Below are 248,433 nucleotides of genomic sequence, written 5' to 3' on the forward strand. Positions count from 1 at the left end.
GGGGTAATGCAGTGGGTTTACAACTGCGCTTATAAGCCCAGCATCCGGAGTTTAATTTCCCGGACGCGGATAGCATCAGTAGCGAATAACATCTAAGCCGGTAATGCAATAACTAGCGGAGAAGAAATGGTCGTCATCCAGCAGTACATTCATAAAGGGCCGATTATTGCAGTTATATAATAAGACAGCGTTCGTGATTTTTTCTTCTGCCACTGCAATCGGTCATGTTAGTTTTTTTTATTAAAAAAAAAGTGAAGAAATCACTGGCCACTGTCAAGGACCGTATATTCAGGTGCATTGTTCTGCACGCACAAGCACGTTGAAGCAACCGCGTGTGTGCTCGGGATACTGGTGGGAGTTGTGGGGCATAGATATACACGAAGCTGGGATTGGTGGGAAGACGTGTATATGGGGCAGTAATGTAACGTTTAAATTCTACGCTTTAATACCAAAAATATTGTTCATTTCAATCTGTACCGTACTAAAAACCTGTCCTCAATAAACATTTCAAAAAATATCATTACTTTGTGGTTATTACATTAAAATGTATCACTAAAAAATTAACCCGTAAAAACAAAGTTTTTCACTATAAATCCTTTATATGCGTGGCGGCTAGAGTCCTCTCGTCCTCTGGCTTGAGATGGCTGCCACCTATGGGTCAGATGATTGCCTGCCACCATTAAGCAATTGGTAATTAAATATAATTTATTTTTTCCTATAAAGTGTAAAATTTTGGAAAAAATTTTTCACGAAAATAAATTGTCACGTACAACGAGTCTGTGTGCAATATGTCAGCTCGATTGGATCACGGGAAATGGGTTAAAAAACGACCGAAAGATTTGCACGGTCATGAGCGCGCAAGCAAGTAAACTTAATATAAAGGATTTAAAAAGCGACACGCACATTTCTCGAGTCTTAACTTACCTTTGCTTGGAAGCCAGACAAGGTGCAGGGATACGAGGGACAGATTCTAACACGTGTAAATATGGTCACTGAACCTTCAACGAGTCACGGGCGAGGAACTCTGTTGTAAAGGCAGTAACTGTCCTCTGAGTTATGATTAACCAACGGTCCAGCGATGTAAACAATGACCAATTGTTTCCAGTCCACATTTGGTTCTGACTTTTGAATGTCCATTAAAAGCCATGGTTTTGCATGGACTCCAAAAAGGCACTTAATGATAGCGTCCCATTTCAATATCAACTGGGCCATTTTTTTAAACCAACTCTGGTTTTTCGAACCACGCTGGATTGACCTCAGAAGTGCAAATAATGTTATTAGTAAATGTAATATACATTGATCTTATATATATCCTTTAACCGTTCCACTACTTACAAACCATACAAACGCCTAGAGGAAATCACTAAGCAATTAACATGTGCTCTGTATAGGAACAGCTAAATGGCAGACAGGTATTGGGAAAATCAGGCCATGGTCATGCTGATGAGTGGTTAGAAATGGACTTCACGGCCTCTAATAATAAATTATAAACATGGCAAACACAGGTCTGAGCCACATTTTTATTTGAGGAATCTGCTGATGTGCAAAATACAGATGAAGGCAGTTTTACTCAGTCCAGTACTGCAAGTCATAACATTCAATTGCCTTTTCCTATGTGATAACATCCAATTAATAAAATTACAATAAAACATCTATTCAGAAACCCTACTGTAACAAAGTGGTTACAATTGTATTTGGTAAAATGCACTCTAAAAGATTGGAAGCCACTTCTTTAAATCAAACATTAAAGCATTTGTATTTCTAAAACAGTTACGCCACAATGACAACACAGACCTGCCTTGCTATATCGTACCTAAACGTAAAAATAAAATTCCTTGTGAAAATTATCAACCACCATGAAATTTCACCCCTTTTCTACGGCTAATATTATTACCATTAATTCAATTTTATATTTTATACAATGATGCATATTAAGGCGGATGCACAAGGTAAAACTGTGGCCTATGGAGTTATGCAAAACAGTGTTTTCAGTCAATGTTTTATATATCTACTGCACTTAGTAGGGTTCTCGATATAGTTCGTCGAGATGGAACTGGACTGTTCTGTGCCACCCTCTAAATACTGGCGAAACCGGCACATTCGGAGCATGTGGGTTTGTAAGCAAGTGTACAAGGAGCAACACCATTTGCACGCGTGCATGATGACATCACTAGCGTTGCTATGTAACAAATGCACCGATACCAGCTGAATCGAGTGAACGTTGTGCAGACATTCTATATTCATAATAAACGTGAGGTTATGAAGAAATCCCATATAACCCAAAATGTGCCGGACACCATTGGGCTGCATTGGTAAACACGCACATTACAAAATAAACCATAAACACACACACACGCTTGCCTATAAGGACTCATATAATCTATACAGTACACAGGATACCCTTTTTGCTATATACTTCATAAAAGCCTTACAGCAGCCTGTTTCAGTATAGCAGCTGCAAAATTTTAGTGCAGTATCAACATTTAATTTGCTAGTCTTAAGTGGCCCATATTGTGAACACCACCACGGAAGGTATATCATGCACTGAAAACGCCCATGTGTTTCCATACACCTTCGAGAACTTATTGCTACATTTTTTTTTATAACATGCCAACAGTCTATGAGAAATATTCTTTGGAAAGAACTAAATAAAATCCAGTTACCTGTTTTCAAAGCAACAAATATACATATAGCCACAGCTCAGGACCCACAGTGGAACAGAAGAGTGCATTTGTCGTGGTGTTGTCAAGTGATGTTACCAATATATCATGTGGATAACGGTTTAGTTATTAATTGACCTTTAAATTACAGAAATTGCAATATATCAACATAACTTTGTAACTTGAAACAGTATAACACTCTACACCCAGTTTCTAAGCATACCATAATACTGTAGCACATACTTCATTGACATTTTCCATCTGCAGTAAATCGAGCAAAATCAATAAACACTACATTGATTAAAATCTGCAACGTGCTTGTCTTCTTTCTCGCTGCTGTGTGCATTTGTGCACGTGTATGTGGGCAGACACACATCTGTGCCTCGTCCTGTGTGTGTTGTGTGCGCGCGCATGGGGAAACCTGTATGCCTCGTGCCTGTGTGGGTGCACATGGACGTGCGTACTGAACGAAGTGCTGTATGCGAGGTATGGAATGATCCAACGGGTCCATATTGCCGGGAAGCCCTGACACACAACTGTCGACTGTGGAGCTGCAGGGACCACGTGTGTGCGTGCTTCATGCAGAGTAAGGAACATGCCAGAAAACTCCGCACACCGGCCCACGCTCACTACCAGTGTCAAAAATGGCACCACCCTGGGACAAAAGTTTACAAGCTGTTATTACATGACTGAGCCTGGCAGGGCACTTTTTCTCTCTCTTTCTTAATGGCTCAGGTGAGGATTCAGTCCCTTGTTAAAGGCTTATTGTATAAAGATGCTCGAGTGCAAATCGATTAGGTTTAAGGATTTGTGCTGAACTGCCACTTCCACCAAAATAAAGCAAGCTAAACATTAACACAAGCGTATGTCCGCAGCCCTCTGCTATGGAATACAAATTACACAGACTACACATTTTACAGTATATTGTATTTGTTCTAAGACTGCTCAGGCTGTACTGAGTTCTCCATAGTAGCAAACACATACGCAATTGTTAAGTGCTTGAATTACGTGTTGGCTTGGATTATACATTCACTAGTGGCGTCACTAGCCACTATGGTGCAGATATGCCTCCATACTGCAACAGAGCTTGAGGTGGAGAGTGTGAAATTCCTAGGAGCTGTGTCAAGTCACATTTACGTTCGTCTCGTTTGCGTTCGTCACGTCTCGGCATTAGCAATGCACACCTGTCTGCTTGTGCACCTCTTAAAATGCACAGTACAATGGATCACATTAGCAATATTCCTAACCAATGCTAGTGTTTAATTTCTTTTACGTTAAAGTTCCGTAGATTTATAGACAAAAAGCTTTTAAATATTGCCATCCTGAAGTGCCATTTACAATTGAGTATTGCAACCTTGTTTTAGACATTACTTTACATGACGCAGAAGCTGCCTACTATTTATAAAATACCATGACTTTACCTAACCATTTCTGGCTATCTTTGGGAAAAATACTCTTTACATCTAATTATCAGGTGGGTAAGTAAAAAAAACTGTTGTCAAAGACAGTGCAAATGTTATTAAGGATTCAGGTTCACTTAGCGGCTTCAACGCAGTCTCATATTGGTTTTCAAGGCTTCGAGCCAATTCGCATTAAGCCAATTTAATTTTGAGGATGGTTAACGCAGATTTGGCATAGCCAAACGTACGTTCGACTATCACGAGGTTTTAGGGTGGTGGGGATGTGCTGGGGAGAGATTGGAAATGTGTAAAGATGGGGGTGTGGTGGGGTGGGGGTGGTGGGCATTTGGGGTCATGTTTGGAAATAAGGCAAGGGAATTTCGGGATAGGAAGGGTGGGGCAAGCGTTTGGTCCATCAGGTGTAGCCTGACGGACAAATCTCTTGACGGATTAAAAACTCAGCTCGGGTCTAAGGCAGGGTTGTGCAGGTCAGTATGTCTCAGAATCGGAGTCCCCAATATGGTCGTCTGAGTGGCTGTTGCCCACATGGCCGGGCGGCCCGCCTGCCACGCCATTCTCCACGACGCAGGTGGCCGCCACGGTGCTGCACAGTGACGGCTGCAGAACTTCGCCGTTGGGACCGAAGCCCGCGAGACGAGTGTGTGGCAGTCGCACTCCGGGCCCACGTTCGATTTCTCTGACACCGCCTGGAGGCACGGCCTTCGCCAGGACCGGGGAGGAGTGCGGGGATGAGGCGGAGGGAACGGCATCGGGGGAAAGTGGCAGCATGGCGCCCAGGATGAGGGACAGGCACTCGGCCACACTCTTGTTTGGGGCACAAGAGAGTGCCGGTGTGTAGCCTGCATGTGAGAAATAACAACACGACCGTCATTGTCTTGTGGTGAAATACGCTTCCCAAAGTGACTTATTCGTACAGAAGTCCTGCATTACATAATCCAATGCAGAGGTGCACACAACTGAAATTATTGGAAAACATATTCTGCAAAAACACGTATAAAACGTACACTATACACTCAGTGGGGGTGCTCTTGAAAACAACTTAATACATACTCTTTGGTTATTTCGGTAAAGTCACGTAGATATAAAATAAAATAGATCACGACGTTTCGGGCGCAACACAAGCATCCGTCATCAGGTGGGAAAGCATGGTCTGCTGCTGATGCAGACTGTTTTAAAAGGTTTGAAATGGGTGTAGCCCCAGGGTTATAAAGGAATAGCTGGGTCTAGTGATGTTAATGTGAGAAATTAGCATGTAACTTGGTACGGAAGTGGCTCTCTGTTAATGTGAGAGATTAGCATGATGTTAAAGTGAGAAATTAAAACAATTGGCAACGGCCGATGTATTGGTCCTACGGTGTTTCAGATCTGCCTTGTGTCACGAACGTGGTCCGAGATATGTCGTGTCGTTTCCCCAATGTAACTGCTTCCACAACCACAACTCAGTTTGTAGACACCAGGGTACTGCATGGCAGGAATCACATTCTTTACAGATGGGATTAGATCACGGCTTTTGTGTACTGTGTTGAAACGAACCTGGATCCTGTGTTTGTTCAAGATTTTGGAAATATTTTTGGTAATGCCTATGTATGGCAAAGTGATGGTTTTGGTTGAGGAGCCCAGTTACTTGCTGAGGAGCCAACCAAAACCATCGCTTTGCCATACATAGCAGGCGTTACCAAAAAGATTTCCAAAATCTTGAACAAACACAGGATCCAGGTTCGTTTCAACACAGTACACAAAATCCATGTTTTAATCCCATCTGTAAAGGATGTAATTCCTGCCATGCAGTACCCTGGTGTCTACAAACTGAGTTGTGGTTGTGGAAGCAGTTACATTGGGGAAACGAAACGACATGTCTCGGACCGCATTCGTGAACACAAGGCAGATCTGAAACACGGTAGGACCAATACATCGGCCGTTGCCGACCATTGTTTTAACGCTATGGGCTTACACGAACTTGATTTTTCCAAGATGGAGATACTCTGCAAACCTACCGGCTACCTTCAGAGATTTGTTCATGAAGCCATCCAGATATATAAACACAGACACAACTTCAACCGAGATGATGGGTACAATCTGAGCAATCATTGGAAGGACGTTATTAACCAGGTAAAGTCTTAACTGACTGATGTTCCCATCCTACCTGCCTATGTCAGCTGATATTTCATGCTAATCTCTCACATTAACATAGCCACTTCCGTGCCCAGTTACATGCTAATTCCTCACATTAACATCATGCTAATCTCTCACATTATCATAGCCACTTCCGTACCTATTTACATGCTAATTTCTCACATTAACATCACTAAACCCAGCCACTTCTTTATGACCCTTGGGCTACACCCATTTCAAACCTTTTAAAACAGTCTGCATCAGCAGCAGACCATGCTTTCCCACCTGATGACGGACGCTTGTGTTGCGCCCGAAACGTCGTGATCTATTTTCTTTCATTTTATACCTACGTGACTTACCGAAAGAACCAAAGAATATGGATTCCTGCAGTCACGAAAGCTTCAAATCAAAACTTTATACATGTTTTCAAAGTCTTCTTGGTTCTTTCAGTAAAGTCATGTAGAATGGAAATAATAAAATAATAATTAAACATAATAAAATAATTCTCACGACGTTTCGACCACAACGCAAGTATCCGTCCTCAGGTGGAGAACAGGTCTGTCGACAAGGACGGGTACTTGCGTTGTGGTCGAAACGTCGTGAGAATTATTTTATTATGTTTAATTTTTATTATTTTATTATTTCCATTCTACGTGACTTTACCGAAAGAACCAAGAAGATGAATCCCTGCAATCACGAAAGCTTTAAATCGAAAATTTAAAAAAAATTCAAAGCTTGCACTGAATCTCACACAATGGGTAGGCAGCTGCAGTGCTGACTGTAGACTAAAGCGCAAATTGGCAGCAAAGTAATGGAAGCGACAGTATGAAGAGCCCTACCATTGTGGTCGACGGCCAGGATGCTGGCACCCTTGTTAAGAAGCACCTGTACAACTGTTGCCATGCCACTTCTGGCTGCCAGGTGCAAAGGACTAAATGCACATACGCACACAAATACAGAAACAACTCACATACAACCCAGTCAAGAGCACCGAGAAAACTCAAAAGGAATATAATTGTGTAGAAGCAAAGCAGGACATTCAGAGAGCAGCTTGCAAGAATCCTGGCAAAACCACACTGCGTTATTATCTCCTGCTGAATACACTTTAAATCGCCACCATAATTAACATTGCACGATGATTAAAAAAAACGCAAAAAAATACTTTGTCGATCCATCAATAGCACAACACGTCTGCATGTAATCCAAGAGGCACAGTAAAATAAAGTGTGGACAAATTTTACACCGCTGACCGAAGGGCCTCCACGAGAGGGAGAGCTCTCGCGAGCCGTTCTTGAGCAATGGGTCCTGCTCACCTTCCCGAACCTGTGGCCCAATCAACTCTGAAAACATTTTTGCGGACCACCATGTACCAAAACAATATTTTTAAAATAAATGTTAATAACATTAAAAGCACTGTAAAACGTAACTTCAAATATGTAAAAAATTATAAACTTGCTTTTTGTTGATTCACATTAAGTTAAATGCGGTTATGGTGTTTTATAAAAAAAAAAATCTTGACATCTGAAAATTCCGTAGACCACTTCCCACAGCCCTGCAGACCACAACTTTGGAAACCACTGCTCTGGAGGGTATTTGGCCTCTTTTACACTGAACAGATGTCTTTGCAGAGGTGGGAGTACTCACACTTTACCTAGCCACACTATCTGCAAATTGACTGTTGTGTACCCGTTTATTCTGGTGAGTGGACAGAGGTGGGGGGGTGAATTAAAATGCATGCCAGTTGTTTCAACTACTGCGCCGCGAGATCTAACTCAACCGGCAACCTTTGGCTTACAAGCCCAGTGTACTAACCATTACAACGTGGCAGCCTCCCCGAAAAAATCAATACTTGGAGAAATAAATGTCTTATGGTTGGTCAAATGGAAGCATGAGCATGACGTACGTCTGGAGAGCGGCATTTGTAGCATTGATGAGGTTGAGGTCGTCTAGCTTATCCAAGATCAGCAAGGCACACGTCTCATGGCTCTGTGAACACAAACAACAGAGCCAGTCAGTCTGCAGCACACGGAACGTCTTATTGCTGAGAACTGGGGCAATACAACAAATTACGATGGAAATGTTACACCCAACACTGCAATTTGCACATATTGATGTTCCTAAAGAAAAACATTTTAGTAATAGGTTTTAACCCTTTCAACTGGTACAAAAACTGGCACCTTTATACAAGGCATCATGTTTGCAATAACGACAACACAAGCAGTCAAAATGCAAACAAAAAGAAACAACTCTGATGATGATAATGATGTGCCTTTTGGCGTCATCTGGTCCAACACCAATGGAAACTAGGCTCTAAGAAAAGCTGTCTCGGGTGTGGACCAATCAACTTCAAGGACAGTGCATATCATTATCATCATCAGAGTTGTTTACTTTTTGACTGCTTGTGTTGTGGTTATTGCAAACATGATGCCTTGTATAAAGGTGTCAGTTTTTGTACCAGTTGAAAGGGTAAAAACCTATTACTATATTTTGTCAATGGTAAAGGAGGTCTCATAGAAGAACATTTTAATCTGTGCACATTACCTGCTCTGAAATCTGCATGAGAAAACTGGACACTGATAAAGAACGTGGAACAAAGTCAGCAATGCGCACAAAAAGCACGGAAGTGCACATTTGGATCGACACTAGGAGACAGAAGAACAAAAGGACAATATGATACATGAACGTTAGAGACATGAGATTGACTGTTAAGAAGAATAAATAGGCTTAGGCAGAACATGCCAGCGCTGCATCTTCATCAGTGTTAAATGCTGCGGGCTTGCCAGATAGTTTGAAAAGTGGACATTTGATCCGATCACAATCTTGATAAGAGACGAGTAACATTGGCAACCTATGAATCATAGATTAATTTCAAAACCATGCCTACTCATCTATAAGAGTCTGCATCGATCCGCTCAATGCTATCTCGCTGGGCAGTGTGTACTCGTCTCAATGGACCTAAAACGACGCCGTCTTCGATCCGAAGCCCATGATGATGCAACTTTACCAACCCGCAAACCTCGTGCGATATGGACAGTGCAGTTTTGGGGTCTCCAGCTTGAAGACCTGGTACTGGTTACTCGTAGATGTTGGAGAGTTAATCCTTGAGTCATAGCGAGTTTTACAAAAGACCTAAGACAGTGTTATTTCAAATAGTTTACTACGTGTGATCAGTGCGCATTCGTGATGGGACTGGACTCATAATGGTGCGTGATAACAAGTGTTCAAACTTACCAACTTACGTGCACCGTGGAAACATACCTATTACATCAGCATGTGTACATGAAAGGCCTTTACCCAACTGTGGATCAATGACAGATGATGATGTTGATGGCAGCAATTTGGTGCGAGCATTAATCCCACAGTGGAAATGTATATATGTTGAACTTCTTTTGCACCGTACGTAGCCAACCGTGCTAATCGGAGGTGCCCTGTCAACTGGCTTTCCCATGTCACACACAAAGTGTGGTGGAGGCTGCATGTGTGCACAAGCTCACTCTGCTGCAGGCCAGATGAAGGGCTGTGTTCCGGTTGGCATCCTGCAGCTTGAGATCGGTTTTTGTGCTGTTCACCAGTACCTCTGTCGATGCAGAATGGCACAAGCGGTAACGGTTTAGGAATATGTCAAGAAGAGATTGCATGAAAAATAAGCTTACAATATTAAAATGAATGTGGAGAATTGACAATTTTTTAAAGCAAAGTTCATACGTGCTGTAAACAGTAAGCAAATATTCGTTGCTCCCAATTTTGTTTTTATTATCTAAACTCAATATAGTAGTAGTCCCTCGGTTAACGTTTTGTAATCCGTTCCATGAAAAATACTCTTCACCAAAAAAACAGAAAACGTAATTTAAATTAAGCCCGACGAGGTCGAAACCGCTCATAAATGGGCGTCGCCAATTGGCTGAGGGCAAGCCGAGCCGACTTACGAGCACTAGAATTGGCCGAAATTTGGAGCCCCCGCGTACATAACGTAAACATGCCGTTTCATTGCTCGATGAACACGACGACCTTCAATTTGATTCGTGGGCAGGGCTAACGTCAGTGGCGAGTGATACTGCAAGCTGTCCTGTCTATCTCTCCCCTTCAACAAGGAGCACTGACCCGCGTAGCGAAGAGCAGCAAGATCATAACTCTATGTAGTCCCCGACTTAAGACGGTCCGACTTACGATATTTCGATCTTACGATGGCGACAGCGATACGACAAAATTGTAAAATATTTTTAATTTCGCGCGGCAGGCAAACGCAGCAGCGTACGAGGTACGATACTGTACCTCGTACGCTGCTGCGGGAGCAACAGGAGAGCAGCAAGATCATAACTCTATGTAGTCCCCGACTTACGACGGTCCGACTTACGATATTTCGATCTTACGATGGCGACAGCGATACGACAAAATTGTAAAATATTTTTAATTTCGCGCGGCAGGCAAACGCAGCAGCGTACGAGGTACGATACTGTACCTCGTACGCTGCTGCGGGAGCAACAGGAGAGCTTCACCATTCTTGCCCGATGAAGCTGATTGTAATTACCAGCGAAACGTCGTACTCAAATTTTTAAATGCAACAGCATTTTAAAATTTGATTCTCTCTTCAACACACCGGTGGGCTAAAGAAGTGAATTATTTTGTCCTTTGAAAAACGTGACACATTTTTTACTGTTTGGCCGTGTCGGGTGGTGGAAGGTTACGACACATTTATAATAACGCGATCTAACCCAAAAAAACCTATATTATGAATAATATTGGTCACGAAAACCTACGTGTTAAACGATACTGTACATTGGGACGCTGCCGGGATGTATGCATCTCCCGCCTTGTGTGATGCCTCACTCTCACCAGCGGTCAACGGAGTTAAGTTGTCTCGGTGTTCGTGCATGTATTTTTTCTGTGTTTTTTGTGTTTTAATGCATGTTAAAAGTTTTTATAGCAGGTAACATTGTTTCCTGAAAAAACTTTCTATTAAATTGCAGTTCATATAGGTAGGCTAAGAATTTACCTTGTTTTTACTTTACATTTTACTGTGCAATACAGTATTGTAATTAATAAATACATACAGTATATAGTTTATACAGTACGGTACTGTAAATTGCTCTGTTTTACTAAATTATCACCATTCTTTAGAACTCCTGGGTAGGCTAGGCCATCTTCGACTTACGATATTTTTGACTTACGATGGGGTCGTCGTAACACATCTCCATCGTAAGTAGAGGATTACCTGTACTGACATGGCAATAGTTCAATGTGAATGTGCCATTTTATTGAGAGACTTGTGTTATCTTAGTGTGGTCTGGGACTGTTTTGTTATTTTTGCCGCCTTGCCCAATGTTGATAAATCGAACTTACGTAATATATATTTTATTATTTAATTTTAGTGACTTGCTTACCATTTTCTCTATTTTGCACTGCTATTGTTTTTTTGTATCGTTTGCTCTTGTAACTTGCTGATCTGCCCATACTGTGAATAAGAGCTTCATAGCTCATTGGATTCTTCCAGTTTAATTAGAGATTCTGATTTACGATTCTGGTATGGGGGAGGTGGTCTTCATCCAGCAGGGCACTGTAAAGACGTAATGTCCCCTATGCATAATTTGTCCGCCTGTGCCCAGGGGCAACTGACCGACGGCAGTGGCCTGCCCGTTCTCGCACGCCATCATCAGGGGGCTCTTCCCGGCCATGTCGGTGACGTTGACAAGCGCGTTGTGGCTGAGCAGTAGCTGGAGGCACTCAACGTGGTCCGTGAAGGCAGCGGCGTGCAGCGGCATCCTGCTCACGGGGCGCCACCATGCCGCCAACACCAGCAACAACACTTTCAGCAAACGCACCCGGGCCAGTCATCTCCATGTAAATGAGGTGCTATAATAAAATCAGTCAAAGTGTCTTTCCTGCTTAAAAGCACATTCAGGGAGGTGCTCATTTCCCCCCGACGTCTGAATCATCATCCACACGTTTTACTTGTACCACACCTCCCGTGCAGTATATCGAGATGCCCTGTGGCAGGCTAGCCAAAGGATCCCCCCCCCCTCCCCAGGTGGCAGCTGTCCCTGTGCCGCACACGGTGAACGCAGCGCCGGCCTGCAAGTAGGTATTAGTCTGCAAGTTGGAGGTGATCTTATGGAGTGGCTTTTGCCAATTTGTGAGTCATTTATGTTGAACCGGCATTTTAATTTCCATACTCCAATGGTGGGGGCCATACTCTTTTTCAGATGATAAAAATGTTGGACTTCCCACAAAGCGAGTCAAATGCTCTGTAATAATGCCACTGAACAAGATGCACATTAAACAAGGATAAACAAGATGATATTGTACATCACAGAAGAGCTTACCTGCTACATTTAACATTAAAAAGCAGTTCAAATTAAGTTCCCCATGCGTGAAATATCCATAGATTGTAAAGCCTGTTTCAGACCAACTATTCAAAACATGCAGCTGCAAATATGCAAAGCGCCAACAGCCATGGTCGAGCAAAAGATCACAATGCCAGCCACTTCAGATGTGTGCATCACATTGCGATGCATAGGAAGGGTACGTATATTGCGTACACTTAAACCCTATATGGCTAAGCCAAAACAGATGTCCCATCAATACCTACCTTCCCTTGGCATCAGGGCAGTTGATAATCTTGGCACCAAAAGTATCGATTAACATTTCCGCACAGCTTTCATTGTCATTTAACCTGCGATGAAATGAAGAAGACAATACTGATTTTTAAAATGCATCTCTTTACACGTGCTACCCCATTGAAAACTTCCACCTCACTGCCCCCTCACACATCCAATACTTCATTGCTAAACACTGCATAATAGACATGCGAGGCACACACTGTAACTTCCAAAAACACTTGTTAATTTACGTACAATTGTCAATGATGCTGTTATCATAATATAAAAAACCCATTTGTTTTAATTGAAACTCTTGACAACACACGATGTACATTACCGTTGAAACACACCTTGGAGAGATGGGAGAATGAATAATGAAAAAGCCATCTAAAATAGCAAGGCCAAGGCGTACCCATCACACAATAGGTTCCCTATGGTGTGACTATTGTTCCGTTTCCCTTACGGTCAACACAGCTCCCTATAGTTCTAAGGAACATCGCGCATAGACCCCACATGCCCTTAATTCACGCAGCTCTCGAGAAAAGATTGTGCTGTAATTTATTCAAAATATAAAAATAACCTGATTAAAAAATATCCCCTTCCTCCACGATGTATTCATACATATTATTTTTACGAGCGCAGTTTTAGCGGTTCTGAATGCAGATCAGATAAACAGCGCAGCACTCACACAGCACAGTGCAGCGGTGAGAAGGCATTCCCTTCCTGCTTCTGGAATACGTCCAGCTCCAGCAGCAGCTCTACGCAGCCGTCGTGACCTGAGCATTCCACAGAAGTCACGCAATGCATGCATCACCAGATGCATAAACAACCATCTTACACTCAGACGCTTCATGTTTCGACGTCCGTTAAGGAGGAAAGAACAAGGTAGGTAAAACACATCGAGTTGGGAGAACAACCCACGAATAACGTTGAGCAAAAAGTGTTAGATATAATTCAAAAAAACATCAGACCCTTCATCTTCTGGAAAATGTGCAAGAACCCACGTTACAATGAGTACACCACCATGGAAGCCATTATGCCACCGTCACCCATGGCTAGAAAGACTTAAGATTCCCCATAGCCATAAAAACGTATGGGGAAAGTGCTACTAGTGAGCACCTACTAAAGGTCAGCATACAAATTAAGGGGGTGATAACGACGAGCATCATAAATTTCGATTTAAAGCTTTCGTGACTGCAGGGATTCATCTTCTTGGTTCTTTCGGTAAAGTCACGTAGAAGGGAAGTAATAAAATAATAAAAATAAAACATAATAAAACAAAATAATTCTCACGACGTTTCGGCTACAACGCAAGCAGCCGTCTTCAGGTGAAGAATGAGACACTACCAAGCTAGGAGCTTATATATAAGCTGGGTTGGAGGTGGAAGAGCGCCTTAATAAAAAGAATGTGCATATGAAGAGGAATTTAGCATATTCATGGGAAATGCGTAGGAGGTGGGCGGGGGGGTTTCAAAGTCATATTATGTCCATGCATTATGCAGGATCAGCAGCACCAAGGGGGGGTGCAGGGAGTAGCATTAACAAAGGCAAGGAATGTTAATGATATGTAGCTGCAGTTACTAAACAACCACGTTGAAAACTAAAGTATAAACTACATAAAAAACTAAAGTATAAACTGCATAGCACCATCAGTATACTTACTATACTCTACAATAAGCTGAGTTACTAACAGCAAGTAATACATTACAATTCTACGTCGTAAAATTATATAATATGCTTCCATCTAAACTTTATTCTCTTACATCACACGAGCATATACCGTACTATATACTGCCATAGATAAACCCAACATTAAATTATATACTGTATTGCTATAAACCACCCTATACCTTATACATTTTTAATATAACACTATGTATTAACGACATGTGTTTCAGGTCAGACATGTCGTTTGTCTCACAAACGACATGTCTCGGACCGCATCCGTGAACATAAAGCTGACCTGAAACACGGTAGGACAAACACCTCAGCCGTGGCAGATCACTGTTACAACTCAGTGGGCTCACATGACATTGACTTCTCCAAGACAGAGGTTCTCTGCAAGCCTTCTGGCTATCATGAGAGATTCGTTCATGAGGCGATCCACATATACAAACACAGAGACAATTTTAACCGAGAAGATGGATTCTGGCTTAGCAATCATTGGAAGGACGTAATAAACCATTTCGATACACATTAGGGTGGGTAGAATAATACATAGTGTTATATTAAAAATGTATAAGGTATAGGGTGGTTTATAGCAATACAGTATATAATTTAATGTTGGGTTTATCTATGGCAGTATATAGTACGGTATATGCTCGTGTGATGTAAGAGAATAAAGTTTAGATGGAAGCATATTATATAATTTTACGACGTAGAATTGTAATGTATTACTTGCTGTTAGTAACTCAGCTTATTGTAGAGTATAGTAAGTATACTGATGGTGCTATGCAGTTTATACTTTAGTTTTTTATGTAGTTTATACTTTAGTTTTCAACGTGGTTGTTTAGTAACTGCAGCTACATATCATTAACATTCCTTGCCTTTGTTAATGCTACTCCCTGCACCCCCCCTTGGTGCTGCTGATCCTGCATAATGCATGGGCATAATATGACTTTGAAACCCCCCCGCCCACCTCCTACGCATTTGCCATGAATATGCTAAATTCCTCTTCATATGCACATTCTTTCTGTTAAGGCGCTCTTCCACCTCCAACCCAGCTTATATATAAGCTCCTAGCTTGGTAGTGTCTCATTCTTCACCTCAAGACGGCTGCTTGCGTTGTAGCCAAAACGTCGTGAGAATTATTTTATTTTATTATGTTTAATTTTTATTATTTTATTCCTTCCCTTCTACGTGACTTTACCGAAAGAACCAAGAAGACGAGCATCATGCCTGGCTGTCTTATATCTCGACAGTGCTGACGTTTTACACACCACATTGGGTGAAACATAGTTTAAGGCTGAAGTAATGAACAGGAGGCTCAGTATACATTTCGACAGCACTTGCCACCAGTCATCCACAGGCAGAAACTGGTCACACACACACGATCCGTGCACAGCCCACCATTGTAACACGCCCAATGGAGCGGCGTGTAGCCGCTGCGGTCGGTGAGTGGGATGGGTGCGCCGCTTGCCATGGCGGCCTGCACGAGGGCTGACAGGATGCCCATGTGACCACAGGCGGCAGCCATGTGCAGTGGGGCCCGGCCACGCCGCTCGCGCAGGGACACGTCCACGCCGCGCTGCAGCAGCAGATCCACACACTCCTCGTGGCCGGTTGCCGCCTGTACGCACAAGGCACCGCCGCACATGGTGCAAGAATCAGTGACCACCCATCGTTGTAAAGCTGCCGTGATCACCTCTTGGATTGTGAGTCCGTTAGCGGTCCTTCCACTAGTTTTATGTCCCTTCTCAATAAGCAATGAAATGAAACTTTTATTGAATGCATGACTCTACCATTTTAGCCAAAGCTTTTCAGAAGACATGTTGGATAAATGAACCCGACTCAATTACACAGACTGACGGAGGAAACATATCGATTTAAACAATGGAAACTTTCTGGGGAAAGTTATGATGTGATCGTCTGGTATTTCTAAAACAGGCGGCTCCTCACCGCTCTGTGTAGTGCGGTGCACCCTTTCTTGTCCTTGGCATTAATACTGGCTCCTTTGCTCAACAAAAGAGAGGCGCAGTCAGTGTGGCCATTCCCGACCGCCAGCATCACAGGCGTCCTGTGAAAGCGAGAGCAATTCCACACGAACAGCAATGAACCCAGCATTCATCTACACCTCCACTTCATATCGCAGCACACGGGATGAAAAGCGGGTGCCTTGCAGCAGTACGTACTGCTCGCTGGCGTCGCTCGCGTCCACCGCCTCGTTGGAGTCTGCGTTCTCTACCAGCAGGCGCAAGCACTCCACGTGTCCATTGGTTGCTGCATGCAAAAACAGGAAATGCCGCAAATGCTGAAAACACTCCCAAGGCGGCTTTTTCAGCAGAAGCAATTCACGGACAAGATTCCGCAAGGAGAAGGGCACCACCTCGTCCTCACTTCCAGGCCTGATCTCAGAGGTAAAAACAGCCGATGCAGAGGCAGTGCTCGCTACCAATGCCAGCTCTTCATTAGGGAGCCAGTGAGGCTGTGCCCCACGAGTCAAAAATGAAAGTAAAGCCCTGACAATACTTACCTGCTCATTATCAAGATTATAAACTGCTACCCCCCGCACCCTCTCTCTCTTTTCTCCTCCTTCCCCAGTACCCTATCCCTCACCTTGAAGCTTCTGTGACCCCACCAAAATATATCTACCCACCGGTCACCAAGACTACCTGCAGAGTGGAGTGCAGTCCGGCGATCGGGTCCCTCCTTGAGCAGAACGGACGCCCCGTGCTGAATGAGCACGCGCACGCAGTCGGTGTGCCCTCGCAGCGCGGCCAGGCCCAGTGGGGTGTAGCCGCTCCCTTCCCGTACATCCAGGTCGACCAGCGAGCGGATGAGCACCTCTAGCGCACCATGGTGCCCATGGTAAGCCTGTGGGAAAAGGCAGCGTGAGTGTCGGTGCGTGCAAGCAGAAATGCGAGGCCGCAAAACAAAAGCGTCTTGATGCACGCCTAATGCACAAAACAGCGATAGGGAGAATAAACGTGAATAGGTAATACTAAGATGTAACGCAAACATTCTAAAGTAATGGCACTTGTGTTCAACTTTAATTATGAAGCTACATTTTAAAACCTCACTACATATAACTCTTTATTATATAGTGATGGGGGAAGGGATGGTTCAGATACAACAAAAAGATGGATAGTATGTAAATAAGGCTATAGAATGCATTCATTGTTTACCTAAATACAATGGGGGTCTAGATGTTGTTTCATCTACTTTTATTGTATGTTATAGTAATTGGTCACCGAGTCACAGGTTAAGAGCAGATATATACAACCAGCACATGAGTAACGAGGAACAAATGAGCGTGGAATCGTCTATTTTCTATTTCCTTTCTTTCTTTCACAAACACAGTTAACCTGCGAACTGGATAATTCACCCGCACATAACCAAGAGTTAACTACATTACCATATGCATGGCCTTAAAAAACTATTTATTTGAATAAACGATTTAAACAATGCTCCTAAATTAATTTGAAAAAATACTGCTGGAGATGTCCCCCCCCCCTGCCCCCCTACGTTGCGGATTGGTCGCGTCAAACAAAAGGAGGGTGCAGGCAGACGTACGGCCAAGTGTAGGGGGCTGATGGGGTGTCCACTTTTTCCATCGCTCTGGAAGGCTCCAGGTTGCTCCAGCAGCTGTACGGCGAACGCAAACCACATGGCCACTTAGTCCACCCCTCTCAAGATTGCGGTCACGCTCAAAGTGTGCAGAAGGAGAACGACGAAGGGCCGGACGTGGCACGGTAGTTTACAGGTCTCATAAAACATCTGAATATTTAAATAAATGTACTGTAAATGCAATTCATTTCCATTGAAAATGGAAGCTAATGTACATCTATAATTATAAATTGACAGTAAAAAGTGCTTTTGTTACCCAAGTGCGCAATGTACGACTGCAATATAGCCAGAGTTACTTACAACGTAAAGTGGTGCTTCATTGGAAATCTGGTAGAGAAAGAACACGGAAAATGGTTTTATATAGGTGAGAAGTTAATTATAACCTGCAGAATAGAATGGATCCTAGAAAAACATTATGTGCTAATGTGTATATGCACAACGCTCACGCAAACAATGTCATTTGAATGCCTCTGAAGCACAAAAATGTCAGATGCTTTACATGCGTACATGTGCCCGACAATGCAAATGAGATGAGCAAGCAAGATTGTAACTTATGTAAATATGTATTGCTCTCATTTGAATTAAAATCTAATCTGTTTAGGGTGATTTAGGTGACTTTTTTCACAATTTTTTTTATTGTGTAAAAATACATGTCTGTGTTGATAGATGTTCAAAGAGGTGGAGTTAAACAACGACACCATCAAAGAAGCTACTGGTGCATGCAAAGAGTGCTACAAATATATTGGAAGAATGAGGTAAACAACTTGGAAGCTCAACAATGTGCAAGACACAGGAGGACAGGTTACTGACATGCATTGGAAGAGCACCCTGAAGCCAGTGTAAAAAGCTAGATCTTGGGATACTCTCCAAGTGCATAAATTACATCTTAACAATGGCTAATTTTCACCAAGATTTTTTTAATGAAAATAGGTTGCCACCACTGGAATCGTTGCCTAAAATGAACAAAACATCTGACGGAAACAAGCAGTCTTTAAGATGAGAATGACCCCTACCTAAGACACCTAACACCAGACTTTGGGGGTCAGGTGTCGACTTCGCCACAGCTATGATATCACAGAAATGAGGCAGCACTGGTGTGATAGATGTCAGGACAGCATCAATAGTTTCGGTCCCAGTGACCTCCTGACTTGTGTTAAAAGGAGCGTGGAAAGCGGTGGGCATGCAAGAGGGACATACCAACTCGAGACACACACGGTGGCCGTACGCAGCGGCGTAGTGGACGGGCGTGTAACCCTGCTTGTCCTGGATTCCTGGGTCGGCGTCCTTTCTCAAAAGGTGCTCCAGACACCTGGTACAAATAAACAAAGGCACAGCCGCTCGTTCAGCTACCGCGTCTCATGCCGCCATCCTATTCCCATTCATTCACATCTGTGCTTCTGAGCAAGTACTGTGTACATGTATAATCCTTTTGCAAATCCACTGCTGGATGAGGGCCTTCTCATTCTCTACGGGTCGTGGGAGTTATTTGCCCATTCTTCGCCACACTGGTTAATGTGGGTTTGTGAAGGTGGGAAGCGTAGACGTAAGAGGGCATAGACAAAGGTACAATGCATATTTATGCACTGCCCTCTGCTGACAACTACGTAGCACATAATGCAGCCACCGATGATGCATGGTGTTCACCCATCCAAGCACTATCCAAGTTCATCCCTGCCAAGCTTCCAAGATCTTACAAGATTGAGCGCATTCCAGGTGATTTTGTCGTAGGCTATAAAAATTGGATAAATAAGAGCAGAAGTGAATAACATGATGGTGCGAGCATTTATCTGCAGTGGTGAGCGCACACAGTTGGAGACATTTGGCCCAAGTGGCGAGCCTTGGTTAAAAAACAGAACAATAAGCAGAGATTTTACTTTATAAAACACATACAATGCAACTGGTATTGGCCAAACATCCCAAAGCTGAAAAGTTACCAGATAATTACTAAATTGGAATTACACGTAGCAACATCGTTCCCTTCCGCAAAAAAAACACTCAGTGAGGTTTTCATGGGTAAACAAGCAAAGTAATAATAGCTATATAGGACTGTACTGACATTGTATTGTACACTGAGAATGATATTGTGCTCTAAGTATCCACTTACAAGGCAACCTTGTTCTCTTTGTCTGGTGCCCTTAGTAGCAGCTTGTGTTGCTTTTCCCTGTCTTTGGCAACAGCCAATGTGAACGCTTGGCAAAACACCACCGTCCCTTAATGCTCCATAGCGATTAGACCCGTCCATGATTCACTTCCGTTATTAATACTAAAGCCAAATCTGTAAATGGTAATTATTAATCAGGGTGTTAGCTGCCAATGTGATGTTTACTTTCACAAATAACTTTATTTTATTATTACATGTCCTGCACATTAACGGCTGTAAATATTGAAAATTTGGTTTATATTTTAAATTAAAACAAGAGTGCATGTGGGTTCCGATGTAATGATAACAGGTGGCCATTGAAAAAGTAACATTTGGACGAATCATTAAAGAACATTTAGCTCTTTGAGACCGACGACATGATCTCATTTCCTTTTAGATTTGAGCTTTAGGAATGCTAACATCGGAAAAAGCCAAGCATTTTTAAAAACTTTCAGTTAAAATATATATTACTGCTGTAAAACCTTAAAATTCAACTTCCATGTTAAACAGCCTTCAACTTCTATGTTGACCAAGTTTCTCAATTCACACAATACACAAACGAACGAAAGTGTATAACCAGTTTAACATGTAGGCTTTCGCTCCCCAACACACCAGTGTGCTGTACTAGTGACGAATTGGCATACTCTGTTTACGCGACAACCCTTACAAGCTGGCTGTGTCGGGTGGTGGCGGGTTTTAACGACACATTTATATATTTACGCGATCGAACCCAAAAAAAACCTGAATTATTAAAGTATAACCAACGCTACGAGACGAAACCCACCGCACAAAGGGAGCCGACGATGGGAATGTGTTGCGAAAGCATAGACTGGATGGTGACTGAACCCCCCCCACCACCCGTTGGGGCCATGTCCTCACCTGCCGTCACCGTCAGCCGCAGCAGCGTAGTGCAGCGGTGTGCAACGGCGTTCGTCCTGCTCATTGAGACGCGCGCCTGACGCGACCAGCGTCACCACACACTGCACATTGCAGTTGGCCGCTGCATAGTGCAGCGCTGTCCTGCAATGAACAAACGCGTGGCGCACATCAGAGCTGCTGTTGTTCGCAGAATAATACTTTAATTTTATATAGCGTCATTCATGCCAAGCATTCCACAGCGCTGTACATTAATACCTACTATAAGCACCCAGGAATGACTGTCCTTAACGCGAGTGACGTCACTCCACATCGACCAACCCCCCTAGTTAATAATCATGAACAGGTTACGTCCTCCACATCGACCACCTCCATTAATAATCATGAACAGGTGACGTCACTCCACATGGTGCACCCTCCCTCCTCATTAATAATCATGAGCAGGTGACGTCACGCCACATAGAACAGCCCCCCTCATTAATAATCATTATAAGGTGCCGTCCTCCAAATGGACACCCCCCCCATTCATAATAATTAGCGGCTGACGTCACTCCACATGGGGGGCCGAGGTGCCTCCTCGCCCTTCCTCGCTACAAAGGCAGAACCCTCACGTCACGATCTCCGTAACGCTATTGAGACATCAAAGTAAAAAGGACGTCATGATGAACAAGGGATTATAACCTTAAAATTAAATAGGTATGTGTCACCGCGCCCTAACAAATTGTACATGCATTAATGAAATGAATATCACATCGCGGTCTGCTTTTCGCTTGCAAGGTTCAGATTTACTGCAATACACCCGTCCTTGGACGGGCAAAAGGATAGTTATATATAAAGACCAACTCCCATATACAGCCACAATCAAAGCAAATGAAAACCCTACTACCAAGCAAAATATTTTTTTAAAGCAATTAATAAATGGCACCAAAATAAAAGCAAACAACAAAAAAATTGGCTAACGTTGTTGTGTCACTACTTCTCGGCCTCTCTTATGTACCGTGAAGAAAGGCCACTGCTTGAAACGTCAACGATTACATTGTTTTCCTTAAAAGGCAATGCTATTCACAAACGTTTCAAGTTGTTTTTTGTTATTTGCACTTGTGCACCACTGCCAACGCAGTATCACAGAATAATGTGTAAAATTGGGCATTGTTTACAGTGGAAATCACACTTAATTAACAGGACCCTGTGGGGTGGGCTGGTAGGACTGAACAATTGAATGGCTATAATAAAATGAAATGGCAAAAAATGGCCGCCAATAAGTGGATGCCCTGTGGCCCCGCCCTCCACCCGCGTAACCCCGCCCCAACCACCCGTGGCCCTGCCCCATCTCGGTGTCCCCGCCCCCAGCTCGTTGCCCCGCCCCTTACCACCGTAACCCCGCCCCAACCCCGCGTAGCCCCGCCCTCCACCTCGTGCCCACGCCCCCTGCCGCCGTTGCCCCGTCCAGCCCCGCGTAGCCCCGCCCCCTGCCGCTGTAGCCCCGCCCAATACACCCCGAGCGGGGGAGAGATTCCCAGGCCTGGCTCGGCTGAAGAGCCGCCGACGAGGGGGGGGTAGGGAGTTGTTTTTAATGTAAAAGCTTTAAATTTAAATGTTTCTATTAAAAAACATCAGGGAATGTAACATTGTTAAACATAAACTCCCTTTCACACACACGGGGGAACTATACGAAGGGAAAGCTTGAGGCCTAGGTCTAGGCTTTAGGCCTAGCTGTAGGCCTTAGGCCGCCGTGAGTTAATTGTTAATATAAATGTTGTAATTATTTATGTAAAAGCTTTAAATGTAAATGTTGCTATTAAAAAAACATCAGGGAATGTAACATTGTTAAACATTAACTCCCTTTCACACACACGGGGGAACTATACGAAAGGAGAGCTTGAGGCCTAGGTCTAGGCTTTAGGCCTAGCTGTAGGCCTTAGGCCGCCGTGAGTTAATTGTTAATATAAATGTTTTAATTATTTATGTAAAAGCTTTAAATGTAAATGTTGCTATTAAAAAACATCAGGGAATGTAACATTGTTAAACATTAACTCCCTTTCACACACACGGGGGAACTATACGAAAGGAGAGCTTGAGGCCTAGGTCTAGGCTTTAGGCCTAGCTGTAGGCCTTAGGCCGCCGTGAGTTAATTGTTAATATAAATGTTTTAAACATCGTATTCACACACAAGTATTTCTACTTGTGCTGCAATCTTTGATTATTTAGCTGCTGGCTGCATGTTTGGTGGCGATGCTACCGTTATAGCAGCACCAACTGCGGTTGGTTCTGGGTCCATGGAAACGACGCTTTTCACTGCGAGTTTGTAAAGGGTTCCAGCAGCAAATGCGGTCTCTGTTTCAGTAAGCATCCTTTCAACGTGGGCGTCCAGACAACCATTGGGGTCTTCAAAGTCGTGGTTGTTTTCGGTATCCATGTCGTGCGCGCGAATAAAAACTCGAAGTGCCAAACAAACACTGCTCAATGTAGTACTGTTATATGAATATGCCAAACGCCCGTTTATTCAACTCTATGTAGACGACATAAAATGCACCAAGGTGCCGTTTATTCCCTCTATTTTATTTCACCTTTATACTAGTAAATGCATTCGAGTTTCCCCATCTAAGGTCAATTAATCTCAGATGTGATCGTTTGGAAATGAAAGACTACGAGTCTTTAAATCTCACAGCGTTTCTTGTCAAAACAAACACTTTTAATTAACGTTACACTAGAATACAGTAATTTTTTCTTTAACTCCTCTATACCCGGTCGATATCCCTGTACCGGTACTAAGTATTATTCCTACCAGCCCACCCTGCAGGGTCCTGTTAATTATTTATGTAAAAGCTTTAAATGTAAATGTTTCTATTTAAAAACATCAGGGAATGTAACATTGTTAAACATTAACTCGCTTTCACATACGCGGGGGTACGATACGAAGAGAGAGTTTCAGGCCTAGGTCTCGGTTTTTGTAGGGTCATGCCAAGTGTTTGCAGTAGGGGGCGATGTTGCTACACGGACGGACGGACGGACAAACGGACGGACGATATAATCTATTGGTGGCTGGTCCACTTCGTTCCTACCAGTAACAGTCTCTTAAAACCATGTATGAACAAGCATGTGGTGAGGGATATGTATATGCAATTGTTACTGAATATATATAGTGCAGTGGTAAGTACACTGCTCCATCAATCCAGCGAAGCGAATTCGATTGCAGGCCACAAGCTAATTGGTTATTTCCAACCCCCACTTCAACAACCCGCATTGACCAGCATGGTGAAGTATTGTCAAACTCCCATGCTGAGGCATTCATCGAGCAGTGAATCGTCTTCTAAAACACTTCTTATTCTAAAATCGTGATCATGTGCGTCACAAAAGTGGAGCAAACTAGACTGCGCCATTTAAAATAAAACCCATTACAAACACGCTGTATTTCAAATCACAAGCACGCAACTACAAGTGTACGTGTGCGGCCACGCACACAAATATGCAAGACCCTGGCTCAGGTGAACACACACACCTATGTATAAAGCAACATCACACGTGGCTGGCGTGCACAATGTTTACGCACACCATCTGAATGCCAAAACAAGTGTGCACCCACGTGGAAGAACGCACACCTAGCGGCCGCAAACACATGACCGCCCACAAGCTCACAAACACTGACTTTTCTCACAAACACTGGCTTTACACTGCACTTATTCACAGATGCGAAATCAAATATCCTGTGAGTTAACAGAGTTTTTTGCATTGGGAATTTTAAGTTTATTTTAAAGATTTGTGAAAAAAAAATTCTATACAGTATATGAAAAGTCATGTGTTTGAATGCTTCCATGTGTAACTAACAAGACTGATACATGTTCTTTTCTACTACTATGAAAGCATTTCATTAAAACTTATTATTTTAACAATTATTTTTTTTGTATTCTGCAGCAGTGTAATGGGAGAAACACGCTTAGGTATACAGAGGTGAAAACGATACCAGGAACAGAAACCACCGTTTTATGAAAATATGATTCATGTCTAACGTAACTGTATAAATACACAAAAGCCACATCTGACTAGCCACATCACACTGTACTATTTCTTTCAGGAAGCACTGAAAGGGCAGTGAAAACGAATCCTTCCAAATGGGATTCCCCTAATGCCACTCCGAAAAATGTGGTTAATCATTTAAAACGTATGAGAAGTGTGTGTGCTTGCCTAAGTATAATCCACCGGGACACATTTGCATGCAAAGTGGCGAAACCCTAACTAGACTTAATTTGACGTTGAGAAATCACTCACCTCTCAAAGCGATCTTTCTTGTTCATGTCGGCTCCAGTAGAGAGGAGCAGGTTTAAGCACTCAACATTGCTGCCAAAATAAAAAGTTCAGTCTCACCACACGGCAGCTAACACGAGGCGTACAGCGCAATTCACATGGCTTACAGTCACGCCCGTGTGCTTTAAGGCCAATACATTTAAATGAAATGAACCACAACGCTTAAAAATAAAAAGCATGCCTTTTCGCTTTGAGGCTCAATTCCACTTAGAAAATATCACTTCAAATAATTGGCCATATTCATTGAGCTTTTGAAAGAAAATGACTGGAAGAAAAATTGGTTTTGCTCCCATGTATTGACCATAACCTTGATAAAAATGGGTACACTGCAATCAGTGTGAATGTCTGTGCACGCTACATGTTATTTGTAACCTCATGTAATGTATAACATGACACGAATCTAACGCCACTTTAGCAGCAAGAGGAAAAGTGTATTTCCCTCTTTATAAGATATGTTAATTAAAACGGAATGAAAGGCTACACATCATTTGGTATGTATTTTCAGAATTGTTTTTTTATTGTGGAAAGCACACAAGTCCAACGTGTCAATGGTTTCGAGGGGAGGGGACAGAAAAACCTGGGGGGGGGGGGGGGGGAGTACTTTCAGCGCTTGGCCATGTGTAAGTGGGGGAAAAACTTATTTTTACCCAAATCAGACTGCGTTCGGAAATGCCTAACATTACTGTGTTCAGCTGTGCTCTGTTGTGCAGAAGTTCACGTGAATTTAGCGCTTGTAAATGTACTAATGTTGGGGTGTAACACAGAAACATTTCAGTTGCATACCCTCCAGAAGCAGCCGCATGCAGGCACGTCCTCCCAAACTCATCTGGAGTGTCTATCTCGAAGCCTGCAGATAGCACGTGTTCATTACTAAATGAGGACACGATGCTGTACTTTTGTCCTAGGTGAACCGGAAACATTCCAAAAAGGGAGAACTGGTGTTAAGATCTCACAAGGACAGAGGCGTCATACCATATCGCGTGGTTAAAAACTCGGGAAGGATTAAGACACGTGTCTACCACAAGTGGTACACACGTAAGACGAGAGTGAATAGAACACTGGGTTTCATTCAAAGACGTTCGAGTGTTACAACAGCTATAAGACATGCACGCAGCCAAATTAATGAGACAGGTTAATTTTAAAATAGTGGGTGCACACGCCACCTAGAACTCACAGTTATACAAGTTTTTGATAGCACTCGCATATAAGAAATCTACAGTCAGCAGTGGTGAGGCACTGTTGCCGCCGAGGCTGTGACTGAGTGGGACAGCGTACCTGCAGACAGCAATTTTCGGCAGCAATCGGAGAATCCGCTTAGGGCAGCGAGGTGTAAGGGGAACATGCCATAAATGCCACGCCTGGAAGGAAATAGGCAGGCGAGTTAAAACTTCACGTCAATTAATCAAGTTGTCGTGTTTGACAAAAGGTCAGGGTTTAAGAGGCACCAAGTATGTCACGAGGGAAACTCAAGAAAATCTCAAATAAATCTAAAAAATCTTTACATTTTAATAACATTATTTGATTACGCAGAAAACTTGCCTTAATCTCAATGATCTTATCCAGGAGTGGATTAATTTACCATTAAAAACATTTTTTTGCATATGGCAGGAAGCTCGCATGCCTGGAGAAAAATCTAATGTGGACTTTGCTAAATGCCTCAGTGGCAAATTGCGTTCGACCATCCCGTGATGTTTAAGATTTAGAATGTTGACAGTGTGATGATGAGTTGGTGCCTTCAGTATAGAACAGTTCCAATGTATGGCATCAAGACCCGATTAGCACGGTTGGCTACGTACGGTGTGAAAGAAGTTCAACATACACACTCAGAAATGTCATGGTGCACTTACAATGCAAGTGACAATTATCTTCACGCCTACCACCAGTATTACAAGAAAAATTCCACGTAAAATAAAACGGGCGAGCTGAGGGCCATGTTCTTAGCATGTTCTGCTTGGCAAAGTGTCCCACTTCTATGTGCAGACATATAGAAGTGGGACAAAACTGTCTTTCACCATTTCTCAATATAAAGTAAATTCAGCACACGAAGGAAACCTGAGGACTCACTTGGCAGTGTCGGCTCCGTTGGTGATGAGGGTGTTAATGAGTAGTTCGTGTCCGTATCTTGCAGCGATGTGCAGCGGGGTGTTACCATCCCTGTCCTCGCAGTCAATCTCTCCACCTAAACACCAAGCAGGCACCCGTATGTGTAGACACAGTGTGTCGGCCCATCTACCTCTCACCATTGCTCAACATGAAGTCAATTATGGTTGCATATATTACAATGCAACCCGCGGGCTATTTAATGAATCAACACAATTCGGGTTCCAACTTTACAATTTATCCTTTTTGTACCGCTTCTACAGTTGTATTGGCACCGCTAGCTTAATTGTAACATCCTGACGATTGATTCCTGAACGAAGTATTAACCGTGCGAATCTTGGGCAAAGTACATTTGAATCAATTAACCAACGCATCATTAGATGCCTATAGGATATAGAAAATAGTTTTTGCATACCAAACATTACTTTGTAACAGTTTGGTGTTTTAGATGCATTATGCTTACATTTTGAAGGTTGTTTTATACACAAACTTTCATTGTCTGGATAAATATACTATATCACTGGCTGCAATGTTCCCATAAACACATGCACATCCTGTAAATGTCGTGCAGATACACATCACGGTGCACATTTTGCCATGTGCAGCGGTAATCCGCTAATAGGGGTTTCCTAGGCAACTGGTCTAATGAGATCATCTTATGCCACTAATGAATGGAAACGACCCTGCTTGTTTTCACCAACTGCATGCCCTGGGCACAATTACAGTGTTTGTCCCAGTTGTTTCTATCAGATACGCCCTTTCACATGAAGTGTTGGATGGGTTTAGTAACATCTCTTGCACAAGTCGGGAAGGGCTCGGTGTTTGAACATTAACAAATGGGCATCGACGACTGCGGCCCAGCGAGACAAGATTGCAAAACCACCCAGAGCTAACTGTAACTTTTGGGTAACCACAGTTTGCTTTGTGACCAGGTGATAGTGAACAACTGTTACGAGGAACACCAAAGTAATAAGGCCACCTTTCAATACAGATCCATTTACAAAAAACTGTTTTGTATGCAAGTTATGTGCTTAAACTTTGAGTAGATATTAAATAAATAAAATACAAACACCACACACCGTTCTGAATTAGTGTCTGTGATCTTGTAAACCTGCCGTGCACTGCCGTCATGTGTAGAGGACTCTTTCCATCCTTGCTCTGCATTTCAGAAAGGACATACTGCAGTTATATCGGATGAAGTTCAAAGTGACAACAAGATGTTGCTGATGATGAGATTATGTAGTCAGGACATTGTCTGATGCAGCAACAAAATGAAAATTAAATTTCAGCAGTGTCACTTCTGGTAAATTGCATTAATGATCCAATGACCCACACAGAGCATGCAGTGAAGAGATGCCCTCCTTAGCGCGGGTGTGCGACTTACAACCATTAAGCAATAAATTATGCGGTCAGCACATATCCACAAGAACATTGCACAGAACAAGCAGACACAGGTGAGACATGCCCTTGAAGTCAACTACAATTAGAGCTCACGCAATGAATGGCAGTCAAGAGGCAGCACCTCCGATTAGCATGGTTGGCTATGTACAGTGCAAAATAAGTTAAACATACATAAAGTATTCTCTCGTTATTCACAAACTTGCATCTGCAATTTTGGCTATCCGCGAATCACATCTGAACTCAACATGACTGCATTTATAAACTATTATTCAAAACTTTTATATTAATTGAATTTGTTCATTATAAAAAAAAATTGTGTTATGATAATTTTCATGTATTCAATAGCTTATTTATGTATTTAAGGTCATTCATGAGAAAGACAGGTTTTCGTAGGCCAATATCATCATCCGCGAAATTTCCTATTCATAAGCATCTCTGGAACGTATCCCTCACGAATAAGGAAGAAATACTGTACATACATACAACGCACGAGAGGGGAAGATTCAAAAGGATTCAAAGCGATCCTTTTGATCCACATGCAGCAGTCAAGTGATTACGCAGACACAAAATGCACAAACACCTTGAAGATTTCATTCGGAAGAAACAAATGATCCTGTTCATGGCACTCATGAAGAGCGGAGGATGCAGGCACTGCACGCCAACAAGACAAAAAGGCAGGGGTGGCACCCGTCGGGTGTAGAGATGCGACCCCGCGGGGAGGGCGGGCGCATGCCCATTACCTGCACGTTCACGTCAGCGCCGTTGTTCACCAGCAGCTCGAGGCACAGCGCGCCATGCGTGGAGGCAGCGGCGAAATGGAGGGGAGTGAAGCCTCGCTCGTTGGCCTGGTTCACGTTGGCGCCACAGTCGATGAGCTCGTTGACCACCACGTCCTGCCCATTGTAGCATGCCACGTGCAGCGCCGTGTTCCCAAACGAGTTTGGATCGTCAATCTGGGGGTGAAAAAGAGGCGGCGGGTTAGGAGAGAGTGCGAGGTGCAAATGTGAACATGTGAGGATTAGGATAGCCCGTTTGTCAATCAACTGCCGGACGTGGGCCTCACCACGCCATGTGGGTCATGTGGGCGAGTAGACCATACTTCCGCATACTGGTCAGTGTGGATTGGTGAAGGCGTGGAGCATAGCTGTGGGAGCATAGAGGTACAGTCCAACAATGGACATGGCTGCACTTCCCTCTGCTCCATAACCTCAAGACAATAACAACCAATTTTCGTGGGGGTTCTCACCCATTCAAGGTCTACCCAGAAGAACTTCCGAGATGTGATAAGCTCAGGCACATTCCAGATGATTTGGTCATAAGTGAGTTGTAAATGAGGGAGCTCAAAACATGCAAAATTACGAATGTTTATGACACTTGCTTAATATTGTAATCATTTCTGATTTTGTCTCCAACCCAAATGTAAATGCTGTTATTGTGATTTACTCGTTTATTTTATTAGTGTTCAAGTGTTAGTGCTAAACTTAATACGTTTTCTGAAATGTCAACAGATTTTAAATACACATAGGACACTGTTAATGTGTTTTGAAGACTGCACACTGTCATGCGTTGTGAATTTGCAATATGACCACGATGCTAAAGGCAGTGATGATGTATCGTTCATGACGTAAAATGTAACATTTTACATGTTTTAATTGGTTTAAAAAAAATATTAATTTTTCAAGCTATCACTAAACATAAGCAATGGCCATCATTAGACATGCTGCTCACATCAATGACTACGAAATGTTAACTACCTTGCCTGGTATCCAGGAGGTCGTGGGTTTAATCCCGAGCCTGATGGCTGTATATTTTGCATGTTCTCCCCGTGGTCGCGTGGATTTTTCTCCGGGTCCTCCGATTTTTCCCTCCAAATTTAGAAACATGTGTTGAGAGTATTTTGGCTGATATAAATTTCCACGTGATAAATCACTTCATTCAGCTCTCATTCGTAGTAAAGTCACTTCAGAAAGAAAGAGCTAGTGAGCTCAGTGGGCCTTACCTGGTAAAATACTAATATTTTTTAGTTTTAACTTCAACATTAAAAAGGTCGAGTGGGGGCAGGGTGTGACAGAGGAAGGATCCCAGGGAGGTGATGAGGCTTCTGCTCACATCCACACCCAGGTCCAGCAGCAGCTTCACGACACCAATCTGTCCGCTCGAGGAGGCGGCGTGCAGCGGTGAGTAGCCCTTCTTGTCCTTGCAGCGCACCTCTGCACCGTGCGCCACCAACACCTTCACCACCTCTATGTGGCCTGACGCGCACAAATGCACGTCCAGAAAAACAAATGGGCGCCCGCGTGCATGGACAGCAGCCATTCATTGTGGTGCCGCGGTGACATCACATCAGCATCTACAAAATGCATGCGTGGCCACAACACTGCATACACCAATACACCAATGTGCAATAAAAAAAATGTTAACCCTTTGTCAATCCACTGCTAGATGAAGGACTCCACCACACCATGTTGGTCAGGGGAGTTGTTTCACAAACTCACATCGTTGCGCAATACTTTGCCGAAAATATGACTGTGAATTAAAAAAATCCACGATTGGGTTTTTTTGTAAAGATGTGTGGGAATAAACCTTCAAGCACATACCATGCAGTGGCTGTATTTTGAAACGCTGCCACATTAGCAGACAAGAATGGATCCACTTCACAGAAGATCTACGAGGCATGTTTGTGTAGGAGTTGAAGTGGGGACCTCACCCATGTAGGCTGCCCAGTGGATGGCACGGCGGTCCTTCTTGTCAAAGGCATTGATGTTTGCTCCTTTCGCCACCAGAAAGTTCACCATCTGGAAGGAATTTGAAACTGTATCTTTCTGTGGCGCAGCAGTGAGTGTATAGTGTTTCAGTGTTGCTACACTATTATATAAATCTAAAAAAACGATTCAACAAAGCTTAAATATATGTTTAAGAATATATCGCTTACAATAACACGTGAAATGCCTCATGTTGTACGAGTAGAAAAAGGAAGATAATGCTTTGGCTGACAAATATTTCACAGGCAATGATATTGATTCACGCGAGAAATTCTTTACGCCCAACTCAAGCACTATCACAAACAAACAGTCAGGTGGCCTGAAAAACAAACCAACTACACATGTGCAAAAGTATACATGTTCAATCTTGCACGAAGTAGTCAATGCACATCTGCTCATGTGAATTACAGGCGTTAAAATGGAGGTTGTTAAACTATACAATTACAGTACTCTGATTGTATGTCTACACTAAACATGTGTGCATATTTTTTTATGCATATTATGATTCACCCCCACACCATCCAGCAATTTAATTAAATCTCAATATTCCTAGTGTTTTACATGTAGTATTATTTCTGTCCTTTTTGCACTTTTTCATACATTTGCCTCAAAATAAAAATATAATTTCAATACAATTTCAATAACTCGAATAAACTATTCACACACATCACTGTATGCAAATATCTTAAATGTCAATAAAGTTACGTGAATGTGCTCAAGGGCACATGGGTTGTTGCTCATCTCCAATTACAGCCCATACATAGCCAACCGTGCTAAACGGAAGTGCGAGGGAAGGACAAGAAACTCAACACAAAAAGCAGTTCTAAAGATATTATTTTTCAATCTACATTTAAAAGTGCTTAGTTCCAGTGGCTTCCTAATAGTGGAAGGAAGAGTGTTCCAGACGGCCACGGAAGCGCAGAAGAAAGCGCGCGATGCCGTGACCGCCTTTATTCAGCGGTTTGCTAAAAGCCGCTGCTGTGAGGACGACTGGAGTTCGCGTGATGGTTTATGCTCCTTGATGGGATCCGCAAGGTATTGTGGTTCATTTGCAGCCAACACATTGTGCGTAATAACTGCGATCTTATAATGTTCTGAAGACACAAAGGCAGCGTGCAACCAGGTTGGTGGGAGCCGAGCATGATCGCACCTCGGAATGGCCATTGAAGGCAGCGTGGTGCAAAGCAGTGCGCCCAGCACGGTCCGATACGTTGGAGCTGCTCAGCATGGGGATGATCGCCTCGGCGCACTTGACAGCACGGTTGGCGGCGGCCACGTGCAATGGAGTCTGCCAGTTCTTGTCCCGGGCATTCACATCCGCGGAGTGTTTCAGCAAAGTCTGCACTGCGGCCTGCGGAAAGCGAGCGTGAGGATGAGCGCACATTGTGTCCGGACCGCCGGGGGTAGCTTGGACAATGCAAATGCCATACTGCAGTGATTTATTATCTGTCGGCTCTGTAGCATCTAAATGATGCATGTCTTCCACTGTGTAGTTATTTCCACAAGTTGTGTGCGATTAATTAGCAATTTGGATTCATGTAGAATTTAAATGCAGTTGAACATGGGCATCCTGGGGAGATCCTCAGAACAAACAAAACATGTTTTACGCTCAAATTGGTCTCGTGCGTATTTTTTTACACAAATATAACTGCATGCATCACAAAACACACATTGCAATAAATAAATAAATCGTCCATCAAGGTATTTATTTTGCATGAATAGCAAGCCTTGTTCCTCCAATGCCAGTTACATAGCCTTCAAAGTATTTCCACCAATGTGTGAAGCCAACCAATTCTGCAAGCGGAGACTTTTTCTTGAAAAAAGGCTGTGTTAAATTATTTAAATGACACATTACACAAAAGGAAACCCTCGATTCAGCAAGATACAGCTCTCCTGTTACCTCACTGCGAGAAGCACACGCACGGTGCAGCGGTGTCAGCCATTTATTATCCTTTGAGTTGACTCGAGCTCCTGTGAATGCAACAACGAAGCTTAATCACCTTCACATTCTTGCAAAACCATTGTAAAAAGCACCACCACCACTAACCAGCACAATCTTACAAGCAACCTCATCACCTTCCCATTCATGTGTAGTAGGTTCAATGAGACGTGGACGACGTAGTCGGAGGCACACTTATTTATTAAACGTTTCACTCAATACAGGCCAAGGTATACAACACTCGAAGGGGTATCGGCCCCTTCACCCGTCTAACAGGGAGATCCCACTATCTCTATCCCGGCTAGCCTACTCCCAGGTCCTCCACTCGAGAGCTAGGGGAGGCTAGCTGATCCAGCTCTGGCCAAGCAAGGATCACGGCACCCTTAGTCACCAGACCGGCTCTTACAAGAGCATCGGCTCTGGGCTCTCGGGGCCACGCCACTGGCTTGCCCTGGTCGGTCCTTAGAAGGACAGCGATCCAGGGGAGTCCCAGGGCCTATCTAGCCAGTCTTCTTTCTTCACTGGGTTTAAGCTAAAACACTGAACCCCGAGCCCACCAGCTCACCGCCTTATATAGCAACTCCCCCCCCGAGGGGTGGGGCCGTGGGGGATCACAGCCCCGTTTCAGCCCCCCAGGGCTAACCGATGCGGACATGGATGTAAGCATCCTTCCGCGTGCGGGCATAACCACCCCTGGTGTTTGTTCGCCCTCCCGTAACACCTCTACACATGCACCACAACCATGACCACCCAGCAGCCAAACTAAACTACCTTCAGATGTATGTTATACCATCACCATTACCATCCTGCAAAGACTCAACCACTGCCATTCACCACTAAATGGCGGTGACGTCACCACGGCACTTGTGCCAGGGTATGTGAACTTTAAAGCCATGTGAAGTATTGAAGGCTCACTGGCAGGTCACGGGACAGACCCAGGTTCCATGGGTTGATTAACCGAAATGACTGGCAGATGCACCACCTGTGCCCCCTACTGTGCCAATTGGAAATAATCTAAACCACCTTCATTAGGCATGACCACCACTACCATAACATGAAACTCAATGCAACCTAAGCCACAAAACAAACTCAATGTAGACTAAAAAGAAACGCATTGTTCATTTACTTCACGGCTCTTGGTTTGGTCAGTTTGTTGGCAGAGCAGTGGGAGCCAGGAAAACAAACGAGGCCGGGTGGTGCATGGGGGTGGTGCGGCGCGACGGAGCAAGGAGGAGGCTGTCATCAACGCACGCGCCAAGCAGCACTTACCTGACAGCACAAGCAGCTCGATGATCTCCGCTTCCCCCAAATAGGCGGCCGCATGCAGCGGCGTCCTCTTCTCATCGTCCTGATGGAAGGACATGCATGGCCTCTTTCACACATGCTTTGACTCAGTGACAGGTCGGGGTTACGCAAAAGGCGCACGCCAACCCAGTAATCACCCATCTTTGTGCCCTTATGCAATATGATACTATTAAACAAGTAGTTACATCCCAGAGCGATTAAAACACATTTGCACTGTACAGTGCTGCATAGCAGACTGACAAAGGCTTTACAACTGCTACTATGATCAGTTTAACATGTAGGCTTTCGCGACCAATATTATTCACAATAAAGGTTTTTAGGTTAGATCGCGTAATTATAAATGTGTCGTAACCCTCCACCACCCGACACAGCCAATTAGTAAGGGATTTGTCACGTAAACAAATGGCAATTAGTTACTGCTTCAGCCCACCGGGGTGTTGGAGAGTAAATCCACAATATTTACAATTTGATTATTATGCTATGATCCATAGCAGCAGATTCAAAACATATTTTTAGGAATTTTCTTAAATACAACCAAGGATGACAATGTAAAAAAGAATTACTGAAAATTATTATGTAATGCAAGTGCAACACATAAGTGTGCTCCTCGCTTGCAGGAATTCTGCCATTATGTATATAAAAAAAAACATTCCACGTCGAGCCCCATTTCCATCACTGCTCTAGAACCCATGGAGCTGCCGGTAAATGCAATATCAATAATTCCATAGCAGAATGGTGACTCATGTAGCCAGCGAAAACACCAGTGTCTTTATGAGCGGCTAGTTATATTGCCGCTGAAATCCGTGTTCTTTCTTCTTTAATAGGAGTCTGTGCTAGGCAGCTCCGGCTGTCTGCACAATGTTTCACCAGTCCTGCAGTCGATCAGTTATTACGGCCCTTACCACGGCATTCACCTCTTCTTTCTTGTAGATGAGCGAGCGCACCTCATCTGGGTCTCCGTTAAATATCGCTTGGATCAGAGGAGCCTGGAAACATAGCAACCAAAGCCCAAGGCATTCACAAACCAGAAGCCGCACACATGCACTCATGCCAGCTGATCTCCTTCAGAATATACGACGCAGCACGTCTCGTCTTTCTATACAGCAAAGGCAACAACATAGCAAACAGAACTGTCATAAAAACATTTACTCTTATTATTTCACATTAACATCTTAAACGATTAAGTAAAGAAATATCGGATTATTGTTTAACAACACAGGACTTAACAAAGGCATTTCAAATTGCTATCTTGTAAAGTGTTTTTTCATAAAGTCTAAATATATCATTGAGAACTTGGTTTTTAAGAGCTTAGATAATTTCATCAATTCCCTCTAATTCAAAGAACTTTTAATCGTCTACAACAGCTAAACGTAATATTTGATATTCATGTTTATTTTAGAGAACTTTCTCTGTAATTTAATGTATCCAGCCATTGGTATAAAAACCTTCATGAAATTCAGTTGGTTCCCATGATTGATTGGCTTCTAAATTGCCCATTATTCTATTCCTAATAATATTTGTAAACAATTTATAAACATGTAAAGGGGGACTAATAGGTATCTAATTGTTCAAATCAGTTGTATTTAGTTTGAATGAGAAGCATTTAATTCCTGTATAAACATTTAATAAGGTGGCCCTCGTATTATTCGAACAGCTGGTCCCGCTTCTTTGGAAGAGCTAAACTTAGAATGCACAAAGAAACAAATTGCATATCACCTTGGGAGTCCAGTAAGGATATATGAATGGCAAAACTATTAGTATCTCTGATTTGCTGATGATGCAGTCATTTAACAAGCAATTGAAATTAATATGTCTAATGATTGATGGTAATAAAGAATATTGGTTTCAAGATAAACATAAATAAAACAAAAGTAACATATGGGTTTACTCAACAAATGCAAATATTCGTTGGAGGGTATGTTTTTTGTTTGCATTCTGACCACAAGCATTGTGGTTAATGCAGACATGATTCCTTGTAAAAGGTTTCAGTTTGGTGTTTTAACATTTTAACACTTGTTTTGTTGCCAGAAAAAGGAGAAAAACTATTATCAAATGAAAATAAACCCATCAGAGTATGTATGTCGAGGGCAATTACTGAACAAGAACCAGGATCAAAATAATGAAACAAAGGGACAAGCAGAAGGAGGGACACTGAACTTAATAATGAAAATCTAAATATCAAGTATCAAAACAAACAATAAACCGGACCCACACATTGAAAAGCTAGATGTTAACAAAGTCGTAATTAATCGCAGTAACAGTTCTATTTCTGAAGGTCTGAAATCCGTTTTAGCTAAAGGACTAAACTTTGCAGTCACACCTAGACACATACCAGTTAATGATATAATTGCTCGAGTAGATGTAGCTCTCAAGGGCTTGAGTCACATCGCTGCAGACGTAGCAAGATCCGAAATCTCTGCAACCCTCAAAAACGCTAAGATGCCAGCTAGCAACATCAGCAAAGATGAGCGTTTTGAATTAGCTCAATTAAAAAAGAGGGATGACATTGTCATCCTCTCAGCCGACAAAGGCAATGCCACTGTCATCATGGACAAAATAGAATACAACAACAAAATTCAAGAACTACTCAACGATGGCAGCTATACAAAAATAAAAAGAGACCCCACCAACAGCCTCGTCACTAAAACCAACAAAATCATTTCTGATTCAACCGCATTATTTGATCAGACCAAACAGTTCTCGTTGAAACCTTCTGCAGCCAGGCCACCAAGATTATACGGCTTGCCAAAGATACATAAAGAAGATACACCTCTTCGTCCCATTGTCTCAACTATCAACTCCCCCACCTATAAATTGGCTCATTTTTTGTCTGAAATCCTACGGCCTTTCACTGGAAAAACCACCTCTGCGGTACTAAACTCTACTGACCTGGTATCGACAATCAAGGGGATAGCCCTGTCCCCAGACGACCTGCTTGTCAGTTTTGATGTGGTTTCCTTATTCACCAAGGTTCCTGTACCAGACACCATCGCAATCATTGAAGACTTGGTTCATCAAGGACTGAATGCTGGGGTACCCCCCCTGGTGAGACACTGCTTAACCAATACATACTTCACCTGGAATGAAACTTTCTACAAGCAAATTGAGGGCACCCCAATGGGCTCCCCCCTATCTCCGGTTGTAGCCAACATCTTCATGGAGAAATTTGAGACGGACGCCATCCAGACTGCCACTCTACGCCCGACCTTATGGAAGAGGTACGTAGACGACACTTTTGTCATCTGGCCACATGGCCGGCCTGCTCTAGACCAATTTCTCGACCACATCAATTCCATACACCCAGCCATCAGATTCACCATGGAAGTCGAAACAGATGGCAAGCTACCCTTTTTGGATGTCCTAATCAAAAGGAGACCTGATGGTTCAATGAGCCACTCTGTCTACAGGAAAGCCACCCATACGGATGCTTACCTAAAACCGGATTCCCACCACCATCCATCCCAGAAGAATTCCCTCATCAAGACTCTATATCATAGAGCCCAATGCATATCCGACCAGGAACACATTGCCAGTGAACTCAAACACGTACGCCAAGCTCTTAAGGCTAATGGTTACTCCGACTACACAATCCGCAAGGCCATCACTCCAACCGTCAAGAAGGATCCTGCTGAGGAGCCTTTCAAAACCATCACCTTACCCTACATTGCTGGGGTCACAAAAAAGATCTCCAAAATCCTGATTAAACACAAGATTCAGGTACGATTCAACACAGTACATAAAATCCGTGATCTGGTTCCGTCTGTAAAAGACGTGGTTCCAGACATACAGTACCCTGGCGTCTACAAACTAAGTTGCCTCAGTGGTAGCAGTTACATTGGGGAAACCAAACGACATGTCTCGGACCACATCCGTGAACATAAAGCTGACCTGAAACACGGTAGGACAAACACCTCAGCCGTGGCAGATCACTGTTACAACTCAGTGGGCTCACATGACATTGACTTCTCCAAGACGGAGGTTCTCTGCAAGCCATCTGGCTATCATGAGAGATTCGTTCATGAGGCGATCCACATATACAAACACAGAGACAATTTTAACCGAGAAGATGGATTCTGGCTTAGCAATCATTGGAAGGACGTAATAAACCATTTCGATACACATTAGGGTGGGTAGAATAATACATAGTGCTATATTAAAATGTATAAGGTATAGGGTGGTTTATAGCAATACAGTATATAATTTAATGTTGGGTTTATCTATGGCAGTATATAGTACGGAATATGCTCGTGTGATGTAAGAGAATAAAGTTTAGATGGAAGCATATTATATAATTTTTACGACGTAGAATTGTAATGTATTACTTGCTGTTAGTAACTCAGCTTATTGTAGAGTATAGTAAGTATACTGATGGTGCTATGAAGTTTATACTTTAGTTTTTTATGTAGTTTATATTTTAGTTTTCTACGTGGTTGTTTAGTAACTGCAGCTACATATCATTAACATTCCTTTCCTTTGTTAATGTTACTCCCTGCACCCCCCCTTGGTGCTGCTGATCCTGCATAATGCATGGGCATAATATGACTTTGAAACCCCCCCGCCCACCTCCTACGCATTTCCCATGAATATGCTAAATTCCTCTTCATATGCACATTCTTTTTGTTAAGGCGCTCTTCCACCTCCAACCAAGCTTATATATAAGCTCCTAGCTTGGTAGTGTCTCATTCTTCACCTGAAGACGGCTGCTTGTGTTGTAGCCGAAACGTCGTGAGAATTATTTTATTTTATTATGTTTTATTTTTATTATTTTATTACTTCCCTTCTACGTGACTTTACCGAAAGAACCAAGAAGATACATATTATCTGCTATGATACATGGGTCTAAAACTTGAACGACAAATAAAATGGAATATAAGCTGAAAAGTGTACAAAAATCATTGGTGGAACATGCTTGGAATTACAATGAGAAAGAGGTACAGATTGGATCAGAACAAGAACAAGTTAGAGACATCATACTATGTTCTTTCGGTAAAGTCACGTAGAAGGGAAATAATAAAATAATAGTTAAAATATTAAACAATTAAATTCCACAGCAAGAAAATTTGAATTTTTTTTCTTGCTGTGGATTTCACACCTGATGATCATTGCTTGTGTTGCAGTCGAAACGTCATGAGAATTTTATAGTTTTATATTTTTATTATTTTATTATTTCCCTTCTACGTGACTTTGCCGAAAGAACCAAGAATATAAATCCCTGCAGTCACGAAAGCTTTAAATAAAAATTTAGACATCATCCTATTAACATAACTATATGGGTTTGGAGAGACATCGCTGTTAGAGATGATGGCCGATGGCCAATAATCGAGACTGAAGATGGAATGGCAGCCAGAAGACAGAAAAAAGCCCGAGCCGACGACTGTCAAAAGAAAAAGTACTGCGATCATCTCGTGTGCTAAAGTGACATGGACGGTTGCATCACATAACTGTGATGGTGATAAGAGGCCGTCATGCAGCAGTAGATAAATCATGGCGGATGATGAAATCCTTGTGTTAGTGGAATCTCAACAATTAGAAGTGACAGGCAAACATTGCATTGAATACAAGCAGCGATTTCGTTCTTTGGGAGAAAACCGCATTATTTCACTCCGCTACACTGGATGCAGCATATATAGAGAGTTCTAGTGCAGATTGTTTATGTAATAAAATAATATATACCGTTTGAAATTTTATTTACAAAAAAAAAAATTATATTCAAACATCAAAGATAGAAATTTTAGAGAAATAAAAATTAACAATAGTCTAAGGCATTTTTTACATTTGCATGACAAAAGAAAAACGTAGCCGGCAAAGTTCAATTGTAATCTGACACAGATGCACACAAACGCATAGCCGGTAACTTGTTACCACAAGCTCAATTACACCGGTAATGTTCAACTACACATTAAACGTTAAAGCGTACAGTACCACGTTTTTAAGCCACAGTTCCACAGAGACAGATTTTTTTTCTTTTGCCCACCATGCAGGGTGCTGGAGTACGCCGTCTCCTGCCGATATCTCTCCTGGGAAGCGTGAAAACCTGCACGGGCACATCGCCCTCCTCCTCCAACACCACCACGCACACGCGCTTCATGTCTGCCCGACGGCCGCAAAATCAGGTGTCCAAATGTCTTCAAAGTGGGGCCGACAAGGAAGGCTGCACACAGATGATCGGCGCATTTCCCCCTCCACTCATTCCGAAGGTCCTGTCCCCGTTACAGAGAAGCCACCCACACCACCCCCTTCCACACCCAACGACGCTTTCCTCATCCGCGTCACTCCTTCCTTTAAAATAGCCTTGCCTCGTGGCGGGATGCATGCTGGAAGGCCTCCGACGGCAGGTTGCCGCTAGCCATCGTCGAAATGCCGGTAGCGTGCGAAGACGAAAACACAGGATGCCTCCTCGGGAGAGCAGTCCTATTGCCCCGCGTTGTCCAAAACCCAAGCAATATGCGATACCCACGTTACTATTCAAATAGCTCACGGGCGCAAACCAACGTGGGACGCCGAAAGGAATGCGAACTATTTTTAACGTACAGTCCGCAGAGCATCCGTGCAGACATAGTCCGCCTCGGCCTCTTACGTGCCCAATTTTCCACTCGATTGCACGGTCCTGACAATGTTTTCTTTGTCCGCAAACAGAAGAGCTTTGACGAGGTTCGAACGGTGTTTGCCCACAACCTAAACTGACGTCTTTCGTCCGTGACCCTGCCAACGTTGGTGACAACGCGCCGCTGGCGTGCCCTTTTTTGTTCTACCAGTAGTCACATAAATAAAGAAAACTCCACGTTGCGCACTCTCCTTCGTTCAAAAACTCAAGTCCGCCAAGGCTAACTGGAGGCTAAAGGGATGGGGGGCACTTGGGAGTGGCCGCCCGACCGTAGCGAATGCCGGCCAAGACTGAATCGAGCACGAGCGGGCACAAAAAAAAACCATGGCTACAGACCCGACCCTCCTCCCACCCTCTACGTGGCTTTTATAGCCACCGGCAAACAAAAAAAAGCGGACGACTTCGCGTCGACGCACAGACGCATACCAATCGGGCTTCTGCACGGGAGCTCGGGCTAACTGCTGCCCTTCAACAAGGCCTCCCAGGGAAAAAAAACCACACACATCCTGTGTGCCGTAAATCAACACGAGGTTTCCCCTGGGTGTGGTCTTGGCGTCAGCACCACTGGGAAACTAGCATCTAGCCCACACAGTGCGGTATGCTGGCAGCAGCAGCAAGCGAGCCGGGGGTGCCTTGGCAATCTTCACACACCATTTTTTTGTTGTTTCGACAAAACTGGCTATTGCTCTACAGTACTGTCTAACCGGGTTAAATGTGAAATACACACACCGAAATAGGTTGTGCGCGAGGTGAAAGGGGACGGATGCTCAGACTTTCCTGAAGGAAACCGGACAAAAAAAACTGGAAGTGAAATTAATTGAGAAGCGTGCAAGCAAAGAACGATGCCACACTTTTCGTTCCTGTCTCGATAATTCTTTATATGAAATCTAAAACAAACCACAGCGGTTTTCGGTAACCGACTAAAGCGACTCGTAGAATATTAATTATGCTGGCAGTATACCACCATGCCCGTGACAGTGGCTTTTTCATCATTAACCCATTATCCATTTGGCAATAACAACACTGTAAACCCAGCCATTCACAAACAGCCATGTCGCAATTTCCACATGCCTGCTTTTCTATTAAACATTTTTTACCATTCAACTTATTACTTTTTACACTAAAAGTATGAGCAAAACTAAATGTGTGAGTTTGCACGTACATGTTCATGTAACTATGTTTTAGGAAAACTAAACATTTATGGAGTAAATAAATATTAATTTTACTACATTTAATACGTGAAACTGAAACTACTGAATAATATGCACCTCGCCATTTTTTCAGCTATGCGATAATAGCACACTTAATATATTAATCCTCAAAATGTATCCACAATGAAGGTAATTAGATTTGCATAATACCCTAAGAATGATATAGGTTTTCCAGTAATACTATTTTTAAAACTCACATCTACCAAAAGAGGTTATGTGACAAACGTAACAGACCTATAGCATCACTCACTGTAGGATTAATTATCAGTTGGGCTGTATTACAATCAACGTTAGCCTTGACTTTCAATTAAAATAGGGGAAAAGTCCTCTTCTTGCATGCCAAGCTAAGTAGACAGGAAACAAGGCGATCTCACTATACATTCGACATGCTGTTCACAAATCCAACTTGACTCAAATAATGCGGTACTTGTAAGCGAGACTTGGCCCTCATCCACCCCCCAAATAACAGGGGCCGCAAACAGAAGAGCGCACTGTGACCATATGCCCCAGGGCCGCCACGCACGCTTCACAGCGAGAGCCACATGGCACGGGGGCCTCCGAATGAAGAACATTCACTGGGGAATACGGGGGCTCTCGCCTGCAAAAAAGAGCCAACGTGTTCAATGCTTTTAAATCGTTCATTACCACTTACATTCGGTAAAGCAATGGAAATAGCAGCGATAGTTTAATCACATCAGTCGGTGTGCACGTTTTAATTGCCATATGTCCAACGAACAACACCAAGGTTGTACTTAGGCATGACTGACACTTATATAGCTCTTCTTCAGCCATTACTCTCAGCAACGTATTGCTATTGTACGCAAGGGGAGACTTGTGAAAATATACCTTTCATACAGCGATACTCATGACAATGTGCTATGCATGACAAGTGCAAGACAGTCCAGTGCCACTATTCATCTTTTCCTATTTCATCATCTCTACATTCTTTGTTTGAGAATGAGACCCAAAAACATTCATTGTGAAAACAATGGTATCCATATTACAACAATGCCCTTCCTTTGCAACTACTATATTTGTTTTGACAGGCAGAAGGTAGTTATGGGAAAGTTTACAATTTGTATGGTTTTTGGCCAAACACCAAACCTCACAAAGCAGTCTGAGAGGGTTTTACGAGGACGTAAGCACAAGACACCTTTTTATGAATGCAGCAACATCATAAAGAATGTTTCATGTAATGTGTGAATTGACTATATCAAAGGAATATGGAATACTTCAACCAAAAACGTATATGGTGCAAAAAATGTATTTACACTTGCACTGAAAGGTTTTTTAAATTGCATTATTACCATCATAGCACGATGCTTTGCCCTACACCATTCACTTACTGAACAAAGATTGTACATTATTAAATCAATAATATTGGCCTATGACATAAAAAGCAGATTAAGAATAAACCATTAGAAAGAAACATTCCACGTAAGTGCACTCAGTGTAGTGTCTTCAAAGAAAGTTAAAATTTATCTGTGGCGTTGTCCAAGTGGTTGACAAACGTCTCCATAATACTGTACAAGCCAAACGGATGTTTTTAAATTATCAAGCGCCGTACTGACCCCTGGTGGAATCTCTTGGCATTATCCATATTACTCACCCACTGGTTTCCACAGCGTACACATCTGGCATTTTTTTTAAATCCAGCTTCATCGTCTTTGTGATGTCATCACATTATGTGACAAAGCATCTATCCGGAAATCTCGCTGAGCAGTTAGCGAACGGCCCAAGGGAAGCAGATATCACATAACTACCTCTGAGATCCCTCCCAAGTAACCTCTGGTTCACATAAAAAAGGACAGCACTTTTCCACCTGCTCTGCCACTGAGAGTAAAGTTCATCACATGGCAGTCAACCCCAAATAATTACATATTTTAATACTTAATCTCTACAAAGTTAAATGTGCAAAATATATTTTAATTTGAAGACAAATATTTCACGTAACATTTTCCATTAACATTATAGTGGATGGCGTACTGCACTATGAAGATGGTGACCTTAGTTCGATTCCCTGTTAAGTCCCACACCAGTTTGGAATTATACCTGAACCAGTCCTTGACTCTCCCTTACCCAACCTGCACTGACCAGCCTAATGCAGTAAGGTCAAATAACCCCCACGGCCAAGACAATGTGGGAAGGCCTTCATCCAGCAGTGGATTGACAAAAGGTTGATAGTTACTTTTGTAATCACTCATGTAAACTGTAATCTAATAAGGCTTTCAGATCCTTACTTCAACTTTAACAACATAGTGAACATACTCTTAGTTCTTTCGGTAAAGTCACGTAGGTAAAAAATGATATTAAAATTAATAAAAATAAAACAATAAAAAAAATCACGACGTTTCGGAGGCAACACAAGTCTCCGTCATCAGGTGGGACCGTCACAGCCAGATTTGCTGCATCAAGTGAGGCAAGGATTCAAGATGTAAGCCCTTAAATGCAAGTTGAGAGGGGAGAGGGGGAGGGAGCTTATCAGAATGTGGTAGCCAATGAATGGAACGTATCGGGATAAGCTCCCCCCCCCTCTCCTCCCCCCTCAACTTGCATTTAAGGACTTACATCTTGAATCCTTGCCTCACTTGATGCAGCAAATCTGGCTGTGACGGTCCCACCTGATGATGGAGACTTGTGTTGCCTCCGAAACGTCGTGATTTTTTATTTTTTATTGTTTTATTTTTATTAATTTTTATTTCATTTTTTACCTACGTGACTTTACCGAAAGAACTAAGAGTATGAATCCTTGCAGTCACGAAAGTTTCAAACATAGTGAACACAATGTGTTATGCAATATGAGTTTACTATTTTTCCCTGAACCCCTTTAACAGCAATTGGATCGGACTTTCAAGTCATTTTATGTTAGACATGCAACCCTGGAAATTGTATTACTTGAACATGAGGTGAAATACACATAATATGCCGAGGTGTTGTGGTATCCAGTGACCCTGATATTGGCTCATTTATATATAGAGTACTAGTGGGAAGTACCTGGCGTTGCCCGGGGGGAAAATATATTTCAAAACTTATCTTTAAAACATAACATATATACACAAATACGAAGCTATTGTGAAAGCCTGGCATTCGGTTTGACTGCCCATTTGTCCATCAACAAAATTATAAGAGGCTTGAAGAAGTCCTGAATCAAAAAGTAATAGAAAGTGGCAGGTAAATAGTTTATCTAAAAGGTTTCCGAAAATTCTCGACCCCCCCCCACCCTCAAAAAATATTTTTACCCCCCCCCCCCCGCACATATACCTACACACAATAGAGTAGTATCTAGTGACTCTGTCGTAGTATCTGTTCATTCTACAGTAGAATCTGCCGACTCTATAGTAGTATCAACCAACTCTATAGTAGTAAATACTGACTCTACAGTAGTATCTAATGACTATAGTAGTATCTACCGAATCTAGTCGTATCTAATGACTCTATAGTAGTATCCACTCACTATAGTAGTAACGACTAATACTATAGCAGTAACTACTGACTATGGTAATATCTGCAGACTCTATGGTAGTATCTGCTGACTCTATAGTCATATCTACCGACTTAGCAGTATATATTGACTATAGTGGTATCTCAGCAGTATATACTGACTATAGTGGTATCTACTGACTGTACTATTATCTACTGACTCTATAGTAGTATCTACCGACTGTACGGTACTATCTAGCGACTCTATAGTAGTAACTACCGACTATAGTAGTATCCACCGACTATAATAGTAACGACTAACTCTACAGTAGTATCTACTAACAGTAGTAGTATCTACTAACTATACAGGAGTATCTACCGACTGTAGCAGTATTTACTGACCGTAGTGGTATCTACTGACTCTATAGTAGTACCTACTAACCGTAGTAGTATCGACATACTGTATAGTAGTATCTACTGACTGTAGCAGTATTTACTGACCAGAATCGTATCTACTGACTGTAGTAGTATATGACTCTATAGTAGCATCTGTCGACTCTATAGCATAAAATACTGACTCTACAGTAGAATCGACTCACTATAGTAGTATCTACTGAATCTAGTCGTATATATTGACTCTATAGCAGGATCCACTGACTATAGTAGTAACTACTAACTCTATAGTAGTATCTGCTTACTCTATAGCAGTATCTACTACTTACTCTACAGTAGCCTCTACTGACTCTGCAAGAGTATCTCCTGACTTTACAGTAGTTTCTACTGACTGCAGCAGTATCTACCGACTATCTATATATGGGTACTTTTCAGACTGTACACCATGCAAAAATTCTAAAAATAGACTTTTGTATATTTTGGGGGGGGCGCAATTGTAGTGGTGATACGCGCTGGCTATAGGGATCGTGGGGCAGCGCGTGGTGATTGGCTGTGTGTTGGTGACGCGCGCTGACGGTGAGGGATCGTAGGTCAGCGCGGGGTCATGGGTTATGTGATGGTGATTGGCTGTGTGTTGGTGACGCGCGCTGACAGTGATGGATCGTGTGGCAGCGCGTGGTGATTGGTTATGTGCGCTGACACAAGAAGGGATCGTGTGGCAGCGCGTGATGATTGGTCGGCTAGGGTGGGTGCTCACATCGCGGTCCGCATAGGCTCCGTCTCCTTGGAGCGGAGGGCTATATAAGGCGGTGCGCGCGGGCGCTCGGGGAGCAGTTGGTGACCAGTGAAGACGGAAGACGGAGGAGGAAGAGATAGGGCCCTGAGACACCTAGTCCCGCTGTCCTTGTAAGGACCGGGGCCCTGTGTGGCTCAGAGGCGAGACCTTGGGACCCGGGGGCCGGACGTCCGTGTGAGGACCGGGCCGCGGGACCCAGTGGTCGTGATCCATACCCGAGCTGGGGTGGGTCTAGAGGTTCCCCCGGATGCTATGGGGCTGGAATGCCCGTGTGTGTGTGTAGCCAGGTGGAACGTGTAGCGTGAGCTGTAGTAACCACACGTGTCGGGTGGAACGTGTAGCGTGAGCTGTAGTAACCACACGTGTTGGGTGGAACGTGTAGCGTGAGCTGTAGTGACCATACGTGATATTGTGGTAACCAAGTGTGAATAAAGTGTGCTACCCGTCGAGTGGTCTCCCGCCGTAGTTTACCATACTACAACTGGCGTCAGGAGTGAAACAGTCTTCCTGCCATGGATACCAGGAAGACTCATCGGACTCACGAGTGTGACCGGTAAGAAAACTACGACGACTCGGGCCAGCAGGCATCAGGGGGAGAAGAGGAAGAGACGCCGGCGCCACAAGACCCTTCATGGGCGCCCAACGAGCGGCTGGGGGCTGACGCCGGACTCCGCGACGCGCACTCCCGCCTGGCGGAGCTACTACTCGCCGCGGCGTCCATCCTAGCGGAGATCACCACGTCTGGAGGAGCGAGAACGTCGACGGACATTGAAAGGGCTCGCGTTGCTGATTCCCGCCAAAATGACTTTGAAATTCCCGCCATTTCTGCCAAGCGGCCATCTTTTGGCGGGAACTGCGAGCAACACGTGGCGGGAGTCCTCCAATCCCTGCCGCTTACGTCATCAACGCGCGCTACGGGCCGCCATCAGCCACCCGCCATAGGGGCCGCCATTTTGCAGCTCGACGGTGCGGCGCGGGAGAGTCACGAGCCAGAGGACGACATCATTTTCCAGCAGCGTCTTCCCGCGTTGACAGCCTTCAAGGCGGACGGCGGGGGCTGGGGCGCATTCCAAAGAAGATTTCGCTTCCATCAACAGATGTCGGCCTGGTCCGACGCTACGGCGCTGCGGGCACTGCCTGCCATGTTGGACGACAACGCGCTCGCGGCCTTCAGGTCCGCACCGAGATCGGCGCGCTCCACGCTCAAGGCTGCGCTGGGCCTCATGGCCAAAGTGTACGGACCACCTTCGGCCTGCCGCCACCAATTTTACGACCGACGGAAGGCGGACACGGAGACCGCGCTCGCCTACCGCACGGCGTTGTTGGCTCTCGCCGACACCGCGTTCCCTCGTATGGACGAGGAGGGGCAGGACGCTATGGTTTTGGAACTGCTCAAGTTTGCGCAGGACCTGGGGGTCCCCATCAACACAGCCGACGAAGTGGATATATGTTCGTTGCGTGTTGCAACGAGTATTCAGGCGCACGAGGTCCTGCAGCGGAAACAGGTGGTCGTCTGCACTGCTGCCGCGGTCTCAGCTCCGGGCCCGGTGGTCACCGAGCCCCAGGTCGTTCGCCCACGGAAGGAGGCGTTCGTGGCTGCACGACCGGGGAATTGGAGGTCGGGGGGTCAGTCGCCTCTGCGATCGACCCGCAAGCTGGAGCAACCGAGACCTCCGACGTCCCTCATCACGTGCTACAACTGCGGCCTTCGGGGCCACGTGGCGTCCGGGTGCCGCGCTCCACGTCAGCGCGCCACGGGACCTCGGCTGGACGACGACCACGGCCCCAAGTCGTCCCAACTACCCCCGGCAAGTCGCGGCACTTCACATGCTCGGCCTACATACACGACACACATGGGCCGTCGCTTTGCGGCGGAGGATGTGCGATTGGGGGTCGGGGATTCGGTTCGGAGAGGGGGGTTCGTACGGGGCCGGGGGGACATTGAATGGTCCGAGTTGGGCCACAGAATAGTGGCCGCGGCGGCCGGTTCGTCGGTCGTTACGGGATTTATAGACGGAGTCGAGGTCAGGGTGTTGGTGGACACGGGAGCGTCGGTGACTATAATTTCAGACCTCATTTATAACATTCTCCCCGTCCAATGTCGACCTCTGCTTCCGGTGGACGTGCCATTTTACGCGGCAAATGGGGGCTCATTGGGTATTATCGGTCAGATTCGGGCGACCATTTGCATAGGGGATATTAAATTGGCGGGACCTATTTTCGTCTCCTCTTCCCTAGCGGTTCCTTGTCTGTTGGGCACAGATTTTTTGGCTAAGATGCCCATTAAAATTCTCGTGGATCAACGTTGTATTGAGCTGCCATCGGGTCGCCGTATTTCTTTTTTATCTAACCCTACTGAAATACGGACGGCGTGCGCGACGATCCAAGCGCTAGCGACACAGACGGTGCACGTGCCCCCGGGTTCGCAGATGTTGATACCCCTCCGGTTGCGGAAGCCATTGGGTGGGGAGACTGCGGGACAAGGCGTGCTTTTGGGTCCATCGAATAGAGCTGTCGGGGGTCTGGAATTGGCGGTGGCTCAAACGTTGGTTCGGGATGACGGGGACCAGTTCGTTATGGTGTTAAACGCTGGTTCGAGGCCGGCCATTATTCCGCAGGGCACCGTGCTTGCTCACGCGGCACGGGTCCCTGCGGAAGAGCGCCTTGTTGCACATGTTGATCCCATCCCGGCGCAGAAAATTACATTGGGTGATGACCTTGAATGGGTCGATTCGCTGTGTGCGGACTCCAGTGATTTGTCAAGGGTGCAATTGGGTGCGCTGCGCGCTCTGCTGATCATATTTTCCGATGTGTTCAGCACGCACAAATATGATATTGGGTGCACGGACCTGTTACGCCACCACATTGAAACAGGCGATGCAGCACCAGTCCGGCAGAATCCCTTCCGGCTGAGTCCTGCCGAGAAGGAACACGTTCAATCGGCCGTCAATGACATGCTGACGGCCGACATCATTTCGCCCTCATCCAGTCCGTGGGGAGCACCTATCGTTCTGGTTAAAAAGCAAGACGGGTCCTTGCGATTTTGTGTAGATTTCCGTCGCCTGAATAAAATCTCCGTGGCCGACGCGTATCCGCTCCCCAGAATGGACGAGTTCCTGGACGCATTGTCCGGGGCGCGGTATTTTTCTACACTTGACTTACTGTCGGGATTCTGGCAGCTGCCACTCGACGATGAGTCTAAACCTAAGACAGCATTCCGGACCCCAGGGGGCCTGTTCCAGTTTAATCGGTTGCCCATGGGACTCCACTCCGCTCCCGCGACGTTTCACTGCCTTATGGAATTGGTTGTGTCGGGTTTGCAATGGGATTAAGAGGGGTGTTCTTGCGGATGCGTTCGGCTAAGTTAAAGTTTAAACCGGCGAAATGCCACCTTCTGCGGAAATCCGTAAGGTACTTGGGCCACATTGTCGATTCTTCGGGGATCTCCACCGATCCCGCGAAGACGAACTGTGTCAGATCATGGCCAACGCCCACGTCGGTTTCTGAGGTCCGCAGCTTCATTGGTTTTGCGTCATACTACCGCCGATTCGTGGAGCATTTCGCCACCATTGCCAAACCCTTGCACGCTCTAACAGCCAAAGGAGTCAGGTTTCGATGGGGGCCAGAAGAGGAGGCCGCGTTCTGCTCCCTTCGGGACGCCTTGGTGGGTGCCCCGCCCTTACGTTACCTTGACTTTACGAGTCCCTTCTTGCTGGATACTGATGCTAGTAACACAGGCATTGGGGGGGTGCTCTCACAGGTCGTTGGGGGGGTTGAACGGGTGGTCGCCTATGGTAGCAGGGTTTTGTCGCCTGCGGAACAGCGCTACTGCGTCACCCTTCGCGAGTTGCTGGCTATTGTTTTTTTTGTGCAGCAATTTCGACCTTATCTCTATGGCCGTCATTTTACGGTCCGGACGGACCACGCGGCGCTTCAGTATTCATTGAGGGTCGCCCAGCCCTCGGGCCAATTGTCGCGGTGGTTGGAAGTCCTCCAGGACTATCAATTTACGACAAATTACTGTAAAGGGTTGTGCCACACCAACGCGGATGCCCTGTCGCGGTTGTCGCCAAGTCCTGAATGTGCGTGCTTGATGGGGTCGGCGCGCTGTAAACCGCCAGGTGCTGTGCCCGAGAGTGAGTTGGTCGCGGCCGCGAATGCGCCGATGGTTGACGTTCCCGCTACCCCTGCGGGCGGGGACTCGCTACTCTCACTGTCTCTCGTTGAGTGGGGCCGACTCCAGATGGCTGACAGCTCCCTGCTCGCGTTGTGTCGTAGGGCAGGGGGTCCCGAGGAGGGTCGAACACGGGCTGGCTCCTGGCTGCTCAAGCAGGGCCTGCTAATGAGGTGGGACAATATGTCCCGGCGGCACGCACTCGTCGTGCCTTCCGCTATGCGGGGGAAAGTTGTTTTGGCCGCACACGAACGCCTCTTGCATCTGGGGGTAAACAAAACGCTTGCTCTGCTCCAGCGTGACTATTATTGGCCGGGGATGGGGAGCGATGTGGTCAATATACTGAAGGGGTGTGTGGATTGCGCCAAACGGAAACCACCACCCGTTGCGCCAAATCCACCGCTGCAGTCTATTCAGGTCTCGCGCACCAACGAGCTCGTTGCGCTGGATATTTTGGGGCCTTTTCCTGTCACGCCTAGGGGTAACAAGTACCTGTTGGTTGGTGTGGAATACTTTACCCGATGGCCTATGGCGTGGCCACTCGCCAACCAGTCAGCGGCGGCCGTGGCGGACGCTTTTGTCCAAGGCTACGTCTTGGACAAGGGGGCTCCCGAACGCTTGCTGACCGACCAGGGAAATAATTTTCGAGTAAATTGCTGCAGGAAGTGTGCGACCTTTTGGGTACTAAAAAGGTGCGTACCTCCCCGTACCACCCACAGACTGACGGGATGGTGGAGCAACTCCACAGGACTTTAACCTCCATGTTGTGCCAGCAGGTGTGCGAGGCACAGGTTGACTGGGACTTGCAGGTCCCGGGGGTCCTCGCCGCGTATAGAATGGCCCCCCACGCAGCTACGGGGTTTTCCCCATTTAATCTGATGTATGGTCGGGAGGCCGATCTGCCTATGGAGACTCAGCTGGGACTTTCCGTACCACGGCCTAATTCCAAATTGGCCGACCATATTAAATTTAACATTGCTAAACTCGCCGAGGCACGGGAGGCCGCACGGCTTAATTTGAGATCTCGGCAAGTCGCCAACGAGCGCTTGCGTGCACGGAAGGTGTCCGTGCACGATTGGAAACCGGGCGATAGGGCCTGGCTGCACTGCCCTCATGCACCTTTGGCTACGTTGCCTAAATTGTTGAGGCCATGGCGGGGACCCGTGGAGGTCGTGCGGGTTGCACGCCCCCCAGTGTGTTCAGATAAAATGGGGAAAGCGCCGGTGGTACGTTCACCCCTCCCGACTGAAACCGTTCTCGCCACCATATGGCCTTCCTTTGTGTCGTGATGACCGAGCATGTGATGTGACCGACGACCCGGGGAGGGAAATTTCTTCGCCTGATCCTCACATGTTTTCGCCTGATCCGCTCCCAGGTGTCTTGGAACTGACAGCTGCCCGACCACCGGCGACCGGATCCCCAGGGCACGGCCGGTTCTTCCAGGCCCGAATCGTGCCTTCCTGGGCTGCCGGAGCCACCGGACGGTCGACAGCGTCTCGTCCCGTACGACGGACCGGCCAGGCGGACTCGCGCTAGGTCGCGCAACTTTTCCTGACCGAATAAATGGGGTGGGGATGCGGGCCGACGCGGCCGGAGCGTCTCGTCACTACGTTCCCCGTCCGCTCGACCGCTTTATCACCCGTTCAAGGAGCGTGCGGAAGGGGGATCGGTAGTCAAGGAGACACTGGACACGTTTTTTTCGGAATAACTTTTATTGCGTTGCTCGTCGGTTTGTACATAGGTTGTTGTTGTGTTGTGTTGTTGTGTTGCGTTGTTGTTGTGTTACGGGGCACACTTGGGAAGTGGGGTTTTCTGTTGTTGTTTTGTTGTTGTTGGCAGCCGGGCCGGCTGCGAGCTATGTGGGGGGGGGGGGGGTGATGTAGTGGTGATACGCGCTGGCTGTAGGGATCGTGGGGCAGCGCGTGGTGATTGGCTGTGTGTTGGTGACGCGCGCTGACGGTGAGGGATCGTAGGTCAGCGCGGGGTCATGGGTTATGTGATGGTGATTGGCTGTGTGTTGGTGACGCGCGCTGACAGTGATGGATCGTGTGGCAGCGCGTGGTGATTGGTTATGTGCGCTGACACAAGAAGGGATCGTGTGGCAGCGCGTGATGATTGGTCGGCTAGGGTGGGTGCTCACATCGTGGTCCGCATAGGCTCCATCTCCTTGGAGCGGAGGGCTATATAAGGCGGTGCGCGCGGGCGCTCGGGGAGCAGTTGGTGACCAGTGAAGACGGAAGACGGAGGAGGAAGAGATAGGGCCCTGAGACACCTAGTCCCGCTGTCCTTGTAAGGACCGGGGCCCTGTGTGGCTCAGAGGCGGGACATTGGGACCCGGGGGCCGGACGTCCGTGTGAGGACCGGGCAGCGGGACCCAGTGGTCGTGATCCATACCCGAGCTGGGGTGGGTCTAGAGGTTCCCCCGGATGCTACGGGGCTGGAATGCCCGTGTGTGTGTAGCCGGGTGGAACGTGTAGCGTGAGCTGTAGTAACCACACGTGTCGGGTGGAACGTGTAGCGTGAGCTGTAGTAACCACACGTGTCGGGTGGAACGTGTAGCGTGAGCTGTAGTGACCACACGTGTTATTGTGGTAACCAAGTGTGAATAAAGTGTGCTACCCGTCAAGTGGTCTCCCGCCGTAGTTTACCATACTACACAATGATGCATATATTTTGCACGGCATATGAGATGTGATGTCATATCTGTCATGTCACCCATGCATGCGGAAGCGTAACGGAGTGTGCCTGCTCATGTCACGCATCCCCCCCCCTAACCCTCCGCGTGTAAAGTGCCATACAAATGTGTTGCAGGTCTAAGGCGTTCTTCGCGCAGCATTGGTTTATTATTTCAGTCATTTACTCCCGTACGCACCCTGAAAGTTGTGTGTGTCTGCAGCAAGCGCGTGTATGTGTACCTATGGACGCGCGCGCGTGTGTGTGGGGGGAGCGGTAGTGTAGTGGTTAGCGCGCTGCGCTATGAACACGGTGACCCGAGTTCGATTCCCGCTCACGGCCACCACTGGTGACAGTAATTTGAAACGGTCCTGGGCCTCCCCTAGGTCGACTCGGCCTCAAACGAGTAACTCGTGTGGTGTGTGAACATCGCCACTGGGGGGACAAAGGCGGCCGGGCGTAGTGAATCCCAAGTCCCGGGCGAAGCCGGGTAATAAAGCTAGTCTATATATATATAAAAAAGGAAAATTTGTGAATATATGTGTCTTTTCTAAATATTTAGCATACTTCCCAACATGCAACACACTTGAAATTTGGCATGTGGGTAGCTTCCAGACTGTACACAATGCAAAAAGTATAAAAATAGACTTTTGTATTTTGGGGGGGGGACGTAATAATGGATATATTTTGCATGGCAAGCAAGCGGTGACGTCACATCTGTGATGTCACCCGCATGCGGCAGCGTCACGCAGTGTGCCTGCTGACGTCACGCATCCCCCCCCACCCTCCGCGTAGGCCGTGTATTAATCCAAGACAAGAATTCAAGCCTCGGGCGAAGCTGGGTAGTAAAGCTAGTAATAGTATATCTCAATTCTATAGCAGTAGCTACTAACTCTACTGTAGTATATACTGACTATAGTAGTATCTACTACCACTACAGTAGTATGTACTGGCTGTAGTAGTAGCTATAACAACTCTATAGCAGTGTGTACTGGCTGGAGTAGTAGCTATACTAACTCTATAGCAGTGTGTACTGGCTGTAGTAGTAGCTAAACTAACTCTATAATACTAACTTCACAGAGTGTAGTGGTGAGGTCGAGTCCCGTGCAGAGCCCCAGGCCTCGCCTAAAATGCCCAGCCAGCCGAGGTGGCACCTTTGCAGGCTGGGGCTGGGACTGCCCCCCCCCCACCATCCCCTCGCCCGCTCGACAGTCATAATATCTAAGGACGAAAATAGTAGTATCTACCGACCCTATAGTAGTAAGTGCACACATTGGGGTGGGGGGGGGGAGAGGACATCAAACTTTGAAGAATTTACCTCAACGTTGTGTATTTTTTTTGCATTTTTAACGCGAACGAGAATTCCCCCCCACCGATCACGTGTATGCGTTGCTCGGGCAACCACCACCACCACCGAGCCAGCGTTCTCACAAATGCACAGATGCGTGTTCTGGCGCTACTCTGTGCTTATAAAAGGGAATACATTGTTAATTTAACTACTTTAAACTTGGCCGATGTGAAATACGAATATCGCTTTTTCGTCCCGGGGCATATGGCGTGGTATCTGTGTACTTTGTTGAAACGTAAACCCCACTGTTTGTCAGTTAAAAATGTCTCAAGGTATCTGCGCAGACAGACGGACAGACAGACAAAGAATGCCTTTTATTAGGTAAGATTGGCCTCTTCATATAACCATTGCAATTCACCAATTTGATTCTTATTCGCACCAGAAGCCTATAACTCCCCTTACATCAGACTGAGCAAGTCATGGACCACTATGAATTGACACATTTTTATATGAACAGTGGACGAGATGTGAAGACAAGATGTACACAGTTAAAATGGTTTCATAAATGTGGCAGTAGCGTTTACTACTACTTATAGAAACGTAGAAATGGCAAAAGAATGTGGAATGTGAAAGAAGGAAGTGTACATAATTTGCATGCAGCTTGAAGCCAACAGGGTCGAAGTAGAAGCCTTATTTTTGTGGTTGGCTGCCCGTACAAATACTGAAATACCAACGGGTGCACTATGCCATCTAATATCGATGTAAACAGCTCGTGATTGGCTTTTTTTAACCACGACAGGATTGTACCAAGGCCGTAATTATAATACATATTGGGGGGGATACATATTGGAATATGCTCAAAATGTCCCCCCAATATATTTCTATAAAATAGATTTCTGTTAATATGATTGTGGTTATGGTTGTTACTTTATTAATCCCTCATCTCTGCCAATACATACAATGAAACAAGAAAAGGTAAAAAAAAGAAAAAACAGAGCAATGTAATACAATACACTATTAGACATAATTGTAAAAAAAAATCCATCTATGTGTTAGTGAATTTTTAAATATTTTAGGCAGGAAATGGCAGGAAATGAGTTTTCAAATTAAGAATTTTTTTTCTGGGGGGGGGCCCAGACCCGCTGGAAGATTTGGTCCCCCCCAATGTTGACTCCATGGCTACGGCCTTGGTGTACATAATTAATTGCACGTATGGCGATTGTTATGTTGGGCAAACAGGCCGAATGATCAGCATAAGACTAAAAGAACATCAGAGATATATTAAATTCTCCCAAATATAACCGTCAGCAGTAGCAGACCACGCGTGCCAACAAGGACACTCAATTGATTTTAAAAATGTTGAAGTTCTGTTCAAAACTAGCTACTACTGGCCAAGACTATTTAGATAATCTATCGAAATTGAAAGAAATAAAAAGAATTTTAACCATTTGGATATCTACCGTCCTTAGTGCTGCGTGGAAGCGAATCATCAATTAATACATTGTTTAAATGCATCCCGATGAAGGGCACCATACTTCAATAGGGATTACCTTGGTACGGCTATTATAATCGACACAATGGACAGGAAAGACAAGATCAAAGGGCTCGCATAATGCGCATGCATAATGTACGTCGACTCATTAATCCCCCCCCCCCACTTTGCACAAGGGCGCAAAAGTGTGGTCACCACATCTACACATCTATATAAGGAACGAAACAGGTGGACTTCTCCACAAATATGGCTGTCGCCTGATGAAGCTAGTTGTAATTACGGGCGAAACGTACTCAGATTGTACATGTTGTGGCTTGGCTCTCCAACACACCGGTGTGCTATACTAGTGACGAATTGGCCACGTTCTGTTTATGTGACAACCCTTACTAGTTGGCTGTGTCGGGTGGTGGCGGGTTTTTACGACACATTTCTATATTTACGCGATCTAACCCAAAAAACCTCTATTATGGTCATAATAATGTCAAAAGCATTTACAGCCTGAATAGATAGAATATGTCACCTGTGCAAGGCAGTGCACCACAACACCGTTAACCTGAGCAAACTATTTAAACACCCAAACAAAACACATGACCTTTTTATGACACGGGCAACGCATAAATGGAAGTTTCCTATTTGTATAACCACGACTGTTCACCACTAGGTTATAATTTGCACAGCAAGCCACTATTTGCCATCTAAAAAGCGTGAGCGGAAAAAAAATGACTGGTGTCAGGAGCCATATCCTTCGCGTTTTCCATGTCCCCGGGTTTCCTACACATACATAAGCTTGTTAATCCCCTGTGGACGAGAGGCTGCCCACGACATGCAAGACATGCAGGTTATTTGACCAGACTTCACCATGCCGGCCGGTGCAGGTTGGTGAATATGGAGAGCACAGACGTGGAAGCAAAGTACGTACATACTCTTTGGTTCTTTCGGTAAAGTCACGTAGGTATAAAACAAAACATAATACATTATTTATTTTAGACCTACGTGACTTTACCGAAATAACCAAAGAGTATGGATCCCTGCAGTCACTAAAACTTCAAATCTAGAAAGTACGTACAGTTGTCTCACTCTAACTGCCACCACTTATCTATCTAACCTATATAATTCATTTTTTGTCCGTCCGTCCGTCCGTCCGTCTGCGTACGCTCCCTTGCGGGGGATGTAACTCTCGGACCGTGGGGTTCGGCGAGATTAAATATTGCAGGTGGGCACGCCCCCGGCCCCGCGGTAAACTTAGGCATTTCCGATTTTTCATCTCTAAACTTTAAATCGGACCGATTATCGATTTAGTGCGATTTCTATTTATTTATTGAACGCTTTATTTATTTACTTACTCTTGCCGGCCGGCGCGGACCACGGCGGTTGCCCCTGGCAACGGATAGCAACGCGTTCGCTGCGGGGTGGACGCCATTTTGAATTACCATTAAAAATATGCGCACGCATTAACACGCGATTCTGAGGTAAATTCATCAAAGTTTCACGTCCTCTTCACTCCCCCCCACCCCAATGTGTGCAATTACTATTATAGGGTCGGTAGATAATACAATTATAGCAATTAGACAGTATTATTGTAGCGCGGGGGGGGGGGGGTTAACGGCCCCAGCACCCAGCCTCAGCCGGGTGGGCAATCTAGGCGAGGCCGGAGGCTCTGCACGGTACTAGGCCTCACCACGCAACTCTGTCAGGCGTCGACTTTGTGGTATAAACTCGATATACCCAGCGTTGCCCGGGGGAAAAATACATTTAAATCTTCTGAAAACTTTAAAACATAACATCCCAATGAAAATACAACTGTGTAATTAAAATTATAAACCCGACCGCGCCAAGAATCGATTCTCTGAATCGCGAAAAGTAATCGACGGTTGTAGATTCATTTAGAATCGCCTTATTTCCGTTTAATATTAGTTGGTTATAGAGTTGATATAAACTGCTACGAATGGGAAATATCCGGCGTTGACTGGGGCTAAAATATAATTAAAAACTCCTGAAAACTTTAAAACATAACATACAAATGAAAATAAAACTCTGTAATTAAAAATGGAAACCTCCTATGCGCCAGGAATCGATTCTTTGAATCGCGCAAAGGAATCATCGAAGGTTGTAGATTCCTTTAGGATCGCCCTTAACATGTGGTGAGGGAGAGTGGTGAGTGAGGGAGAGTGGTGAGGGGGAGAGTGGTGAGGGGGAGAGTGGTGAGGGGGAGAGTGGTGAGGGGGAGAGTGGTGAGGGGGAGAGTGGTGAGGGGGAGAGTGGTGAGGGGGAGAGTGGTGAGGGGGAGAGTGGTGAGGGGGAGAGTGGTGAGGGGGAGAGTGGTGAGGGGGAGAGTGGTGAGGGGGAGAGTGGTGAGGGGGAGAGTGGTGGTGGTGTGGGAGAGTGGTGGTGGTGTGGGAGAGTGGTGGTGGTGTGGGAGAGTGGTGGTGGTGTGGGAGAGTGGTGGTGGTGTGGGAGAGTGGTGGTGGTGTGGGTGAGTGGTGAGGGTGAGGTTGAGTGGTGAGGGTGAGTGGGGAGGGTGAGTGGCGGTTGTTAGTGGTGATTAGTGAGGGGTGAGTGGTGAGGGTTAGTGGTGAGCATGAGTGGTGAGGGTGGGTGTTGAGCGTGAGTGGTGAGGGTGAGTGGTGATTGTTGAGGGTGTGATTGGTGAGGATGAGTGGTGAGTAGTGAGGGTGAGTGGTGAGGGTGAGTGGTGAGGGTGAGTGGCGGTTGTGAGTGGTGATTAGTGAGGGGTGAGTGGTGAGGGTGAGCGTGAGTGGTTAGGGTGAGTGGTGAGGGTGAGCAGTGAGGGTGAGCAGTGAGGGTGAGTGGTGATTGGTGAGGGTGTGATTGGTGAGGATGAGTGGTGAGTGGTCAGGGTGAGTGGTGAGGGTGAGTGGTGAGCGGTGAGGGTGAGTGTTGAGGGTGAGTGGTGAGTGGTTAGGGTGAGTAGTGAGGGTGAGTGGTGAGCGTGAGTGGTGAGTGGTGAGCGTGACTGGTGAGGGAGAGTGGTGAGGGAGAGTGGTGAGGGAGAGTGGTGAGGGAGAGTGGTGAGGGTGAGTAGTGAGGGTGAGTGGTGATTGGTGAGGGTGAGTGGTGAGGGTGAGTGGGGAGGGTGAGTGGCGGTTGTTAGTGGTGATTAGTGAGGGGTGAGTGGTGAGGGTGAGCGTGAGGTTGAGTGGTGAGCAGTGAGGGTGAGTGGTGATTGGTGAGGGTGTGATTGGTGAGGATGAGTGGTGAGTGGTCAGGGTGAGTGGTGAGCGGTGAGGGTGAGTGTTGAGGGTGAGTGGTGAGCGGTGAGGGTGAGTGTTGAGGGTGAGTGGTGAGTAGTGAGGGTGAGTGGTGAGCGTGACTGGTGAGTGGTGAGGGAGAGTGGTGAGGGTGAATGGTGAGGGTGAGTGGTGAGGGTGAATGGTGAGGGTGAGTGGTGAGGGTGAGTGGTGATTGGCGAGGGTGAGTGGGGAGGGTGAGTGGCAGTTGTGAGTGGTGATTAGTGAGAGGTGAGTGGTGAGGGTGAGCGTGAGTGGTGAGGGTGAGGTTGAGTGGTGAGCGGTGAGGGTGAGCAGTGAGGGTGAGTGGTGATTGGTGAGGGTGCGATTGGTGAGGATGAGTAGTGAGGGTGAGTGGTTGTTGTGAGGGCGAGTGGTGAGGGTGAGTGATGAGGGTGAGTGGTAAGAGTGAGTGGTGAGGGTGAGTGACGGTTGTGAGAGGTGATTAGTGAGTGGTGAGGGTGAGTGGTGAGGGTTAGTGGTGAGCATGAGTGGTGAGGGTGAGTGTTGAGCGTGAGTGGTGAGGGTGAGTGGTGATTGTTGAGGGTGTGATTGGTGAGGATGAGTGGTGAGTGGTGAGGGTGAGTGGTGAGGGTGAGTGGTGAGAGGTGAGGGTGAGTGAGGGTGAGTGGTGAGTAGTGAGGGTGAGTGGTGAGCGAGAGTGGTGAGGGAGAGTGGTGAGGGTGAATGGTGAGGGTGAGTGGTGAGTGGTGAGGGTGAGTGGCAAGTGGTGAGGGTGAGTGGTGATTGTTGAGGGTGAGTGGTGATTAGTGAGGGGTGAGTGGTGAGGGTGAGCGTGAGTGGTTAGGGTGAGTGGTGAGGGTGAGCAGTGAGGGTGAGCAGTGAGGGTGAGTGGTGATTGGTGAGGGTGTGATTGGTGAGGATGAGTGGTGAGTGGTCAGGGTGAGTGGTGAGGGTGAGTGGTGAGCGGTGAGGGTGAGTGTTGAGGGTGAGTGGTGAGTGGTTAGGGTGAGTAGTGAGGGTGAGTGGTGAGCGTGAGTGGTGAGCGTGACTGGTGAGGGAGAGTGGTGAGGGAGAGTGGTGAGGGAGAGTGGTGAGGGAGAGTGGTGAGGGAGAGTGGTGAGGGTGAGTAGTGAGGGTGAGTGGTGATTGGTGAGGGTGAGTGGTGAGGGTGAGTGGGGAGGGTGAGTGGCGGTTGTTAGTGGTGATTAGTGAGGGGTGAGTGGTGAGGGTGAGCGTGAGTGGTGAGGTTGAGTGGTGAGCAGTGAGGGTGAGTGGTGATTGGTGAGGGTGTGATTGGTGAGGATGAGTGGTGAGTGGTCAGGGTGAGTGGTGAGCGGTGAGGGTGAGTGTTGAGGGTGAGTGGTGAGCGGTGAGGGTGAGTGTTGAGGGTGAGTGGTGAGTAGTGAGGGTGAGTGGTGAGCGTGACTGGTGAGTGGTGAGGGTGAGTGGTGAGGGAGAGTGGTGAGGGTGAATGGTGAGGGTGAGTGGTGAGGGTGAATGGTGAGGGTGAGTGGTGAGGGTGAGTGGTGATTGGTGAGGGTGAGTGGGGAGGGTGAGTGGCAGTTGTGAGTGGTGATTAGTGAGAGGTGAGTGGTGAGGGTGAGCGTGAGGTTGAGTGGTGAGCGGTGAGGGTGAGCAGTGAGGGTGAGCAGTGAGGGTGAGTGGTGATTGGTGAGGGTGCGATTGGTGAGGATGAGTAGTGAGGGTGAGTGGTTGTTGTGAGGGTGAGTGGTGAGGGTGAGTGATGAGGGTGAGTGGTAAGAGTGAGTGGTGAGGGTGAGTGACGGTTGTGAGAGGTGATTAGTGAGTGGTGAGGGTGAGTGGTGAGGGTTAGTGGTGAGCATGAGTGGTGAGGGTGAGTGTTGAGCGTGAGTGGTGAGGGTGAGTGGTGATTGTTGAGGGTGTGATTGGTGAGGATGAGTGGTGAGGGTGAGTGGTGAGGGTGAGTGGTGAGAGGTGAGGGTGAGTGTTGAGGGTGAGTGGTGAGTAATGAGGGTGAGTGGTGAGCGTGACTGGTGAGTGGTGAGGGAGAGTGGTGAGGGAGAGTGGTGAGGGTGAATGGTGAGGGTGAGTGGTGAGTGGTGAGGGTGAGTGGCAAGTGGTGAGGGTGAGTGGTGATTGGTGAGGGTGTGATTGGTGAGGATTAGTGGTGAGTGGTGAGGGTGAGTAGTGAGGGTGAGTGCTGAGCGGTGAGGGTGAGTGGTTGTTGTGAGGGTGAGTGGTGAGTAGTGAGAGTGAGTGGTGAGGGTGAGTTGTGAGGGTGAGTGGTGATTGTTGAGGGTGTGATTGGTGAGGATGAGTGGTGAGTAGTGAGGGTGAGTGGTGAGGGTGAGTGTTGAGGGTGAGTGGTGAGTGGTGAGGGTGAGTGGCAGTTATGAGTGGTGATTAGTGAGGGGTGAGTGGTGAGGGTGAGCGTGAGTGGTGAGGGTGAGCAGTGCGGGTGAGTGGTGATTGGTGAGGGTGTGATTGGTGAGAATGAGTGGTGAGTGGTCAGGGTGAGTGGTTGTTGTGAGGGTGAGTGGTGAGGATGAGTGGTGAGGGTGAGTGGCGGTTGTGAGTGGTGATGGGTGAGTGGTGAGCGGTGAGGGGTGAGTGGTGAGGGTGAGTGGTGAGGGTGAGTGCTGAGTGGTGAAGGTGAGTGGTGAGAGAGTGGTTAGTTTTGAGGGTGAGTGGTGAGGTTGAGTGGTGAGGGTTAGTGGAGAGTGGTGAGTGGTGATTGGTCAGTGGTGAGTGGTGAGGATGAATGGTGAGTAGTGAGGGTGAAGTTGAGTGGTGAGGGTGAGTGGTGGTTGTGACGGTGAGTGGTGAGGGTGAGTGGTGAGGGTGAGTGGTGAGGCTGAATGGTGAGGGTGAATGGTGAGAGTGAGTGGTGAGTGGTGAGGGAGAGTGGTGAGTGAGAGTGTTGAGGGTTAGTGGTGAGGGTTAGTGGTGAGAGTGAGTGGTGAGGGTGAGTGGTGATTGGTGAGGGTGAGTGGTGAGGGTGAGTGGTGAGGGAGATTGGTGAGGGAGGTTGGTGAGTGGTGAGTTGTGAGGGTGAATGGTGAATAGTGAGTGGGAGTGGTGAGTGGTGAGGATGAGTGGTAAGGGTGAGTTGTGAGTGGTGAATGGTGAGGGTGAATGATGAGTACAGTCAAATATGCACTGCTGTTATCATACCAGGTACCACCACCACAATATGTACTCCTCTCATCATAGCAGATACCACCACAGCAGTATGCACTGCTGTAGTGATAGCAGGTACGACCTCAGTCGGTATACACTGCTGTAGCGATAGTAGATACTGCTATCGAGTTGGTAGATACCGCTATAGTAAATACTAAAACAGTCAGTATATACCGCTACAGTCAGTCAATACTGCTACAGTCAGTATATACTACTATACAGTCAGTACATACTACCACGGTGAGTAGCTACTAGAGTCAGTAGATACTATTATAGAGTGAGTAGATACTGCTATAGATTTTGTAGTTACTACTATAGTCAGTGGATACAACTATAGAGTCAGCAGATACTATACAGTTAGTCGTTACGAGTATATAGTCGGTAGATACTACTGTAGGCCCAGTAAATACTACTATGGTCAGTAGTTATTACAGTCACTAAATACTACTACACAGTCAGTAGCTACTACTGGCTCAGTTGATACTACTGTAGTCAGTAGATACTACTACAGAGTCAATAGATACCACTTCCTCTGTTGTATGTAAGGTGTTGTTAGTATATATACCTACGAGGGGTAAAGATATTTTTTGAGGGGGGGGGGGGGGAGACCGCTATTTTCGGAAACCTTTTGACATCAACTATTTACCCCACACTTTCTACAACTTTTTGGACTTGTGAAAGCCTCTTATATATTTGTTGGTGGAGAAATGTACAAACAGCCCACCGGGCTTTGACAATACCTTAGTATCTGTGTATATATATGTAAGGTTTTTAAGAAATATATTTTTCACCCGGGCAAAGCCGGGTACTTCCGCTAGTAACCTATATAAACCTGATGTGCATGACAGTCACACATCCAAGTGGTTTTCTCACATTACAGATACAGTATTTTAACACTCACAAAAAAATATTCAGCCCCCCTTGAGGTAGAGCCTAAAACTGATATATATAAACCAAGCCACACTTGACGTGGTGGTGGTGACTTATGCCTGCAGGCCAGCTCTATTGTAGGCAGGTTTGGTGGGTCACGCATAGATTTCAATGTGCTAAATGAGACTGGAAATACCCACCCTGCTAGGTGAACCTGGCGATGGCAGTAGAGCAAGTGGGCATAGGGAACCCGTCTTGCCGGGCAAGTGAGCTTGTTGTGTGAGCTTTCTCACGACAGAATACTGCTTTCCACCCATGTGCAAAACCATCAAGGCAAACATTCCCACACACACAGGGCCCTACTAAAAGAGGCAAGGAGTCTTGAGAACGAGGAGAGACTATCCCTGTGTAAATAAAGGCTATAACAGTACTCGTATCAGACTACTTATTCAAGGTTTGGCAGCAGAGGGCAATGTATTAAAAGCAATGGCTGCAATGCACGCCCCATGCTTTCACCAAACCGCACTGACCAGCGTGGTGAAGTATGGTCAAACCCCTCACGACTCGTATGACGGGAAGAGGCCCTCAACAGCAGTGGATTGATATGCTTGGTTATTTCGGTAAAGTCACACGTATATATAGAAAACAAACATCAACATTTAAAGCAAAAACAAACCCACGACGTTTCGATCGCAAGGCAAGCGGCCTTCTTCAGGTGGAGGGAGAAGGAGTGGATTGGGGGGGAGGTGTTGTAGGCGTACACTGCTATAATTTAAGACTGCTACCATCACATTATGGGGCACAGTTCGCTAAAACATCTTCATCATCACCATCATCATCACCTCAAGCCGCCGCGCTCCATCCCCGGCCCAAATTCCGACGGGTTTCTACCCCGACCACAACCCACACCGCTCACACGCGCCTGTCTCTCTCTATCTCTCAGTCTCTCACACACACACACGTGCACCTCCGTGTGTACCGCTGCTGCTGGTGGTGTTTGACAGGTGAACATGGAAACGAGCGAGAAACGCGACAAGGCTCCGATAATCGCCGACTTCTCCCCAGGCCGCGCTCGCTCTACCTGATCCTCGAACTGCACGACCATCATGCTCTCTCTCTCTCTGCTGCTCGCCTGCCACCACCTCGCCGGAGACACCCGCTCCCCCTCCTCCTCCTCCTCTGCCGCGTCTCGTCGTCGTCTCCGCCTCCGTCTCCCTCCTCCTCGTCGTCTTCGTCGTCTTGACCGCCTTCGAGTTTCACACCGCCATGTGGGCCCCGGCAGCAATCGCGCGCGCCCATTGGCCGGCGAGCTGTCACGTGACGCAAAACGGTTGCTCCGCCCCCCCCGTCCGGTGAGGCGCGCGTTGATTGGCGGAGATCGAGGTCGGGGAACGTTGACGGGCAGCGCGTTTCTTGCGCTTCTGCGCATGTTCGGACCCCCCCCTCTCCCCCGCCCCTTGCCAGCACGAAGCCACATTTAGATAAGCTCCTCCCCCTCCCCTTAACCAGTATATAAGAGCTTGTCTCTGGGATTTCTCTTCACTTGATACAACAAATTTGGCGGTGACGGTCCCACCTGAAGACGGAGACTTGTGTTGCCTCCGAAACGTCGTGATTTAATTTAGTTATTTTCATTCATTATTATTATTTTTACCTACGTGACTTTACCGAAAAAACCTAAGAGTATGAATCCTTGCAGTCTTGCTTCCACGCCCAATAAGAACCCAATTTGGAAGCGATAGGAGTCAATACAGCACTCGCCAAACATTGTGGATGTTTATACAGGTAGTCCCCAACTTACGATGGAGATGCGTTACGACGACCCCATCGTAAGTCTAAAATATCGTAAGTCGAAGATGGCCTAGCCTACTCAGGAGTCTTAAAGAATGGTGATAATTTAGCAAAACAGAGCAATTTACAGTACCGTACTGTATAAACTATATACTGTATGTATTTATTAATTACAATACTGTATAGCACAGTTAAATGTAAAGTAAAAAAACAAACAAGGTAAATTCTTATCCTACCTATATGAACTGCAATTTAATAGAAAGTTTTTTCAGGAAACAATCCTATCTGCTATAAAAACGTTTAACGTGCATTGAACGCATCGTATCGTGGTAACCTTAAAATGAAATCGCTAAAGCTACCTATCATACATGCATTGAACGTATCGTAACGTATCATATTGTACGGTACTCACCAAGATTCTGTCCGTCTGCATACTTGAACGATGTTAGGTTGTTGATGGCAATTTTGTCGTATCGCTATCGCCATCGTAAGATCGAAATATCGTAAGTCGGAGCGTCGTAACTCGGAGACTACCTGTACTATTTGGGGACGCAAAAGCAATTGCGACGAACACGCCGCTTGGCATCGGCAAATAACCAAGGCAATGTGATTCAGCTGCTTCATGAAGACATAGTTATAGCACTTATTGATCCGACACTTAAGTTACTATTTTTATATTCTTTGGGTCTTTCGGTAAAGCCACGTATATAGAACAAATAATAAAAGTAATATCACGACGTTTCGATCGCAACACAAATATAGCAGGAGCGCTTCTAAGGCAGGGAGTTATAAAGGTATGATGGGTGTAGTATATCGTGGAGTGTTTGCCATTTGAATCATGTTTAATAATGAAAACTGTACAATATATTCACCTTCAGTTGTCAATAACATAAACCTCGAGAAAACGCCATAATGGCAAATTCCAGCAATCCATGTCTGGTACAATAACATCACGTGCACAGTACAATTGGAGCTCAAAATGGATTAGGTCGCATTGACTTGTCAGGTCACGTAGCAAAAATCTACATTTCAGTTAAATTCACTTTCAATTTCAGCATCAGATGTCTGTAAATGTCACGAACCATGTATTGAACACAAACTGCGGTGGAAGCAAAGGGGACGTCCGTCCATAAATGACGTCACGCACCTGGGGGGGGGGTCAGACATTTGTGATGATGTGTGAGGGGGGGGGTTTTAGAAATGTGACGTCACATCATAATGCGCAACTTTAAATAAATATAGAATTGTTATAACACTCCTACAACATCAGAGTGCAGCGCCACATTAAATACGCACCACAATGACAATAGTTTAAAGCGATTTGAAGCATGTTTTATTTTCAAAATGCCACTGGTTTTGGGGGGGGGGGGGCAGAGCTTTGTGACGTCATATTTGAGGGGGGGGATCTGACTTTGTGACGCCGTGTGACGAGGGGGTCAAGAATCGTCCAAAATCGCGTGACGTCATTTATGGACGGCCCCAAAGGTGATATTGGCAACTTGTCAATGATGTCCTTCCAGTTACGAAGATAGTCCAAAATCACTGCAACTCCACACGACTCGTCCACCTCGTCTTCAAGACAGCTATGCTTTCGTCTGGCTGGCTTCAATGTTTGGTTATTAAAATTTTAATGCACCATCTGAGCCTTTTTATTTTGAGAATGACTAGATTATCTACTTAAGGGTAACCCTTAGTTTCAGCTGTTAGAATGTACGGTTAAAGGTGTAGTGACTGGGAATGTCTCTGTGTTGTCAGGCCTAAGAGGCCACGGCGGGATGTATACTGTTGTGTGTACACCCCGGACAGTGTAGTACCAGCCCTAGTGGGGGCTTGGGTGAGCGCTGGTTAAGCGCGGTGCGGGCTCCCGTTACGTTGGGGGCATGATACTCTGGCTGACCTGGCTGGGGACATGTGACCGGATGATACTTGAGGGGATCCACCGGTGGAGGGGGCTAATGGGTAGTCACATGGTCCGAGAACTCTCGAGAGCCTTCGGGCACGGGTGAGAGATCGAGATGGGCAGGGCGAGAGGAGAGGCGGAGCCAGCCCCAGCCCGATATAAGGGGGGCCCCTGAGGGGCACGGGGTTCTTACTGTTGGTGAGGCAGGAGATCCACGTCAAGCTTGAAGAAGCCTCCAGCCACGTGGTCCGAAACCCAGCTTGTGGTCCGGACCGGGATAGTGGAACCGTGTCTAGTTCCGCCGTAGTGTGGTTAGTTGGGCGGTCACCACCCAAGAGTATGTTGTGTTAATAGCCTGGAGTATGTTGTGTTAAGAGTTTAATAAAACGTGTTGCTCCCAAGACGTCTGCAACTCAGTTGGACTCACTACACATCCTACTTGGACATAGCCTTGGTGTTGTGTGCACCATCGCAGAACTGGCAGCTTTGCAATCCATACAATTTAGTATTTTTGCTTCACACCGAAACAAAACAAACATCACATTTTGTTCACGTTTATTGGTGCAGCAGCAAAAACAACTTTTAAAGACTGCTAATCTACAAATGAAGCTTTGACAAACAGTAAATGTTTTCATACTACACCTGTATTGTTGAGAAAGTTAATTGTCATGCGATTAGGGTGCCATATGCAAACTTTGCAGTTACCCCGAGCATAAAAACCAAGTTATTACACAGCTGATACTTGGAAAGGTAGTTATCCTTGGTGTACTTAACTGAAGTTCTGTACAATGAATGCAACTTTACCTGTCATTACAAAACTCTTTATTGCAGTCAGTTCTTACGTAAAATGTTGGATATTCAATTAACCAAGCTCAACAGAGTTGATGCATTACATATATGCCAAAACAAATATGGATTATACGGGCTCTTTTCCCATGTTTTTGTGAAACCACTACCCTGGAACTTTGGGCCTAAAACACGAAACATGACGAGGCTCATCCACAGAAATCATCTATACCAATTTTAAAAAATCCAAAGGAACAGTTATTATCAGTCTACATTTAGCACAATGCTTATCACAATAGAAATTAAAAAAGTGACACATTTATATCAGGATCAAGACGTTAAGCAGATTTCAAATATGAACCTTGCTATGTCTATTCCCGATAGATTACTCGGCTCTACCATCACCACCACCATTATACGAAGTAGTCAAGCTCAGTACGGATGTACATGTTCTTCTCGTCGTTGACAATACGTGGGTAGTGTGCAATAAGTGCGTCCTGTGAGCCAATGTAGATGGAGTTGTAGATTTTCCAGTAAACATCACGCACTTTCCGCGCTGGATGGAACAAACCCTGCAAATTCACAAAACAAGGCAAAACAATAAAAAGAACACACGATTTATGATTATTGCTACTCAGAACTTAGGCATCTATAAACATGTAAGTTTAACTTATTGTCAAGTGCACACAAATATTGCTAATGTGCTGCTTATTATCCAGTTAATTGAATAATAACAATATTATACAACTCCTTAAATATGCTCCGTTACCTGCAGGGCATACTGCAACAGGCGGCATGGTCCCAGGGATACACGCATGCCTTCCAGAGCGCCCATCACAGCCTGGATCAGATGAGGAGACGTCTCAAAGATGTTTGGCCACACGAAGTTGAGTAGGTGGTTGAGAGCATCCTCACATCCAAATCCATACACACCCAGTGACATGTGCTGTACCACTGCACTGGCCGTCTGCCGGTGCACAAGGTCCCTGTGGGCAGGCACACAATTATCGGCATCAAGGTTAGGTTACAGTGACTTAAGCCGCCTCGATACTAAGGTATTAGAATAATAAAGATCCAGCATTATTGCAAGAGCATTTAAAGTTGCTTGAGGTCATAGGTGTAATTATGGGCAATTAAATTAAAGATTGTTTTTACGGGGTCTGAGGGTTACTAATATTGACAAACTATGGCCCAGTACACAGAACATGACATACACAAAACAGTATGACTACATAAGTTTCTCCTTAAAATAAAGGCAAACGTTTATGCTTACATCTGTACATATACAACTTAGATGAAGTCCAATACCCCAACATTCACAGCCACCCATTATTGTTTCACTGGTCAACAAGTAATATTTCAAATCAGGACATTCCGTGCCTACCTGTCCATTAGGGCATCCTCTAGCAGAGGTGTCACGGCATAGATGTAGTCCTTGCCCATCTCTCCAATGTATTCAAACAGAAAGGAGAGCGACTTCAGCACACCGTTCTGCACGTTGAGCTCTGGCACGCGGTACTCATTCATGAGCGCTGGCAGCACTGTGAAGGGAGAGCAGGTCTCGGCCACAATGGCGATCGCCACGGTTGTGCACACACGGTTCTGTCGCTCCTGCACCTTCAGGTTGTTGAGCAGTGTGGCCAATACGTCGTGCGGCCTGTAGGATAGAGTGTATTAGGATAAGGTCAAAAATACATCTCTGTGGGACAGAGGTCACTTAAAAGGGATCTCAAGATGTAGTTCTGTGATATCTGCTTCCTTGGGCTGTTCTCAAAACGATGGGAGTTTTGCACTGCTCTTTATTGCTTTATGAGAGATACAAATTAATAGCCCGTCTCATGACATTAATGATGCATTTTGGAAAAAGAAAAAACTCAAGAAAACATGACCATCTCAGCACACCAAGTCGATTAATGCACATTTTATAAAACACTACAAAACAAGGGTTCACTGAAAAAAATCATTGGCATTTTAAATAACTTTCTGCCAGTTTAACACAAACCTGAAATATGTACAGCCCTTTATCAATCGACTGATGAATAATTGCTACTCATGCCTGCTATTGTGGTTCTATGCCCATACCTGAGCATACTGGTCAGTGTGGGTTTGCGAAGGGTGGTGGTACAGGGCCGGTTCAGATAAAAAAACACCCATTGATGTTAGTGGTGACTGGGAAATTAATTCAGGGTCCCCAAATACATAGCACAGTACAGTCACCAATGTGTAGTGTCGTGAATACAGCCACTACTGTAAGTGTAGAGACAGAGCTAGATGTCTCTGTGGGTCGCGCCAGCCAGTGCTGGAGGAGCGTCGGGTGCCCCGATTAGACGAGCTAAGGGCACGTGACCGGAAGTGGGCCTCGATTGAAGGAGTCAAGGACACGTGACCTGAAGCGGTGTCTCAATTGGAGGAGTTAAGGACACGTGGCCAGAATACAGCAAGGGGCGGGGCCGGGGCCAAGGGATAAAGGGGGAGCGCGTTCGGGGATTCGGGGTTCGTTCGTGGGGATCAACTCAAGGGGTCGTCGCTCTTCGCTCCTCGTTCGCCGTAGAGTCTTAGCTGGGGATTGTGGGTCAGGCAGCGTATGTGCTGACTGGCCCGTTTGTTCAGCTAACTCACACACACATCGCAAACAGTCTAGGAACAGGATAGCCACACTTAACTGTCGAACTCCGTGATTAGTGAGGTTGTTTATTGAATGCGTTGCCTAAAACAATGGTGTGTGCGCCTCTGTAATAACACTACAAATGCAAGTGCTCCACCCCTAAAATGGACGATTAATTATAATTTACATATGCTTCAGTAGACTATATAACACTGGTGAGTGAATGCCCAAAGTACAGCACACTATGTCTGCTGGTCACTCACCCGATGGCCTTGGCGATGTAGCCGAAGGTGTTGACAGTGGCTCGGCGGATGGCCTTCTTGTGGGCCTTCAGCAGCTCCAGCAGCTCGAAACAGATCCTCATCCACTCGCGTGCAGACACGTACTCTGCCCCCCTGAGACCCACAGCAAAGTGAATTAGCTACTAGCAACGTGATGCACGTGCAACAAGCAAATTATCCACATATTTTGCTTACTAAAACACCGAATGACAAATTGTGAAACATTATCTGGAGACATCAATGAACACCAACACCGCAATCAACGGAGCGAAATCCACTCTTCATGTTACTCGAGTATTATCAAGAAATTAGTAAACCCTAGTAAATGCAATGGAAGCTTATAGATCTCCAAAAAGCTCAGAAGATTAGATGTTTTATGAATTTGCTGTGAAACGTCATGCTGCCCGGAGGAGGTACCTGTCGGCAATGCGGCCCACAAGGTCAATGCAGTTCTCCTGCACCTTCTCGTGCCGGTTCTTCAGGATAGGGGTCAGACGAGGTAACAGATCCTTGATGGGGGGCGTCATCTTATGCATGCCTGTAGGACACGAAAAGCAAAGTGGCTGTGAAAACATTTAAAAACAACCTGATGTAAAAAACACGAAAATCTATTCATTATAGGGGTTGTTTTCCTCATGTCCAATTCACTTGGAAAACTTTACAAAACACATCCAATGTTTAATGTTTAGGTCTCAAACTCAAAACAGGACAATGTAGATTTTAGTGCTGCGTTACTGTGTCCAGACAAAATGATGGATGATTCTTATGTAATGTAAGTCAAAGGCTACTCAATTAGGTAAGTGTAAACTAACCAATGACGTTGACAATGCTCTTGAGGGCTCCCAAGATGCTGCCCAGTACCTCGGGGTACTCCTCTCCAAGGTACTCATAGAGCACCACCCCCAAGTGGCCCATGAGTTTCTCCTGTAAGCACACAAGCACAAACCCTGAATGTTAAGGTATACTACAATATGCCTGAAATGTTATCAATAATAACTTGTGTAAACACATGTTCATAGTTGAATACGTCTTCTGTTTATCAACTGCATTCATGCACAACCAAAGACGTTTGAGTTAAACTGCAAGACATATATAGTCATTGCACTCTCAAGGGTGCCGTCTCCTTCTCACATTACAGGACAAAAATAACACCCATGTTGGCTCTGGCCCTCACCTCCTGGCAGGTCTTCATGACAACAGCAATGCGCGAGATAAGGTCGGCGGCTTGCTGCCGCACTTTGGCAGACTTGTTGTTGAGGCGCCACAGTACAGTACCACAAATCTGGGGGAGGTAAGGCTTCACGCGCTTTGCCAGGGCGTTCACCACCGTGCCGAACCCATTCAGCATCACCGAGTCCTGCAAAACAACCACAATTAACAATGATCCATCAACTTCCACTGCACTGACAATTCATGTCAACGGAAATATCTTTTCAAATGTGACATCTTAAATTTACACCTGTCACAGCTTCGTAATCAATATTAGTTATTGAACTTCTTGAAGAGATTGCTTATGTTTGCAATATAATAGCATATTAGGAGTGAATTTGGTAAAATGTTAAAGTCGCCCAGCTTAAATATTACAGCACATCATGAAATGTCGCACTTTGTTCAGTCAGGTCTCCTTCAGGAGACAATAACGGTCACTTGAGCTCTGTATATGCTTCAATCACCGAGTGACCAAGTGTAGGTGGCAGTTTGCGTGTGGTGCTGATGGGAATGTGGGAGACCGACCTCCGTAGTCTGCTCCTGAAACGCATAGAGGATGCCGTCGATGAGCTGCTCCTCCAGCTTGTGGTCGATGTCGGCTGCACCCAAGTTGCCCATGATCTTCTCAATCGTCTCCATTACCATCTTGCGGTACTGCTCCGCCTCATCCTTCAGGTCGTCCACAATGCGCTGCACAATCTCCGCCGCACCCACCTTATTGGCCAGCTCCACCGTCGTGTCCACCAGCTGAACGAAGTCAAATGAGCAAGTAAACACACACAAAACTAAGTTAAAAAAAATGATACCGTCATTAACATAACACTTGCAAAAAGAGGCGATTAAAATATTTACAAATCAAACATTCACAAGAATTCATGCAGTTTCTATAATTTTTCTGCGTTGAATAAGTCATTTAAAAAAATAGATGTTTCATTCTATGTTTGCATTCTGAATTGAAAATGATTAAAGGTACCAATGATACAAAATAATATTTGTTTTCAAAATACAATGGCTAAGGAACAACATATCACTGGCTCGATGGGTAGTGTTCCCCTCACACACGCAATTACCTGTCTGTAGTTCCTCCGGTCCAGGGCCATGCGGTGCTGCCAGAAGTGTTTAAAGAATGGTGGCAGAATTTCTGTCTTGATGTAGGTTGACTCAACACCATCTGTAGCGCAACACTGCTTCACTACCTGCGTTAACATGAAAATGAAAGCATGGCTTAAAACTGACATTTGGCCAAAAGGAAAGCTTTGTGTGTAATATGCCTAATATGCATTCACAATTCTTCTTGAATGATATGTATTCATAAAGCTATTCCCACAAATTACAGCAATGTGTGACAATGACCAGTGTTGGATTTAGAGCTATAAATCTCCACGTTACGGATGGAACTCTTGGAAATAGCTGACGTTTTCTCCCCAGACACAGCCAAAGATAAATAACTGAAAGATAAAAGCATGGTGGCTTTTCCACCATGACTCGTTAGACAAAAATACTGTAAACCTGAAGCTGAAATGCTAATCAAAGCATCATGGAGTACAACACATTTGAAGATATGGCTTTTAGTTGAAACATCATTAACATCACAGAAAAGTATTCAGTTTTAAAGTAAAAAACAGTAATTGTGATATAAAGATGAGCATTATAACCTACATCGCTACATCCTAATCATTACATAATTGTGCTTTAATATATGTATGTTTTTTGTGATTACAGGCTTCACTTATTTTTTACCTATAACATTTTCTAATTTCACAGCATATCCCTCTAAATCAGATATAATTATGCATCTATGTCACAGTGGGTTTGTGCTTTGTAGGTGATGTGAATGAACTCAGTAAGTTGCTTAAATGAAATGTTTCCTTGGTAAAACATTACCCCAACCTGCAGTTGCTAAAAAGTTAGCTCAAAAACACTCAAGCACACATCACTGCAGCACAAACAAGGTGTTTTGCTACATTTTCCTGGAAAAGCAATATCCTTATACTCTCGAGTCTCACATTAGCATTAGGTTTCCTGTTACATAGTGGGTCTTCAACAAGTTCAATCCCCCACACATCCCGTTTCAAAAACAATGTATTTTTCTGCAAAGTATGTCTGAACATACCAATTCTTTAAGTATGATACTTTCTTTGACTACTTTATAAAAACAAATTTATACATTGCAAAACTGAATTGTCCCACAGACAAACTAATTATGATCAATTACATAATTAGAAAACAGTACATAATTGAGCGATGTGTTTTGAAACAATATTTTTTCTCCTGTGTGAGTGGGCTGGGTGTTTTTTAAGGCAATATATGTGACCACCAGTGACCATGCCTGTTATTTTCCATATATTGTATATTGAGTCTCTGAATGGACAAAAAAAAGCAGGCTGTCGTCTCTCGGTACCAGCAACAAGAATGCATACTTGCCTTTAGCACAATCTTTTTCATCTCCTCGTCAGGAGACTGGAACTCTCGGATGAGGATAAGCATCACTTCCCTGGTGTAATAGTTGGCATACTCGGCATCCATCAGGGGAATAAGGTAACCGATGGCTTTGAGGAAGGCAGCAAGACCCTACACAAAATAAATATGTGCATTGCTTCCATTATTACTTCCTTAAAGCATTTGACATTCAAAGCGACATTCAGTAATATAAAAAATAGGGACAGTATAAATAAAAAGTTTGCAAATATTATACAACTGAACTATTTGCCCTAAAAAATAGGCCACATAAGAGAACAATGTAAAAACCTAAAGCTGTTACATAAGATGGCAAATGTAACTATCTCACTATAACATTCAGTTATGTCAATAAAATACTTCTTTGCTGAAATAGCACACTCACATCAGTGAATACATTTCAGGAGCACCTTGCATAAAATAACAAAGCAATGTACTCGAGGCAATGTAAATCAAAAGTCATAAAACCAACGTATGCAGTCATACCTTTCCTCTGTGTTGTCGAATGCCCTTCCAGAGAGGTTTGAGAACGGAGTCAAAGGATTCAATGCCGTAGGGAGTGGCAGCTTCAGCCAAAGCAGCCAAGGCCAGGGCAGTAATGGTTCGCACCTTCTGCTGCTCGTCAACTAGGCCTGCACGCACAGGTAAGTGTCGATGTAAAATGTTTTACGTGCGTTCAATTCAGTGTGAGCAGATATTCACAGAAACAGTCTGGCATAATAATGCGTGAACTAAGTCACACTTCTAAATCACTAATGTCCTTACACGTAAAAATTAATACGATAACAGTGTCTCTACAGATCACTGGAATATAATCGACAGAATTACACAGCAATCAGCTGATAATGTATTTAACAAAACGAACACTACCCAAATTAACAAATTTGCTAAACTTAACTAACAAACAACTCCCAGCTAAAAATGAACATTTCATAAACAAAACGGTTATCAACATTATTAACGTTGAATTATCCAGCGATATGGTTTCAGTCCTTTCAAAAGGTCTTAACTTTGCTGTTGCCCCACATACAATCCCTGTCGATGAGATCATTGCTGAAGTGGAATCAGCAGTTAGTCATCTCCCTCATAATCAAGCTGAGATGACTAGGCACGAGGTTGCCAAAATTATTGAGAACAGCAAAGTGCCAAAAACAAATATTAACTTCAGTGAAGCAAAAGCCTTAAGAGAATTGAGAGCAAATAAAGATATCCAAATTCTTGCTACTGATAAGGGCCGATAGACTGTTGTGATGCCCCGTGAGGACAATGATAATAAAATCAAATATTTACTCGATGAAGGTACCTACCTACCTTAAAATTAAACGAGACCAAACCAGCACCTTGGAACGTAAAATAACGGCAATCATTGCCAAGTCATCAATTCCCAAGGAAGAGCAATACCTGATCAAACCAAGGGCATCAAAACCACCAAAACTTTATGGGCTACCAAAAATTCACAAACCTGATGTCCCATTAAGACCCATAGTGAGTACAATAGGCTCTGCCACGTACAAATTAGCACAATACGTAACGAAAAAATACAACCCGACATCGGTAGGACCTCTTCGTTCATCAAAACTCTGAACATCTCGTTAATATAATTAAAGATATTAAGCTTAATCCTAATTATATTCTCGTAAGTTTTGATGTGACCTCTCTGTTCACGAGGGTTCCGGTCAATGAGTCAATTAATATTACCCAACACTCTGGTAACGAACAATGGTTTAGCCAAAGATATCCCAAGACTAGCTGAACACTGTCTAAAGAACACCTACTTCTTGTGGCAAGGTGACTTCTATAAACAAAAAGGAGCAGCAATGGGCTCTCCTTTGTCTCCTGTGATAGCGAATTTGTACATGGAAGATTTTGAAACAAAAGCAATAGCTTCAAGCACACTAAAACCATCTGTTCGTTTAGATATGTGGATGACACATTGGTGGTCTGGACACACGGCAAAGATACACTGAACGCATTTCTAAATCATCTCAACTCGCAAAACCCATCCATCCAGTTCACTATAGAAGTGGAAGCTGACAGAACTCTACCATTTCTGCATATTCTGCTCTGACGGGGTAGAAATGGTAAAATAAGTGTTTACCGAAAGAAAACACATACCGACGCCTATTTGAATGCGGAGTCATATCATCACCCCGCAAAGAAATCTGCTTTTATCAAGACGCTCATTCATTGAGCTAAGAAAGTGTCAGATGGTGACAGTCTGAGAAATGTAATTCAACATGTTCAAGAAGCGCTGTAAATGAACAGTTACAATGATGCACAAATCAACAGGGCATTGAATACCAAAACCAAATCAAATAACAAGAGCATTGAAACTGCCCAAGTAAATAAAACGATCAAAACACCGTACATTGTGGGAGTAACTGATCAACTAGCCAGATGTTTGGAAAAACAAAACATCCCAGTCAGATTTGGCACGGTACAAAATACAGAATTTTATATCTGGTACAAAATAAGTATTACCGAAACTAACAGAAGGTGTGTACAGGATTAACTGCACCTGTGGTAAATGATATGTTGGGAAAACAGGACAAATGATCGGCACGAGACTAAAAGAACATAAGAGAAATATATTAAATTCTCCCAAATGCAAATGTCAGCAGTAGCAGAACACGCGTGCCAACAAAGGCACTCAATTGATTTTGATAATGTTGAAGTTTTGTGCAAAACTAGCAACTACTGGCCAAGACTAATTAGAGAATCTATCAAAATTGAAAGAAATCAAAATAACTTTAACCGTTCGAAATAGCTACCGTCTTAGTGCTGCGTGGAAGCAAATCATCAAATAATACATTATTTCAATGCATGCCTACAAAGGGCAGCGTACTTTATACCGTTGGTTGGGCTATTAAAATAAACACAATAGACAGGAAGGAAAAGTTCAAAGGGCACGCATAATGTACGTTGCCTCAGTAATCCCGCCCCCCTCCCCATCATTGTGCAAGAGCACAGAAGGGTGGTCAACACATCTACATCTCTCTATAAGGAACGAAACAGTGAGACTTCTCCACAAATCTGTTGTCGCTTGGCTCTCCAACACACCGGTGTGCTGTACTAGTGACAAATTGGCATGTTCTGTTTAAGTGACAACCCTTACTAGTTGGCTGTCGGGTGGTGGCGGGTTTAACATTTACGCGATCTAACCCAAAAACCTCTATTATGGATAATAATGCAATTTTACCTAATGGACTAAACCAGATAATGTATTATGGCCTACAAAAATCAACTGCAAATAAACCATAAAATTTACAATCAAGCTTGACATTGTACTCACCATGCTCAATGATCTCAACCAAACTGCGCAAGTGAGGCAGAATGGCACAGCCCATGAGGATTGAGATCTGCTGTACAATCTTGATTCCGGTGTGGCGTGCCTGCCATGACTTCTTGCTTTTGCACACAGCCTTGAGAAAAGGCAGCAGCGAGGGGATGCCAAGGGCAGAGGCGACGACGGCGAAGGCACGTGCTGTCGTGTTACGCACGTACTCATCCATGTTGTCGATGTCTGGACGCATGGTGGAAATCATCGTGGCCAAGCCGGCAGCCTAAGAGGGAGGCAAGCCAGAGATGTCATTCACTTACAAAAACTGGATTAAAATTTGGGGAAACATGGTGAGAAATACACAGCAAAATAAAAAAAAATTGAACACTGCTCATGACCTTGTATGCCTGAAAATGTTTATTTTTCTCATTAAATTTGTAACATGAAATGTTTTCAAATGACTAATTCTCGTGCAGTTAACTCACCTTCGCTAAATTTGAAATGATCTCCCTCCCCTCCACACGAGCATAATAATCTTCATCAATCAGCAAAGGCTCAATGACCACGAGGATCTGTAAAGACATTATCAACGGGTCAGAAATTACAGCACAATAACACACAACAGCACATATTTGGGGTGAGAACATTGAGAAGAACACCAGGATCTTCTTACCTTGTGCACATAAGGCCGGACAAGGTCGTCAAGCTTGTAGAGAATGCGATCGATGACTTTAACCAGCAGATGGCGCTCCTGGTCTTCCAGTGTTGGAGACATGAGCAATGGCAGGATCTGGTTGAAGAGTGGACCTGCACCAAACTCACGGGCTTTGTCTGTGATTTGACGCAGCGCCGCCTGGACGACACAAGTTTTAGAGGTACAGGAATTAAAACTGCATCCTACACTGTCTATCACTCATTGCTTAGAGAAAACAGCACTGTACACATGAAAATAAGTCACAGGATGGATCAGGAGAGTAAGCAGCTTGTTATCATAAGGCTGCTTACAAGTTAACTCAACCCATCATACCTACAGGGTCAATACAATGAATACTACTTTTTGGGGAAGTAAAGTGGATAGCCTATGGATAGACTTGTCCCCCCATCCCCATAGGAATGTGGAATTCCACCACTCACCCAGGACTATAAACAGATGATCATGGGCTCAATACTCATTTCAGAAACAAAGCATTAGGTTGTCCATTACCTTCCTCATTGGAGGAGTTCCATTCTTGATCTTAAGCAACAGCTTCATGATCTTCCTTTCCTTCTGCTCTTCTGAGCTGAGGGTAGATTCGTCCACATCAACCTGCAAAAAACAAACGTGTTACTTAAGGCACAACACACAACTAAACATGTTTAACACTGTTAACAAGGGAACTCGTGGTCAAAGGTCATTTTGGGTCGACTTAAATATTTCACCAAAATTATTACATTGTTACAATCTGGTTTATTTACTGTTTCTTATATCTACACCCAACTCACCAGCAACTTGTCGAAATACTGCATATCGTCAGGCTTGAGAAATGGAAGGTTGCCAGAGGGCTGATCATTGGCGGATTTGGCAGAGCGGTCGGGTGTCTGCATGTGGAAGCCGGTGGTGAGGCCGCCCATTGGGGTCGGGGTAGCAGTCAGCTTGCGGGCCGGAGTGCGGATAGGCACGTATCCTGCCGGAGGTTGTAACACCTAATCACACACACAAATGTAAAACACAGTTAAGTATAGCTATGTACTTGTGTTGCTTTTATAGTTTGACGTGATAGGTGTGAAACCGTTCAATATTTATGACAGCAATACATTTTTATAAACTTGACATCTAGACAAGCTTTGCAGATTGTTGAGATGAATTAATATTTATATGGGACGATTATTCAATGTTAGCTATCGAAACGTCGTGATTTATTTTGTTTTATTTCTATCTACGTGACTTAACGAATGAACCAAAGAGTATAGTTATGACATGTCAGAGAATAATTGTTACATCTATGTTTAATCTTCAGTTAATACCAATAAATACAAGTACAGCCCATTTGTCAATCCACTATGAGAATGAATGCATTCCAGGTGATCTGGTCAGAGAAACAAGTAAAAGCACAACACATGTCTGTGGGTGTAGTGCATGCTACCTTATATCCCTCAGGGAACATGGCATCGAGTTCCTCATCGGTGAGAGGGCGGTTCCGCTCGTCAATTTCACGCTCCCATCTCCAGGCCTGGAGTTGTTCTGGTGTCATGCTCATCAAGTGACCTGCACATTACACGTCATGTCAAGAAGGTGACGTAGACAAAGCCATTTGTGTTCAGAACTGCAAAAAGTTTGAAAAGCATGAAATAAAATGTTATCTACTGTGATGACAGTATGGTGTGCTAATAATAAACAGAATACCTGGAGTGGGCGTGGCCATGCCCATGGCTGGGGTTCCCTTGGGTGTGATTCCACTGGGGGTCAGGATTGGCGTCTGTCCCCCCATTTGGCTCACAGGGGTCTCGTCCCAGCGTGACTTGCGCTTGCTAGCGCCAGGTGTGGGGGTCTCTCCAGCCGACTCGCCACCCCTATCGGTGCGTGGCGTCTCCGCCCAGCCACTCCCGTGTCCCGGGGTTTCTGACAATGGCATGAACAACACATTAGATACAAATGCATACAATGGATCACAACAATAAACATTTTTCATTCTCAGGGAAATATGGAGGTTATTTTTTATTGATATGCAAGCAGAGAAAAATATACCTCTCTCAGTGCGGGGCGTCTCATCCCATCGGTTGCGCCGGTTGCTGGGTGTGGAGCCACTATGCCCGGGCGTGGCATGACCCGGAGTGTCCCTGCCTGGAGTAGCACTGCCACCGGGCGTGTGGCCTGGAGTGGGGTCCCACATGCGGGCGCTCGGGGTCGCCCCGGGGGTCTCGCTTCCTTTCGCTCGCCCAGGTGTTTCATCCCAACGGCTGTTTGAGGGTGTGTGCCCTGGAGTGTGTCCAGGAGTCGCGTGGCCTGGAGTGTGTCCCGGTGTGTGTCCCGGTGTGTGACCCGGTGTGTGACCCGGTGTGTGACCAGGTGTCTACAGCATAAGCAAAGCAAAAAGAACAATCATAAATAAGTGTCCAGCTGTATCATAATATTGTTAATACATAAATGTTTGATCATTCACTTAATAAGCATAAAAAAGCCCTACCTCAGCCTGGTCCCAAGTGGACATCTTCTTTTTAGGGGTGGTACTGGGTGTGGTGCTTGGTGTCTGGTCAGCGGTCTGGTCCCAGCGCCGTTTGCGCTCTTTTGGGGCAGTTTGTGCTGCTCCATTCACAACCTTCAGCTCTCCTGCCTTGGCCTTGTCTGCAAGCTGCATCCTGATCTCTTTCTGTAAGCATAAGTGCAACAGCTCAGTCAAAATCTTGAAAATTATTGGATGTTTTAGACCTGAAAATTAATATCCACAATTTTTCATTTTCATATAAAACAGTGTGATTGGAGGTGAATACAGCGGATGAAATGTACCTCCTCTTTGGTAAGGTGAGCCTCTTTCATCACATCCATGTAGGATCTGGCCAATGCCTTGGGATCTGGAGTCTTCCCTCCTGAAAAACCAAGCACACGGGGAGCCCAGACACCATGAGTCCAGTACGGAAAAACTATTTCACTGTAGTGGGTCAAGCAAGATTGTCATTTATCAGGATTTAACACAATAACAAGTATTGTATCCATTCACTAACTGATAGATGTATCCATGTTCTTGGACCCATTGTTTTGGCTTTACAACGTTTACATTTTATATAACCAATATTATTGTACTATAGAAAACTGAGGCTTTGCACTGGCTGGGTGCAGTTTACAAATTGTATCTGTCTGAATGATCGATATATAAATTGTACATTTTATAAAACAGAGTAATTCAAACCTCTTTACAAGAGATACAATTTACCAAATTAATTATTCTACCACATCATACATGCATTACATTGGATTGCACCTAGCCAGCTTTGCATTGCTTCTCAGTCAGAGCCACAAAGGTGGCACATGATGCATGACATAAATAAACCCTTGAGGTTATCTTCCTCTGCAGAATACGCACGGCATGATAGGTAGAGATCTTCACCACATCCCGGCTTCAAGGTGGAGAAGGGAGCCTAGAAAATCAGCTGTTATCGCATTAGTAACACTTTGCAAAGGGCTAGAAAATGAATATCAAGTGACGTGACTGGGAACCTTACCTTGACAAGGGAAATACCATGTATCTTAATACAAGAATTTGTTTGATAAGAAATAGCACTAATTCTGAATTCACAAACTTACTGTAAATGAGGGAACTTACATTCCAACCAATTTCGTTTCTACAAATTATTTCCAAAGCCAATTTGACATCGTACTATTCTTAAAAATTGTTTTTTACTTCAACACATGGCGTGTACATTGCACCTGTTCAGCCTGGTCTGTCAAAGCAGAACCGCTGTAGGAGAGAAATTGAGGAGGAGAGTTAGTATGGGCTCGTGAACACTTTGTAGCACTTTATCCCAAACTCACAAACACAGCCCTTCCATATGTGTTTCCAAAACCAGCCAACCGAGATGGCCATAGGCCACTTCACATGTGAAAGTCACCGGAATGGATGCTGAAAATATGGCATCGATAAACTTGCTAAACCTACTGAATCTGACAAGGACAATCTGTATTTGTAAAGCAAAGCCAGCCAAAAAAACCAATGTAGCTAGGATAACTAATTTAGGAGACGACCACTGCATTGCACATTGCCGATCAATCAGCACAACTGTAAATTAACAGCCACTTATTTATCCAGGAAAGCCTCACCGAGTCTCAAGACTTTTTCAGGAGGGTAATGTATTCGGATCTTGGACAAACTTCTTAATGAGTGTTTTGCGTGAATTTCACACTGAAATATGCTTCTTGAACATCTAATGCATGTTCTTCAGTGGCTACATCATATAAAATTCCAGAATCCACAGCCAGTGCTCAGGATTTAATTGGTATAAATCCTGTTTGCCCAGGTTTCTCAATTTATTAACCCATTTGCTTACACAGAACACATAGCACAGCAGTTACACAAAACAAATAAGCACAAACATTATTCATTTAAGGGCAAAACTAAATAAATTTCCGTACCATCAGCGAAAGGGTCCTGGCGCTCGGGGGAGATGATCATCTGCCTTCTGCGCATGCGGTACTCGTCATCCCGGTCAGCAATACGAGGAGCCCGGTGTTCAGCAAATGGATCAAACTATAATACACAGGTATAAAACACATGTGAATTACAAGTAAAATTGTTTCCAGAAAGTACTTAGCAGTAAACATATTAAATACAAATTCATGGACTGCATTGGCAGTAGTGTGCAGGAATGAATAAACTCACAATTATAATTAAGTGCCTCATAACATTTCCTAATAAAACAAACATAAGACAGTGACAAATATGGTGATATTTTTTGTAACTATTAATTCAGTTTTGCACGAAAGCAACAGAAACATATAGCAATACCAAAATTTGTTCAAATGAATTATATACATACCATCTCAGAAGCCTGAGGAATATCGTTGAGAAGTGCTGCAGGTGCATGGTAGGTGGCTCTTTTATTTTCAGGCAGAGAAGCAGAAACAGTATCCTCGTCATCCTACCGGACGATAACAATATTAATTCACATAAACCACGTAATAGACTTGGTCAACAATAGACGAGATATTAACAAAAGCTGCCATTCTAGTAACATAAATGAACAGTAGAAAATAAAATTAAAGCGCTGACGTACCTCTTCCACCTCATTGGCAGCAATAGAAGTCACGTATCCAGTGAAGCGACTGTCACTACCACCATATATTTCTTGGTCAAAGAAGCCAGTTGAGTCAAGCCCAACGCCACTTTCATCATCCTTGGGTTGGTCATCGAGGGCTTTGCGCTTGCCCTGGATTTCACGGATCTGCGCCTCAATGTCTAAAAACCACGCAAATCAACATATTTAAGGCACGAGCATACATAATCTACAGTATATGCATATTTGGTTGTAACATTGCTTAACTTTTAAAATATTTAAAACAGGAGGCATCCAAGTACATACACTGTTTACAACTTACTGATATACAGCATAGTAATTAACCAACCCGCCCCATGTCGGTCATCGGGGTTGTCTGACCATACTTCAACCACGTTTGTCAGTGCGGATTGGTGAAAGGAGGGAGAGGGCACTTCTAGTTCAGAAATTCATGTTAGCTGTGGCCGGGAATAAAACTCAGGATATCCGGTTTTAGTGCGATCACCACTGCGCCAACATACTACTGTATATATATACAAATTACCGACATACCAATAAAACAGCATTACGTAATATTAATAAAGTTGTATTTAGTTACGTGTAAATGCCCTATTACCAGTTATAACATTTGGTGCTTGTGCTAACACTTCATGCCTGTAATATGCAAATGTATTACACGCATACAAGTAGTATACTCTATCGCAACAATGTCTTTTTAACGCCCTTGTTTGAACGTCTCCAAAATACCCTGTAAAATACATTTTACGTTAATTTTAACGTTTAAAATACTGAACCACATGTATCTTCAGAAACGAACAAAATTTGGTTAAATATGTAACCACAAAATATCTTCCTGAATATTTCTAATTTTACATTACTGTATTTACTCATACATATGGGGCAAGTAGTGATGAATAGCCTTCGCACAATTCCAAAACACCGTTTTTTTTATTAACAGATTGCAGCTTTAGCAACAAAGAGGATCACGATGCCAGCCATTTCACAACACGAGTTTGAGCGGTGACGGAAAACATCGAAGCCTGTTATAAGCACGCTATGGCGAGCGGGTCTATCTGGGTGGAAGGCGATTGTTAATATTCCGCAGTCCATCCTCGTGAGAAGGAGCCCGTGTTGGACGATGGTTGCTGGTAGAACAGTTAAAAGCAGAGTCGCTGACGATAGGGTTGGCTAAGAGGTCCATAAGAGCCTCTGGTGGTCGAGGTTACAAGGGCGTCATGAAAATCAGGGTGACGAGCGACGAGGTCTGTGACGGCCGAGAATAAAAGCCGGAGTCTGGTCACTCGCAGTCGGTAAAGTCAATGGCGAATCTCAAAGTGCCCAGCGGAGGGGGTCCCGGATCAGGCAGCGCGCCCAGGCAACTCGCAGGCTTCAACTCGCGACACACAAAGCGCAGGCCGGAGCACGAAGCGGCTCAACAGCGGCGGCCGTCGTCCCGCAAAAAAAGCACGACGCGCGTGAAACGACGCTTAACGCGAAGCAAAGCGATACGCAGCCAAGACGCGAACAGTGCGGTGAAGTTTCCTCGTGTTTTTTTCTTTGTAACGATGAAAGTGGCCCATTACCTTCGCGGGTTTTGGCGACGGACGCCATTTTGTGAACGCGGCGAAAGCGAAGACGACGAGCGGAAGTGACGTCGGAGCCCACGTGTGTTCTAAATCCCTAGTGCACATGCACGCTCGGCGCGACGACGCATTTCGAAAGCAGCCTCGCTGCTGCCAATCCGGACTAGGGGTTTAAATCGCGTGATGGAGGGGGCGAGGTCAGGAGGGGAGGGGCGTGATGGAGGGGGAGAGGTCAGAAGGGGAGGGGCGTTCTGGAGGGGGCGATGGGAGGGGGTGATGGGAGTGAAGGAAGGCAAGCGGAGGGGAGGGGCGAAGGGAGGGGAGAGGGGAAGCGAAGGGGGAGAGGGGGATGGGAGCGACGGGGAAAGCGAAGGGGGAGATGGGAGGGGAAAAGGGAGGGGGGAGGGGCGAAGGGAGGGGCGAAGGGAGGGGCGAAGGGAGGGGGGAGGGGTGGTATGGAGCGACGGGGAAAGCGAAGGGGGAGATGGGAGGGGGAGAGGTCAGGCGAAGGGGAGGGGTGAGGGGAGAGGTGAGGGGAGAGGTCAGGGGGCGACGGGCAGGAGGTGGGAGGGGGCGGGGGCAGGAGGTGGGAGGGGGCGGGGGCAGGACACCGCGTGGAATGTGCCAGTCGAGTACCGCACTCCACGTGTTCCACTGCTGGATGATGGCGTGTGCTCTAAACGAGCCTGACTGTTGACGAGACACTTCGTGGTGAAAGTGGTCCAGAGTTTGCTGGTCACAAATCAATGCTGCTGAAATTATTCACTGCCAGAAGGCCATTTGGGGTTGTGTTAGAATAATTTATTTTTGTATGCGGAGAGACCGATATATGAAGGAGATAATTTAGTTTGCTAAGCGAGCTTGGATCATCGACCTGCGGCGACTCGAAAGAGAAGAGGCGAAAAGGAAATGTGTACTGATAAATATTTCCACATGTATTGCGTAAATGGTACCGCTCGTTTGTCAATACACTGCTAGATGAGGACCTTGCCTGTGCAAGGCCGAGCGACCATTCTTAACCTCGTTGAACAGTACGGGTTTTGTGAAGATAAATACAGTAATCATGAGCCATTTGTCAATCCACTGCTGTATCGGCCATGGAGATTGACCATTCCTAACCACACCAGTCAATGGGGATTGTTGGTGAGAGATGCAAGGCGATAATACCCACGGACAGGACCGATCTAGTTTGAAATGTTACAACTTTCACTCTCGCATACGATGTAAGTTCAGAACAAAGAAGACCACTCGCCAATCCCCTGGCGAACATTCTGCCACCAAATATCCTCAGAGACGTGCAAACTGCAAGTGAGTTTATATTTTTTGCCAACAAAAACCTACACATCAACCAATAACTCAAAAAGTGTTGTCCCTCCCCGCCATCCCATGTCCCCATCTCTATTCTGGGAACGCCGGCGAACATCGTGGAACAAAGCGGACGTCCAGAATAAAACACCTTAATTCAAGAGCCAAATATGGAAACCTTTCTTTTGACGATTCTTCTCGAAGACACCGGTGGTGTTTTACCATTAACCGCATCTGGACATCAAACAGGCCGATACACAACATCTCCTTAATTTATGGAAAATGTAAAAAGCCAAGCCACATTTGTGCGATTGTGGCCATGCAACACAAAGTATCTAATCTGTGCGCTCATTCAACGGAAGGAATACCAAGGAAAATCCCACAAACTCTCTCGATATCCCCCTCGTCCTGCCTGCCAGATCTCGATACTTGCCAATTATCCCCCGAACACATCTCTGACAACCACAACACGCGAAAAAATTAGACACCCCAATAAGATGTACACCACCGCAGAGGGCAATTAATCTAAACCCCAGGTTTGGTGCTTTTTCTGCAATATTTTGCTGTCTTTTCTTAAATTTTCTGTTTGCACATAGTCACTTTAAGATGTTTTCTTGTTCATTTTTTTGTTTGTTGCAGTTGCACCCGATTCAAGAGCCGAATGGCTCACAGGGCAATACCAAACAAATGAAACTTTAAAACTTGAGGTTCGTGGCGTCAACCGGTTCACCAAAAACCAGCCTCCGGGCGTGTTTAAGAGCCACTAGGCTACATATTTGAAGAGTTGTTTCTATGTTAACGCCCTTATTTGAATACGAATGAGAGAGGGGGAGGAAGAGGAGGTGCTTCGTTGCTACCGTCACCGCCGGGCCCTGCGTCATCGAGCTCACATGATCGCCCCCTCCTCCCCACCTCCACACTCGGCCTCCTCCTTCTCCATCAGCTGTTAAGCTCGCCGGCGAGATCGACACCGTGCTGCTTCTTCTTCATCACAATCTGTTGTTATTAACGGCGGTGGTCATCGTCATCGGTTGTTGTTTTTGTTGTGTGTGTGAGATAGCATAGAGATGAGCAAATGGGTCAAAATCGTCCGAGTGGCGTGCGACGTGGGACTGCGACCCCGCGCAGGAATTCGGTGAGGATTGCATCGATTACTCGCTCACTCGTCGGGATTTAATGGGGGAAACTGTGGTGATGGTGGTGTTCGTGTTGGATGTGGGGTGTGTTGGATATGTGTTGGATGGTGTGGCCCATGGTTTGTCGGTGTTGGTGGCGGGTGAGCGTGGTGAGAGTAAGCCCGCGAAGAGATCGTTGGGGGTGGGGAAAAAATGTGACATCGACCGTAGCTCGCATTGTTCACGATCGTATAGTTCATTTATTTTACATAAAATGCTTCGGTGCAAATCGGAAGCTTAACCCGCGATAATCGTCGGTGTACGCGTTTTAAACGATGCTTTTCCGGCCGTGTGCCGTTCTTGCCTTTGTGGCACTTTTTTTTAATTTCCCACTTTGTACGTGGGATTTTCTGTGGAGTGTGCCGAAATAATGTGGTAGATGGCGCCACTTCCCACTGGACCTCCATCCCGGGTGGCCTCTTATATAATAATGGCTTTGGGAGGCTCGTGGAGCCACACTAAAACAAGGCAACGAAGCAGACTATTATAGCAGCAGCCACGTCCAACATTGCCACCACTAACAATACTTGGAGCGGTTGATGGGAATGCATCGAGCGCCTTGGTTTATTGTGATAAACAAATTAAGTTTGAGTTTATTGCTGGGAACATGGCCATAATTAATCCACAGCTGGATGAAGGCCTCCCTATGGTGTCTGCCATCTCTCAGACATGTAATGTAACAAGCCACCCGCAAAAGAGCTGATATTCAGGTCTTCTTGAAAACCATACATTTCATTGTTTTCATTAACATTGAATTATTTTTTAAGTGGAAATTACACATGTACTTGTTCGTATTAACATCGTGAAGAAATGCAAAAATCTAAGTAACTGCTATGCGAAATAACAGCTAGTGTGTTGGCTATAGAAGTATTTGGGGACATCAGGTTTGTTGAGACAAAGCCTTGTCCAGAAGAAAGACGGGGGAGGGGCACGTCTTCATTTATTATTTACTTACCAGGAAATTCTGTGACCTAATGTTGAAAGTTAGCACCACTGTTACATACAAGGCGTGCCACACATACCATTTGCGACAAACCCAACCTCGAAGGCACTGTAGTGAAATATTTTCGATTAACAATGTGAGAACATGTTCTTCATGTCAGGTGGATATATACAGCTTCAATCACTTAACTATCAACGTTTATGTTATGGAAATAGTATTACAGTGGTAGGTTACGCTTTGGTATTATCGTCAGAATTTGACCATAGTTTATGTATTTTATTGTTTTAAATATATTAGTTTCTCAGAATTTATAAGCGACTGAAATTATAATGTAGCTTATAACATAAACCTAAATGCGCCGAATCCAAAAACAATACTTTAGTGAAAACCATTTAATTTGAAATAAAAACTTTTCGTGCTTTGTGGTGGAGGGAAATTCATGACAATTGACTCACCATTTTCAAAAGGCCTTTTTGTGAAGAAACTACTGTATGAGGATCTTCCTATATAGTATGTGGGTTGTGGGGGTTATTTTATCGTATGGTTCTTAACATTTATAAAATGTGTGGAAGGACCGCAGCACTGAAAATCTGTATGAATTTGTGTCTGACAGGTACCTACACTCGTGTGGCATTTTAATGGTGAGCCATCCTGGCCAGGGTTCGCCCTCATTGAGCCCTGTCTTGATGCGCAAAACGAACATTTGTCCGGTGCTGAGCCCCGTCCCCGCACGGACCTTTCTGTCCAAGCTACCTTTTGGTGACAAACGCAAGGACTACGCTGAGAGGCATCTCGTAGGGTAAGGATCTGTGTTTATTTTACTTCATGCACAGTTCCTGGAGGTGGAAAAATTTCGGAGTGAAGCTAGAGTTTAGATTATGTAAATGTTTTGGGGACAATTAAAATTGAGACTCTAAATAAGTATTTTTGGGCACAGCTTAGTTTAGTTGACCCTGTAGGATCTGATATGTCTGGCAATTAATTGTTTGTCCTCTGACTTTATCACTGTTGAAGGCCGCCTGGCTTAAGCTGCATCCAGTTTATTGGCTGTTATGTTACTAAGGGCAAGGTGAGCATGTGGAGGAAAACAGATAACATGTAATCCACTCAAGTATTATATTGTCCATTATATATTTGTTGAGCCCGTGTTTAAACTGATTATATACTTTTGTGTGGGTACACTTGCAGATATTCCAAGGAGCAGATGTATGCAATTGTTTCCAACGTTGAATCCTACCGCGAGTTTGTGCCATGGTGCAAGCGGTCGCGTGTGACGTTCCGACGACCCGGGTTCATGCGTGCAGAGCTCCAGGTGGGCTTTCCACCCCTTGTGGAAAGCTACTCTTCCACTGTGACGCTGGTGGAGCCACATATTGTGCGGGTATGGTCTTGTTTAATTCTTGTTACTAAGACCATGCACAACCACCTCTTTGATGAAGCCAGTATTTGTATTAACATACTCCCCCTGATTTTAACATTTCTCACCACTGTCTCACCATGCTCAGGCCACGTGCACAGATGGAAGACTGTTCAATCATCTGGAGACGGAGTGGCGATTTGGACGTGGAGCACCAGGCCATCCTGAGTCGTGTACAATTGAATTTTCGGTATGTTTATTTGAATCCAATAACTACTACCAAAATGTGGCTTGGCATTGGATACTAGTGGAAAACTGCTAATTTTTTAACGTAAATATTGAATGCATAGTGGTGTATAATACTGTTTTCACACTGTAAAAGATTAATGTTATTATTGGCCATTTTAAATGGCAAAATTTTCTTTCTGCAGAATGGTTTACTGAAGAGGTGTTTCTGGCCCTGTATTCTTAATTAACTTGACTTTTTTTTGTCAATTCAGATCTCCTTTGAGTTCCGCTCATTGCTTCACTCCCAGATGGCCTCGATGTTTTTCGATGAAGTGGTAAAGCAAATGGTGACAGCATTCCTGCGTCGGGCTGCCAAGATGTATGGGCCACAGAGAGGGCTACCATCGGGATTCGTTATGGACTCGGTGCATCAGCCCTGATTGTAGAAGGGTTGGGTGTGAGGACAGTTCCATGATGGCAAAATAGGTCGACTGTGAAGCTGCTGTTTATGACATTAAATATACTTGATGGGTGCAATATAAGCAACGAACTAAGCAAACATTCAACTCTTGTTCCATACCTGTTTTTAGTTTTACAGAAGTCGCCCGACAAACTGTTTTTTTTTCTTTCCCAGAGGCGTTTTTGTTAGAGGTCATCGTTGAGAGAAGTAAAAGTGTACTGTGACATTTTCAATGCATATGCAATTTTAGATTTCTCATTTTAAGGTATCACTGATTTAGGTGTAAAGTCTGCAAAAAGTGACCATTAGTTTATTGTCATGTAACTGGCCTAAATAGAGGGCATTATCTTTTCTAAAGAGTGCTGTCCATAGTTTTACTGTCATGTGATCAGGGATAAACTTATCTTGAATTAAGAATGAAGCTCACAACATTTTCGTTAACTTTAAAAAAAAATGACATCGAATACATTTACCAATGTTGCAGTATTATGACAAAGCATGGTTGAAAAAACATTTGAATATATTCCAATTTTATCAATGCTACACAATGCAGAGTTAAATTTCGTTTTATAAAATATACCTTTTATTTTGTGGATGTTTTTAAAAAGTCCATTGAAGTAAAAACCGGGATAAGGTTTCTGTTTAAACATTTACTTTAATACTTTCAATTCCCATATGTAAATCCTCATTAGCTACTAAGAGTCGTTAATTCTGCCATATGACTGCATGGCAGATGGAGTTTAATAACACAGTATTTTAACTTTCCCGTGTTGTGGCCAGTTTTGGTCAGACCGGTCCAATTTAGATAAAAAAAGCCAAATGTTGAGCTTTTAAAAAGGGATGTTATTTCTAGTATCTTCGGGTGATAGTATTTTTTGCATGAATGTGTGACGTGAAATTAAGCTGATAAAAAGAAACTCCAATGCCATCTGATGTTCATCTGAAATGTTGGCATGAATGGTGCTGCTAGCAATTGCATACAATCTTAAAACCTGTTTGTGTTATCTCATGATTGGGAAAAGGTCGTTCATCCTTTTTAAATAGGTCATTGGCAGTTTTAGTTTTTATATTTATTAGTTTTTATTTAACAACGGTTAATGTGCCTTTTTGTAAAATGCAACAATGTGCAAGTATTTATTTGTTAATTTATACTGCTGGTAGTTGCTAACCAGTTATGTAAACCGCTGGTATCCAGTGTTTACGTTTTCATTTTCCCATAGATGTTGCACACTACAGGGTTATGTTGTTTAGAAGCAGTATATGTTCTGTTAATATGGCACATTGCGTTTTTCCCTTTCATTTTTGTGGTGATTAAAAAAAAACATTTTAAATAAAAATTGTAAATAAAAGATTTTTTAACAAAACTGTGTTCTTGATATACTTCAAATTGTATTGTGTAGCAAGAGGCACCTGATACTCAACATGTGAACTCCCCGATGGAATACTGACTATTAAACATTTTTTGGTGATGCTGTGTTAGCAGTGGTGCACGGTTAACACAAAAATAACATACTTAAATAACTGCCTTAAAAGGGAAAAATGTAATAGGCAATCCATAAGAGGTTTTTGGGTTGGCGTAAATATAAATGTGTCGTTAAACCTGCCACCACCCGACAGCCAATTCGTAAGGTTTGTCACATGCCAATTTGTTTGGCACACCGGTATGTTGGAGAGTAAAACCCACAACATTTACAATTACAGTACCTACTATAATCACCCAGAAATATAATTGGACCTCCTTTGCCACTACCAAAATATAATAATAGGGTTTTCCCCCTTTTTTCTGGCAACAAAACTGAAACCTTTTTTACAATGATTCACGTCTGCATTAACCACAATACTTGCAGTCGAAATGCAAACAAAAAACTGATAATATATGCATTGTCCTTAAAACTGATTGGTCCACACCAGAGACAGCTTTCTTTTGAGCCTCGTCTCAATTGGTGCTAGACCAGATGGCGCCGTTTGGCGTCTTTTGTAAGCACAAAGGCACAATCCACTTAATGCGTTCATGGGCATAATTTACTATATTCTACGTACTGTATGTGTAATCATGTCTATCCCTCAAACTGCATTATCTTAGCCTGCCATTGCAGTGGGATTTGGCATTCCAAGATCCCCAAAAGCTCCCAAAGGCGTTCCAGTTTCTATGTTGACACAAGTCCAAATGGACAGAAGCTTAAAGTATTTGTTCCAAGCCTCTACAAATAGAACCGCAAACATGGAATGTCACACGAGTGACTACATCTCACGAAACGATTATTTCGTCACCTTTAAGTACAGTTTGAAAAGTATGCTCGAGTGAGGATCTTTTAATAAAAAAAAGTTTAAATTGATCTTCTGAAGGGATTTCAGATATAAACCCTAAATATTACATGTAGATTGGAATCGCTTCCAGCAAAAGCTTTGGCTTGGGTATCACGTATGCGAAAAATAAACACCAGACTGCTTAATCACTGACACTGCACTTTACAATTATAATTGTTAAACCTACATTAGTGTGAATGTACTGTACTTATTTCAGGCTCGCCAATTGTATACCATTAAACTAGTTAAATTATTTAGTCGTGGTGCACAAACACAATTGAACAAAAATATATTCGTCAATGTTTTTTTCAACTAATTGTCTTGCTCTATAACTCAACACGAGAATGCGGCTGGATGAGCCAGGGGTCACCAGGGGGACGCGGCAGTGATTGATTGCACTCCCTTAATGCTACATTCTCACAAATAGACTGATTTCGTAGCTATAGAGTATAGACTGTAACACCAAAAAGCTAATTTCTGTGAAATTTCCCAAACGGTTCGATCAAAACTGATACAATGGAAACTATACAATTATGTATTGTTCAAAAGTTATTCGCAGCAAACAATGACCCAGTTAGTTCCGACCAAGACTGGTGCCTGGTTGGGGGTTAATTTTTGTAATAATTGACCACCGTTTCTAAATATCACGCGTGCACACCACTTTGTCATCCTACGAAGAAGAAATCAAAGACAAAGCTTAAAGAATTGTAAATCAAAAGTATAACCAATTACAAATTAGGCAATTAATCACCTTTTTTTAGAACTAGATTACTAAGTGGCATTGTCTATTGTACAATGCCACTTCGTACACAATCTGAAACGGTACCACATTTAACCAACACAATGACTGCAGCTTAAACGGAAGGAATTTAAACTGCGAGTAGTCAGCTATCGACACTGAGAACAATAGTCTCAGACATCTTTTTATAAGCAACACAGGTGACAATTGCTTTGCAAGCACCACAAACAGATTAATTCGAAGACAGCTTAAATCAGAGCTAATGGCAGAAAATCATAAGTTAGGCAATCGCAATTTTAAAACGGGATTACTCCGTTACACTGTCTTGTGAAATAGATGTACAGGATTTGAATCGGTTTCACATTTTACCAGCAACTGCAGCTTAAACAGAATTAAGAGTTAGTTTGTGGAGTGGATAGCTATGGGCACTTTGGACAGTAGCCATATCAGGAAAGTGCCAAACATTACTGCAGCACAATTACACAAATCGCATACAGTGTGTTTATTTTTTTAAAGGGAACATACAAAAAGCACACACAATAATCACAATATTTTATTTCTTACAGTGAAATGCTGCCGTGGAAAAAAATCTTCCAAAGACAGATTCAATAATCACAACAATTAAACAAATTCACAGTGGCACAGCGAAATTTAAGCTCACACTTAACACAGCCAAGTGTCATTACTGTCTCAGTTGTGGGCGTTACACTTTTACATTCTATTTAAATTTGCATCTTAATCAATGTCTTCACAACCGCATTGCTATGCAAATGAAACGTCTCAGCAGGAACGTTAAGACTGTAAAGGGAATAATGTTTTCTTCTCTTGAGCTTGCGGGAGCATGTGGCCCACATGACTTGTTGAACCAGCCCGACCCACCACAGTCGTTCCCGCATTCTAAACTACGGTACACACCACTGATCCCATTTATTCATAAGCTGAACTGGCAGGAACTAGCGGTGCCCTTTGTGGTCATTGTGGTGAGGTTTGCAAAGCTACACAATGAAATAACGGGAGGGAACTCAACAGTTGGCAGATCACCAGGCACTATTTAACCGATTTCCCACCCACACGCATGGCAAATTACGTACACCATTCTAGTGAAGGATAAGTATTATGTTTTCAATACAGCATTGTCCTCCATTAAGTAGAAATGTTTGCTATGAAATATAAACTTAGATCCTCAAACAAAACATACAATCCCAAGCCGTGGATTTAATGATAAACACGACCAGAGCAGAGGACGTCACTATTAATTGCCACTCTTGGAAACAATTCAAAGAAAAGTATCCATCGACATTTCTAAGATGTTTTTTTAAAATTATAGCATACTTAAAACAATTAATATACATCACTCACGCAGAGTAATGTTTACTACGTGAAGTGATGGGCACATTTTAAAATGTTGCGTTGCATTGTCCAAAGAAAGGGACGTTGTCTGAGAGAGCCACTTCATGAACAAGGTTTAGTCTATACTCTTTGGTTTTTTCGGTAAAGTCACGTAGGTTAAAAAAGAAAACAAATAAATTAAATCACAACGTTTCGGAGGCAACACAAGCCTCCGTCTTCAGGTTTTATAAGTGTTGCCTCCGAAACGTCGTGATTTAATTTATTTCTTTTCTTTTTTAACCTACGTGACTTTACCGAAAAAACCAAAGAGTATGGATCCTTGCGGTCACGAAAGCTTCAAATCTAGAAGGTTTAGTCTACCACAGGGCCTTGTTGTTGCACCCAAGGTGTACAAGCAGCATGGGGATGCCACAATACGTCTTTTTAGATTATCGTCATTGCATTTACCGTTCGGTTTCCTATTAAGGAAAAGTAGCTTAAAGCGAATTCTTCATCACCATTATAGTACAGTACAGTAGTACATATTTGCAAAAAAAAAGTTGCGATTTGAGATAACATTTTAAGGACAAGGTAGAACGTACACTTTGTCCTTAAAATATCTAAAATCGCAAAAAAGTTAGCAAATGTGTAATACTGTAAATATGTATAACTGTAATGGCTAAAATAACATGATGAATACATGCTTATTTGAGTCGTCATAGCTCAGAAAATAAATTAACAAATTCTATGCCATTTAAAAACATCCCATGTGGTTAATGTTTGCACGCGACCTCAAACATAAACATTTGGGATACGTATATAAACACGTAATGTTGAAAAAATAATCAGTCTAGTTCCAAATGTACAAAGATTTATCGGTTCACACGACCTTTGTCAAAACTATGCGTCACTCAAAAAATAAGTAAATAAAAAAAGTTTTTTGTAGTGGACACAAACAAACACATCAGCTCACCAAATGTTGCATTACAGGCAAATAATTGCAGGGCATTAATGTTACGTGGACCCCGGTCCAGTTTGTCCCGTGCCATGTTTGGGCAGCAATTATGCAGCCATCCCTCTTTGGCAAGCAAAGGAGTGGGCGCTTCTAGAGATACATGCCTAACGGGCTGCAATATAAAACGCCTCCAAACGATATCACATGCTCACAGGCACTAGGGGCCGTCCATAAATGACGTCACGCGATTTTGGACGATTTTTGACCTCCCCCCCCTTCGTCACACGGCGTCACAAAAAGTCAGAACCTCCCTCAAATATGACGTCACAAAGGTCTGCCGCCCCCCCCCCCCAAAAAAAATAAAACATGGTTCAAATCGCTTTAAACTATTGTCATTGTAGTGAGCATTTAATGTGGCGCTGCACTCTGATGTTGTAGGCTTGCCATGACGTAAGGGACCGCGGTGATTTACAGGCAACGTTAGTTGAGCGTGGACAATTAGAGCCGTAAAAAATATTGTTTAAAAATAGTTTTTTTATTTGTAATGATAGAATATAGTGTTATCATCAGTATGTCATAGCTATACAAAGTTTGCAGTCGATACAACATTGGGAATACGGTTGAAATTGAGTTACAAGATTTTTGGATACGACAACACATATAGTAAGTTAAATAAAAGCGTGTAAAAAGTAAAAAAAGATATGTTTTGGATTTTGTTTACGATAGAATATCGTGTTGTCATCAGTATGACATACCTATACGAAGTTTGCAGTAGATAGCACATTGGGATGTGTGTAAAAATTTAGTTACAAGATTTCTTTTTTGAGGATACACCAAACGAAGTGAGTTAAAATAAAAGCGTTTAATAATAAAAAAATAAAAATGTTACTTGGGTATACTTTTAGAAGACACACCCTGTGGTTCACGCACTGCAAGCGATAAACCCGGCCATCTGAGTTTGATTCCCAACCACGGTCAACATCATCAGTGGCGAGTGGTGACATCTGTGAACTGCTACTGGCACTTTCTCTGTAAACTTGCATTGACCAATATGGTAAAGTATTAACACGTAGGCTTTCGCGACCAATAGTATTCATAATCAACGTTTTTGGGTTTAGATCGCGTTATTTATAAATGTGTCGTAACCCTCCACCACCTGACACTAATCTAGTATATAATTACAATAACCCCCCCCCCCCTCAAATCGTTGCACCTGATGAGTTAATTAGTTAATGATGACGTCACCCTGCTGCTGCTCTATATAACAGTCCCTCCAGAAAAACGCGGAGTTTTTTGGTGATTGTTGCGGGCAAAAATCGTTGATTATGCGGCACGTTTTCTTAAAAAATGCGATGGAATATGCGGGATATTTATGCAATTTTATGCGATTAAATTGCGGGAACTTGTAAAAATTGCGGGAACTTGCAAAAATTGCGGGAACTTGCAAAAACTGCGGTTTGATGAAAAAGAGAAAAACAAGTGATTCCCCCAACACCCTATTCACTAGGCTACTACTTTAATGTAAAGAGTCATTTCTTATTACTTCCTATGATAAGCAAGCATACTACATCACAGAAAGTGCTGGGAATATTTAAGTTCTCATCTTGTTTTATTTCAGACATTAACAAACAGATGGCTCAAACTTACAAAACATTGAGTCGAACAAGTTCTGTAGCTTTACAAAATGAATATGCTACAACTTCTGTAAAAATGAATAAATAAAATATTAAAAAATAAAATGTGTGCTTCCTGTTTTACAGAGGTAGCTATGCAAAATAATTTGCCCCCACTGTCATGTAACACACTGGGGAACTGCTTTGCGCGGTCTTTTGCGCTTATGTTTGTTGGCAAATGAGAAAGATTTGCGGGCTTCATCATGGTTTCATTGGCATCGCGGGGTTTGCAGCTTTTCAATGATGTCGCGTAATGAGTGACGTCACTTCATAACGTTCCCATGGCAACAGGGGAAATGGCTGCGCTTGTGTGAAGTAAACGCAACATTTTTCAACTTTCTGCTAAGATATATGTGACTTTTTGCAACGAAAATGCGGGGATTATGAAATCATGCAAGCCCGCATATTTTGCGCGCGGAAATCTGCAAGTTTTGCGGCGAAAGTGCGGCGTATTTGAAAAAACGCGCCCCCCGCATAAATATGCGGACTTTGGCTGATTTTGCGTGAAATCTTGCGATCGCATAATCGCGTTTTTCTGGAGGGACTGATATAAGAACGGGATACAGAGCCGAGCCTCACCATTCTGGCGAATTGCCCGATGATGCTGGATGCAATTACCAGCAAAACGTCGTACTGAAATTGTAAGTGTTGTGGTTTCACGCTTCAACACACCGGTGGGCTAAAGCAGTGAACTATTTGTCTTTTGTCAACGTGACACTTTATTACTGATTGGCCGTGTCGGGTGGTGGAGGGTTACGACACATTTATAAATAACGCGATCTAAACCCAAAAACGTTGATTATGAATGGTAAAGTATTGTCAAAAGAGTCCCGATGACCGTCATCGCATTGGGAAGTGTTGACTTCAACCCACACTGGTTGGACAAAGAGGAATACATTGTTGGCTATTATCTAATAATCATTTACAACTCTAGCAGACACGTACGTGCAAAAAAGAATACGACATTTGTAACAGATACAGGGGAATGTACATTCGCTGAAAGTTTACACAACGTTTGGGATGAGTGACCTTCGGTACCACTAAACCCCGTGCTTTGTTCGCTATTCAAGGATTTCCGGATAGGCATCAGATTAGAGAAGGGCGGAGAGAGAAAATACCGTTTCCAATTGAAACAAAGGAATGTGGAGCAAATGGGTTGAGTTCTTGTCCATGAATGGTGACAGTTGTCTAATGATGTGCAGTCTGCTACACATTTTTGACTCGCACCAACTACTACCGACTGAGTAAACAAAGGCTGAAGTGAAATAAAACTACGACACTGTCGCCACCTGGACTCTGAACTATGTGGCACACCAAATAGAAATGAGACGCAGATGTCACTGTTTGCACATTTGGACTTTATATCCCTTGCCACTCAGGCAAAGAGAACAGAAATCAAGTTTGTTGTCCTCATCGGTTCTGACGGGTTCCTAACAACGCTGTTAATAGATGCGTTGCTTTGGTTGTTGTCGAAATTTAACCACCAGATTGAACCCAGCCAGTAGCTGCGTGTGCACAGATGGCAGCAGCTGCAGCACCATTGGGTGGAGTTCAAACACACAGCGTGGACCCCCGCCTTGAAGACTGTCCTCGTGAGGTGAGGTTTGCCAGAGGCTTTGGGCAAGTGCTGTTTAAGTGCTGTTTCACCTGAATGGGCTCAAGGTACACACAAAGCCGGGACGTAATACCGGGGTGGATGTTGTCAGACAGCACTAATGACGATGAGAGTAGCACTGCAAGGTGAGGGTAGACGAGCCCAGTCCCAAATTCGGCTCCTCTTGTTTGCCCGGGGTTAGTGATGACCTGCTATAAACAGGTACTCAGTTTGGGCTCCAAATGAACATGAAATACATGAAGCATATATATGAATTTGAAGGAATTTATGCTTAGTCTTTCCAAGTTTTTTTTTTATGAACTGTTATAGCTGTTATTTGTTTTTCTTTTATCTTGTGGAAAATATTCAGTAACTGTAAATATGGTTGTTAAAACTGTGACCCTAAATTGGATATTTGAGAACATAATAGGCAAGAAACCTTTTACACTTGAAACCATTGAATACGTGGTCTGGGATCTATAAAGTGTTTTTATAATTGTGTGTCTGCATCTGAAAAACAAGCATTGTTCCTGTCTCGACCCTCTCCTAGACGGTATCCAGAGCCACTGTAGTGGAAATGTGGGATGAATCATCAACGGTAAAAGGCCTCAAGCTGAGAATCCACAACCAACAATTCACCTTCAAAGCAGGCCAGTGGTGTGTAAGCAAACAACAAATAAGCTCCTACAGCAGCTACAACACAAAATAATACTGCTTTGTATTTGCGTTGTGAGGTTTTTAAATATACTGAGTAAAATAAATTCCATCAAATGTTTTGTGGCTTTGTGTATTTGTAACTGCTGCCAGGGTGGACTTCTATGCCCCTGGCATAGCTGAGATGACAGGGTTTTCCTTCTGCTCAAATCCTGAGCAACTGGAGAGCAAAGGTGTCATCGAGTTGGCAGTCAAGGATGGCGTGGATAATCCAGCACATTGGGTGCATACACAGGTATTGTACACACACACACGCACATGGAAACACGTGCTCACTGAACATACACAAGCATGCAGCACACAATTAACATTGCTCAGTCAAGCAGTGGTACAAAAAGGAAAACATGCAATTGTTATCCGTAGATAATTATTGAATATTTAATTTACAAACTGTATAATTGTTTACATATGTATAGCAGTATATCAGTATACTGCAATGGTGGTGACTCAAAGTCACACATTTGCAGTATGGCAATGTGACTTATTCAAACATAATTCTTTAATTCACAGTGCAAAGTTGGGGTGGAAGTGACAGTTCGAGTTGGTGGGGATTTCTATTTTGATCCCCGGCCATCCGACCCTCCTGTCAATTTGCTGCTGGTGGCAGGAGGTGTGGGGATCAACCCATTACGCTCCATTCTGATGCACTGTGTGCACCTCATGAGGCAGCGGGTCCTCACTCAAGCTGGATGCCAGTTGGGGAAGATCCATCTGATCTTCACTGCAAGGACGATCAGCGAGCTGATATTCAAGGTAATACATGAGCACATTTCACTCATAATGGCATGAAATTCAGTTAGACCTGTATTTAAAACCAATTGATATTCCATTCATATGAGTAAACACAGAAGTCCATCTGTATACATGTTGTACATTCGAGTAATACTTTCAGAAATTACAGCTACAAAGTTACACTGCAAGCAGCCGTCCTCACCTGAGGACGGCTGCTTGCGTTGTGGCCGAAACGTCGTGAGAATTATTTTATTGTGTTTTATTTGTATTATTTTATTACTTCCCTTCTACGTGACTTTACCGAAAGAACCAAGAAGATGAATCCCTGCAGTCACGAAAGCTTTAAATCGAAATTTTACACTGTAGTTGTGAGGTAACCACTTATTACAAGGTACAGTATATCTTTTTAACATATTTTTTTCTTCAAACTAGCAATTAACATGTGTTATACAATTATAACATTTGATCATAAGTCTCCCAAACGTTTGCTGGGATGCTGTGGCTTTTCTGAGACAACTGCATCAAGGCTCCTCTGGGTCAATGTCTAAAATAAATCTTAACACATTAACGATAGCAGTGATGATAAATGTATAAGTACCTAAGAACACTGATTAATGTTGCCAATGGTGGATGCATGTGACCCTGAGCACTGTTTCGTATTAATTCAATGCAGAACTGGCTGCTGTCCTTGGTGCAAGAGTTCCCAGGGAAAATGTCCCTCCGGTTCCACATCACGCGGTGCAAGTCCCCAGTAACGGAGGACCTGAAGCCCTATACTACAGGCACAGACAACGCCTGCATACATCACATTTACGATCAAGTATTTTAATGCTTCATATATGGCCTCAAAGTAATGTGAAATCCAAAAGCACTGTTCTGGCTTAAGACCCATAAAGCACTTGATAAATTCATTATTTTCGTACGCCATCGTCATTACACTGCTGGATAAAGGCTCCACCAAGCCACCACCAATACTCATGAACTTACGATGTGACAATCCTCTCATCTGCATACGAGCTCTATGCATTTGAAATACATTTAATTCCTTAAGTGTAATCAACAAACACTGGTTTCTAATGGGATTCCTTTGAGAGCTGGACTAATGGTTATGCGCGTCTGCCCCTCCCAAACAGTGGGGAGGATCACTGGACAAGACCTGCTGCAGGCATCGCAAGGTAGCCCACACTGCTTTGTCTGCGGCCCCTCATCCATGTACGACTTTGTGACGGACGTACTGGGAGGTGCAGGGATTCCCAAGGATAACGTCTTTTATGAAAAGTGGCAGTAGTGGAGGCACCCAAAGAGCTGCTTGAAAAAATACGTGCAAAATGAATTCCACGTCTTTGTTTATAATCTTTTCATTTACATTACTTTAATGGTTTCATAAGATCGTTAATATTGTAAAATGTATTACTCCTGCTTATAAGATGAGAGATCAATCAGAATTAGTGTCTCTTGTAAATGCAAAGCATCTTGCCAGTAAATATTTTGTGATTCACTGTTTTCTTGATTTAATTGCCACTGTTTCATTACATATTGATGATCAACAACGTTATTGTTCTGGTAAACATTGACAGCTCATTTGTAAAGACACTACTTACCAACAGTGGATTGCTCATGGCTGTTGATCAGTTATATGAAATGTTATTTTGACCGTCGTCAGTTCTAGGATATGCATATTGCAGTTTGCTGATGAAATTAACTACAGGAAATGAGTGGAATGCTTCATAAAATAAAACTTCAAAGTGAGGCTATTGGGGGGGGGACACATGGAACATACATCGGAGTCGGTATACCTAGGTCGATTATTAAAGGCATACACGGATCAAATGAGAAAATAAAAAAGCAGATTGCTGTGCTTTTGGAAAACTAAAACTGAATCAGGAAAATAAACGTACAAATGTGTACACAAAGATGTTTAATCAGTTGAATCACTGTATAGTACATACATGAAACGTGGGCACTGACAATGCAATATGATCAAAAGGTGAAATATTCACAAATAATAATAGAAGTGGGCGCGTGGAATTACACAAAGACATATGGAGAGGAACACATGATTATGGAACATATTTGAGTTTTTAGACACTACATTAACTTTAGAAAAGTTGAATTTGGCAGGGCACGTTGCTGGAAAGGATGGAGAATGGGATCGGTTCATGCGCAGTAGCTGCACGGATCGGGGGGGGGGGCGGATGGCCTTCATCCAGCAGCGGATTTGCTCATGGCTGTTATCAGTTATTTTCTTGGAATCTTTGGCGAGAGCAATTCACTCACCGAGTTGGAATCCCAACCCGTACTTCAACTCAAGCACATTAAAGCCCGTTCTTTTTTAAAGGTTGGGTAGTTGGTTGAAATGAGAAAAGGGTGTCTCGTTATGGTAACGTGGAATTTCACGTCAACGGAAAGAGTGCCACACGTGCGTGCTCGCTTGAGCAGGCCAAATACTCTTAGGTTTTTTCGGTAAAGTCACGCAGGTAAAAATAAAAGTAAATAATAAAAATAGAAATAATAATAGAAACAAAACACAAATATTTAAAAAATAAGAATATTTTATTTATATTATTATTTCTATTATTTTATTAATATAAATAATAATATAAATAAAATAATATTTTAAAAATAATATTTTATTTCTATTATTATTTCTATTGTTTGTATTAATATTTGATTATTATTATTATTCCCATTAATTGTGTATTTGTTTTTATTTTTACCTACGTGACTTTACCGAAAAAACCTAAGAGTATGAATCCTTGCAGTCACGAAAGCTTCAAATCTAGCAGGCCAAATGTTTAGATGTTCAGGACCTCGTGTCTCGAATTCAGCACAGATTTCACAAAGGTCACCAGAGGCCACCAGAGGCCCCCCCACAACCTCACCTAAGGGGTCACTTATTCGTTCTACCAATTACAAAGGCATCTCTCCCCACGTTTCAACGGCCCACGTGCGTTTAAGCGGCGGGTAATTTGATAAGCCCCCACCCCCCACGACCCACCCAATTAACATCCAAACGCCCGCTCGCCCTCGCACACCTGATTTACGTAGACGCTATTCGTTAATATATAAAAGCGTTCGCACATTCGCGGGGCGACGTTTGGGACGCATCAAATCCCCACGACGCCGCCGCCGCCAATGCGCACTACCATTTTCAACCGGTGCCGCCGCCCGGATGTGACGTCACGAGGCGGCATGGCGGACGGGACGGCCGTGCTGAGGCGGAACAGACCCGGGACCAGGGCGCAGGTTCCGTCGCTCAACATCCCGCACTCCGATCACCCCCCACCCCCCACACTTCTCTTTGTCGCCTTCTCCGTTTCTCTGCCGAATCTCGAGCGGCGCCCTCCGAGGCTACGAACGTTGAACGGGGAGGGCCTCGGCAATAAACGAAGGGACTCGAGCGTTTGTAAACTGCAGTCCGCTTAGGCGGTGGTCGTTGTGAAGTCGCGCGCCGATTGGTTGAGGCCGGTCACGTGGTGGGGCGAATCTCGCGCGTGATTGGCCCGGGAGCACCACTAGTGCGTATGCGCGCTGGGAAATTTTAGACGGTGAAATGAAGGGTCCCCCCCCCCTCGGCCTTGCGAGTGGGTTTTAATGTTTTTAGTTTTAATGTTACAGTCAACATTTAATATCGTTCACGCTCGGGTTATTGCACCGCGGTCCGCAGCATATTCCACCAAGCTCTGACGAAGCCACCGCAGCATTGGAGCCTAGCACTTTTTTTTTTATAAAGGGAGATTGGTGACTAAAACCATTGACCGAAACCCACCACAATGGAGCACAATGACCCCACACATTCCAATTACTCTTGCAGACGTGCCCGAGGTTTATCTGAATTTTGTTCACGGCTGCGGAGTGGCCGGGATCTGGCGGTACAGCAATCAACGGAGTGTTTATCCCTTTGTGTGCCCGGCTTGAAGGATATTCACCATTTGTGTTGATTGAGTTTTAACGTGTTGTTTACTTTTGCGTTTCAGGAATTCTATAGTTGGCCAGATGAGCCCTTTGAGGAGATGGACAGCACCCTTGCGGTACAACAGGTAAGGAACATCGGTTGTTTCGTGCATTGCCTTGTAATAAAGGTGTCAAACATGCCGTGCGTGACACTACATTTAACTACACAACTTCACGACCGCTTATTGACGTTCATCTTGTATATGCTCAACCATCCATCCACAGTTTATTCAACAGAACATCCGAACGGACTTCTCGAACATCGACAAAATTCTGGAGGCTCCAGATGGGCAGGATGAGGGTGTTTGGAAATATGAGCATCTGAGGTACCGTACCAGAAAAAACACTGAAACATGTCAACAATGAGTAGCAACAATTACATTGATTATAATATACCGTACTGCATGGTTGTCTCAGTATAAACACATTAAGGACATTGTGATATATTTTCATTAACCAGAACACATTGTTAACAGTGAGCATATTGACATAATCCACAACATACCATCTGTATATTTAATTACTGTTATTTACTGTGCTGCAGGCAGTTTTGTTTGGAGCTAAATGGCTTGGCTGTGAAACTTCAGGTAAGAACTATGAAGCTAGACTGATGTAAATGTATAATACTGGTAGGAACCTCCTGGTTACACCAGCCCACATGGAATTGTTGTGTCCGTCCGTCGTGCAGGGAGGGGCTGGGTGGGGGAGGGGCTGGGTGGGGGAGGGGTTGGGTGGGAAGGGTGGGGCTGGGAGGGGAGGGTGGGGCTGGGTGGGTCTGGGGGGGTGGGGCTGGGTGGGGAGGGTAGGGGCTGGGTGGGGAGGGTAGGGGCTGGGTGGGGAGGGTAGGGGCTGGGTGGGGAGGGTAGGGGCTGGGTGGGGAGGGTAGGGGCTGGATGGGGAGGGTACGGGCTGGGTGGGGAGGGTACGGGCTGGGTGGGGAGGGTAGGGGCTGAGTGGGGAGGGTAGGGGCTGGTCGCCCCGTGGTGCCCTTATAAAACTCAACGTTTAACCTACTCACGCTGGCATGTGCCCCACAGTCGGGCATATTTTTGGAATACACCGTCGCCATTGACCCTGGCCATTGACAGAGCAACCCAACGTTCCTACCAGCTCCCTCCGCAGGAATGTTTTGCCCCACAAGTTAAGCGAACCACTTAAACATCAGCAGAGCTTAGAATGAGACTGCACCCACGACACAAATATTTAACATGGGTTGGCAGCTTGAGCTAAAACAGATCAAAGTATTTGTAAAAATTAAAACTGAGATCTCAACTTGTTAGTGGGTATATTAGACGATTACTTGCAGTAATATGTAGATGGCCTACAAGTGCACCTACTAAACAGTAACAAGGAAATTGGTAAGAGCCTAAAATGCACCGACTGAACAGGAATGAGGCCTACAACTGCGGCGAATGAACAGAATGCTTTCGTTTGCATGGCAGAATGATTGTCACCCAGAGACGTGTACCCAGATGACGGCCACGGAGCAGTGGATATTCCTGTGTGCAGCACACAAAACCCCCAAAGAGGTAATTTATTTTTGCTGTGCTAATGCTCAGCAGTTTTATCAGCAAACCTACAGCATCCACCAAACTGCATGTTACAAATTATGCCATTTATCATGCAATGTATGTGCAAATGAGCAATTTTGTCAAGATCCAAACTGTACTAAGGTTTAATATGGTACTGTACCTCCTAAGTGTTTGTTTTCATCTGCATCAGTGTCCAGCTATAGACTACACACGGCACACATTAGATGGAGCCGCCTGTCTGCTAAACAGCAACAAATACTTCCCCAGCAGGTAAGAAAACAACTTGCCATATACATTATTTGGTTCAGTATGTGAGGTTACAATTGGGTGGGTTGAGTGCAACGCGTGACCGATTTCTTCTTGAATGCGCTTCATAGGGTGAGCATTAAGGAATCATCCGTGGCCAAGCTGGGCTCGGTGTGTCGTAGGATTTACCGGATCTTTTCGCACGCGTACTTCCACCACCGCCAACTTTTTGATGAATACGAGGTACTTGCGCTTTTTGTTTCACCATGTTTGTCATTGAAACACGTTAAATATCATACTGCAAGCAAAACCTAACTCGCTGTGTGGCATGCAGAATGAAACGCTGCTGTGCCACCGCTTTACCAAGTTCGTGATGAAGTACAACCTCATGTCCAAGGACAACCTGATTGTGCCCATCCTGGAGGAAGAGATCCAGGGCACCACGGCAGAGGAGAGCGAGGCCTGAAGTTTCACCCCCCCACATTCATTCACACGTCTTCTTAACTGTAATCTTCCGGGTATTAGGATGTCCCAATAGACTTTTTAATGAGCAACTATGTTATGAAAGTTGCGCTTATATTATTTTGACACTAAAAATGTTAAATTGACAGAAAAAGCCACAATGCAAGTGGTGTAGTGTGTTAATCACTGCAGATGAGCATTGTGAACTACTGAGCTCTGCACAAGTAAAATGTTCTATATGCCATGCCTCGAGGTAAAAGTTTCATTTAAAATATGAATGTCCTATTTAACAGATTGCATGAGTCACAATGTGCATTCACATTATACTTTTCAATTCATATGGGTTCATTTGCCAAATGGAACAAACGATTGAGACCAGAATCTGAAATCTGGCACCAGCTTGGAAGGATCTTGGTTAAGCTGAATTTGTACATTATTCGGACCTGGTGTACTCATCTCCTTGCGATTTTCCCAGTAGCATAACGTTTCTACAAAGCTAGGTCGAGTTTAAAGCAATGTATTCTGTACCCACTTTCTACAAGCTGTAAATCTGCCGATAGTCTTGGTACCTGAGCAGTTATTTCCACTCAAATATTCCTGCTATTCGTATGCACCCTTAAGTGCGTATTTAAATGTAAAACCGTTTGTCATTGTACACATTACAAAACACTTTTTTACAAGGCTTGTATTGTAAGTGCATTAGGACTACTCCTAAAGCATTAGTAATTGGCATGCTATTACAAATTCAGTTTAAGTAAAGCAGTTATATCAAATAAAACAATATTTAACAGTTTGTAATGTTTTGTTTTCATATGCTGATAACGTCTTTTGAGATTCATATTAGTCACTTAAAATCCATATGGGAAGGTACATTTTTATTTTTCAAGAGTAACCGTGATCTCAAATGCATTGCTGATTAAGTGTCAAATGTACAAGAGCAGCAGGTTTAATTATATTACAGCAACTATTGTCATACAAGTATTCCATGCCGCATAGGTTAGTATCAAAAATTATTATAGCAAAGTGGCAGTGAAATTCTATTTGTGCAGCAAAAGTCTAATACTACAGTTGTGTAAGCACCAGCCAGGGCACCCAAGGACAATATCACTTTTCACCCAATTACTAAAGGCATATTACATGGTAAATCATTAAAATGATGCACTCCTAACATTCAGCACATGGTATGGCAAAGTCAGCAGATACAATCATGGTTGACAGCAGAGAACTTGTACAACAAAAAACCGGCAATTAAAAATATAAAATATTTGAATTATGCAACACTTAAGGCAAATGCAGTTGCAGGCAACACAACTTAACCTCTTCAAACTTGGTGTGACAAGCCAATGCATTAAAATTCTGCAGCCAAGGACACAAAACGACCCAAAATTGAAAATGTGGCAAGGTCAGTGGCCGATTACAGGTCCAATGGGCTCACAATGAGAGTCTGAGTCTCGGCTCGTGTTGCTGCCACTCTCTTCATCTGGGCTGATGAGCGAGCGGACAGGCCCAGCAGTGTGGTGATCGTCACCCTGCAGGGTTTGGCCATCTCCCAATGGGTGTTGGCTTTCAGCTATGGGATGCTTCTGCATGCTGCTGCCATTGCCTCCATCACTTGACAGGGCGGCATGCCCGCCTTCATCACTACATTCGATACCGTATGCAATTTCCTGCAGGGTGCTTTTGCGAGCTTGTCGGATTTCCATGAGTGGGTTGTCCATGGGCAGGTTCTGCCGGATGGGACGAGGGCTCTGAAGGCCGAGTGAAGGATCCTCAGCTGTTCTGTGTGGCACTGAGACCTTGGCCACTTTACTGCCAGGCCCTGCAGCCTGGAACAATGCATGAAAATACATTTAAAGACAAACGTGTTATGACAGGCACACACGAACAGTGCAAATTGAGTATTAGATATCAAAAAGGGTGCTTTTGGTAGCCATATTTGATCAAGGTTTACATATACCTTAAATATATCAATGGTCCTGAAGTCTATATGGTAATTATATACAGCCCTTTGGCAGTCCACTAACGTCAAAACAATGTGAAGCAAAAAAGTTAATTATTAGAACATTAAAAACCCATCCAAAATCCATGTATTGGCAACATTGTGATGCATTCTACAGTTAAGAAAATCCAATACCCTTGACAACTCTTGTTTGGAGAACATCAGATGCAAAATCAAGGATACTACTGCCCATCTTCTACCTGCAAATGTAGTTACCCAGAACAGACAATGGAACAGAGGCTGAAAACCAAGACTCAGGAAGGGCATTACTTGCCTTACCCACCACCAAATCCCATCCAACGAAACCTTAACACCAAACAGTGCAACGGCAGACACAAGGGGGTGTGCAAGTAACCTGGCTGCCATCTGGTTGGTAGTGGTTGTCGGTGATGGAGATTTCCTCATTGTCCCCAGACTCGAGCTGGCTCTGGTTAAACCTGAGAGTCCCCTTCAGGATGTCCTTAATCTGTTCACACAGGTCCAACAACAAACAGCAGGGGTTTATAACAGCAAACTTGTCACAATGAAAACATACATTATCAATGAAAATTCGATTGAATGTATGGCAGTGAATAACTTAACGTGGTCAAATCTTCTGCTGGATTAGGGTTTCCTCATGCAATGGAGGACGTGGGGTTATTGGATCGTATTCAACACTATTATTAGTGTGGGCTGAAGGCAGGAAGGTTTTAAATGGGTGCCTGGAAGTAAAGCAATGGACTTTTCTGCCCTGCTCTCTGCTGCCCACCAGCAACAGCCCCCACATGAAAATTACATTACGACTGTAATAGTTCCCAGCAGCACTCAACTGCAGAAACGCCGAGATAGGAATACACCTCGAGGTTGAAGTCACCAAACGAACTGAGAGCAGGAATGTGACAAGATGATAATTGTTACCAGTGAGTGCAGATTTAATGCTTGTGTAGTGACATTGAATCACTATGGCGTTGCGCCAGCTACTGAGAGAAGAGTGTAACTGCGTCTTCGAGTGCCTCTGTCACCAGAGTACGTATGGCATACGTGACAGTCTAGGTGAACCCAAGAGGGCACGTGACCTGCAGATGATAAGGGCGGGGGCCAGAAGGGGACCAAGGGGATAGGTGATGTAAGGTCCCAGAACCTTCTGGGAAGATCCCGAAGGGGGCATGGCCAAGGGTGGAGCGAGGCCATGCTCAGGGGGATAAAGGGGCAGTCCCGGGAGCGTTTGTGGCTGTCTTCTGGAATTAACCCGCCGTGCTACGCTTTTCAGTCTCCACTCGTCACATTCGCCATCGTGGGTCAGGCAGTACTTTCCTGACCTGACCCGTTTATATAGTGACCTTGTTGAGGTTTAGCTCCGTGGTAGTTACCAGATAGTTATCCCGAGTGTTTATGTAGTTTATGTAGTTACCCTGTTGGGGTGTATAATAAACGTGTTGCCTCCAAGTTACAAGTGTCTGCCTCCGTGGGACCCACTACACTTGTATTGCAACTTGCTAGGTGGCTAGCAAAGATGTAACAGTGGGATGTACGGCAGTTCCTGGCAGATAAAGCATCATCAACTGGACCTACTGCTGGTGTTACTGTGCGTGCAGCAGCTACATAATTGCTACTTCTTCCACTTTACTAACAAGTGGTTTGTAAAGTTGCAATCGGTGAGCATTTTATCTGTACTCATTGGTAACATGCACCATCTTGTTACATTCCCACTCATAATTCAGTTTGCCTTTGTGGTCTATGGTGACCGTGTGGAAGGAGGGCGAATACCTACTAGAATCACCCAGGAATGTCTGTCCTTAACGCTCGTGACGTCCCTCCACATCGACCAGCCCCCCCCCCTCATTAATATTCATGAGCAGGTGATGTCCTCCAAATGGACACCCCCCTCCCCTCATTAATAATGAGCGGGTGACATCGCTCAATATGGAGTACTCCCCCCCCCCACTAACAATATAATCATGCACAAGTGACGTCACTCTACATTGAACACCCCCCTCATTAATATTCATGAGCAGGTGACGTCCTCAAAATGGTCACTCCACATGGGGGACCGAGGTGCCTCCTCCCCCCTCCTCTGCGTCCACTTCTAACCCTCACTACAAAGGCAGAACCCTCACGTCACGCGATATCCGTAACGCTATTGAGACATCAAAGTAAAAAGGACGTCATTATGAACAAGGGACTATAAGCTTAAAATAAAACAGGTCTGTGTCACCGCGCCCTTATAAATTGCACACGAATTGATGCATGAATATCACGGTCTGCTTTTCGCTTGCAAGTTTCAGATTTATTGCAATACACCCGTCCTTGGACAGGCAAAAGGCTAGTTAAGCAATAACTAGTGACAAAGTCCAACATGCAGTCAGTCGAATAGGGCTGAAATATGAATCCTTTATTACCTGTTTGATGCCAGCCAGGGACACCAGGATCTCATCTTCTCTCTGCAGGTTCTCTTGCAGAATGTCCTCCTGGATTTTGGCTACACCATGCAACACAAGCACATAACAAATGACCAATAATTGTTTTATCTGCAACTCTGCACACATGCAAACACACAATTGTGCAGATGTCCAAGTAAGAGTCATGAGTGAAAGCTGAAGTGTAAAAAACTGCACTGAAACGCAACCCAGGTGCTGGTCCAATTTCTCTGCGCAGTAGTGGCACATGCCCTGCATTTCAATCAGCTTGGCCTGCAGAAGTGATATTTGGCTTTGCAGGTCCTCCTCCTGTTCACACACACGCATTTGCCAATTCCCACACACAACACCCATATTAACGGCCAATGAAGAAAATGCAGAGAACCTTGACCAGAAAAAAGGACACCACCATTGGCCATTATCCATCCACTGTTGGATAAAGGCCTCCCCATGCCAAGGCAATCCCACATGGTCCAGTGCTACTATTCATTTCATTGCAGCAAGAACTGATCTCATCTCATTGCTCCATCTCTGGGGTTGTCATTATTCTTTTGACTTCTATTCCATCACCAACTTGTCCACCCGGCCATCATTCTTTCAAGTGATGTGTTTTACCAAAGGCCATTTGCTTAATTGTCAACACGTCTCTGTTCCCTGATCTGGGAAATGTTATCTTAAATTACATATCTGGACTCTAGCTCAAAAGGATTCAAGCATAAAATAAACTTCACATTTAAATTAAAGCAACCATCACCCTTTCATGGCACACACTACCAAATCACCAGATCATCATTTATTGAAACACGTGGATTGGATGTTTGGGGTCCAATAGTGAGGCAAGAGTACGCACCAGTTCCCTGCGAGTCTTGCTGACGCTGCGAGGCCGAGGAAGTGTGCTACCGCTACCGAACAGCGCCTTCCCACGGGTTCCGGCCGGCGAGGATGGCAATGGCCTCGGCTCCTCACGGGACAGACTTTCTGTGCTTGGGGACGAGTTTCCCTCACCCCATCCCAGGCCTGCATGCCCCACACAGCTGCATCACAACCATGGTACCAATGCCGCTCCACGGTGCACATCTGAAACTGACGTTTCTACATGCTTCTGATTCGTGCCCATACACCAATGCAGTCTCTTGTTTTATTTATATACTAGCTTTAGATCACTGTGAAGGGTAAAGGAACATGAATCACTGTAGACTAAACAAGGTAAGATAACATATTTGACAATCGCACTGCCTCTGAGGACTATAAAATGAGTTAAGTCTACATTTCCTGAATGCCATAATTTTCATTATGATATACTGTGAATGTGCCTCAGGTTACTGTGCAAACTGGTTATAACTGAACACTCTTTACAGACTCACCATGTTACACTGAGTTTGAAGTGTGTAAAATGTCAAGTTAATTCAGGAAGCAAGTGTGAGGATTAAATGTGGGCACAAATGGTAAACATCAATCAGTAAAGTAAAAGTGAATTCGACAGCAACGTTGGACCAAATGACCTCCCAAGCAACCCTCTTAAGTGCCGAACGGCGACAAACGAGACTGAAGAGATCACAGAACAAGCAAGCAACATTGGGCACCAGCATCCCAAGCTACAGCCGCATTACACAATCACACTGGGAAAGAGAGGGGTTGACAAATGAACACATGCAGGACACAAACGTGGCACGCCATTTACCTGTGCCACCAGCCATGCTGTCGGCAGGCAAAGGAGCCTTTTCCCCATTGCCTGCCTCTACCTTCCCTGTCAGCACAGAGCACACACAGCTGCAGACGTCACCCATCGGGGCCCCAAGCAAGACTTCAAAAGAGGTAATTTTTTTGAGAAGGTAAAGACATTCTCCCACGTATAAATAATCCCACGACAGCCCAGATGTAATGTGTAAACATGCACACAATTCAAAGTGGAGTTAAGGGGAAATTATGTTATGAAACAGCAGAATTGGTTCAAGAACAATGCCTAAGCTGTTTGGTATAATATCAATGTTAAATTGATGGATTGCTCAAGGGATTTTAGTTTTGACCAGTTATAACGTTTCTCTGAGAAGTTCACTTAAAATCGCTGTTACGAAGAAGACAATTGAATTGTACGTGTTAACTTGGGTGCATTTTTTCTACTGAACTCACTGCCGTGTTTTTTTGTTGTGGTGTCCAAGCACCACTTTCGGAAGAATGCAAAACAAGCACGGATATACTGACCCTTACTGAGGTGTGAAGGCACGCTCTCAGATTTTAGTATGCGGTGCTGCTGCTGCTGCTCCTGCTGCTGGTGCACACGCACGGAAGTGTCCGTCATCAGGCGTGCTCGTGGGACAACGCTGGTGGCCTGTCCCGATGCTGGAGGGCCTATGAGTTTGCGTGTCAAGTTGAGCAGTCCCGCAGAGACTTTGTTTATGTTGACGGCTGGCCGTTGCTGTGTCTCCCTGTGCATGTTATTGCAATGCAAGCATCACAGGAATACAAAAAAATCGGGAACATTAACAGGTCAAAGCATCCTATTGCTTCATCAGAATAGGGTAGTTCTAATTTATCTTGAACCCTACTTTTGGCTCTCATTGTTAAGTTCTAAAATCACTTCCGATAGTTTAATCAGTTTTTTAAATCTATAAATCACTGTTGTCAGAAATCCAAGATGCTTAAATCAGTTCTCCGTATATATTTATGAACTAGCCTTTTGTCCATCCAAGGACGGGTGTATTTCAGTAAATATGAAACTTGCAAGCGAAAAGAAGACCGTGACGTGATATTCATTGCATCAATTCGTTTGCAATTTGTAAGGCTGCGGTGACAGACTTATTTCATTTAAAGGTTATAATCCCTTGTTCATCATGACGTCCTTTTTACTTCTACGTCTCAATAGCGTTACGGAGATCGGAGATCGCGTGACGCGAGGGTTCTGCCTTTGTAGTGAGGGTTGTAAGTTGACGCTGCAGAGGGGGGAGGAGGCGCCTCGCCCCCTCATGTGAAGTGACGTCAACCGCTAATTAATATTAATGGAGAGGGGGGTGTCCATTTGGAAGACGTCATCTCTTCATGATTATTAATGAGGGGAGCTGGCCGACATTGAGCGACGTCACGCGCGGGACACAGACATGCTTGGCTCATAGTCGTAAATTTATTTCTGAATACATTTTCATGTAATATATCTTTTAAAGTTTCTGGGAATAGCCTCGGTGATATCCCATCCATTTCATCATCCGACTCATATTTTTGCTTAATAATTTGTCATGTTCTTCACTCACTTCTATCTTTTATAAAATACTGGTAGTCCCCAACTTACGATATTTCGATCTTACGATAGCGATATGACAAAATTGTAAAATATTTTACATTTCGCGCGGCAGGCAAACGCAGCAGCGTACGAGGTACGATACTGTATGTTGGGACGCTGCCGGGATGTACGCATCTCCCACCTTGTGTGGTGATGCCTCACTCTCACCAGCGGTTGACGGAGTTAAGTTGTCTCGGTGTTCAATGCATGTTAAAAGTTTTTTTTATAACAGATAGGATTGTTTCCTGAAAAAACTTTCTATGAAATTGCAGTTCATATAGGTAGGCTAAGAATTTACCTTGTTTTTTACTTTAAATTTTACTGTGCAATACAGTATTGTAATTAATAAATACATACAGTATATAGTTTATACAGTACGGTACTGTAAATTGCTCTGTTTTGCTAAATTATCACCATTCTATAAGACTCCTGGGTAGGCTCGGCCATTTTCGACTTACGATGGGGTCGTCGTAACGCATCTCCGTCGTAAGTCGGGGACTACCTGTAAACATGTATGCTTAAAAAATAAATAATACAAGCCATCCAGATGATGATTAGCAAAGGTATGTAATCTGAGCGTACGTATATCTTTATAACCAAATGTCAAAGGGAGCCTTACCTGGCAGCATATTCGGTGTGCCGCACGATCGCAGATGCCTTGGGCGTCTCCACAGTGCCCGAGAACTTGTAATTGTTGGGCCTTGGATTGTTCTGTAAAACACGAGATTGCCTTTTTTTTTTTAAACAGCTTCTGTAACAGTTTCATCAGCAAGGATGGCTGCAAACTTCAATACCAACCTCACTTCATGGATGAATGAAAATACGACATGAATGTCAAATTATGGCATAACAGAACAAAGTACGATGGACACCATGGAACCTTTTAAGGACATTCAAAAAAATGACCTCCAATACGTTTATATTAAATTTAAATTGAAGACGGTGAAAAACCCATTATGTTGGATGACGCGTCGGTTGTATAAGTGTAGAACTGTGTAGAACCGGAGTATTTTGTCAACCACTCCCCTTTGCTTCACCGTAAGAAACTGTTCAGGACTAGAGATCGTATATCTATTAATTAATATTGATTTGACAACCACCGATTATTGTAGACCAAAGTGTTAAGTATGTATAAGAATAAACTGCAACAAGAAAATGTGTTGCCCCATCTGGTCCTGTGTTATTTAAAGTGTATGAATTAGCACCTTGGGGTCACGAAGGAAAAGTGCTTTTTGCACCAGATGATGGAGATCGCCACTGGGAGGGTAATGCATGAGCAGTCCCAGGCACGTCTGGTAGTTACTCGACAGCACTGGAGCAAGCACATGCATGCAGATGCATGCACACACACAGGTACACACACCAAAGAGAAAAGAAGATCGACATTTGTATCCCACTTAGGTCGTTAAAACAGGAATTCATTGAGGATGCCTATTATGGCCAACAGGCCCATTACAGGGTTATTGTACAGGCACATATCAGATTGTCAAGCTTCTGTGGATTAAAGATCCTTCAAACGACTATTGAAATGAATGCGACCTATTGCATATCTTAACATCTGGCAGTTCAACAGCATTGGTTCAAGCAAGCCTGGCTCTCTGATTATGTTAAAACCGGTCCAGAGTTTATTTGTGTTAAATGAATGCTGCTGGGATAATGCACTCCCAGAGGGTCTTGTAGTAGACATGAAATTATAAAAATATTTTTATTTTCACGTGGAGGGACAGATACAAATTAGTCATTGCTTATTTCACCCCATGACTGTGCAACTTATTTATAGCATCCAGAATGCTCTATTAACCCGGTATCTACCATATACGGCAATTACAATTCTTCCTTCACGTATCCGGAAAAATTGCGATGTCATCCGGTATCTTGCCGCGCAATTATCAAACATCTGTTGAATACGGAAGCTTCAGGACCGCTGCCCAGTGGTGGCGCTCGTGGCAATCTGTAAGTAGAGCACTGTACTTCTGTATACCGTATTTTCACCGCATACGCATATAACCCGCAGACGCATATACCCCGCAAAAATAGCGTTTTGTGTAAAAAAAATTCAGATAGCCCGCACCTCCATATACCCCGCAGAGTCTTGTTTTGTTTGTATAAAGTGGTACACCCCGCGGGTTATATGCGGGAAAATACGGTACTGTATTCTAAAAGAGCCCCCACCGCTTCTCTACAATTAACTTAGAATCCTCTACAACTGACTGGTCAGTACTTCTGTAACAGAGTATGTTATTTCTTATATCATAGTTAAAATGTAGGCCATAGTTTCTGTCTTGAAAAGTTTTATGTGCTTGGGGAAATTTGGTCAACCATAAGTAGAACTCTCAGATAACCAGCATATTTTATTAACCGGAACCCTCCATTCCCCATGGATGCCGGATAACAGAGCTTTTGTTGTATATGGAAATATAAGTAGTTGAAGCCAAATCAAAGCCAACGACACATCCCTAACAGGCTGCTTAGGGTGAGAGCCTTATGGAGACCACTTAATACGACAAATATAACCAGTGATCCCTGAACACCAGTTGGGAATCCCTTTACTAACAGATACAGATGAGCATGCCTTAAAATGGAACCCAACCTCACGAGGATTCCTTTCAAGGGTGCCAATAACCATCAAAGCCATCAAAATTATCAAGCGATGCAAGTGCATCACAATCCATCCCAGCTTCTCTGCTATACTCTAGATAGATGAGTGTGCATTTGTGGTGGCAGCCGGTCTCACGTGGGTCACGGATGTTCTGCAGCATGGCGACGAACATGTAGTCGACAAGCGAGAGGTTGGCACTGTCAGCGAAGATGGCGTCCCACAGCGCCAATAAATCTTGCAGGGGGAACTCGCGTCCGAACAGAAGGCGTACCCACCGGCTAAAGCAGGCAGTCGGCAATCACATAGTATTGACACGGAGGTGTCAACCAGAGGCTCCACAATAATAAATAACGCTATCTATGATAAACACTTTACATGTATTATTCCAGTTCTCAGGAGGAGTCCCGACTATTACAGACACAGGCCAATTTAAAATAGCTCTGCCAAGTATGGTACTTGAAGTGAGCAGACTTTAAACTTATTAAGAGCAACAGAAAGTAAATGGCATTAAAATTGCATAAAACTACAACAAAGGCACGCACATGCCGTAGATTTGCGGTGCGATCTCCAGGCGCAACAGGTGCATGTAGAGCTCTGTGTCGTGCTGCTTGAGCACTTGGTCATTGATACGGTTAAGCTTGGTGATGATGGCAATGGAGGGGCTGTTGTCTTGCGGCCGCGCAAACGGGACGGCGTTCACAGTTGGGTCACGACCCTGTAAGCACAGGGGGACACATTCATGCACCACACATCTATTCACAATGTACTTTTCCACCTGTCTAGTGGAAAACACGGTGCTAGACTTGACATTGTAGAAGATATCACATACATTTCAAAATAAAAACCCTCTGGTGAGGTTCGTGGGGTCGTCATCTTACCATGTATTTCTTTCGCTCAGAGTTGGAAAACCAGGGTTCTGCAGTCTCCATTAGTTGTGAGAACAAGGCACTGAAGGAACAAACAAAAAAACCTTAGTCTTGGCAGTGCTGCAAAATTTGGATATCATGACATTGTTTTTTTTAAATTATAAACAGTTGAATTAAGCACTCACTAAGCATCATGCTCCAAGTACTCCGGGTTCAAGATGGTTCTCATCTCGTTGCTGCAGAGAGAATTGTGTGGTTAGGAACCGTATTCCTTTAATTTAACATAAAAAAATACATCACTATCAAAATTTACTCTCGATACAACTGCACATCACAATTAATTGCGTCTCTGATAAGTAGCCATGATTGATAGTAATATAACACGTATCATAATTAAAAAAAAACAGGTGCAAGAAAGTAAATAAATTCACCAAGCGCTATCCAATGCCTCAACTGCACACACAAGGATTGTTTTTCGCGGCTCAGCACTACAGTAACTCACGTGGCCTGGGAGAGCTCGGTGGCGTGCAGGAAAGCTTGGTAGTCGCAGTGCAGTACAAACACTATGGGTGCTAGCAGCTCATGCATGCCCTGTGCACAGACAACACCACACCACTTCGCTGCAATGTACATTCACAGCAACGTTTCACACTTGCGAATGGATTATATCACACCCTAACAGGTGTAAACTATTAAATAAGTACACTAAAAGCTTTATTGACCACAGTTGTAAATCACATTGCAAAGACAGGGTTTACATTGATAAAACGTATCGCCCAACATGCACATTATCTTTACAGTAACAAGGAAATCAAGTCGTACAACATCTACAAAAAGATTTTGATTAAATGCCAGTCTTGATGTCAGCTCCACACAGGTTTGGCCAGAGAAGTCCCCTTTTTGGGCAGCGATGGGGCAGGACTGGCATATCTGTAAGCATGACACGTTTATCTAATAATCTGGCATCATATGTTCCTGTCAAAGCAGTTAAGTGTGTAAAATTGTATGAGTGGCTATGGCACACCTGTCTGTACAGCAGATGCTCGTTCTCACGGGCAAAACAGAAGAGAATGTCTGTAAGAAGTTCCTGCACCCGCTCCTCTTGGAAGTACTGGATCTCGGGAAACCTGCAAGTTGCATGAATCACATTGCCTTCAAATCTGCGGACAGCAAAATGTTAAGCAAATGGTGTGCATGTGCCAGCAATGCAAACACTTTTTTTAGATGGAGGTAGATAGGTAAGACTAATAATGCCAACCAGACTCACGTGCGAGTTACATCTTGCTCAATAACTGCACGCAGTTCCTTGTCCTGGAAAAACCGGTTCCAGGGACTCTGCAAGAAGCATTATATAGCAGACGAGTTAGTGGCTGTTTTCACGTTGATAGCTGGGTGCAACAAAAATGTATTACTCTGGGTAGAGGCTTTGTATTGCATAAAACATGAAAGCTTCATGTGGCTGTGGGTGATTAACTAAGGGGAGCAGTGCCGCAATGCAGAGTACAATATACTCTTAAGTTGTTGACCCGAGTTTGATTGTTGGTCATGGCAAACATCAGTAGTGAGTGGTATCTGAATCACTCCATGTCACTACCGTTTCACCAAACCACACTGAACAGCATGGTAAAGTATGGTCTAACAATTCCCATGACCGATAGCAGTGGATTTCATTGGGCTGAAAATTATACGTATTAATTTAATTCAATACATACTTATGTTATGCATGATAAAGAGTGGAAGGGTGATAGAAACAATAACATTACTAAATGCACTTTAACTCTGAACCAGCAGAGGAAATTATCAGTAGTGCCTAATAGATGGTTGTAAATTGGTCTTTGAATACCTCTTCTGCTTGTGATAGAGGGTTGTTGATGTTCAAGTCTTTCTCTCCTGCCTCCTTCCTGGGGTTTGTGATGTGCTGAACACACGCAGACAATGGCAGCAGTATGTAGAAAATCAATATGGATCAATACAATGAGATATATTCAGTCCAATATGCACAGCTATTATCTGAAATGTATATGGGCATTCCATTGTGGTTTCTTTAGTCTGTGTGTGGAACACCAATGACAGACTAAAAAAGTACTCCACTCTGAAATCACGTCACATGCATTCGATTGATTATATACACTGGTCAGCACACTTTTTCCGGCATAAGGTATTCCAACGGTTTTAAGGTAATTTTGGGGTGCTGATTCCAAACCTGGCATCAGTTTTTGTCTATCACATCAGGTTTTTGAGATATCAAATATTGCATTTTCAATAAAAACTGCAGAAGAAAAATATTAAATAAATGTGGATATCTACATAAAATGATATTATAAACACACTATCCTAAAAATACAGCACCATATTTTAACACTAAAGCAGTCACTGACTCGTAACTACTTGCAATCACAAGTGACAAAGTTAATGTCGGGTAAAATCAATGAAAATGGGGTATGCCGATAGCATACAAATTATGTGATAGAGTAAATCTGAGATCAGATTTGGAATCAGCACCCTCAAATTTGTCTAAAACAGCTGCAAAAGTCCAGGCCAGAATTTTTTTTTTGTTGACCAGTGTTATGGCACAAGTACAGCAATGCTGTGCAGGGAACCATAAATTCCCACCATGAGCTTGATTTGGTCGTACTGCTGCCTCAGTTCCTCAGTTATCTTCACCCACAACTCTCTGTCATCCGGCAAGCACTTCAGGTACATCTGCAGAAAGACAAACCCGTTGCACAACGTGATTCGGAAACCAGTTGACTCATGCCATCAAAAACGAACGCACACTAAGAATGCAGCTGTGTCTCAAAGTGCTTTACAAAATGCACGGTAACAACAATGCAACAGGGCCGTGGTGCGGGAAATGGAAAATAACCAAAAACATAATAAAGGAAAATATTTAACTGGGAGGGAGCACAGCTATGTGTGTGCATGCGCATGCTTGCTTGGTGTGTGCTCGTACCTTCCAGCACACGCTACGGAATCGGCTGCTTCTCAGCTGGCCCTTCATGCCACGCTGCCGCACTCGAGAAACATGCTCCTGGTCGTCAAACATCCTCACCCACTCCTGCCTACCAGTGCCAGCAGAACATGACAGCAAACAGGCATTTCAAGATCACTCAAACGGACTTCGCACATCATCCACCAGTACACCTTGCAAGGTTACCATGTATCACACAGCACAACAGTATAAATCATGACCATCTCAAGTTAAAAATGATATCAAAGCATGAACACTTGGATGCGGTATGGAACCAAAAGGTAAATTTTTTTTATGCACCTGTATGAATCGGCAGTGTTGTTCTCAACATCAGATTCCAGGCACGGTCCACCCACTTCTTCTCCTGATGATGATGCACATTCAAAACATTCAACTAATTCCAGCCATAGCTCAGTCGTAAGCCATTGTATTGTATCAAATATATATAAGAGTACCTTGTGTTTAAAATGAGAAGTAAAAAGTCATTCAGGCGTAAAGTTTTAACGTTGAATGTTAAATATTCAAATAACACAGTAAGTGCACACAGTTTTCTTCACTTTTAGTCCGACACCTACCTCTTTCGGATTGCAGGGGGTGCCAGGACTGTCCACTGCTCCACTCTCCATGTTCAGGTTGCGTATGCCTGGCCTCGCAAGAGGAACCTCCATTGTCCCTGCTCTGCATTTCTGCAACAGCTGATGATGTTGAGATTTTAAGAGGCAGTTATTGCTGTAGTGTTAAGCACAGCCAGGCAGCATGGCACACAACTGCGTAGCTCGAGTTTTACAAACCAACATGACCAGCACAATTCGTTGCCTGTGACCCTATGATTGAGCCCTCTTTATTTTTACAAAAAAAGAAAATCAACATTCTTAGATTAAGCTATATTTAAAGGTAAGCCATTGGTCACAAAAACAACGTGTGCACTTTCTTTCATTACAATTATTGTATAATATGATTGTCCATATAAAAGCAATATATTGAAAATGAAAACAGAATTATAATGTATAAGCATAAGAAGTTGTAAAGGAAAAACATTTCAACAATGAAACTTATCTTTAACACAATTTTGTTATATCCTAAACGGTGCATATTTTGAAAAAACTTATGTAAATTATTTAAATAGCACGTTTATCGCTAAAGGCATTATTAGAAATCCTTAAATATTGGCAATAAAGAGCATGTATTCGAATATATGTACTCCTAGATGAAGGGTAGAATGGGTTTGCACTGGAGTATGAAATTAAGCCTCACTAAAAGCTATGGAGCATTGTCCCAAGAGTCAAGATCACTCACTTTTGTAGTTTAAGAACATCATAAATCAATGCTGGGGTAGCAAGTTATACAATCACACTTCAGCTTAAATAGGCACTGTACAAGTTGTTTCATTATTTCAGCAGGAACAGTGCAACTGTGCTGTGATAAAATTACTTTGCATGAATAATACATTACTCAAATCGTAATCGCTGATATGCATGGTCTTCCTTGTGGATGTATTTACAATAAACTGAATTAAGGTTGGAGTGTAATCGCAGCGCAGTGGCAGGTGCATTGCACTATGAACTAAGTAATCGAAGTTTGATTTCTGGCCATGCATAGCGTCAGTGGCAAGTGATAATGAAACCTACCCTGGGTCCCAAAGCACTTCACCGCAACCTGCACTGGCCAGCGTGCCATGCAAGGTGAACCATTATTCGTGGGCCAACACGGTGTTCAAAGGCCTTCATTTAATAGTGGAATTACAAAGGGCTGAAACTTGTTATTACAGCATTTCTTTTTGTATACTTTACTGTCGATATTACACCTCCGATTAGCACGGTTGGCTATGTACGGTGCGAAATAATTTCAACATACATGTATTTAAATCCATGTGCTATTGAATCACATTTACTTAACAGAGGAAGCACTTTAATTCAGTTAATGCCAGCAGGAAGATGACTTATTGGATTTGTTGTGAATTTCGGACACCATAAAAACATGTTTACTAGTTTACACCACTCCTTGGAAAATATTTAAAATATATTTTCCCAATGCAAACGGACAATGATATACGGTAAAAAAAAATAAGTATTCTCTATACTGTATTATGCAGTCAGCACGCATCTTTAAATCACTTAGTTGTGTTACTATTAACATAAACTCGTTTTGCGGATCAATAAAGTGTTGCATACACTTTAAATATTTGTGTCTCACATGCCCAAGGGCTGATGATCTACTTGGAGTTAGTGAATTGTGGAAAATATCATCTCGGTGCAAACAATGCGAGCTCAGATTTTTTAAAATAGACTTTTACCACAATTTAACGCAATTTGTGCTGCTGGCGTCATGTCAGCAGACGAATGCATCGCGTCTCTCTGCTCAACCGGTGTCGCTCATCAAAGTTGGCACGCGTGGCTGAGCCCGCGGTGCTATCACATGTGAGGGCCAGTCCCTTCAAAAGGATAACCACTGTTGACTCTCACAAAGAGAGATACTCCTACTACATCTACCCCAGAGGGAGAGGGTGAGTTTAGTTAACCCCTAAACGGGATATGAACTCGCAAACTTAGGCCTGCAAGATGGAACTACATGATCGCAGTTGCACCCAACTGATCTATTTTAATTACAATTGCATACATATGGGGGTGGCATCAATCCAAGAGTTAACAAAACGACTGAACGTGTATACATGGCAACTTGACAAGGCGATACACGGAACGGCCTGGCCAAGCCACGGAAAACACTGCGCAATACAGGAGGGTAGAACTGAAACCGGCAAACCATTTGCCGTAACCAAAAATGTAATTTCGGGTCTTTAAACTGGCGTTGACAGCGGACGGCAGCTTTAATCCTGTTCAATGTAAAAGATTAATGTAATTAGTCGTTTACATTTTTATTTAAAACTTTAGTGACTGCAGGAATTCATATTCTTTGGTTCTTTCGGTATTTTTTATTATTATTTTCTATCTACGTGACTTTACCGAAAGAACCAAAGACTATAATTAGTCGTCCTTATCAATCTTCCAAAACCGAAGCCCTAAATAGCTTCTCGAGTCTGAGAATTTGCGGGCTCTCCAATACAAATTGGAAGCCTTATTAGCTTTAAAAGTAATCTTCCCTTCTAAAGAAACTTCAAACTCGTATCGTGCAGTCACCTACACGGCGCGCTTCTACAAGAGGCTCTCTACGTCTGGGGTTGCGTCTATATCATCATGACAACTTAATGTTTCTATGTTGGGGGCAGTCTAACCATAGATTACCGACTGCCTTTCCATTAAGCTGTATCTCCGTTCATTTTATGGAACGGTACCGATGCAGTGCGGTGAAGCATCCCATTGCTGCAGCGGCAACAACAAACGCAAAGCAGCTGGTGGCAGGGAGGGGGGGGCAACGGCCACCCTTGTTCCGCGAACGGAGGCGCCCCCTCGCCGGCGGAACTTCCAGGTAAGTCAGGGGGGCCCGACATGAGGCCTACCTCGCAGAGCCGCTCTTCCGATGTTTTTCACTCGCGGCGACCGGTTACGCCGTTTTCCCGAGGCCGGGCGGATCAATACAGGGGAGCGTAAGGGACGCAAAGAGGGATAGGGGCCGGTGGGGCCGGTGGGGCCGGTCAGGCCGGCGAGGCTGGTGGGATCGACGGTGTCGGCGCGAACAGGTCGACCAGCCCCGCTCTAAATCGTCTCCATCGCCGCTTTATAATTCCCAGAGCGGATAGACGCGCGTGCCGCGTCCTATTGGCTGGGAGTTTAACAGCGTGACGTTTTACAACGACGCGGAGAGCCAATCAAAAGCGGCCGCGCGCGTTTCTAACCCTCATTTAAATTAGATGGGGGGCGTGGCGCTGCGCATCAGCTGTGCGGGGTGTGGGGGGGGGTAGGGGGGTTGTAGGGGGGGTGTATGGGGGGGGGTATGGGGGGGTGTATGGGGGGGGGTGTATGGGGGGGGGGGTGTATGGGGGGGGGGTGTATGGGGGGGGGTGTATGGGGGGGGGGTGTATGGGGGGGGGGGTGTATGGGGGGGGGGTGTATGGGGGGGGGGTGTATGGGGGGGGGTGTATGGGGGGGGGGTGTATGGGGGGGGGTGTATGGGGGGGGGGTGTATGGGGGGGGGGTGTATGGGGGGGGGGTGTATGGGGGGGGGTGTATGGGGGGGGGGGTGTATGGGGGGGGGGTGTATGGGGGGCGTGGTGGGGGGGGGTGTTTGGGGTCACGTGCGCTGCCGGTCACGTGCGCGGAAACCCGGTCACGTGCGCGCGATTTCCGTGCAATCGGTGGCGCGTGGGGGGCCGTAGGCGACCAAAGGTGACCGGCGCAGCCCCCCCCCCCGACTCAGCCTCAGGTGGTGGGGGGGCCCCTGGGGGCCCCTTCGTAGGGAGGAGGGTGCTATAACGAGAGCCCCCCCCCTTGATCAAGAAGGTCTTTGTCCTCACTCTTCCACGCTGCTCAGACGTCTCAGACGGAAGTGGGTTACGGGGGTGCCCGCACACTTTGGGTCCCTGCCGGTCGACTTAGCCCGTGATGTTTACGCAGCTATTAGTATTATTATTGTTGTGTTGTTTTAAATCACTGTTGCTGAGCAGCACACAAACAAAAGGATCGTCGGAAACGTCAAGGGGACAGCAACACACGGCACAGTGAACGTGTTAATGTGACAAGTTTTTGGGAAAAGAGAGGATGGGAGGGAATTCTAAAAGTGGAAATGGAAGCGGGATAAAGTGTGGTGGGAGTTGAACTCTGTGTGAGTCGAAACCGTGTCTCGTAGACGCAAGTCCTCCACATGGTGGAGGAATCAACCAGGTACATTCACGGAAACGATAACCACGACAGTAGCTAAATTTAGATTTAAAGCTTTCGTGACTGCAGGGATTCATATTCTTGGTTCTTTCGGTAAAGTCACGTAGAAGGAAAATAATATAAAAATAAAACAATATAAATTCTCACGACGTTTCGACTGCAACACAAGCAATCATCATCAGGTGTGAAATCCACGGCAATAATTTTTTTTTCGAAACGTGAGAATTTTTATTTTATATTTATATTATTGTATTATTTCCCTTCTACGTGACTTCACCGAAAGAACCAAGAACATGACAGTAGCGTTAAGAGTGAACAGTGTGCGCGACTGACTGCCGGTGAGCGAGTGACACTCAATCGGTGCTGGATCAGTCACCCTGTCTGCTCTATTCAGAATGCCTGCACGTGTAGTGAGCTAGGAACTGGGTGCTCCATCTCGGATATGACAGCAGGATTCCAACTTAAGTGAATGTGTGCTTTGTAAAGTGGTAATAATTATTACACAGGCTTTGGCACGGAAAAGATGAGTTGATGCCTGCTTGACCAGATTACTCATACTACCTGTATAGCCATTCCATGACCGGTCAGATATGATTGTTGTGCCAAACTAGCAGATTAATAGGTTTACCATGACTCAATATTGTTACATTTCCAGCCTTACGTGATACAGTTATTAATTACTTTTTTACGTTGAATTGGACCAGGTTATTGTCACCCCAATCATTTTTTTCCAGGCAGTGACGATTGACAGTTAAGTATCTGCGCGTTGAGCAGTTAAATGTGTATCACTTTAAGCGTGTGATATAAATGAGTATGATTTGTACTGTTAACTGCGAAGGAGCGGATCATTTTGTGAGTGGAAAATAATAAGTCATAAATACAAATAATGTGGAAGGCAGAACGGCATTGTGGAATATTAGGTTGACTGGCAGGAGGATAAAAAAAAAACCTGAACGATTGTTTCCATGATTTATTGCAGTCGGGCACGATATAAATACAATGTGAATTCAGTTAGTGATTTCGATATCGCGTGTCCACAAAAATGGTACACCAGACAGAGAACACTTAGCTTTGCTTTAGGTACACACCCAGCACATTCAGGTCCAACATGATTTGACTCGGATCGGCTTGTTGTCTACACAATTCCTGACCAGAGAAAAAAGAACACATGGAAGAAATGGGGGATGAGTTTTGGTGGTCGATGCGCAAGCTTGAGGACCTGGTGGAGTTGTACAAAGGCAGCCCTTGCCTCTACGACACGATGCTGCCGGACTACAACAACAAATGGAAACGACAACAAGCTCTGGAGTTCATGGCGCAATCACTTGGAACTAATAGTAAGGCTGCGTATATAGTCATAATATATATTTTATTAAATGTTATTTAACTGCTGGATGAAAGTCATTCGGCTTAACCGCACTAGTCAGCGCAGGTTGGTGAATACACGACCCAGGGGCCTGAGTACAGAAAAAGTGTGAATCCACCAGGCAGTGATTGTTGGATGTTCCAAATGCACTGGTTTATAGTAATGCTTACCAACAAAGTCAGGTTAAATCATTGACTTGCGAGCTTGGGCAGGACATCGCTAGAAGCATGGTGGCTTGTGCTTCAGGCTTAAGGTTGGAAAGGGAACACGACCGAAAGTACCTCTACTGTGGAAATAAAAACGGTGAAATCAGCCAATGCAGATGTGCTAAATAGATTATATTTCAGAACCATGAGAGATGTTGATGGTTTGGTGAGGCTTTCATTCAGCAGTGGATCGATCGTGGCGAATGATTATTAAAGTTGATCAGCGTATAAATCATCCTTTTGGTTTTTTTTACAGAAATTGAGGTCGCCAGAAAAATCAGAAATCTGCGCACAGTCTATTCAAGAAAGAAAAAAGAGGGCAAAAGCAGACAAAGTGGAGATGGCGGGGGTGATGCTTCAAGGCAGACTTGGTGGCTGTTGCCACATCTGGAATTCTTGGATAACTTTGTTGGCTGTAAGAAGACCATCTCTAATATGAAGGTAAGCACTTTAATCCCGCATGGTGACCACTTATTTTCTACCAGGTGACTTAAATGATCTCCGGATTAAAAAAACTTGCAAAATGCATATATATCCTTTGGTTCTTTGGGTAAAGTCACGTAGGTATAAAATACAATAAATCACGACGTTTCGATTGCAACACAAGCAATCGTCATCAGGTGGGAAAACCACAGCAAGAAAACTAATTTTGCTGTAAAAAAAATTATTGCTGTGGTTTTCCCACCTGATGATGAGTGCTTGTATTCCAATCGAAACGTCGTGATTTATTTTATTTTATACCTACGTGACTTTACCCAAAGAACCAAAGAGTATGGATTCCTGCAGTCACGAAAGCTTCAAATCTAGATTGCATCTATATCATGTTCTCTGCTGCAAGAGAACACATTTTCATCTTAATCGGTTTAAGCCTGCCAACCTGTAGATTCCATTACCTCTTGTTTTCTAGCTTGATGTCAGTTATAATGTCATTGTATGAGCCCTTGACATTTATGTATACATGCCCTTGCCGAGGCTCAGTGTAGTACACGAGCCAAGACAATCCACGGTTTTGTCAGGAACAAGAGCGATCGGTTTGGTGTAGACAGGGGTTTGTAGTCATTTCCAAAATCACTTTTAACTCTTGGTTGTGCAATTATGGAGTTGACAGTTCAAAATATACGTATGCTTTGTCAATCCCGGACCCCCATAAGGTTTCAACGGGTATTTGTGCATAAAAGGGGTAATTGACCACAACCAAACATGGCATTGCCTGGCAGCATCTTTGGTTTAGGGCAGGGAACTTTTCATTATGGAGAGCCAAATATAAATTTCTCATACATGTTGTTGGGTTATGCATTATTTAACAAAAAACACTGGTTGAAAGACAGGTACAGTATTTGACTTAGAAAATTACAAAGAGTGTTTGCAAGCACACAGTGCAGTTAAGACGCTTGTAGTGGTGGATAAATAGTTTGCTGTGCATTTTGAAATGGTAAGTTTCATTTGTATGTATGTATGTTTAACTTCTTTCTCAGTGTACGCTAATCGAGCCTTATAAGATGAAGTCGTAGATTCCTCATTTCTGGTGTAGGGAGGTTCAAAGTTCCGGAGAGACTGCACATACGGAAACTCTTCCGTCATATGCGGACATTGAACCCTATATCTTTGCAGGTGAAATTTATAGTCTTTCAACAACTATGAGGCATTGCAAAAATCTACTGCACATCAACTGAAGCCATTTCATGGCATACGAATATAGATATACGTGTAACTTGCTATCCATCCAACCATACACAATAGATTAGACCATTGCCTGTGGGAGGATGAATAGGCAAACATTTCCATCCAGGGCACCATTCGTTGGTTGAAATTCCAGCATGATGTGACAGTTGTAAATGTGTAGCTACTTCTCCAGTGTGCTAGCCATCATAGAATTATGAAAAAATATACTTAGTTTAATACTTTAATGGATTACATGTTTATGTACAGATGGAATATGTCGACAACGAGAGCAGTCAAGATGTGGAACAGAGGTCTGATCAAGATGAAGCTGAACTACCAACCAAAACTAGAAACACCACAGAGATTCCAAACAGCCTAACTTCAACCCCTGAATTTACATTTCATAGGCCACAAGGCCCAAAGCAATGGCCCAAAGTTAAAGAGAACAAACTTGGAGAAACAGACAGTCAGATAATGGAATTGGCCATTAAAAGTATGGATACATACTTCGCAAGGCCATTTAAGGAGGATGAATTTGATGTGTTTGGCCAATTTATTGCCAATGAGCTACGTTCCCTTCCATTAATTGAAAGTCGGCGTTTAAAATATAACATTCTTGCTGCTGTTCAGGAGGCACACTCGCCACATCAATGTTCGTACACATCACACACAGAGCACATTGCCACCACAGCATTCCCCATACATTCCATGCAGAGTGCACCACCAACACAACCCTTACAAAAGTCCCCAAGACAACTTCCGTGAACCAGTTACCATCCTACTGTTCCTCAAAGTATACACGTTTAATGGTTGTTACCCATTATGCATTTTTTTTGCGTTCATCCTATTTTAAATGTATGAAAATACTGTTTAGTTGCTGTGCTTAATTTTTTTTGCATCATCACCCGTGTCATGCTGGGTGTGGCTTGTAGGGTTTCCCACCTTCAGGAGGCAGCATGTCAGAGCAGCCATTTTTTATTGGCCTGAGTAATGAACCACAATAAAGGAGGTGATTTCACACACGCCATATATAAATATCGTCCATATATATAGAACACAATAATCTTCGATTCTTTAGGTAAAGTCACGTAGATTGGAAAAATAAAAACATGACGTTTCGGTCGCAACACAAGCGTCCGTCATCAGGTGAGAAAGAATGATCTGCTGTTGTGGCTTTATATAAGCACGGGAGAGGGGGGGGGGGGTAGAGTCGCGGCTGCAAGAGTTCACGGGAGTGGGGGGAGGGTTTGTGGCGTGCAGGGACGGGTGGGGGCTGGAGAAATTGGCATGTCAATGAGCTTGAATTAGTAAACGAAAACGGCACAGGTGGGTGAGTCAAAATCACAGCAGTTAAAACTTGACTTGGTTTATCACGTCCTTCCAATGATTGCTCAATCTAAATCCATCTTCTCAATTAAAGTTTTGTCTGTGTATATCTGGATTGCTTGGCTTCCTGGATGTTTTGCTCGAGAAGAGACCTGATGGCTCGTTGGGACTGTCTATAGGAAAGCCACCCACACGGATTCCTATCTAAAGCCCGACTCCCACCACCATCCAGCCCATAATTCCCTCAGCAAAACACTGCACCATAGGGCTCCTTGCATCTCCAACCAGCACCACCTAGCCAGTGAGCTTGAGCACGTACGCCAGGCTCTCATGAGGAATGGATATTCTGACCGCACAATCCGCAAAGCTGCATCCCCAACCATGGGTAGAGAAGCATCTGAGGACCCAATCAAAACCATCACCTTGCCATACATAGCAGGGGTCACCAAAAGGAATTCCAAAATCTTGAACAAACACAAGATCCAAGTTCGGTTCAATACGGTACATAAAATCCGTGATTTGATCCCATCGGTGAAGTATGCGATTCCGGACATGCACTGTCCTGGTGTCGAAAAACTGAGTTGTGTCTGCAGCAGCAGTTACATTGGTGAAACGAAGCGACATGTCTCAGACTGGGTTCGCGAACACAAAGCGGATTTGAAACACGGTAGAACCAACACCTCGGCGGTGGCGGATCATTGTTTCAACATTGTGGGCACACATGGCATTGTTTTCTCCGAGACCAAGGTGCTCTGCAAACCCTCGGGCTACCATCAAAAACTTTAATCGAGAAGATGGATTTAGATTGAGCAATCATTGGAAGGACGTGATAAACCACGTCAAGTTTTAACTGCTGTGATTTTCCCTCACCCACCTGTGCTGTTTTCGTTCACTAATTCAAGCTCATTGACATGCCAATTTCTCCAGCCCCCCACCTGTCCCTGCACGCTACAAACCCCCCCCCCCCTGAACTCCTGCAGCCACGACTCCACAAACCCCCCCCCCCTGCCGGTATAAAGCCACAGCACAAGATCATTCTTTCTCACCTGATGACGGACGCTTTGTGTTGCGACCAAAACGTCGTGTTCTTTTATTATTTTCCTATCAACGTGACTTTACCGAAAGAACCAGAGTATGGATTCCTGCAGTCACAAAAGCTTCAAATCAAGATAAAACACAATTAACTCACTTGCTGATTTGGTGTTTTATTGCAATAAAATCTGACCAAAAAAATTGTGCTTTGTGAGTGTGAAAACAAATTAAGGTGGCAATAATGAAGCAAGTGTTGTGATGGCAACCGAGAACCTTTGACAGCATCGCATCCCATACAAACTGAAAACGAATTTCTTTATAACTGCTTTTTGTGTTGAGTTGTCCTTCCCCTGCACCTCCGATTAGCATGGTTGGCTACAATTTCTGACTTTAACATCCTGCTAATTCTCTCACATTAACACAGCTTATTCAATGCTAAATTCTTCTGTTGATATTTAAACTCCTTTGTCAAGGCGCTCTTCTCCTCCCACCCAGCTTAAATACGTTGCCAAGGTTAGCAGTGTTCATTGGAGCGCTATCTTTCAGACAGCTCTGTCTTCAACCTGAGGACGGCTGCTTGTGTTGTGGCCAAAACGCCATGAGAATTTTATTTTATTGTTTTATTTTTATTACTTTATTATTTCCCTTCTACGTGACTTTACCGAAAGAACCAAGAAGATGGTTGGCTACGTCGGGTGCGAAAGAAGTTTCACATATATCAGCTGAAATTGCAGTGCCCTCGCATGTGCTGCTCTGGTAAAGTAGATCTGTTATAATCCGTTATCTATTACTATCTTAAAAATGTTTTTTGTGAAGACAAATATGGGAAAGAGGAATATTGTCAACTTATTTATTTCATTAATTGCATTCTCCATGATGCTTTTGATTATTTTATGTGAACGACTGCAGTACAGCTTTTAGACGAGTAAAATCCTAAAATATATCCAGCCTGCAATGTTAATTATGTATTTTCATATTTAAGTTAATACCAACTTTGAAACAAGATATATTTGAATATTTATACATTTATTGGGGTCCTTTTCGGAAACAAACAGTTACACAGAAATCCAGGGATATATTTTCATGAAATCAAACACATTAATGGCAAGCTCGTGCTCATTTTGTATAAGCAAAAACCAAAAGTAATCATTTGCGTGAGCCCCAAATAGTTTTTTCACACGTCCCAGCACGAACCACCACTGTTAAACGGTGCTGAACGCTTCACCTCGACACTGCCGCTGTGATTTGGCAGCAGGGGCCAACAACGATCTTTAACGGTTGTCGGCACCGGATGTGCTCTGCCCGGCCCCATCGCAAAGCTCGGAGATGTCTAGTGACACAGAGACGTCGCCCTCGTCCGGCACGCGCTCGAGTGTTTTGTCGCTCGACTCCTCCAGCGCATCGATGCTCTCGTCTGCGGCCTCCTCGGCCTCCCCCTCCTCCTCCACGTCCATCTCGAACATGCGCACGTGGCGGAGGTTACTGCTCAGCTGCGAGCCACACAAAAGCAGACTCAACATTTCCTCACCAAACCTTCGATACCCAAAATGGTTCAAAAAGGACTCTGAACGGTAAAGTAGACTGTGAAGATAGACAAATATCAATGCACCCGGGGCTTCATTTCTCACTGAATATATTCCAAGTTGGCTGGTAGACTGGAGGGTGTTCCGGAATAGTTGAAATAGCCAAAGCGAGAAATAAGATGGATGTGCCGCGCTAGGTGCGGAAATATTTTACAGGTTGCTTATCTGGGCAGACCTGGCTCGAATTATGCCAAGTACACAAAAATCTCTTATTCATCAAAAGTTTGTTATTTTAAATTCTCATATCAAGTCTAATATTTTCGACAAATGGCAATGTTTCATACTTCTCGTGTTTTGCGTTTGTGGTTTTATCCTCAAAAGTATACTTCACGGCAATTTGAACAATCGCGCAGGCAAATCACGACACACAAAAAGAACAATAGCTGACATTTCTTACGATGGTTATGTCACTGCCACATCTGATACATTTTAGCAGTGTTTAAAACACACAGATTCGTGGACTTTGAAACTACAATGACACATTTTAAAAATACTTCCAGCAAGGGCGCCATCGTTTCAGTCCAGGACAATTAGACCATATCCATGAATCCCCAAATCATAACCCGACGCACGTGCCGCCTTCCCCCCCCCATCTCCCCTCGAGGAAAGGAACCCTCTAGCCTGCACCCACCACGCAGGAAACGTTGCGGATGCCGTTGACTGAGACGAACCGTGCCTTCATGTTCTCCATCCTCCTCCACTGGTCCACCAAGGTCACCACGTGCACCGGGATACTGCTCTTCTGCTCCTCCAAACTGCAGCAGCATGGCATTGGCAACATTACCCCCGTCAAAAACACAATCTGGACAGTTACACTAGGTGACATGCTACGTTCAAAACAAGAAATTATTGTCCTGGCTATGTAGCAACCCAAGAATTCCAATCTTTTGGAAAGTAAAACATATTTCGGGTTATGTGAAAAGTGAGGACTTGGGCAAGACATGCCAAGAGGGGATGACGGCCGGTGTTGAGACTTATGATGTAGTGGCAACAAAAGGCAAGTATGCGCTGGAGAGGACAACTACCAAGGAGATAGAGCGATCAAATTAGCTCGCATGCACGAGCGAGATCAATTGTTGCATCACAGAACCAAAATGGAAACAGCTTAGGTAGATCTTCATCTATCAGTGGATAGATCATGGCTGATGAAGGCAAGAGCCGGACTTGCACGTTGCACAACCACTCGCCTCGTTTTAAAGCTGCAAGATTGCAGCGACAGCTGCTGCTCCTGGTCCCTGTACACCGAAGCGAACGGGACCTGAGCCAGCAGCGGTCCTTTCTCCTCTCCACCGTCTTCCTCCAGCAGCAGCACACTCAGTGTCTGCCCATCATAGAACTTGGCGTCCACCACCCTGTGTTTACTGCAACAGAGGAAGAACACAGCCGTGGCATGCGGTGAAGCTCTAGCGAAACTGCCAAGTGTGGCACAGAACACGTGAGTTGGGGGAGGGGTGTCACCTCTTTGTGTCTTCCATTCTGTCGCTACGTTTCCGCTTCATTCGGCCCCAGAACTCTAACGCAACCAGCTGAAGGGAGCCAGGAATTTCATTCCTGGGAAAAAAAATGCATCGTTTCTGTCAGCTGATAACATTAAATGTGCAGTTATTTTCGTGAATGCAAGCAGTAGTAATAGTCCCAATTAACCTTGTTCTACAGTGTAATAAGTTAAACATCTTTTCAATGAGAGTACACAGATGAATACCCTCACGTTACTACGGTTAATGCCTAAAAATATCTTCTTCCTCCAACTTACGATCCCTAGCAGACTGTGGGGTTGGGGTCTGCGCCTACGTTGGTCTTTGTGTGTGTGTAGCGCTGTCCGGAAAAACAACCCCCTACCTCCTCGTTGGCGCCAGACAGTAACGCTGTGGTGAGCAGTGCCATGGGGGGAGGGACAATTTCGATTGGCCATTCGCCTCATGGTGTTTGTAGCCACCACAGCGGCCAAATGGGGGCTCATTACCACAAAACCACGTGAAAAATATTCAGCTAAGCTTGTGTCGGAGGGCCCGAGGGAACGGGTCTATGACATCTCCTGGCCAAACCCCATTTGGCGGAGCCAGGAGACTGAATCCTTACCCTTGGGGTTCCTCAGAAACAACAAAAATCCACTGCGGGTGGTCACATGGAATGTTCGAACGCTCGCTGTGGAGTAGAGGCTGCCACTTCTCTGTCAGGATCTGGACTGGTACACCTGGATCTCTGCGGTATTCAGGAGGTCTGGTGGACTGGCTCTGGCTTCTGACACCATGAGGGGTGGACAGTCCTCTACTCGTGGCAGGAGACAGCCAAACAACAAGGAGTGGCTCTTCAGAACAAGGGGGTGTGGGAGCGTGACGGTGAGGTGTGGGAAGCTGGAAGCCCCAGGCTACTTTGGGCTCGTGTTCCCATCAACCAAAGACAAGGAGTGATGGTCGTGGTTATTTATGCCCCCACCAAAGATGAACATCAGTGGAGGGATGCAGGCAAGGCCGCTGAGTCAGATGCTTTCTATAACCTACTGTCACAGGTGCTAGCTAAAGTGGCCCTTCGGGATAGAGTCATCTTGTTGGGTGACTTTAATGCCCAAGTTGGTCATGATGCTGGCACCGAGTCTTGAGTGATTGGAAAGCATGGGCCAGATCGGCTCAATAACAACAGTAGGAGGCTAGACTTTTGTGCAGCCCATGGGCTTGTAATTACCAACACGCTGTTCCGGCATCGGCGCATCCACACAACATCATGGATGCATGCCGGGTCCAAGCAAGAACATCTGCTGGACTACAGTGATGGAACAGTGGATGCGGGCCCATGTCCTTGATACCAGGACCTACTGTGGAGCAGATCTGCCCACTGACCATCGGCTTGTCACCTGTAAGATACACCTGCCATTCTTCCACTCCGGTGGTGGGTGTACACCCAGGACCCCATTCAAATCCAGTGGCCTGGTCTCAGCTAGCTGATGAAAGTTGCAAGCGAGAATTTCATCATCGCTTGCAGCTGGTGTTGCCATCGTCCCCAACTCCTTCCGATGCCGAGGGGAAATGGGCGAGGTTTAGGATTGTGGCTCATGCAGTTGCAATGGTTGCTTTGGGTATGAGTTTGTGTTTTTGTGTTCCACGTGGCCACTCTTAAAGGTTACCGGGCACGTGTGGAGTCTGTGGTGGTCCGCATGAGGATGAGGGATGAGGTGGGAACGGCACCCACAGAGTAGACCGCGTACTGCTGAGAGGCATCTTCGTCGCTCCAGCTGTGTCACGGTATCGCATGTGACCCCCGACCGATCGTCACACACACACGCGTACACACACACACATGCACCCGCACGACACCACAGCGCTATCTCGTCAGCATTATCTGTGACTACAAGACAGGAAGAGATATAATTTCACTAACATTTACTCAGCTATATTTGTTCGCACCTCCGAGTCATGCTCATTTGTGTCCGTGCAATATTGTGTGCATTATAAATTGTAATGTGCTGCTGTGTTCTACACATTGATGCATTTACTCACAAAGACAAGCAGAATGACCTTGTGTCCTCTCTGTAAAACATGTAATCAGGCAGCCATATTCAACCGAAAAGTAATTCAAATGCATAATTACTCGCTTTTTCACATCAGTTGCTGTTAATTCGTTTTAGTATCCACTTGATGTCGGTGGAATTCACAAGCATGCTCCCACCTGGCCGGGTGTCTGAACAGGACTCCCTCGACGCACTCACACAAGGAGCCGCTGATCACCTCCTGCAAGGAACAGCATTGCCGCTGGGTTGTCAAAACTCATAATATAGCAATTAACAATGTATATAATCTTGATTTGAAGCTTTCGTGACTGCAGGAATCCATACTCTTTGGCTCTTTTGGTAAAGTTACGTAGGTATAAAATAAAATAAATCACAACGTTTCGGGCGCAACACACTACACCATAGGTGCCGTTGCATCTCCGACCAGCACCACCTAGCCAGTGAGTTGGAGCACGTATACCAAGCTCTCATGATGAACGGATACTTGGACCATACAATCCGCAAAGCTGTCTCTACAGCTATGGGGAGACAATCTTCTGAGGATCCAACCAAAACCATCACTTTACCATACATAGCAGGAGTTACCAAAAAGATTTCCAAAATCTTATGCAAACACAAGATCCAGGTTCGTTTCAACACAGTACACAAAATCTGGGATTTAATCCCATCTGTAAAGGATGTGATTCCTGACATGCAATACCCTGGTGTCTACAAACTGAGTTGTGGTTGTGGCAGCAATTACATTGGGGAAACGAAACGACATGTCTCGGACCGCGTTCGTGAACACAAGGCAGATCTGAAACACGGTAGAACCAATACCTCTGCAGTTGCTGATCATTGTTTTAACGCTGTGGGCTCACACGAAATAGATGTTCATGAAGCCATCCAGATATATAAACACAGACACAACTTCAACCGAAAAGATGGGTACAAACTGAGCAATCATTGGAAGGACGTTATTAACCAGGTAAAGTCTTAACTGACTGTGATATGTTTCCATCCTACCTGCCTATGTCAGCTGTTATTTCCGACTCTGTCTCTGTCTCTCTCTATGCCTCTCTCTTAGATCTCTCATGCTCACATGTCCTTTGCATTGCACTCTCATGCCTTTGAATTGCACTCTCATGCTCACATGTCCTTTGGATTGCGCCACTCTTCGTTCTTACATTAACATGCTAATCTCTCACATTAACATAGCCACTTCCGTGCCTTCGTCGAGGAGGCCAATCTCCGTTCTTAGTTACATGCTAATTTCTGACATTAACATCACTAGCCCCGCCCACTTCTTTATGACCCTTAGGCTACACCCATTTAAAACCTTTTTAAAACAGTCTGCCTCAGCACCAGATCATGCTTTCCCACCTGATGACGGACGCTTGTGTTGCGCCCGAAACGTCGTGATTTATTTTATTTTATACCTACGTGACTTTACCGAAATAACCAAAGAGAATGTATATAATGAATGCAACAACACAAAATCCAATGAGATGGGTAGGAACTGCACACGGTGTTCATTTCCTTGCTGAAATTATCATTTCAATTACACTGCGATTGCAAATTTATTACAAATGACAAAAGCACAATTGGAATTGACTCCAGGTGTGGCACGGAGCGGTCCGCTGGCCACTCACAGCTGGCTGCTGCAGACACTGCTGCACGTTCTCATCCATGAGCGTGCGCATCTGGCACAGCGACCGCGTTGGGAAGTTAGTGTAGAGCAGCGGGCTGTCTGCAAGCGGAAAATGAAAAAAAATCTCCAGTGTGCAACTGTGGTAAACCCAAAACAGACCATGGAACATGTGTAGCGTCGGGAATACATAGCACACACCGCCCTGTATATACTTACCTGTAGTTGCGGCCACGAGTCTATAGGGGGTGCCACCCTGAGCTAGAGCTAAAGAGAGAGAGCCGGACCGTTGAGAGGCCGAGTTCCCCCCCCCCGACCCCAGCTGAGGGGTTGGGGAGTTATTCCAGAGCCCCCTGGAAGGTTCCAGAAAGGGAGCGGTACCGGGGGCAGAGAGTCCCCGAGGGGTGTATAAAAGACGGACCTCAGGACGGCTTGGGGGAGTGCTCTAAAGATGAAGACAGAAGGCCAGCTAGGCTAGGACCCTGGGACCCGTAGTCCTTTTAAGGGCCGGGGCCGAGCGCGTATCCAGTGGTCGGACCCGCACCGTGGCTGGGCCGGGTCAGTTAGCCTTCCCTAGGTCACCCTGAGCTGGGGGACTCAGAGCCCGTAGCCCCAGTGATAGGGCACGACAGCCCGGATGCCATACCTCCCCAGGTAGTGGGAGTAAAGGGGGCTTCCTGTTAAGATTTACAATAAACCGTGTTGCCTCTAAAGACTCCGTGGAACCCACTACACATGTATCGACTCAATGCCTAATTCACAAATACAAAGGGAGGCATCATAGCGATACACTCTGCTACTTATGATGCAATTATCTGGACCAACCACCTCAATGTAAAATTATAGTTGTTGTTCTACATGGAATACAAAGAATGAGAAAGAATTTACTATAAATAATGGTCGAATGGTAGAGGACCAGTGGCATTGTGTGGGTGGCATGGGCCCTACGTAATTAATGAATGAAATAAGCGCCCCCCTCTACCCTTCTCTTTCATAACCTGGCAGCTGGGCCTCTTCTGGCCCATAGGCCCCGGTACAATTGCACCACATGCACATTTGACAGCTATGCTACTGTGAAGGACATTGGCAATGTGCCAGGAAGCATTTATGCTTCTGAACCAATGACTCCAGTTGCATTAACAAAGTTTCTGCAAAAATATGAATATATTTTACCAAAAGAACCAACAAGACATTTTATGTTATGGTGCTACGTGTTAAGCGACTGAAAACCACAACACAGTGACTGCATCTCAATCGGTGCAATATCAATTCAGGTTATTATGAATGACAGTCGAGGAATTATGACTTTCATTATCAAGTTTATAATTTTAATTAATACAAGAGGTGGCATGTGTGCGTATTGGGGTCGCACCTTTAAGGTGAACGCTTTTCTCGACAAAGTTAACCCACGAATTGTGCTTCATATCTTGCGGTGTCAGCAGCAGCTCATCTTTTAAATACTACATTTATTCGACACAAAAAACACAAGTTGTGGTATTAACAGCAACACAAATAATGCATAAGATGTTTTGACCAAATACACATGAACACCATTGTTTGAATGCATAGTTTGCACATTTGTATAAAATGGGTTGCAGGTTACCTGCCCCACACGATCAACGTTGAAGTATTTTCCTTTTTTTTCAAACAGCGTTGGTTCCTTGTGAAAGAAAATATAAAAAAAACATACTAATGCAATTATATTCCACGGGTCATTTATTTGCTTGTTGCATTTGGGGAACGCATTATGGGATAGGAGTTGTGATGATTAACATGGAGTTAATCCTCACCTTTTCGAAGTGGTCTTTAAGAAAGCTTGCGACAAACATGAGTTCCTTCTGGCTGACCTGCAACAGGAGGTGGCAGGGGATGTAAAAACTTTGGCTTATCTTCACGCTGGAATTGTGTTTATTTATCAGTTTTAACAGCACAAAGAGACATTTATATTGCAAAACACGACATTTGTGGCATAGAGCAAAATGGAGATTGCATTACATGGGAATGACACTTTACCTTACTCAGCTCTGGTGGGATGGTTTCATCTGACATGTGCAGCATTGCTGATAAAAATAAAAAACAACCATAAAACAACAGCCAAGCAAGGCATTGTGTGTAGTCACACCTTTTTTCATTTTTAAGAAAAGTTGCATACCGTAAGACTGATCGAGATATTAAAATATCAGCCTGCAATTATACAATGGTGTACTTATTTTGCACCACTGGCAGGGGTTCTGCAAGAAACATACCCACGTAGAGGCAGCGGAAAAACGACTTGAAATTCTTCAAGCTGTTTTCAATCACACTGTTGATAAAAACAATAATAAAGAGGACAAACAGACTGATGATGAGGTCCCTATGTGAAGCCATTGTTTAAAATTCACGTTCACAACACACAAAACAAATGCAATTCATGTGCACTTAAATGTTAATGCAGAAAATTGTATGTGTCGAGACATGTTCCGTCAGGTGTAATCAATGGAGCTTCAGATTTTTTCTAAACCTAAAACTGCATTAATCAAGCGTGCAATGACAAAGGATCGAGTTAAAATAATGCCTATCGAAGGAGTACCCAGCTAATGATGCAAGTCACCCCCCCATCATTGTACAATGTCTTGTCCCGAGATGAGATTGCATCGATACACTTAAAAAAAATCTAAATTGCTATGTTTACCTTGTTAAATGTTATCTTGTTAAATGCACCCGTTATCTTTTTCCAAGGTAACTGGGGTCGGAAAATGACACTTATCTGTTCAAGGTCCTGCATGTAAATTATGGTGATATGTATTGATAACTTACTGCAGTAACTCGTCTGCCTTGAGCATGTAGGAACCCACAATCTGGATGGCTTCTGTCGGAATTTTACATAAACATTCCATTAGCAACAACACAATTTCAATCACACCACAAAGTTGTCCAGTACACCGTAACTTGTTCGAACAAAACTAAAAAATACAGAGGATCCCTGAAGCGGCTTGTTTTGGTAACACATTTTAATTCCTCACTGATAACGCACAAGGGATTGTAGTTATATAACAAGTGCAAAGCTTAATACAACTCCCACTAAAAGCAATCGATCTTTACAAACTGACAAACGAGGTATGTGTATATCTTCTTATATATAAAAGTCTCTGCGCGCTCGAGCTTGCGGGGGATTTGGCTCTCGGACGGTGACTTTCACGTAGAAAAAAATTTGCCGGACGGCACGCCCTAAGCCCCGCGGTGAGAATAGGCTATTCCGTTTTCCCATCCGTAAACGTTAAAGTACTTTAATTAACAAATTTGTGCCGTTTCTATTATTAATTATTTACTTATTGCACGCAGTCGACCGTACCATGTGACGCCAATTGCGTGGGGGGGGGGGCGGACCCTACCAAGTACTGCGCGTTCGCTCCAGCTCACGGCGACATTTTATTTCACGCGTTTAACATGGAATAAATATACACATCACGCTGCCGGTTTCTCTTCACAGTGTGATGTCCCCTTCCCCCCCCCACCACCCCAATGCGTGCAGTTACTGCTATAAAGCCCTTACATATTAATTTAATATTATGACAACGCTTACATGGTATTATTCTGCCTCGGGCGGGGGGATGGTTGGGGGGGGGTAGCGCCCAGCCAGCAGCCTGGCAATGTCTCACCTCCTCCGGCTTGCCAATCTAGCCGAGGCCGCGGGCTCTGCACGGGACGAGGCGTCACCACGCTAATGTAAAGTACAATTTAATTGCATCTTTCGCTAAGAACTGAGGTTTATTGTTTACTATTATTAAACAAATAAGTTTACAAATATTACAATGACAATGTTTGTGTGCACATAACAACTCTGCTTCGTTTACTATTATGAAACTAATAAGTTGCCTAATATTACAATTATAATGTTCGTGTGCAGAAACTACATGTGTGTCCCTAAAGTCGATGTCTGTGTGTGTGAGTCCATATGTGTTTGTGTGCGTGTAAGTCGATGGGTTTCTACGTGTGTGGGTCCATGTCTGTGTGTTAGTCCATGTGTGTGTCTGTCTTTATCAAACGGACAACGCCCCATGTGTGTGTGTACGTACAAGTGCATGTGTGTCAGTCCATTTGTGTGCGTATCAGTCGCTGTGTGTGTGTTAGTCCACATGTGTGTGTAAGTCCATACATGTGTGTGTGTCACTCGATGTGTGTATGTAAGTCAATGCGTGTGTGTGAGTCTATGTGCCTGTTAATCCATGTGTATCTAAAGTACATGTCTGTGTGTCACAGTCCATATGTGTATGTGTGTGTAGGGCAATGTGTGGGTCAGTCTATGTATGTGTGTAAGTCCATGTGTGTGTGTCTTAGTCGATGTGTGTGTGTAAGTACATGTGTGTTTACGTCAATGTGAGTCCACGTATGTCTGTGTGTGAGTCGATGTATGTGTGAGTCGCTGTATGTGTGTACGTCGATATGTGTGTAATTCCATGTGTGTGTATGTCAAGTGGATGTCTATGTGTGTGTGAGTCCATACGTGTGTGTGAGTCGATGTGTTTGTGTGTGAGTCGATATGTGCGTGTGTGTTAGTCGCTGTGTGTGCATGCCTCCATGTTAGTCAGTGTAAGTCCATTTATTTGCGTGTCTGTAGGTCCATGTGTGCATCTTAGTCCATGCGTGTGCTTTATTGACCTGCTCAAGGCCAATGATACCATCAGTAGGCCTGGCCTCTGGGTTGATCTTCGTGCTTTCCGAGTCCCTGACCCACTCATCACCATCCTTAAGGACCTTCATGATGGTGAGCGACCCCGCGTCTAACTACGTGGCCGTGAATCAGAGCCATTCCCTTTACACCTTAGGGTGCAACAGGGATGTCCTCTGGCGCCCACATCATTTTACATATATTTGGACCACGTAGTTCGTCAAGCCTTCAATGCCTGTACTGGAAGAATTCCCATCTGCTACAGATACAATAGGAGGCTGATCGATGGCTGGGTGCGGTCAAGGGATCGCTCCCTATTGCTCAACCACGTTATGTATGCAGATGATCTGCTAATTGCTGCTCACTTGGAGGACGAGTTCGAGGTGCTGCTGCTAAACCTGGAGCTTGCCACCAACAGTTGGGGGGCCTTACCATCAGCCCCACCAAAACTAAGCACCTGCCTGCCTATTTTGTACCATCGGACACTCCACCCCCGCAACTCCCAATTTGTGATGGGGCAGTTGTGGAGACAGTGGAGAGTTTCCCATACCTTGCCAGTGTGCTAATGACCGGCTCCGGTTTAACAGCAAAGGTCTCACTCCGAATCAGTCGAGCTGCATTATCTTTTCATTGCCTGGGTGACGCTGTGTGGAAGCTACCTGGTCTATCACTTCATACGAAGCTTCAGGTCTTCTCGGCCACGGTCATTCCCTCCCTTCTCTATGCTTGCAAAACCTGGACCCCCCTAATGGAACATCTTCGCCGGTTAAAAACATTTAGGATGGCCTGCCTACGATCCATCCTGGCTTTAACCAGGCTGCATTGTGGAGCAAATCCTTGAAAGATCTGGACAGTCCCATCGGTGACCTCCGGCAGGTAAGGCTGCGTTGCCTGAATCATGTAGCCCGCATGGCCAGCCACCGCGTGCCTAAACAGCTTTTGTTCTGCCGGATCGAGGGGGCTAAACGGGCACGGCACGGGCTGGAGAAGACATGGAGTGATGTGCTACAGGAGGACTTGGTGCTGAGTCCACTTGCGGATGACTGGTACCAGCCGTGTCAAGATCGGCCTCTGTGGAGGAGGCTCCTGAAGGACGCTACTGGGCAGTTGGAGGCAGTCACCCTCCAACAACAACGGAGGGCGGAGGAGCGACGCTCACAACAACGAGCGGAGCGCCGGGTGGCTAAAGCACAGAAAGTTGCCACAGTATGGGCCACAGGTGGTGCATCAGCCAGTCTCCTCAGTCAATCGACCTGTGCCATCTGGGTTTGCCCCGTGACCTCCTGCCAGCGGGCGTTCGACACTTCACGTGGCCTCAAGGTGCACATAGCCTGGCACAAGCGTTGTCGTGACGTCACCACCACTTAGTGGCGAATGGCGGTTGTTGTTCAGTCTATGTATGTGTAATAAAGGACTCGATCACTGGGTCTGTCTCCGTTGTCCTTTATTTGGGTTCTTTACACTTGTCCCACACGGCCCTCGCTCAGAGCCTCTCCGCTTGGCAGCTCCACAGCTGCCTTCGCTCCCGTAGCCTCCTCGCCTCTGCAGCTCCGCTGCAGGTCCCCTGTGCCGTCCTCCGGCTGCCCTCACTGCAGCTCCACCGCTGCTCCTCGTTCCTCCGTGCTCGGTCACCGCTGGCCGACGGTGCCGAGTCTTACTCTGTGTGTGTGGCGATCTCGCCACTCTCCAACCTCCGCCCTGCGTGGCCTCACTCTATCTCTATCTCCAACACTCTCCCGTCTCTTCCGATATCTCTCCCTTAAGACCTCACCCCTCTCTCACACGTGACCTAACTCCTCCCTCCCATGACGTCATATCCGCGAGGCCGTTTACGCCCGCATTACACCACCCTCCCCCGTAGAGAAAATCCAGCCGACCTCGGCTGAACAATAACGACACAAGTAATGCGAGCGAACACAACCATCACACATGCAAGGACAACGAAGCATACAATAATTATAACAACAACAACAAAACACAACAGTAAAAATCAACGAAATGTAAGGGACTTTGAGCGCGTGCGGGTCGCCGGTCCGTCCCGGACGGGCGGCAGCCCTCCTGCAGACCGGGAACGTGACGGGGTTTTAGGAGCGACAGGATGAAGTCCTCCTGTCGCTATTGGAGGCCCGTCAATGTCCCGGTCCCGTGTCCCTGAAGGCCCAGCGTCGGGGGTGCGTCGCGATCGTGTCTGCGGCGGGGTCGGAAGGGCGGCGGGGCTCGGAGTCCCCGCAGCCGTGGTAGGCACACCCCGAGCAGAGTCTCCTGTCTCCAGCAATGTCACGACCGGCTTGTCTGTAAAAGGCACGACAGGCGCACTTGCAAGGTCAACAGGCACAGGCAAGGATGAGTCGGCAGCAACAGACCCCGGCAAGGCAACATCAGGAGATGACGCATCGTTTCGAGGGGCCACATATGGTTTCAAGCGCGACGTGTGAACGAACCAACGCCGAGATCCAAACCGAACACGCGCGGACTGTGGGTTGGGAACCTCGATGAGGCGAACCGGCCCTTGCCATGGTTTGTGTAATTTAGGAGAGGTACCTGGCCGCACCTGCGGGCAATGGAGCCAGGCCATGTCCCCCACCTTCCAGGGGCACTCCCCCTTTGAGCGTCGAGCACACCGCTCGTTCCAGGCCTGGGCTTTGGCAGTAGCCATGCGGGCCCCTTCCCGCGCCTCAGTAACACGGCGAACGGTATCCTGAATGTAATCAGGAAGAGGCTTAGCAGGTCCCCTCACTCCAGTTCCCAACTGCACATCCATTGGCGGCACGTTTTCGCGACCGTACATAAGTAAAAACGGCAAATATCCTGTAGCCGCATGCGGCGTCATCCGGTATGCCGAAAGTACCCCAGGGATATGCAAATCCCAATCCGATTGTTTTTCACTCACGGTGTGACACAACATGGCGGACAAAGTCCGATTCAGCCGTTCGACCATACCATCCGTTTGTGGGTGGTAGGGAGATGTCCATATCTTTTTAGTTCCAAGAGCCGCACACACCTCCCCCAACAATTTAGAATTAAAATTCCGGCCTTGGTCTGTAAGGAGCCTCTCCGGCGCCCCCTTGTCCATAACATACCCAAATAGAAAGGCGTCTGTGATAGACGCCGCTGACTGGTCAGGCAAAGGCCAGGCCATCGGCCAGCGGGAGAGGTACTCCACCCCAACTAGCAAGTATTTATTACCTTTAGCGGATGGCGGGAAGGGTCCCAAAATGTCCAACGCCACCAATTCGTTAACTCTAGACACCTGAATAGACTGTATCGGCGGCACATATGGTTGTTTAGGTGGTTTTCGCCGGGCACAATCGGGACACGCGCGAACGTGACCGACGACATCCGTTGTCATGCCGTGCCAAAAGTAGTCTCGCTGCAACGTCAATAGGGTCTTCTGCACCCCCAGATGTAAAAGCGTGTCCCCATGCAGAGTCCTAATCAATTCGTACCGCAAGGATGCCGGTACAACCAGACGCCAGCGTTCCTGTAACCCTTCCCTCCACATCAGCAGACCATCGCGGAGAGCGGTTTCCGGCATACCCCCCCCGTACCCAGTCCCCCACTCTTCTTCGCAGTCCGATTCCGTAACGTGACCAATGAATCATCCAACATTTGTTCCCGAATCCACACAGCCCTTGGAAGATTCAAAATCCCATCAGCCGGTCCCGGCTCCTTTGGAGCTTCAGGCACGTCGACCGCCAACGCAACAGGCTGAGGGGGGTGCTGAATCGGCGCACATCTATGCGTCCCAGACGCGCACGCGCAAGGGGATCGCTGCGGCAACCTAGAAAGCGCGTCCGCATTCGCGTGATGCACCCCCTTCCGATGGTGAATTTGGAAGGAAAATTCTTGCAGCGTGTCCAACCACCGCGCCAACTGGCCGGATGGTTGGTCCATCTTGAGAGCATACTGCAAGGCCGCATGATCCGTGCGTACAATAAACGAACGACCGTAGAGATACGGTCAAAATTGGCGGAGAAAGAAAACAATTGCCAAAAGTTCCCTGCGTGTGACGCAGTAGCGGGTTTCTGCGGGAGACAAAACCCGGCTACCGTACGCCACCACTTGCTCCACACCACCTTTTGACTGAGACAACACGGCCCCAATGCCCGTGTCACTCGCGTCCGTATCCAGAATGAAGGGGTGATCGAAATCAGGATAATCCAACGTCGGTGCCGTAGCCAGTCGATCGCGCAGGCCCTGAAACGCCGCCTCTTCTGGCGGTCCCCAAGCAAATTTCCGTCCTTTACCCGTAAGGAGGTGCAAGGGCCTCGCGATCGTCGCGAAATTCGGAACAAACCGCCGATAATATGAGGCAAACCCCAAAAACCGAAGTACATCCCCCACCGTGGCCGGGGTTGGCCAGTCACGGACGCATGCTGTCTTGTCCGGATCCGTGGCCACCCCGTCCGCAATGACGATATGCCCCAAGTAGCGCATGGACCGTTGCAATAGGTGACATTTCTTAGGCTTAAATTTCAAATTAGCGGAACGCATCCTGGCGAACACAGCCTCCAACCGCAGTAAATGCTCATCAAATGTGCGGCTGAAGACGATAATATCGTCTAAATATATCAGACATGTCTCCCACTGCAACCCCGTTAACACCAACTCCATCAACCTTTGAAATGTGGCAGGGGCAGCATTCAACCCCATCGGAAGACAATTAAATTGGAATAACCCCTGCGGCGTACGGAAAGCAGTCTTCTCCCGCGAGGGCTCGTCAAGGGGAAGCTGCCAGAATCCCGAAGAGAGATCTAGCGTTGAAAAGAACTTCGCCCCCGACAAGGCATCGAGGGAGTCGTCCATACGCGGCAGGGGGTACGCATCTGCCACAGACACTTTATTCAATTTTCGAAAGTCCACACAAAATCGCAATTTGCCGTCCTTTTTAACCAAAACAACAGGCGCGCCCCATGGGCTGTTAGATGGAGATATTATGTCCGCAGCCAACATGTCATCCACTGCCCCTCGAACCTGATCTCGCTCCGCCGGACTCATCCGATGCGAGTTTAACCGAATAGGGGCAGCGTCCCGTGTCAATATGATGGTAAAGCAAGGAGGTGCGTCCCAAGTCCAAATCGTCGGAGCTAAACACATCAGAATAACTCAATAATAATTTACGAAGCGCGCAACGTTGTTCACCGGAAAGGGAAGAATTTTCCCCACACAATTCGGCGATCCAGCGATTATCTGTGGCACCAGGACCTGAAACACCACCAACCATGACCTGGCTGCCCAGATGATCTTGTGCCGTAAACGCCGTAGTGGCATGTGCCACAACCGTACCAGCCGGCACACACACATTTTCAGTACTTGCATTAAGCACCTGCAGAAACGGCTGCTGGTCTGGCCGGACAATAGTTTGCGCCCCAACGAGCGCCGATCCGCCCGTTATGGTGGCGGACGGCGACAACAAAACCCCAATTGCACCTTGACGACCAGGTACAGGCTTCCGATATCGCAAGGGGATAAGCATCTGTGAGCCAGGTGGAATATCAACAGATACCTCGGACAGCGCCTGCACCTGAGCGACCGGAGCAGGTCGCCCCCAGGGCGATGGTAGAAATGTAATTTTTCGCCCACCCGGTAATTCAATGCAGTTTTGATTAATTCGAATTAGAATGGGCATCTTGGCCAGGAAGTCAGTTCCCAACAAGCAAGGAACCGCAAGGGACCTCGAAATTAACACAATTCCCGAGGCCGACACTCCCCCGATAGATATTTTAGCATCCACCTGGCCCACAATGCCCATGCTACCCCCGTTCGCAGCGACGCAGGAATCGTAAATCGGACGCACGGCCTCAGGTGGGATGTCCAACAGATGGAAAATTACATCCGATATAATGGTGGCGAACGCCCCGGAATCCACTAAAATACGCACGTCCACCCCTTGTATAGAACCAGGTACAGTGAACGAACCAGTAGCGGCCGCGACGACCTGCCGTGCCAATTTACGCAACTGCGTTACCGAGCGACGTGGCCCAGTCGATGGCCTTCCCCCGTTATTAACAACACCCGGATCGCACGACAACGGTGATGAGTGAGGTGTCAAGCCTTGCCGGGTGTCTGGTGCGCACCGACTTGCCTGTCCTGGAGGATCCTTCCGTGGCACGTCCGCTGTCGAGGCCTCCTGCTGGGGCGGACCCGGGACACGGGCCCAGCAGTCCCTGGCGTAATGGTCTTTACGGCTGCAGCGGAAGCAGTCGATGTCGTTGCGCCGCGCCGCAGGCCCCCCGTCCCGACGCTCCAGTGTCGGCGGCGCAGATCGCGGCCCCGGCCTACTGCGGGCCGACCACTGAGCAGAGGCGGCTGTCAGCTCCTGCGGGCCCCCCCCGTCAGGAACATACACCGCCTTCTTGGGATCCCAACCCGCGGCACCTCCTTCGACGATGGGCCCCCCCGTCCACGCCGTGACTTGCTTCCAACGGCGCAGGTTGAACTGGGCATCAAGACATTTAGCGGCCGCCCGGGATGTCAGCTTTTCGTGGCCAAACACCGGCATAGGAATCCCCAAATCCCGGGACAGCTCGAGCATCTTACCCAAGATGAGAGGTTCGAGCAGGTCAGGCTCCGTCTCCGGGTATGCTCCAATACCGCACCCCTGTATGCCACCGGCAACTCTTCGGGTGCTCGCTGACGTTGAACAAACCGGCGATGAGCATCATCCGGTGGCTCATATGCATCTGCCATCTCGTCGAAAACTCCTCTCAATGTTTTCTTCTTCTCGGCCTTTATAGAACGGAAGAATCTCACCGACTCGTCATCGAGAAGAGTCGGTAAAACCTCCAATGCCTCAGCGTCCGTCCACCTTGCTGAGCGTACCGCCGCCAAAAATCTGCAGGCGAAAGCACTCCAATCGCCACCGATGGAGAATTCTTTAACGGTCGTGAGATGACGACTGCGACTCCTTGTTGCGCCGTCCTCAGCCGATGACTCACCAGGCGGCATATTCAAAATGGCGTCGCATCGCAACGTGTTCAAGATGGCGGCCTCTCGCCGCGGAGAGCGCAAGATGGCGGCTTCCCGCCGTTCTTCTCATGCCAAGCCCAAGATGGCGTCTTCGTGCCGCGTGGCCGATGGCGCCGACAGCGGAGGCAAGGCGGTGCCCTGCGGACCTCCATCGGCTCTCCCCAACGCCGTCCTCGGCGTGACGAGCTCGCACAATTGCACGAGCACGATTTTCAGTGTCTCCAGCTGCGCCGCCATCTGCCTCCATCGCAAGTCCGCGTCCTCCGGCGCAGACGGGTCCACCGACGCGGCGACATCTTGGACTCCCGGACCCGTACTCGTTCCCGCACGGATATCCTCCTCCATCGCAGGCAGGTCCACCGCCTGAGGAAGGTCGTCGTCGTCGGATGATGATGCAGATGATGGCGCAGGAATATTCTTTTTTCTGAGCTGTTTTGACATGCCGTTTCACTTCTGACACCAGTGTAATAAAGGACTCGATCACTGGGTCTGTCTCCGTTGTCCTTTATTTGGGTTCTTTACACTTGTCCCACACGGCCCTCGCTCAGAGCCTCTCCGCTTGGCAGCTCCACAGCTGCCTTCGCTCCCGTAGCCTCCTCGCCTCTGCAGCTCCGCTGCAGGTCCCCTGTGCCGTCCTCCGGCTGCCCTCACTGCAGCTCCACCGCTGCTCCTCGTTCCTCCGTGCTCGGTCACCGCTGGCCGACGGTGCCGAGTCTTACTCTGTGTGTGTGGCGATCTCGCCACTCTCCAACCTCCGCCCTGCGTGGCCTCACTCTATCTCTATCTCCAACACTCTCCCGTCTCTTCCGATATCTCTCCCTTAAGACCTCACCCCTCTCTCACACGTGACCTAACTCCTCCCTCCCATGACGTCATATCCGCGAGGCCGTTTACGCCCGCATTACATATGTATGTGTGAGTCTATTTGTGCGTGTAACTCTATGTGTGTGTGTCAATGGATTTGCGTGTGTAACTACATGTGTGTCTGCCTTTTTCGCCCGGGCAACGCCAGGTACTAACCGCTAGCTCTATATAAAAGTAAAAAATTGTCTGTTTGTGGCTTTGTGTGTGTTCGCGCGCTTGCGAAGGATTAGGCTCTCAAACGGTGGGGTTCACGTTAAATAAAAATAGCCAGGTACCACGCCGTAAGCCTCGCCGCGAGCAACCGCTATTCCTTTTTCACATCCGTCAACTTTTAATAAGTTAAATTAGCGATTTAGTGCGATTTTTTTTCGCTCTCTATTTATTTATGATGCGTGCACGACCATACCAACTCACGCGCCTTTTGTGGGGGGGGGACGGCCCATGCCAAGTCGCACGCCTTCGGTGGGAGTGAGGGGGACATTTTCTTTCGTGTTAAAAATGCTTTAAAAATACACTAAACACTGAGCTTAAATCTTCACTGTGTGATGTCCCCCCCACCCCGATGCGTGCAGTTACTAATATATACAGTCGCTAGATGCTACCACTTTAGGCCGTAGATATTACTGCAGAGCGGCCGAGGAAATAGTGGCTGGCGGGGGGGGGTCAGAGGTAGCAGCCCAGCCCCAGCCTGCCAAGGTGCCACCTTGGCCGGCTGGACAATCTAGGCGAGGCCGGAGGCTCTGCACGGGACTAGGCCTCACCACGCCACTCTGTCAGGTGAGTACTTTGTGCTATAGAGTCGATAAATACTGCTATAGAGTCAGCATGTACTACTGTAGTGATAGCAGGTACCACCATAGTCGGTATGCACTGCTGTAATCATAGGGTACCACCACAGTCAGTACGCACTGCTGTTAGATTTTTAAGAGTAGTTGTAAAATATTTTTTTGGCCCGGGCAACGCCAGGTATACAAGCTAGTCTATAATATAATAAAATATTTAGTAGCATTGAAATGTTTACTAAGGTCGTGAAAAAGAAAAGGCCATATTCCAGTTGTTTTGGTATAGGCTGTACCTAAACATCCTATGACTAAATCAATGCATCCGATCTCGGCAGATCTCGGCAGCTAAGCTGAGCTGAGCCTGGACAAAGCTTAGATGGGTGACCACTATGAATACAACAGGTGTTGTAGGCTGCTGTGGAATTAGGTTGTCAGTAGAGGGCAGTGCAGCAAAATCAATGTTGTACTGTACTATGCGTCAACGGCTATGCTCCCAGCCATCACCAACCCATGTAGATCAGCATGATGAAATATGGTCAAACAACTCCCTTGAACCGCACGGCAGGTGGAGACGACCCCCATCCAGCACTGAATTGACCAAAGGGCTGTACATGCACATAAATACATGAAACAATGTGCTCTGGACGAACCAAACGGCCGAGAAAATGTAAAAAAGTGGAGGCTTCTTACCCTCCACGGAGTCCTCCCGCAGACCCAGGCACCCGTACTTCTGTCGCCACATGGCCATGCCCTTTAGCTCCACCAGGTGGTAGAGAAGTGCATCAGCTCCACTGTGGGGTGACAATTACCTCTTTTTCCACTGGCACAAACAAGCTGCCCGGGGCTGTGCAGAGCCAGCCCTGCATGGCACGGGAGGTGCCTGGTTATTTTTTCCATTTCAGAACCCAAGCCTTATCACTGACGTCGCAAGTTCCAAGTATAATGACTGATTCAACGTGACAAATATGACTAACCCTGCCCCTGGCCCTGTGCCAGATTCAGAAGTGAAAACCCACCTCTGCAGGTGGCTGGTGAGAAGCTTCAAAATGCTATAGTAAGACGATTCCACCTCATGACCCAGCTTCTTTAAGCCCTGCGCACATACATACACAAATGCACGTCAGTGTGGCACATCATTGCTGTTGTGTATATGATCCTTATGGCGGTACCCCGGGGTACCAAATAATACTAAATGGCCGAGGCAATTAAATATTTTCTTTCTGGGACACTATTTTTTTCCAGGGGTGTGCTTCACTCAGGGGTACCAATCAATCTGAAATCAGTACTAATCTGCGATGTCGAAACGCAGCGAGAGAACGATTGCGCTCAAACCCTGAATGCTCGTACGCACCATGGTGGTGCATCGTGTACAGCTCGTCGAGAGAAGTCGTTTGCCGCATCGCCGACCATCAACAGACTAAAAACGACTGCATCACGGACATTATGCGAGAGCCGGGGTATTATGGTACCACGGAGTACCGCCATAAGGTTCATAGATCCTGTATGACGTGTGTATTTATTGTTTACTTAAACGCCATTTACACAGCACTGCTTTGTTGCTGTGGAATGGGCACACGTGTATAGTTTATTCGTACCTTCAATGTGAGTTTGTTTAATAGCAGCATCTGGAGCTCAGGGCTGTAAAAATATAGAAACATGACATTTCATCTTCAATGTCTTTTGCAATTATATGCCCGTAAATCTAAAACACGGAGTCTAGACAAAATAGGCGAGGTCTCTCTTCACGAGCTTTATGATACACCACCTTTGTACATTTTACAGACTTGCACTTTGGCAAAAGCAGTGTTCATATTTCCAAGCCAGCCACATACGATGTTATGTGGTCTTTTACAATACACCACACCAGACGATCAATGACATAGAGTAGAGAGCCCAGGGGATAGGTGACCACCTGGGAATTGGCCAAACATTCCGTTGCAAGACCCTCTTGAAGACGAGTAAAGAAACAACTTACTGAGGCTTTTATGGGAAAACAAAAAGGCATTGGATATTACCTGGCTGTTCCCCACAACAGCAGCTCCATGAACTCATTACTCACAGAGGTGTCAGGGTTCTCCTGTGAAGCCAAAGAGAACGTTTTTTTTGTTTAACTCAAGCCAGAATTATAACAAAAACATCTTTGGATTCTTTATCATGTATGTTGAACTTATTTTGCCCCATATGTAGCCAAATGCGCTCATCGGAGGTGTGGGATAACACTCCATACCCTACTTATAAACTAGCAAATACATTGTAAAGCAATTTTCTAGTTTATTTTCAATTATTATGTGCCATCACTTCACCGTCTCGCACCAACCAGCGTGAAGTATGGTCAACCCCCCCCCCCCCCATGACCAAGACAGCATGGCGAGGTCTTTATCCAGCAGTGGAATGACAAAGGGTTATACATTATTATATCGTCTGAAGAACCATTTCAGCAACGAGCTATGACTTACTAGAATCACCCAGAAATGTCTGTCCGTCCCGCGCATGACGTCACTCCACATGAGCCCCCCCCCCCGCGTGACGTCACTCCACATGAGGCCCACCCCCTCATTAATATTCATGAGTGGGTGGATTTTTACACTAACGCTGAGGAAGGTCGAGCTGAATTAAATAATTTATTACGCAAAGTCGCTTCAAATGACGTTTCTTTACAGAAAAAGTAAAAAATAAATCTACGCAGCACATTGCTACATCCGTGAGACGTCACTGCAAAAGAGCCCCTCCCCCCCCTCATTAATACTCATGCCCGCGTGGAAATGTACACTAACGCACAAGAAGGTCGCTCACTCCACATGCCGCACCCCCCCCCCCCTCATTAATAATCATGAGCTGAACAATTTTTATATTGAATATTTCATATTTACTGCAATATACACCCGTCCTTGGACGGGCAAAAAGCTAGTTCATAATAAGTCACGGCCAAGGTTGCAATCATATTGGTAGTACTAATGTCTGCATATCTTAATCTGTTCCACAACCTCTAATGTAAACAAAATGATAACATTAAGTTTGGTATTTTAAAAAAACTGGAAAATGTTCAATACTAAAAATATATATAAGCAGTGTTAACTTACGGCGCACACCTTTTTAATTTTTTGTATCAAGCATAAATGCTTGAGAGAACCACAACACACCCTCCACTCCTACCTTGACAAAGTTGGTGAGTCCCATGTCCATTTCAATGAGCACGTCCTCCCATGCCCCACTCATGCTCTGCACCGTCAGATATTGATACTGCACACACACGCATTCAAGCTCGCATTTGTGACGAATTGGCATGTTCTGTTTACGGGACAACCCTTACTAGATGGCTGTGTTGGGTGGTGGCGGGTTTAACGTCACATTTATATATTTACGCGATCTAACCCAAAAAACCTCTAATATGGGTATTGGTCACGAAAGCCTACGTGTTATACAACAATAAACACGGCGAGGTTCTGCCCAGTGTGAAAGAGTCAACCAAATGCATGTGAGAGGGGCTCTAAAGAGCTCCCTCCAGTGGAGGCCATTCCGACAGCAGTGACGTGAGCAATCTATTACAGGGCTGTACTTTTACTTTTCACACAGCGAGGTTCAACTGTTTTAATTGTTTGTCACTGTTTAAATCCACATTTTATCCCAATTGTGCCATCTGTCATGTCATGATGAAGAATGCATTTTTAAATCTTTTAGCACAGTGCAACCCCATGTTCGAGTAAAGCATATTCCTCAGAACTGTCTAACTACTCCAGTGACCTCTTATCCACACAAGGCAGCACTTTCTCAGCTGCCTTGCTAAAGACATTAATATTTATTACATGACAGTAAAAAATATTATTTTGAATTCTCAGAGCTGGTATTTAGCCATATGAAGAGCAAAACCAATCTTTCGAGGCATTTTTTGTGTGAGCAGTTATTGGTGACAGGACTCAAACCATGAACTCACTCCATTTAACACATTCCTGCAGAGGGAGCTGGTAGGAACGTTGGGTTGCTCGGTCAATGGCCAATGTCAACGGCGGCGTGGTGTATTCCGCAAATATGCCCGACTGTGAGGGCGGGCACAAGCCGGCGTGAGTAGGTTAAACGTTGGGTTTTATAAAGCAACCACGGGGTGACCATCCCCTCCCCCCATCCAGTCCCACCCCCCACCCTCTCCACCCAGCCCCACCCTCCCCACCCAGCCCCTCCATGCACGACGGACGGACACAATAATCCCCTGTGGGCTGGTGTAACCAGGAGGTTCCTACCAGTAAGAACCCACTTTAATCAGGAGCAGCTGCCCAGGGATAAAACCCATAATTTCAGCAATGACAACTCATTGAAGTTCAACTGCTGATGACTTACATGGAGGAGAGCTGATATGTGGGTGAACTTCCTCGCCATTTTTGTGACCTCTGGCAGATTGGCAGCCAGAAGACTCGTATCCCACTGAAGACCGGGGATACACATTTACAGATGAAACAAGACAACAGATTCAAACAGAACTGAAGTATAGACACTAATTACCACATAAGTCACATTGTCTTGCTAAATCAATACATCCCTTTGTAGACGGTGAAATTATGATTTTCATCAAAATTGCTCTATCCACCACTGGATGAAGGCTTCCCCACATTCCACATTAATTCCATCCCTGTCCCGGGATGCCACAATCTATCTCACTCCTGTGCATGAGCTCATCTCAATTGCCTCGTATTCGAGGTGTTCGTCCACTCAGATGTGATGGCTCCTTTGGCTGCCATTTCATCACCCGTCTTGTCCATTTTATATCACTCCTTATACCAATGCATCATGCCAAAGTCCACTGGCAGTGAGAAGACTTATGCCTCACAGGAAAGAGGGCCTCCGTTCGATTTTAGTTTTTGGCGCTTTTCTGTGTGGAATTATGTTCTCCCTCTGTCCTGCGACTGATATTGATGACACATCCCAATGCTGAAAATGATCTGCGACGTACTCAATTAAGAAACGTAAAGCAACATTTGCCCCCTGCTGCAAAAGCTTGGCAGGACCCCTCCAGGAGAAAAAAAAGATTATCGAGACTCAACAGCATTTTCCTTGGTAAACAGGCAAAAAAAATCAAGAAAATCCGGCTGCATATACATTCAATGAAACAAATAATACTTGAGAGGGTGAAACAGTACCTGAGAATAAATGATATTGCAGTGGGATTCGTCCACAGTGCTCGTCTTTTTCACTGCTACAGAGAGGGCCTTTAGGTCGCTGGAGAGACACAGGTGAAGGCACTGGCCCTCACTCTGCATATCACCACAGCACAAACGTCAGTTTTGTTACCAAAGTTGTATGTCCAAACCACGCATGTATTCATTTGTTTAAAACAATTTTACACAATCCTGCACATGGCAGTGCATGCTCACTCCCCTCACATAAAACCACACTGTATGACAGAGAGAACAAGACTGCAACTCGACGCGAGTACCATGTGTGTGCATTAAAAACGTTATCTTACCTTGATCAAAAGACTTGCGATTTTAAATATTCCAAAGGCATAAAATGCAACAACTCCATGGCAACTTCCAAGTACTAAAATGTTGAGCCTACAAAATAACAGAAAGTGTTTGTATAATTTAATTGAGCGCACCTACTTTCAGAATACCCATCGCCAAATAAGAACTATTTCAAATGTTAACAAATATTGCTAAAATCTATAGAGAGTGATAACAGTCGAGAAAAATGACGTAACCTGTATCACATTACAGTAAGAGAAAGACTTGTTTACATACCTGGAATCACCCAATAGCCTTTGAATATCAGAATTCTCTTCACTGCGAAAACAAGCACAGAAAATTTACAAACAAGAGAAAACCAGCACTCTACAGAAATGAGTCCAGTAAGCCACTTCACATTAAATTCCATTCATCAGTTGAACACGATGAAATGAAAGGTACCAAAGCTCAATTGTGCCAAGGCCAGTGATCTTACCTCTTAGGCAAAGCTGGCAGCTTTGACAGGTAAACGGTGTGATCGTCCTCAAACAAATTAAACTCCGGACTGGAAAAAACATGATACAAACATCTTGCCATGCACGTAACTGCAGCAGTGAAAAACATATTTAGGCAGAAAATTATACAGTTTGTTGACTAATCATTAGACTGTACAATCAATGGTTCTTAAATTTTGTTTGGAACTACAATTTAATTACAATGACTATCAAATGCATTCATACGTAACTTTTTGGGTTTAATCCGTAACAAACACAATATGTAAAAAGCAGTATATTATATCCAAATTTTCCTAAATATTTCAACAATTAGAATCATTATCCATGATAAATCCACTTCTGGATTGAGTCTTCCCCAAGTCATCGCCATCTTCTCATGAAACGTCGATGCACCAATCCACGAGCTGAGATCATTGCTCCATCTGCACAGTAGACATCCTCTTGAGTGTGTTCCCTCTTTTGGTTGCCACTAAATCATTAGGCCCGACCACCAGTTACATTCCCTCCTTGTGACATGTCCTGCTCAAGCAAACCTGAAATATATGTGCCCTTTTTAAAAGACCGACTCGAAATGCAAAAGTAACCATACCTGCTTTCCTGTTTCACCTGCACCCAGTGCATACAGGTGACCCTGTGCAATGCACCGCACGTGTGCAGGATCTCAGCTTTCTCAACATCACACAGCACCAGTCGCTCGGTATCTCCGTAACTGACTGCCAACACTGTGTGGGCAAAAGGCATATCTTCATGAAGAAGTGAGGCAGCTGGGAATATGAACACTCATGACAACAATTTGGGACACACCAGCCTATATTAGGACTGATTTAGACTATGATCCCATTACCATTGTCAAACCACTAATTTATTAAAATGTGGCTTGGTGTGCCCCATAACTTGCTGCCATAGTCCATGAGATCAGACAACCACATGAGGTTGCAAAATTTAGTGGCCTCCAACCAACCATGGATGATACAAATACTGATACGCAAATGTAAAAATGTCCGGTGTGCAACTGTGGTTACCCAGAACAGACCCTGGAACATATAACGACTCAATGCCCAACTCACAAATACGAAAGAGGCATGACACTCTGCATTTAACCATTTGAAATGAGTTACCAAAGAATTCACTTTTATTGGCCAATTAAATATAGATTTACGATTTAAGGTTTTCTAGCTCAGATGGTACCGATTTCTGCTCTGGCCCATGGACTATCATGAGAGCGTACGCTCATGCAAGGAATTGCTGAAATCCCTGCAAAATTGCACCGGCAGAGAAAGCTGCCGATATTATGATCACATGGAAGCCAGTTTCATTTACACGTCTTCTACCTTTTCCATCTGGCCTCCACGCCAAGGCTGTGACTTCACTGCCCGTGGAGTCATTTGGTGGCAGGCCCCAGACCTTCTGGCAGTTACTGAGCCGATGCAGCAGCACCTGACCACATGCACACACACAAATATAACTACACCAAGAAACACTGAGGCGTGAGTAGCATATTTACCTACAGCTGGGATGATTCGTTGGTCAAGTAAATTAATCAACTATTTATTTTATGGTTGATCACTCAGGCTCCTTTAAATTTCTGTTTCCCCAACATCCTAATGGGACCGTTGATGACGATGACATCACAAAGCACCGCCCATCACCTCCTGTCCAGAGACAACTATAGAAACATAGCTAAGACTTTTTCCCCAACTATTGTCATGTTATTCGGACCGATAATCGCTCATGTAATCAGTTTCTCACGTAATCGCAATAGCCCAGCTTTAATGTAAAGGAGCTGTACATAAAAACTGGAAAGTTAAATATTTCTGCTACAAATGGGCAAAATAAGAAAGTATGCCTGAATGTATGTCGAACTATTTTACACCGTACGTAGCCAACCGTGCAAATCAGAGGTGTGGGGGAAAGACAACAAACTAACACACAAAGAAATAAGTTTTCAATCTAAAGAAATTCGTTTTCAATGTTAAGGGATGCTTTGCAAACACACGAACGGCGATGTGTGCAATTCCCACCTCGCCAGAGCGGCTGGCCAGGCCGATGAGATCGCGTTTGGGGGACCAGCACATGTGCAAGATCTCGGCTGGCAGCTGCTTCTCGGCCACCTGGCGAAAGGACGGCATGATGCTTCCGCCTGCGGGTCACAACCAACGGGTGGACAAAACACGATCGACAACGACGCAAATACAGCAATGATAAAGAAATAAATCGCTCTTAGTTATTACCAACCAACAGACCAGCATGGCCTGGTGGTAGCACGGTGGCCGTCTATTGCTCAAATCCAGCGGCTGCCCTGGTTATTATTGCCTATCTACTAACCAACACGTGCCAATCTGCTTCACAGTGGCAGTTAAAGATCCTGTGATGTCTTTAATTGGATTTGGGCCATTGTGTGCTGACGTCATACTGCACATTTGAAATATTACCACCAAAAATGCTTAAATGGAAAATACATAGCATTCATCACCTCCTGCAAAAATTGGCATCATGGGCCTCCGCGAGACGTTCTTGATTAAGTAGCTATAAAATATATATAACAATTGGCATTAAAAAATATATTTAAAGCAGTGTTATTGGCGAATTAACGACGTCCATTTCGCCGAACTGACGGTATCAGTTGTGCTTAAGGTAAACACGAACATTGATTTTGCTGCGCTGCTTAGCAACTGCCCAACCACTTAGCCCGGGCACCAACCTGACCGTGCGTTGGTGGTCGCCCATCCAAAGGCCTCAACATGTCCAGGGCTCGACCCTGGCCTTATTCAACACTCAAGCCTCGCATTCTGGCCGACTGGCTCACAACATGCCGCTTTACATCCAGTGCCGGATTATTCTCGTGACAAGAGTTGCTTCATATGCTACGGGCCCCGTACTTTCAAGGGCCCCCGCGCTAAATGCTTTCAAGCTATCAATTCCGGTTTATTGATTCTGCATTTGCTCTATTACTATAGTACTATACCGCCTTCGACTTTTATGAACGACTGGGTGTTTAAGGTGAGCGATTTGTCGTATTATCTGGCTGAATAGCAAATACACAAATACAATTACTTCACTATGAAAGTAAAACAATTGTGTTCTAATATTTTTTTTTATTTAGGGCCGCTTTATAACATACGCTACAGGCCTCGCACTAACTTAATCCGGCACTGTTTACATCACATCCAAAGTCGCGCTTAAACGAGACCGGACCGCGCCAGAAACCGTGGCCTATGATCGTCTTCGCATTTGGACGAATCGTCACAATCGTCCGTGTTAACTTCTTTAGCACCGTACGTCGTCCGGCCGTGCTTTAAATCGGAAGTGCGGGGGAGGACTACGAACTAAACGCGAACTGCTTATTGTTGTTTGGTTCGTTGTCCTTTCCCGCACCTCCGATGAGCACGGTTGGCTACGTACCGTGCGAAAGAAGTTCAACATACATCGAGTTACATAACATCCAAAGCCCCACAGGTCCACGGCTCAAATCCCCTTGGCCTTGCATTCTGGCCGACCAGCTCGCGATAGGCCGCTCTAAAGGACGAGACCCCAGACCATGTTGGAAGCCGTCGCTTACCGACGTCTTCGTATTGGTCGTCGCGTTCAATTCGTGACCCGGCGCGCCAGCAACGGAGGCTTACGTTGGTTTTACCCCCGCGGTGGCGGCTGTCTACCCCGAGCGCTGCAGCCGAGGCCTGAAAATGTGTGTTTCCCGCCCTTTCACTTCTCTAGGGGCGTGGCGACGGTGGACGTGACGTCACGGCAATCTGAGCCAATCGCCGCGCCTGCTTGCGGCGCGACGTCACGAAAGAGGGCGTGGCTAAAGGTGGGCTTTAAACTTTTGCGTGGGAAACGATAAACCGCCCCCCCCACCATCATTATCCACCTCCACGTGGTTTTGTACAGTCGGACAATCAATTATATTAATAGTGGAGGAATCCGATGAGCTATAAAGCTCTTTTTCACAGACGTCCAGTCGGGACGGGTAAGAACGTTACAATAACAAACAGTACAAACACACGATAGGGGTGCAAAGTCCAAGAAAGATAAACAAATCACCCAAACACATCCAAATACAACGAAACCATCCCCATCCTACTAGACAAAGGCCACTGAGGTAATTACTTAGTGTTCAAATGTGACCTGGCTACAAATGATAGCTCAACAAAGTGGCTTATCATTTGGACATTTATTGCAGCAAAATAATCTAAATAGTCTAATAATGTAGGACCCGCATCGAGCAGAGGGGTGCTGGCGCAAAACACATTCAGCAGTTCACCAGCGATGGCTGAACAAGATTGACTTTCTGACGAGACACCGAGTTGAATCAATGCTCATGAAATAATGCACTGTCAGAGAAGGCCGATGGTAAATGGATGTGTAAAAATATATTTTATGTGGAGGGAGAGAAATGGGAAGGAGGCATATTGTCTGCTTATTTATTTCATAACGTATTGAGATATTTAATTTAATAAAACTAATGTGTAAGTCCCAGATTACCGTTTTTTTATTCCATTTTACGTTGAGAGACAGAAAGAGTGGCACATGGATCAGGGAATAAACGCAAATCGGACGCATTGACTTAAAAGAAGTGGGTTAGTCGGTTCGGGTAGAACACATCCCGAGGGAAGTTAGCAAATGGACGAGGCAAGGAATGAAGAGAAGGCGCCCGTGAGTACGACCACCACAGAGATGGAGCAAGATCAGTTTAAGTACAAAGGATCCATTCATTGTGACATCGCAGAACTACGAGGAATGGTAACAGCATGGAGAGGAGGTCTTACCCCAGCAGTGAATATACAACGGCCGGTTGATGATTGGAATTTGAAATTACCACCAAAATAACAAACACTGAACTGTTACACTATGAGATCTCTTTTACCAGTGGCAAAATATAATGGTAGGTTTTTACCCTTTTAACTGGTACAAAACTGACACCTTTATTCAAGGCATCATGTTTGCAATGACCACAACACAAGTAGTCAATAAAGCAAACAAAAAGAAGCAACTCTGATAAGGATAATAATATGCACTGTCCTTGAAGTTGATTGGCCCACACCCGAGACGGCTTTCTTTAGAGCCTAGTCCCCATTGGTGTAGGGCCAGATGACACCAGAAGGCGTACAACTCAAAAACAGTGCAATATCAGAGTATTGAGAGTTCGGGGTAAACATTTACACTATGAGATCTCTTTTACCAGTGGCAAAATATAATGGTAGGTTTTTACCCTTTTAACTGGTACAAAACTGACACCTTTATTCAAGGCATCATGTTTGCAATGACCACAACACAAGTAGTCAATAAAGCAAACAAAAAGAAGCAACTCTGATAAGGATTTATTGACTACTTGTGTTGTGGTCATTGCAAACATGATGCCTTGAATAAAGGTGTCAGTTTTGTACCAGTTAAAAGGGTAAAAACCTACCATTATATTTTGCCACTGGTAAAAGAGACCTCATAGTGTAAATGTTTACCCCGAACTCTCAATACTCTGATATTGCACTGTTTTTGAGTTGTACGCCTTCTGGTGTCATCTGGCCCTACACCAATGGGGACTAGGCTCTAAAGAAAGCCGTCTCGGGTGTGGGCCAATCAACTTCAAGGACAGTGCATATTATTATCCTTATCAGAGTTGCTTCTTTTTGTTTGCTTTATTGACTACTTGTGTTGTGGTCATTGCAAACATGATGCCTTGAATAAAGGTGTCAGTTTTGTACCAGTTAAAAGGGTAAAAACCTACCATTACACTGAACTGTTGTTGTTATCATCATGCCCAGTAACTGGTGAGAAAGCTTGACTTACAATCGCAAAGTTTCGAGTTCAAGTTCTGGTTGGGGGTAAACTCAGGCAATCAGTTCCCCAAGGTAGATGAAATGAGTGTCACTGTGGATAGGCAAAAGTGGTTATTGGCATTGAAATACTGGCCTTATCATAGGAATGTGGAATTTCCATCAATGGCTTAGGTCTGGCAACAGAGATCAGTGCTGTCCTACGCTCGTGTGTGCATACACTCTTGCTTTACTTGGATCCTGACATCCAGCAGTGAAAAGCTCATGGCTGATGATGATAACTGGTAACATGCGAGCATCATTCAATGCTCGTTTGATATGGGGACACAACTTCACTTTTTAATACAAAAAATTACACATTTTTAATACACGTTTTATTTTTAAATGTCTACATTGTTTCCATTAAAACAAACCGTACTACACTTCTAACAAAGGACAACACATTGCAGAAGCCATATATACAATATTCCAATATGACCTAATATCCAGCTCCAAGAAATAGAAATGCTGTACCATAATATAAACTCCATGCATCAACACATGACTCAAATACTGTACCACCCCCTTAGGTGTAGTCCGTATGTGCTTTGCTGTACTACCCGTGAATGCATTTTATAATTATCATTCTACTACGATACATACAGTACTGATATGATCACTAAGTACAACAGTGAACAGTTACATAAATTCTAATTATATGTCTTTTAATTACTCAATTAAGATGCATACTGGCCCCATGTCCAATACTATAAGAACATACCATATACTGTATGAGAAAAGGTTTTACCCTTTTTCTGGCAACAAAACAGGTGTAAAGATGTTAAAACACCAAACTGAAACCTTTTACAAGGAATCATGTCTGCATTAACCACAATACTTGTGGTCAGAATGCAAACAAAAAACATACTCTGATAGTATATGCATTGTCTTTGAAACTGATTGGTCCACACCAGAGACAGCTTTCTTTCGAGCCTAGTCTCAAACGGTGTTAGACCAGAGGACGCATTCTGACCACAAGCATTGTGGTTAATGCAGACATGATTCCTTGTAAAAGATTTCAGTTTGGTGTTTAAACATCTTAACACCTGTTTTGTTACCAGAAAAAAGGGGAAAACCTATTCTCATATTTTGGTACTGGCAAAGGAGGCCCCATTAAACATACCATATAGAACATATAGTGTGAGGACAAACTGCAAATAATAAGTTCAAGTTCTTTAAAAAAAGACAACCAAAGTATCATTAACTCTAGATTTCACAAACCATACATTGACCATTCAACATACAGAAGAAAATGCTTACAATTGGAGAGCGTAAGTTTGAGAAGGATTAAATGACAGAATTTGTATTTATTTTCAAGTGTTAAATTCTTCCTTGCTTCAGCTGACGTTCAACCTTTTAGACAAATAACACCTTACGATATATTATTCCAAACGTCATATGTATCATAAAAGGTCAGAGTCTGGCATAAAAATCACGCTTAAGAATGCATTTATTGCGGTCATAGGGTACTAAATATATAATTATCGTCACGGTGACATTACACGGGAAGCACAAGAGGACTGACTGAAAGCTGAATGTGGTGGTAGTATCTGAGAAAAATACGGTTGATAATTTCGTACGTGTCTCCACGGGCCTTGACTGGGAATACGTGGTCATCCAGCACAAAGCTTTTCTCCAGCTGGAAGCAGGCGTTGTCAAAGTCGCGTTTGTTAAAAGGCTTCTCGTTGTGCACACAGTCAGTGAGAGTGGACACAAACATCTTCCAGCGAGGCGTGTAGTAGTAGCTCACCAGACCGCCCCACAGCTTGTTGGCCACATCCAACCGGTTTCCCGTGGGACCCCAAAGGGTGATCTGGTAGCGAGCATTCAGCTGGTACAGTTCAGCCTCGCTGGCGTTGTCCGAATGCGCGGCGGCTGCGAGCAGCCAGCGTCCCAGCAGGAAGCGCTCGTCGCTCGACAGCAGGTTCTCCAGGTCAGGAAAGAGCTCGTAGGAGAGCATGCCACCGGACAACAGCAGCTCCTCCACCGAGCCACCCTCGTAGGCCGCGAGGAGGTCACGGTAAAGCTGCCCCGACAGCAGCTGCAGCGCCTGCCGGGTCACGTCGATCAGGTCGTAGCGGAAGGTCAGGCTGGTGCCCAGCCGAGGCACGGCCCGTACCAAACGCGCCCAGGCGGAGTAGACGAGCGCCGGGTCATACCACAGGCTGGTGTCGAGGGTGAGCGAAGGCCGGACCACCAGGGGACTCTGGTTCCTGTTCTCCCGCTTCTCCGTGCAGTTGTAGACGCTGCGCCAGAGGTCCTTCCAGGCCGCCGCAACATCCGCATCTTTCTGGCCGTACCTGCGGTGCGCGTAGGACTCGATCCAGATCGTGAGGTCCACGGGCCCATCTCGCCAGCCCATTTCAGCCATGAGCTCGTAGACGACGTCGTTCTGCTCGATGCCCTCCGGTGCCATGCCCGTGCCCACCATGCTGGAGTTGGGAAGGAGCCTGGCGACGTGAGGGCCCCGGTTGACGCTCTCGATGGCGCCGAACAGGCCGTGGTTGCCTCCAAAGTTGTGCAGCATGCACCAGATGAAGGGCTGCCCATAAAAGGAGTCGGTGGTGTGGTGGAGGGGGCGCGTCTCGGCGAAGACGTCCAGGACGAGCACGCGACCTAGCGGCGGCCCGCGCAGGAACGCGCGCAGCTGTGGCTCCTGCCAGAAGTTGGGGTTGCCCAGGAAAGGCCACGTGTCCAGCAGCCACACAGCCTCGCTGTCCACTGTTGGGGAGGGGTAGAAGGGGCGGGGGTGTGGCATAGCGCAGGTCACGTGCTCGATTTAAACGTCACAATGCCCAGTGTCTCGTCTCGTTAACACAGTGCCACGCGCGTGTTAATGAGCAGAGTCCCCGGCCTACCCGCAGTCATTGCCTTGTAGACTGCTCTGCTGATGCCCGCGAGGTCGGCGGTCAGGTTGGAGGGTGGCATCAGCTCGCTGAACATGGTCGCGTAGTACGCGTGGTCGCTGCCAAACTCGTCACGCAGCTCCTTCATGTAGGCGCTCGCGAGTTTGGGGAACAGCGGGTCGTGGGGGTCCAGCCACAGCGGGCAGGAGTAATTGCAGTCAAATCGGTCCCAGCTGCTCAGCCGGATCAGGTTAGCCTTCGGATACAGGCTGGCGCCACCGATGATGCAGAGAGGACCAGGGAAGTTGAAAGGGTTGGAAAGAGAACAAGGCAGTCAGGAAGCGGTGTATCGTGTTCTGACTGTGGATATTGCCATTTTTAAGTTAATGACACATTTTTCGTATAATCATCAGTATACTCTTGGTTGGACTGAGTGTTATTTTGTGCTTTTTATGTTCCCGTATTTTTTCACAGTGGATACGATTACAACGGTTAAGACGAGCACTTAATATCTCGGTGAATATTTTATCAGTCGCTGGTGGACTTGAACAGGTATGAGACTAGTAGTCGCAGCCATAGCAAGAGGTATACTGGATGTGGTGTGTCGGATGCGGAAATATTTTCCAGTTAACGAACACAGACAAACCTGGATAAAATGAAGTCTCTGTTAAGACTGTTTTTTCCTTTATAATCGTTAGAATTGCGATGAAGTTGCCTCCATTTCAGCAATATGAACGTTTGCCATTTGCAGAGGGCCGATTCAAATTAATTAATCCATGATCATCATTTTGTAATTATCAGAAAGAAAAAAAAACATCATACATCATTGCAGTTGCAGCTTCGTGTACGAATTTGCACAGGGGAGACGAATTTAAATGTCAGACTAGGCTCGCAAGCAGTGCCTGCTGAAATACAGCCAATCGGCCATATCCACAGCGGTGACGTGATGTTATCAAGGCTTTCAGCTCAAAGTTGTGCTCGACAGAGGTAATATAGAATGCAGGATGTGATGGTCACCGTGCGACAGCTGCAGGGACATAGCCTTCGAAAGCCGGGAGCACCGTAATCATTCCCAGGGACCTCATCCGCTCCAGGATTTTGCGCTGTGAGCAGAAGGATAAGTCACATCACGTTTATTGCAGTATTTCAGTTCATGGTAGAGCAGTGACACGGTGTTTAGTGCAATTCCCCCGTACGTATAAGCCCAAAGGACCTGTGTTCAATTCCCAATCAAGGTTAACATCAGTGGCGAGTGATCGCTGAAGAAGTCCTGGGGTCCTCTTTCACCAAGTCCTTTCCCCGCACTTCCGATTAGCAGGATTGGTTATGTACGGTGCGAAAGAAGTTTAAAATACATGCAACTCGCACCGATGAGCGTCGTTAAGTTTCGTCAAACAACCCTCCCGGCTGACATGGAATGGGGAGGCTGTAACTCAGCACTGAAGTGAAAAGAGGCTGCAAATTTAAGCTGAAAATCTGCATTTTTATTTTTGTAAATACAATTGTATTATTCAGGTCCAACACCTGGAGGTGCAGTTGCTTGTGGTGCCAAGACTGGGGCAGGGGTCCAGCCCAGGCATGCAAGTCTCCTAGCTGAGACCACGCCAGGAAGGCAGGACCTGTGAAGTAGTCGTCCATCTCCTTCTGACTGAGTCCCAGGGACAGGAAAACCTGGCACAGGTTGTGGGTGGAGGGTTGTGCATGGGTAGAAGAGAGATGTAATTATATCAGATGTATTATAATATGGAAGAAGACATTACTGTACTGACATGTGATCTGCCACAGAGTGTTTTGCATAAGATTAGAAGAGGTATTCAAACCCTTGGTGGGGAATTACGTATTCGCTGAATACTTTTAAAATTGTTAATTTCAATCATTGCAGCTACGAATCTCAAAGGTAGTTCACTAACTTGTATTCATTCACAATAAAAATCTGCCATACATTCACCAGCCTTTATTTTTATGACTGATTTCATTTAAATAGAATTTTACAAAAAACGATATTCAATTTCAAATGTGTGGCTTTTATTTATTTAAATGTTACACTGCAGTACATTCGACAGCTTTTCAATGTGTTATACGGTGACCATGTTAGATATAAACCTACAAAACTTATTTTAATTATGATTTTCGAAAAAAACAGTACTTCCGCAGATAAAGACTGTTGGAAAAATGCATCGGGATTCAACGATGAACACTGAACGCCGACTTTACAACAGAAATGGCGCGTGGGTGAGAGGTGTCGCTGGTGCCACCGTTACCCTCTGCCAGATGGCCTCGTGACCCGTGAACGCCAGCGGGAGGTTGATGCCCTGCAGCGCCATCCAGTCGATCTCAAGCTCCCAGCGCTCCCACTGCCACCACACCATGGAGTAGCTCCGCGTGCGCACGTTCTGGTAGAAGCGGAACCTGCGGCGGATCATCGCCAAAGCCGGTCAGGGACCGTGCCACCCTCACATGGGTCATCGGTCGGTCGTTGCTTATCTAAATTTTTAAAGTTAGGAATCATAATTACTTACACTTCTAAAGCGCCTTTCAACCGGAGATCACAAGGCACTGTAATCATACCCTGTTGCAATGGTGTAGCTATCGAGTGTGAAGGCGAAACAACTGTGCAAGAGACCATGGGCCACAGGAGTTGGGCTACAAAGAAAAGTGGATATTTTACAGCAGGCTCCATTTAATTATTTGCCCAGCAAAAACCACGCTACACCACTACTGTTGGTTTTAGCTTGTGCTGGTTTTTTTCTTACGTTACGAAGCAGAGCTGTGTGAAACAATGTGTGATTTTCATCATAGTGGTTGGCCTGGTTATTTTAATTTTAAGAAATAATAGCTTGGAAAGATTACACATGATATTAACATAATTGTATTTTTCCATACAGAATGTCAAATTATTTACTGAATCAACAACATATTCTTGGTTCTTTCGGTAAAGTCACGTAAAAAAAGAATCTAAAATAATAGAAGCAAAAAAGCCACGACGTTTTGATTGCAACACAAGCAGTCTTCATCAGGCGGAGAGAAAAGATGACGCCTTTTGGCGTTTTGGCGTCATCTGGTCCAACCTATGTGAAGTATTGGAAAATGACGGCAGGAAACTCCTTGACGGGAACACACTTCTTTTATTAAATCTTGACTTGTAACGATACAACGCGTGGCCTCTCTTCTTCACAATGCGGTCACCATACAACGGTACAACTCGTGACCTCTTCTCTCCGCCCTACGCTTCTCTTGACTCTCTTAGATTCTGTGCTGCTGGCTCTCTGCGCCTCGTGTAGACTCCGCGCCTCGGCTACACTCTTCTCTCGCCTCGTGTAGACTCTGCGCCTCTGCTACACTCTCCACTCGCCTCGTGTAGACTTTGCATCTCTCTCTGGCTACACCGTATGCATACTCGGCTCGTGTAGACCTTTCTCTCTCTCTGGCTACACCGTATGCATACTCGGCTCGTGTAGACCTTTCTCTCTCTCTGGCTACACACTATACATTACTCAGCTCGTGTAGACCGTTCTCTCTCTCTGGCTACACACTATACATTACTCAGCTCGTGTAGACCGTTCTCTCTCTCTCTCTCCATTACTCTCCTCTCCGGGCTCTATCTCTGCACCTTCGTCTTCATTCTTAGATGGTTCCACTTCTGCCCCCTACTCCTCTGTGCATCACCTTATATATCTCTTCCTCCCGGGAGACGGAGCGGATGCGGACCTCAACGTCGGCACCGCTCCTCAGTTACCCAATCACCACGCGCTATCTCCACGATCCGTTTTCGCCCAGCGCGTGTTTCCACTCCCCGACCAATCACACCGCGCTGCCACCCGATCACTCCCTCTCAGCGCGTCACCGGCACACAGCCAATCAGCAGCACTACCCCCACCCGCGCACTGACGCCTGCTCCTCCCCGTCAGCGCGCGTCACCACACACACACCCGTACATACGCGCTGGCACACGACGTATACACCCAGCGCGTATCACCACTACATATGTGAGACTAGGCTCTAAGGAAAGCTGTCTCGGGTGTGGACCAATCAACTTCAAGGACAGTGCATACATTATCAGAGTTATGTTTTTTGTTTGCATTATGACTGCAGGTATTGTGGTCTATGCAAACATGACTCCTTGTAAAAAAAGGTGTCAGTTTTGTTGCCAGATAGAAGGGTAAAAAACCAATTATCATATTTTTTACTGGCAAATGAGGTTCCAATGGTGTAACAGCAGCATTATTTCTAAGCTATTAATATTATACACTAATCTCTAGTGTCATTCATTCATTTTAATACGGTACATATAAATTGCCTGCAAATTGACTAATACACTTATTATTTAAATAACCGTAGCAGTGCTACTTCAATGAATAACACATTTTGATCAGATTTACGTTGGCTTTGATAAACTATGTTTTATTTCACCAGGTAAGGCCCACTGAGATATGTAGCTCTTTTTCGGAAACGACCTGGCCACAAATGAAAGCTCAACGAAATGGCTTATCATGTGGAAATATATAGCAGTCAAATACTCTGAACGCATGTTTCTTAATGTGGAGGAAAAACCAGAGAACCGGTCGAAAAATCCACGCGACCACGGGGATAACATGCAAACTCCAAATATACACGCGTCAGGGTTGGGATACAACCCACAACTTCCTGAATCCCAGACGAGGTACTTAACATCTCACCACCGCAGGGCCTGATTGATGATGGTAAAGGATAGGGCCTGGCACGGCACTCCATGCTACAGTTCCATCTTGTTTATCTATATATATAAAAGTAAAAAATCGTCTGTTTGTGGCTTTGTGTGTGTTCGCGCGCTTGCGAAGGATTTGGCTCTCCAACGGTGGGGTTTATGTTAAATAAAAAATAGCTATGTACCACACCGTAAGCCCCGCCGTGAGCAACCGCTATTCCTTTTTCACATCCGTCAACTTTTAATAAGTTTAATTAGCGATTTAGTGCGATTTTTTCGCTCTCTTTATTTATTTATGACGTGTGCACGACCATACCAACTCACCCGCCTTTGGTTGGGGGGACGGCCCATGCCAAGTCGCACGCCTTCGGTGGGAGTGAGGGGGACATTTTCTTTCGCGTTAAAAATGCTTTAAAAATACACTAAACGCTGAGCTTAAATCTTCACTGTGTGATGTCCCCCCCACCCCGATGCGTGCAGTTACTAATATATACAGTCGCTAGATGCTACCACTTTAGGCCGTAGATATTACTGCAGAGCGGCCAGAGAGATTGTGGTCGGGGGGGGGGGGGTCAGAGGTAGCAGCCCAGCCCCAGCCTGCCAAGGTGCCACCTCGGCCGGCTGGACAATCTAGGCGAGGCCGGAGGCTCTGAACGGGACTAGGCCTCACCACGCCACTCTGTCAGGTGAGTACTCTGTGCTATAGAGTCGATAAATACTGCTATAGAGTTAGCATGTACTACTGTAGTGATAGCAGGTACCACCACAGTCGGTATGCACTGCTGTAATCATAGGGTACCACCACAGTCAGTACGCACTACTGTTAGATTTTTAAGAGTAGTTTTGAAATATTTTTTTGGCCAGGCAACGCCGGGTATATAAGCTAGTTGCTCTATAAATGTCTTTTAAAATAGCATTGCAGAGTTTACATTATGGGAAAATTATATTTATCCAAACACAAATATTCACAACAATTTAAAACTCGTAATTAAGTGCATTGTGTGCATTGTTTGTTTTCTTTCTGTTCCCTATCCTTGAACAATATTTGTGAGTTGTAGATGGAATAATAAACAGACCATCACATTGTTTGAATATGGATTGCCCTCTTTTCAGAACACGAGCACCGCATGTGCTCACTGGCTTGGAACATTCAGTAACAATGATGCGACTGTTTGGGGATCATAGACAGCCACCCAGAGTAACCACACAACCCCCACGGAGCGCAGGGCAATTGTGGGAACCATTCCTGGGAACCACTCCGTTGTGCGATTATAAAACTGAGCGCACTGCGCACCAGCTCAGTGGTCTAGCGATTGAGCGTGCAGGTGGTGCAACTGCACCGGGGCTCACGTGGGCACCAGGGAGGATAAAAAAATGGACAGGGGAGAGCACCATTTCATTAATGGCGTCAGTGCCCATGCCCACCACGCTGCACGACTGCACACCCACCGCCGAAAGCTAAGCCCTCTTTCAGAATTATTCCAGTCAACATTTGTTTAAAGTCTGGATACTAAAGACAAATATCGTTTTTGCCCCGTGTTGGCAAGCAGCTGAGAGATGTTTGATTTATCAGAGGAGCCCGACCCCGGTCTGCACTCACAACAATGGATTCTGAGTCGCGCGTGTGTGCATTGACAAACGGTGGATCGGATCGGATTTTATGAAGAAGTGTTGCTGACAATGAGGACGACTGGAGGGCTTGGACAAATGCCGATCATCCCGTTGAGAAACAGGAGTTATGTGATCATCACGCAAGACAGAAATAAGAGGGAATGTTGGTAGCATTGACAATCTAATAGGCAGAATACCCTTCGTTGAGTACCATGGTGTTGATCATTGTGCTACACTGATAAAATACAATAACATTTGCATTCCTTTTTATGGATGCCATAAATTCTGAAGTACCACTGTTGATCTTTACCTTGTCCTTCCTCGCACCTCCGATTAGCACAGTTGGCTACGTACGGTGCAAAATAAGTTCAACATACATACAAGTGTAATAAAGGACTCTCAGGCGATGTTGTTCTCCGTGTCCTTTATTGGGTTCTTGCTCGCACCCCGCGATGTCTCCACTCCGACCCGCACCTTCTCTCCACCTCGTGCCTCCGCACGTCGTCTGAGTCCTCCGCTCCCGCTCACTCTCTCTGCAGCCACACCGCTGCTCGTGTGCTTCGCACACTCCGCAGCCCCCTTGCTGCTCCGTGTGCTCCCGCACACTCTGCAGACACCCCCGCTGCCCCATGAACACCGCTGGCCGACGGTGCCGTGACTCCTGCCTCGTGGCAATCGCGCCACTCCTCGCCAGCACTCCGCGTGGCCTCTCCCTTCTCTATTCTGTCTCCACTCCCGATCCCCTTCCGGTTCTCCCCTTATATCCTCCCCCTCACGTGACCCTGACTCCTCCTCCTCTGCACGTGACCCTGACTCCGCCCACACTCACGTGACCCTGTCCTTGCTCGCATTACATGACCCCCCCCCGTGTAGAAAAACCCAGCCGTCCCCGGCTGCAACAGAGCAAAAAAATGCGAGCAAAAGTCCAGCAACAGGCATAACAAGACAACGGAGATTATAACAACAACAACACAACAACAACAACACAACAACAATAAATAGCACAATTAACGAAAGAAAAGGGACTTGGAACGCGTGCGGGTCGCCGGCCCGTCTTGAACGGGGGGTGGCCCCCGCATAGACCGTGACCGCGACAGGATTTTAGGAGCGGCAGGATCGGAACCGCCCGCCGCTGTTGGAGTCCCGCCAATGTCAGAGTCCCGTACCCCCAGGAGACCCGTCGCCGGGGTCTCCAGCAAATGCGTCCGCGGCGGGGTTGGAGGGGCGGCGGGGCCAAGTGTCCCCGTCGCCGTGGTAGGCCCACCCGGAGCAGAACTCACTGTCTCCGTCCGTGTCACGGCTGGTCCGTCTGTAGAAGGCACGACAGGCGCGCTTGCAGGTCGAACAGGCAAAGTCAGTGGCGCGTCGGACGCAACAGACACCGGCAAGGCAACGTTAGGAGATGACGCATCCGGCCGTGGGGCCACGTAGGTTTTCAATCGAGACGTATGTACGTACCAGCGCCGCGATCCGAAACGAACACGCGCGGACTGCGGACTAGGCACCTCGATAAGCACAACCGGCCCCTGCCATGGTTTGTGCAACTTAGGGGAGGTCCCCACCCGCACCTGCGGGCAGTGCAGCCAGGCCATGTCCCCCACTCGCCAGGGGGATTCCCCATCCGAGCGCCGAGCACAACGTTCGTTCCGGGCCTGGGTCTTAGCCGTAGCCAATCTGGCCCCCTCCCGTGCCTCCGCCACGCGACGAACGGTGTCCCGAATGTACTCCGGAAGAGGCTTAACAGGACCCTTCGCCCCCGTACCCAGCTGCACGTCCATCGGCGGCACATTCTCACGGCCGTACATTAAAAAAAAAGGTGAGTACCCGGTCGACGCATGAGGCGTCATCCTGTATGCAGAGAGCACCCCAGGGATGTGCAAATCCCAATCAGCCTGCTTTTCGCTAACCGTGTGACAGAGCATAGCCGACAGGGTCCGATTAAGCCGTTCCACCATGCAATCCGTTTGAGGGTGGTAGGGAGACGTTCGAACTTTCTTGGTCCCCAGTGCAGCACACACCTCAGCCAATAATTTAGAAGAAAAATTTCGCCCTTGGTCTGTGAGCAACCTTTCCGGCGCCCCTTTGTCCATTACATATCCAAACAGGAACGCGTCCGTGATAGACGCCGCCGACTGGTCGGGCAAGGGCCAAGCCATAGCCCAGCAGGAAAGATATTCCACCCCGACCAGCAAAAATGTATTCCCCCGAGCGGACGGCGGGAAAGGCCCCAAAATATCCAACGCCACCAACTCGTTAATCCGGGACACCTGTATGGACTGCACTGGTGGAACATATGGGTGTTTAGGCGGCTTCCTCCGGGCATAGTCGGGACACGCCCGAATGTGCCCGACGACATCGGTCGTCATGCCGTGCCAGAAGTAGTCCCGCTGCAAGGTTTTTTGCACCCCGAGATGTAACAACGTCTCGGAGTGCAGAGTCCGAACCAACTCGTACCGTAACGACGACGGCACCACCAGGCGCCAGCGATCGTGCAACCCTTCTCTCCACATTAGCAACCCATCCCGGACAGCGGGCCCCCCGTCCCCTTTGCAACCCGACTCTGCATGGCTCCCAGCGACTCATCGAGCAATTGCTCGCGAAGCCATACCGAATGTGGCAGGTTCAAAACGCCATCAGCCAGTCCCGGACACACGGGATCCTCGGCCACCTCAGCTGGTACCGGGCCTACGGGAACCTCGGGCACCTCAACCGGTCCCGGGCAAACGGGAGTCTCGGGCACTTGTAAAGCAGACACAACAGGCCGAGGGGGTTGCTGAACCCGCGTACGTCTGTTCGTGCCCGAAGCACAAGCGCAAGGGGACCCCTGCGGCAATCTGGAAAGTGCGTCCGTGTTCGCGTGACGCGTGCCCTTCCGATATTGAATATCGAACGAAAATTCCTGCAGAGTCTCCAACCATCGTGCCAATTGGCCAGACGGTTGGTCGACTCGCAGGGCATATTGCAAAGCCGCATGGTCCGTGCGCACAATAAACGTACGGCCGTACAAATACGGCCGATATTGGCAAAGAAAATGTACAATGGCCAAAAGTTCGCGGCGAGTAACGCAGTAACGGGTCTCCGCAGGAGACAACACGCGACTACCGTATGCAACCACGCGTTCAACGCCGTTCTTAGACTGGGAGAGAACAGCCCCAATCCCGGTGTCACTAGCGTCAGTATCCAGAATAAAAGGTCGAGTGAAATCTGGATAGTCCAACGTCGGTGCCGACGCCAAACGATCGCGCAGGCCCTGAAACGCCGCCTCTTCCGTTGGTCCCCAGCTGAATCTCCGGCCTTTAGCCGTAAGGAGGTGCAACGGCCTCGCGATTGTGGCAAAGTTAGGAACAAATTGGCGGTAGTATGAGGCGAACCCAACGAACCGACGCACGTCGCCCACTGAGGCCGGAGTCGGCCAGTTACGGACGCACGCCGTCTTCTCCGGGTCCGTGGCGACCCCGTCGGAACTAACAATGTGGCCCAAATAGCGCACGGATCGTTGTAAGAGGTGACACTTTTTGGGCTTAAATTTTAAATTGGCCGAACGCATTCTGGCAAACACCGTGTCCAACCTCCGCAAATGTTCCTCAAACGTGCGGCTGAAAACGATAACATCGTCTAAATATATCAAGCACGTCTCCCACTGCAGACCCGTTAACACGAGCTCCATCAGCCGCTGGAATGTCGCGGGGGCGGCGTTCAGGCCCATGGGAAGACAATTAAACTGAAACAATCCCTGCGGCGTCTGGAAGGCCGTCTTTTCCCTTGAGGACTCGTCTAGGGGAAGTTGCCAGAATCCCGATGAGAGATCAAGAGTAGAAAAAAAATTCGCCCCAGACAAGGCATCGAGGGAATCATCCATACGCGGCAGGGGGTACGCATCCGCAACCGACACCTTATTTAATTTGCGAAAATCCACACAAAGCCGCAGTTTCCCATCCTTTTTTTTCACAAGGACCACCGGCGCGCCCCACGGGCTGTTTGACGGGGAAATAATGTCAGCGGCCAGCATCTCCTCCACTGCGCCGCGAATGTGATCCCGCTCCGGCAGACTCAACCGATGCGGGTTCATCCGAATCGGAGCGGCATCCCCCGTATCAATGTGGTGGGAAAGCAAGGAGGTGCGACCCAAATCAAAATCGTCCGCACTAAAGACGTCGGAATATCTCCCCAACAGTGCGCGGAGCGCGGACCGCTGGTCCGCAGTCAAAGACGTATTTTCACGGCACAACTCGGCAATCCATCGATCGTCCTGTGACGTTGAGACCGATACCCCCCCCTACAAGGCCTCGACGGTCATGATCGCCATGGTTCGTGAAAGCAGTTGTAGCGTGAGCCAAAACCGTTCCGGCCGGTACAACCACATTTTCCGCGCTCCCATTCAATACCTGTAAAAACTGAGGTTGACCCGGCCGGACAATCGTCTGTGCCCCCACCAGCGTCAAGCCACCCGTTATAGCAGCGGACGGTGATAACAAAACACCCGCCGCCCCTTCGATTCCAGGCACCGGTTTCCGATACCGCAGCGGAATAAGCATCTGCGAGCCAGGTGGAATATCGACCGATACCTCGGACAGCGCCTGCACCTGACGGTCAGGAGCTGCCCGGCCCCAGGGTGACGGCAAGAATGAAACACGCCGACCCCCCGGCAATTCAATACAATTATGATCCACCCTTATTTGAATTGGCATCTTGGCTAGGAAATCGGTTCCCAACAAACAGGGCACCGCGAGGGACCTGGAAATCAACACTTTCCCAGTAGCCGAAACACCCCCAACCGATATATTGGCGTCCACCTGACCCACAATGCCCATACTACCCCCGTTCGCCACTATGCAAGAGTCGTAAACCGGCCTCACGCGCCCCGGCGGAATGGACAAGAGGTGAAATATCACGTCGGAGATAATGGTCGCTGACGCTCCCGAGTCAATCAAAATGCGCACGTCGATCCCTTGGATCGACCCCGGCACGGTCGACGAGCCCGTAGCGGCCGTAACTACTCTCCGTGCCAATTTGCGCCACTGCGTCAGCGAGCGACGCTGACCACCAAATGCCCCCCCGTCAGTAATGGCACCCGGCCCGCGTATCGATGGTGATGCATGAGGTGACAGGCCTTGCCGGGTGTCTGATGCGTACCGACTTGCCTGTCGTGGGTGGTCCTTCCCCGTCGTGTCCGTGACCGAGGCCTCCTGCTGGGGCGGCTGTCGAACGCGAGCCCAGCATTCCCTGGCGAAGTGGCCTTTACGGCCGCAGCGGAAACATGCCAGATCGGCTCGCCATGCAGCACCCCCTCTGCATTGTCGCTCCTGCGCCGGCGGCCCTGGTCGCAACCCCGCTCCCCCCCGAGTCGGCCACTGGGTCGATGCCGCCGTCAGCTCCTCAGGACCCCTCTCGTCCCGAACGTAGACGGCCTCCTTCGGGACCCCTCCTGTTGCATCGCCGTCGACTGTGGGACTCCTTGTCCACACCGTCACCTGTTTCCACCGGCGAAGATTGAATTAGGCATCCAGGCACTTGGCCGCCGTCCGGGACGTCAACTTATCGTGGCCGCACACGGGCATGGGGATGCCCAAATCCCGGGATAACTCCAACATTTTGCCCAGTATCAGGGGTTCCAACAAATTGGGCTTAGTCTCTGGATATGCGGCCATTGCTAACTCGATCACCGCGCCCCGGAATGCCACCGGCGATTCTTCAGGTGCCCGTTGCCGCTGCACGAACCTGCGGTGTGCATCGTCCGGGGGCTCGTACGCCTCCGCCATTTCCTCAAAGACCCCCTGTAGCGTCGTCTTCTTAGCGGCTTTGATGGAGCGAAAGAACCGGACGGACTCGTCGTCAAGAACCGTTGGCAAGACCTCCAAAGCCTCCGCATCAGTCCATTTAGCGGATCGTACCGCCGCTTGAAAACGGCAGGCGAATGCGCTCCAATCTCCACCAATGGAGAACTCTTTCACAGTCGTCAGACGCTGGCTGCGGGTCCCCACGCCGCCTTCATTCGCCGATGATGTCCCATGCGGTAGCGACAAGATGGCGTCACGTTGCAACGTGTTCAAAATGGCGGCTTCCCGTCGTTCGTCTCCGACCACTCCCAAGATGGCGTCCTCCCGCGTCGGAGGTGGCAAGATGGCGTCTTCCCGCCGTTCTTCCCCGACCACGCCCAAGATGGCGGCCCCGTGCCGCGTGGCGGAGAGGACTGGAAGCGACGACAAGGCCCCACTCGGCTGCCCTCTGCTCGGGCTCCCCGGACTCGTCGTGGGCGTCACCAGGGTGCAAAGCTGAGTTAAAACAGCCTTCAGCGACTCGAGTTGGGCCGCCACATGTCGCCACCCTTCCTCGGCGCCCACCCCCGGAGACGGTCCTGCTGCGCCGGCGACATCCTGCACTCTCGGCGCGTCGCCGTCCCTGTCTCGCCTCCGCCTTCCATTGTTGGTAGCGCCACCGCCGGAGAAAGGTCGTTGTCTTCTTCAGAAGATGGCGCAGAAGATGGTGCAGGTATGGCCTTTCTTCTGAGCTGTTTCGACATGTCTCACTTCTGACCCCAGTGTAATAAAGGACTCTCAGGCGATGTTGTTCTCCGTGTCCTTTATTGGGTTCTTGCTCGCACCCCGCGATGTCTCCGTTCCGACCCGCACCTTCTCTCCGCTTCGTGTCGCCGCACGTCGTCCGAGTCCTCCGCTCCCGCTCACTCTCTCTGCAGCCACACCGCTACTCGTGTGCTCCGCACACTCTGCAGACACCCCCGCTGCCCCACGAACACCGCTGGCCGACGGTGCCGTAACTCCTGCCTCGTGGCAATCGCGCCACTCCTCGCCAGCACTCCGCGTGGCCTCTCCCTTCTCTATTCTGTCTCCACTCCCGATCCCCTTCCGGTTCTCCCCTTATATCCTCCCCCTCACGTGACCCTGACTCCTCCTCCTCCGCACGTGACCCTGACTCCGTCCACACTCACGTGACCCTGTCCTTGCTCGCATTACACAAGTACTAGAATTTACCAACGCAGCAATTATAATGCCTATCCATGACGTAATGACAGGTGTGTCTTGAAACACAAGAATCCAAATTATTATCATCTTTTGTTGAAGATCCATTTGGTATAGTCTTTTCTTTGTATGTCATTAGTCAAATCATAATCAGAATATTTATACTGGAGGAATCCGATGAGCTATAAAGCTCTTTTTCACAGATGTCTAGTAGGGCAGGTCAGAACGTTACAACAAATCACCCGGAATGTACCCAATCCCATCAGGTTTTCCGAGCTAACCAGAATTTTACCTGGATAGTGCTTGGATGGGTGACCACAATGCACAAACCAGTTGTCAAAGAGCTGTGGGAACAACGTGGCGGACAGCACAGTAACATCCATGTTGTCTTATGTTGCGATGAATATTGTTATAAAAATACCCAGGAAATCCTCACTCTTTTCCAAGAGGTCCCCAATTAGGTAATTTGCTAATAATATTTAACATTTGTACCATGACGCTGACATACTTGGCCAACTCTGTTTTTTGAATACCTCTAAGACTATCTCTGACATCCACTGAGAAGCAAACGGCGCATGTCTTTATGGTTAACACACGAGCAGTATTAACCAGGGCGGCGATGGGCTCGAACCGTGAACCTCTGCTTCACCGCCACAAATGCCCCCGCCCCCACATAGTACGTGCTATGCATTGATCTGTTCCGCTGTGTTTAGAAACAAACGCCATCACATTGTCCACAACAGTGCACCATTTGGGAGGAATGTGGGACGACGGGCGCCACGCTCTACACATGAGCTGGAGTTGTTATTTCGTCCGTGTGAGACTGGCGTGTGGGCTGCCCAATGGTTCCCAAGCTCCACGTACCCACCGACCTGGAGGCACAACCCTGCTCACCACACACATCTGCATCCCATTAACCGACTCCTGCTGCTGTAGAGCAATGCATAAGAAGCACATGCTGCTGTTGATGGTCATTCCTCCGTCCCTCCGTTGGAGTCTTATGGGACCCAGCTGTGGCTTGCATTAATATTTGGCCATGCCCTTCACGTGTGATATCACAAAATCATGTTTAGAAGTCTCGTCTTTGTATTAGAACTCGGCATGATTTTATCAAAAAAATATTATAACGTGAATGATTAAGTCCAGCGTTTTTTAAACTTATGTTTGGTAACGTAATTCACGTGGCTGTTGCGTGGTTATAATTTATTTCAATGCCTTTCTCAAACCACGTGTTTTTCAGCTTAAGATGTCTCCAGTTTCATCCGGCTTCGTCTGCCTCCTTTTCACGTGCTGCATAATTTGTGGATGCACTCGAGTTATACCACCAGCACATTCTCTAAGTATTATTTCGTCAGCTTGAGTCGTCTGCAATTTCAGGCTGGAGCCTGCATTATCCGAGCCGTCCTGTCTTCAAAGGCTTTCCTGAATTAATCACCGAACATGGAGAATCAAAAATGTTGTGGGTGGTGGGTATATTACAAATAATGTGTAACAATCAATTTGTCAGCAAATCGGTCTTGACCTATTACTCGCAGGTTGTTCTGGAAGAGTCTTCTTTGCAAGTATGTCTGGCAAAGACCTGCCCGACTCGCATGATAACGGAATATACACTCTTATTTTTAACCAAATACATTTGTCCATCAACTTAATTTGAAGGCCAACTCAAGTTGACTCGAATTTGCTGTACATGGAAACTGGGTAATTTTGTTTAATCTCTTAACCATGTACAGTCAGCAATCGGTCAAAAAATTTAACACGAAAGAAATGCCACTGGAAAACGCAACTCACATTTATGACCAAATTATTTATTCCGCAATTGGTCGATGATGTATGGTGTAAAATTCCCGCTTTCTCTCTCCTCGCTTTGTCCAAACATGCACCGTTGAGCACTCTGGTATTTGCTCAATGTCCATCATGTGGTGACTCGCAGACGACAATAGCCAAGTAGTCACCAATCTGTTTCTCTGCTCTCCAGGTCAGGTCACGTCTTCTTAATAAAAAAACAACTGACTTTTGGGAATTTTTTTGATTTTTTTGTAATTGCTCCGTCTCTTGCTACCTTATTGTGGGGAATGGCGAGCAATCCACCATCTTTAAAAACAAACAATAGTTGTAGAAGATGTACGATTATGGTGATGATATCGGCTGCCCGGGATGGTCTCATTTCCCTATACCAGGGGTTTAATTTATTACTATATATTTTCCCGGTCACTGATAGACTGGAGTTAGAAACATCAGCCACAACCAGAGCAAGAGGTATACTTGCTGTCGTGTATCGGGTGTGGAAAGATGTTCATGTGCCCCCCCCCCCTCTCCCAATAGACCTGGCTGAAATGAAGCCCTGGCCAAACCTAATAGGAACCAAAAACAATGGTCACGTTTTGGACAATGGCCCCTGTGCGTACCTGTTGGGGGACACCACCTGCACGGCTCCCCCAACCCGGGGTAGCGGTCGAGGCACCTTCAGCTGGCGCCCGGCCCATCCCAGGTGGCACCCACAGTACTCCTTCAGGTAGTGGTGGAGCCCGTACGCGCCAGCCACGGCGCTGCTTCCCGCCACCAGCAGCCGCCCGTCGGGCAGGCTCTCCAGGCGGAACACGTCCCGGGATCCCTCGCCGTGACCCCGGGCTACCATAGAGGAGTTCACCAGCAGCATCATCTCGGAGGCCCGGCCGGGCAGCAGCCGCTCCAGGAGCTCCTCCAGCGCCAGCTGCTGCGTGCGCTCGGGCGCGCCGCTCCGCAACGCGGGGAGCGAAGGAGTCCGCGCATCGAAGCGGTCCGGATCCGCGTGTCCCCTCTTAGCTGCGAGCCCCGTGGAGACGAGACAACAGAGCCAGCAGAAGTAGCAGCGGATGGCAGTGGTGGACACAAGGCGGAGTGAGGGTCCGGGTGGACGCGCACCAGCGGAGCGCATCGTCAGTGGATAGTGCACCGTGCGCTCTCCCGCGGGGTGAGTTTTACGCACAAGACTCGAGCTCTATTAAAGAGTCGGCAAGCAACGGGCTGGAACGGGCTGTGCACGTACGTGGGACTGCGTGCTGCTGGCTGGCGCCGTTCTCTCCAAGCACGCAGAGCCACTGAGTATTCGCGCTGTGTGCAGCGACGCAATTATTAACGAGGGGGGGAGAGAGGCGCAGACCCTGCCCGGCCCCCTGTGCATCTGGGGTTCGTTTAACCCGGGGCCATCCCGAGGGCGAAGCACGGAAATGACCCACTGCTCCGCGTGCGCACAGGGTTGTTATTGGGTCAGTCACACTTACACCCTGTCTGGTGCCCCCCCCCCTCTATCCCCATACCGGCCATGTGTACAGGCAACGTTAATTTAATCCCAGTGGTGTAGCACGGTGGGCATTGGCCCTGTTGCAATACAATGGGTCACCCCTGTTCAATTCTCCCCTCCCCCATTCGGAGGCCGGTACCTGGGTGGCTTTGGTCCACGGTTCCCGGGACAGTTGCATCGTCTACACTCATCGGAACTTCACACTCCAATAGCGAAGAGTTCCTACTCATGCCGCGGTGGGTGGTGAATGATCCTGATGATAAAAAAACCCTTATTATGGATATTTATCGCGAAAGCCTAAGTGTTTTACCAAACATTACCTGTAAATTGCAAATAGGTTACAACACGAACTGATTATTTTTGCTTTATATTTTCACATTTCTACACACGTTACAAAAAAAACCAGTGTGAATATCGTAGGGGAATTTTTTTTTATTGATGTCTAAAGAGATTGACTCATCTTGATTTGGAATTACTTGTGTGATTTTCCTTACATCTGCAGCACATTGCGCAAATGTGGACGGCGTTGAAAAATCTATAAATGCACGTCTTTCAAAATATAATAAACAATTATCAACAGGCATAATTTAATTTTCATGAAACACCATGACGATAAATGAGAAACACAGGGTTGATGAATTGCATTGTTTTTATTGTAAAATTTACGACAAAATAAATCTGTTTAAATCAGAGATTTTCAGGAGAATAATTTTACAAATATATTGTATCGATATAATTTTAACGATTGCATCACAATATATCTACATTTCACACTGAATATTTAAAGGGTTTTTTTCTCCCTGGATACATTCTTGAGGCAAGTAATTGAAGAAACGTGGCTCCGTCTTCCTGGGCTTTTGCCCTACAGAGCGGCTATTGGCCCCAGATGCCCCTTGCAAAGGCAAAAGCAGAGCCACGGAATGGGCAGCTCCCTCACAAGTTTGATCGAGTCAGCCAAGAGAATTCCTGAAAGACAGGGTCAGAGGCATCCGTGAATGTACCCCATATTAGACTTGCGGAATAAAATATTTTAGACCAGTGTTCTTCATTGCTAGGCCCGCGGGTCACTGGCGGTCCCTGGTTGCATTTAGAGTCCGGCCCCTGACGGCAGCTCACGAGAATACACAAAAGTCAAAACACACCCCATCACCATCATACCCAATTGGTTTCAAATGTGTGGCGGCCCTCACACTGATGACGTCTTGTCGGGGAAAGTGGCCCCCCCTCTGAAAATTAGTGGAGAACACTGCTTCTGACCAATGCTACATCGTTAAAACATGGTTTGTCCTACCTTAATAAGTTGAAACACATGTTTTTGTTTACAATGCTCTGTCCTTCATCCACTTACTGTTTATTTTACAAAGAATATGATTGTTATGTGGGCATGCAGTGGCGTTTAGATATGTGAACATTGAAATGTATGTATCTCTCGTGGTCACTCAGCTGGTGGTAATTCACTTTCTGAAGACAGGCTGTTAAAATATAAATAAAACCGATTTACACAACAATACAATAAACTAAAGACCATGCATCTAAACCACCTAAAACGAGTTTTGTATGACTCTAACCCTTAAGACTCATGTATGTATGTTGAACTTCTTTCACACTGTATGTAGCCAACCGTGCTAATCGGAGGTCACACTTTCTGAATACCCCTCACACATAGTTATTTATAAAATGTGAACCAGTGCCGGAGCTATTTAATGTGCAGAAATGTAAATCCACCGGGGCCCATGGGCTGGAGGGGTCAGATGCCAGGTTAAATAAGTATTATTTAAAAATCCTTCTTTTTTAAACACGCTGTAATGAAATGTACGCTACTCATAATGGCAGAACTCCACGACTCCAGGAAGTGGCTGCAAAGCTTGCCATAACGTAAGGGACCGTGGTGATTTACAGCCAACGCGAGTTGAGCGTGGACAATTAGACCCAAGCCGAAACATAACATATAAAAATGAATGTTTACAAAAACTTTTTTTATATATATAGAATATGGTATTGTCATCAGTATGGCATAAGCATACCAAGTTTGCAGTCGATACCACATTGGGAAGTGGGTTAAAATTGAGTTACAAGATTTGAAGATACGACAACGAAAACAACAGAGTGAGTTAAATAAAAGCGTGTAATAAAATAGGGGGGAAAGGCATACAGGGGGCCTCCACTTCATTCCTTGGACCAGGGCTCATACCAACCATGCTACGCCACTGATGCAAACAGCCTACCTCAGCCCAGCCACAAACCTGATTCTTGCGGTCGGCCGATGGACTGATGAGCACGTTGATGAGGCAAGGGAGAGAGGGCTCAGCTAGGCTCACTTGAAGAGCCTCCCTGAGCTCCTTGGGGGTGCGAGCCAGAAACCCACGGCCTCCAAAAGCCGACATCATCTGCTCATAGCGCGCTCCAGGCAGTAGCGATGTGGGAGGGATGCTGCAGAGCCAGAAGGGTGGCGATGAGCAGTGAGCAATCTCACAGCGCAACGTGTGCATCCTCAATCTCCTAGTAAGCAATCATGAATGGTTGATAATAGCTAGGCACATGTAAAATCATAGTAAATTACCATGTAATGGAGTTAAGAGAACATGGTATTTTCCTGGAAGTCAACTCTGCTTAATACAACCCATATAAATCAGTTGACCAAAACACACATTCAAAACTATGATTTCAGTTGTGCAGGCTCAGTGCTCTAGTACGGTATTATTCCTGCTAATTACCCAGCCACCTCCCTTCGCATGGTGTTAAGTGTGCCCTCAGCATCGCTCACAGTTGCCACACACATAAGTGTGTCCTTGGCAATACTCCATCTGGCCACACAGAGGCTGACAGGGGTGAGGCCTCCCTGGTACTTACACGGAGGCGGCGTCACCGGCCTGGGACAGCAGGGCCCAGGTATCTTCGTCCAGCCCCGCGTAGATACCGTTGTTGTTTACGACCAGCACCACCACCGGCAGCTTGTACCTGCAGCGAGCACGGAGAGGCAGCCTATCCTCATCGGACTCACGATTTCTTTATTGGCTTACTGTGTATATATAAAAACAAAATTTACCCCTACTTTTAGCCCACTTGTCCTATCAGTGTCACATCATGAGATGAAGTACATGTTCGGATGTTTCGCAGAGCGGTGCATAAATTCATGTTGGAGAATGGCCCAAAAAAAAGGAACATCATTCAGCTACCTCTGAGAATGCTTCAAGTGACCTGTTCCACACAAATAGGGGCAGCACTTTGCAACATGCTTTGCCACTGTAATGTTCGTCACATGTGTAAAATCAAGATAAAACATTTTCACAGTTGGATTTTTTCCAAATTAAGTCCAGAAACAAATGTAGTATGAAGATGTTTATTTGTGGAGCATTTCAGAACCTGATTTCATTACAGACAGCTCTCTGGATGTGAACCAGGCTCACTGGATTTAAAAATCAAATGAAGGTCCAAAAAATAAAAAATAACAAATGGTATTCATTTAATTGACCCCAGAGGGATGGCGATGGGCTTCATTGACCCCGACCAGGATTGGAACTTGCAACCTTCTCATTAGGAATATAACACTCTGGCATAGCAACACGTGGGCCTTTAATGAGACCCTAACACCAACAATGAAAATTACATTCAGCATTCATCAATTATAATTTAGACTACATCCCGTGCAAGAAAGCCCAGACCGCCCTTACACCTTACCTGACCATGGTCTCAACTTCCATGCCAGAGAATCCAAACGCACTGTCTCCCTCTACACACACCACCTTAGGGGGCGGATCCTGCTGCTTGACAACCATTGCCGCAGCGATGGCATATCCCAGGCCGACTCCCATCGTGCCGAACGTCCCTGCGTCCAGCCTGCGCACGCATCACATCAGCCGCGACAGCTGAGCAGGCTAGTACCCTCATCCTTCCCGTGCAGATAATATAAATGCTAGTGTCAACTTTCGACGTGTATGATATTCGCTCAACTCTCGATAAGAGAGAGAGCAACTCAGAGGCGCAAGGGACCATAGACAAGTGAGAGGGGCAACAGCCAGGCAGTGAGATGGCACCAAATTTCACCCCATGCTCTGTAGTCCTCAATAAATTAAGGTGTCCTCAGCCTATTCATTAAGTGGGAGGAAACCGAAGCACCTGGAAAAAAACCCCACGTGTACGAGGTGGCAGCAGTATCCCATACAGATAAAACTTATTTAGTCGACATGTTGCTGTAGCGCTATCTCCAGGAAATGCAGGGTATTGCACCGAGACGGCCATGGGAAGGCAGGTCCCAACATTTGTGCGATCCACCAACCCTTGTCTCTACAGTGCTGCGCCAGCACTGTCCAACTAAGAGGCACACATGATGCGGACTTCCTCACTTCAAATGTATTTTTCAGAAACAGAAGCCTACACGTTTGAAATGTTTGAAATGTTTGAGAAATAGTCTTGGTGAAATGTTTCGCATGCAGGTCTTCACTGCCACTCATAATCCAAGTGTGGTCTTCCAGGTTATGCTGCTTGTTGAGAGCACTTGTTCTCTCCAGCTTTCACCACGCACTACTGGCGGCATCTTCACGGCCTCACCTGGAAGGCCACACTTGGATCCCCGTACACGTACGTACGCATGTTGAACTCCTTTCGCACCGTATGTAGCCAACCGTGCCAATCGGAGGTACACGTTCATTAGTTTAGCACAAGGATACACATGTTAGCATAAGGGCAAATGTGGGTAGCACGACGTGACACGGGGAAGTCACCGAAAGAGAGGCTCAAGTGCGGGCAGTCTCCTCCGCTGTGGGGCGGGCGTGGGCCAGTGGCATGGCGCACCTGTGGTAGGGCGCACCTGTGGCGGGGCAGGGTGTTGTTCAGCATGGTGCGACCGATGTCCATGGTGTTGGCGCCCTCGCTCACCACGATGGTATCTCGGGGCAGCAGCTCCGCCACGTGGTGGAACACCGTGTAGTAATTCATGGGCAGCGTCTGGTCGGACACCATCGCCTGGGCCACAATGGAGGCACAATACGTATGTATGTTGAGCTTATTTCGCACTGTACGTAGCCAACTGTGCTAATTGGAGGTGCAAGGGAAGGACAACAAAATCACCTCTCCTGCTTGTGTGCCCGTTCATACGGGCAGACTCTAATTTCAGAAGGGGCTTGCCATATTGGAATGTTTGACCACTTCCATTCATGAGTGTTTTGCTTTAGGTAGGAGGAAGCCGGAAAACACCAACGTATGTCCATATAAAATGGGATAACTTCAATGAGTCTCAAGGCTCTTTTTATTGGAATGTTTGACCAATTCTATCAATGTGTAATGACAATAAAGCCTGCATGCGGTGTGAGGGGACTAGTGGCCACGGGAGGTAATGACACAGAAGTCGGCTTACAGTACGAATACACTTGTGGCCACGGGAGGTAATGGAGGTATCAATTGTGAGTGTGAAGGGACTGGTGGCTATGGGAATGTTCGAGAAGGGAGCGTGGTCAGGTGACAGAAGAGGATGGTAGAGTCTGCCGGTAGAGCGAGTGTCCAGAGTCAGCGAGAATGATCGAGAAGGGGGGGCGTGGCCTCGTGTTGAGATATAAGGGAGTTGCGCAAGAGAAGTGTGTCCAGTCGTTATTACAAATGTATGGCTTCAAGTGCAAGCCAGATAACATAGAGAACACCCACTGTGCATGTGAAGGGGGGGGGGGGGTAACAGTTAAAACTCCACACAGATAGATTAAATAATGCATTACTGCACTGTCATATTCCCGGCTATGCAGTACATATGGGTGATCTATCCAACATGTGTGATTGCCACCATACCTAGTTATGGCCTGCCTAGGTAGACATCGAATAATTAACACCTCTTCACCTCCCCCACCCTTCCCCAACCCAACAACTTGTGATTCTAGGAATTATCACAACCGTATTTGGCTTCACAAATTGTTACGATTAGAGTGCGTGGCCCTGCCGCTATACGTGATCATGTGCAAGTACCTTTGATATCCTAGAATTAGCGTCTATTTTCTCCTTTAGGAATGTCCACCACTCTGAGTCCGCCGGGAAGGTCCATCTACTGCTTCCCAGTTGGTCGACAATCTGTAAAACAAGACAATGGCTACGCACAAACACTCTCACATCTCACGAAGGCTGTGCTGGGCACGCCTTGTGGTTTATATCCTGTTAAGTTATGACATGTCCACATAGCCGGCGGGTGGCTAGGGCGAACACGGAATAGTCCCTATCCAACCAGCTTAATTTCAAACACAGTCTATACAACAAAAGCTCTCGAAAGCCAGACTCGGTGAGAGTATACAAGATCACCACTATCGGGGTACACAGTAGACTGATGCAATTGGCAAACCCATCCAATTTCATCTATGTGGTCATTAATATCCACAAATGGGAGAGTGCAATGGCACCACGAGAGGAGCAAGTGGTAGACCGATGCAATCGGTGAACCTGTGCGCTGAGGCTTGTCTGTCTACCATGTACTCTGGTTGAGGTGCGCTCTCTTGTTTTTGGAAGTGACCTTCCCCATTTAAAATAATTTCATTTTCATATAAATAAAACTAAAAAAGACAGCCACGGAAACAAGATTTTCACCCAGCACCTATGCATGCGCAAGAGATAATCTGCTTGTGTTTCTGACAGGGAGGTGACAATTATTCTCTTTCGCTGTCCCTGCAGCGAGTACTGACCTGCATGGTGACCGCTGTGACGTCTCCCAGCAGAGGGCTGCTGGGCTTCACGTTGTTGCCCAGCTCCTCGGCACACACGTCCACCTGCGGAAGCAAAGGCCACATTTCTTGGTCAACATAGCCGATAAAATGATCATGAACCATCACGCCAACTCCGGTCATCCTCATAGCAGCGGATTTTGGCAAACCATGGAGCAAAAACGGTCACCGCATCGCGCACTTTCAAAAGCGCTTCTGCGGCCGTCTGGAACGCTCTTCCATGCGATATTAAGAAGCCATACTCTTTGGTTCTTTCGGTAAAGTCACGTAGGTATAAAATAAAATCAATCACGACGTTTTGGGCAGACAAAAACAGTCTGCCTCAGCAGCAGACCATGCTTCTACATGCAGGAGTTCATGGGGGGAGAGGGGGGTGGGGGTTTGTGGCGTGCAGGGATAGGTGGTGGCTGGAGAAATGAGCATGTCAATGAGCTTGAATTAGTTTCAAATTGGAGCAGCCTTATTAAAACCACAACAGCAGATCATTCTTTATCACCTGATGATGGACTCTTGTGTTGCGACCGAAACCTCGTGTTCTTTATTATTTTTCTATCTACGAGACTTTACCGAAAGAACCAGAGAGTATGTAAATGTAAGATTAGAGAAATCTTGACAAACGAAGCTGTGGGGGTGGCCATTGTATCGTGAGAGATTAGCATGTCAATGTGTTGAGTAGTAGACGGAGGTACTCGGAGACGGAGGTGAGTTAGGGGCTTCCGCCATGGTTTATTAACACATATCACTATTCCTGGTTCCCTCTTTACCCCTTCTACTATCCCCGTTCCTCCAGTGACCCCGCTTACGTCACGGGGTCTCCCTTAAATACCCTAGGAGGGGTGACGTCACGTGCACTGCCCAGCGCTTGCGACCCCACGTCCCGTGATGTCACCGCACCGGACAGCGCACACGACGCCACCACTCTCCTCTACTCCTCTACAAATGTAAGAAATTTGCTTGTAAATGTAATTTTGGAGAGAGCTCGGAAAGAGCCATCGCCACATATAGGTGGAAAAGGATGCAAGCCGCCATTTACTAATACAGCTAACGGTGGCTGTGTTAGTAAATGTAACTCAGAGAGTCGAAAATAACTAATAACATAGGTAGGTAGAGAGGGAACACCACAGCCAATTATGACCTAAACTGGTTAATAATGTCCTTCCAATGATTGCTCAGTTTGTACCCATCTTCTCGGTTGAAATTGTGTCTGTGTTTATATATCTAGATGGCTTCATGAACGAATCTTTGTTGATAGCCAGTGGGATTGCAGAGTACCCTCGTCTTGGCAAAATCATTTCCGTGTGTGCCCACAGCATTAAAACAATGATCAGCCACGGCTGAGGTATTGGTCCTACCGTGTTTCAGATTTGCCTTATGAATTCCTGCAGTCATGAAAGCTGTAAGTCAACATTAAACCTTGTTAAAGCTGTTTAATGTACATGTGCACTAAACTGGTGAAAGCATTTTAAGTTCACAGCTTTGCGGAGAGATCGTCCCGCAGTGCATGCAGCACGAGTATTTGTGTCACGGCCACCTGGATGATCTTGACGTCGTGCCGGAAGCGAGGAGGTAGCCCAAAGTGCAACATCCAGTTGAGGCGAGCGCCCAGCAGCAGCACAACGTCCGCATGCTGCAGCGCCCTGCACACACATGGCCAACGTTACCGCACACGCAAGCCCATGATCTACAAGGCCCACGCTGCTCTCTTTCATTCATAAATTTAGCACTGCCGATCACAGCTCGATGCAGGCTACGTTGCTGCCTTACATTCTTTAATGAAGCCCTGACGAAAGATCACACCGCAGTATTTCATTTCTTCACGTATGTATGTACAGTAAGTTTAACTTCTTTCGCACCGTACGTAGCCAACCGTGCTAATCGGCGGTGCGGGAAGTACTGATGACCACCGATCAATGTGACTCGCCAATAAAAGGAACAAAAGAAGCGATTTGGCGAGTACAGGATTGACAGGGGCGAGCAAGGTCTCGACCATGCCGGTAAGGTACGTCCACCTGATCCGAGGTCACTGGCAAGCTTTAGCCCTCTAGGAGTTGGGAGTGGACTCGTCCAGGGGAATGGCGACCGGAAGGTGTTCTGCGCAGCATAAGGGGTCGCCCTGCACCTGGAGCGGGCGGCTGCGACACAGCGTGGGTGGTCGTCCGGCAAGACGCCCTTGCCCATGGGGGTCGGCAGGAATGGCAGTGCAAAGTCTTCCACCAGACGCCGCACGCTGTGCTCGGCCCGCGCGTAACCGGCACCTGCGGAGGTAGCCAGACAAGCTCGCACGTTATTCGCACCCCAGCTCCGTGACTCCATCACAATAGGCACCATGCGGACTGTTTGGTCTGTGTATTTTGTTCTACTTGATAAGACGCACAGTGCAGCCACTGCTTCATACGGCGAACACGGTTAATTCTCGTTTATCTGTAGGTGGATTATAGACTTGTGTGACATCTTCATGGCCACTCTGGTTTAATTATTAGCTGCCCCTCACTCATCGTGACCACAAACACGTGGCCGACATTACCGCACATGCAAGCCTTAATCCACAAGGCCCCCGCTGCACTCTTTCTTTAATAAATTTAGCACTGGTGATCACAGATCCACGCAGCCGATGTTGCTATCATACTTTCTTTAATGAAGCACTGACGACCTCCGATTGACAAAAATTACAGACAAAAAACGATGACACGTTCAACGTCTTCACGCCCATTCCGCGCAGGTGAACACTAAATATCCGAGCCACATTACCGTGAACAATGGAGAGTTGACTCTGTATGTAAAAGTGTGTTTCTGTGCTCAGGGCCCACCCTTGCCCACGATCACAAGGGGCCGCTTGGCATTCCTGAGCGTGGCAGCAGCTGCTGCGACTGACTGTGGGTCAGCCATGGAGACAGGAGGTGGCAGGCAGCGAGGAAGAAACCTACAATTACACCAACACACACACACAAAGTACCACGCGCTTCCCTGTAGTGAAAGCAATTAAACTGTATCGTGTACGCTTTAAGATGCTTGACAAGCATTTGTTTTACACTGTAGAGTATGTCAGCTATGACACACCTTGCTTTGAAATTAAGTCATATGCCAGACACTATTCCAAACACCTAATATCGTGAGCATTATCTTTATTTCTTTATTTATGTATTGTCCAACTATTCTCACTTAGGAAGAAACCAAAGTGCCCGGAGATATATCAATGAGCCTAATATGATAACAGTGACACTTTACATGATGAGAAACCTACTTGCTTATACTAAATAATTATTTTTTCCCCCATCCAAATCTTTACCTGCGTGCACCACTGCTTGGGTGTGTGTGTGTAGCGTAGGCAGGCTCACTTCACAGACTCCCTGCTGATGGTGGCGTTAACCATGTTTCCGGGGATGTCGATGTAACACGCACCCGGGCGGCCGTAAATGCTCGTTCTCACTGCCTGGGATAAGGACACCGGTGTGAGTGGCGACACCAATGTCGTCGTGCACTGGCAGGCGCTGCTGTTCGGAGGTGGTCACTGGGGATATATTTACAGCCGGCACGCTCTCTGTGAGCTTCAGTCAATGTGTGAGAATTGTGTGTGTGTGCGTATATTTATATATGTGGGGAGCAGTAGTGTAGCGGTTAGCGCGCTGCGCTATGAACCTGGCGACCCGGGTTCGATTCCCGCTCACGGCCAACACCAGTGATGATGATCTGAACCGGTCCTGGGCCTCCCTTAGGCCGACTCAGCCTGAAATGAGTATCTGGTGCGGTTTGTAAATATGGCCACTGGGGAAACGAAGGCGGTCGGGCGTGGTGCTGGCCACCCACCCCCTCGTGTACCGTTCCAGCCTTCATAGGTACTCGCTAACAGCACTTGCCCCTACAGTCTGTTAAGGCTATACGGGGGATCTTTGTATCTTTGTATATATATGTATATGTGGGGGGGAAGCGGTAGTGTAGCGCTTAGTACGCTGCGCTACGAACCCGGCGACCCGAGTTCAATTCCCACTTATGACGATTTTCTGAACTGGTCCCAGGCCTCCCCTGGGTCGACTCAATCTCAAATGAGTACCTGGTGAGGTGCAAATATCGCCATTGGGGAGACAAAGGCGGCCGAGCGTGGTGCTGGCCACCCACCCCCTCGTGTATCGTTCCGGCCTTCATAGGTGCTCGCTCACAGCACTTGCCCCAACAGTCTCTTAAGGCTAAATGGGGAATCTTTAGTTTTTGTCTTTGTATATATCCGTGTGAGCTGAAAGGGGGTGCCATATGTGAAGGGGCATTAATGCGTGAGTTGTGTGTGTGCGAGTCTGTGATAAGGCCTACATGCATGTGTCTTTGAGACTTGACAGTCCTCTTTGTACCTCAATATACAATATATTTAAATAGCATATACAGTAATCCCTCGCCACTTCGCGGTTCAAGTTTCGCGGCCTCAGTGCATCGCGGATTTTTCAAACTGATTTAAAGGCCTCATTATACCTGTGCAGTAACACCATCATCATCATTCATCATCACATTCATCAAACTGCACAGGTCTGTCATCGTCGTCATTGTCATCGTCATTGTCATCGTCATCGTCGTCATTACTGGAGTCAAGTCTCAAGATACTACTGTCATTGGTGAGTGTAGAACACCATAATACGTATCGTATGAGAGAGAGAGAGAGAGTGAATGTATAATATTAAGGTTTTATAATTAGATAGATTTAAGTAAAATATATATATAAAGTATAAATATACATATTTTAAACATTCTGGTACCCACACACACATATACAGAAATTCCTAGGGGGCCAATCCTACTTCGCAGATTTTCACCTATCGCGAGGGGTTCCGGTCCCCATTAACCGCGATAAACGAGGGATCACTGTAGATTTTAATTTTAGAACTTTCGTGACTGCAGGAATTATTATTTGGTTCTTTCGGTTAAGTCACGTCTAAAGATAAAATAAAAAATTAAATTAAATAATAGAATACGACGTTTCGATTGCAACACAAGCAATCGTCATTATTTAAGGCCACCCCACAGAGACGATCACCCCTCTCTGTTACCTGTGTTGCTCTCGCTATGTATCTTGGTGATATCTGTCTGCTAATATGTCTGTCTATAGTTTTCTGGTTAGATTTTATGTCGCTATTTCATTATACCTGATGATGATTGCTTGTGTTGCAATCGAAACGTCGTATTCTATTATTTAATTTAATTTATTATTTTATCTTTAGACGTGACTTAACCGAAAGAACCAAATAATAATTCCTGCAGTCACGAAAGTTCTAAAATTAAGATTGAACCACTTCTACGGGGAAGGTTTAAGCTTATCTTTTTTCTCTCTCTCTGGCGACTTGTTTTCTCTGCCTGTGTCCTCTTTAGAATGTTCACACTTAAATTCTAACTTAGCAATCTTTGAAATACGTAATCAACCAGGCTATGCGTTAATTGTGTGTTGACCGACCCTCTGTGTTGTATTACATTACATTTCGATATTTTACTAGGTTATTTAATTTTAGTGTGTCTTTCTCCTGATTTTCAGGCTTGCTTGCCGTTAATCGTACTTGCAGCACCAATTGATATGCTAATTTTTTCTCTAACCCCCCTCCCTCTCTCTGCCTCCGCCCCCCCATCTGTCTATTTAAGGCCACCCCACAGAGACGATCACCCCTCTCTGTTACCTGTGTTGCTCTCGCTATGTATCTTGGTGATATCTGTCTGCTAATATGTCTGTCTATAGTTTTCTGGTTAGATTTTATGTCGCTATTTCATTATACCTGATGATGATTGCTTGTGTTGCAATCGAAACGTCGTATTCTATTATTTAATTTAATTTATTATTTTATCTTTAGACGTGACTTAACCGAAAGAACCAAATAATAATTCCTGCAGTCACGAAAGTTCTAAAATTAAGATTGAACCACTTCTACGGGGAAGTTTTAAGCTTATCTTTTTTCTCTCTCTCTGGCGACTTGTTTTCTCTGCCTGTGTCCTCTTTAGAATGTTCACACTTAAATTCTAACTTAGCAATCTTTGAAATACGTAATCAACCAGGCTATGCGTTAATTGTGTGTTGACCGACCCTCTGTGTTGTATTACATTACATTTCGATATTTTACTAGGTTATTTAATTTTAGTGTGTCTTTCTCCTGATTTTCAGGCTTGCTTGCCGTTAATCGTACTTGCAGCACCAATTGATATGCTAATTTTTTCTCTAACCCCCCTCCCTCTCTCTGCCTCCGCCCCCCCATCTGTCTATTTAAGGCCACCCCACAGAGACGATCACCCCTCTCTGTTACCTGTGTTGCTCTCGCTATGTATCTTGGTGATATCTGTCTGCTAATATGTCTGTCTATAGTTTTCTGGTTAGATTTTATGTCGCTATTTCATTATACCTGATGATGATTGCTTGTGTTGCAATCGAAACGTCGTATTCTATTATTTAATTTAATTTATTATTTTATCTTTAGACGTGACTTAACCGAAAGAACCAAATAATAATTCCTGCAGTCACGAAAGTTCTAAAATTAAGATTGAACCACTTCTACGGGGAAGTTTTAAGCTTATCTTTTTTCTCTCTCTCTGGCGACTTGTTTTCTCTGCCTGTGTCCTCTTTAGAATGTTCACACTTAAATTCTAACTTAGCAATCTTTGAAATACGTAATCAACCAGGCTATGCGTTAATTGTGTGTTGACCGACCCTCTGTGTTGTATTACATTACATTTCGATATTTTACTAGGTTATTTAATTTTAGTGTGTCTTTCTCCTGATTTTCAGGCTTGCTTGCCGTTAATCGTACTTGCAGCACCAATTGATATGCTAATTTTTTCTATAACCCCCCTCCCTCTCTCTGCCTCCGCCCCCCCCTCTGTCTATTTAAGGCCACCCCACAGAGACGATCACCCCTCTCTGTTACCTGTGTTGCTCTCGCTATGTATCTTGGTGATATCTGTCTGCTAATATGTCTGTCTATAGTTTTCTGGTTAGATTTTATGTCGCTATTTCATTATACCTGATGATGATTGCTTGTGTTGCAATCGAAACGTCGTATTCTATTATTTAATTTAATTTATTATTTTATCTTTAGACGTGACTTAACCGAAAGAACCAAATAATAATCACTGTAGATGTAACTGCATTCCCTACACACTTGTAGGTCAATGGCTACATGACTGAAGATAGCTGTTGTGTCCACAATGTGTGGTATTGAGTTTGCGATGTCTATGTGGGAATAACACAAGAGAGATAGATGAGAGGCTTTGTTAACACTTCAAAATCAGAATATTTATTTATACTGGAAGAATCTGATGAACTATAAAGCTCTCTTTCACGGATGTCCAGTTGCAGCAGGTCAGAACGTTACAACAATAAACAATACAAAAAATGATTGGAGTGCAAAGTATAGGAAAGGTAAGAAAATAATAAAAACATATATATACAAATATAACGAAACTGTTTAATCTTACCAGGCAAAGCCCACTGAGCTATTAGCTTCTTTTTCAGAAGCGACTTGACCACAAATGATAGCTCAACAAAGTGGCTTATCACGTCGAAATGTATAGCTGCCAAATACTTTTAATGCATATTTTTACCGGTGTGCCGGGTAGAAACCGGGTGCTGATAATACACACCTTCTCCACGATGCCTGGGATGCTCTGCAGGCTGCTGGGCCTGGCTGAGAACTTGCTGTACAAGCGGCATGACTCCACCTGTCGGCAGAAACCAGCAACGGGGGGTGTGCACAAGGATTATGTTAACTGATCTTTATATATGTACAATATATAAGTGAGATTACTGTGAACATCTGAGAAAGACTTGTCTGAACACTGCCACATTTGCTCAGACAAACATCCGTCTAATTAGGCTCAGGGGAAGAAGGCTATAGTGATCAATGGGGCTAAGTGGTTGTGTTTGTCTCCCTGTCCAAATCCGTAGCATCACTGAAAAATGGACACAAACGATTAAGACAGAAGTATCACAGCCGACAGTCGGTGCAATTAATTAGTCTTACTTTGTAAGACTAAAACCAATAGAAAGCTCTTAACTTCTGTAAGCACTGTTAAAAAAGTAGTAAAGGGGCTTTATTAAACCATTGAAAACAAAATACATTGAAGCCATTGGCATATGGGCATTTATCCTGATGAAAGTTTTCAAACTACATTATTTTATTTTTACCTTCAACAAGTTCTCACTTCACTGAGTTCCCACACCAAAGTCTGACTGAGTGCAATAATTCTGCTCTGATACATTGGCGTTATTGGAAGGAGCCGTGCACAAACGATGCGGGGCCCAAATATTTTTGTTACAACCATGTGTGCCAATTGGCCTTTATTTACCAGCGTTCATGTGTAAACAGATGGCAATACAAGTGTGTCTTTGTCAGTAGATGCCGGCAGCAATCAACATTGATGACCAGGAGGATGCCCTGACCTGTGGGAACTCCTGAAATGCCCCCATGGCCTCCTGGTCTTGGTCACTGGAGCCACCCAACACCAGCACAGGCCTGGGTAAAACAGACAAATGATTCGAATTATAACACTGGTCAACACTTTTTCCGGCATAAGGTATTCCAACGGTTTTAAGGTAATTTTGAGGTGCTGATTCCAAACCTGGAATCAGTTTTTGTCTATCGCATCAGGTTTTTGAGATATCAAATATTGCATTTTCAATAAAAACTGCAGAAGAAAAATATTAAATAAATGTGGATATCTACATAAAATGATATTATAAACACACTATCCTAAAAATACAGCACCATATTTTAACACTAAAGCAGTCACTGACTCGCAACAACTTGCAATCATAAGTGACAGAGTTAATTTCGGGTAAAATCAATGAAAATGGGGTATGCCGATAGCATAAAAATGAGATGTGATAGAGCAAATCGGAGATCAGATTTGGAATCAGCACCCTGAAATTAGTCTAGAACAGCTGCAAAAGTCCAGGCCAGAAAAAAAAAAATGTTGTTGACCAGTGTTATACAGACTATATTGTGTTGTTTATGCATTCATAATAAATGAAAATCACCCGTAAAAACACCTTTGACAAAAGTAGGCTAGATACTCTCATGAAAGTACATTACAATCAAAGACATTTTCAATGGATTACAAACTGTGATGATGATAATCGACAGCATACCTATGCATTAGCAGCTAATGTTGACTCATGCTACTTGCTCATCTATTGAGACTTTAGTAACTCGACACTTGAGCTGCTCTCAACACACCACTCTCCTGTACCACCACTGGTGGTGTGTAGGGCCGCCGAAAGATTTTTGGAAGCTCAAGCCAAAATTCCAGATGAGGCTCCCCCTGAGGCCCCCCAGGGCTCTGTTTTTATCAGAAACTAAAACTATATTACGTGTTGTTGTTGTTGTCGTATCCTCAAATCTTGTAACTCAATTTTAACCCACTTCCCAATATGGCATCGACTGCAAACTTGGTATACTTATGTCATACTGATGACAATACTATAGTCTATCATTAAAAATGAAAAATTTAAACCATCTTTTTTGTATGTTATGTTTCGCCTTGGGTCTAATTGTCCACGCTCAACTCACGTTGGCTATAAATCACCACGGTCCCTTACATTATGGCAAGCCTCGGGGCCACTTCCTGGAGTCGTGGAGTTCTGCCATTACTCGTACAGTACATTTCATTAAAGTGTGTTTAAAAAAAAGTATTTTTTAAATATTACTTATTTATAGCTCTTTTTCATAAGCAACATGGCCGCAAATGATAGCTCAAGCTTAGCATGTGAAAATTGCTAGCAGCCAATTACTCTAAACGCGTGTTTCTAAATGCGGAGGGAAAAACCGGAGGACCCGGAGAAAAATCCACGTGACCACGAGGAGAACAAGAAAACTCCAAATACACAGGCATCAGGGTCAGGGTTGAACCGACAACCTCCTGTATACCAGGTGGGGCAGTTAACATCTCGCCATCGTAGGGGCGCTGCGAAGGCGAGTTGGTAACTGCCCCAGCTGCCACACCCTCTCTCTCTCCCTCTATGCAGCCCCGGTGGCGTGCGAGCGAGAGGATGCGTGGTCACGCATCAACGTCCGCCGCTCACCAGCAGTTGACGTTAGCGTTGGCCATTCCGCCCAGGGCGTGGATGAGACCCGGGCCCGAGACGACAAGGCAGATTCCAGGCCTGCGCCACACCGCACGATCACACGTGGCACCACACAGCCACAGGTCAGCACCAACGTTTTGGAAAATCCAACAAAATTCAAGGATTATCGCTGATCAATGTGAAATCTCTCCATATTCAAACAAATATGGAGGGCCGCTCACATCTGTTTTGCGGCTACAAGCCAATGGTTAAAATTCTGCATTTCCATGGTGTGGTGAGGGCCAGTCCTCTTAATTGACTTTTCACAAAGTGGTACTATTTTACGACCCAAAACCAGAATATGAATTTACAAGCTCCAAATTGTGAGTGAAGCACTCTGCAAGTTCCACTTGGCCAGAAAAGCCAGATACTGAATGATGGCCATGGCCATTATTAGGACCATTCATATGTGTATAGTAATCTTTTTTTCATTTGCTGGAAAATAATGGTGTTATTCAACAGCATTGATGTGATCAACAGAAGATTATCCCATATGTTCTAAAATTATTCATCAATTGATTAAAATCTCAATTTCTGAAGTATAATGAGAAAAAAATCTTGCGTTATTTTTATTCGTATAAATATTGTCACATATAATTTACAAAATACTGATTATTTTTTTATCAGTACAATGCCAAATAGCACAGTTCACTTTTGTACAATCGCTTGATTCAATAAACCCATTATTTGCCCTCGTCAAGATGTGACATGACCAGTCGGGGGTTATATGTCGTGGATCACTGCAACACAGAGCAGCAAATAAAAGTACTGCTTCAGCAGCAGCCAGAGAGTGTCGGAATCCCCTCACACCTGCTGGTGAGGTATCCAACAGCGGAAGCTGCGTAGCACGCCTGCACGGCACAACACGGACAGGACATCATCACCACTCCATAAAAATACATTATCATCAGACAAGGTCTATCCGCTGCTGAATGAAGGACAAAGAAAATTCATCGGAAGCTGAAAAGAGCGCAGAGTAGCAAGGAGAAGTGGATGCTTGTATTTACAGTATTTCAAGCGTGCATGACGGGGAACACGTGGATAAGGGGCCGTCCATAAATGACGTCACGCGATTTTGGACGATTTTTGACCCCCCCCCCTCGTCACACTGCGTCACAAAAAGTCAGACCCCCCTCAAATATGACGTCACAAAGCCCCCCCCCCGCCAAAATAAAACATGCTTCAAATCGCTTTAAACTATTGTCCTTGTAGTGCGTATTTAATGTGGCGCTGTACTTTGATGTTGTAAGAGAAAACATTTATTAAAAAGTCCATTTCATAGAGTAGAACGTGTTGTGTCTATATTTATTTAAAGTTGCGCATTTTGATGTGACGTCACACTTCTCCCCCCCCCGTCACACATCGTCCCAAATGTCTGACCCCCCCCCCCCCCCCAGGTGCGTGATGTCATTTATGGACGGCCCCTAAGTGAACATGCACCAGTTAAAGACATAATTTTGACTGTTAAGAAAAGTTAGTGGGTGGGCAGGATATGTCGCTATAAAGAATAATGGCCGGGCGTCAAGACTAACAACAGTGTAGCAGCCAAAGGACGGAACATATAACGAGGAGATGGAGGGATGAAATCAGCTCACTTGCAGGACATACATTAATTGTTGCATTGCACGACCATGTAAGAAAACATATTAATGCTAACTTCAAAATACCAGACTCAAGAGATTTAGATAGTGATTAGACACTTACATGCACAAAAGGTAGCAGAAGAAGTAACTTGATTTATATATAACATTACCAGATTAACAGTTTGCATGTGAATCGGAAGGAATGAAAACTAACATGTGACCCTCTGGTATCACTAACATATTCATTGCAATCATCAGCACGTTCTAAGTTGTATATTGTAATCCAGTGATAAAATACATGTTTAAATGCCCTCTCATTCACACAGTGGTTGAGCATGGTTAGCATGGACCTTGGTGCAAGGCATTAAATGGGACCCCAGTGTCCAAAGTTTCCACAGGCCTGATGCCTAACCCCCCCCCAGCCCGTGGGCTCCAGTGCAGTTACACCGCCTGCACACCTCGATGGCTTCGCCACCGCATCACATGGCAAGTGAAACACCCCCATGGCCAGTACCCACCGCCTGTTCGTTGCGCATGCCGATGTACTTGATGCCGACTTGTTGTGCTGCTATTGCCACTTCTATGATGGGTACCCCCACCACTCCAAACATGAACTCAATACCCTGTAGCCGACACACACACAAAGTGCACGGCAGTCCATCACAAGCACGATGTCGACGTACACTCCATTGTTATTATTGCCTTTGATAACTTTGGCTTAAAAGGAATCCCAAATGCATAAGGATTCTGTGCTGCTAGCGTGGGTTCACTTCAAAAATTTGTTAACCTCAAAATAAGGATGAATGCTCCTTCAACCCACGACGTGTTATTCAGTTTCAGAGGGTGAAAGGATTATGTCAGTACTGCCGGGCTGCATATGGATCAGGAACAATGTTTTAAAACAATACACACCCAACAATGTTGGGTTATATTGATACAATGAACACTGGCAAATGGTGTATTAGTAGCAGTGAAAGTTGCTCTTATAATTACAGTAATAATGTATGACGAATTACAATATATCTGGAAGTAATTTGGAATTTAATTAGGATTTCTTTTTGCCAAATTGCGCCATCTGCTATTAAGTGGACAACTGCCTGCCACTTCGTTCAAGATACTCTCAACAAGGTTCTCTCAACAAAGGCCCAAATTTTAACAACTCCTCATAACTGAATATTATTTAAAAACAATTGTGAATACAGAATGTGAGAAAGTCATTGGATGTCACACGCATTTACGAACAAGCAACTTTAGTTTCGTGAAATGCATTGCAAAATGACCTTTTACCCAGATGCACTTGTTGTGTGTGCACGAGCCCAAGGTCGAAAAGAGAAAAGTCCCTGTTATATCACCGAGCATTAACAAACAAGACTTTTTTCAATAGTGTTCTGCACTGACATGTGTGGTTAATCACCGTTTTAAAAGCGCTTGTTTTGCATGTGGGAGAAAAAAACAATACCTGGACTAAACCCACGTAAGATTGGGGATAACTCTCAAAAGCCTCAACACAAGCCCACTTGATGTACTGCCATCTCTGGGTCTCGTTGCTTTCAAGAAACACTGGCAATCTCACAGCAAGGGCATGGAGATGATCTCTGTTCGATCCACCAACCCTTCTTGCCAAGTGCCTTTTTGGGACAACTGGACTCATGAAAAACAACATAACAACGTCCCTAACGAAGCACGCGTTTAATCTCTACGTACTGCCGGCGATGGCACGTCTAGGAAACGTGAACATTGACCCCCATTATATAATGGAGGGAAGCACACTTCTGGCCTCAAATGCATCCAAGTGGCGCCGGGGTGGCGAGATGTTAACTCCCTCGCCTGGTATGCAGGAGGTTCGTGGGTTCGATCTCGACCCTGACACCTGCTGTATAATTGAAACTTGCGCCGTCTCTCTCGCTGTGGTCGCGTGGATTTTTCTCGGGGTTCTTTAGAGTATTTGGCTGCTATATATAGCTCACTGGAAGAAAAAAAAAACATTATTCATAGGTTACTTTTTTGCTACATGGCATCGCGGTCACCTGCTCCAAAAGGGCTTCCGCGACGAGCTGGGCTCCCGTGAGCTGTTCGCCGGTCTCGTCCTGTGCAGACATTTCTGGCGGCTTCTGTGGAGCTGCAACACCAGCACGAAACAAGGAAGAAGCAGGACAAAAGGGGGAGTTACGGGGAGCAGCCACTAGGAGCAGAGCAGCAGGCGCCAATGGGGTGGTGGGGGTGACAGCAAACAGAACGCCCGCCGGACCGCCCCATGCCCCATCGTCTATGCAACGTCTCATGACGGCGCGCCGTGCGGGCCAATTGTTCACGCCCCCACTGGGTTCTGTTTTTGTGAAATGGCAACGCACGTGCTCGCTTGTGGGTGCTCTGTGACCTGTACACGACGGCGTTGTGGCCCATGCGTTGGCGATTGTTGATCAGCGGTTAGATTGTAATTATGTGAATGATGGTAATACTGCGTGGGCTGTTAGAGCCAGTTTGTTTATAAAGTGTGTAAAAATGGTTTGGAGATTTTAGTGGAGTCGATGTCAGGCGTGGCAAAAAGAGTGGGGCATGTTTCTACACAATTTGTTTTCGAACAGTAGGTGGAACCATTGCTCTGTTTCAGGCGCATGGTGATTTTTTTTTGTAACGAAGACATTAACAATTATTGTCAATAAACTTCAATAATTACAGGAGTTGACAACATTCCCAGCCTAATCAATTCACATTAGCCTATCCTCGACGTCACTCAGGAAACTAGGTGGGGGGTGGTGCTGAAATATGTTTTCGAAATGGTTATATAAATATTGTTCTTAAAAATATGTATAGTATTGTTTTAGCAAAAATATCCAAAGGATACTGAGCTTACATCCACACTTAATATTGTTTTAGGAAACAATAAAGAATATTTTTTTCAATCATAACTACATTTTGTCGTCCAAAATGTATGGATAGCTTAATGGTAAACATTGTGTACGTATCTAAAACAAGTCTGCCGAATGTTATTATACTGGCACGTAAGCACGTTTCTATGTTGTACAGATTATAATAAACATACACTACAGCCATATATGATCTATAATACAGGGCTTTTTTGGGGTTACATTGCGTAAATATAAACGTGCCGTTAAACCCGCCACTACCCGACACATCCAATTAGTAAAGTTTGTCACGTAAACAGAACATGCCAATTCGTTACTAGTACAGCACACCGGTGTGTTGGAGAGCAAATCCACAACATTTAGAATCTGAGTACGACGTTTCGCCAGTAATTACAACTAGCATCATCAGACGGACACTGGCCAAAATGTGATAAGCCACTTCGTTGAGCTATTATTTGTGGCCAGGTCGCTTCTAAAAAAGAGCTACGTAGCTCAGTGGGCCTTAACTGGTAAATTAAAAATAGTATCTTGGTGAGATGGATGGTGGAGATAATGTGGCACATTAGGAATAGATCACTCTTTTAAGTATATCCTTGTGCAGCAAGGGAGTAAAGTGTGGTTCTGTGAAAGTCCTGATGTGATGTGCAGTGCATCCATGCATGTGTACAGCAGCATGTGATGACTGAGTTGGGCCTGTAGGTGGCTGGCAGGGTTAATGAATAACCGCACGTGTAATTGTGTAAACCAGCCACATGGTTAATGGCGACTCGGAAGAAATGCTGTTTGTGACACGTGCTGTTACATTTTACAGGTAAAGGATCCAAAGGTTGTTTTTGATCGTTATATAAATGTTCTAGACTTGTTCTAGACTTGTTCTAGACTTGTTCTAGACTTGTTCTAGACTTGTTCTAGACTTGTTCTAGACTTGTTCTAGACTTGTTCTAGACTTGTTCTAGACTTGTTCTAGACTTGTTCTAGACTTGTTCTAGACTTGTTCTAGACTTGTTCTAGACTTGTTCTAGACTTGTTCTAGACTTGTTCTAGACTTGTTCTAGACTTGTTCTAGACTTGTTCTAGACTTGTTCTAGACTTGTTCTAGACTTGTTCTAGACTTGTTCTAGACTTGTTCTAGACTTTAAGCTTGGCTTTGAATTGTTCATCTTCTTGGTTCTTTCGGTAAAGTCACGTAGAAGGGAAGTAATATGAATCCCTGCAGTCACGAAAGCTTTAAATCGAAATTAAAAATTTGAATTGTTCGTTTGTGATATATGCAATTAGAGGCGTTTAGCACTGTGCATTTTAAAGGGATGAGGCACTGTAATTACTGTCATTGTAATTCTCTAACTCTAATACTGTTTAGACTATAACCATGCCCATGTACCCAGAGTATGACTACTTGCAATGATTTTGAGAATAGAACACATGTAAAGTAGTAAGCTGTAGAATGGTGACATACAGTACGTATACTGTACACATACAGTACATATAATGGGTGTAAGATACCCATATAAGTGGATGGTATAGATAGACATACAGCTTAGGATTAAAGGAATATTCGAATAGTGATGTGCAAATGTGATTGTCAAAGACAAAGATAGTTTATCAGTAGTAGAATTGGGTTTAAGAGAAAACTGTTAATGAATAACCGCACGGATATACCAGTGACATGGTTAATGGTGACTCGGAATAATTACTGTTTGTAACACACGTGCTGTTGCATTTTACAGAGTGACGGTGCTGTTCTTCACAAGATTGTTATTAACCACAATAAATGTGCTTGCCCCCGATTTGGAGCACCTGCCTACGTCCTTCATTTCGAGTGTGCAACAATAACGGGTTAACATTTAAACCCCTTCCATGGGCACAGCAGAAAAGCATTTGGCATATATACTCCCCAAGCGAAATATCAAGTCACTTGGGTTCTTCCTTGATCTGTCGTAAATATTTTTTCCCTCCCTAGCCAACGCGTCTTCCCAGTCCATATTTTTAGAATTTCCTCCCGTATGGTTTATTTGACTTGCATTTTTGTAGCTCATCTTGACGGTGTTGTTGATTTTGGACTAGCCGTCACTTCAGTGCCCCCCCAACAAGTCTCTATCAGGAACGTGAAGAATCTGTCGGCCTGGGAGTGCGAGCTGGATCCCGTGGAGGTTTTGCTGCTTGCGTAAACAAAACACGAGGTTCCAGGGAGGCAAATGAGATACACCCGACAGCCTAACAAAAAATTGTCTCGCTCATGTTTACACAAATAAAGCCATAACATTTACAGCTTCCACAAGTATTCCACTATGAACTCAGCTGCGTGTCATATGGCCTTTAAAACATATCGCATGGGATCAAGTGTGTTTTTTTGCTTTACCAGTGTTTATTTTCATTGGACATCGTGTAATGTAGATGCCTAATAGAGTTAACTAAATGTGTTTTTTTGCTTATTGGTGCTCTGTTATACACGTCCAACCATGCTGGCCTTTCCACTCAAAAGAGTCTGGGTTTTACCCCTGGTCAAGGCAGTCGAAATCCTACGAAGGATTTTTCAACCACCTTAGCTTAACATCCACCTATCCGTATTAACGATAATGCAATGAGGCAATTGGTGGACATGGGCATAGAATAAGTGAACGGGGTAGCTGCCCCCCACCCACCAAACTATAGTATTGGGAGACAAGTTATAAACTGTGCCCCCCCCACCCCCCTCAGCCTTATGGCATACTCTTGAAAATGACGTCACTGATCTTTAACATCCACTGTGAAACAGACGGCGTGTACCATTTAATGGTTAATATACACCCACTGGAATAACGAGGGCAAGCGCTCGATTTCAAACCATAAACCTCTGCAATAAGCAGAAAACATGTTACCATGCGGCCATGTCACCACGCTCGAGGTATTACTATTCACCACAATATAAATAAATGAATAAAATAAATTAATCACATTCGACCATAAATCACAATAAATTACCAAATAGTTGGGGAGTGAATATCTCCACTCCGATATGACATGCCCATTGGTGGATTATTTTTGGTGAGGAAAATGTTGGTAACCTAATCTAAACTGGTAATTAGACCACAATTGAAGAGTGGGTGAAACACCCTGCAAAAGAGGCCTCTGCATGCAGTGTCAGACTAACTTTTTGGCAGTTTATTTCTGGCCTGGATTGTTCCCATTCGTGCAATGTGGTTGTATTTGTTGAATTAATTTCACGTCGTACATAGCCAACCATGATAATAATCTGTTATCCTCGGGCCTACATTACCAGCAGAGAAAAGTGCAACAACATCCATTGTTGTATTGTACTATATTATACATCTATACTCGCCACCTTTCCCAGGTCGCACTGACTAGCATGGTGAAGTATGGTCAAATAACCCAAACAGACCTGTGCTGCATGGAGAGGCCCTCATTCAGCAGTGGATTGATAAAACGGCTGTCCAAGTACATCCTTGGGCCTGTCAAATTAATTATAAATAGAATTCGTGGAAGAGTCCTGTTTGCTCTAATTTACAAAACTGACCTAGTTTGATGCTTGTTATTTGGCACTCTTCAGAGCAATGTCCCGTGTTCAGCGAGCTGACTGATGTGAGCAGCCCAGCGTGCCACATCCTATAATGCTAAAAGTGTATCACGGGGATTTGAAATGCAATATGATCCATATCCACTTTGGGTCAATGTGTACTACCAAGGATTAAGCACCCCGCTCCTCTTGCCTAACAAACAACCAGATAGCTTTTAGTGGCTACGAATATTACACAAACGCTCCCAGCTCCCCACGGCGACAGTACAGGTTGCATTCGTCTTGGAGTGGCAGTTTTGTTTGAAATCTTAATCATTTATACGATCCATATTTGTTATTCGTGAGCAACGCAATTCATGCCAAATATCTTGTCATTAAGCCACCAGTAAGATGTATTGGTCAGAATTAGATCAATACATTGCTGCGAATATGTCAATAATATATTTGTAAACGTAACAATATTGTTAGGTGATAGAGGGTAAATTACAAGATATTTGGCATAAAATGATTACGTGGCCTAACCTAAAAATAAATGTGGATCATTCAATTGCGAAATAAATTTTATGTTTGCGTCGTTTCTGTTGTCAGAAAGGTGGTTTCTGTCGTCATTTTATGGAAAATTTGCCAAATCGCTACCATTTCCGTACTTTTATTTCGACTAAAAACAAACGGGGCACAGCTTTTCTGCTGAAAATCAAATAACTAATGGGCCTAAACAATATCTAGGATTTTCCGAGTGTATAAGGGACCCGGATGGAGCAACACAGGCGCAAAACTCCAGACGCACAACACGAGGTGGATTTTTGAGGCCCGTGCAGACAGGCTGACAGAGTGCGTTATGTCCCACTCACCTCCGGCAGCTTAATCCACAAACGTTTATGATGGCACCATCTGACAGATTACATCCAAGAAGACGTTGTCGGCTGCTATAAATACATTTAATGGAGTGTCTTAGCTGTTTCACTGGCCAGTTGCTCATATGATGTTCCAAAACAAGTCCAGAAGTTATTTATAAAGTGTTTTTGTTATCTGAAATTGCATTTAAAGAAAACGACCTAAACAAATGCTGCATATAAGCCCTTCACCAGTGCAGCAATAACACTGACATACTGGAAAACATTTTTTCGGGCGTTAACCAATATATATCAGACATTAAAAAAGAAATGCATATTAAATTTATATAGCAGGGATACAAACAGCGTAGCGTAATTGTGGACAGTGACATATCTGTTACAAGCGTTACATTGTTTTAGATTGACGGGCTTCAACATACACACATTTGCTCTTTCAAATTTTCTATCTCTCTTCTATCAGTTGTCACGTGGCGAATAACGAAGTGAACGAATTCTTCAACTCGTTTCCTTTCCTGGTCATGGTGACCACTTGTATGTTTAACTTCCTTCACACTGTATGTAGCCAATCGGAGGTGTGGGGGAAGGACAACTAAACACTTCCTCTAGACCTGCGTGTTTCCCTTTTAGATACTCCTTCTATATGCTGCAAATCTACCTTTTGCGTGTCTGGCCTCTACTTATTGCTGCTTCTGTGTGGCCGTGCAAGGTCACTGATGGTAATGTGTTGGCCTTCATTATTTTGGTAAGCCAAAACCAAAGACGTCTGCATCTTTGTATATTTTGTGCCAACGTTTCCTGTCTCCTATCTTTTTCCTTATCGTCTAATTTCCTCGTTTTTGGAGTTTTGGTAATCGCAGGATTCTTCGCAGGACATATACAGGGTGTTTTAAAACGATGGACCCGATTTGAAATCACTATATCTCTGCAACCACGAACCGCCCATGAATGAAACGCTTACCACTTGAAAGGCGGGGCATAGAGTTTCAAATTATTACCGCGAAATGCCTCTCCCAGCGCACAAACAGCCCCTAGCCTCAGTCATTGACAAGATGGCGACCCCACAACACAAGGCGTTTTGCGTTCTGCAGTTCAGCAAGACTGAATCCGTAATTGCGGTGCAGCGTACCGTTTCAACGGCGTTTTGGCATTGATCCGCCAATGTCAAAGAGCATTCGTCATTGGTACTGACACTAATCTGGATGACCTCAAAAACAGAATCATGGCAGCGGTGACTTCACTGGAAGAAGACACTTTGAGAGGCGTTTGGGACGAATTCAAATATTGTCTCGATGTTGTCCATACAGCAGGTGGAGGGCACATAGAGCGTTTATAAAATGGTTAGTAAAACTTGATAACTCATTAAACTGTTAGTAACTTTTTGTGTAATTGTAACATGTTGCCATCGTGAAATATACTGCTTTGAAATTCGGTCAATTAATTTGAAACACCCTGTACTGTATATGCCGGTTTTTGTATTCCATTGAACATCACAGCCCCTCCTTTACTATTGATACCCAGCAAGCACAACGGATACCCCACAGCCAAGCGAGCCGTGTCACCGTGTTATACCTCGACACATCATTTATTTCGTGAATGTTCTCGTCAAGTTTTGTCAATGAGTTCCACCGCCGCCACACGGAGACGCACGTCTCCTGCCAGACAAGTGGGCTATGGCGTACTGTACTTGCCGTCACTGACAGTGCCGGATTAAGCTAGTGCGGGGCCTGTAGCATATGTTTTAAAGAGGCCCTAAAAAACATAAACATTAAAACACAAATTTTTACTTGCATAGTAAAGTAATTCTATTTTTTCATTTTCAATACAGCCAGATAATACGACAAATCGCTAACCTTAAACACACCAGTCGTTCCTAAAAGTAGAAGGCGGTATAGTACTATAGTAATAAAGCAAGTGCAGAATCACTGAACCGGAATTGATAGCTTGAAAGCATTTAGAGCGGGGCCATCGAAAGTGCGGGGCCCGTAGCATATGCAGCTACTTTTGCTACGTGGATAATCCGGCACTGGTCACTGGCCCTCAGTTGGCGGCTTGTGTTCTTTGGCACAACCCAATTCTGCTCAGAAGCTCTCTGTCTTAAAGCACTTAGCGCAGAATATGCGATTTACGAGGGCAGACTTCTCAACTGTTTGCCATCGTCACTTGCTCAGAAATAACACTTCAAATGCACACATGAGACCGTGGCTTTTGCCCAAATCAAACGTGGGACTTGTGAGCTCGGCAGTGGAAAATGCCCGTCGTGGCGGTAATGTTTCTGGTTGGGAGTGCCGAAGGCCAGCAGTTTGTCCTAATTTAAGAAATCCCCCTCACTGAGGTAACTCCACGATAGAGTAGACCTTGCTGAAGTAGGTAGGTGATTCTGATGCAATAGTAACCCCACGATAGGATAGGTCTTTCCGAAGAGGTGGTCCTGGTGCAAGAGTAGTCCAATTCAAGTACAGACTGCACCAGCATTCAAGTGGGGTGCCGCAGTGGCGAGATGCTAACTCCCTCGCCTGGTATACAGGAGGGCGTTGGTTCTAATCCCCACCCTGACACCTGCTGTATATTTGGATATTGCATGTTCTTCCCGTGGTCGTGTGGCCTCCACATTTAGAAACACACGTTTAGAGTATTCGGCGCTATAGATTTCCACATGGTAAGCCGCTTCATTGAGCTATCAATTGTGGCCAGGTCGCTTTGGAAAAGAGCTATATAGCTCAGTGGGCCTTACCTGGTAAAATAAAAACGTGTTTTTAAGTGCACACAGCACCAGTGCACATGCATACATCGATACCATGTATCACACATCCATCATGACCACAATCAGAAATAAACTTGACATCTAATCTGAACTAAAGATAATAATTAAACAAGTCTCTGGTTGAGTCAATGCGTGTTACAAAACAATATAATAAATTGCTTTTGTTATTAAGCCAAAATGTAAGTGGTGATCGTACGTTGAGGATTGAGCACGTGACCACCAAGGGTGAAAATTCCTTGCGCGTGATTGATGATTGTTGAGCGTAACCTGGTTACTGACGAAACGATAGAGCAATGCTGCATGTTGCTTACACACAGTTGCATCTAACATTCACATTCAATCACTGTAGCGCATTGTCTCGTGCATGCTTGTGGCAGCTATCACAATGGAATATGTGTGCTTGCAGCACAACGCAAACTTTTCCCGCAGTTATGGAGTCAAGTTGGCACATGATTTACAAAATGTAATAAAGAGTTGCACTGTATAGCGAACTTTATTTTCATTTTATAGCGCACATTTTTTTTAAAATCAGCATTTAACCCATTGTACACTGGCTGAAGAATCTGGATTTCCAGATATTTCTATCAAATAATCGTTCCAGCGAATTTGATTAATTAGTCTGCACGCAGAACTTTTGGATTATTGTCTGAATTTTGAAACGCCAGAGTGAATTCCCCGTTGCTCCATTTCCGCAACCACTCCACAAGCGAGTGAAAGAAAAGTGCTGAAGGAAGTTGCCACTTGTGTGTATTTTCGTTGGCCCGCAGTTCGCGCAATGTGTGGGCCTGTGTGTGATGAGTACCGCACTCAATGACCCACTTACCACTCAGGGGCGATGGTAATTTCCCCCGACATATTCATTGTTGTATTTTCGCTGCTCGCAGTCTTGGAGGGCACTTAGCACGGGTAGCATCTCTGGCAGGAGTGACAGAACTGGGCCATGCGGGCAGACAGGACGCACGGGTGGCCGTGCGCAGATAAGACGCACTGCCCACCAACCTCCTCGTCACCATTGGAACCTCATTTGCCAGTAAAAATATGATAATTGTTTTTTTACCCTTCTATCTGGCAACAAAACTGACACCTTTTTTACAAGGAGTCATGTTTACATAGACCACAAAACCTGCAGTCATAATGCAAACATGGTCTATGTAAACATGACTCCTTGTAAAAAGGTGTCAGTTTTGTTGCCAGATAGAAGGGTAAAAAAACAATTATCAACCTCCTCGTCCTCGTCATGCATGTCGTTCCAATGATCCTTTCACAATTTATCCCGAATTAGTGTCACAGCAGTCACACCATCATCGTCATGATCATAATCCCTTCATTAATTTTCCTTACTTCATATTTTACGTCGTCAACGGCCAGTACCAACAAAGCAATTTAGAGGGGAGTACTGGAGAGCGCTTGCTTAAATTTCGAATGTGTGATAATAAAATAAAAAGATGAACTATCTGTGAACTCATCCGTGTAGTGTGTCGTACTATTGACAGTTGAGTAAGCCAATCATGTGTAATGCGAGCAAGGATTGAGGGGGGCGGAGTCTGGGTCACGTGGGGAGTGGGTGGAGTTAGGGTCACGTGGGGGAGAGGATTTAGGGAGAGAACCGGAAGGGGAAGGGCGAGTTGAGACGGAGTGAAATACGAGGAGGCCACGCTGGGCAAGACAGAGAGTGTGGCGCGGTTGCCACGCGGTGGGAGACATCGACACCGACAGCCATCGGTGTCAGACGAAGAGAGCTAACGGGGCAGTGAGAGGCTAGCTGTGAAAGGGGCAGCAGTGACGCTAGATAGCGGGGCAGCGGTGTGGCTGCAAGGATTGCCTGACGGGCAGCAGGGAGATTGCATATTGGAGCAGCAGGGAGACTGCACAACGGAGCAGCCGATGGCTGTGGAGAGGTCGTCGAGCGGGACGCGGGCCTGAGCGAGACGCCGTGGTACGGAGATTCTACGAACCCAATAAAGGACAACAGAGATCGACATCTGAGAGAGAGTCCTTTATTACATTGGTGTCAGAAGTGAAACGGCATGTCAAAACAGCTCAGGAAGAAGACCGTCCCTGCACCATCTTCGGTAACATCTTCCGACGACGACCTCCCTCCAGCGGTGGCGCTACCCACGATGGAGGAGGAAAGCGGAGCGGGGACGAGCGGGGTTCCAGCCGTGCAGGACGTGGCCGCCTCGGTGGGCCCATCCGCGCGACTGGACGCTGACGACGGATGGCGACAGGTGGCGGCGCAACTGGAGGCACTGAAGACGGTACTGGCACAATTGTGCGTTCTCGTCACGCCGGCGACGACTTCGGGAGGCCCGGCGAGGAACAACGGTCCGGGGCCTTGCCGTCGCCGTCAGCCCTCTCGACCACGCGGCACGAAGACGCCATCTTGGGCGTGGCCGAGGAAGAACGGCGGGAAGCCGCCATCTTGCGCCCTCCGCCGCGGGAAGCCGCCATCTTGCACACGTTGCGGAGCGACGCCATCTTGTCGCTGCCGCGTGTGTCACCATTGGAGGAGGACGGAGGAGCAAGAACCCGCAGCCGTCATTTAACAAAGGTCAAAGAATTCTCAATCGGCGGCGATTGGAGCACATTCGCCTGCCGTTTTCAAGCGGCCGTACGCTCCGCCATGTGGACGGACGCGGAGGCCCTGGAAGTCTTACCAACACTTCTCGACGACGAGTCCGTCCGGTTCTTCCGCTCCATCAAGGCCGACAAGAAGAAGACGCTGTAGGGTGTCTTCGAGGAGATGGCGGATGCGTACGAGCCTCCGGACTACGCCCATCGGAGATTTGTTCAGCGCCAACAGGCGCCTGATGAATCGCCGGTGGCCTACAGAGGCGCGGTTCTGGAACTGGCGATGGCGGAATACCCCGAGACGGAGCCCGATTTGTTGGAGCCCCTCGTGTTGGGCAAGATGCTCGAATTATCTAGAGACCTTGGGATCCCCATGCCGGTGTGCAGCCATGATAAATTGACGTCCCGTGCTGTGGCTAAGTGCTTGGACACTCAATTTAATCTCCGACGCTGGAAGCAGGTGTCGGCTTGGACGGGGGGGCCCGTCGTTGAAGGCGGTGCTCCGGGGTGGGATCCTACGAAGGCGATCTACGTTCCTGATGACAAGGGTCCGCAGTAGTTGACGGCCGCCTCCGCCCAGTGGCCTGCTCGGGGGGGGACGGGGCCGAGGTCCGCGCCGCCAGCGCGGGGAGCGTCGGGACAGGGGGGGTGCCGCGCGTCGGAACGATGTGGAGTGCTTCCGCTGAGGCCGTAAGGGCCACTTCGCAAGGGACTGCTGGGCTCGCATCCCGGGGCCGCCCCAGCAGGAGGCCTCGACCACGGACGCTGCACGAAAAGACCCACCAGTAGAGGCAAGTGGTGCGCACCAGACACCCGGCAAGGCCTGTCACCTCATGCATCGCCATCGCCGCGTGGTCCGTGTGTCGTTAACAACAAGGTGCCTCCAGTTGACCCGGATCGCTCGCTGACGCAATGGCGCCGATTGGCACGCAGGGTAGTTGCGGCCGCTACGGGGGCGTCCACGGTACCGGGTTCCATTCAGGGGGTCGAGGTGCGTATTTTGGTGGACTCCGGTGCATCCGCGACCATTATTTCGGATGTCATTTTCCATCTTTTGGGCATTCCGCCAGGGAAAGTGCGAGCGGTTTATGATTCATGCATAGCGGCGAATGGGGGAAGTATGGGCATTGTGGGCTAGGTGGACGCCAACATATCCATCGGGGGGGTGTCGGCTTCAGGGACTGTGTTGATCTCTAGGTCCCTCGCAGTGCCCTGTTTGTTGGGGACTGATTTCCTGGCTAAAATGCCCATTCAAATAAGGATTGATCAAAACTGCATTGAATTACCGGGGGGGCGTAAAATTTCGTTCCTACCATCGCCATGGGGCCGGTCTGCCCCTGTTTGCCAGGTGCAGGCGCTGTCCGAGGTATCTGTTGACATTCCACCTGGTTCGCAGATGCTTATCCCGTTGAGATATCGGAAGCCAGTACCTGGCGTTGAGGGAGCGGCGGGGGTTCTGTTATCGCCGTCCACGGCTATAACGGGCGGCTCGGTGCTGGTTGGGGCACAAAAAATTGTCCGGCCAGGCCAGCCCCCGTTCTTACAGGTGCTAAATGGGAGTGCAGAAAATGTCAGTGTCCCGGCCGGAACGGTTGTGGCTCACGCCACGACCGCGTTCACGACTCATGACAACCGGGTCTACCTGGACATGGTAGGGGGGGTTTCGGGGCCAACGGGGCAAGATGACCGTTGGGTGGCCGAGTTATGCGGGGAGAATTCGTCCCTGACCAGAGAGCAACGGTCCGCGCTTCGGGCGCTGTTGCTAAGTTATTCCGACGTGTTCAGCTCGGATGATTTTGACTTGGGACGCACCTCCCTGCTTTCCCACCACATTGAGACGGGGGATGCCGCTCCGATTCGGTTGAACTCGCATCGGTTGAGCCCGACGGAGCGGGATCAGGTTCGTGGGGCAGTGGAGGACATGCTAGCCGCTGATATTATATCCCCGTCTAACAGTCCATGGGGCGCGCCGGTGGTCCTTGTGAAAAAGAAGGATGGGAAACTGCGATTTTGCGTCGATTTTCAGAAATTGAATGAGGTGTCCGTCGCAGACGCGTACCCACTTCCACGTATGGATGATTCCCATCGATGCCTTGTCTGGGGCGAAGTTTTTTTCAACATTGGATCTCTCTTCGGGATTCTGGCAGCTTCCCCTTGACGAGTCTTCGAGGGAAAAGACGGCTTTTCGCACGCCGCAGGGACTGTTTCAGTTTAATTGCCTTCCGATGGGCTTGAATGCGGCTCCAGCAACTTTTCAGCGGTTGATGGAGCTGGTGTTAATGGGTCTGCAGTGGGAGACATGTTTGATTTATTTAGACGATGTTATCGTCTTTAGCCGCACATTTGACGAACATTTGCAGAGATTGGAGACGGTTTTTGCTAGGATGCGCTCCGCAAATTAAAAATTCAAACCGAAAAAGTATCACCTACTGCAACGATCCGTGCGTTATTTGGGACACATAGTCAGTGCGGACGGGGTGGCCACGGACCCGGAGAAGACGGCGTGCGTCCGTAACCGGCCAACCCCGACCTCGGTTGGGGACGTCCGTCGCTTCTTGGGGTTCGCCTCATACTATCGCAGGTTCGTCCCGAACTTTGCTATGATCGCTAGGCCCTTGCACCTCCTTACGGGTAAAGGTCGGAGGTTCAGTTGGGGTCCGCCGGAGGAAGCGGCGTTTCAGGGCCTACGCGATCGGTTGGTGACGGCGCCGACATTGGACTATCCGGATTTCGATAGACCGTTTATTCTGGATACGGACACTAGTGACACTGGGATTGGGGCCGTTCTGTCACAGTCCAAAGGCGGCGTGGAGCACGTGGTAGCCTACGGTAGCCGTGTACTGTCCCCGGCAGAAACCCGCTACTGCGTCACTCGCCGCGAATTATTGGCTATTGTCCATTTTCTCCGCCAATATCGGCCGTATCTTTACGGCCGGTCATTTATTGTGCGCACGGACCATGCGGCTCTGCAATACGCCCTGAGGGTTGACCAACCATCTGGCCAACTGGCACGATGGTTGGAGACCCTGCAGGAATTTTCATTCGACATACAATATCGGAAGGGGTCGCGTCACGCGAATGCAGATGCACTCTCCAGATTACCGCAGGGGTCCCCTTGCGCTTGCGCGTCGGGTACGAATAGGTGTACGCCGGTTCAGCTACCCCCTCGGCCTGTCGTGTCAGCTGTCGAGATGCCTGGGGCTCCGGTGTGCCCAGGACCGGCCGATGGGGTTCTGAACCTGCCGCGCTCGGTATGGATTCGCGAACAATTGCTTGACGACTCGTTGGGGGCTTTACGGAGTCGGGCTGTGAAGGGAGAGGGGAAATTGCTGTCCGGTGGGACGCCGGGGGCCGCTCTCCGGGATGGGTTGCTCATGTGGAGAGAGGCATTGCATGACCGCTGGCGTCTGGTGGTACCGTCGTCGCTACGGTACGAATTGATTCGGACTCTGCACGGCGACACTTTGTTACATCTCGGGGTGCAGAAGACTTTGTTAACATTACAGCATGACTACTTCTGGCATGGCATGACGACGGATGTCGTCGGACACATTCGGGCGTGTCCCGAGTGTGCCCGGCGGAAGCCGCCTAAAAACTCTTACGTGCCGCCGGTGCAGTCTATGCAAGTGTCTCGAATCAACTAGTTGGTGGCGCTAGATATTTTGGGACCTTTCCCGCCATCCGCTAGGGGTAATAAATATTTGCTGGTCGGGGTGGAATATCTTTCACGCTGGCCGATGGCTTGGCCCTTACCCGACCAGTCGGCGGCGTCTATCACGGACGCGTTCCTATTTGGATATGTGATGGACAAGGGGGCGCCGGAGAGGCTACTCACGGATCAGGGGCGACATTTTTCTTCCAAATTGTTGGCGGAAGTGTGCGCTGCTCTGGGAACCAAGAAGGTTCGTACGTCTCCTTACCACCCGCAGACGGATGGCATGGTGGAACGCCTTAATCGGACGCTGTCGGCCATGCTATGTCACACGGTTGACGAGAAACAAGCTGATTGGGACTTGCATATACCTGGGGTACTCTCCGCGTATCGGATGACGCCTCATGCGTCCACTGGGTATTCTCCATTTTTTCTCATGTACGGCCGCGAGAATGTGCCGCCAGTGGAAGTACAGCTGAGTACGGGGGCGAAGGGTCCTGTTAAACCTCTCCCCGAATATATTCAGGACACGGTTCGATGCGTCGCCGAGGCACGGGAGGGGGCCCGGTTGGCTACTGCCAAGGCTCAGGCGCGAAACGAGCGTTGCGCCCGACGCTCGACTGGTACATGCCCCTGGGACATGGCATGGCTGCACTGCCCGCAGGTGCGGCTGGGGACCTCCCCTAAGCTTCACAAACCATGGCAGGGGCCGGTTAAGCTTATTGAAGTCCCTAACCCGCAATCCGCACGGGTTCCGTTCGGATCGCGGCGCTGGTATGTTCATACGTCTAGGCTGAAGCCCTACGTGGCCCCGCGGACAGATGCGTCATCCCCTGATGTTGCCTTGCCGGTGTCTTTTGCGCCCGACGCACCTCTGCCCTTGCCTGTTTACTCTGCAAGCGCGCCTGTCGTGCCTTCTACAGACAAACCAGCTGTGACGCAGGCGGATGTGGCGAATCCTGCTCTGGGTGGGCCTACCACGGCGACGGGGCCACTTGGCCCTGCTGCCCTTCCAACCCCACCACAGACACGGTTGCCGGAGACCCCGGACTTGGGTCTCCCTGGGGGACGGGACCTTGGCGTTGACGGGCCTCCAACAGCGGCGGGCGGTTCTACTCCCGTCGATCTTAAGACCCCCGTCGTGTTCTCGGTCCGTGGGGGTACCGCCGCTCGTTCGGGACGGGCCGGCGACCCGCACGCGTTCCAAATCCCTTTCCTTTCGTTGATTGTTATTGTTCTTGTTCTTGTTATCGTTTTATACTCTCCGTTGTCCAGTGATGCCAGATGGTTCCAATATTGCTCGCATTATTTTTTTGTAATTGTTGCAGCCGGGGACGGCTGGGGTTTCATTAGGGGGGGGGGGGGTCGTGTAATGCGAGCAAGGATTGAGGGGGGGCAGAGTCTGGGTCACGTGGGGAGTGGGTGGAGTTCGGGTCACGTGGGGGAGAGGATTTAGGGAGAGAACCGGAAGGGGAAGGGGGAGTTGAGACGGAGTTAAAATGGAGGAGGCCACGCTGGGCAAGACGGAGAATGTGGCGCGGTCGCCACGCGGTGGGAGACGTCGACACCGACAACCATCGGTGTCAGACGATGAGAGCTAACGGGGCAGTGAGAGGCTAGCTGTGAAAGGGGCAGCAGTGACGCTAGATAGCGGGGCAGCGGTGTGGCTGCAAGGATTGCCTGACGGGCAGCAGGGAGATTGCATATTGGAGCAGCAGGGAGACTGCACAACGGAGCAGCCGAGGGCTGTGGAGAGGTCGTCGAGCGGGACGCGGGCCTGAGCGAGACGCCGTGGTACGGAGATTCTACGAACCCAATAAAGGACAACGGAGATCGACATCTGAGAGAGAGTCCTTTATTACACATGTATGGTGTATTCATATACGTGTACAGGGGTGCTGATTGCAGTTGACACAGAGCCAAATTGCCAAGCTTCGCTGGCTTGAATAGCATCACTGTATATTAACGCTGCAGTCCAAAGCCAGTACACATCATCTGCTGTTAAGACGATGTCAGAGTCCAAATACAAATGATAAGCGTTACATGCGAGGTATAGCGGTGGAGCAGTAATTTTGTGCGTGCGCTGTTCTATGATCACGGCGACCCGAGTTCGATTACTAGTCATGCATAATATCAGTGGTGAGTGACATTTGAACCGGTATTCGCCTCACGTCACAAACCCAGTCACTAGTGTGGTGATACATGGTCAAACCACTTGCATGACTGACACGACATTTACGTGGCCTTCATCCTGCAGTAGATTGACAACTGACACTTATTATCTTGATTTAAAGCTTTCGTGACTGCAGGAATTCATACTCTGTGGGTCTTTCGGTAAAGTCACATAGATAGAAAAATAATAGATCACGAAGTTTTGATCGCAACACAGGCAATCGTCTTCAGGTGCTGCGTTGGAGCAACACAGGCAATCGTCTTCAGGTGAAGACGATTGCCTGTGTTGTGACCGAAACGTCGTTATCTATTATTTTTCTATCTACGTGACTTTACCGAAAGACCCACAGAGTATGAAAGTTATTAATTTATATGTCCAACAAGTATACAATATTTAATCATTGGTTAATATAAAATTATAGCATTTTAGCAATTAGCAGAGGAGAGACTTTGGCATGGGGAGCACGTGGGGAGACCAAGCCTTTATGATAAATGTGTAATAAAGCTCGTTGAGGCGACTTCTGGAATCCGTCTTTTATTCAACTTGTATTACAGCTTTCCTTCACGCTGCTGACAGGCAGCGTGAGAGGGACAGATAGAGAGAGACACACACTGCCACGTGGCAACCCGGAGCCCCGCTCCCGCGTGGCCCCCTTCCTCTGTTCGTTCCCGTTCTGACCACGTGTCGTTCGTCTCCACCCCTATTTAATACCCGGGTCACGTGGTACGTTTCCAGCAATCCTGGTTAGCTTCCATGAAATATTCCAGGCCCCCTCAAAAGCTGCCCGGACCACGCCCCTGACTCATCTCCCCATTGGCTGTGGCCAAAGCCAGCAGAACCAATCCCCTACTTACAGCTGTCACCTTTCCATTACGTCAGGGCCACGCCCCTAGGCTTCCCCCCATTGGCTATAAACCAGGACCGGCAGAGCCAATCATCATGACGAGTTGTGATACGTCATTGAGCCGGATATATCCTCACATTACAAATGCACGATTGTGATCGGTGCTATTTGCTGGAATGTAACATGTACAAAGTGTGTGGTTTGGCTGTCCTTTAAAATACAAATTTTCACAAGCCTCCGAATTAATACTGCATATCCAGAAAATATTTCTCTGATAAAAATGTCTTCAAGAAAAAATTACACAATGCAATATAATGATTTTTTTGTATTTTGTTGAATCATAAATGCTCTACTACAAGGACATCTACTGTGTACATATGTGTATATACTTGTAGGATTACTACCTGCCCTTTTTCCCAGGACAGGTGGTAGTAGTCCTGAGAAATCTGTACATTTTCCCAGGACTTTAAAAGTTTCGGATTTCGTTAGGCCCCTTAATAATACACCACTCAAGACAATGCAGTTGCATTTGGCTCTAGCATTTTCCGGCACTGTAAGATATTAATTTCCCCATGATATTTTGTTCCTCTGAGGTGGCAACCCAAGTCACTGTGGGAACAAATCGGCTGTCAAAACCTTAATAGAGTAATTTACTGACTTCAATCTGATATCACAGCTATATTGCGTTAGCCCGAGTGCAATAAAATGTCCCTATTAAGTGCCGTGTTTTGTATGGAAATTCCGAGCACAAATTCCCGGCGATGTTCACATGGACACGTTGGCTTAAATGCTGTTTTTCAAGGTTAATGCATTGTATATCTAAGGGAAGAATTGTCCGTGTCTATGATTTGGTGCAAATAACTTAAATGTTGAGCTTCGACGTGTCAACATGAGGGAAAACCAGGGGCAGACTGCCACCATGCATTTGCCATTGCCCATCGTGCACCGAGGTTACGAGGATGTGAAAATGCCTTTGCAGTGACAAAGCATGACTTCATTTCTGCACGGCTCGTATATGAAGGTGTATTCAAACTCTTACCAACCACCGAATAAGTTTGCAATAGCCACTCGTGAAAATTTTCAAGTAAATCCACGTGCATCCATTCTTTATGACTATCTTCATATTCCTCAAACTCAGAGCCAAACAAAGGCACCATTCAGAACAAAACAAGGCATTTCAAAATTCACGAAACGTGACATAACACCATGCTATTGACACGTATCAACATTACGTGATTCAAAATGGAATTCAGGGCCAACTATGAGATCACAGCCAGAATGCAGTGAGGGTACAAACTCAGAGATACCTACATAATATACCTCTCCATGGGACATAGCGAGGGCGTTACAGGTCGTGCGACTCTTTTTATGTTGTGAGTTGTGGTCTTTGAACTACACTGGATTATGATTATTATTATGCCCTCACTCAGCTGTGGCTTAATCTGGTCACCCATCACTGCTCGCACTTAACAAAGCTTTGCTGTCACTGCAACGCAAAATCCAGCAAAGCCTTTTTGCCGTTTGACGCACCCCCAACGCTCCTGAAATTAATCTCCGTGCACACACCAGTGCCTACACGTGTATTCCCATCTCAAATATAATCCCTTGCATTTGTTTTGGGTTTTTTTTATCTTTTAGTGTGCGGTTTCGGCGAATGTTGAGCCAGAGAATGTACGTTGCAAGTTGTGCAACTCCGGTTCGTACGAAGGATACGGCCGGCGGATGGATGGCGTGTTATCTCAGTGGGCGGGCGATATTTTCCGACGACCAGCTGACGGATAAACCTGCGCCCTGCTCAGCTAAAATGCGGGTCGCAGACTGCCAGTACATCCCACCCCCCACACCCCCCGACAACAGAGACAGCGCCACATGCGAGGCCGCAAGGTCACATACAAAATGAACAATATATATGAACGGTCTGGGAGCCGCAGCGCTGTGTGAGTGGGGACACACGTGCGATGCCTGCGCACTGCACAGTGCTAAGCGTGCGTGACATTCTACGCGACGCATCGTTTGTATGCTTGTCCAGAATGCGAGTCCAGAGACCAGAGCAGGTCCCCTGTCAGTACACAGCACGTGCTGAGAGGGCCAGACTGTTCCATCGGCCGGTCGCCCTTTGTGAGTCAAGTGACAAGAGAGCACTTGTGTCCCACTTCCTCGGATTCCCCTGCCATCTGTGTGAACAATGGGAGCATCTTCAACTGAGCTGCTCCACACGACGCAGCTACAGATGCTGAGTTGTTTACCATGTACATTCCGCATTCATATGTAAATTTTGAGAAAATAGTCCATTACGGCCCAACAATGTTTTGTTATGTGTTCGTTTTGTCATTAAATTCCATGCACGTTTTAAGACAAAAACGCTTTAACCATTTTGGCATTAACATCGGTTCAACGCTCTACACACAGCAGGGAGTTGATGCTTTTTATAATATGAGTAAAGAAAAAACTCTTGTAAAATGGTTTTATTGTAAGGTTCCCTCATTAAAAAAAACAAGTAAAACCCCTCAAACAAATTCTTTGAACCCCTTCTGCAAAAAAGATGTATGCATATTTCCTACAAGAGACACAAGACGCTGATTGAGAAAAATGCATCGTCTGAAATCCATAGGTGCTCTGTAGGAATAATGGAACAGAGGGAGCGTCTGTTCGATTTTCACGGCCGCCTTCACCCCACCGCCCCCTCTCATCTGCCCCTTCTCGCTCATGGAAGCAACGTGCCCAGCTCTCAGTGCCTTCCCCCACCACCACCACCCTCGTTTCCGCGACGGTCACCCACGTGGCTGCCCTGGCAGACGTCCCGCAACACAGGAGGGGTTTGTGCCGTGGGCTGCCGTCTCACCGCCGTCGCTGCTACCGTCCTGTCTCAGACCAAGATCGGTCTGTACTCTGACAATCTCCGTGCAAAAGTTCCATCATCTTTCGGCAGGAACGGAGCAAATTGGACAAGCCCTGATGAAACTAAAGCGACGGCAGAGGCTTAAAAGCACTGATGTAATTAGCACTGCGTTGTATAACTGTGTGCTAGGCATGCAGGTACTACGTGGTAGTAGTACCTGCATGCTTCATCCACCAGTGGATTGATCATGGCTGATGATTGTATAACTGAAGAATAGAGTATAGAGGAGGCAACATGTTTTGTTGCAATGACTCTTCCGCTTTTAATGGGAGGCAATGGACAAGATGTCAGCTCACAAACAATACGAAATGTATATATTGCTATGCTATATGCATACGAGTATTCATCCGATAGTGTCACTTAGCATTAGGTTGTACTGAACATAGTTCATTTGCTTAGATTAAAAAAAAGTAAAAACGGTAGATTGACAGCCCGATCGGTAATTTGATGCCTTTTATGTGCGACTCTAATTACGAAAATGGTGTCAAGTTACGAACACAGGAGTTTTGGAGTAAAGTCCCCGCTCTGTTTCTTACTCTGGTATGTGCAGATTTAGTCACGAGCCACTATTCCAGGAATGCCTGTCCAAGAATGCAAAGCGGTGGCCATTTCAGCGACTCGAATTTTTACTCCTCCCTCGTCAATATTTGCTGCCCCTGGGAGAGACGCCTGCAGGTGGCCTTTTAGGAAGTTATCCCCTGTGGTGTGGTCAAGGCTGCCGAGTCCATAACAAAGCTCATGGAGTTGGGCCCATTAGTGTTGTGCAGTGTGCACTCATTTGGAGATGAATTAGCCAAATAAAATGCTCGAGTTTGGAGACAAAGGGACAATGACCAGACCTCCCTCATGAACTGTAATGGGAGGGTGGCAATTGGGTGTGGATGTGTGCCATTTATTAGCCCCAGGCAAAATTAAACACATTCATCTCTGGGAAACTGTTCAAGAAGGGGAAACCCATGCTGGGCTTGCAAATTAGTGTTAAGAATGTTGTTTCTTTTTCCTTTACATTTATACACTGGGGGTGGAACGATTCACCCCACCCCCCTTCTCCGGTTCAATGAATAGTCGCAATTCAGTCGTCGACTAAATGTTTTTCTTTTTTTACATGATGGTAAATTTTAACGGCCTTTGGTGGCTTAAGGGGAAAAGTGAACCCGTTGCTTACAACATATATGCATACATAAATTTAGTCTTACACACTGTGAATCGATGCATGCATCATGAGCGTAGGAATTAATAGTAATTGCTGAAGGTGGATTGGTGTGGTTGGTAAATGGGTGCCCAGGCTGTTTCGTCGTGGCTGAGAATCAAACTAAGATCACCGAGTTCATAACATAACGCACAAACCACTGCACCACTGCCTCACCCCCATTTTGACTACACATCATAAACAGGCCAATGTGTAACATAAATAAAACATGTGACTAAAAACGGATGTGTTCCCCCGAAATACATTGGAACATTCCAAATTCATTATTAACGCTCAGCACTGCATTGTTACACGTGTACCAGCGGTTGTGGCTGCTGAGCTGTGCGGCGTTTAATTAGGAATGTACCACATTGACCGATCGGACCACATGAGACCGTGTTCTTGAACGGGTGAATTGTGAAGAGTACAATGAACGACACAATTCCAATCGTAGGGACCGTGCGGTCGCGGTACGCATTTTTCAAGATTAACAATTAAAGTTACATGTCGCACTGTGGCTTTCTTGGTGGCCGAGTTGACCGACAGCGAGCCCACGTTATGTAAAGTCACGTATTTTGTGCATTAAGTAGCGTTTTTTTATTTAACGTGTTTCTCTTTTATACTTTAATACGTACAGTTCCTTTCCTCGCTGCTGTTTGACTCTGCGCTTCCTTCCCACCGTCTCTCTTCCTAAGCTCTCAACAACCTTGCTCAATTCAAGGCACGTTAAGATCTATTTTCTTCGTGCTGTTTATTGCTGACCGCTCGCTACTTTTGAACCATTGGGGCCAAGCTCAGTAACTCTGATAATACATAGATAATTACCCCTCAAGACATTTAATAACATATATTTTTTAATATGGTCAAGCCAATCACATATGTTGAACTTCATATATTGAACTTCTTTCGCAACGTACGTAGCCAACCGTGCTAAATCGGAGGTTGATATGTTGGCAGTGATCACACAGAAAAGTGGCTACATACAGTATGAACGAGCGGACTGTCGTATCGTTTGTAATGCCACTCCTGCGAGGGCATCGGCTAAGATCATCAACGGACTTCAGATGGTGTACAGTAACTTAAAAAATTGGGTAAGTCACACAAAATATTATCCTCCCTTCAACTACGCCAGTGTACGAATTTAGTTAAAAATTTCCGTCTATTGTCACGAGGCATCATCCATTGTTACATCACGGGCCACAGTAATCCCCCAATTTCCCCAGAGCTAGGACCGTTTCTCTGTGGCCGGCTCCTGTCATCCGGAATTCCATGCCACTGCACATTCGCAGCGTTAATGCCACCACCACTTTCAAGAGACAGTCGAAAGGCCATTTGTTCCGTCGGGCGTATGACTAACCCTGGAGCCTGGCTCCGTGCATCTGAGTAATTTTTGTGAAAAATGTGCCTGTAGCGAATTATTTCATTATTTATATTTGAAACATATTTTATAACTCTGAAAAAAGATGACACTGTGAAGAAACAAAATACCTCTAAATAATAATGGCATAGGCACACGGCACAAGACCAAATGAAGTGCAAGATGTCTCAAACTTCCCTGTAAATTATATTTTCTTCTCACGTAAAGGCAAGACTGCCCTACCAAGGCTTTTATGGTTGCCACGCGTCTTTATTTTCCCACGATTCTCCTGGATATGCTGGTAGTCCTCCAATTACATTAAAATTCCCAGATTGTGTCAGTGTGAAATACAGTACTGTATTCTTCTATCCATGACATGTCCCGTTTTGCATCTCAACGGTGGCAACCATATAGGCATCTCATTCTCTCCGCTGTACCCGTGGCTGCCCCATGGCACTTGTCCGGCTGCTTTTGGTCAATAAAACTCTGCTAGTAAGCTAAACTACATATTTTTTTTTATCTTACCAGGTAAGGCCCACTTGAGCTATATAGCTCTATTTCAGTGGTGAAATAGAAAACAATCGAATTTTCTTTGTCATAAAATCATGGATGAAATTGATTGCACCAACAACGGGCGGAATACATGTTCCGATACTTTCTGAATTAAAATAATCAGCGGCACCAACTTTGATGTATACGACTAATATTTATGTCTGTTGCTAACCAGTATTATTAATACAGGAACTCTTATGAATACAGTAACACATTGCAGGTGTGTTTAAATGTAACATCCTGCTGTCAAAACATCCTGACCTGTTCTCATCAATATTTTTGCAACACCAACCCTAATCCCCTCCGATCAAATACATCACTGAAGTGGTCGCAGGCTAAAGCTTTTCTCGACAACATCCCCGGGTGTGCTGTCTGCACGTATATATATCTGATGATGATGTGGCACGTCATGCTGCTGATGTTAACGTCGAGGAATGTCTCCCTGGAATTGGCGATGACGTTATGAAGTCAGCTGCTCCTGCTAGTGACCAAGGACACGAGTGCTTTTCTTGTCCCGAGGGCGATACGCCGCTTCTAAACTGCTTGCACGCGTCCAGCCGGAAACACAAAACATCGCAATGCCCCTTTGCTTGGAATGTATGTTGAAGCCTTTCATACTGGACGTAGCAAACCGTACTAATTGCAGGTGCGGGGAGAAGAACAACAAAATAAACACAAAAAGCAGTTCTTATGAAAATGGTGTTCAACCGAGATTTAGATGTGCATAGCTCCAGTGGCATCCTAATATCGGAAAGGAGAGCGTTCCAGACGGCCACAGAAGCGCGTCCCAAAGCACGCGATGCCAGTCGCCGTCTTTATTCAATAGCCATCCAAGGGTGACCGGAGTTCGCGTGATGGCTTATGCCCCTTGACGAGATCAGCGAGGTATCGTGGTTAATTTGTGGACATTATAAGGGAGTGAAAAGTCTAGCGTTTCCAGGGTAGTAAGGTCACGAGCACGCTTTGCAAGTTCGCAAGCGTCACACACGTTTTTATTAGACAGTGTTTGGAATTAACAGCCACCGCGACTCAAACGCCACTTGCGATGATTCAACCACAAACATTAATAACGATTCCCTCTTAGTATGTGTCCAACTTGTTTCCTCGGTGTGTTAAGGTGCATAAATTAATCCGCATTTAATCTTAAGTTCACTTCACATGCATCAAATCACATGTGTGAGAATCTACATTTGGTAATCGTATACTGTATATACGGTATATGTGTTGCACGCAAGTGAATCATGTGACCAATTACAGTTTCGAGAGACATTCGCCACAACATGAAAACGATGTATGTTTTTTTAAAATAGATTTGTGACCCTGGGTTGAGATAATTCATCCGATGTGTGCTTTAGTTGCACCGCTTATTGTGCAGTATGACCTTTCGTTCCACGTGCTCAGAGTATTTAACATCGTGACGAATACCACGTGGTAACAACTTGAAAACAACCCACAGAGTTATATATCAAAACCGCGAAAACCTACGCAGACGGTTGAACCATTACACCCCTATTATTTTAAATGAAGATGTTCAATGCATCTATCTATACATGGGAATTGAAAATTAAAAGAACTTGCCCTGGGTTTCTCAGTCATGGTCTAATGCTTTAACCCTATAATTGCTGGCAGCACAACTCTATGGACGGTAGAATAATATATAAATATATATTTTTAGGAGAATTATGTTGCGGTAGCGACATGTTAACTACCTCGCCTGGTATACAGGAGGTCGTGGGTTCGATCCCGACCCTGATGCCTGTGTATTTGGAGTTTACAGGGTTATCCCCGTGGCTGTGTGGATTCTACTCTGGGTCCTCCGGTTTTTCCCTCCACATTTAGAATCCACATGCGTTTATAATATTTGACTGCTATAAATTTCCACGTGATAAGCCACTTTTGTTGAGCTATCATTTGTGGCCAGTCGCTTTTGAAAAAGAGCTACATCGTTCAGTGGGCCTTACCTGGTAAAATAAAAAAAATAGTTTAGTTTAGAAGCATGTTGGTGGAGGATTAGTCGGGGACTATGTAAAAATTGTGAATAGTGTGTGATTTGTCCCTCAATAATGGGAACCTATAGTAAGTAACTTCAAATGTTTCTCAAATAAAGGAGGTTCATGGTATCTGAATGACACGGGTCAGAGCAATGAGCTGTCACCGCTGAGATGATGGCTTCAAACCCTTGAACCCACAGGTGATTAAATCCTGGAACCCACCGGTTCTTCAGGATAAAAAATGGTCACAAATGACTGTGCAAAAACTTTTTATATATATTAAATTAGGTTTTTCACTTCATGCAGTAAATTTGCTAGCATTGGCAATACAACAATAATACATTGTTTCGACTGCCACATGACTAACCTCTCTATAGAGGATCCATGGGAAAGTGCTGTGTCTAGAGTGTTGATAAGAGGTCACTGGATCTCAAAAGTAGTTCTGTTATGTTATCTTCCATGGGTTTTACTGTGTAAGCTCAAAATCCAGGATACATTTTGCAAAACTAATCCAAAAAAACACTTGGAGAAATAAATTACTGATAGACAAGACTTATTGTTCATCATTGAAATGTATGAGACAATACAGCCGATTGAACTATCAGATCGTCAATTGTTCAAGCAGTCTGACCTATTTTTAACGAAACCCAACAACAATTCATGCACCATATGTCAAATCCTCACACCTTCATGTTTCACAGCCACTTTCTTTAGGAAGCATGTGTGTGGAAAACTTGATCTGGAATGCTCCATTTTTGTGGAGGTGTTTAGACTGGACCTCTACCCGATGCCCCCTATGACCTGGAATGTGACCCCCATACACACAGAGTGATCTCGCTTGGAAGCTTTGGAATGTTCCATTTCATTGTAGGGGGTGTTTAAACCCAAAAACGTCTTCATACCCATCGCCTTCCAAGTGATCCATATGCACCTCCAAATTATAAACTACCCAGACCATAATATTTGCCTCGGGCTACTGTAAATTATAGCAGATTTTCATGGAACGAGGACCATTGCGCTTGTAACAGTCGTAGATCTACAGGAGTAATTAGCTTAGCCTCCTGCCAATTATTGAGAAGCAAATGAAACACTCAGACGAGTGTTAAAAAGTAGTTGATCATGTGGGCATTTCTCCACCTGCACTGCTGGGGCACGCCAACGCCAGTGCCAGCAAATGTGGCGCTTTAAGCGCCGGTGCCTCGGGCCGCGCGAAGCCAATGACTTTGAACCCCGGCGCGAATCACGTCCATCATCGGCCACAGTCTGGAGCAGCAGAGAGAGCGTCCCCTCTGGGACGCTAGCACTGACCACCGTGTCCATTACCCCTCCAGCATCAAGTTGGAAAAAGGCGTCGGTGCTTCGGGTCATGTGGAGCCAATGTTGACCCCAGCAGGGTAGTGATCACTGCTTTATGGCTGTGAAACTTAAAACTCTTTTCAATCAGGAATTGGGTAGCTGTGGGTGCTCAGAAACCCAACACAATACTTTACTTGCAAAGCACCAGACTTGTCCATTCATGACAGGGAAAGTCTGGCTGGTATTGCCTCCTGAGACTGCTGCCATCTTAACGATCCACCCATAGCCGAACCAGTAATTTCACTTTAAAGGATAAACTTAGATAATGGAAGTGGTCGTTATGTTTGGGGCAATGAACATTGTCAATCTGGTTAAATGCATGCCCTCTTACTCTCACACGCACTACTGTTGTCTTTTGTAAACAAAAATAATGGGATTTTTTGAGTGATAGATTTATAGAATCAAATACCCTACTATATCTCATACGAGCTTAAATAAAATATTAAGACAAGTGACAATTATCATAATTGTCCATAAAAAATATTGCAGTGGTTGACAATTCAATGCTGAATATATGAACATCAACATCTGCTTATCGACGAGAATTCAACGTACATATGTAAAACCCAATATTTATCATGTAAACACGAGGAAAAATGTACATTTTACAAGTGTCTGTATGACAACAATAATGTAAATTGTATATCTCCCATGACCTACTTAGGCAATGTCTAAAATCTATACCATGATTATTGTTAAAACAAAAAATGTACATTACAACAGAGCATTCACTGAACAATAATTGTAGCTTTCTTTATGTCAATGACAACAAAAGCAATTGCAATGCTGCCAGTGTTTGGGATGCGTTTTGTGAGATGGGAGTTGTTTAAAATGACCTTTGACCTCAGGCGTTGACCTCCGTTTTGGGTTAATGATATGTGTTGTTTACATACACAGGAACACACGCACACACTCGCTCACACTCAGACACTGTAACCACTCATTACTCCCCTGGTCCCTTTATGCAATGGACCACACACAGAAAATAAACTTGGAGAATTATGGTCAACATCCAAATTGCTATTTATTTTATTTCAATTTGACCTGGCTTCCCCTTACAAAAAATACTATCTCAATATACTCTAAGATGCTGTAACATTTTTTTGTTACTATTTTAAAAAAGCAGCTAAACTTTGTGGGAAACAGTACGTGGTTCATTTGTTGTATATTGTAAGTATAATAGGACAATAAATTTGCAGCACTCGCCACATGTCGGTGAATGTAAATGTTGTACAGTAGTTTATAGAGTGAGGACGACGACGAGCTGCATTAATTCCCGGCCACTGAGCTTGACCCTAAGGGGGCAATGGGAGCAGCCACAAGGGGCTTAATTGTGTTTACTGGTAGCACGCTCGTGAAGAGACCCATGCGACTCTACGCACGGACGGCGGACGCTGGCAGGGGAGCCCAAGGGGTATGCACTGGGTCGTAAGCGTAATCTTTAGGGCCCTGCAGGGGACGGGGCTCCTGTCTGTGCCCACTGCAAGCGACGTGACCCTGGCAGGGGTTTGCCCAGGTCCAGGGTAGGGACAAACTGACGAGCTTATGCCCATTCACGCTTTTCATTTTGGTTATGCAGCTTTCATTGACAAACCGTAACTTTTGTTGCTACTAATTCCCTTGAGGCTAACATGTGTAGTAGTTTTTTTTGTACTATATATGAATGACTAATATAAATACAATAATGCTATCCAGTAAATTAGCAAGTGTGGATACTCCCACGTCTTCCAAGATGTCTGGCCAGAGTAGGCCAAATGACCTCTCTATAGGGGATCTCTAGAGCACCTTCTAGTAGAGCAAGACATTTCAGGGCTGCACCTTTTACAGTTACTTCGGAAATCCTTGCCGACTCCCAAGATTATTTTTCATGAGGGTCCTACATTGGGATGTGTGGTCAATTCCATTATTGACCGACGCCGTGAACCCACTGTTAAAATAAATAAAAAATATGCCCACTCTTTCTATACAGCGTCTTCAGACGTCTGGCCACATTTCGGTGCTATTTTTATCCAAATTGTTTTGTGCAAATTGAACCAGCTCGAAAATCGTGAAGCCTAAAAGTTATACAAGGCTTTCTGGTGGGATCGGCTACGTTACAGCGTTAACTCAAAGGCTTGTAATTTCATTAAGTACTCTGTCCGATAAATCTTATTTAAGAGCAAAGTACAGTACCGCGTACATACATTGATTCACTTTACTGATATCAGCATGACAATTTTAATCTGTGAATCATTACACAAGGATTGGAAACATTCCAATTGAGGACATTACTATAATTGCCATTGGCTTTTGTATGATGATTTGAAACCAAATACTTGTTTCACCACGCTGGTCAAATCGGTTGGTGAACGAGAAACCCAGGACCAGTTCAAATACGACTTGCCACTGACGATAGGCGTTGAACTCGGGTCACCAGCTTTATAGTGAAATGCATTAACTTCTGCGCCACCGCTCCACCGCTCTTTCCATATAGCATGTGATTATGCTCGGGGCTGTGATTTTAAAAGTGACCTCAATTTGTCAGCATGTGGCGTTAATTGTAGATGGTAAATAAGTACCCATGGAAAGTTTATTTTCACTACAAGGGAATATACGCAGCCAACAATACATGCCACTGCAGCTTTCAGAGAGAAAGGACTGTCAACAGAGGGTTGTAAGGGAGGACTAAACTCCATTTTTGTTCAAATCTTTCCTCTACTAACTCCTGATCAGATGCCTAATTACACTGCCAAAGAATGTATGGAGTGTGTGGAGTGGCAGCCGTGGCTGCCACTCAACACAATCCTACTGGCCAGCTCAATTATCCAATCAGCTAATGTGAACGAGTGCTGTGGAAAATAATTTAGCATTTTATTTCACTCGCCAATTGACTTGCGCTAAAATTAACTTCTCCTGAAACAAAAAAACAAGTCTACATATTCCCAATCGCTTTAGAGTCTTAAGTAGCGCTCTTATTTCGTGTCAGTCTGGAATAAGACACGCAAACAACAAATTCTCTGTTCCTATAGTGCAGACCATGCCATCTGTAATGAAATAACTCTTTATGCCTGACTGAACGAACTGCGTGACCCCCCCCCCCGCGCCCTCAGCAGTGCTAATTTACTGAACCCGGAGGAATGATTGGCCGAGTTGGCTCTGTGAACTCCTACTGAGATATTCCCGTGGTTAATAAGAAAAACAAAGATACCACCGTATAGGCTTAATAGACTGTTGGGACAAGTGCTGTTAGCGAACACCTATAAAGGCCGGCACAGCACGCGACGGGGTAGGTGGCCAACACCACGCCCGGCCGCCTTTGTCTTCCCAGTGGCGATGTTTACACACCCCGACCAGACACTAATTTGAATCTAAGTCGACCTAGTGAAGGCCCAGGAACGGTTCAGATAATCGTCACTGGTGTTGGCCGTGAGCGGGAATCGAACACGGGTCGCTGGGTTCGGAGCGCAGCGTACCGCTACCGCTCCACATAACAATAAACACACACGTATAAAACAACGAGCGAACAACCAATTTAACCCCCCCACCCCACCCGGCGCAACCTTAATTTTTTCAAGAGTACTGATGCCACTACGAGGAGGCCCAGGGGCCAACCCCATCAGGCCTCTAGCTCCTGCAGCTGCCCAGTGTCTGCCACTTCGTCGGAGCCAATTACAGCAAAGCTGTAACCCAGTCCGACCGCGGCACGTTCAACCTTCCCAACTAGGGGCAGATTTTTCCTTGTGAAGCCCGAGAGTTATCCGACGGTCCTCTTTTCTGAGTCACGCTAGCGTCACGCTTGCATGCAGGCGATCGCGGCTGCCACTCCACACATGCCACCTCAACCCACACACACACACGCGCGCGCGTTTGCACACCCAGGTATTGCCGACACAGCAAACCCACTCACCCATTGGAATGCGTACATTGCGTGCTCTGTCACTCATGTTCTGTTGTATAACATGAACTATTTTAAGTCATGCACAAAAGAAAAAAATATCGTGATTTGTAACTCGAAACCCAAACTTCACGCATCAGAAGAATTTAGGAATTGGGAAAATGTTTGCAATTAGTTGTTAACAGGCAGAAAAAAATATGTAAAAATCATGCCGTATTTGTAAACACGACTTTTTTTCAGACGCAGGTAATGGCCAAATTAGAAGCCGATGCTGAAATATTCCAGAAGCACGGGGGCTGGGTAGCAGCTGCTGTTCTTGGATGCCCACCGTTTTTCATTCCAAGGGTCATCCCGAACAAAATTCCGCAGGGCAACTTTTTCAATCGTGCGCATCACTCTGAAAATGTCCGTGTTTGTTCACATATCTGAGAAAGTAAGGAAAAGTATTATTAACAAGCGATATCAACTTTTTATGATATGAAATCTCTATAATTTTACCTTAATCCTCTACTTGTATTCACCCATAAGACTACATTTGATTTCTGAATAATTTGTACAAAAATTAATGTATTTTTTATAATTGATGCGGTGTGTATATGGACAAATACAACTCAAATGTTTACTGTGATGTACACTTATATGGGAAACTTGTGCTCTGATATATATTCCAGAGCGTTTGAAGTAAAAAAAACTAAAAATAGCGTAAGGTGTCCACAACACTCAAAAATACGTCCTGTGCTCCCAGACAAAACATGACATTGAATGATATATACTGTATAGTGATTATAATCTAATATTTTATGAAAAACACATGAATTACACATGCCTGAATTGTGATTCTGGTGAGGTATTATTGGACCTATAGGTAACACATAACATTTAAAAGCCGAAATTAAATCGTCCTCACCAATGTATTGTTGTTAGTTACAACTACTGTATTACACGCCTATTTTGTTTACATTCTAAGCATATATTCTCTTGATTGAAAAAAAGGGTAATATCTCAATTATTGGCCTAAGTTCATATCATCTTTTAAAAAACCGTGCACTCTTGTCTCAGCATTTCAAATGTGGCTTTGTTCGTCAAATGTCAACATGCACCCCTGCCGTCTCAAACGTGCACTCTTTTACCCCGAGAGTGAGCCTTTTGTGAAAGCTTTTCCCCTTTGTCCATGAGATTTGCCTTCCGCTCTTTAATGGTCACTCAAGCACAGCCCCTGGAGAAGGGGGGGTAAGAACCTCATCACAGTGGGCAGTTAGCGGGTGGTGGGGGGGCATCTTTTAGCCTCAGCTGCTGCCAGTGAACTCCCCTTACATGAATTCATCGACTTGGCCTGAGGCAGGCATTTCCTGTTTAGTCACTAAGCATCCCTGTAGCTCTGCAGCACTGCGGGGCTTCCTGTGTTATGGAATGACCACGCTCAAGTGCTCTCACGTAATACGCAGTGCAGTATATATAGTGCGTCTGACCGCCCCCCACCCCGTCATAGCAATGTGGAATTGGCACCACTAATTCAGGGCCATAAATGGAGATGTGTGTAGTTCATACTTGTTCTCAGTGCAGTACTCAGACGTGTTTGGAAGGTGTATAAATATGTTTTTCTCTCCCTCAAATACAGGATAGATAAAAAAAAGTTTGTTCACTGAGATCATTCTTACCGTACGTAGCCAACCGTGCCAATCGGAGATGCGGGGGAAAGACAACAGTGTAACTTATTACTATATTTACAGAATAGTTGACGATTGTTTTGTTGATAGTTTTTAGAATATTTTTCATTTTTGGTGAAGATGGAGGCACACATGACTGAAGACCAGCGGTATTATGTTCTTCAACAATGGTGGATGCCAGGAAGTAATGTGTTGCAGTCAACTAATTTTTGGGCCAACGTGTATATGACCATGCAAGGTGCTGTAAACATGCGTATAGTTGCATTGTGTGCATCTAATGCAGGCCTAAAGTTCACGTAAAACAGAGAACGAACTCGACATACATCACTTTCCTGATGTTTACTGATTGGGGTTTTGTAGTCAAGAGCATTGATCGTGAGTGTCATGTGGGCTGGTGAAATGTTGAGACCAAAAACTTATTTGGAATAAGCTTATAAATATATCTGTAATTTCTAATGCTCTGTAGTGGGTGAGAATGATTCAGGTATATTATATACAGTACTGTATTTTCTCCAATTCAAATAAAACCATAGGTTCAAAGGTTGGTCACAGACACACAGCATGATAAATTGCAATGTGCGTAGCTGGAATTTGAACAAAGTTCATGTTTATTGAGACACTGTTTTTTTTAAATGCATGATTAATAATAATGATGTATTTTCAACAAAGAACATTGTTAACTTTAAATATTTACAAAGGAAAGTCTCATTTATTCATTCATCAAGACTGGTTACAAGATAAAGAGTCTTGTTCGGAAATTCGGTCCAAACACTATTTACGTGTTTTCTAAAAGGATTCAAACTCTATTTAAACTTTCAATTAAGCAAACATTTCTGAAAATAATTCGATAAATGAAGCTAGAAAATTCCAAAACCACCCATGAAAGGTTTTGAATGTTACTAATTCAACACGGAGCATGTTTGAGACATGGGGAAAATATTAATATTTTAAAAAATCCATTTATACAGCACTTTTCATCAAGGATCTCAAAGCGCTGCACAGGAAACAGCAGCAGCAGACACTCAGCATAAACATAATTATATTATAAATACATTTTAAAAATACATTTACTAAACGAACTAAAATTTTAATCAGTAGAAGCGTATAAATAGGTTTTAAGACGCATTTTTAAAATGTCCACAGACTCGGAGATCTCTGATATCTCGTGGAAGATCGGTCCATAGCCTGGGGGCTACACGGAAAAAAATCTCGGTCACCCATAGACTGAAGCCTCGACCTGAGAATGCAGAGAAGATCTACATCCCCAGATCTTAGGGACTTTGAGGGACATATGGGTGCAGCATGTCAATGATGTAGGCTGGGGCAATATGGTTTACTGCTTTGTAAGTTAACACTAGTATTTTAAACTGTATTCTATGTGAAACTGGAATCCAGTACAGGGAGGCCAATACGGGCGTAATATGACGTGAAGGTGTTCTGGTTAAAACCGTAGCAGCCGCATTCTGAACATGCAGCATACATCTGGGAAAGCTGTTATTGATTTTTTTTTACTATAAATTCCTGCAACCAGATCTTTCCTGTAACTAAAAGTCGGGGCAGTTTCTACAATGGCTTCTGACAATCATATAAATGGAATGACTGAACCCCACAAATATTCAACCCTCTGCCACCACTCATCATTGTGTTGACGTCTGGGTTAAGAGACAAGCAATGCAGCTGCAGTCGGTCATTACAGGGGACGATGCATTAAAGATCCGAATAAACAACAACTCCTGAATGAGGTTATGCTTTGTCCCAGGGTAATACAGAGCTTGTATGGTATGCAGTCGAGACAGAGGAAAGTGGAAACAAATGACAAAAATGTCCAGCGTGCACCTACGGGCTATCTGGTCATGGATGATGATGATATGCAGTACTACGAACCAGTAACGGGCTTTGTCTCCTTTATATCACCCTCCACGGGATGGAACGTGTTTACCATTCACTTAACAGTATTAAGAGTTTTCGGCTGACCATGTCCTATTTAAGGCAAAACGGAAAAATGCGGGTTTTTCAAATTTTGTAGGTTTAGTGTAATATATAAACATAGCTGGCTATATTTCGATTTAAAGCTTTCGTGACTGCAGGGATTCATCTTCTTGGTTCTTTCGGTAAAGTCACGTAGAATTGAAATAATAAAATAATAAAAATAAACAATAAAATAATTCTCACGACGTTTCGGCCACAACGCAAGTAGCCGTCCTCAGGTGGAGAACAGTCAGACTCTGTCTCCTCGACAGACCTGTTCTCCACCTGAGGACGGCTACTTGCGTTGTGGCCGAAACGTCGTGAGAATGATTTTATCATGTTTTATTTTTTATTATTTTATTATTTCAATTCTACGTGACTTTACCGAAAGAACCAAGAAGATAGCTGGCTATATTTGTGCCAAACTTAAGCTTTATGGCCCTCATTATTAAGATGTGCATTATTCAATCTGCCACGATCCTCCACATGCATCAGACATGGTTCAGGCATTATAATTGTGTAACAAATAAACAGAGAATATTGGGTCTTTGTTTACTCGTTGTAAATTAATAATACTCCATGTATTATCATCGTCTCTGTGCTAATGTGGTTTCACTGTACCGTTCATTTGAGCAATGCACATGCAAAGTCTGGATTGCTGGAGGCATAATGTAATGTAAATGGGTCACATGCGTCTCATGCCTGCACTGCAAATCAACACCCAAATGTGAATGCAGCGTTAATATTGATCAATATGCACTGTGGTCTTGCAGTATGATGGCAAGAATTTGCATGTGTGTATCAACTTTCATCTATCCACTGCTGGATGAAGGCCCCCCCGAAATAGCCATAATTAATTCCGCATGGTGCTACGGTGCAACAATCCATCTCGTTCCTGCAGTGGGGTTGAGTTCAGTGCTCCTCTCTGCGGCGGACGTGTCGAGCACATTCCCTCCATTGGCTGCCACTCCGGCCTCAGCCTCGACCACCGGCTATTGTCGCTTCTAGCGACTTATCCTGCACAATCCCTCTTGTTTGATATCTCTAACTTGCATGTGTTCTTTCGGAATTTTATGACGTATGTATAACATGGGACCTTTCTTGCCAGTATCAAAATATAACAATAGGTTTTACCCTTTCTGGCAATAAAACAGGTGTTAAAACAGGTGTTAAGATGCTATGCATATATTACTAGAGCATGTTTTGTTTGCATGTTCACCACAAGTAACGCAGACATGATTCCTTGCAAAAGCTTTATGTTTCGTGTTTGAACATCATAACACCTGTTTTATTGCCAGAAAGGGTAAAACCTATTCTTATACTGGATGTATGTTGAACTTCTTTCGCACCGTACGTAGACAACCATACTAATCGGAGGTGCGGGGGAAGGACAACAAACTAAACACAAAAAGTAGTTCTAAAGAAATTAATTTTCAATCTGGAATGAAATGACCGATTTAGTACATGATGCTCCTGCTGTTGTGGAGTGACTCATGCAGCCAGCTATGGCTACAGGGTTTGGTGGTACATGTTGTTTATGTCGTTTATTGTGAAATTTCGGTCACAGTTCCTATGATCACTGTTACATTGCTTATGGCTTTATTTTGGTGATTTCGAAAAGTTTTTTGGTTTGGCCATGTTTGTTTGTTGTAGTACGGAGTTGGAATGATGTCTTTAATCTCAGTTGTCCTGTGGTTGTTGTTGTTTGACTTGCATCCCACTGGGATTTTTGCACAGCGTTGGTGTACGGTGCTTTTTTTTCTGGAAGACTTTGCAGATTTTTCCTGGATTTTTCTGTTTGCACATAATCATTTTAAGATGTTTTCTTGTTCATGTTTTTTGTTTGTTGCGGTTGCACCCGATTCAAGAGCCGAATGGCTCACAGGGCTATACCAAATACATGAAACTGAAAACTACAATATCTGTTTTGCTTATAACGTACATTGTACATTCCATGTCTAAGACATATATAATTCCACTTATATAAAAACTAAAAGCAGCAAATTATAAAATTGGAAGTTACAATATAATTTGTACTATACGTTCGTGTAGGTGTAGGTTATACAATGTATATAAACGGTATATTGTACTACATTCATATTGCTTAGTCATTTATGAATTAGTTTGACATTTTTTATGCTGCCCTCTTCATTTACCAGGTCTTAATGGGCTTTCACCTGGTTTAAACAAAGGTCACAGCAAAGTATCAAAATGCGCAAACTATGAAAGAGAACACCGCTAGAAATTGTAATGATGTCATTGGAGCGCTGTGGTTGATCACAGAAAATTGTGCCACAATGGTGTCAGCTGTCACGGGAGAGGCTGCGTAAAGGCGCCGCGTGCCACATTTCATAAATCTCGCCTCCTCTCTGCGACATGTCACGCCTTTTTAAAAACGAAATCAGGCAACATTAACACGCAATTGGCAATTTACTGCGACATATGAATGAGTGTTTATTGCAAACAAATATTAACACTGCTTAGAGCACCGCATAACGTACTGTGAGTACATTATCTGTACGGCAACCAAAGGGCACATTGAATCTTGCACACGTGCATATTTTCCATTGCTTAAACAATAACATTGAACAACATAATGCACTATTTCACATATTCACACATATATGCACCCTCGTTGCGACTGCATGATATTCTGTATCTCGTTTATATCTCTCTATAACGTTGACTCAGCCTAAAATGATTTCGCGATGTGATCACCGAAGGGCTGCCTGGCTCGGAGACCCGGAAAATACGTCTGAACGTGGCATACCACATCCAGTATACCTCTCACTATGGCTGCGGTTAACGGTCATGTGATAACTTCTGTCTGAGAAATTAAGCCTTGATGATCAGCATTTGGAATGGGGAGAGGGAGATCAAGGTATTGTCCTTGACAGGTGCTCTCTAGCTGACAACACTTGACTCATGCGTTAGCATCATCCATGATCAATCCACTGCTGGTCGAAGGCCTCCCCAAGCCGTTGCCATCGCTCACGATTCCGTGCTGACCTAATCCAGCTCGGTCTTGCACACGAGCCGATTTCATAGCTCCATCTCCTCGGTGGACCTTCTCAAGGACGGGTCACCCATGCACCAATCTGTAATCGGTGGCAGCTGACAGAAGGATGCTGCCGTCTTGTGTGGATAAGCCACTCAAATAGCCATGGCCATAGCCCAACACTCGCCTATAGAGACACATTCCCGCATGAACACCAGTCTAGGCAGAGGCTGCAGGACGACTTTTATTTGCAGGATGATGATGATGTTTCATAATGTTGCTTGAATTCGTTTTACAGTATTTACTCTCAGTGGTTTTATATACCATTTGTCCAGTTTGTTAATCGCGTGTGATGGTGTCAAATGTGCATGGGTACTCGAACCTCTTCCAAGATGCATGGCCAGCATGTAAGAGGATGCTAACATTACCACACAGAGGGGCACTGTAGAGCTCGCTCTCGTGGAGGCCCTTCCACCAACATTTGTATGAGCAAGCAGTTGCAGGGCTGCGCCTGTACCTCCACATGATGTGCAATTTCCTCACGTGGACCTACAACGTGTTTCCGAAGGGTTCATATTTACACTTCCGTTGTAAATTGCGCATTACAAGTGTAGCGTTCTATATTACACCCCCCTCCCCCGTTAAAAAAATACAGGCGTCCCGGCTGCCAATACAGCAGCCGCAACCGGTGGACAGGCAGAGCAACCCCCAATCCCGAGGAACACCCCTAACACCGACACAACCAATCGCGACACAATCACGGTGCCCCCCACGAACCTACAGCACACACACACAATGCCCCCCCCGCGAACCGGCAACACCCTTATGCAACCCCTTACCAGGCCCTTAACCCCAACACCTCCTCTTCCGCGGACCCCACCGTGCAAGGGAAAGTCTGCCAATACCGGGACGTAGCTCGCGTGATCCGGTCCCTAGCATCGGTCACCCCCATCTCAGCAGGGTCTTGCACCTCCGGAACACCGAGGGATGGGAAGAGATGAAGGAGGAAGAAGGAGCCCGCGGCTTAAAGGGCGTGGCCCCTCTCTGCTCTGCCGCACCTGTCTGGATCCGGTCCCCGAGACCTCGCACATGGTGGTCTCGGATAGAGGCCGACCGAAATTCGGTTTTGGCGCCGAAAGCTGGCAAATAGCCTCTTTGGGCATAGTTTCTGTTTCGGCCGAAGTCAAAAAGTTAACTTTCGGTTTACTTTTAGTTTCGGCCGAAACAAAATTTTAATTGTCAGTTTACTTTTGGTTTCGGCTGAAAGTCCATTTTTTACTTTCGGTTTACTTTCGGTTTCGGCCGAAAGTAAAATTTTTACTTTCAGTTTCAGCCGAAACCAGAAATTTAGTAGTCAGTCAGCCTCTAGTCTCGGAAGGCCTCATAGACCCGGGTCCGGTGGGGCTTGGGTCGACGTTACTGGCGGGTCAGAGGACGTCGGTGATGCTGTTGGCGACCCGCTGTCACCCCGACACTCCACAGCAATGTCCCAGGGTGGGGGAAACTGCTCCCGCCGCCAGTCCACCCGCGGGGATCCTTTTGCGCTCGTTCCCCGGCTGCCCAACGCTGCCATCATGTCCTCCATCCACCATGCTGCAGCCTCCCTCCTTGACCGTTGCGGGTGTTACTCGTAGGCTTGTAATTTTTGGGCCACCGTTAAGGACGATATCTCTGCGCCGGCGGCGGAGGGTAGGGCGATCATCAAGTCCCTACGGCAGGTCCTCCGAGGGCAAAATGGTGCCCACCATGTGCACGGTCTCCTGTCCGGGCCCCCCTGCTTTCCGCGCCGTCGCCCTGGGGTGCGCCCTCCACGACGTCCCGCGCTCCTCTCGCAATGGCGGTCCTCCACCATGCCACGTGGTCGGCGCGTGACCGTGGAAAATCGCAGCCACTCTCCCCGTCTACGCGCAGCTGCTCCGCAATGCGTAGCCGTTCTCCACGCAAATGCGTAGCTGCTTTCCCGCAAATGCGTAGCCACTCTCTCGCAGATGCACAGCCGCTGTCACGCCGATCTGCAGCGGCTTTCTCTCACTGTTCCGCAGCCAAAGGGCTTTGTGACCGGGATCCCGGGTCCCAGGGCTGTCGGAGGGATGACTGTCTCGTCATCCTCGTCCTGATGACACAACAGGTGGGTTCCTCTTTGGGGTCTCTTTTTGGAACCCCATTTCTGACACCAGATGTAGTGTTCTCAGTGTGTGGGTAGCACACACAGTCGGAGACGGGGTAGCTGCAGGAGGCACCTTCTCTCTTTTATTTCCGTTACACCACTCCGGCCGTTCACACTCACAGGATCACCTCCTCTCTCGACAACGTTGCTGTACAGCCTGGCCTAGACACAACCCTGACCACATTGCACCGACATCGTTGACCGAGACAGCCAACTACTGTCCAGCTGCGCAATTATCAGGTGAAGGAAACAGCGACGAAGGCAGTGAAGACGACAGCAACGACGATACAAGTCCACTCCCAGAACCGGCAGCCTGGAGCTCTCGCTCTCTGCTGCTTTTATTTATTCGGCAGGGCCTGGCTCTGCCCTGGCCGTGCCTCCCTTCTCGAACCCACTAGCGGGTTCCAGGGGCCTCCCGATGAGGTCTTCCATGACCCTTGCCCCAGTTCCTCCGCCCTGCCGGCAAACCAGTGTATATGCTCGACGGTGTGTGCGCTAACTGTCCATTGCAGTTGCCGCTGCTGGACAGCAATCGGCACTGTGTCACTACACAAGTGTACTGACAGTACGGAGTGATGTAGGGACAGTACGGCTCCCCGTGGCCATGGTTACTAATTAACGTAACGGAAACAGACAGGGTCACATTAGGGTAATGTGGGACCTAAGTGGTCACTAATAATAATTGATGTGAGACAGACAGGGCCAGGAGCGGTGAGAGAGGGTTTGGGAATAGGGGCGTGGCCGGGTCGTGAGGTGCTGCTGTTGTGGGGGAACTGCCGTCGCCGTCGTCACCTTGGAGCGGGTCGTCTTCATCATCCTGGAGTGGGCGCCTTGTAGTCTTGGAAGGCTAGAGTTATGTTTCGATTTAAAGCTTTCGTGACTGCAGGGATTCATCTTCTTGGTTCTTTCGGTAAAGTCACGTAGAAGGGAAGTAATAAAATAATAAAAATAAAACATAATAAAATGAAATAATTCTCACGACGTTTCGGCTACAACGCAAGCAGCCGTCTTCAGGTGAAGAATGAGACACTACCAAGCTAGGAGCTTATATATAAACTGGGTTGGAGGTGGAAGAGCGCCTTAACAAAAAAGAATGTGCATATGAAGAGGAATTTAGCATATTCATGGAAAATGCGTAGGAGGTGGGTGGGGGGGTTTCAAAGGCATATTATGCCCATGCATTATGCAGGATCAACAGCACCAAGGGGGGGTGCAGGGAGTAGCATTAACAAAGGAAAGGAATGTTATTGATATGTAGCTGCAGTTACTAAACAACCACGTAGAAAACTAAAGTATAAACTACATAAAAAAAACTAAAGTATAAACTGCATAGCACCATCAGTATACTTACTATACTCTACAATAAGCTGAGTTACTAACAGCAAGTAATACATTACAATTCTACGTCGTAAAAATTATATAATATGCTTCCATCTAAACTTTATTCTCTTACATCACACGAGCATATACCGTACTATATACTGCCATAGATAAACCCAACATTAAATTATATACTGTATTACTATAAACCACCCTATACCTTATACATTTCAACATAACACTATGTATTATTCTACCCACCCTAATGTGTATCGAAATGGTTTATTACGTCCTTCCAATGATTGCTAAGCCAGAATCCATCTTCTCGGTTAAAATTGTCTCTGTGTTTGTATATGTGGATCGCCTCATGAACGAATCTCTCATGATAGCCAGATGGCTTGCAGAGAACCTCTGTCTTGGAGAAGTCAATGTCATGTGAGCCCACTGAGTTGTAACAGCTTTAAGCAAATTGAGGGCACCCCAATGGGCTCCCCCCTATCTCCGGTTGTAGCCAACATCTTCATGGAGAAATTTGAGACGGACGCCATCCAGACTGCCACTCTACGTCCGACCTTATGGAAGAGGTACGTAGACGACACTTTTGTCATCTGGCCACATGGCCGGCCTGCTCTAGACCAATTTCTCGACCACATCAATTCCATACACCCAGCCATCAGATTCACCATGGAAGTCGAAAATGATGGCAAGCTACCCTTATTGGATGTCCTAATCAAAAGGAGACCTGATGGTTCAATGAGCCACTCTGTCTACAGGAAAACCACCCATACGGATGCTTATCTAAAACCGGATTCCCATCACCATCCATCCCAGAAGAATTCTCTCATCAAGACTCTATATCATAGAGCCCAATGCATCTCCGACCATGAACACATTTCCAGTGAACTCAAACACGTACGCCAAGCTCTTAAGGCTAATGGTTACTCCGACTACACAATCCGCAAAGCCATCACTCCAACCATGAAGAAGGATCCTGTTAAGGAGCCTTTCAAGACCATCACCTTACCCTACATTGCTGGGGTCACAAAAAAGATCTCCAAAATCCTGATTAAACACAAGATCCAGGTCCGATTCAATACAGTACATAAAATCCGTGATCTGGTACCGTCTGTAAAAGATGTGGTTCCAGACATACAGTACCCTGGTGTCTACAAACTAAGTTGCCTCTGTGGTAGCAGTTACATTGGGGAAACCAAACGACATGTCTCGGACCGCATCCGTGAACATAAAGCTGACCTGAAACACGGTAGGACAAACACCTCAGCCGTGGCAGATCACTGTTACAACTCAGTGGGCTCACATGACATTGACTTCTCCAAGACAGAGGTTCTCTGCAAGCCATCTGGCTATCATGAGAGATTCGTTCATGAGGCGATCCACATATACAAACACAGAGACAATTTTAACCGAGAAGATGGATTCTGGCTTAGCAATCATTGGAAGGACGTAATAAACCATTTCGATACACATTAGGGTGGGTAGAATAATACATAGTGTTATGTTGAAATGTATAAGGTATAGGGTGGTTTATAGTAATACAGTATATAATTTAATGTTGGGTTTATCTATGGCAGTATATAGTACGGTATATGCTCGTGTGATGTAAGAGAATAAAGTTTAGATGGAAGCATATTATATAATTTTTACGACGTAGAATTGTAATGTATTACTTGCTGTTAGTAACTCAGCTTATTGTAGAGTATAGTAAGTATACTGATGGTGCTATGCAGTTTATATTTTAGATTTTTTTTAATGTAGTTTATACTTTAGTTTTCTACGTGGTTGTTTAGTAACTGCAGCTACATATCAATAACATTCCTTTCCTTTGTTAATGCTACTCCCTGCACCCCCCCTTGGTGCTGTTGATCCTGCATAATGCATGGGCATAATATGCCTTTGAAACCCCCCCCGCCCACCTCCTACGCATTTCCCATGAATATGCTAAATTCCTCTTCATATGCACATTCTTTTTTGTTAAGGCGCTCTTCCACCTCCAACCCAGTTTATATATAAGCTCCTAGCTTGGTAGTGTCTCATTCTTCACCTGAAGACGGCTGCTTGCGTTGTAGCTGAAACGTCGTGAGAATTATTTCATTTTATTATGTTTTATTTTTATTATTTTATTACTTCCCTTCTACGTGACTTTACCGAAAGAACCAAGAAGATAGAGTTATGTTGTCCCAGAAAAGAGTTACCTAAGTTACCCAAGTGTATATAATCACTCGTGGTTGCTCGTTAAGTTATCAGTGAGTCGGCGGACTTTATTCATAATAAATATACATATAACTAAACAATACGGTGTCTCTGAGAGCTACATTGCACAACTATAAAAGTTGCTGATAAATTATTGTGAGGGACAGGATTTGGAACTGTAGCCTTTAAGAGGAGTAATTGGAGAACCTCTGAAAAGCCCAAACCAACCTTTCCTAGAAAGGGGTCCACGGGTGAAGATAACCAAAGAGCCATCAATGAATAGGATACGCAGTCCAGTCACAGGTTGTTTTTTTTCTCTCGAGATTTATTCTCAACCTCACCTCCAAAGTTGGGCATTGTCCAAAAAGGATAATAAACCGCAGTACAATTATGACGCTGCAGTTTATGTCGGGAGGGCGGAAGGAGGAGGTGAAAACTTGAATAACAATAGGTAGCTCACATTCCTTTCTCGACAGAATGCGCCGCGTGGGTCCCACTTCACAATAGCAGCCACAATTACCGGCTTACCCTGCTCAATGCAGGGCTGAGACAATTACTCCGTGTAGAGTTCAACAATGGGACCAACGTACAGTTTATTTTAAAAGTGTATGTGCATCCTGTTCAGGCCAGAGCCGGTTAGTGTGCATACCCTATGTAGTCCTTCGCGTGTGCCTCTCTGATTTGTAATTAAGTTTTGCGTTTTTTGCCACGAAATGAATGGTCACCAAGTTGGGATTCGAGCTCAGCCACAGAGGGCCCCTCATGGATCGAGGTCTTGCGGGATTATACCAATTATCAGCACACTCAAGATGATTTGTGTATCGGCTGCATCATCAGCACAAGGGGGTAGGGATGTGAAAGCGATATGTAATCCACTACCATTCACGACCATGTTAGTCATACTTTTATTTAAGAGGTTATCTGCGACCCAAATAGCCAATATTAAGTAACTATTAATATGCTAATACAAATGTTAATTAGAAAACATACAAGAAACGAAATTCCTATCAGGCCCTATGGTGTAGAGGGCAGTCTCCAACTCGGACTATCCACTCTGTTTCTCTGGCTTCTCTATGTGCTTGGAAGCAGGGCCGCCATTGCCCGAATGTCTCCTGTTATATATTTTTTTATTTTAAGGCCACTATTAATGACAAATGTGTAGAGTTGTTTTTCACTACCATGTCTGCATGCATTTAAATCAGTCAACTCTCGATTATCTGGAGCAATGAGGTTGGCCCAGATAAAAATAAATGCACGGATAATGCAAAACAAATTATGCTCTTAAAACGCATGAATTGTTTACCTATTTGTAAAGGGGGTGAATAGGCAGCGGAATGTATCATGTGTTTTTAAATTGTTTTGTGTTTTAATTAGTGATCCGTTTTCGAGCCGACATTTTTGCAGAACGTGGGCACCCAGTCACGAGCCTCGACGAGTGAGGAGCAGCACACATTCTTGCTAGCACAGTTAATTCACATCCCGGTAGTTAACTGTGATGATGATGGAATATTGTAGTATCACTGTGCTTAAAGACTAACTCACTAACTGCCATCTCCTTCCAGTGGCGTACAAAGGAAACAAAGTGCTATTTAAAGCTTTCGTGACTGCAGGGATTCATCTAATTGGTTATTTCGGTAAAGTCACGTAGAAGGGAGATAATACAATAATAAAAATAAAACATGATAAGATAAAATACTCACGACGTTTCGGCCACAACGCAACCAGCCGTCCTCAGGTGAAGAACAGGGCTGTCTTTCCGACAGCCCTGTTCTTCACCTGAGGACGGCTGCTTGTGTTGTGGCCGAAACGTCGTGAGAATTTTATTCTGTTTTATTTTTTATTATTTTATTATTTCCCTTCTACGTGACTTTACCGAAAGAACCAAGAAGATTAAACAAAGTGCGTTCACGTGCAATTTGCTTATTGATGCGCATTGTTATTACAGGCATCCCTCGATATGCGGAACGGATACGTTCATGAAAAGTTATCCATAAAGCGAAATTCCGTATATCGAACCCTATTTTCCCATTCACTTCTGTTGTTTAATTGGAGATGTGTTCTTATGCGAAACATTTTGACCTCAAGACGCAATAAAATCACACTTAAATATGTCGCAAACCTTTTGCTAAGCACGTATTTAACGTAATGTCGAT

General features: G+C 45.6%; 9 protein-coding genes and 1 long non-coding RNA gene across 21 annotated transcripts; 4 read left to right on the top strand and 6 right to left on the bottom strand.

The window, feature by feature from the left end:
- Positions 1-1,506: 1,506 nt before the first annotated feature.
- On the bottom strand, positions 1,507-65,509 carry ANKRD28 (ankyrin repeat domain 28). Of its 5 annotated transcripts, none has more exons than XM_078594946.1 (28): positions 65,277-65,509; positions 35,815-35,886; positions 34,865-34,943; positions 33,557-33,627; positions 32,807-33,007; positions 31,602-31,689; positions 31,004-31,146; positions 29,635-29,847; positions 28,573-28,651; positions 27,458-27,572; positions 26,669-26,751; positions 26,177-26,294; positions 25,358-25,426; positions 21,095-21,235; positions 19,273-19,384; positions 18,376-18,402; positions 18,022-18,093; positions 17,121-17,322; positions 16,641-16,728; positions 16,408-16,525; positions 15,859-16,078; positions 13,478-13,565; positions 12,780-12,863; positions 11,808-11,953; positions 9,688-9,770; positions 8,097-8,179; positions 7,033-7,124; positions 1,507-4,920 (listed from the first exon to the last, which is right to left on the bottom strand). In XM_078594946.1, the coding sequence occupies exons 1-28, from the start codon at positions 65,301-65,303 to the stop codon at positions 4,550-4,552; spliced, it is 3,285 nt and encodes a 1,094-aa protein (XP_078451072.1). In that variant the 5' UTR covers positions 65,304-65,509; the 3' UTR covers positions 1,507-4,549. The 5 variants fall into 5 exon arrangements, with proteins under 5 accessions (XP_078451072.1, XP_078451062.1, XP_078451043.1 ...); XM_078594936.1 differs by having other exon boundaries at positions 35,803-35,886; XM_078594917.1 differs by lacking the exon at positions 65,277-65,509 and adding an exon at positions 40,875-41,821.
- A 2,915-nt stretch (positions 65,510-68,424) lies between these two features.
- Positions 68,425-85,981, bottom strand: SF3B1 (splicing factor 3b subunit 1). 3 transcript variants are annotated; one of them, XM_078594965.1, is made up of 25 exons: positions 85,833-85,981; positions 84,250-84,431; positions 84,013-84,114; positions 83,609-83,723; positions 81,989-82,068; positions 81,669-81,851; positions 81,230-81,554; positions 80,888-81,103; positions 80,628-80,749; positions 79,987-80,187; positions 79,709-79,810; positions 79,178-79,357; positions 78,990-79,076; positions 78,517-78,787; positions 75,711-75,856; positions 75,192-75,338; positions 73,838-73,963; positions 73,293-73,514; positions 72,733-72,915; positions 72,371-72,482; positions 71,976-72,096; positions 71,541-71,672; positions 70,057-70,329; positions 69,442-69,658; positions 68,425-69,244 (listed from the first exon to the last, which is right to left on the bottom strand). In XM_078594965.1, the coding sequence occupies exons 1-25, from the start codon at positions 85,858-85,860 to the stop codon at positions 69,086-69,088; spliced, it is 4,032 nt and encodes a 1,343-aa protein (XP_078451091.1). In that variant the 5' UTR covers positions 85,861-85,981; the 3' UTR covers positions 68,425-69,085. The 3 variants fall into 3 exon arrangements, with proteins under 3 accessions (XP_078451091.1, XP_078451102.1, XP_078451084.1); XM_078594976.1 differs by having other exon boundaries at positions 73,838-73,959; positions 75,188-75,338; XM_078594958.1 differs by lacking the exons at positions 68,425-69,244; positions 69,442-69,658; positions 70,057-70,329; ... (16 more) ...; positions 81,669-81,851; positions 81,989-82,068 and adding an exon at positions 82,563-82,937.
- A 2,035-nt stretch (positions 85,982-88,016) lies between these two features.
- COQ10B (coenzyme Q10B) lies at positions 88,017-92,664 on the top strand. Its single transcript, XM_078595010.1, has 5 exons — positions 88,017-88,272; positions 89,869-90,054; positions 90,444-90,636; positions 90,761-90,862; positions 91,113-92,664. The coding sequence occupies exons 1-5, from the start codon at positions 88,205-88,207 to the stop codon at positions 91,278-91,280; spliced, it is 717 nt and encodes a 238-aa protein (XP_078451136.1). The 5' UTR covers positions 88,017-88,204; the 3' UTR covers positions 91,281-92,664.
- A 3,644-nt stretch (positions 92,665-96,308) lies between these two features.
- Positions 96,309-103,260, top strand: OXNAD1 (oxidoreductase NAD binding domain containing 1). 2 transcript variants are annotated; one of them, XM_078594987.1, is made up of 6 exons: positions 96,309-99,900; positions 100,448-100,554; positions 100,705-100,846; positions 101,122-101,364; positions 102,017-102,125; positions 102,477-103,260. In XM_078594987.1, the coding sequence occupies exons 1-6, from the start codon at positions 99,823-99,825 to the stop codon at positions 102,629-102,631; spliced, it is 834 nt and encodes a 277-aa protein (XP_078451113.1). In that variant the 5' UTR covers positions 96,309-99,822; the 3' UTR covers positions 102,632-103,260. The 2 variants fall into 2 exon arrangements, with proteins under 2 accessions (XP_078451113.1, XP_078451124.1); XM_078594998.1 differs by lacking the exon at positions 96,309-99,900 and adding an exon at positions 100,054-100,119.
- A 1,170-nt stretch (positions 103,261-104,430) lies between these two features.
- On the top strand, positions 104,431-108,330 carry MOB4 (MOB family member 4, phocein). Its single transcript, XM_078595032.1, has 8 exons — positions 104,431-104,589; positions 105,321-105,383; positions 105,523-105,623; positions 105,842-105,884; positions 106,740-106,826; positions 107,020-107,099; positions 107,207-107,318; positions 107,410-108,330. The coding sequence occupies exons 1-8, from the start codon at positions 104,479-104,481 to the stop codon at positions 107,539-107,541; spliced, it is 729 nt and encodes a 242-aa protein (XP_078451158.1). The 5' UTR covers positions 104,431-104,478; the 3' UTR covers positions 107,542-108,330.
- A 488-nt stretch (positions 108,331-108,818) lies between these two features.
- TBC1D5 (TBC1 domain family member 5) lies at positions 108,819-125,306 on the bottom strand. Its single transcript, XM_078595022.1, is given in 23 exon segments — positions 108,819-108,981; positions 108,983-109,363; positions 109,892-110,002; positions 111,915-111,994; positions 112,142-112,241; positions 112,783-112,949; positions 113,614-113,679; positions 114,135-114,358; positions 115,826-115,917; positions 116,412-116,518; positions 117,941-118,083; positions 118,348-118,520; positions 118,684-118,753; positions 118,857-118,907; positions 119,174-119,262; positions 119,696-119,798; positions 119,939-120,006; positions 120,515-120,589; positions 121,285-121,374; positions 121,625-121,733; positions 121,943-122,006; positions 122,218-122,337; positions 125,097-125,306. Coding segments are annotated over 22 exon segments (2,502 nt in total). The 5' UTR covers positions 122,327-122,337; positions 125,097-125,306; the 3' UTR covers positions 108,819-108,951.
- Positions 125,307-125,832: 526 nt separating this feature from the next.
- Positions 125,833-130,671, top strand: LOC144719173 (uncharacterized). Of its 3 annotated transcripts, none has more exons than XR_013585550.1 (4): positions 125,833-125,922; positions 127,569-127,751; positions 128,243-128,427; positions 129,916-130,671. It is a non-coding gene; the product is annotated as an uncharacterized LOC144719173 (long non-coding RNA). The 3 variants fall into 3 exon arrangements; XR_013585551.1 differs by having other exon boundaries at positions 125,851-126,417; XR_013585549.1 differs by having other exon boundaries at positions 125,861-126,082.
- Positions 130,672-132,159: 1,488 nt separating this feature from the next.
- On the bottom strand, positions 132,160-161,651 carry ANAPC4 (anaphase promoting complex subunit 4). The gene is made up of 28 exons (XM_078595045.1): positions 161,491-161,651; positions 159,953-160,071; positions 159,263-159,368; positions 158,521-158,653; positions 157,913-157,981; positions 157,714-157,755; positions 157,440-157,527; positions 157,114-157,227; positions 156,317-156,400; positions 155,138-155,224; positions 154,000-154,061; positions 153,580-153,622; positions 153,001-153,077; positions 152,675-152,775; positions 141,518-141,569; positions 140,968-141,023; positions 140,735-140,781; positions 140,512-140,568; positions 140,325-140,381; positions 140,094-140,181; positions 138,726-138,823; positions 137,253-137,314; positions 137,084-137,113; positions 136,711-136,818; positions 135,048-135,140; positions 134,777-134,950; positions 134,221-134,344; positions 132,160-133,496 (listed from the first exon to the last, which is right to left on the bottom strand). Exons 2-28 carry the CDS (start codon positions 160,058-160,060, stop codon positions 133,278-133,280), a joined length of 2,379 nt encoding a protein of 792 aa, XP_078451171.1. The 5' UTR covers positions 160,061-160,071; positions 161,491-161,651; the 3' UTR covers positions 132,160-133,277.
- A 2,368-nt stretch (positions 161,652-164,019) lies between these two features.
- Positions 164,020-182,999, bottom strand: LOC144719184 (alpha-N-acetylglucosaminidase-like). Its single transcript, XM_078595068.1, has 6 exons — positions 182,265-182,999; positions 168,849-168,996; positions 168,112-168,258; positions 167,605-167,690; positions 166,600-166,856; positions 164,020-166,462 (listed from the first exon to the last, which is right to left on the bottom strand). The coding sequence occupies exons 1-6, from the start codon at positions 182,771-182,773 to the stop codon at positions 165,240-165,242; spliced, it is 2,370 nt and encodes a 789-aa protein (XP_078451194.1). The 5' UTR covers positions 182,774-182,999; the 3' UTR covers positions 164,020-165,239.
- A 771-nt stretch (positions 183,000-183,770) lies between these two features.
- Positions 183,771-203,717, bottom strand: HACL1 (2-hydroxyacyl-CoA lyase 1). 3 transcript variants are annotated; one of them, XR_013585559.1, is made up of 17 exons: positions 202,910-203,235; positions 202,014-202,118; positions 200,723-200,763; positions 199,871-199,951; positions 198,230-198,302; positions 197,431-197,508; positions 193,167-193,261; positions 192,639-192,751; positions 191,951-192,086; positions 191,363-191,468; positions 189,793-189,876; positions 189,089-189,190; positions 187,931-188,101; positions 186,818-186,976; positions 185,990-186,097; positions 185,383-185,569; positions 183,771-184,105 (listed from the first exon to the last, which is right to left on the bottom strand). XR_013585559.1 is itself a non-coding variant. In XM_078595089.1 (17 exons), exons 1-17 carry the CDS (start codon positions 203,592-203,594, stop codon positions 184,073-184,075), a joined length of 1,728 nt encoding a protein of 575 aa, XP_078451215.1. In that variant the 5' UTR covers positions 203,595-203,717; the 3' UTR covers positions 183,771-184,072. The 3 variants fall into 3 exon arrangements, 2 of the variants coding, with proteins under 2 accessions (XP_078451215.1, XP_078451210.1); XM_078595089.1 differs by lacking the exon at positions 202,910-203,235 and adding an exon at positions 203,523-203,717 and having other exon boundaries at positions 187,947-188,101; XM_078595084.1 differs by having other exon boundaries at positions 187,947-188,101; positions 202,910-203,228.
- Positions 203,718-248,433: the final 44,716 nt, after the last annotated feature.

Source organism: Lampetra planeri, chromosome 1, assembly GCF_965212315.1.
Source record: "Lampetra planeri chromosome 1, kcLamPlan1.2.h2, whole genome shotgun sequence".
NCBI classification, from domain to species: domain Eukaryota; kingdom Metazoa; phylum Chordata; class Hyperoartia; order Petromyzontiformes; family Petromyzontidae; genus Lampetra; species Lampetra planeri.

Coding starts and splice junctions, on each gene's coding strand:
- ANAPC4 (XM_078595045.1), bottom strand. CDS start 160,060: ATGCCGTCCTTTCGCCAGGTGGCCGAGAAGCAGCTGCCAGCCGAGATC. Junction 140,569..140,734: donor TCCCACCAGAGCTGAGTAAG/GTAAAGTGTCAT, acceptor CTCCTGTTGCAG/GTCAGCCAGAAGGAACTCAT. Junction 134,345..134,776: donor TCTTGCAGCTTTAAAACGAG/GCGAGTGGTTGT, acceptor ATGCTGCTGCAG/TTTGGAGGAGCAGAAGAGCA.
- MOB4 (XM_078595032.1), top strand. CDS start 104,479: ATGCGCACTACCATTTTCAACCGGTGCCGCCGCCCGGATGTGACGTCA. Junction 105,384..105,522: donor GCACCCTTGCGGTACAACAG/GTAAGGAACATC, acceptor ATCCATCCACAG/TTTATTCAACAGAACATCCG. Junction 105,624..105,841: donor TGGAAATATGAGCATCTGAG/GTACCGTACCAG, acceptor ACTGTGCTGCAG/GCAGTTTTGTTTGGAGCTAA.
- COQ10B (XM_078595010.1), top strand. CDS start 88,205: ATGAGCAAATGGGTCAAAATCGTCCGAGTGGCGTGCGACGTGGGACTG. Junction 88,273..89,868: donor CGACCCCGCGCAGGAATTCG/GTGAGGATTGCA, acceptor TGTGTCTGACAG/GTACCTACACTCGTGTGGCA. Junction 90,863..91,112: donor CGTGTACAATTGAATTTTCG/GTATGTTTATTT, acceptor TTGTCAATTCAG/ATCTCCTTTGAGTTCCGCTC.
- LOC144719184 (XM_078595068.1), bottom strand. CDS start 182,773: ATGCGCTCCGCTGGTGCGCGTCCACCCGGACCCTCACTCCGCCTTGTG. Junction 168,997..182,264: donor CAGGTGGTGTCCCCCAACAG/GTACGCACAGGG, acceptor GATCCGCCGCAG/GTTCCGCTTCTACCAGAACG. Junction 166,857..167,604: donor GTCCCTGCAGCTGTCGCACG/GTGACCATCACA, acceptor CGGTGGCGCCAG/CCTGTATCCGAAGGCTAACC.
- OXNAD1 (XM_078594987.1), top strand. CDS start 99,823: ATGGCAGCAGCTGCAGCACCATTGGGTGGAGTTCAAACACACAGCGTG. Junction 100,847..101,121: donor CACATTGGGTGCATACACAG/GTATTGTACACA, acceptor TTTAATTCACAG/TGCAAAGTTGGGGTGGAAGT. Junction 101,365..102,016: donor TCAGCGAGCTGATATTCAAG/GTAATACATGAG, acceptor AATTCAATGCAG/AACTGGCTGCTGTCCTTGGT.
- SF3B1 (XM_078594965.1), bottom strand. CDS start 85,860: ATGGCGTCCGTCGCCAAAACCCGCGAAG. Junction 72,916..73,292: donor TTCAGGAGCAGACTACGGAG/GTCGGTCTCCCA, acceptor GTTGTTTTGCAG/GACTCGGTGATGCTGAATGG. Junction 71,673..71,975: donor GTGGGCCGCATTGCCGACAG/GTACCTCCTCCG, acceptor TGTGGGTCTCAG/GGGGGCAGAGTACGTGTCTG.
- HACL1 (XM_078595084.1), bottom strand. CDS start 203,158: ATGTTGTTTTTCATGAGTCCAGTTGTCCCAAAAAGGCACTTGGCAAGA. Junction 189,191..189,792: donor TCACAGCGGTCACCATGCAG/GTCAGTACTCGC, acceptor CTTGTTTTACAG/ATTGTCGACCAACTGGGAAG. Junction 188,102..189,088: donor CTAATTCTAGGATATCAAAG/GTACTTGCACAT, acceptor ATTGTGGCCCAG/GCGATGGTGTCCGACCAGAC.
- ANKRD28 (XM_078594909.1), bottom strand. CDS start 40,988: ATGAAGCGCGTGTGCGTGGTGGTGTTGGAGGAGGAGGGCGATGTGCCC. Junction 34,944..35,802: donor AAGAAGAGGTGAATGCCGTG/GTAAGGGCCGTA, acceptor TCCTTCCATCAG/GACGATGAGAAGAGGACGCC. Junction 29,848..31,003: donor TGCTGGACCTGGGTGTGGAT/GTGAGCAGAAGC, acceptor TTTCACCCCCAG/ATTGACGATCCAAACTCGTT.